The 288,358-nt window shown below is 45.9% G+C and overlaps 3 protein-coding genes and 1 non-coding gene across 6 annotated transcripts; 3 read left to right on the top strand and 1 right to left on the bottom strand.

Moving 5' to 3' along the window:
- Positions 1-28,290: 28,290 nt before the first annotated feature.
- Positions 28,291-30,210, top strand: LOC139030029 (ubiquitin-like). Its single transcript, XM_070451896.1, has 2 exons — positions 28,291-28,512; positions 30,139-30,210. The coding sequence occupies exons 1-2, from the start codon at positions 28,291-28,293 to the stop codon at positions 30,208-30,210; spliced, it is 294 nt and encodes a 97-aa protein (XP_070307997.1).
- Positions 30,211-57,393: 27,183 nt separating this feature from the next.
- On the top strand, positions 57,394-66,126 carry NUDT7 (nudix hydrolase 7). Of its 3 annotated transcripts, none has more exons than XM_020915716.2 (4): positions 57,394-57,502; positions 59,054-59,207; positions 60,242-60,400; positions 65,362-66,126. In XM_020915716.2, exons 1-4 carry the CDS (start codon positions 57,405-57,407, stop codon positions 65,728-65,730), a joined length of 780 nt encoding a protein of 259 aa, XP_020771375.2. In that variant the 5' UTR covers positions 57,394-57,404; the 3' UTR covers positions 65,731-66,126. The 3 variants fall into 3 exon arrangements, with proteins under 3 accessions (XP_020771375.2, XP_020771377.2, XP_020771376.2); XM_020915717.2 differs by lacking the exon at positions 57,394-57,502 and adding an exon at positions 57,535-57,923; XM_020915718.2 differs by lacking the exon at positions 60,242-60,400.
- Positions 66,127-107,800: 41,674 nt separating this feature from the next.
- Positions 107,801-274,178, top strand: VAT1L (vesicle amine transport 1 like). Its single transcript, XM_020915714.2, has 9 exons — positions 107,801-108,199; positions 136,912-137,041; positions 141,284-141,499; positions 180,020-180,162; positions 190,256-190,359; positions 192,583-192,638; positions 196,655-196,849; positions 268,992-269,075; positions 271,596-274,178. Exons 1-9 carry the CDS (start codon positions 107,967-107,969, stop codon positions 271,692-271,694), a joined length of 1,260 nt encoding a protein of 419 aa, XP_020771373.1. The 5' UTR covers positions 107,801-107,966; the 3' UTR covers positions 271,695-274,178.
- Positions 140,446-140,605, bottom strand: LOC139030093 (small nucleolar RNA SNORA15). The gene has a single exon (XR_011482406.1). It is a non-coding gene; the product is annotated as a small nucleolar RNA SNORA15 (small nucleolar RNA).
- Positions 274,179-288,358: the final 14,180 nt, after the last annotated feature.

Genomic DNA, 288,358 nt, shown 5'->3' with positions numbered 1-288,358 from the left:
GTATTACTCTCTAAGGGAACACTAACGCTCCCATGCTCAGCGCCGGCTCCTCCACTCGGTTTTCGTTTTTCACCCAGATCCTGTGATAAAAGCACTACACTCTGCAACCTGAGCTGAGATCCCCTGGAACGCCGGCTACACGCCTCCGGAAGCGCCCGCTGCCTCTGAGAGCGGCCTCGGCGTGACGCCTGGCTTGCCCGGCGGACTTCCCTTCGCGTCCAGCAGAGGGCAGGCTTGCACAACGCACCCGGGGCTCCTCTCCGTTCGGGATAAACGGGGAGAGACGGGCAGGGCCCACGGGCGTCAGGGAGACGGAAGCACAGCGCAAACCGCAGCCTGTGTCCTCAGAGACGACAGCAGGAGAAACGCTCCACGCCGGGAGGCGCGCGCCTGGTCGCCAGAGTCAATCCGGGAGCCACCTCACCCTGCGCAGGCCACTGATACCCAGTGTCACGGCTGGACCGGCCCTTGTGGTTCTTAGCATCATTGCAAGACCCCCTCAGCAATAACCATCAGGAAACTCTCAGGTGAAAACGACTTACTACTTACGGGGCCTGGAAATTACATGGCACGCCGGAGGCCACACAGCCAAGTCACGTGGGGGGACAGGAGGGGGAGAAGAGGAGAGAGAGGCAGAGAGATGAGCCTGAACCGGGCTCTGCTAGGACAGGGCAGGGCAGGGCCTGCGGGTTTGCAGGCTCTTCTTTATTGGGGAATTTAAAGCATGGGAAGCGGCCAAAATGGTCAGCTACTGAAATCGATCACGATTCCCGAAACCAAGAAGCCTGGGGTGGAGGACTGGTTTTTCAGTCTGGCCCCGCGAGTGGCTGGTGTTTATTTCAAAGAGCTAGCTTTGAAGTGGAGACCTCAGCCACTTAAGTCAAGCCCTTGCCTTAGGAAAAGAAAACCCCACTGTCCACATTTATACTGCAAGGCCTCAATTTCCCCAGCAGTGTGGGGAAGGCGCTCTCTCAGAGGACCCCAGTTTTTATTTCTCCTGTAAATTTCTAATACTGCATTCTGAGCTGACCTGAAGTAACGCTCTTGAAGTTGTGCCCGTGCTAAACGCAAACTGAAGCATGTGGGTCCTCGGTTTTTAACCTGAGAGTAGGAGTTGAACATGAGCTGCTTTATCCCGATGGATCCAAGTTTCTCCATCCAGCAGAGGGCAAGATTGTCTTCCCAAGTCTGACTCAGCGGTTGGGCTGATTGTACCAGTAGAAATTATATTCATTGAAGTGAAAGTTGATCAGTCATGTCCACCTCTTTGCAACTCCATGGACTATACAGTCCATGGGCTTCTCCAGGTCAGAACACTGTACTGGGTAGCCTTTCCCTTCTCCAGGGGCTCTTCCCAAGCCAGGGGCTGAACCCAGGTCTCCTGCATTGCAGGCAGTCACCTACTCGATGGCCTTGAGTCTGAGCAAGCTCTGGGAGTCGGTGATGGACAGGGAAGCCTGGCGTGCTGCAGTCCATAGGGTCGCAAAGAGTTGGACACAACTAAGCAACTGAACTGAACTGAGCTGAATGTTCACTGAAAGCTTTCCCCGTGGCACAAAGAATGTCACCAATACAGGAGACACAGGAGGCTCGGGTTTGATCCCTGGGTTAGGAAAAATCCCCTGGAGAAGGAAATGGCAACTCACTCCAGTATTCTTGTCTAGGAAATCCCATGAACTATATAGCCCAGTGGGCTATAGTGTATGGAGTAAAAAATAGTCTGACACAACTTAGCAACCAAACAACAACACATTCACAGAAGTGCCAGGCAATGTGCAAAATGTTTTAATCTCCCACCCACCACATTTTCCATGGAAGGTTCCAAAGCCACAGAGAGATAACCGTTGAAGAGCACATGGATGGGAGCTGATGGAGTTGCATCTAAACTGCAGACAATGGGCTCACAGCTGCTCTCCTTCATGCCTTTAGGGACTTTGGGGATGGGAGAGAAACTGACCAGAGACAACTATGAGTCCTTCAGTTCAGTACACTTCAGTCACTCAGTCGTGTCTGACTCTCTCTGACCCCGTGGACTGCAGCACGCCAGGCTTCCCTGTCCTTTACCATCTCCCTGACTTTACTCAAACTCATGTCAGTGATGCCATCCAACCATCTCATCCTCTGTCGTCCCCTTCTCCTCCTGCCCTCAATCTTTCCCAGCATCAGGGTCTTTTCAAATGAGTCAGCTCTTTGCATCATGTGGCCAAAATACTGGAATTTCAGCTTCAAAATCAGTCCTTCCAATGAATGTTCAGGACTGATTTCCTTTAGGATGGACTGGTTGGATCTCCTTGCAGTCCAAGTGACTCTTTAAGAGTCTTCTCCAACACCAACAGTTCAAAACTCCAACAGTTCAAAGCATCAATTCTTCAGCGCTCAGCTTTCTTTATAATCCAACTCTCACATCCATACATGACCACTGGAAAAGCCATAGCTTTGACCAGACAGACCTTTGTTGGCAAAGTAATGTCTCTGCTTTTTAATATGCTGTTTAGGTTGGTCATAACTTTCCTTCCAAGGAGGAAGTGTCTTTTAATTTCATGGCTGCAGTCACAATCTGCAGTGATTATGGAGCCCCCAAAAATAAAGTCTTGTCACTGTTTCCACTATCTCCCCATCTATTTGACATGAAGTGATGGGACCAGATGCCATGATCTTAGTTTTCTGAATGTTGAGTTCTAAGCCAAGTTTTCCACTCTCCCCTTACACTTTCATCAAGAAGCTCTTTAGTTCTTCTTTGCTTTCTGCCATTAGGGTGGTATCATCTGCATATCTGAGGTTATTGATATTTCTCCTGGTAATCTTGATTCCAGCTTGTGCTTCATCCAGTCCAGCATTTCTCATGATGTACTCTGCATATAAATTAAATAAGCAGGGTGACAATATACAGCCTTGACGTACTCCTTTCCCAATTTGAAAACAATCTGTTGTTCCACACCCAGTTCTATCTGTTGCTTCTTGACCTGTGTACAGATTTCTCAGGAGACAGGTCAGATGATCTGGTATCCCCATTTCTTGAAGAATTTTCCAAGCTTTGTTGTGATCCATAGAGTCAAAGGCTTTGGTGTAGTCAATAAAGCAGAAGTAAATGTTTTTCTGGAACTCTCTTTTAGATGATCCAACAGATGATGGCAATTTGATCTCTGATTCCTCTGCCTTTTCTAAATCCAGCTTGAACATCTGGAAGTTCACAGTTCACATACTGTTGAAGCTTGGCTTGGAGAATTTTGAGCATTACTTTGCTAACATGTGAGATGAGTGCAATTGTGCGGTAGTTTGAGCATTCTTTGGGATTGCCTTTCTTTGGGATTGGAATGAAAACTGACCTTTTCCAGACCTGTGGCCACTGCTGAGTTTTCCAAATTTGCTGGCATGTTGAGCACAGCACTTTCATAGCATCATCTTTCAGGATCTGAAATAGCTCAACTGGAATTCCATCTCCTCCACTAGCTTTGTTGGTAGTGATGTTCCCTAAGGCCCACTTGACTTTGCATACCAGGATGTCTGGCTCTAGGTGAGTGATCACACCATCATGGTTATCTAGGTCATGAAGATCTTTTTTGTATAGTTCTTCTGTGTATTCTTGCCATGTCTTCTTAATATCTTCTGTTTCTGTTAGGTTCATACCATTTCTGTCCTTTATTGAGCCCATCTTTGCATGAAATATTCCCTTGGTATCTCTAATTTTCTTGAAGAGATCTCTAGACTTTCCCATTCTATTGTTTTCCTCTATTTATTTGCACTGATCACTGAGGAAGGCTTTCTTACCTCTCCTGGCTATTCTTTGGAACTCTGCATTTAGATGGGAATATCTTTCCTTTTCTTCTTTACCTTTCATTTCTCTTCTTTTCTCAGCTATTTGTAAGGACTCCTCAGACAACCATTTTGCCTGTTTGCATTTCTTTTTCTCAGGGATAGTCTTGATCACTGCCTCCTGTACAATGTCACAAATCTTCATCCATAGTTCTTCAGGCATTCTGTGTATCAGCTCTAATCCATTAAATCTATTTGTCACTTCCACTGTATAATCCTAAGGGATTTGATTTAGGTCATACCTGAATAGTCTAGTGGTTTTCCCTACTTTCTTCAATTTAAGTCTGAATTTGGCAATAAGGAGGAGTTCATGATCTGACCCACAGTCAGCTCCTGGTCTTGTTTTTGATGACTGTATAGAGCTTCTCCATCTTTGGCTGCAAAGAATATAATCAATCTGATTTTGGTGTTGACCATCTGGTGATGTCCATGTGTAGAGTCTTCTCTTGTGTTGTTGGAAGAGGGTGTTTGCTATGACCAGTGCATTCTCTTGGCAGAACTCTCTGAGCCTTTGCCCTACTTCATTCTGTACTCCAAGGCCTAACTTGCCTGTTACTCCAGGTGTTTCTTGACTTCCTACTTTTGCATTCCAGTCCCCTATAATGAAAAGGACATCTTTTTTGGGTGTTAGTTCTAGAAGGTCTTGTAGGTCTTCATAGAACCTCTCAGCTTCACCTTCTTCAGCATTACTTGGACCAAAATTAGTTCATTCATTCTCTTACTCATATCTTCTCTCAATGAAGTGACTACTATGTCACTGGAAATTTATTTAGCATTGGGATCCATAATTCTGCAATTATGGCATCCTGTCCAGTCACATGATTTTCCACACAGACTCAGAAGGCTGAGGGTAAAGACAATTTCAACCCTGACCTTCAGTTGAGGTTTTGGTGGGTAGGTACAGTGCAAAGTGGGGTTTGGGGAAGTGGGTAAAAAGTGCCACAGAGACCATGAGTCAGACAATCAACATGAGTCCCACCCCCCGACCCCCCAGGGCTTCAACCGGTCAAGGTTCTGTGAATGTTCCGCCTTCACTTTTCCCAGCACTGCCCTCACTCTCTGTTGATTAAATGGGCCAGTTGCACCAGATGAATGGCCAGGGGTACTAAGTTCCATTGTCGCCCTGCCCTGAACATCTATGCAATGTGGAAAAACCATTCACTATCTCTGAGCTTGCTTCCCTCACCTATAAAATGAGGCACCACTCCCACTGAACCAAATGGCCATCACCAAAATACCTACGCAGAGCAAACACCGGGGAGGGTATGGAGAAAATGGAGCCCTCCTGTGCTGCTGGTGGGACTGCGAACAGGTGCCCCCACTGCGGATAGTGGTGTGGAGGTCCCTGCAAAACTAAACAGAGCTGCCATGTGACCCAGCAACTCCACCACAGAGCACGCATACAGGGAAAACCATGATTCCAAAAGGCACACGCTGCCCAGAGTTCCCTGCAGCACCATCCACAACAGCCAGAACAAGGAACAGCCTAAACGCCCACCAACAGAGGCAAGGATAAAGATGTGGTGCATACATACAGTGGAAGACTGCTCAGTCATAAAGGAGAGTGAAATCATGCCATCTGCAACAACATGGATGGGCCTAGAGGTTATCATACAAGTGAAGTAAGACAGAGAAGGGAAAATATCATAGGATATTGCTTATATGTGGAGTCTAAAAAAGAAGGCACAAATGAACTTATTTATGAAACAGAAATCAAGCAATAGATGTAGGAAACACTTCTGTGGTTAACAGGGGTGGAAGGGAAGGAGAGATAAATTGGGAGATTAGGATTGACATGTACCCACTTCTACATATAAAATAGATAACTAATAAGGACCTACTGTATAGCATAAGGAACTATACTCAGGATTCTCTAATAACCTATATGGGAAAAGGATCTAAAAAAGAGTGGATATATGTATATGTATAACAAATTCATCTTGCTATACACCTTAACTAACACAACAGAGTAAACCAATTATGCTCCAAAAAAGATTTTAAAATAAATAAAAAATAAAATAAGGAACCAGTCAGCTCAATTACTAGAGAAATATTTTTGAACCAAGTAGAATGTGCCTGGCACTGTGCTTTATGCTAAGGACACAGAACACCAATAATAACAACAATTTCTCTATTCAAAATGCTCACATTCAAGACTACTACCAGCAGCTCTATGCCAATAAAATGGACAACTTGGAAGAAATGGACAAGTTCTTAGAGAAGTATAACTTTCCAAAACTGAACCAGGAAGAAATAGAAGATCTTAACAAACCCATCACAAGCAAGGAAATCAAAACTGTAATCAGAAATCTTCCAGCAAACAAAAGCCCAGGACCAGATGGCTTCACAGCTAAATTCTACCAAAAATTTAGAGAAGAGCTAACACCTATCTTACTCAAACTCTTCCAGAAAATTGCAGAAGAAGGTAAACTTCCAAACTCATTCTATGAGGCCACCATCACCCTCATTCCAAAACCAGACAAAGATGCCACAAAAAAAGAAAAACTACAGGCCAATATCACTGATGAACACAGATGCAAAAATCCTTAACAAAACCTAGCAAACAGAATCCAACAACATATTAAAAAAATCATACACCATGACCAAGTGGGCTTTATCCCAGGAATGCAAGGATTCTTTAGTATCCGCAAATCAATCAATGTAATACACCACATTAACAAATTGAAAGATAAAAACCATATGATTATCTCAATAGATGCAGAGAAAGCCTTTGGCAAAATTCAACATCCATTTATGATTAAAACTCTCCAGAAAGCAGGAATAGAAGGAACATACCTCAACATAATAAAAGCTATATATGACAAACCCACAGCAAGCATCACCCTCAATGGTGAAAAATTGAAAGCATTTCCCCTGAAATCAGGAACAAGACAAGGGTGCCCACTCTCACCACTACTATTCAACATAGTTTTGGAAGTGTTGGCCACAGCAATCAGGGCAGAAAAAGAAGTAAAAGGAATCCAGATAGGAAAAGAAGAAGTGAAACTCTCTCTGTTTGCAGATGACATGATCCTCTACATAGAAAACCCTAAAGACTCTACCAGAAAATTACTAGAGCTAATCAACGAATACAGTAAAGTTGCAGGATATAAAATTAACACACAGAAATCTCTTGCATTCCTATACACTAACAATGAGAAAACAGACAGAGAAATTAAGGAAACAATACCATTCACCATTGCAACAAAAGAATAAAATACTTAGGAGTATATCTACCTAAAGAAACAAAAGACCTATACATAGAAAACTATAAAACACTGATGAAAGAAATCAAAGAGGACACAAACAGATGGAGAAATATACCGTGTTCATGGATTGGAAGAATCAATATTGTCAAAATGGCTATACTACCCAAAGCAATCTATAGATTCAATGCAATCCCTATCAAACTATCAACGGTATTTTTCACAGAACTAGAACAAATAATTTCACAATTTGTATGGAAATACAAAAACCTCGAATAGCCAAAGTACCCTTGAGAAAGAAGAATGGAACTGGAGGAATCAACCTGCCTGACTTCAGACTATACTACAAAGCCACAGTCATCAAGACAGTATGGTACTGGCACAAAGACAGAAATATAGATCAAATGGAACAGAATAGAAAGCCCAGAGATAAATCCACAAACCTATGGTCACCTTATCTTCGACAAAGGAGGCAAGGATATACAATGGAAAAAAGACAACCTCTTTAACAAGTGGTGCTGGGAAAACAGGTCAACCCCCTGTAAAAGAATGAAACTAGAACACTTTCTAACACCATACACAAAAATAAACTCAAAATGGATTAAAGATCTAAATGTAAGACCAGAAACTATAAAACTCCTAGAGGAAAACATAGGCAAAACACTCTCCGACATAAATCACAGCAGGATCCTCTATGACCCACATCCCAGAATTTTAGAAACAAAAGCAAAAATAAACAAATGGGACCTAATGAAACTTAAAAGCTTTTGCACAACAAAGGAAACTATAAGCAAGGTGAAAAGACAGCCCTCAGATTGGGAGAAAATAATAGCAAACGAAGCAACAGACAAAGGATTAATCTCAAAAATATACAAGCAACTCCTCCAGCTCAACTCCAGAAAAATAGATGACCCAATCAAAAAAATGGGCCAAAGAACTAAACAGACATTTCTCCAAGGAAGACATACAGATGGCAAAAAAACACATGAAAAGATGCTCAACATCACTCATTATCAGAGAAATGCAAATCAAAACCACAATGAGGTACCATGACACGCCAGTCAGGATGGCTGCTATCCAAAAGTCTACAAGCAATAAATGCTGGTGAGGGTGTGGAGAAAAGGGAACCCTCTTACACTGTTGGTGGGAATGCAAATTAGTACAGCCACTATGGACAACAGTGTGGAGATTTCTTAAAAAGCTGGAAATAGATCTGCCATATGACCCAGCAATCCCACTTCTGGGCATACACACCAAGGAAACCAGATCTGAAAGAGACACGTGCACCCCAATGTTCATCGCAGCACTGTTTATAATAGCCAGGACATGGAAGCAACCTAGATGCCCATCAGCAGACGAATGGATGAGGAAGCTGTGGTACATATACACCATGGAATATTACTCAGCCATTAAAAAGAATTCATTTGAATCAGTTCTAATGAGGTGGATGAAACTGGAGCCCATTATACAGAGCGAAGTAAGCCAGAAAGATAAAGACCATTACAGTATACTAACACATATATATGGACTTTAGAAAGATGGTAACGATAACCCTATATGCAAAACAGAAAAAGAGACACAGATGTATAGAACAGACTTGTGGACTCTGGGAGAAGGTGAGGGTGGGAATGTTTCAAGAGAACAGCATCAAAACATGTATATTATCTAGGGTGAAACAGATCACCAACCCAGGTTGGATGCATGAGACAAGTGCTCGGGCCTGGTGCACTGGGAAGACCCAGAGGGATCGGGTGGAGAGGGAGGTGGGAGAGGGGACCGGGATGGGGAATACATGTAAATCCATGGCTAATTCATTTCAATGTATGACAAAAACCACTGCAATGATGTAAAGTAATTAGCCTCCAACAAATAAAAATAAATGGAAAAAAATGCTCACATTCAAACACCTTCTCGATATCTTCAATTGGTAATAACAGAACAGTGGTCCTACTTCTCATGCAAGGGTCTATAGGATACAGCAACTACTATTACAAATAAACCATGTTTTGAGGCATCTAGTTTGGGTCAGGGGTTTCCCTTGTGGCTCAGCTGGTAAAGAACCTGCCTGCAACACAGAAGACCTGGGTACAATCCCTGGGTTGGGAAGATCCCCTGGAGAAGGGAAAGGCTACCCACTCCAGGATTCTGGCCTGGAGAATTCCTTGGACTGTATAGTCCATGGGGTCACAAAGAGTCGGACATGACTGAGCGACTTTTACTTATCACTATATGTAAATTATTTCTGCAAGCCTTTGCCCCAACCCTGTGTAACAGATACAGTTATTTCCATTTTACTGATTTTCTAAAAACTGAGGATTAAGAAGATTCGGTTACTTATCTAAAGTCACACTGGTAACATGATCTGTCATCGCATCGGTGAACAAAGGATGCTGTGGCAATCAGGCCATTGGCCAATGCAGCCACCCCAGGACTGTGCACCTGTGGGGATTCAGGACAGCAAAACCAGGAGACTGGTCTCGGGTGGCTGAGGTGTGTGTCCACGGAATCATGTCAGTGAGTCCAGACTCTTGCCCCACCTCATACCTAGAAAAGCACTAAATTTATAATCTTGAGATGTCTTATTTTCTTTAATTAACAGTGATCCTTTGATGATGTGACTACCTGGTCTTTGTTGCAAAAACTCATATATCCTGGCTCCTCCCTTATATCTTCAGAGCAGCCTCTCAGAGCCATCTCAGAGGCTGTCTTCCAGGCCAGGGTCCTCAGAAAGCCCTCCAAATAAAACACAATTCTCAACTTTTAGGTTGTGCATTTTCCTTTGGTCAACACAAGTAAGAAGTAATAGAACCAGAACTAAAGCCAAGCCTGCTGGAGATCAGTGCCTATTTGTTCCTAAGCCCTCAGTTCAGTTCAGTCGTGTCTGACTCTTTGCGACCCATGGACTGCAGCATGCCAGGCTTCCCTGTTCATCACCAACTCCCAGAGTTTACTCACACTCATGTCCATTGGGTCAGTGATGCTATCCAACCGTCTCATCCTCTGTCGTCCCCTTCTCCTCCCACCTTCAGTCTTTCCCAGCATCAGGGTCTTTTCTAAGGAGTCAGTTCTTTGCATCAGGTGGCTAAAGTGTTGGAGCTTCAGCTTCAACATCAGTCCTTCCAATGAATATTCAGGGTTGATTTTCTTTAGGATGGACTGGTTGGATCTCCTTGCCCTAGGGAAGCACAGAACAGGGGACCCAGGAGGTGAAGTTTCAAGTCAATTTCAGGTGACACCCACCTGATTCTTGAGAATGAGTTGTGCTAATCCTATCAATTCCCCTCCTAGAGTTAAATTGCTCTACTGACTTTTCAGTCCTTATGCAAGAAAAGTTGACTTAATAAGAAGAACTGGAATTCAAGAAAACTAGATTTCTTTAAATGTTTCCCATGACTTTGGCTCTGGGGCTTTTCAAAAGAGATATGAAAAAAAAAATGTGAAATGTTAATTTTATACATTTTGTTGTGGTTGTTGTTCAATTGCTAAGTCATGTGACTCATTATGACCCCATGAACTGCAGCATGCAACGCATCACTGTCCTTCACCAACTCCCAGAATTTGCTCAAATGTCCAGTGAATCAGTGATGCTATCTAACCGTCTCATTCCCTGCACCCCCTTCTCCTCCTGCCCTTAATCTTTCCCAGCATCAGGGTCTTTTCCAATGAGTCAGCTCTTTGCAATGGGTGGTCAAAGTATTGGAGCTTCAGCTTCAGCATGAGTCCTTCCAATGAATATTCAGGGTTGATTTCCATTAGGATTGACTGGTTGGACCTCCTTGCAGCCCAAGGATTCTGCCCAAAGTAACACAGCCTTGTGTTGGCTAATTCATGGCTCTTGGTTGAGGAATTGCATTTACTTCCAGGGCCTCCCTTAGATACTACACAATTACGGAAAAAGACTGCCAGCACTAATCACTCCATCACAAACCCAAAAAGTCCTACAGAATCTGAAATGCTGGCAAGAAGTTCAGATCTACTGGAAAACATCTGTAAATCATAAATCTTGTCATTTTTACTAACATGGTGAAAAGGTTTAGCTTCTAAGATTTACTAATTCCCTAAGCCATCTTTAAAGTCTTATGCTCTTTTCTAATGATAAAGAATAAAACATATTTGAAGGCTATGTTTAAAAGAGTAAATAGCCAGGATGGCTGCTACAGTTGTTAATATTTACGACATTTCAGACACTCCAGCTAACTCAAATTTTAGTAGGACATTTGGTCATTTTTTCAAAGTTTTCTAAAAGTATAATTATGCACCATAAAATACATTTTTGAGCAGACAATTCAATGAATTTTAATAAATTTTCAAAATTTTGCAACTATCACCACAGTTTGGTTTTTAGAACATTCCCATTACCCCAAAGAGACCCCTTACCCCAGTTAGCAGTTATTCCTCATTTTCACTTCCAGCCCTAGGAAAAGCTTACTCTCCTTTTTGTCTCCAAAGGTCTGCCTTTCTGGACATTTCATTCACATGGAACCAGACAAACATGCTTGCATCTGGCTTCTTTCACTGAGCCTGCGTCTGCGGTTCATCCATGCTGTAGCGTGTAACAGAATTTTGTTCCTTTTTCTTGTCGAATCTTGTCCCATTGTATATATAATGTGTTGTTTATTAATTTCCCATTTGATGGACATTTAGGTTGTTTCACTTTCTGACGTTATGCATGACTAAGGCTACTATCAACATTCATGCACAAGTCTTTGTGGCAACGTACATTTTCATTTTTTTCAGAAGAAACCTAGGAGTGGAATGGCTGGGTTATATAGCAAATGTGTATTTAACTTCTTTCTTTTGCCTTATTTGTTTCACTTTCCTCTTATACGTAACTTTTGAAAGTATATGTGCCAAACTGTTTTCCAAAATAGCTGTACTTGGATTTCCCTGGCAATTCAGTGGTTAAGACATCACCTTCCAATGCAGGGGGTGCAGTTTCAATCCTCAGTGGGCAAGCTAAGATTCCATATGCCTTGCAGCCAAAAAGTCAAAACATAAAGAAGCAATATTGTAACAAATTCAATAAAGACTTTAAAAATGGCCCACATGAAAACAATCTTAAAAAAAAATAGTGGTACCATTTTCCATTCCCACCTTGTTCATTTTTAAATCAACACATTAATGGGAGTGTGAGTTTTCTGAGCAGTGGAATTAACTCCACAATGTCAAGAATTTCAATTCTCTGTTATCCATTGAAGGCTTTCTGGCTCTAAGATACTTCAGACTTTGTTATTGCTCCATGGGTAGAGAGGAGTTGAAAGAATATTAGGCCTCTTAGTAAAGAATCCAGAAATTATATATTTAAATGATCACCCTCACCCTTGCACACTTCCTGATTATTTGCGACGGCTTTCTGGCACCTCTTCTTGGCTGCAGGCTACAGTGGTGAACTCCACTCGGACCCCCAAATTTAGGAGAGGTGCTTTTTCTCATGGTTCTTATAATGCCCCATGCATGCCTTTTGTTCCTGTATAATTTTTCAGCTTCTCTCAAGGAACTATATTTTGTTCATCTTTGTCTGCTCCGTACTCAGCACAGACATTGTCTCATTCTACGTACTCAACAATATCTATGGATCGGTGCATGAATCAATGAACACAGAACAAAACTACTTGTTAAGTATATCACCACAGTCTTAATCTCATTTAACGGAAATATGTTACAAATGCAGGTAAGGAAAGACTTGAATCTCTGTCTAGGTAATTTCTGATTTTCTTCCAAAAGAAATAGGAACTAAACCTAGCATCGACTTAGCCCCAGGGTCTAAGAAAAACTGTGAGCTCTAGAGAAAGCCGGTCTGTTCCCTCTCTCATCAGCTTTGTGGCCTCAGTCAAGTTACTTGGTTCCACTAAGCCTCAGTTTCTTTATCTAAAAGCACTGCTGTGAGGATTAAAGGAAATAATCCACATCAATCCCTCAGTTATCACTTTGTGGTGTCACCATTTTAACATTTATTGAATATGTATTAAAATTGTTATGAATATGAGTAAACAGGGTGCTTCCTTGTTATAGGCCATCCTAGAAAGTGAGGGTGCCAGGTCACACCCCCAGAGAGGTTGTTTTACATCATATAACAATCTCATCAACCAATCTCCAGTTATAGTCATCAGTTGAGAGACTCAAATACAAGATCTAAAGGCAAAGATAATGAACGACAATGAATATTTATACTGTGTGTGCACGTGCGCACACACACACCTATACACACATCTCCGCTTTATTCATATTTCAGTGGATCCCCTTGATTTCAGGACTCACTTCCAAGTGTAACTGAGCAGGTCCCGGGACTGCCCCCGCCCCCATATCCTCTCCTGCAGCTCCTCTTTGATGTCCCCTGATAATAAGATCTGATGCATATTTCCTGAGGTTTTCAGATACTAAAAACCACCACCAACAAATGGAGGAAATTAACTACTTAATGATCAGACCTTCTGATACCTAAGGATGGATCACATCAACCAATCAGAAAACTGTGTATGAGCTGATCATGTGACCTGAGACGCCCCTCCCTCTGTTGGCCTTTAAAAATGCTCTGCTGAAACCTTTCGGGGAGTTCAGGGTGTTTTGAACACAAGACACCCTTTTCCCTTGCTCAGCTCTGCAGTAAGCCTCTCTCTGCTCCAGAGTCAGCTTGTTTGGGCCTTACTGTGCGTGGGGAACACGAACTTGCACTGGGTAACATGTGGAGGTTCTTCTGGAAGGGAAGCTGGTTTCAGCACAACAGCCATCATCAAGAGCTTCGGCTGGGCTCCAGCGGTTTCACCCAACACCACCCACCTCTTCAATCTCTCAGAGGAAAGAACAAACACCACTGGCAAGCTCTTTGGAATCCTTAGACAGAGAGAGCAAACCATTGCTGTGGCAACGCTTTCACCACTCACCACCCAGTTTGAAAACATCGGGGTTGCTAGGCTGCTTGGGGCTGCTGGCCCAGAAATAGGCATCAAGCAGCCTGTGAGGCTACAGAACCCTATACGAATGCATGCACATTTACAGGGAAATGCCATCTTTGGAGGCAAAATCTGATTGGAGTCCTCACCTATCACTTGCTGTCTCTGTGTAGCTGCTTAGTCGTGTCTGACTCCTTGTGAACCTGTCCATGGGATTTTCCAGGCAAAAATACTGGAGTGGATTACCATTTCCTCCTTCAGGGGATCTTTCCAACCCAGGGATCAAACCTGTGTCTCCTGCAGTGAAGGCAGATTCTTTATCCACTGAACCATCAGGGAAGCCCCATTACTTGTTAGTCTTGGACAAATCTTTTTGCTTTTCTGAACCCCAGTTTTCCTTGTATGGAAATGAAGATCAAATACTTGGCTGACATAAGAATGAATGAAATAATGCCATTTGCAACATCATGGATGGACCTAGAGATTATCATACTAAGTGAAGGACGTCAGACAGAGAAAGAGAAATATCACATGATATCACTCATACGTGGAATTTACACAACAGAAACAGGCTCACAAACATAGAAAACAAACTTATGGTCACCGAAGGGGAAAGGAGGGGACAGGGGAGGGATAGATTAGGAGTTCAGGATTGGCAGATACAAATTACTATGTATAAAATCGATCAACAACAAGCTCCTACCGTAGAGCACAAGGCACTGTATTCAATATATTGTAATAAACTGTAATGGAGAAGAATATGAAAAAGAATATATATGTACATTTATATGTGTGGCTGAATCACTTTGCTATATACCAGAAATTAACACAACATTGTAAATCAACTACTCCTCAATTAAAAAAAATTGTTTTAACTACTTGGCTGAGTCATTGTGATAATTGCATATAATAAATGTAAAACTTCCCAGTAAAGTGTATGGCAAATCACAGTCACTAAAGGTAATAGGTGTTACTATTCTACAATGTCTATAGGAACATGCTACGCCGGGCTGTGTTTAGTCGCTCAGTCATGTCTGAGTCTTTGCGACCCCATGGACTGTACCCCCCCAGGCTCCTCTGCACATGGGATTTTCCAGGTAAGAATACTGGAATGGGCTGCCATGCCCTCCTCCAGGGGATCTTCCTGATCCAGGGATCAAACCCAGGTCTCCTGCATTGCAGGTGGATTCTTTACCATCTGAGCTACTGGGAAAGCCCTATTAATACATAACTGGTGACATAAAGCTCCCAAACATAGAGGTGAGAAGATCAAGGTAAGTGCTTTCCCGGGTCTCATCTCCATTTCGTCTGCAGAGTTCCTTTTACACTGGTCCTCTGTCTGCATTCACCGATTGCCACTAAGCTAATTTCTTTTACATGTAGATTCTGATTACGTGTGATGGATGTCAGTGTCACTGAGACAGCAAAATAAATGAACTTGTGGAGGACAGGCCCACCCCAGACCTGCTGCTTCCTGGCTAACCCCATGAGATCAAGCAATGGAGAGAAAGATAGCAGATAGTGGCCCCACCTACACTCAAGCATTTGAGATAAGGGCAAGGCCCTCCAGACACTGGGAGAAGAACCCATAATGAATACACATCTCAGACAACCAGAAGCTCCTCAAAGCCCACTCACCTTCTCCCAAGGCCACTGAAATCCCAGAACACACTTGTCAAAAGAGGAAAGATCGTTGCCCCAAGTGGTTTGGAATGTTCTTCCATTTCAGAGGATAAATACTTGTTTGTCAAGGGGAGAATGTTGTCTGGCATCAAGGCTAGTATAATTTATGACACTGCATTTTCCTAATTGCTTGTAAAATGTATTCTACCATCCTGTGCAAATAACATCGAGACTTGCAGTCATGAAGTGTGTGTAATCAACAGATGTCAGTTGTTCTCCACTTAAGCAACTTAGAAACAACCAAAAATGAATTAGGATTATTGAATGCTGATGTGGAAAGCTAAGGTATTAAATATTTAACGCCCCGAACATAACGATGGAGTTGATTTTGTGTGCTTGTTAGTTGCGGCTTTATCATTTTGCATCAGTGATCCTGTGAACGCGTTCATTTTTCTGCAAGGCTCATCGGGTGTTGCTATGGAGACAGGAGCTGCTCTGACATATTCCCACCGGCCCTGTTTGCCGGCTTTTTTGGTAAACACTTAATTATGCGTTGCATTCTGCAATCAGTGTCGCTGGAGGGAAGTTCGCTTAGCTGATCTCAGGATAAAGATGAGTTCTGCTCCTAAGCAGATGCTTTCATAAGTGTTGAGTGTGGTTCTAATAAATGGAGCAAAATCAAGAAGCCTCCAAGAGAAAGACAACAGGAAGGCAAGGATTCAGTCTAATTACTTCTGATTACCTACGTGTATGGGTTTCCTAGGTGGTACTAGTGCCGATGCATGAGATGCAGGTTCAATCCCTGGGTCGGGAAGATCCCCTGGAGGAGGACATGGCAACCTACTCCAGTATTCTTACCTGGAGAATCCCATGGACAGAGAAGCCTAGAGGGCTACAGTCCATGGGGTCGCAAAGAGTCGGACATGACTGAGCATGCACACATGCATCTAACTGTATAAAAGCTTATCAAAGTCTCAGCAACAACTTCAACTCCATACTGAAACCTCTGACAGTTTGGGGAGGATGAGTTATTCTATACCATATAACCTAAGCAGACAAATCAAACAAACAAACAACAACAAGTATAACTATATCCTGGAAGGCTATTCTATCTAGGAAGAGGTATTATCAAAATACAAGATCCTTCTTTAGATCAAGGATTCTCAACATAAAAATAGACTTCTTAGGACTAGGACATTCCCCCTCTTTCCATAAGCATAAGCAGCATATTGTTTCTGTGTGTATACGTGCATCTCTTGAAAGAGAGTCTATAAAGTTTATCAGAAAGTCAGAAACTCATCAGACTATGCAAGACAAAGGATTGATCGACTGTATTCCAGTGAATAATACTGCATCTCCTCCAGAGAAAATGTGTTTACTCTTTCCCACCATGTGCAATTACCAAAATGCAAGAAGCGTTTCTAGGGCAAGGATCCCACCCCGATTCTGTCCTTTATCCAACTCAAGATTTTGAGAGAGACATGCCTGGAATTCTCTCTCATTTGAAGGAACAAATACAGTACTGGGTCAGATGCTCCAAATAAAGAAGTCAGCTGATCCATGCCCAGCATTCTGAATTACAACAAAAGCTGTGTCCCAGTGGACCCCTTAGTTTTATGAAAATGATCTAATTCAATGAATGAGATATTTGACTGATTCTCACAGGAATCAAATTTCTATTCAATTCGTTTAGGTCAGGCTCTTCCTTCACACACTGCTACTGATATATATATATATATATATGTACATATATATATATACACACACATATATATATACACACTCTATTTTATGTCCTCCTTGTGATTTCAGTGTAGCTATTTGCACTGAAACCAGAAAAGGGAGACAAGGGTTCAGAGCCAAGCATAATTCAGACAGAACTGCTGATACAAGTTTGGGAATGAAAGAGACAAGCTGGGAACAGCCAGAAAGAAAGGACTCACATTTCACCTTCACTAAATGTCAACAACATAAATGTGAGTATTTGTGCAGCCACTCGGCATGTGTAACACGCCCTGAAAGCCACAGCTGTCTTTTATGATCTCTCAGGGCTCTGGGAGGTGGTGGAACAGAGGGGACAGCTTGTCTCTTCTGCACAATGTCTGGGGCTTCCCTTGGTTTGACCCCATGGCTAGAGACTGGACCACTGGGACTGCCTAGCATCCTTCTGTATGCAAACTCAGGATCTCTCCGGCATCTCCACCTAGGGTCGCCTTAGCATGAGAATTTCAGAACAGTCAGACTTGCATGATGGCTCATGGCTCAAGTTCCAGTTTTCCAAAAGCCAGGGCAGAAACTGCAAGGCTCCTTAGGACCTGGCCTCATGAGCCCCAGAACATGATTCTGTCAGTCATGAAGGTGCTCAGGCCAGCCCAGACTGAAGGAAAGGGGGCTCTGTCTCTACCTCTCAATGGAAAGAGTAGCGGAGACTGTGTGACTATGTTCAACAGCTCAAAAGGCAGAGCAGATCTGTAGGAACACTGCTAAGTCACTGTCCTAACTTTTGTACCCACACATGATGTCAATCACCTCTACTAGCCACCCTGCAGCCCCATGTTACAGATATGAACACTGAGGCAGAGTAGGGATTCAACCCAGGACTGTCTGCAGATTCTGTACCATTGACGACAACCCCTCCTGGTTCTTAAAGCCTTTCCCTCAAGTTACAAGCACTGCAGCCTCCACCCATTTCTTCTGCCCTCCTCCTAACAAGCTTGCTACTTGGATTTTACATGAAATACAGTGGAATTACCCTTCTTCTTTTTTGGTATGTAGGCGTCTCCCTAAAGAGCTCACAGAATCACAAACTGGGAGAGTTTTGGGTTCTGAGATGGGGAAACAGAAGGGTACGTAGGGCCAGCATCTCGGCTGGGATCACACAGAGACTGGAGGTGACAGAACTGGGCTCACAGAAGGGGAGAAGCTTCTGGTTCCTGCTCCTGGCCCTGTCTTCTTGTCTGCAGTTCTTGGCACTGTAGGGGAGGAAGAGATTTTCCTCTAACCTTCTAGGTTCTTTGGCTGGTCTATTAATTAAATTGACCTAAGAGAGATTAGCAGGAGGAAAAACAAATTGAATTTCCTACATACAAGAGCTTCACATTGACACTGAAGCTTACATGCCAACTTGAGCTAAGGAGAAGCAGGCAGGGGTCTGGGGCTTCAAAGGGAAGGAAGATAATTTACAAGAAGATTGGTAAACAAATCTGAGTTTTGGCGCAAATAGACAGTGGGACCCAGAGAGGAATTTGAACAAATAGGCTTAGGTGAGGTCTCCCAGCCTCCTACACCAAGCCCATTCATTTATAGTTGTTTTGGGTGACAGCTCTCTCTGAAACAGACCCTCTATCAAAATTCTTTATTTTTAAGAATTGTATTGAAGTATAGTTGATTTACAATGTTGTGTTAATTTCTGCTTTATAGCAAAGTGACTCAGTTATGCATATATATACTCTTTCTTATAGTCTTTTCCATCATAGTTTATCACAGGGTATTGAATATAGTTCCCTGTGCTGTACACAAAGTCTTATCCATTCTATATATAACTTTTTTAAAATTTTATACTGGAGTATAATTGCTTTACAATGTTGTGCTAGTCAGAGACGTGCAGCAGTGTGCCTCAGTTATGCATGTACATATTCTTTATCATGCTCTTCTCCATTACAGTGTGCCACGGGATATTGAATATGTGCTATACGGAAGGAACTTGCTGTTTATCCTTTCCAAATATCACGTTGTTGTTGCTGCTCTTCAGTTGCTCAGCCGTGTCTGACTCTTTGTGACCCCATGGACTGCAGCACGCCAGGCCTCCCTGTCCTTCACCATCTCCCTGAGTTTGCTCAAACTTACGTCCATGGAGTCTGTGATGCCATCCAACCATCTCATCCTCTGTTGTCCCCTTATCCTCCTGCTTTCAATCATTCCCAGCATCAGAGTCTTTTCAAATGAGTCAGTTCTTCGCATCAGGTGGCCAAAGTATTGGAGCTTCAGCATCAGTCCTTCCAATGACTACTCAGGACTGATTTCCTTTAGGATTCACTGGTTGGATCTTCTTGCAGTCTAAGGGACTCTCAAGAGTCAGAAAAAGAAAAACATTATCCATAACTTCACCCATCTAGAGAGAGATACTTTTAAAATATAACATAATATGCAAGGTAACAAAAGTATAACATAAATATAAATATAACAATATAAAATATTTATATAACAAAATAAAAAGTCTACTTTATAAAATCAAAGATATTTCTGTACCATAAAAAGTCACAGTTAAACAAACAAGCAAAATTCAAGTTTCATAGAACTGCATAAAATCGAAAGTAAAATTCTCCTTTCCCAAGTCAAAAAAAAAAAAAAAAGTCTTCTCCAACACCATAGCTCAAAAGCATCAATTCTTTGGCACTTAGCCTTCTTTATGGTCCAGCTCTCACATCCATACATGACTACTGGGAAAACCATAGCTTTGACTATACAGACCTTTGTTGGCAAAGCAATGTCTCTGCTTTTTGATATGCTGTCTAGATTTATCACAGCTTTTCTTCCAAGGAGCAAGCGTCTTTTAATTTCATAGCCACAGTCACCATCTGCAGAGATTTTGGAGCCCAAGAAAATAAAGTCTGTCACTGTTTCCATTGTTTCCCCATCTATTTGTCGAAGTGATGGGACCAGATACCATGATATCGTTCCCTTCTCCAGGGAATCTTCCCAAAACAGGGATCAAACCCAGCTCTCCCGCATTGCAGGTGGATTCTTTACCATCTGAGCTACCTGGGAAACCCTCTCTATATAATGGTTTTTAATTTAATTTTTTTATATTGGAATATAGTTGATTTACAACATTGTATTACTTTCAGATGTATAACAAAGTGACTCAGTTTCAGGCAGTTACAGAGGGAGATGAAAAGCTCTTCTTGTGTCTTTAGGGCCTTGATTGACTCCAGCTCAAAACAATCCACATACCAAAGTGGCACATTGTGGGGAGGCTGGTTCTGACCCCTTCATTGCACAGGAGCCGCTAAAAACACCCTGGTTTCACCAGGGATGGCAGTGATGTTCCCTTCCCCACTGTCTTGTCGAAAGCGGAAACTTGTCTAAGGGAAGATAATTTGCTCTCTAATGAGAGTACTTGAAGGGCATTTCTTTCACTTGCTTTGAGATTTCTGTCAATTTTTTCATCTAGTTCTAACCTAATAGAGGTGAAATCCATTTTCAGCTAATTACAGGAAATGCTTCTAATGGGTAAATTAAGTCTGCCTCTACCCTGAGAGGCTCGCCCACCTCCATTACCTTCTACTCTGTTCCCGATGATGCATGCTTCCTCCTTCTCAAAGGGCTTGTCACTCCCCGTCTCCCCACATCACCAGTCATGGTGGAAGCTTGTGGAGGTCAGTCTGCCCTGAGGAGGAAGTGGCCATCCGCCCATGACACGTCCAAGGGCCGTGAATTTACCAACTGCAAATTGCTCATCACTGCGGCACTCTGAGACGTTCCTGCTGGCTTTATGAGAATAAAAGATGGTCTGTCACTTGCTTGGGAACTACAGTGCCTGCCAAAAGCAAAGCGATGGGAGTTGAAATGACCCAAAAGAATGCTTTGCAAATGTGAAAAGGCCTGTCCATCCACAGTGCTAGTTTGCTTCCTTTTAGAAATGCTCGGAAGGAAACTCCAGGTCACACAGCCCTCGGTGCTAAAGTGACAGGGGAAAACAAAAATGCTTGGCTGACACTATGCTTAGCAGTAAATCCAGCTGCAGATACAATAGCAGCTACTGGATGTTAAAGAGAATTATCCATCAGGGGGCTCAGGAGGTTATAAAGATAATAATAATAAAATACCCAGAGAAGGGTAGATCCTTACATATTTCTCAAGCATCCAACTGTTTTGCTCAAAAGCAAATGTATTGGAGCTAGGGAGCAGAACTTGCCACTCCCAAATGTTTCTTTGGCATGAAGATAATTTTGATGAAAATAATCAGGGCCCGAAAGACTTGGTAAGCAACTTTGATCTTTCCCATAAATGCCTGAAAGAATTTAGATCAAGGGCCTGTTCCCCAAATGGAGGTGTCACCACTGATATCTGCAAAGACTCTGGGCTAAGTGGTGGGGAAACTCTAGGCAGGACCTAGAGATCCTGAGTCCACCCTGGTCCCCACTGTCTGTGTGGCCCACCAAACGTTCTTCATTTACCAAATATTTGCTTTACCATCCTCCATGTGAATTGTCTTCCTCCTCTTTGAAGTCCCAAACCGATCCCCCCAACATCCTCTTTTGTTTTCAGGTAAAGACTGTATCTAAAGTGAGAGCTTCAGTCATTTCGACAAGTTACTCCGTTTTCCTGGGTCTCAACCATGTATGTTGTTGTTGTTTAGGCACTCAGTTGTGGCCAATTCCTTGCAACCCCGTGGACTGTAGCCCATCAGGTTCCTCTGTCCATGGAATTTTCCAGGCTAGAATACTGCAGTGGATAGCCATTCCCTCCTTCCGGGGATCTTCCCAACCCAGGTATGAAACCTGGGTCTCCTGCATTGCCGGAAGATTCTTTACTATTTGGGATACCAGGGAAGCCCAAAAGATCACCAACATCTCCATCTCCATTAGAGAATTGAACCCTAGTCTGCCATGTGACAGGTGGAGACACTAACCACTATACTAACGAGGAGTTGTTATGTATGGATGGATGTTTTTAAACTTCTAATTTTCTCTTATTAAGCTGTCTTGTGTCAGTTTAGTTCTTAGATTGACCAGGAGCACCTCAGAGGGTAGAGGAAAATTCCTTCCTCCCTGAACAACACTGGTCAACGACTCCCACTGACCCTTAAAATAGTTAATAATATGTCTGTGAAATAAACAAAACAAAGCATAGAGTATCCATCTCTGCTGGCTGCATCGTACACCTCATTTAGTCAATATGCAACTCACCCCTCACAAGTCTGTCTGCTGAAAGTATCCTTCATCTTTGCTTTCTGACGTCTTCAAGTCCAGTTAATGGTACACAGCTCCCTAAGATCAAAACAGAAGTTTATTTTGCCTGCTTAGCCTCCAGGGTTAATCAAACCTTTGTGATAGATACTCTAATCACTGGCCTAGCAATACACGGATACTCTAATCATTGGCCTAGCAATACACGCAAGAGAAAACTGATGCCTGGAGGAATTAAACAACAGTCCATGTAAAGTTTATCCACCATGTAATGGAAAGGTTTGAACCCAGGTCTCTAGTCTTCAGAAGACTTGATGCTCCTTCCTGTCTCAAGTTGCCAAACACAGCAGCCCCACCTCAACAACACTCTCAACTATTCATCTCCCAAATTCAAAGCCTTGTCATTTCTTCCTTAGATTATTCCATTTCTCATGAGGCCGCATCATTTCCACCTTGCCTATCCTTCCTTTAAATCCTTCTCAAGCATAACACCAGCTGAGAACATGGTGATCTTGGAGGTTTGATGGTATTAAGATAGAATTAGGAGAAGGGAGCTGGCAATGCCTGAACTCCACCTTTGCTGAGCATCCCTTTGTCCTACGAGGACCTGGTGAGATAGGTGCACTGGGAACTATTGCACCTGAAACGTGAGATCCCACTTGACAAGAGAGACATGGTTCTTGCCCCGTTGGGGCTTGCACTCTGAGGGTCTGTGCTCAGGGCATGGTAGGCATGCTCTATTCCACTGAGGACTGTGATGGACTCAGGAAGGGATGGAGATGCTCCACTGGTGAGGTCTGTAATGGACTCAGGAAGGAACAGTGATGCTCCACTGATGTCTGTAATGGACTCAGGAAGGGATGGAGATGCTCCACTGAGGTTTGTAATGGACTCAGGAAGGGATGGTGATGCTCCACTGAGGTCTGTAATGGACTCAGGAAGGGATGGTGATGGTCCACTGGTGAGGTCTGTAATGGACTCAGGAAGGGATGGAGATGCTCCACTGGTGATGTCTGTAATGGACTCAGGAAGGGATGGTGATGGTCCACTGGTGAGGTCTGTAATGGACTCAGGAAGGGATGGAGATGCTCCACTGGTGATGTCTGTAATGGACTCAGGAAGGGATGGAGATGCTCCACTGATGATGTCTGTAATGGACTCAGGAAGGGATGGTGATGGCCCACTGGTGAGGTCTGTAATGGACTCAGAAAGGAATGGTGATACTCCACTGGTGATGTCTGTAATGGACTAAGGAAGGGACGGTGATGGTCCACTGATGTCTGTAATGGACTCAGGAAAGAATGGTGATGGTCCACTGATGTTTGTAATGGACTCAGGAAGGGATGGTGATGCTCCACTGGTGATGTCTGTAATGGACTCAGGAAGGGATGGTGATGCTCCACTGGTGATGTCTGTAATGGACTCAGGAAGGGATGGTGATGGTCCACTGATGTCTGTAATGGACTCAGGAAGGAACAGTGATGCTCCACTGGTGATGTCTATAATGGAGTCAGGAAGGAATGGTGATACTCCACTGGTGATGTCTGTAATGGACTCAGAATGGGATGGTGATGCTCCACTGATGTCTGTAATGGACTCAGGAAGGAAAAGTGGTGCTCCACTGGTGATGTCTGTAATGGAGTCAGGAAGGAATGGTGATACGCCACTGGTGATGTCTGTAATGGACTCAGAAAGGGATGGTGATGCTCCACTGATGTCTGTAATGGACTCAGGAAGGAACAGTGATGCTCCACTGGTGATGTCTGTAATGGACTCAGGAAGGAATGGTGATAAGGCTGTGCTACATTCCTGCCAACTCAGCATGCTCTTGATACTGCTCAGTAACCACCACCAGAGAAAAACTCTTTAGAAAAATCAATATCTAATTCACGAAAATGTTTTCTAATACCGAAGCCAAATTATGGGTTTTCTCACCTTTCTTCTCTCTCCAATAAATCTAAAGTTTGGTCAACTTACCGAGAAATACATACATATATAACTGAGGATGGAAACCACCTGAAAATTTCATTTTTGTGTTCCTTCCTTAAACCAACCATGATTTTGACTATAAGTGTTCAAACAGGCAGGCTCAGCTTGAGGAGCTATTCAAAACCATATTCAGAATCCACACTTTGCCTTTTTTTTATGAAGCACATTGCGTTTGCAGACATGATTTTGCTAGCTTTTAAAAATGGGCTATTAAATTTAGAGTATCGGAGAGCGGAGCACTGGGGAGTCTAGACAGTGGGGGTGGGTAAGGAAAACCCTGATGCTGTGAAGATAGTTGTCGAATTTGGGAGACACTGAAACGACATTATGGGGAGCAGAGGATGCCTCCTAAGTTGTGTGCCATGCAGATGGTGCAGGGAAGAAGCCTGAATGACAAGCTAAGACATGTGGGTTGGTTTTTGTTTTTGTTTTTTTTCATAAAGACTGTAGACTTAAAAAAATATATTCATGACTAAAGTTGAGAGTTCTGTTTTATTAGGTGGGAATTTTTAGGACTTCAAGCCCAGGAAACAGCATCTCAAGTGGCCCTGAGAGAACTGCTCAGAGGAGGTGAGGAGAGGAGCCAGGTTAAAGGGAAGTTTTGCAACAAAGGGCAAGTAGTCTGAATATCAAAAGATTACTGAAATTAAAGAAAACTAGATATCCCAAGTTTAGGAATTTAGCACTTTTCTATGTATGGGAAGATGGCAAGAGTCTGGGCTCACTGAAATCATTCCTTTGATAAGCAGCTCAGGTATCTGGGGCCAGACTGTTAACAGTCCCTGGGACTTCAAGGAGACCAAACCAGTCCATCCTAAAGGAAATCAATTGAAAATTCATTGTAAGGACTGATGCTGAAACTCCCATAATTTGGCCACCTGATGCAAAGAGGTGACTCATCAGAAAAGACCCTGATGCTGGGAAAGATTGAGTGTAGGAGGAGAAGGGGGTGACAGAGGATGAGATGGTTGGATGGCATCACCGACTAACTGGACATGAGTTTGAGCAAACTCTGGGAGATGGTGAAGGAGTGGGAAGCCCGGTGTGCTGCAGTCCGTGGACTGTAAAGAGTCAGACACGGCTTAGCAACGGAACAACAACAAACCCTGTGTTTTCACATCCTGAGCTTCCTCGGGGCTCGCCAGCTCACCATCACAGTGGCCGCAATTGCTGGTGATTATGACACCCTCGTTTGCCCATGAAATATTCCATTTCTCAAGACTTCCTGTTGAACACAGACATTTCCTGTCTAACAGGGCTGACTTGAATGGGAGTGAACCCTCTGGCTCTGGGGGTGCCCAGGCAGAACCTAGTACTATCAGAAATGCTGCAAAGTCAGATGGGAAGGTAGCTAACTCTGAGGTTATTAATGTATGGTCCATAGAGTCTGCTTTTTTTTAAAGGGGTAAGTGGAGGGTAAAAGGAGATAAAAGAATCCAGAATATTCTTTAAAAAGCCAGAGCTGTGAACACATTGGGCCCCTTCCATTCCACACTAGATAACTAGCAGGTTTCGCTGAGTAACTGTTTGCCCCTTAGAGTCAGGGGCACCAGCCTGCCAGCTCTACATCATTAATTATAAGCACCTGCGGGGTCCTTGTAGGCATCTGCGTATCTGACCCTGGGCCTTGATTCTATGAAAGGATTTTTCCCTATATTTGATGGTGAGCAACCATACTTGACCATTCTAGACTTCCTTTATCTTGCTAGAAAGGGACTACGGTGGTCTTGAGCCAGAACAGGCCACCCAGGCTCCCTGCGTTTCCTGAGGAAGGGCAGGGGACAGATCTGAGTTGACTTGTCACCAGGGTCCCTCCCTCGGAGAGGAGGGGAGCAAAAGGTGCCACTGCACACCGTGTGTCTTGGGCACGAGGATTCTTTTAGGTTGGCTGTTTTTAAGAAATAAAAGTCTCAGGGGACTTCCCTGGGGGTCCAGTGCCTAAGACTCCAAGCTCCCGATGCCAGGGGTCTGGGTTCCATTCCTGGTGGGGGAACTAGATCCCGCATGCCATGATTAAGAGTTCAAATGCCGCAACTATTAATAAAAATCCCACAGGCTCCAACTAAGACCCAGCATGCTGCGTGCATGCGCAGTGGTGTCAGTCATGTATGACTCTGTGTGACCCCATGGACTGCAGCCCGCCAGGCTCCTCTGTCCGTGGGATTCTCCGGACAACAATACTGGAGTGGGCTGCCATGCCAGTATTCTCCAGGGGACCTTCCCAGCCCAGGAACCGAACCCACATCTCTTACGTATCCTGAATTGGCAGGCGGGTTCTTTACCATTAACACCATCTGGGAAACCCCCAAAGTAAGTTCACACCAAAAAAGAAAAAAAAAACCAAACCCAGACTTAAAAAAAGAAAAGTCTCCATGGGGTGGAGGTGGGGGTGGGGGTCCCCGGAAGAGCGTTTTCCCCAGAGTCAGCTACAAGGAACATGAGCTAGGTGGGGTTGACTGAGCAGGGACCAGCCAGGCCCGTCTGATCAAAGTCCCTGGGTGCTGTTGTCTCTGCACAGAAGGATGCACATGTTTACCAAGTCTCCATTTTCCCATCTGCATGTGAGCTGTTTGAAATCCCAGCCCCTACCCCCTCTCCTCTCAGATGCCAGATTAGCCTAACCTTCCTAATCTGTTTTGGGGCACCCCCATATGTATGTCATTACATTTGTTTTTTCCTCCTGTTCATCTGTTGTGTTACTTTAATGACTAGGCCAGCCAGAAGAACCCACAAGGGTAGAGGGGAAGCTTTCCTCCCCGACAGAAGAGACAGTGTCTCTTAAAATCCGCATTTCCAGAGTGACATTCTCCTCCAACTAAAAGACGTCGCTGTCTATCATAAAGCCTCATACATCTTGAATTTATACAGAATCATCATGAGATGAGGCAGAATCGCAGGCTCTCAGGTTTGGAGAGGAGGGGCTGGTGATGCCTCCATCACGAAATCAGGTATTTTCAATACAGTGATTCTCCTCAGCCCTACCTCCAGTGTTCCTGCTGGCAGAGTAAAGGAAATTTGTAATTATTTGAACTTTGTAGATAATGAATGAGAAGCATTTTGAAAATCTCACTCCTTTTCCACTCTTCTCTCCACACTGCCACTTGAGTGGTACTTCTAAAACACGGATGTGGAAATATCATGCACTCAGTTATAACCCTCCACCCTCTCTCTTCACCTATAGCTATTAACAGAGAGAGAGATTGCATGCTTGAGGTGAGGCAGGCGGTGTACAGATGAGCCTTTTATATCTTAGAAATCATGCATGAAGTTTAATGTGTATTATATAAAAACATACCAGCACATTGAGACTCAATTTCTAGGTAGGCTGATGTCTAGGTAGAAAGTCGGGGGTCCCCAAGGAGGAGAAAGGGGTCTGGGGCTCTTGAAGAGGAGATAGAGGTCTGGAATTCTCGAGGAGGGAAGGACAAATGCTTTTTTTCTACATTCCTTAGTCGTAATCGCATAAAACACTTTTTTCTTTGAGCCTGGAGCTTATGATTTCACAACAAAACAACTCAGCTTAAACTCTGTACTAAGGATTATATATATTATATATTATGTATAATATTATACATAATATTTATATTGTTTATATTTGTATTATATAATATATATTGTATATTAATAATATATATTATATAATTAATAAAATATAAATATAATATATAAGACATACGCTATATTAATATTATATATTATAATATATTATTTATGTATATTATTAATTATATAATTATATACTATTTATAAATAATATATTATATATATTGAATGTATTCTATATAATATATAAAATAATATGTATTATATATAATATATGTATAATATATGTATCTGGTCTTCCACCTCAGAGGTGGGATGCAGATCTTCGTGAAGACCTTGACTGGTAAGACCATCACCCTGGAGGTGGAACCCAGTGACACCATCGAGAGTGCCAAGGCCAAGATCCAAGAGAGCACCCCCCCGGACCAGCAGAGGTTGATCTTTGCAGGGAGACAGCTGGAAGATGGGCACACCCCGTTTGACTACAACATCCAGAAAGAGTCCACTCTGCACTTGCTCCTGCATTTGAGGGGAGGCGTTTTAAGTTCTCCCTTTTACGCTTTCGATAAATTACATTGCACTTTTCTTTCAACAGAGGTCTTGCATTCCCCCCCAAAAAGAAAAATTATTATAATTATTATATTATATATAATTATGTTATTATATTAATCATATCAATATGGTGTATAATATTAATATAAGTATTAATATTATATAATGTATTTATATATTATATAACATACTATTTATATTTGTATGTTATTTATATATTATATTATATACATATTGTGTTATATATTTATATATTACATAATATATTGTATTATATTATTATATATGTAATATATATAATCTCTGTACTAAGGATTAAGGATTAAACTCTATACTAACGATTATATATTTGGGCTTTGCTGATGGCTCAGAGGTAAAGCGTCTGCCTGCAATGTGGGAGACCTGGGTTCGATCCCTGGGTCGGGAAGATGCCCTGGAGAAGGAATGGCAGCCCACTCCAGTATTCTTGCCTGGGAAATCCCTAGACACAGAAGCCTGGTGGGCTACAGTCCATGGGGTCGCAAAGAGTCAGACATGACCCAGTGACTTCACTTTTTTTTTTGAAGGATTATATAACAACAATGTATCCTGCTTGAGGGCATGTTTCTCCTTGAGAACCTTCTGACTAATCCTGTTATCTTAAAATGTATATTGTGGGAGTGGGTCTGGTAAGACCTTTACAACCTTGAGACATTCTTTTAATTTACTGTAATAACCAACTGAAAAGGCATATAGCTCCCTTGCTAAGACCAGCAAGGTGGGCACTCTGTGCCCCTTCTGATGTCTGTGTCAGAAGTTTTCTCTGTCCCTTTTTCTTTAATAAAACTCTGCTACACTAAAGCTCTTGAGTGATCAAGCCTGGTCCCTGGTCCCAAAGCTAAATCTTCTTCTTTGGAGATCACAAATCTGACATCTTTCACTATAAGATATTAATGTCAAGCTCATAATTTCAGCTGAAACGTGTGTTTCTTTACAATATTAAATTCCCTGGTGGCTCAGTGGTAAAGAATCAGTCTGCCCAAGAAAGAGACATGGGTTGGATCTCTGATCTGGGAAGATCCCACATGCCTTGGAGCAACTAAGGCCCCACACAACTGCTAAGCCTGTGCTTTAAGCCCAGGAACCACAACTACTGACGCCCACATGCCCCAGAGCTCATGCGCTGCAACAAGAGGAGCCGCCGCAGTGAGAAGCCCGCACACCACAACTAGAGAAAAGCCCGTGCAGCAGTGAAGACCCAGCACAGCCAAAAATAAATAAATTAGAAAAAAAATTTTTTTGAAAATGAGTATCAGCCTGAGACCAAGAAAGAACTCTTTAACAAAACATCATAAATACATTCTGAGCATCATTTAAGAGCATGAGATCTAGACTCCTAGACCCTAAACTCCAATCAATTTAACAAGGACATTCCAGAGTACTTTGTCTCCATAAAATATACAGAGTTGATTTCTCTCAGGCCCAAGAGTGCGGGAAAGGTGGTGATGGGCATGCAGCAGCTCAGACTTTGCAGACGGGGTGAGAAGCCCACCGAGTCCCCCTCCTCTGACACCCCATCCTCTCCTCACTCCTGTGACATCCTGTCACCTCATCTCTCCCCCCACCTTCCAGCTACTCATTCATGAGCTCTGTCGTCGTTGCTGGCTCTTCCTCCTGGTGGAGTTTTTCAAGGCTCACTTCTAGGTCCTATCTACTTCTCAGTAACGCCAGAAAAATAACAACAAATAGTTAATATGAGCCAGACTCCCCTCTACACGACTTTCTTGAGCTCTTGCATTAAAGCCACGAAGGTACCCCCTCCTGCACTTGCCTCTACTCCACAAAAGAAACGGATACACAGACAGCTCAATAGCTTACCCAACGCTGGGCTCATCTTGCACAGAGCCAAGTCAGGCACCACAGCCTCAGCTCACCACCATGAGCCCACACCTGGGGCTCTCAACCGGGGGCAATTGTGCCCCGACCTGGGGAACAGGTGAGGACAGCTGGGGACATACTGGCGGTCACAGCTTGCAGAGAGTGTGCCACGGGCATGTAGTGTGTAGAAGCCAAGAAGTCGGGGATGCTCCTAAACACCCCAGAGCGCACAGGCCAGCCGCACGGCACAGAACTACCCAGCGCAGGATGTCAGGGGTTCTGAGAACGGGGAACTCTGCTCTTACATCGTGGCTTCCCTGGTGGCTCAGTGGTAAAGAGTCCACCTGCAGTGCAGGAGACCTGGGTTCAATCCCTGGGTCGGGAAGATCCCCTGGAGAAGGGAATGGCTACCCACTCCAGTATTCTTGCCTGGAGAATGCCATGGACAGAGGGGCCTGGCGCGCTACCAGTCCATGGGGTGGCAAAGAGCCAGACAGGACTGAGCCACTTACACTTTGTATCACTTTGTAAACTTTTGGTAGGAGAACTGACCCATGCGCACAGGTGTGGGTTCAATCTGCAGACGCAATATACCAGGATTGATACTCTTAGCCCTGAGCTCTTCTTTGACTTCTATAACTTTCTTGCATTGGGATATACCACTTGACATCCCCATTCAGTTCAGTTCAGTCTCTCAGTTGTGCTTGACCCTTTGTGACCCCATGAACTGCAGCACACCAGGCTTCCCTGTCAATCACCAATTCCCGGAGCTTGTTCAGACTCATGTCCATTGTGTCAGTGATGCCATCCAACCATCTCATCCTCTGTCATCCCCTTCTCCTCCTGCCTTCAATCTTTTGAAGCGTCAGGGTCTTTTCCAATGAATCAGCTCTTCGCATCATGTGGCCAAAGTATTGGAGTTTCAGCTTCAGCATCAGTCCTTCCAATGAGTATTCAGGACTGATCTCCTTCAGGATGGACTGGCTGGATCTCCTTGCAGCCCAAGGGACTCTCAACAGTCTTCTCCATCACCACAGTGCAAAAGCATCAATTCTTCGGCACCCAGCTTTCTTTATGTTCCAACTCTCACATCCATACTTGACTACTGGAAAAACCATAGCTTTTGACTATACAGACCTTTGTCAGTAAAGTAATGTCTGCTTTTTAATACGCTGTCTAGGTTTGTCAGATACTAAAAACTCAAGTGTATCCAAACTTGAACATATGGCCCTTGCCCCTCCATATACCCTCCTCCACGGTCCTCTATCTCAGTAAAGGGTAACACTGTCCAATCAAATGGACAACCCAGAAACCCAGGAAACCCCATTGGAAATTTCTTCTTCTCTCTCCCCAGTTCTCTCCAACACACACACTGTGGATTCTGCCTGCTGAGTATCTCTGAGCCCACACAAGTCTCTCCATCTCTCTCGACACCACCCTCCTGCCCCAGTGTCCCTCCAGTGATGTCTAACTTGGGCGATTGCAGCCATCCCCTGAGTTCTGAATCCCCACCCCACACCATCCATGATGAGTCCGCAGAGACATCACTTTAAAACTGCTATCCTGAGTTCTTTTTTTTTTTTTTTTTAAGTTTTAAGGTTATTACATAGACATTTCCCCCAGTTCTAACAGCATCCTTCTCTGAGCAGATTTCCTAGAGTGATCATGCTTTATCTGTTCGTGTCTTGACAGAAAACAGATGGCACGTTCAACACAGGGTGGGTTGGACCAGGATGGGGGAGTAGGAGACCCCGGCCCCAACTCCCCACAGGCACAACTAGACTGCTGTTTACGAATGAAAATAGCTCCAGGAAAGCTATGGAGTCCACCAAAGAAGCTTCAGCAGAACAGCAGAGCAAAAAACCTAGGATCCACAGGGATAAATGTATGTGTATTTTTTCTTGATCTTCACACTTTTAAGAGTATATTAGGTTTTTGATCAGTACTTGCCTGCATGAGTGGTACTTGAGGTACTTTCAACTCTAATTTTTTTCTGGCAGTTGGAAGAAACCCGTCCTCCCCACAAAGAAACAGAGCAAGCACTTAACAAATTAATAATAAAAGACTTTGAATACATATCAAGCACTTACTAAGCACCAGGTCCTATGTTGAATGACTGGATGACACAGGTGAAAAAGACTGGCATGGGCCCAGAGATTTTACAATCAAGGCTTTTTCTGATCATGAACCAGACATCTTCACAATTAAACTGCTTCAACAGAGAAGACTGTTCCACTTGTTTCTGTAGCCCTGCCATAACCATCTCCCGAAAACAGTGGCTCACGGTCTTTTTCCCTTTTCCTTCATTCTTGCATGAATTCTTGCCCATTCTGACATTTGAAACGAATATTATTTATAATTTTTATCTTTTTTGTTTATTCCCTCTAGGACTGAATGTCTAGCCAGTCATCACGCAGGATATGAAAAATCAATGCACGGTTGCTCCAAATGTTATCAAAGACGGTCATGCTCTATCGATTCCCCAGACCACATTAAAGCCCTAAATCGAAATACTGACAAACCCTTATCCATTTTCAATGATTTTTATCAGGCTAAAGAGCTATTTTATAAGTTTTCTGCTATAATACAATCCTGCAGCCTTGCAAGAGCCTCTGGTATCAGACCACCAAAACGATTTGATTTGAATAAATCCAATATCGGGTGCTCTAGAGAGTAATTGATTTATGGCTTAATGAGTCTCCAAATACAGTATGTTTTAAGGCAAATTATCTGCAGGGAGAGCAATATGTGGTGGAGCACAGAAGAAAGCTGTGTGAAGGACTCTTAGTGCCTGTTCTCGTTGCCAGAAATAATGTGCTTGCTGTGTACTTGAATATCACCTAAGAGACCCTCGAAACTTTGGCCCTAGGTTGAAGAATGTCTTCAGGATTCAGAGTTCCACTCCTCATATAGCTTAAATTTATGGATGCTCTTTGCCTTTGTCAACTGAAAGAAAAAAAAAATATAGCACAACTAAAAGTTGAGAATTGTGTTTTATTTGGGAGACAAAACTAAGGACTTGAGCCCTAGACACAGCCTCTCAGACACTCTGAGGGACTGCTCTAAAAAGGTAAGGGGGGATGCCAGGCTATATAGGAGGTTTTGGAACAGAAGCCTGCTAGGCAGAATTCAAAAGATTACTGTTAATTACAGAAAGTCAGATATCTCAAGTTAGTGAATTTCGTGCTTCTCTGTGTTTGGGAAGATGCAAAAGTCTGGGCTCGCTGACCTCAGTGCACCTGTCGGGGGCCAGCATCCCGTGTTTTCCTGTCCTCGGTGTCCTCAGGGCTCACCGTCAGGGCGGCTGCAGTGGCCGATGCCCCGATGGCGGCCTCTGTGGGCATCCTGTTTCCATCTTGAGTCCCCTCAGGGCTCACTGTCAGGGCGGCTGCAATGCGATTGGTTGATGGCTGCAACATCCCTTGTTTACTGACACAGCAGGCAACCTTTTTTTCACACCCTCGACAAAGTCAACAAATGGCTAGAGAGAATGACATTCATGGAACAGCATGATGGAAGAGGAATTGAAATAAGTGGAAAGTCAGGAGACCTGGTTTCAATCTCTTAACATTTCCGTTCATTGAGTAAACACAGATGTCATTTTCTCCTTAGCACTGTGACCTGTGAAATGAGGTACTGGACCAGATTAAAAATCACAAACTAGCAGTGAACTGGCAGGATTTGGTCCATAGATATGTTTTCTTTGGGTTGCACAGTATAAAATAAAGAAAAACAAACAAATGCAGAAAACAACATAGTCAAGAATTTTAAAGTCAACAGATCTCCAAGTAAATTCCCAGTTTCCAGCTCCTACTATCAGCAGGTTCAGTCACACACATCTGCGTTCCTCGTGGACACGGCTGTTACGGCTATGCAGGTTCTACCCAGTTTAGATGGGGTCCCAGGAATCCCATTTGTCACCATCGCCACACTCCCCACATTGGTCCTTGAGATTTAGGTAGAAGTTATTTTTTATTTATACTCACATGACTCCGTTGTTCTCTTATAGTGGAGAACCATTTCGTTTTCTAACTAGTGATAGAAAGAAATATGTACAAGGGCAGGTAGACTATGAAAACCACTTGATTCAATAAAAGTGGCAAAAAGAACATGTTCTGAGAACTCAAGGCTATTTCTAAGTGTGTCGTATGCAAACAGGGTGTGTGAGCTTACTGAAATGATGCAACAGGCTCATTTCACTCATTGAATAACGTAGACAGAGTTTTCACCTCTCAGATGAAAAGATCTCAAGGTCTCTTCCTAGTTTTAGAAACTTGAAAACATGTGTTCTGCTGCTAGAAAAGCCATTTATTCATCTTTCTCTCTCTCTCTATTTAAGAGTAACTCACATACAAGCAAATTGATGTCCATGGAGAAGAGGATCTGACCATATTAATTGGAAAAGTATGACTAGACAAAATGAAACACTGCTTACGTTCAGAACACATACAAGCCCATCCATCTATACTTTGCCTCCATGGGTGAAAAATCACCTATGCTCTGCAGCTGGGGCAGAAATAAAACTGCTAGGGTGGTGGGTGGCATATTGATAAGTTATATATAGAAAGATGGTTCATCTCTCTAGCTGTATATCAGAATCCGCCATCTACAGCAAGAATTCTTACTCTGGAGTCCATGAACCCAGTTAGGTCCTGCAGTGGAATGGGCTTGAGAGGGTGTCTGAAATGTTCTAAAGAAAAATGCAAATTTTTCCATATCTATGCCCTCATGCATTTTTTCTAAGATGATGATCCATAGCTTTCACCAAATTCCCCAAGTTCCATGACGCCCCACTCCCAAAACTTAAGAACCACTGAGACACAGTGAAAGTCACTCAATTGTGTCCAACTCTTTGTGATCCTGTGGACTATACAGTCCATGGAATTCTCCAGGCCAGAATACTAGAGTGGGTAGCCTAGCCTTCTCCAGCGGGTCTTCCTGACCCAGGAATCGCCCTGGGGTCTCCTGCATTGCAGGCGGGTTCTTTACCAGCTGGGCCACTGGGGAAGCCCCACTGAGACACACAGGGTATCAATTAAGCAAACCAACCATTTATGTCTTCTTGCTGGGGCAGAATTACAAGGACCATATTTTCAAAACCAAAAGTTGGGGTGCAGATTTGGCTACATAGCTGGAAATCAAGATAGGATACTAAAATGAGGATTGCTCCAGAAAACTCAGGGCATAAGGTCACTTTAAAAATAGGGTCCTCAGGATGGGATGGGGGCTGGGGAAATGTGGTTTACCAGGGGTCAGGCCAAACCAGATAGAACAAGCAGTTGCCCTGAAGACCACAGTGTTCTTGACAAAATCAGTACTAGCACTGGGATCTTTTATCACCTTTTGCAGTGGCATTTCCATAACCCCAACCCCATGCGTTTATTCGAGAACAGTCCCTCTTCCCTGCCCCCTCATACACACACATGGCTAGTGTTATTTAACTATTACAACACTTAAAAAGCAAACAGGACTCTGTAGGCACATAGCAAGGAATCGGTGTTATCATCTGCATGAAAGTACCCTACAAACTGTGAAGAGCTTTACAGATGAAGGAGCTTATTTCTGTCGGTGGGCAGACATGCATGGCAATCCACTCCATTATGCTTGCCTGGAGAATCTCCATGGGCAGAGGAGCTTGGTGGGCTACAGTCCATGGGGTCGCAAAGAGCTGGACAGAACTGAGCAGCTACGCACAGACATGCAAGGCGCCTTCTCTCTCTTTCTCTGGATGAGAGTTAAAGAGCTGAGAGCCTTAATGAGAATTTAGTGGTCCATAGCTCACTCAAGAATTTCCCAGATCTCTGTCCCAGTGGCCCTAAAACACACATAGAGACCTGGGGGGGGGGGGTGTTCATGATCAGTTATGTCCAACTCTTTGAGACACCATGGACCGCAGCCTGCCAGGCTCCTCTGTCTATGGGAATTTCCAGGCAAGAATATTGGATTGGGTTGCTATTTCCTCCTACAGGACACACATCTCCTGTGTATCCTGCATTGCAGGTGGATTCTTACTACTTGAGCTATCAGGGAAGCCCACATAGAGAGGCAGCAGGACCTTACTTTCAGAATGACTCAGGCCTCTTTACAATGCCCAGGCAGCAAAGCCATGAAGTCATAGGGTTCTTTGTAAAAATCAATGAAACAGGTGTCTCTAATTATGAACACTTGTACTCATCATATGCTCACTGATGTTGACTGTTGTTTTATTTTTGGTTTTGTAGAAAACCATCTTGTGATAGATTCTAATAAACAGAAGAGGCAGAAGGGGCACTAACGACTAACATTTTAATCAATAGGATTTCCTCGATTTTACCCACATGGTTTTATCAACTCATTTTGTGCAACTTAGACTGCTATTTCATTAAACTGTAACAGAGAAGAAGAAACCTGAAATATATATGACAGCCCATTCTCAAGGCTCTGACTGCCAGGCTTGACCTTTAAAGATATCACACTTTTCATCCACAGAGATAGAAAGTTGCAAAACAAGAGAATAACATTTGTCTTGTTGGAGGTTTACAGAAACATTGTGACTTGACCACATGAACAGCCGCAAGAACAAAGGATTCTGGCACTAAGAAGTTTACAACAACTAGCCACACCCCTTCCCCTTTTAGAATAAAAGAAGCCTGAATCCTAAGGTGGAGACATGGTTCTTTGGGACACTAGTCTACCATCTTCTCTGTCTGCTAGCTTTCTGAATAAAGTTGCTATCCCTTGCCCTAACATCTCATCTCTCTATTTTTTATTGTCCTGTCACATGGTGATCAGTATGAGCCTGGACTCCGTAACAGAACCATCCTGGTTTAAGTGCTTCGCATATAGAATCACATTTGATCCTTGCAATAACCTTTTGAGTTAGATAATAACAGAATCCGCATTTTACACATGGTGAGACTGAGGCTCAGGGAGATACAGATATCTGCCCAACGCCACACAACTGGGAGTAGGTGAAGCCAGGACTCTGGTCTGAGAGATTCAAAGCTGCTGCTCTTCCATTTAGGCCCCACCCTCTTGTTCGGTTTCTGCCAACGTCCAGTCTCTGAATATCTGGGAGAAAAGAGTGGGAGAGCCACCAGGACGGTGGGCCTGTTGCATAGCAACCCTGCGCTGGAGCCTGGCGAGGGGAGACGGGCTCCTTAAGTTTTAAAGCATCACCACTAAAAATAGCCTGAGCTATGACAGCTCAACTCCAGGTCTCCTCCAAGAAAAATCCATCCCACCACAGAACGTCTTTGCTGTGCTGTCCTTGAGAAAAGCATGTGACGTTATGGGAGGCTGGGCGTCAGCAGCTTTTCCCAAAAACCATACCGCTTCATTTCATTCCTTCACCTCCAAGGTGAGGGTGCCACTGTGTATATGGGACTCGTGAAATATCTAACTCCATAATTTTTTTTTCTACTCCAAGGCTGGAATTCAATACAGGCCGAGGCAAGAGAAGTCTACTTGATTGCAAAACATGGCCTTCGGCTTCCCTGTATTAATCTCCCAGAAATTAATCACCTCGGCTGGAATCACCTTAGGTACAGACGTTTATAATGCCCACATTTGTCACTCTGCGAGAGGCCGTGCCAGTTCCAGGGGCACCAACTATAAATCTCATACCTTCCAAAGAATATTAGATATTTAATTAGATCTTGAGAAAACTCTTCACCTAGTACCTGGACGGTCTCCGGGTCCTCTTCTAAGGCTGATAATTAAAAGGACGGTCTGAACCTGCTGCATTTCTCTGGGAGTCAGAAAGTCCCCATCACAGTAATTACTGAGCCCGAATGTTAGCCTGGCTTGGGCAGGCATACAAAGCAACAAGAGGAATTTAAATGCAGCCTTTCACCCACAAAGAATTTCTAAGCCAGTTGGCCATTTATTTATCCAAGGCAGAATAACAGTCCCCCAAGCCATTCCTCTCCTAATCCCCAGAACCTATGAATGTGTTAAATTACTTGGCAAGGGGAATTAAGGTGACAGATGGAATTAAAAGTACTAATCTGCTGACTTTAAAATAGTGAGATTATTAGGATCAACATACACTCATTACTATACATAAAATAGAAAAGCAATAAGAACCTACTGTATAGCAGAGGGAACTATATTTAATAAATTGTAATGACCTGTAAGGGAAAAGAATATTAAAAAGAACAGAAATATATGTGTGTGTGTGTGTGTGTGTGTGTGTGTGTGTATTACTGAGTCACTTTGCTGTTTGTCTGAAATTAACACTGCATTGTAAATCAACTATAACTTTCCTTAAAAAAAATAATTAGCTCAAAAAAATAAAATAGTGAGATTATCCTGGATTATACAAGCGTGCCCCATGTAATCTCAGGGTTCTTAAAGGTGGAAGAGGGCAGCAGAAGAATGTCAGAGGAATATATGACTGAAAAACAAAGGCACATAGCGATGCAGTGTTGTTTTTTTCTTTTTTTTTTTTTTTTTCCATTTATTTTTATTAGTTGGAGGCTAATTACTTTACATCATTGCAGTGGTTTTTGTCATACACTGAAATGAATTAGCCATGGATTGACATGTATTCCCCATCCCGGTCCCCCCTCCCACCTCCCTCTCCACCCGATCATTACAGTATACTAACACATATATATGAAATTTAGAAAGATGGTAGCGATGCAGTGTTGATGGCTTTGGAGAGAGAGGCATGAGGTGAGAGTGGCCAACAAAGGAAAGGCCAGTCATGCTGGGCCTCGACGTGCTTGATGCCAGTGTGGATTATCTGCTCAGAGTTCTGGGTTTGCAGGATTCTAAGTAGACTGCCAAGATGCAACTCAAATTTAAGAGGATCCCTTTTGCTGCTACACAGAGCAACAGGTTGAAATGGAAGAACGCAGGGACACTAGGCCACTCCCCCATGTGGGGAAATGACAGTGGATCAGATCTGGGCAGCAGCCATGGAGACGGACATGGTCAGGGACAAGTTGCATTCTGAACACAGGACTTGACTTGCCGATGACGACCTGTGAGAAGTACAGGATGAGGAAGGTATAGCACCTCTGGGTTTGTTTTTGTTGCCACTCAACAGTTTTCTTAAGCAAGAGAGACACAAGGGGCTGAGTGCCTTTTTTATTTTGTACACTAGTCAGTTGTTGCAAATATTTAAAGTGTAAGTAGCTCATCGTGTCCGACTCTTTGCGACCTCATGGACTGCGGCACGCCAGGCTTCCCTGTCCATCACCAATTCCCAGAGCTTACTCAAACTCATGTCCATTGAGTCGGTGATGTCATCCAACCATCTCATCCTCTGTCATCCCCTATTGTACACTAGTCAATTCTAGCAAATACTGGGTTGACAAAAAAGTTCATTTGGGTTTTCAATACAAATGAACTTTTTGGCCAACCCAATACATTCATTCGTTCATTCAAGAAGGGTTTATTGAGTACCAACTACATACCACGTGCTACTCAGGTGTCGGAGATACAGCAGTAAATTCAATATAAGCCCTTCTCCCATTGTGCTGATACTCTAGTGGGTTAGACAGACAACAAATAGATGCAAAAATCTGTAACAAAATTTCAGACCGGTATAGGCTTATGGAAAAAAAAAAAGAAAGAAAAGCAGGGGATTACTTCAGACAGAATGGAAATCCTGAATAAATCTTGGAAATCACAACTTCATTATTTAGCCTAATTAGGAAATAGAGATGTTAATTTCATGGTTAAGATAATTAGTAATAACTGCAATCAGGAGTTGTCATGAGCCCTGAGGCAGCTATCTCTTTTCTCTGTCAAAAACTGTGAATCTTGAATTGGACCATGGAGAATTCCTCTATTTTTGACAGAAGGAAAGAAATAGAAAGTAGCGAACAAATAAAAAGGTGAACGTGAGGAGAAGGCTAAGAAATGGGAAGGGTGAAACCGAGGACGACCCTGAAGAGCCCACCCAAGAATGAAGACCTTTCTGAGTGCCTCATTGCTTGCTTCAGCCTCCTAGACCTTCCCTGAATTCCAAAGGGCAGATCCAAACAGCTACTAATGAGGGGAGTGAGAGAATACAGAAAGAAAAAAGAGTGACGCTGTGGGGCCTGGTCCTTCTGGTGGGGGGAGGGCTGTGCTTAAAAGTCTGTCACAGATCTCTGAGTTCTTCTGTAGGAACCAAGACCCCCACCCAGGGAGAGGATGAGCACAAGCCCAGGGTGGTTGGAACCAGAGGCTGACGGTGGAGATTTCTACAAGGCCATCCTGTTATCTTACCGCCAACCAATCAGAGGAGGGTCACACACCTGCAGCCCTCTCCCCAGATGTCGCTTCTATAAAAGCTTCTTCCCTGGAACACATCTGGTCTTTTGAGCAGGCGCCACCCTGTTCTACTTGCATGGCCCTGAAATAAACAAACCTTTCTCTGCTCCAGAATTCAACATTTCAATTTGTGTGGTCTCACTGTCCATTGGGGCTTCCCTGGTGGCTCAGATGGTAAAGAATCTGCCTGCAATGCAGGATGTCCGGGTTCGATCCCTGGGTCGGGAAGACCCCCTGGAGAAGGCGTTCTTGCCTGGAGAATCCCATGGACAGAGGAGCCTGTTGGGCTACAATTCATGAGGTCTCAAACAGTCAGACATGACTGAGTGACTAACACTTAACTAACTTTTGTCCCGCGGGGACACGAACTTGGGTTCAGCAACAAGGGCGTGGCCAGGCCTCAGCACCAGACTTTGCCAGTCTCATCACTGACAGCTGGACGGCTGCATGTTTTCTTAGAGATGCATGAGCACCCATTTTCCTTGATTTCAACAAGAGGAAGAAGAATTGACGAGAAAGTCCTCTCAGGGTAACAGACTTACTTTACCAGACACCCGAAATGGATGACTTGTATATTTGTACATTTCAGTACAGAGCTCCCTATAAAATTAAATTTCCTTCTCACTCAGATATTACTGAAATTGCAAAGACCAGAAAAACCCTGCTGCTCCAACTGGAGGTTCACCGTCAGCGTCAGCAAAAGCAGTCAGGCAGGTAAAGTCTTCTGAAATTGCTCTGTGCTAAAAATAGAAGAGTTAGCCAAATGCTGAGCACACAGCAGAACAAAAGAGATGCCAGACTTTGGGCTTCCTGATTGGGGTGGGGGGGGAAACTTGATAGCATTCAGTTCAGACGGATGGGTGCACATGACAATGTGAGAATGTACATTAGTTGCTATGTTTGAGAAATAAATTAGTAAAATAATCGAGTGTGATTGTATCACTACTGGGTAAAGAATGACTCTGCTTCTTGTAGCAATGCCTGGGACATAGCCTTCAGAGTAAAAATATTTACCATCTATTTATAGAGATGGCAAAAAAAACTTATGAAATAATCAATAAACATGTATTAAGCAACTGCACCTAAGTATGGGACATAATGCCCAGTGAAGATTAAACAAGATATATGTCATAGGAGTGCTTTTGTTTCTTGAGAGCTTTTCATGCTCCGGAGAGAAAATATCAAAATAAATTGTGGAGATGATGATAAGAAGGAGGAGAAGAATATCCATCACTGATTAAAGTCTTACTATTTGTTTAGATCTCACTAAAGTTTTATGTCTGTTGTTACATTTAATCCACACAACAACCTTATGGGAATATCACTGGATTATTCACATTTTACAGATGAGGAAAGTAAGGACCAGAGAGGGTAAGAAAGTAGCCCCAAGTCACACAGCATACAAAGAATGGAACTGGGGTTCAAACCCCTGTATTCCACGCTCAAAAATCCTGCTTTATGCTGCTCCCACTGATCATGCAATAAGGGGGCACTTGATTCAAAAGGAAAATATTTGAGAGTATAAACTACACCTCATTTTCCATATTAAATACAGGAAAAGTCAGCAGCTATTCACCCTTTTGAATGGAAGAGAAAGAATCCTACTCCTTGGCAGAAAGAGATGAAAAGGCACTTTTTTACAGGTTATAATTAGCATCAGTGTCATCCCCAACATCATCATCCTTTGAATAACTTTAATGACATCATATTCTCAGCCTTCACTGATAAAACAAGAACCTACTCAAATTTCAGTCCATCAAAATGCAAGTTTTATTCAACTATTAAAATTGTATTTTTGAAAAAAAAAGATCTTGAAAAAGTTCATGCTATATGAAGTTCAGTGATTTTTTTAAAAAAGCAGGACATACAACTGTATATAGCTTAGCATACTTCTATATCTCCTGATACCAACACATTGGGTAACAGATTTCAACATGTGATCTTTGGAGGTATCTAAGCATTTAATCACAGCAGTGCTCAAAGCCTAAAAACATATTTGTTCACTCACTTGCTCAAAAACCCCTTCTCCAGCTCTGCCTCATATTAACCCTGCAGCCTTGGACAAGTGGCCCCTTCACCTGTTAAGATGTCAACTTTCTCATCTGTAGCTGAGTCATCCAAACTGGAAGATCTCTGGAGACACTTCTATGGCTCCATAGTGCTAATAAATGAATTATCTGCCCTTTGGTCCCAAGAAAAGAGTATTTTTCTTTTCTTCCTAGCTTTGTTTCATGATGCATCTCAGAAAGTTAAAAGTGAGGCATGATGGCCCAGGTTTTGGCACGGTCTAAAGGCATGGTCTGAGGCATGACCTAGTTTAGGTAGCCCGTCAGGCACCAGCCCACAAGGCACTCATCTCTCAGAGAGATGCTGCTGTAAATTTCACGCCCCACCTCCACCCTCACGGGCAGGTTGATTCCTTACTGTGTGCATACAATTTAAACTTCTGTCATTAAGCAGGACAAGTGAGACAATGCTGATACAACAATCTTCAAATTTCAGCTGCTTAAAACAAAAGGGTATGTTTAACTCATATAATGCGTCAGTGTGGATCAACAGTATCTCAGGTTTGCACTGTATTCTCCCTAATGTCCGTATCAATGTCCTAACCTCAGAATATGACCTTATCTGGAAGTAAGGTCATCATGCAGGTAGTTAAGATGAACTTGCCTAGAGTAGGGTGGGCCTTTAACCCAATACGACTGGTGTCCTTACTAAAAGGGAAAGTTTGGCAACAGCGATGGCATAGGGAGAGAGCCACATGAAGATGAAAGCAGAGATGGGGTGATGCTTCTACACGCCAAGGAATGCCAAAGACGGCCAGCCAACCACTAGGCATGGGTCAGGTTCTTCTTTACAGCCCTTGGAAGGAACCAGCTCTGGGAACACCTCAATCTTGTACATCTAGCTTCCAGAACTGTTTGTCCACCTGATTCTGTTATTTAAGCCACTCGGTTTGTCATCCTCGTTTACAAAGTCTGCAACCCAAACAAACTGTCCGCCAGCATGCAGAGATACTGAAGACTACCGTTTGGTAGCTGTGCCCTGTGGGACTCATGCCTTGCCAGCAGTAAGACCCAGGGAAGAGCTACCAGGAAGACCGTCTGTGCTTTGGCCCAGGTCACTTCTGTCCCAAGGCTGCTGGTCAGCACTAGTCCTACAGGTCCTGCCTGCAGGGCTGAGACAGACACAATGGTGGGTAAACACTCTCCCACGCCTTCCACCGGGGACCCTCCCCAGACACTAAATTTCAGCAAAACAATGTTCTGCTGGGTGATAACTACATAGTCATTCTAGTCTCCCCCTTTGTAAGTTTCAGGGGGCATTGGAAGAGCTACCAAGAAGTACTAGAGGTCCTTGGAAGGTTTCATTTCCTTTCAAATGATCACTGTAATGGAACTGGTGTAACCATAATTGGCTGTCAAGAGTGTTGTACCAAGACAGACTCAGCTTTGCACAAATTCTGAGATGATGATCAACAGCAATCATGACGGAAAGGAAAGGGAGTATGTAGACCATGGATATGGCCCTACAGTTTGAGGGGGAATAGACACAGATAACGGGGCAGTGCTTACTTCTGAGTCAGCATAGAAAATAGGTCAGAATGCCTGAATTTACACTTCTGTCCCAAATAACATGGAAAAAGTCCTTCCCCGGAAATGTGTATCCCTTTGTGATTTTCAAACTGCTTTTACTTATGTAAAAACTCTTAGAAGACACATATTTTAGATAAAGGAAAAAAAAAAAAAATTCAGGGAGTTAAGTGATTGTCCTAAAGGCATGCACTGTGAGTGGTTTTCAAAACCAAGATTAGAATCTACATTTCTGGGGGCTCCTAGCAGGAGCCCTTGCCATAATCCCTGGCACAGAGGTCTGGCTGTCATTAGTAACTGGAAAACCTCACAGTCTCTATTCTAGAAGGGTTTTTGAAAGAACAACAAGGAAAAAGGAAGCATTTTGCTCAGCAGCACCTGAGTAAGGCTGTGGAAAGTTCTTGGAATGTTATTAACAAGGAGCTGGCCACCAAGATTTCTCTCGATCTTTAGGACTCGGTAAAGCATGGCTGGTCCTGAAGGATGCGTGGGTTATAGTGCTTTTGCTCCATCCAGTCCCTCTCATTATTCAGCACTAAAAAGGCACTGCTCCAGAATTTAACAGACAGACCAGCACAGAAGCACACAGGCAAGCACCAAACTTTTAGGTGTCCAGGGAACAAGATCACTATTCATCTCCCCACCCAAACCGCCGCTTTGAGAAGTTTTCCAGATGTGTGGCCTGAGAAAGATTATTAAAGTGTTTCTTTTTAAGATGACTTTTTAATTGCAAAATGATAATATCCCAGCATCTCTGCCTCCTTGAGTTTAGGGAAATATTTAGAATGTGTTTGTGTGTCCTAAGAGAATGACTGGTACATAATTGCAAATTATTACCACTTCTGCAGGTCGTGCTGACAAGATTATCTCCCAGCAGGCTGACAATCAGAAATCTGCTTCTAATCTGGTGGTTTTTCACAGCTGGTAACCTTTTTCTTCATTCTTGGATAGAATGGAAATGAGTGTTGTATGCCTTCTTCTCTCGCTTTCATGGACCATTTATCATATCAAAGCCCATCCGTCTGCATACCAGCCTAACCAAATTAGGTAAACAGAGTTCGAGAAGGAACCGACAGCTGCTGGTGAGAGGAGTAATCACAAAGCACAAAGCTCATGGCAGCAGCTGCCACATAAACACAGTTTTCAAAATTACTGCAGCTCGGAGGCAAGTTTCAGGAGAGAACCTTCAGAGGACTGTTAGCGCACTCAGAATGCTTCATTTGAAATGGAGGCTTGAATTCCCAATTCCTTAATGGGGTAGGAAAAGCCCTGGAAGGGCTGGTCCGGCTCATCTCTCTGAGCGTATCAACTCTCTGCCCATCCCCCTGCAGGCCTGCAGCACCCTGGTCTTCCTTTGGGTCCTCCAATGCTCCAAGTTCCTTCCACCCCAGGACCCGTGTGCATACATCCATCCTTCGACAGAAGAGTGGCATGAGCACCACAGACCACACACAGACACCTGCAAGTTCATTCGTCCAGGCCGCACTTACTGAGCAGTTAAAGTCTAAAAGGCCTCGAGCCAAAGGATATCAAGATACAGAAGTGAATGAGACACTGATTCATCAGTTCAGCCCTCAGCACACAGATGCTGTGCTTAGATGTCTGTATAAGCAATCATGATATGGGACTTGCCTGGTGGTCCAGTGATTAAGACGCCACGATCCCAACACAAGGGGCCTGGGTTGGATCCCTGCTCGTGGAAATAGGATCCTGCATGGCATGAACATCTTGCCACCTTGCCCTAGACTTCTGGTACAATCTCCTCCCCATCCCATTTGTAAGATTCCTGTTCTCCAACTGTCCTTAGTTTTAATATCAAGCGAATCATCTTAGACCACTTTTTAATAGGCAGAGTATACATCACCAATAAAAGACATCTAAGGGAATGTATACACTCATATACATGCACATGTGTGTATATGTTATGGAGGAGGGCATGGCAACCCACTCCAGTGTTCTTGCCTGGAGAATCCCGTGGACAGAGGAGCCTGGTGGACTACAGTGCACGGGGCTGCAAGAGAGTCGGACACAACTGAGTGACCAAGCACATGTATGTATTAAGTAGCAATCAAATGGACACAAAAATAGACCTAAAAAGTCTTAAAAACTATGTTCAATAAGGAGCAAAATGCCATAGAGTGGATATGGACCTCACAATGAAATGGTTTATATTCAAATCCTAGCCCATCTCTACTTGCCCTGAGATGCTCAGTTGCTTATCTGCTCTCTGCCTCAGTACAAAAAAAAAAGAAAAGGAAAAGAAAAGCATCTCTCCATCAGAAGGTGGTTACAGAATCAATCAAGCCCATCCATGTAAAGCCACGAATGCACTTTCCTACAATGCCTCTCACACAGGCCTTCAAACGTTAAGTGGTTGCTGTTGATACCCAGGTGTAGCTACTGACCTCATCCTTCAGTTGGCGGCGGGGGTGGGGGGGTAGGGGGGGTGGGGGGGGAGGGTGGCGGGGCACGTAAGGAGCATAAGACTCAGGTGACTTTGGCTGAGGGTCAGGGAGGGAAAACTAGCCCAGGCTGTCAAGGTTGAGGAAGATGCTGCGGGGAGTATGTTCTTACCTAAAGCGAACGGGATGTACATTTTAATCCCTACACAAGGTCAGAAGAAGACTCACATTGTCAGAACCATGAAAATCTCATTTCCCATAAGGCTGTACAAATTAGCCTAGTTAGCGGCCCAGCATCTATTTGAGGAACAAACCATTGCTTTTAATTATGAAAAAAGACAAACAACATGAAAAGAAACGTATTCTGCTTTTTGTCCCTGTCTCTGAAGCACATCTGTATTCTAAATGAGAAAGCAAAGAGGAAACACAGGCTGACAGCTGATGCCCTTTTCCCAGAAGGATGACTCATCTCCTCAACGTCCGAGATGAGTTTATAAGGATGGCAACCTTTGAGAGCCGCTGGTCTTGCATGTTTCAGGCTATGAATTTGGCTTCCATGTAGACACACTGGCGCAAGTTCACTTTAAATGCATAATTTTATAAAAATGTATAAAAGCAAATACAAAAAAAAAAAAGCAAATACCAGGTATATATCATGTATGTATATCACCACACATATATATCAATGGATTTATTTGTAGGCAAGTAAACCGGCCAGAATGCCAGAAAATAGAGTGGCTCACTCCGTCCACAGTGCCTCTTCCCCGGTAAAGAATCTAGTACTCTCTGGAGATAGTGAGGTACCTCCAATATCTTGCCCCTCTTATAAAATCCTCCTATAAAGCGAGCCAGCCACACCACCACTACCTCCACCATCCCTCTCTCAATTTACGAGACTGGCCTCAGTGAATCCTTGCAGTGTTATCTCCTGCCCCTGGGAGATGGCACTCTGGCTTCAAACAAAGACAGCTTCTCGACAACTCGTCAAGTGCTTTTATTCTTCTGTGCTTTTCCTTCCTTTCAGAATGAACATCTTGCCCCTCAAAATCCTTCCTCACCTCTAAAGCCTAGTTGAAATGTTTTCTTCCTTTTCCAAATTCAGTCAAAAGTTATGTATTGATGATCTAGGTGCTGTAGCCACAGCAGTGAAGAAGAGATATTAATACACTGTTCCCTCTCTCCTGGAGCTTAGACATGGGGGGGGGGGGGGCGGGTTGTGGGGCGGGGGGACCAGAGAATTAAGGAAAACTAAATATTAATGATATCATCCAGTGATGAATGCCTTGAAGAAAAACAAAGTAGGTTAAAAGAATGGGAGCAGCTGCAGGCTTCTCCGTGAAGTTGGCCTTTATCCCCAGGGGCAATATTCAGCCTTCCCCTATATCCTTACCCATCACTCTAATGTAGCACCACTCAAGGTGCTACATTCACCAACAAAACACAGGACGCCGGTTCAAATCAAAGTTAGTGGGTATCACGGGGGCAAAAAGAAGTCTATGGCCAAGTACATCACAGAAAAGTTGGGCTGAACAAAGTGAAGTAGATTTCTTTACAGCTGAATATTCTGAAAATCTCACTGTGTGTGGAATGAATGAAACTTCCAGTAAAACTGGAGTCAAGACTGGCTGAAGGTGGAGGTCCCATGTCCCTGCCATGCATAGTCAATGACTCCACGCAGCACGAAACAGTACCTGCGTCTCCCACGGGGAGCTGTCGCCTGTTCTGCGGTCCAGCAGGAAGAGGAAGACGTCTCTTGGCCTGACAGCCCAGCCAATCAGAGGCTGGGGCAATCCCACCAATGAGAAACCTTCATACACTGGGCTCCCAATCTTCTCCAATGAGAAACCTCCATACATTGGGCTCCCAATCTCCTCCAATGAGAAACTTCATACACTGGGCTCCCAATCTCCTCCAATGGACTCTGTGGTTTTTACAGGCCTTTCCCAGTGGCCCCCCCACCCTATTTCCCTATAAAAGCAAATTCTCCTTGTTTGTTTTCTGGATTTGCCTACAATCCGCCATTTTTGTATAGCCGAAACGGCAATTCCTCTGGCTGTTCCCAAGTAAACTTGCTTTTGTCGCTAAAAAAAAAACCTGGCTGTTACGCAATTAAAGTTGAGACATATTAAAATAGATTGCACACCATGGAATATTACTCAGCCATTAAAAAGGATTCATTTGAATCAGTTCTAATGAGATGGATGAAACTGGAGCCCATTATACAGAGTGAAGTAAGCCAGAAAGATAAAGAACATTACTGCATACTAACACATATATATGGAATTTAGAAAGATGGTAATGATAACCCTATATGCAAAACAGAAAAAGAGACACAGATGTACACAACAGACTTTTGGACTCTGTGGGAGAAGGCGAGGGTGGGATGTTTCTAGAGAACAGCATGTATATTATCTATAGTGAAACAGATCACCAGCCCAGGTGGGATGCATGAGATAAGTGCTGGGGCCTGGTGCACTGGGAAGACTCAAAGGAATCGGGTGGAGAGGAAGGTGGGAGGGGGGATCAGGATGGGGAATACATGTAACTCCATGGCTGATTCATGTCAATGTATGACAAAACCCACTGCAATGTTGTGAAGTAATTAGCCACCAACTAATAAAAATAAGTGAAAAAAAAAAAGATACAACAGAAAAAAAAATAAAACAGATTGCATACCTGCAAGAGGAGGACCCAACACAGACTTCCCAAAATGAATGTGGCCGCAGTGCCTTCGTAGAGCGCACATCATCCGTCTGAGGTTGCTTGGAACATACTTTGGGAAATACTTTATTTCCCCATCCACAATATTAATTCTTTAACGAGTGGTATGATATCTATTTGTTGTTTACAACATATAAATCAACACAACTCATGCCATGGAGTAGGTATAAATAGTCACTTTGTTGCTAACAGCTTATTGTCTCCTGTAAAACTAAAAGCTGGTTTGGATGCCCTCACTAATGTGATAGGTGGTGGGACAGGAATGGGTGCCCATGGAGGGGAATGTGAGCTTACATTCTTTGTAAAAGAAAAGAAATAATGATGCTGGCATTCAGCTCCATCTCCCCAAAATACCCTAGGGGGCAAAGACAAAAAAAAAAACATCTAGGAATGTTTCTCAAAGCAAGTTTTTAATCAGGAAGATATGGTACCCTGTGTAGAGGACATGAGCTGATGTTTCTGAGAAGACGGCAAGACAGAAGGAAATTTAGAAATTACAACCCTTTGACTGTACTAATACGGTAGCCACAAGCCACATATGACCCTTTAAATTATCTAAAAGTAAATAAACTGTAGGGGCTTCCCTGGCAGTCCAGTGGCTAAGACTCCATGCTCCCAAACAGGGGGCCTGGGTTTGATCCTGGATCAGGGAAATAGAGTCCACATGCCACTACTAAAGGTCGTGCATACTGCAAGGAAGATAGGAGATCCTTCATGCCACAACTAAGACCCAGCACAACCAAATAAATGAATATTTTAAAAACAAAAATTTAAAATTTAGTTCTGTCACATTAGCCACGTTTCAAGTGTTCAATGCCCACATCTGGTTAGCCGTCATTGCGTTAGAAAGGCGAGGGTGGGATGTTTCTAGAGAACAGCATTGAAACATGTATATTATCTAGGGTGAAACAGATCACCAGCCCAGGTTGGGTGCATGAGACAAGTGCTCGGGCCTGGTGCACTGGGAAGACCCAGAGGGATCGGGTGGAGAGGGAGGTGGGAGGGGGGACCGGGATGGGGAATACATGTAAATCCATGGCTAATTCATTTCAATGTATAACAAAAACTACTGTAATGATGTAAAGTAATTAGCCTCCAACTAATAAAAATAAATGGGAAAAAAAAAAAGAAAGTACCAGCAGAGAGCACTTCCATCACTGCGGGACGTCCTGCTGGACAGGGGCTGCTATAGGTAGAATCCTCCACCATCAGACCCTTGGAATTGCTCTGTGACAGCCCATGTCCTTTTCTGGCTTCCTCTGAGGACCTTCAACCATGGCCACTGCCCTCCAGCCCTGACAAGGCTATTGTGTGGTCTTTTTGAGACAGCCTGGGGCCTCCTTGGTCACTCAGTGGTGCAGAGTCCTCTTGTCAATGCAGGAGACACAGTTCGATCCCTGATCCTGGAGGACCCCACTGGCCACGGAGCAACTCAGCCTGTGCACCGCAACTGTTGAGCCTGTGCGCCGGAGCCTGGACGCCGCAACTGCTGAGCCCACGTGCTGCAGCTGCTGAAGCCCTCGTATACCAGAGCCCAGGCTTTGCAGCAGGCGAGGCCCCTGCACTGAAAACCCCGCACACTACAACCAGAGAGTAGCCCCACAATTGGAGAAGGAGCCAGGGCAGCAGCAACCCGACCCAGCAAAAAATATACTAATTAACTAATTTTTAGAACTATTAAAAAAAAAAAAAGACAACCAGGCCAAAGGAGCAACATAGAACCAGAGGCTAGCAGCAGACAGATGGCATCCTTCTTAAAGAGTTTGTCCACCTGGCAGTGTTCATTATCCCAGATACACCAAGAGAGGCTGCAGGTCAGAGTGTAGTCCCCGAGAGCACAGCACAGATAGCATGCTTTCTGCTGAGGCAGAAAGACTGGGTTGGAGGAGGTCCCATGCTAGGTAAGTGGTGGAGTCTGGACTGGGGAGGGATGTAAGTTTCCATCTCCTCTCACCAACCTCTTCAAGCAAAGGGGTCCAATCAGGGTTGAATGCTGAGTTCCTGGTGGGCAGACTCAAGGCCAAGGTGAAGACACAGAGGAGTTCTGCAGAATTCCCTGTAGAGTAGAATCTGTTTCTTCCACTGAGGCTGAGCTTCCCACATGCACTGGAAAACCTTAAGCCAATTTGCTGTCTAATTCACAAGCTAATAGAGACCAGACTGCTGCTCATCATGTTGCACAGTCATGCCATTCTGTGCTTCCTAGGCTGAGCCTCCATTTAGATTACAAATTTCCCAGCACAGTTGTTACTGGTAATTAAACCTACTTGATGGTTCCATTACACAAAGATTACATGATAGTTAAGGAATCAAATATAACTAATCTTTATCTCATTTCTAAAGGTGCAGAGAAATAAGACACGACAAGAGTAGAAAAATCTGTGAAAGATGGGCGCTCATCAGTTATTGTCAGTTTTTGGCAGGCCTGGATCAAAGAAACTCAGATATTTAAGGCATCTTAATATGCAAGCGTATATCTCTTTTATTGTTATTACACAATGAAAATTAAACATGAATGAAAAAGCATCATGAATTACTTTGAAAAATCACATTGGCAGTACTGGGAAATAAATTCCCAGTGATTTACACTTGTGTAGTCTGGGGCCGTTCTAGAAGAATTTTTTCCAATAATCCCTATCTAATCTTTTGTTCCCAGTCCACACCTGCTGCCAGAAAAATCAAGGACTGTCTCAGGTCACTGACTTCTTGGCTCCAGTGTCTATCCAGACTTCCTGGGCCTGACTGATTTTTACTCTTTTATTTTTTCCATATTCAAGTTCCATTTCTCCCCCTTTCAAAGTTTAGACTTGTATCAGAATCACCCAAGGGTCTGGTCACAAATGCAGATGTATTTGCCTTGCAAATGAGGCAGTAGCCCAAGAATCTACATGTTCAATTACCCCCAGATTTCTGTGCAGACCAAAATTACTTGCTGCCATATTTGACATTAGAATTTTCAACATTAAGGACCAACTGTCAGGTGTCCCTGTATCTCCAACATCCAACTTGATGCCGAGCCCAAGAATGGGCAGTCAACCTTGAAAACATGCTGAACCAAATTCACAAACTCTTTCCCTTTAATGGGGCTTCCCTGGTGGCTCAGATGGCAAAGAATCTGCCTGCAATGCAGGAGACCCTGGTTCAATACTTGGGTTGGGAAGATCCCTTGGAAAAGGAAATGGCAGCCCACTCCAGTATTCTTGCCTGAAGGATTCCATGGACAGAGGAGCCTGGTGGGCAAAAGTCCATAGGGTCACAAAGAGTCTTACCTTTTTTTTTAAATGGATCTTTTACCAAAATGCAAGAACCACATCAAGTAGGGATCCGTCCACCCCAGCCAACTTTGTACAGAACAATCCGCTCAACTGCCCTGGAGTCTCTGCTGAGATGGACCTGCCTGAGCTGCCAGCTCCCAAGCCCTTAAAGGAAAATTGTCCCACTGCTACAAGGAATGATGGCTCCTGGCACTGGGTGGCCCCTATCTTCCTTCCAGCTAGGGCTGCTACATCACTGAGAGTTAGAAGGTGGTGACTTTAATCCTTTCAGCATCAAACATGTCATCTCCCTTGGGAGCACTTAAACTAGTGCCTTCACTGCTGTATCAGAATCACCTAGAAGCTTGCTTAGAAATGCATGTTCCTAGATGAATTTCCACCCTGAGATAAGTACCTGTGGGGTGGGATTCAGGGCACTTAGATTTCCACTCAGCATCCTTGCTCCCAGGTAATTTTTGAGACCGAGGACCCCTGACCCATTCAAAAAGGAATTTGTTTCCACCTAATCTTCAAAGACTGCTGTCCACTTCCTCCACTAGGACTTCCCTTGTGGTCCAGTGGTTAAGAATCTGCCTGCCAAAGCAGGGGACATGTGTTCGATCCCTGGTCTGGGAAGATTTCACATGCTGCAGGGCAACTAAGCCCACAGGCTGCAACTGCTGAAGCCCGTGTGTCTAGAGCCCATGTTCCACAACAAGAGAAGCCAGCACAATAAGAAGGCCTCAAACCCCAACTAGAGAAAGCCCATACTCAGCAACGAAGACCTGGTGCAGCCAAAAATAAATAAATACATCTTCCTCTGTTGGAAAGGGGAAATCTGTACCTCCTTAACTCTCTGATTTGCTGCGGAGAGGGGTGGGAGGTGGAGGGAGGTAATGGAGACGCGTCTGCAGGGCCCAGCCCAGCAATTGTAACCATCATCCCCTGACAAATACGTGAGAATGAACCCGAAAGCCCCCCTCGGACACTTCCCAGCAGGAGTTTAGAGACCCTCCTCAAACTGAGGAAGGAGCAGAGGAAACTCACATTTCTTGAGTGTTGCCCTATTGGTCTGGGAGTGAGCAATGAGAATGAAGACAGAACATGAAATCTGGAGCAGTGGGTCAGAGGACCTGCAGTCTCTACTGGACTGAGGCGCAGCGTCCACTCAGAGTCCAGCTTTTATTCCTAATTGCAGACTGCAAGACTTTCTTTGATCTTATCTTTCTCAGGACACTACACCGACATAGTCCAGATCTTGCTTTTACCCCAGACCGGTCCCTTCTGGGCTAGTCTTGGGAACAGTTAGCAAGTGCACAGGCAATGTTCATGCCTGACACGGACCCGGTGTTCCAAGGTCCACGCTTTCATGATCCCAGTCATACTCCCTTCTGGGTCTGGCCTTGAGGTTTGTAACAAGGAGATTATTCTTAAGAAGAACACAGTTTCTTAATATATGATGCTGTTTTTCCAGGTGCTATTTCTGTGAAATTTCTCAAGGCCGTGAAAGTACGTTATTAGGAATTCCCACTATACTTGAGTTTTATTTCCTAGGAAAACAACGCTAAGTACTTAGTGTTTCCTATTATCTTACCTTCCCTCCACATTCTACCTGGAGCCCACTGCCTGCTCCCAGGCAGAATTAATCCCTTCCCCACTGTTCCTCACTCTGTAGAGTACTCTGCCCCCACCCTCCTGGATTAGAGCACTTTTCTGGCATTAAAGCTAATTGTTTGTTGTAGGTCTTTTCCCCCAGACATCCTTTGCTCCAAAAGCTGGTTGGTATTTTCTTGATCTCTGCACCACCCAGACCTGGCCTTATGGTGCTGCTCAATTTAAGTTTCCAGGTGGGTAGACTGCAGATAACGTCCACCCTGGCCCTTGGGATGTGCCTCTTTGACTGAAATGCACATGGAGGTGTTGGCTTTGCAGGCTGGCCTGAACCTTTTTATAGCTTTGTTTTTCTTCAACACATTTTCCAGAATTTATGTCATTACCAACAAATCTGTGTGCAAAAGCTACAGAGACAAGTTATTTTCCCTAGAAGACACTGCCCATTAACCTTGAATCCTGTATTGTTTTGCAGATATATATATACATACACACACACACACACACACACACACACACACACACATATATATATATATATATATATAAAGAGAGAGAGAGAGAGAGAGAGAGAGTGATGCATTTTTACCTTGTGATTCTCCCTGTGCTATGGCTTCCAGCATTACAAAAACCATAAAAGCTAAGTGTTTTTCCAGCAGTACTTCTGATTGAAAGCAGATGCCCTGCATTTAGACTTGGTACACAGCAAAGCATCTCAGGATGCTGCTTTTTGCATGAAGACAATCCAGACCCCGTCCATTCTGATGTCAGAGAATGGAAAGGTATTTTTCAGAAGGTTTAAAGCATTTTTTTTTTCTGGTTCTTTCAGTACGGAGTTTTAGAAGAGTTCCCACCTCCAGTGCCCCCCAATTTCTCACTTCTAATCCATCTCCCACTCTGATTCCACAGAGATCTTCCTGAAAACCCAGACCTGTTCATTCCTCTTCCTTCAGAAAGAAGTTCAACCTCCATCTTGTGCTTTCCAAAGTCTTATCCTCTGTTCATAGGGCTCCACTCTGCAAGATGCCCTTTTTGTTCCAGCCACGCTGCACTCCTTGACTCTCTGAAACTCTAACTCAAGCTTTGGTTTCTGCTGTTTCAGCTGTGTGGAATGCCACTGCCCCCACTCTGGCCTCTTGAAATCCCACCTGGCCCTCAAAACCTCCTCGAGTGCCAGCTCCCTGCTGTGTGACTGTGGGCAAGGCCCTGACCCACTCTGAGCCTCGGTTTGTTCATCTTCAAAAGGAGGATTCAACTGAAGGACTAGGGAAAGGAGAGAAAATAGAATGCTCCAACATTAATCTCCAGCCCCCAACTCCATTTTCACTCTCTTTTTACACAGAGCTAGAGCACACTGTGCATTCATTATCATCCCCAGCAGACTACGAGGACTTGGGGGTTCAAAGAGCTGCCTTTTAGACGTGCCTGGCACAAAGTATCTCTGCAATGCATATGTCGATTCATCTCCATCTCACTGCCAATCAGATCCACATAATTCATAGGCCAGTTGCTTGCGAGAAGTTGCATCAAAATAAATGAACTCAGAGGTCAGAATGATCTAACCTTAAACCCTAGCTGTGTGAACTTAAGCAACATACTGCTTCTGTTTTTGCATGCCCACAGCATATGGGTTTAGTTCCCTGACCAGGAATGGAACCCATGCCCCCTGCATGGGAAGCATGCAGTCTTAACCACTGGACCACTAGGGAAGTTCCCAAAGCAAGACACTTAAATTTCCTGATCTGGAGAGTGAGGATGGCAATACCTCTATGGAAATAAACTTACTTCATGGGGTTGGGTTGCTCAGAGGACTAAGTACACTAACATTTAAGAGAACAACTATCACCACTATTCTTAGGATGCCATCAAGCTTTTGGTTTGGGCTTTCCCAGCCTTGGCAAACTGGCAAGGTGAACAGGTGAGCTCAGTGGTCTTGGAGGTCTTGGAAACTGTTGCCAAACTCTCCCACAACCCAGGGCCACATTGTAATTTTCATGGGCCCTAGGTAATTTTGGTTTTATGGACCTTTCTATATTAAATAATAAAATGAATATTATTTTAGGGCTGCATTGGTTAAAGATGAATATAATCCAAGCAGAATTCATTATTATATACTGCTTCTTATTATATTCATTTTCTTCTTTTGAAAGAAATTAAAGTTGAGGAATTCCCAGGCAATCCAGTAGTTAGGACTTGGTGCTTTCACTGCATAGGCCATTCAAGGTGGCAAAAAAAGAAAAGAAAGAAATGAAAATTAAAACATTTTTCATGGAATCCTGAAATTATGAGGGGCCCTGGGCATTGCACCTCCCATGCAGGATGGAGAAGTCAGCCTTAGCCTTCAGTCTCTGAAGTAACCTCTTGAATGTCAGCTCAAACCAGACTCCCTCTCACTGGCCTTCTTCAGTTACTTCTGGGACCTTTGCACAAATTCGTCCTTTTTCCTGAAACTCTCCCCCTGCCCTTCTTCCTCTCAGAACAACAGAACTCCCTTGTAACAGCTCACTGTGTTCTACCCCGTTTCTGATCCAGCATCTCCTGGATGGGACCCAAGAGTCTACCTGTTTTTAACAGCACACAGATGCTGCTGATGTGGACGGTTGCGGCTTCTCCCAGGACCACACTTCAGGAACAGCAGCTTTCCAGGTCAGCTCGGATACCAGTCTGTCTGGGAAGCCTCCTCTGATTTGCTTCTCCCTCACATGTTTCCCAGGGACTAAGGGTTTCATCTAGGTAATGGTCTTTCTGTCTCCCTCTCTCCTATTTGACTGTAAGCCCCGTGTCGCCTGTTCACTCACCGTCGGGGGCTGCATCCAGCACAAAGTAGGTGCTGGCTAAACATGTGTGGACTGCTGTTCAAAAAATTGAGCCAACTTGACCTCCTAGCAACGGTGAGTACGAAATGTTAGAATTCTCTCAAGTCACCAGCACTGCATTCTCCCCCTTTCCCCCTTTTCAACAATTGTCAATTTCAGAATTCTTCCTTCAGCTCTTGCCTTTGAGGGAAAGCAGAAGCTCTGCGAGACCAGGAAGGCGGGGCTTAAGCCCACTAGCCCCGCCCCACACCTCGCCCCGCCCCGCCCCTATCTTCAGTCTGCGGCTCTCGGTCCCGCCTGCGTCCTAAGACAGGCCCCGCCCCCAGCTCTGGGCCCCGCCTCTCTCCCCGCCCCAGGCCCGGAGCTGCTTTGCGCATGCCCGTCCGGCAGAGTTCCCTGGAAGGCGTTGCTGTCAGGAAGCAAACTTTCCCCGGGACGATGTCGCGACCCGGCCCTCCCCAGGAACCAGTCGGGTAAGGCCTCCCCGACCCCTGGCACCCCGAACCGGGCCTGACGCGGCCTTGATCACTGCGCGGCCGGACAGGTTGCGGGCTATGGGTGGCCGGGGCCTTCTGGCTACTTGTTGCGGGTCCCGCCTGCCCGCCTTCCGGAGGCCCACGCTCCCAACGTTCACCTCCTTTGGCAGCTCGCAAGGTCCCCGGGGCCTTCGCGCCTTCCCCGCCAAAGACAGAGCCAGGTTTGCACACTTGGGGGGCTCTCAGCCCCCGAGGGCTTCCCTCTTTCGCTCGCCGAGCCTCAGCCGTCGGATAGCGAGCGCGCACCGGGCAGCGCCCGGTTCAAGGTCCCCGGACTACTTCCAGCCTGTTAACGCAAACTCTCTGAGCCTGGAACGTGATCGTGTTTTCACCTTAATGAGAAAAGCATGGAAAGAAGGTGAGAGGAGCCCATACTCAGAATGGGTGTGGCTGCTACTGTCGGTGTTTACCTGGCGATTACTCCAAGCACCAGCTCCTTATGTGGACGGTTTTGCAGACTATTGCTTCTGCTGGTCCCGCTGGTCAGTTCTGGGCGCCACACTTTGAAGCAGTCCCTCACATTCCTGGTCGGAAATTTCAGTTTCCTTTTCTTAACACCGGCCTATGTGCACTAGGATGTGCTCTGGAGTCCCCTCCAGTGCCAGCATTCCTGTGACTCTTTCAGGCCATTTGGGCATTTTCAACACCCACAGCAGTTTCCTAACTACATTATTGAGCATCCTACCTCCTAGAAAGAGGCAAGAAATAGCAGACATCTCTGGCAAGCAACTATGCATCTAAGGACTGAGACATTTAAGTGGCAGCCACAGAACTGTATCATTTAATCCTTACAAACATCCTCAACATGTCACACATCAGGAAAGGGGAGCTTAGAGAAGTCAGTCCTAACACTTTGAAACCAGTCTGGCTTACTTAAACACCTGCTTTTGCCCCTTACGCAAAACTGCCTTAACCCATAGTTATGGATTCAGAGAACAATGTGTGGTTAAAGTCTATAAATTCTTGAATTTTACTAAGTCACAGGTGGACCCAGCAGTCTATGTTGTAACATGCCCTCTGGGTGATTCTGTTGCTGCATAAGTTTGGGAACCACTGTTATAAGGTATTTGAAGACAAGGGTTTGATAACGTGACATAAGGGCCAGGTTAAGAGAAAGCCCTTAACCTTACGATGGTATAACCTCTGTTAACAATGAACTTGCTCTGCAAATCTGTCTTCCTGAATCTTACTGTGGGTTTCAACACTGAACTATTGCACCATTGAAAGAATATTTTATCATCATTCAAAACTAATTTAGATTTTAAAGTGAACTCAGGTACTAAACTGGGTTCTTAGTAATTTTTGCCTCATTTTATCTTACCAAAAGTCACATGATTTGGGTATTATTATTGCTGTCATATTATTAAAAAGTACACTGAGACTAGAAATGCTAAATACCAGGACATATATCAAAGCAGAAACATCATCCAGTTTAGGAGCTTTTTATCATAACTCTTGTTACTAAACTGTGGTTTGTTTCCATTTTAGAAACAGTTTGATAGATGACGCTAAGGCCCGCTTAAAGAAGCATGACTTTGGGACCGAATATTCTCACTATTCATCTAACAGATGTTCGATCCTTCTACCATTGTTGGCTAAAGATGGGAAACTTTACCTGTTGTTCACCCTCCGGTCAGAGAAGGTAAGTGACAAAAAGGTTCCTGACCTTAAGGTCTCAGGATGTCTGAAAACCCCATGAAATGTGGTCACTGGCACACAGTTTGGGGTTCCAAAATCTCAATTGGACTTTCAGAGTTGTGATGTTCAAGGGGTACGTGAAGCCACAGAATCATGTGGCTTTTTACAGAGAAATTTTGGAAAGTAAAATAAGCAATTGAGCTAGCAAATAATTTAAAATACTTTTATGCCAGGGTTTCTTATCCAGCCATTGCCATTCGGGCTGGATAATTCTTTGTTGTGGAAGTTACCCCACGCATTATGGATGTTTAACAACATCCCTGGCCTCTATCCACTAGAAGCCAGTAACACACACACAGACAACACACGCACTTTGTGACAACCACATATGTCTCCAGATATCGCCTACTCTCTTGGCAGGGAGGCTGGGGGTAAGACTGCCCCCACCAAGAGCCACTGTTTTAGATTAATCCCACCCCAGGTATAGTGTGTGTATATGTGTATCTGAATCACTTTGCTGTATACCAGAAACTAACACAACATTGTAAATCAACTATACTTCAATTTAAAAATATATACTTTTTAAGTTTTTTAAGGAATAACATTTCATCTCAGTTTTAAAAAATAGTTACTAATAGAACTGTTCAGACTCATTGACAAGAAATTCATCTGAAGCATTGTGCCCAGACCATGGTAAGCACTCGATAAAGGTTATCCATTCAAAACACTGCCCTTTTCACTATCCTTTTGTTCTGCCTTTTATCTCCATCAGTGTAAATCTGTGTGTGTGTGTGGTATCTTTGGAGGGCAAAGTGAGAAAAATCAGAAGTGAGGGTAGTTCTCCTAGTTCAATTTTTTTAAAGGACTCAAGTTAAAAAAAAAAGAGAAACTTTTCTTTTTGGTCTTATTCCCTACTTGTTGCCACAAGTATGGGAATGGTCTCTGGCACAAGACAGAAATTCAGCACATACTTGTTGAATGGGTGAGTGGTACCAAACTTGGAATCCCACACGGTGGCTCTGTTCCTTCCATATCCAGCTGAGAAGGTCACCCGGAGAGGTCTGCTTTCCCGGAGGTAAGTGTGAACCTGCGGACCAGGACGACGTGGCCACGGCTCTCCGGGAAGCTCAGGAGGAAGTAGGGCTACATCCTCATCAAGTGGAGGTGGTCTGCTGCCTGATGCCACTGCCGTTTGATGTAAGGCTCGGGAGGGGACTGGCTTGCTTAGACTTGCGTGAGCCCGCAGTAGATCCACTATCTTCAGGATCCCACGTTTGGCTAAACACGGTCCTCTCAAGCATGCGGTGCAGAGTCAAGAGACTGGCTCACGTGCAGACTTTGCCCCTGCTGGGCTAAGAGGCCTTGGGTACGCCCCACTTCCTGTCTGGGCCCCTCCTTCCCCATCCAGAAATGCAAGGGCTGAACACCATCAGCGGTTTTCAGACTGGATGCTGTGGAACCCTGTCGATGCCTCAGTGTTCTTTCGCTGACATTCAGTTCACATTCATTTTTCTCCAGATGGGTTTATTTTTGAGAAGTCTCTTGAAAAAAATAACACAGACTTGAGCATGCCACATACCAGATTTTAGCCCCTTGGAGGCCAGTGAAGGTACTCATTTTTGCACATACCATGGAACCAGGCTTCTCCATATCACGTAAATTAAGCAATATCCTGAGATCTAGGGAAGCTGTTTAGAAACGTCGCTATTTGTAACTGCGTTTCTGTTTGAAGCAGGATTTGACAGTATATACAAAGAAACATAGCAACAAAAGGGGTCCTGGGACTGATAGAAGTGGACGTTATTTCATATGAGCTGATCGCAACACTCTCACTGTTATCCCGACTGACTGTAGAAGGAGTGGCGTGCCGTGCCGAGGCACTTCAGTCGTGTCCGATTCTTGGTGACCCCGTGGACTGTGGCCCCGCCAGGCTCCTCTGTCTGTGGGATTCTCCAGGCAAGAATACTGGAGTGGGTTGCCATGCCTTCCTCCAGGGGATCTTCCCCACCCGGGGGGTCGAACCCACATCGGGAAGATCCCCTGGAGGAGGGCAGAAGGAGTAAATAAGGTAAATTTAAAGTTCCATAACAACTATTTTACTGGTATAAAATTTTTCATATATACTTGTAATTTTAGAACGGTTACTGATTTCACAGAGAGTTCTCACATAGCCACGCTCGGGTCCCCCTGTTACTGACGTCGGACATCACTGTGGTACGTTGGTGACAACTAAGAAATGAGTGTCAGTACTTTACCATCACTGAACCCCACGCTTTACTTGTCTTTTACTAGTTTTTCTGCTGACCTCCTCCCTTCTGTCCGGGATCTCACGCAGGCCGCCGTGTTGAGCGTGGTGCCGCATCTGCTCACTCTCTGGTCTGTGCCAGTCTCTTAGACTGCCCTTGTTCTCCTAGCCTTGACACCTGTGAGGTGCAGAGGTCAGGTGTGTTCTTGCATGCTCTTTAATTGGGGTTTATCTGATATTATTCACCTGGTTAAGCTAAGGTTATGGGCTTGGGGGAAGAATAATACCCCAGAGGTGAATTTCACTCATCACCTATCTGAATAGCTATAATTTTTTTAAAAATAGTATTGTGCTTTCATGTGAATTTTTATGTCAAAGGAAGAATTTCACTGATGCCTAAAAATTAGAAAGCCAGATTGCCCTTTGTGAAGATCAATGATGCTAACATCTGTCTTAATTGAGTCCATTTTAAGAATAGAGAGGTCACCACTCCCAGGAGATTTAGCTTGGAAGAAGGTAAAGGCCATTCCATAAATGTGCCCTCAGTGAAAAAGAAATGAGACAGAGAGAAGAGTAACATGGGATTAGGACAAGACATATGTCAGTTACTTCCTCTTCTGTGTTTTCTAATGGGAGCCCTTTCCAGGGGATAGCTGCAAATCTCCCAGGACATCTTAGAGATTTATTTTAGGACTTTCTTGACAAAACACATAATGGTTATAAGTTCCCAAAATGAGAGTAAGTCCATTTCCAAGGTCCCCAGAGCTACCGAGTTCGCCTGTAAGGGGATCGCATACAACAGTCCTTACAGGTGTTTATGTGTTCAAATGACCTGCTCCAGATATAATGCCAGTCACACCACTGAGAAATTAGAATGAACAAAGGCTTTCAAGAAGGATGTACTGTATTTAGAAGTGCCAGTGCGGATCGTTTTGTTTTTTGGACTTTGCAAATCTTTTAAATATGGTTCAAAAATGCCATTTGTTTAATGCCTAGAAGCCTAATCTAATTGAGTCAGAATTCTAATTCTTGACTGGGGGTAATTTTTCTCTATCGGGGAACACAGGGCAATGCCTGGAGATGTTTTGGGGTGTCACTGGCTTTTCCCTATGCCCAGTGTTAACCCTCCCAGGCCTTCCAGCCCCCAGCCAACCTTCATACGTGTCACTGTATCACACATGTGTGGGCTTCTCTCTGCAGAGGTCCCGAGGGACAGTTCTCCTTTTTCTCTGCGCGTGGCCCGTAGCTGCGTCTCCATCCTTTTCTTCTCTTTGCAAAGGCCCGAGTCCTATAACATTTCAGTGGTGTGTCCTGACTTCCGAGGCTCTTCCTAATAGTCTGAAGCTTCTTCCAGGAGCCCTAAAACCTGGCTCATCCTATGTCCAGAGCAGAAGCCAGTCTCTGTGGGATTTCAACTCAGCAAATTGGCAAAATCCAGCCTTTTATGGGCCCCAGGGTGTCTGCTGGAGAAGGCAATGGCACCCCACTCCAGTACCCTTGCCTGGAAAATCCCATAGACGGAGGAGCCTGGTAGGCTGCAGTCCATGGGGTCTCAAAGAGTCAGACATGACTGAGCGACTTCACTTTCACTTTTCACTTTTATGCATTGGAGAAGGAAATGGCAACCCACTCCAGTGTTCTAGCCTGGAGAATCCCAGGGATGGGGTCACACAGAGTTGGACACGACTGAAGTGACTTAGCACTAGCAGCAGGATGTCTGCCACATACCATCTTTTTTTCCTGCCAGTTCAGACACCTGTGATTTTAGACATGGGATGTGCAGAGTTGCTGCTTCATCCACAAGTTTCCACAGTCTCTCTTACTTTGCTAAGCTTGAACCCTGTTGCGTGTACCTGACTCCCCACCTAGAACATTCAGTCTTAAACCATGATCTCCCTTTGAGGCTTTTTTTGTTTTCCCCCACTAATTTCCTTAGACTGTGACATGCCAGTTCAAGGGCTGGCACTGGCCGTGCAAAGTTCCTGCCCAGGCACCTTCCCAACAGGCGTGGCCTTGAGACCTCCGGAGGGTCTGAGCCACAGCTGGGGACGCCGCCTCGTGGTCTCCAAGCCACTTGCTGGTGTGCCAGCTCAGAGATTCGGTGACCAGCATTTTGATAGAACTTCAGCGCGGGACTCCAGAGTGTGGGCAGCAAGCCTGGGGTAGAATCCTGACTTCTGCCAAGTGGGAGCTGGGTGTGGCCATGGGCAAGTTTTTTTCTGATCCATTTTCTATTGGTAAAGCTTCTTCAGGAGCAGGTTGTCATGAAGAACCTGGGGGAGGCTGATGGATTCTAGACGAGGGGCCCACATGGGCTTTGAATGGAGAGAGCAGCCACGGATGCGTGCTGAGCGACACGGCAGGCTCTGTCCAGATGCTTTCTTTTTTTTTTTTTTAATTTATTTCTTAATTGGAGGAAATTTGCTTTACAGTGTTGTGTGGGTTTCTGCCATACAACAATGCAAATCAGCCGTAATTATACATATATCACCTCCCTCTGGAGCCTCCCTCCCTTCCCCCGTGCCACCCCTCTAGGGCCCCGCAGAGCGCCAGGCTGGCCTCCGTGTGTTACACAGCAGCTCCTCGCCAGCTGTCTGTCTGACACACGGGCGCGTACATACGGCGATGCTGCTTTCTGCAGTCGTCCCACCCTCTCCTGGCCCCTCTGTGTCCACAAGTCTGTTCTCTCTGTCTGCGTCTCCATCCCCTTCCTGCACACAGGTTCATCAGTGCCATTTTTCTCGATTCTGTATATATGCGGTAACAGTCCTCTTAGGCTGTGTTTCTCTCTCTCTCACACACACACACACACACACTCTGCAGTTCTCTGCCAGTACTCATGCCCTCTGGCTCCTGGAGCCGCCCCCCTGTTGAGTCAGCACTGTCTTGATTTACTCCCGGCCAGGCATGAAAGCCCAGCCCCCTCATCATCTCCTGGGACAGCCCGAGGTACTTTATACCCCGGAGCTCCCCGCAGCATCCCTGCCTGGCTTTCCCCCGACCTGTCTGTCTTCCCTGCTCCTGCCCTCACCCCTTTGTCCCCGAGCTCTTCCTTAAGCAATCTTGGCATCTGAGCCTTCATCTCCGTGGCTGCCCTGGGGGGACCTTGTGACAGAAGAGGCTGAGCCTCCAGGCGGCCGAGCACAGTGAGGACTGCTGCTGGGTCAGGGCCTCGGGGCAGCTCTCGACATCTTAGGGACGTCTGGAGCCCTGCTCCCCTCCTCCGCTCCTGGTCGTGATGTTGACTTGGTCGCTAATTCGGTTAACAGGCTGAGTCATCACTGCTCTTCCGCACAGTTTAGCTGCCCTCCCTCAAGCCCTCCCACAGGCCTGCTGGTCCTCCTGGAGGAGCCCAGCCCCACAATGTCTCCCTGGATGTCCCCACTCACTTTCTCTCAGCAATTCCCCGATCCCTCTCACTTTCTCATTCAAGGTCATGCCGCCCTCATCAGCTCCTACACTAAACCCCAGGCCTCCCCCGCAAGACTCCAGGTAGAATCTTTCATGTAACAGCACCCTGCATTCATTTCAGAACAGTGGTGATTATAAATAGAAATCTCCCCGCCAACGAGCCTCCTAGCCTCCTCTGTCCATGAGATTCTCCAGGCAGGAATACTGGAGTAGGTTGCCATTTCCTTCTCCAGGGGATCTTCTCAACCCAGGGATCGAACCCACGTCTCCTGTCTCCAATCTGCATTGGCAGGCGGCCTCTTTGCCACTGAGCCAGGGGAGCCCACACCTCCATTTAAGGGACATAAAGTTTACTTATAGAGGAAGTTTTACGTAATGGACTGCTTTGGCCTGTGAGCTTAGTTTATGCAGAAGTAGCATGCGTTTAGACATACTTTGTTGTTGTTGTTTTGAAACAGTATCTCTCACATCTCAGTTTGTGTCTTCCCTGTTCTGCTTTCAGAAGGATATGTGGATAACGCCGGTTGTAGGATTTATAGACCCCAACTTTGAGGCCAGACCTAACCCGGATGAAGTTAAGAACGTGTTCCTGGTGCCTCTGGAGTACTTCCTGCGTCCCCGTGTTTACCGTCAGAGTCACCTGACACGCTGGGGTCGTCACGTGATTGATCACTGCTTTGAGTACACGGACCCTGAGGATGGCGCAACGTACCACATCCGGGGACTGACCGCAAGATGTGCCGTGTTTACCGCCTTAGTGATTTTGGGGAAAAAACCCTCCTTTGAGGTTGACTTTAATCTCGAAGATTTGATAGCACCCTCTGAAGAGTCCTTCCTGAAGCCTCAGAAACATGCTGTGAGCAAGTTATGATTTATGAGACCAACACCCAAGTGACTCTCTGAGCAGTGTTCGTGTGGGCTTAGCCACGGAACAAGGATTCCACCAACTGCTGGAATTTGACAGGTGCGAATATTTTTACTGCAACTTGAAGGTAAAAAACCTTGCTTTTTTCCCAGTTGCCCTCTACTGTCTGAAAAAGCAAGTCTTTCAAAAGTAGAAAAATCTGTTTATACTATTGCATAGTTTCACCCCCAATATGTGTAACAATACTTTTCTTAGATGTATAATAAAAGTGGTCCAGGGGCTAAGACTCTGAGCTCCCAAAGCAGGGGGCCCAAGTTCAATCTCTGAGCAGAGAACTAGATCCTGTATGCTGCAACTAAGACCCAGCACAACCAAATAAATAAAATCAACATTTTAAAAATATTTGGCGAATTTATGACCATGTGGCATTGATCTTGTTTGTAAGAGGTAATCTCTCTCTCTGCTGTTACATGTGACAGAAACTCCTGACTGGCCATCAGAACACACCCTCCTCCTTCTCCTTGGCTATAGAGTTGAAGCTGAGTCCATAGCTCCCCAGGCAGAACCAGCATTGACTAGGTTCCAGTGCAGTTAAATGTAGCTCTGAAATTGAATTTAGGCCGATGGGATGTGAAATCGCTCTTGCTGGTCATCTCCAATTTCAATTTAAGAGACAAACCAAACTCCCTCGATTGCCTTTTCCATGATTTATCTGCAACCCAGCCTTGACTTTACAGATGAAGACAATTCCTGCAGGAAAGTCAGAGCTAAAAGATGTAAGAGCTTAGATCTCTGAAAGACTGTGGAGCAGAGCAACCCGCCATCCTGGGCTGTTCCCTTGGGACTGTTACATGGGAGAAAAAGAAAACTGTCATTTCTGCCGCTGTAATTGGGGTCACTTTGTTACAGCAGAGCTACAGCCTGAATAATACACCATAACACTTGAAAATGGTTGGATGGATATTCACCCAAACTTGAGGTGTTGCCAGTAATTAGAATTCAAGATGATCTGACATTTAACATACAGGTCCTGGGACATGCGCACAATGACTTTGGGTGTTGGCGGGGTTTGATAGTCATGATCCAAAATAGCTGAAAGAATATGAGAGGCCAACAATCAGGGCAGATTATCTGCCTCAATATGATAGCAGAAAAACTCATTTCAAACACAACACTCAAATCAGAAGTCAAAGAGATATATTCTGCATCACATGCCTTGAAATCTACTTCTTACAGGGGCATGATCATATGTCAAACTTTAGAGTTAGCAGAGATTTCTTTCCTTAATTATGGTATCAGCCATCCTAGACCAGATCAGGGACAAGAGGGGGTCCTGTGTTGTAGCTGAAAATATGGTGCCCCTACGCTGAATCCATTTAGTCAGCCATGCCACTGTCCATTGCTGCTGAATTCTGATTTTCTGAGAGCTGGCGGAGGAAAACATTCAATCTGCAGCTTTATGCCCAGAAATGTTGAAATGGTGCAAATCTGACTCCAGCCTCAAAAGCAGAGGTTGGGTAAGTTAACCGATTAACATTCTGTAACCAGCCCTGCAGGAACAGGCATGGTTTCTGAACAATTAGAAATTTGCAAATGTGTATTTACAATCTGATAGCAGCATAATTGCTGGGTAAATGGTTGACCTCTGCTAGTGCAGAACTTTCCAAACTGTTTGTTTATGCAAACACCACAGACCTGCCTAGTTTCTAAGAGGAGATGACCCAACCTAAGTCCTCATTCTGAGTGACATCTATGGCCGTCCAACTGGCTCAGTCGGTAAAGAATCTGCCTTCAAGACAGGAGACACACGGGTTCAATCCCTGGGTCAAGAAGATCCCCTGGAGGAGGAAATGGCAACCCACTCCAGTATTCCTGCCAGGATAATCCCATGGACAGAGGAGCCTGGCAGCCTACAGTCCAAGGGGTCAAAAAGAGCTGGACATGACTGAGTGACTAAACTACCACCAACACCATAGTGATGGAGGTATTGCCCACCTCCTTTTTAGTGGTTTATTTCATGACATTTATGTTCAGGGTTCTAGTTAAATATCCTGTTACAACAGCCAGACATTTAGGAAGTTTGATTCAAATTAAAGAAACTATCAGCAGAGTATTGATTTCACAAACTCTGCAGAACCACTGAACAAATCAACCTCAAGGAGCGATGTGGATGAACATAGAGTCTGTCATACAGAGTGAAGCATGTCAGAAAAACAAATACCGTATATTAATGCATATATGTGGAATCTAGAGAAATGGTACAGATGAATCTATTTCCAGGCCAGGATTAGAGACACAGACATAGAGAACAGACATAGGTGGTGGATGGGGAGGGTGGGATGAATTGGGAGGGTGGGATGAATTGGGAGGGTGGGAGGGGGAGGATTTACATACATACACTACCGTGTGTAAACCCCAAGCTCCAATACTTGGGCCACCTGATGCGAAAAACTAACTCATTGGAAAGGACCCTGATGCTGGGAAAGATTGAAGGAGGGAGGAGAAGGGGACAACAGCGGATGAGATGGTTGGATGGCATCACCGACTCGATGGACATGAGCTTGAGTAAGCCTTGGGAGTTGGTGATAGACAGGGAGGCCTGGCGTGCTGCAGTCCATGGGGTCGCAGAGTCGGACATGACTGAGCGGCTGAACAGAGCTGAGCTGGCGTGTAAAACAGACGGCTAGCGGGAACCGCTGTACAGCCAAGGGAGTTCAGGTTGGTGCTCTGTGATGACCTAGGGGTTACAGTGGGGTAGTGGTGGGGGAAGTCCAACGGGGATGGGATATTTATGTCCACAGAGCTGATTCACTTCGTGTACGGCAGAAATGACACAACACTGTAAAGCAATTATCCCCCAGTTAAAAAATCATCAGGGGGACAAACCCCTACCTCGAAAAGCAAGAGGAGGTGAATCTTGACTTTTGCGTCCTGTCATTCTTATGATGATAACCATCTTCCTGAATTTATTGATACAGAGAGAGAAAAGCAACAGAAACTCAGTGCTTCAGCCCCTAATTCTTTAGAGGAGACTCCACTTGGCCTCATTCGGGTCACCTGGCAGGTTTCCAGGAACCTGCGGACATGTTCAAGGGCAAGGCTCAGAGTTGGGGCCACAGTTGCACATGTCTCCCAAAGTCCCCTGAGTCAGGTGGCTCTGGGTGGGAGCATTCCAGAAGAAAGTGGGCTGGATGGACTTCCCCAAACACTTACTGTCTCCAGTCCCTAAAACCTGTGCATTCTGCCATCCATGCATCTCAACTCTTGTCTTCTTCATTGCATCCCTGTAAGCAGGTGGTTAAGTCTGAGTGGGGAGTCAGGATGCCTAGATTTGAATCCCAGCTAAGGCATCCATCCATTCAGTGACCTTTAGCAAGTTACTCATCCTCTGCAGGCCTTAGTTTCCTTCTCTCTAATGTGGGAGAGAGAAACTTTTTACTTTAGGGCTGTTGATGGAATTAAAGGAGTTAGTACATGCGACCCTCTTACTTAAAGCACACCCAAATGCTTAGAATAATGCCTAGAAAATAGTGACAGTGTTACTGTTAGCTGGTAATTATGGTATTATTATAACTAGGATGTTATAACATAACAATAATAATAAGCATTGCTATTTCTCTAGTTCTGAATATCATCATTTTTCCTACACCAGAAGTTTGTGAATTGTTTTGGTTCACAGTGAGTATCCTTGGCATCTCAGTCATTTTTTTCACAGTATATCTAGGCCAAAGGAAAACACCTAATAATTTGGCTTGTTATGTTACTGTATGTGAACGATTTAACAATTGTCTATGTCCTCCTAACTTGGTAGCCATTTGAAAATATACTAGATACTAGAAAAATACTATTTTCATTTCAATCCTAAAAAACAGTTGCTTAACTGTGTACACCAGTTGGGCACCCAAGTCAATGGCAGACTCAAATACAGTCAGGTGATGGGAATGGACACCGGAGGGAGGAGGGGCTCAGAGAAGCCATCCCAGAGGAGGTGGTGGCTGGGCTGAGCTGACGGATAAGGAGATGCTACCCAGCTGAGTGAGATGATGGTGGTGATGATGGGGACTATTACCTATTGAGCACCTGTAATAAACCTTGAGTTTGAGCAAATACCGGGAGATAGTGAAAGACAGGGAAGCCTGGTATGCTGCAGTCCATGGGGTCACAAAGAGTCAGGTACCACCAAGCAACTGAACAACAATTATAAACCTGGCCCTTCACTTTGATTGTTTCATTTAACCCTCCACCAAATCTCTGCAGTGAGTGTTATTACTATTCCCATTTTTAGACATGAAAATGTGAGAATCAGAGAAGTTAAATATTTGCCCGTGGTCACAGAGCCAACATCCTAATACACATGTATGGATGCTCATATTCTACTATACTCACTTACTTACATTAGGCTTACTTCCTAGGGACAGAGGCAAGAATAGAAGGTTTTAAGTTAACCTTTCCCTTGAATCACTACATGGGAAAGGGAAAGCAAAGCTGAAAACATTGGGAGAGAGCAGAGTTCATTTTCCTCTTTGTCATGTCCTCCAGTTTATTCAGCTGCTGCAGCACACATTGAAATGAGTGATTAGCTATGATGATTTTAATTAAAGTGGAACATACAAATTAATAAATGAGAGTGCTGGCGTCCTTGCTCGTATGACAGCTCCTTTCACGGTGCCAGCTTTCTGGGTAAAGAACTGAGATGGTGCAACATTCCTCCACCCTTCAGACAAGATGATTAAACATAATTCAAGTCTTTTTCTTGTTTCCAGCCAGTTTCTTATCTGAGAGTAGCACAGAGTTTTGATAAAATTGCTGGAGTGATCAGCCCCTACGGTCCCTCCTAGGGTCTGTATATAGACTTCATTCAGAAATCTTTGGGTTGTTTTTTTTTTTTTTTTGGTGCACCATGCAGCATGTGGAACTTCCCCAACCAGGGGACCTGGGGTCGAACCCATGCCCCCTGCAGTGGAAGTGAGGAGTCTTAACCGCTGGACTGCCATGGAAGTCCTCCATTCAGAAATCTTGATTGCCCCTCATCACCACTTGCACAGCTCTGCCTGCCCTTCCATGGTTGCACACCCCTCAGACTTAAGAGTCAAGTCCTCTATGCCCACTCCTCCAACCAGCCCTATTTCATAGCACAGACACTGCTTCATCACATCCCTTTGCATACCTCTCTCTCTCTCTCTCTCTACACACACACACACACACACACACACACACACACACACACACATACAGGCTTCTCTCTCTATATATATAGGCCAGGCCTATATACATATATATAGGCTTCCTGGGTGACACAGTGGTAAAGAATTGTCTGCCAATACAGGAGACACAAGAGACATGGATTCTATCCCTACATCAGGAGGATCCTCTGGAGAAGGAAATGGCAACCACTCTAGTATTATTGCCTGGAAAATTCCATGCACACAGGAGCCTGGAGGGCTACAGTCCATGGGGCCATGAAGAGTTGGACATGACTGAGCAACTGAGCACACATATGTATAACAGATCCATAGACCATGAGACCCCTCAGTCTGACTTCTCCTGGCCTCTGGTGAATGGACCAGGGATCCATGGTCAACCCATGGATAGCCTCTAATTTGACAGCCAAGAATCCATGACTTTGTAGAAGAAAATGGCAACTCACTGCAGTATTCTTGCCTGGGAAATCCCATGGACAGAGGAGCCTGGTGGACTACAGTCCATGGGATTGCAAAGAATTGGCTACGACAGAATGCATGAAATCTGTGACTTATGTGGTTTATTTAAACAGCTGACCTAAACAGGGATTAAAAAGCAGAGACATCACTTTGTCAACAAAGTCATGTAAAGATGTAAGAGTTGGACTGAAAAGAATGCTGAGCACCAAAGAATGGATGCTTTTAAATTGTGGTACTGGAGAAAACTCTTGAGAGTCCCTTGGATAGCAAGGACATCAAACCAGTCAATCCTGAAGGAAATCAACCCTGAATATTTATCGGAAGGACTGATGCTGAAGCTGAAGCTCCAATACTTTGGCCAACTGATGCAAAGAGCCAACCAATTGGAAAAGACCCTGATGCCAGGAAAGACTGAGGGCAGGAGGAGAAGGGGACAACAGTGGGTGAGATGGTTGGATGGCACCACCAACTCAATGGACATGAGTTTGAGCAAACTCCAGGAGATAGTGGAGGACAGAGGAGCCTGGTGTGCTGCAGTCCATGGGGTCACAAAGAGTTGGACAGGACTTAGTGACTGAACAACAACAACTTAAATAGCTGAGCTAAGTACTTTACATTTTCCAAAGAATTTGAACCATGACAGATGATAGGTGTTCAGGAACTATTTTGGCCCATGTGCATGCTGAGGAGTAAGCCCAAGAAGTTAGAGTTTAAAGGTTAGATGGCCAGCATTTTTTTGTGATAGTTTCTGAATTTTTTAACTTAATTAATCTATTTTAATTGGAGGCTAATTACAATATTGTGGTGGTTTTTACCATAACATTGACATGAGTCAGCCACGGGTGTACATGTGTCCCCCATCCTGAACCCCCCTCCCACCTCCCTCCCCATCCCATCCCTCAGGGTCTTCCCAGGGCACCGGCTTTGAGCACCATTTCATGCACTGAACTTGAACTCGTCATCTATGTCACATATGACAATATACATGTTTTGATGCTATTCTCTCAAATCACCCCACCCTCGCTTTCTCCCACAGAGTCCAAAAGTCTGTTCTATACATCTGTGTCTCTTTTTCTGTCTTGCATATAGGGTTATCGTTACCATCTTTCTAAATTCCATATATGTGTGTTAGTATACTGTATTGGTGTTTATGTTTCTGGCTTACTTCACTCTGTATAATGGGCTCCAGTTTCATCCATCTCATTAGAACTGATTCAAATGAATTCTTCTTAATGGCTGAGTAATATTCCATGGTGTATATGTACCACAGCTTCCTCATCCATTCCTCTGCTGATGGGCATCTAGGTTGCTTCCATGTCCTAGCTATTGCAAGCAGTGCTGTGATGAACATTGGGGTACACGTGTCTCTTTCAGATCTGGTTTCCTCGGTGTGTATGCCCAGCAGTGGGATTGCTGGGTCGTATAGCAGTTCTATTTCCAGTTTTTTAAGGAATCTCTATGCTGTTCTCCATAGTGGCTGTACTAGTTTGCATTCCCACCAACAGTGTAAGAGGGTTCCCTTTTCTCCATACCCTCTCCAGCATTTATTGTTTGTAGACTTTTTGATAGCAGCCATTCTGACCAGTGTGAGATGGTACCTCATTGTGGTTTTGATTTGCATTTCTCTGATAATGAATGACATTGAGTATCTTTTCATGTGTTTATTAGAGATGGCCAGTACTTGGTGGACATGTCTCTGATGTTGGCAGTAGTTTTCATGTCAGGAATTCCACTAGGAATAACTAGAAGAAGAAATATTTCCTGAAGCAACTTAAATATCCTTTTAAAGGTCTCATACTAAAGCCCATAAATTTTCATTGTATGGATGTAGCCTTGGTTTGATATTTCCTTGACTGTAGCTTTTCTCATTTTTCATTTTTTATCTTTGAACTTTTATCCATTATTTCATCCTGATTGTCAGTGGTACCTCTGTTTCCACTTTTTCTCTTTTTGACTTATTTTCCACAGGAAACTTGAAGTTTCTCTTCTGGTTGTTTTGTTCTACCTTCCTAATTCATTTGCATTTCTTTTCTAGTTTGTGAACAGATTCTGCTCTGGGTTCATTTCATCTCCTTCCACCAGCCTGGGTTTTTCTTCTAAATCGGCTACATCCCATGGAGCTCATAAAAGCATTATGAGAAATCACCTGTTTTTTTTTCTGACTATAACTCCATATGGCTTAACATCAGACCGGGTGATAAACTGACGATTTGCTAGAACCCCTAGCCTACTGTGAACGTGAACTGATTTTAGCCCTCTGTACTGAATGGAATGCGTGCAGGCTCAGTTGCTAAGTCTTATCCGATTGTTTGTGGTCTCATGGACTGTAACCCACCAGGCTTCTCTGTCCATGGAGTTTTCCAGGCAAGAATACTGGAATGTGTTGCTATTTGCTACTCAGGGGATCTTTATGACCCAGGGATCAAACCCACATCTCCTGCATTGTCAGGCATGTTCTTTTACCACAGCCACTTGGGAAGACCCAAGAAGACATCCAAGTCCTACCCACCGGTCCCTGGGAAGGTGACTTTAACTGGAAATAGAGTCTTGGCAGATGTAGTTAAGTTAAGGATCTTGAAAGGAGACCATCCTGAACTTAGGATGGACTCTAAGTCCAATGACTCGTGTCCTTATAAATGAAAGGAGAGGGAGGTTGAAGATGGAGCCAGAGATGGAGTGATGCTACCACATGCCAAGGAACATCGGCAGCCAGGAGAAGTTGGAGAGACCAGAAAGGGTCTCCTTTCCTAGAGCCTTCAGGGGAAGCGTGGCCCTGACTGTACCTTGATTTTGAACTCCTGGCCTCCAGAACTGTCGCAGAAGGTATTTCTGTTGTTTAAAGCCACCAAGTTCACGGTCATTCATTATACCAGCCCTAGAAAGCTAAAACCTGCAGCTTCTATAACCACCTCCTAGTTTAGGGCTAGCTCTCCACTCCATCTCAGGAGTAAGGTAGAAACAGTCCCCTGCTGACTGCTCTGGATTGGCACCCAGCCCAAACTCAGTTAATCAGATTTATCCCCTCGGTAAGTCCCTTGAGATTAGGACCAGGCAGGCAGAGTCTGTTTGCCTGTTCCCTGGAGAGCACCCTTGCATGTTCTCATGAACTAGCTCAGTTGCTCGACTAGAGACACCATGAAGGCAGGGGCTGTAGCTTGTTGGCCTTCCTGGGGCCTGGCAGTGCCTGGCATGCAGCATTTCCCAATGTTTCATATCTCAGCAGCTCAACCCAGAAATCTAAGTTGCCTTTTTTTTTTTGCCTGTTCAGGGTCTTAGTTGCAGCATGTGGGTTCTAGCTCCCTGACCAGGGATTCAGCCTGGGCTCCTGGCATTGTGAGCACAGAGTCCCAGCCACTGGACCACCAAGGAAGTCCCCTAAGTTGCCTTTGACTCACCCTTACCCGCTCCAACAGACACAGTCTGGGTCCCACCCGTATACCCCTTGGGTCCTACCATTGTCGTGAGCTCCAGACCACTCCTAACAGCCAGTTCTTACATCTCTGTTCCTGAAGGCTTTTTCTAAACCCACAGCAGGTGGCCAGGAAGTGCCAGAAAATAAGGGCCCTCATACCAGCCTTCAACCAATGACCGGTAGAATTTGGTGTAGCAATGGCCCCGCTTTGGACTTGCCTGGTGGTCCAGTGGTTAAGAATGTGCCTGCCAATGCAGGGGACATGGGTTCGATCTCTGGTCCGCAAAGATCCCACGAGCCATGGAAGAAGGAAGCCTAACAACCACTGTACAGCTCTGCGGCTGTAGAGTCTGCTGTGCAACAATAAAAGCCACTGCAATGAGAAGCCTTCACACGGCAAGCAGAGAGTGGGCCCAGCTCGGCACAGCTAGAGAAGAGGCCACCTGCAGCAAGGAAGACTCCGAGCAGCTAATAAATAAATACATTTTTTTTAAAAGCCCTAGAAGAGCTATTTAAAAATTTTTTAAAAGCCCAGTTTCTTCACCTCTTGAGCCGGATGATTCTGAAGCATGCTTCTTCCCTGGATCTCAGAATGAGCCAAGCCCTACTCCAGTCACTGACCACAGTAACTGGCTTGCGTGCGTGCTCAGTTGCTACGTCATGTCTGACTCTTGTGACCCCATGGACTGCAGCCTGCCAGGCTCTTCTGTCCATGAGATTTTCTAGGCAAGAATCCCGGAGGGTTGCCATGCCCTCCTCCAAGTTATCTTCCTGCCCCAGGGATCACACGCTCATCTCCTGCATCTTCTGAACCGCAAGCAGTCTTTATCAGCTGAGCCACTAAGGAAGCCCACAGTAGCTGGCTTAACACCTCCCCTTTTAGTGGTTGCCTTCCTTCCCTTGTCTCTCTTCCCCACCCCCATACCCATGTGCCTTGTATATTCCATTAAGTTGAGTCTTTGTCTCAGAGTTTATTTCTAAGTAAACCCAAACTAAGATCCTCCTATATTCAAACTTCTGCTGAACTCTATTGAATTTACCTTCAGAATATTTGTCGAATCTAGTTCTTCCTATCTCTACTGACAGTAGCTTACAGACGTGTGCAAAATATCCATGCGGTAATTACCATTTTCCTCTATAGCCCATTGTTTATTCAGCCTCTAAATATGATCATGTTTTCCTTGAGACATCCTGATGGTTTTTCGTTGTTTTTATGAAAAAGAGGAGTGGAGCTTGTGAGCCCTGTGTTCTGGTCCCTGCCTTCCTCTTCGGCTCTCTGTGTTTCACGTGGCACCTGCCTACTCACCTGCTCACCTGCTCCTACCACACTGGCCTTGCTTCAGCTCATGGACACCACAGGACTCTTGCATATGCTGACCCTTCAGTCTGGAATGATTTCCCATTTACCTTTGCCTATTGTTAACTCCTACCGGTGGTTCAGATCTCAGCTTCTTAGGGAAGCTCCTCTCTGTCCCCTTCCACTGGTTCTGTGTTCTCTTGGTACCATATACCTCTCCTATAAGTCCTATCACAGTAACAATATTATACCCATCTGTCTGAGTCTATGGTTGATGCTTCTCTCCTCTTCTAGACTCTGAGCTCGATAACGACAGATCACGCCTCAACTGTGGTCCATCATTGCACTCCAAGCACTTCCTGCAATTCTTGGCGAAAAAGAGATTCTCCATAGATATGTATTCAATGAAAGAATAAAACTGAGTAAATATAAAGGCAGCTATTTCTAATCAAATAGCCAGTTCAGTAGGCCAAAGAAAAAAAATCAGTCTCTCCCCAACAGTCAACCTGATAAAAGTTAATGTAAGGTGGCCTGATATCATTGTGAGTCATCTCCTGTTTACTGGAAGAAGTATATTAAGTGCCCTACCAAGAGTCAACGGGAGAGAATAGCCCGTCTTTAACCAGTTTTTGTCTTGTAGCCATTTCCACACCTAGCTGTCCTGATGTACCCTCCTAAGAGCTACCAGAAGATAAGGATTCGATCCTCTTCTTCCTTCTGTTCCCAATGCCTGGATGTATGTGGGGCTCATCTCCTTCAGATCCAGGTACACTTGACTGGAGTCCCCATGGTAATTCAAGTGCAAAGCTCAGTGGTCTCCCGTGATCTGTTCAAACCCTTACAGGCTCACATTCTCCAATCATCTCTGGTTCAGTTTCCAGCTTCTGGGAACTTTATTTATGCATCCTGTGACTTGCAGTTCTTCAACGTCTCCTTTACTGTAGTGTCAACCCAAATCCAGGATGACAACCAAGCCTTGTTTTCCCCAGTGTTGCCTTTTACATAAATCTGTGAGTGTCTTTAGTTGGAGATATAGGGGTATCAGCCAGGTCAATGTAAATTGCGGAACTTATATTTGAATATTATGTTTTCTTGTTCTTAAAATGTCCTTTCCATTTATGTCAAACTAGTTTCCAAGTTGATGTTGTATTTCTCAATACTTTTTCCCTAGCCTTGGTCTTCTCTATTTGCTCACACCACCAGCAAGATACTTATTTCTTTTGCAGGAAGGCTAAATCTACCTATTTGATTCCTTGTCTTGTATATTCAATAGGCCAAGCAGTGAATTTTCCCAAATAAAAAATTTATCTATACATGATACATTAACTCCAGTAACACCTTTTTCTCACTGTACTGGATCTTTCTTTCTTTCTTTTTTTAATGAAGTGACCGAGTGAAGTGAGGATAGCCTTTATAGCCAAGGTTCATGGGCACTGTGGATTTTAAAATCCATTTGTGCAAAACCCATTTGATGTGTAAGGAGATAGATGAGCCTGAGAAATGGTGATGGGAGTGAGTGATAAGATCAGAAGGACTTGGAGTAAGAAGCTGCATTTGAGGCTTGGACAGAGGGAAGGTAGGAATGAAAATAAAGATGGGTGAGCAAGGCTGGGTTGCAAAGGCTGTAGGTGAGAGTTGGACATGAGGAATTTATATTAAAGGAGTAGTCAGGATGACTTTTAGGAGAGACGTGGTGAGAACAGCCTTGAAACAGAGATCCCACTGGGTCACCAGCCATGGGAAGTGGGCACTGTCCCTGTCACTGCCCATTCATATTCTGTGTGACCTTGGACACATAAATCAATCTTTCTGAGCCTCAGTTTTCTTAGGTGCAAAGCATATTTGCACTAGTTGGTCTCTAAACAATGTCTACTTCTGAAATCTTGAACTCTGGACTCTCTCCAACTCTATTTGAAGCCATACAGGTAATTAAGCAGTTTTGCTGAATGTTTTACAAAGGAAAAATGTGACTGAGGAAAAGAAAAGAATCACTTTTTGTCTACTGTTTGAAGTTAGCAGCATGCAGAGAGTTCATTATGTGAAAATACCATTTGGGGAGATTAATTAAAAAATTCTGACATTCAGAGCAGGGATTTGGGGCAGGAATGTACAAGTCTAGAGCTCTGGGTAGAGTTAGGCATCTAAACATTGCACCTTATTACGTATATAGTCAAGCGTTAGGAGGGGCACATTTGGAAGCCAGTATTCCAAACCCAAGTGCTTGTTGGCTTTATGCATTTAGTTTGAATTATTGCATGTTTAATAGGATTTAGCTACAGTGCCTCTGCTTAGCAATCTGTTTCCTTGGCAATGCAATCCTCAGAGGGGCAGAGGCCATATGGAAAATAGGGGTTATTTTGTAATTTATTAAGTGAGGTGAAAGGAAGAGAATTTAATTCAATGGCTATCTTTGCATTCCCTCTACACACACAGTAAAGAAGAGTGGCCAGCACATGGTAGGTACTTAACTAAAGGAATGCATTCTTTATTATGAGAAAAAGAAATCACCCTGTGCATTATATTATAATAAATGTCCAAACATGCTATTTTTCAGGGAAATGTTTGTTGTTGTTGTTCAGTCACTAAGTCGTGTCCGACTCTGTGACCCCATATACTGCAGCACACCTGGTTCCTTTGTCCTTCACCATCTCCCGGAGCTTGTTCAAACTCATGTTGAATGAGTCGGTGATGCCATCCAGCCATCTCCTTCTCTGTCACCCCCTTTGCCTCCTTCCCTCAATCTTCCCCAGCATCAGGGTCTTTTCCAATGAGTCAGTTCTTCACATCAGGTAGCCAAAGTATTGGAGCCTCAGCTTTAGCATCAGTCCTCCCAATGAGTATTCAAGGTTGATTTCCTTTAAAATTCACTGGTTTGATCTCCTTGCTATCCAAGGGACTCTCAAGAGTCTTCTCCAGCACCACAGTTCAAAAGCATCAATTCTTCATTGCTCAGCCTTCTCTATGGTTCAGCACTCACATCCATGCATGACTACTGGAAAAACCATAGCTTTGGTTATACGGAAAATACTTAGCAGACACAGTAACTATTCTCCATAGTTTCATTGGCTCTTTTATCCCCTATATCCCTTGTTTGCATCCCACCAGCAAGTCTTGTTCATTCTGTGTTCAATTCACATTCCAGGTTCATCCAGTTCTCTCATCTCCTCTGTGGCAGGTGGTCTAGCCATCATGACCTCCCACCTGGACCTAGAACAGTCTCCTAATTAGTCTGTTTTTGCCCCCTGCACTCCATCCTTCATGCAGCATCTAGAGTGATCATCTGAAAACATGAATAACATCTTTGTCACTTCTTGGCTTAAGATCTTCTAGTACCTTCCAACGTTGCCTACAATAAATTGCAAACTTCATTCCTGGTTAACAAAACTGGCGCAACCTGGACCCTCCCTACCTCTGACACTTCTCATCCTGGTCTACCTCTCCAACTTTCTTGGCAAACTAAAATATATCTGACCTTCCTTGTCTTCCCGAAACAGCAAACTTGCTCCCACCACAGGGTTTTTGCATCAGCGGTCCTTGTCCCTGCAGTGGTCTTCCCAGGCTCTCTGCATGATTGGCACAAGTTTATCATCAATTCTCAGTATTCTCTTTCTTTCCTGGAGAGTCTTACCCTGAACCCCTCCCTGTGACACACTCGTGTTTTAATTTTCTGCACACCATTTCTGTATCTGATATGTTTGTATATTTACTTATTTGTTTTCCCCCCTCTCTCTGTCTCTTCAGAGCATAAACTCTTGACAGTGTGGGGACCTTTTTTATTATATTTTACTTCCTGCTAGGAACTCAATAAATGTACCTTGCATAGATGAGGAAATTAATTTTGTTGAAAACTAATGGTCAAGTCATGTTGCCACAAAGAAGTAGGTCAGCACAATAATGAAATCAGATCAGTGATTAGGTAAAAAATTTGCCGAAGCACTTCAGTTTTTATTTTTGGTACTATTCAATACTGATAATTTGCTTCACTGTAGGACAATTTTGTAATCATTTATGTGTCCTTAATTATCTTTTAAAATTGCTAATGGTTTTTTCTTTTTAAAAAATATCTACTTTACTCTAGCTAAGTAGCCCAGCTCTACATTTGTATTTGGGGGAAAAAATGAGGGCAATCTAGACACACAACTTGTGAACTGTTTAAATAAACTATGATAAATTACAGAAAAATATATGACTCCATTTTTGTCAAATAATTTTACCCATACCTCTCTGTTTAGAAGGATATTCATCCAAGTGTTTAAAAATGGTCTTCTCAGAAAGGGTGGTTGGGATTATGAGTATCCTTTAACAGAAAAACTTTGAAAGGCTGTAAAATATATGGACTTAGAATGTTTTTGTTGGAGGGGAGAGTTTTTTAATTAAAAAAGTACCAATCCCTAAGGGGAAAAAAAATGAACTAAAAATTCAAATTCTGAAACCAGGATTTTCTGCTGGTGAATTCAGTTGGGGTATTCAGGTAACAGTAATCCCTGGTACATCTTTGCAGTCATTGGCTTAGCTGAATGGGCAATGCCACAACAGAATGGTGATGGCTCTGAGACCACTTCCTTTTGTTCTCTCTCCTGCTCAATCCCTCACACATCCTACAACATCATCTGTCTACATCCCAGTAGTGTGCTATAATTATGTACCTGCATTACATATTGGTCATGTATAAAACACGCAGAGGCTTCCCTGGTGGCTCAGAGGTAAAGAATCTGCCTGTCAATCAGGAAACATGGGTTCAACCCTGGGTCAGGGAGATCACCTGGAGAAGGGAATGCAACCCACTCCAGAATTCTTGCCTGGAAAATCTCACAGACAAAGGAGCCTGGCAGGCTGCCGTCCATGGGGGTCACAGAAGTGTCAGACATGACTTAGCAACTAAACAATGACAAAACACTCAGAGAAGTTGAAGAAGTTTTTCTGTATGTGGAGCTGTGACTGCTCCCTCTCTTGGGCATCTGTTCTCATCTACTGATTCACAAGGGGTCTGAACCCTGTCCTGGGAAAGCACATTGAAATGTGCCAGCAATGGGATACAGCTATGCTCACGCATGTCGGAGCTTGATGGAATAGACCAAGTTGCCAGGAGAACCTCAGGGCCCCTAGGAGAAAATTAACCTGTGAGAGAAAGAGTCTAGAACAGCAGACTGAGCATGGACAAAGAACCAGAGGTTTCTTTGGAATTTTTGAAAAGGGAAACCATCAAGTAAAATGAATGGTGATGTCTGCTAATCCTTCTGCCACTTCAGTAGTGCCTGTGAGCATGCCTCCATAGAAGGGCTCCGAGGTTCTTGCCACTTACTTGTCCTAAACGATGTTGCTGTATCCCTGTTACAAAACTATTCCCTTTGTCTGTTCTCTACATCTTCATCCCTATTCCTGCCCTGGAAATAGGCTCATCTGTACCTTTTTTCTAGATTCCACATACGGGCACTATCATACAATATCTATTTTGCTCTTTCTAACTTTCTTCACCCTGTACAACAGTCTCTAGGCCCATCCACATCTCTACAAGTGACCCAATTCTCTTCCTCTTTATGGCTGAGTAATATTCCATTGTATTCAGGTAGCTAGTAGGAACCAGAGGATGAGATGATAGGATGGCATCACTGACTCAATGGACAGGAAGAGTCTGAGTAAACTCTAGGAGTTGGTGATGGACAGGGAGGCCTGGCGTGCTACAGTCCATGGGGTCGCAATGAGTCAAACATGACTGAGCGACTGAACTGAGCTGAACTAAACTGAGTAGGAACCTGCTGTAAAGCACAGGCGGCTCAGCTTGGTGCCCTGTGATGACCTAGATTGGGGGTGGGGGTGGGGAATGGAAGGGAGGTCCCAGGGCGGGGGGGATATATGTATACACATAGTTGAGTCACTTCACTGTACGACAGAAGCTAACACAACTTTGTAAAGCAATCACACTCCAATTTAAAAAAAAATAACCCTAAACTTGTCCACCGAGATTAGGGAAACAAAGTTTGTAATCATGCAAAATTTCAAGGCCACGTGACAATCACGAGCTTCCTGAACTGAAGATCTGGATTTAAATTAGGGCCAGATGTATGTAATTATTTGAGAAAAAAATATATGCATAGTAACTAAAAAAGTCTGCGCCTTCACGTGCAGAAGACACTTGCTTCTCATTCCACACATTCTTAATATAAAACTAAGAGCAAGTCCTTTCATGGGATCATAGATTTTGAAAACCTTCAAGCTTCTGCCCACAGGGATCAGGCAGCTCTTTTCCCATGGCCTTCTCGTCCATGCACTCCTCCTGGAAGGAGGGTCTGAGAGGGCGCAAACAGCACATGAGTCTTGCGTGTCTTTACAGTGCTTTCATGCTGCATCTTGTTTAGTTGTCCTTACAATCCTGCATTGTTTCAAGCTGACTTGAAACTCAACATTGAAAAAACTAAGATCATGGTATCCAGTCCCATCACTTTATGGCAAATAGATGGGGAAAAGGTGGAAGCAATGACAGATTTTATTTTCTTGGGCTCCAAAATCAATACAGACAGTGACTATAGCCGTGAAATTAAAAGATACTTGCTCCTTGGAAAGAAAGCTATGACAAACCTATACAGCATATTAAAAAGCAGAGACATCACTTTGTTGACAAAGGTCTGTATAGTCAAAGCTATGGTTTTTCCAGTAGTCATGTATGGATGTGAGAGTTGGACCATAAAGAAGGCTGAGTGCCAAAGAACTGATGTTTTTGAACTGTGGTGTTGGAGAAGACTCTTGAGAGTCCCTTGGGAAGCAAGGAGATCAAACCAGTCAATCCTGAAGGAAATCAACCCTGAATATTCATTGGAAGGACTGATGCTGAAGTCGAAGCTGCAATACTTTGGCCACCTGATGCCAAGAGCTGACTCACTGGAAAAGACCCTGATGCTGGGAAAGACTGAAGGCAGAAGGAGAAAAGGGCAACAGAGGATGAGATGGTTGGATGGCATCACCGACTCAATGGACATGAGTTTGAGCGAACTCTGGGACATGGTGAAAGACAGGGAAGCCTGGTGTGTTGCAGTCCATGGGGTTGCAAGGAGGTGGACACAAGTTAGCAACTGAACACACAACAACAATAATCCTGTATGTAACACTGGACCACTTATCCATATTGTACCCCAGGAGTCAGGATATTTGGTGATGTTTAATGCTTTTCTAAGAACCCATGGCTATTTAAATGAGGATCTCCATGGCAGAAGTGATTCCCTGTTCTCCATGAAATTTCTCATGAAAGACCAAGGGGAGAGAAATTGTGTTTATCATGGTCAGGCTCTGGAGTAGCTGCACTTGTGATCTGCCCAGCATGAGTTCCTATCACCCTTGGCCATCAGCCATTACTGAGTGTCCCAGTTACATCTGTCCATATAATTATTTTTGCTTAAGCTAGTCTGAATTGGGGCCCCATGTCTTATAACCAAAGGAATCCTAACATCAAATGCATTAATGACCAATGTCTTTGCCTTGCCCCAATTACTTCTTTTGAGGTTCCTGTCACAGATCCCAGTATTGTTTTTCTTGTTTGGGCAGCAAATTTTCAGATATTTTAAAGGATATTATGGAAGTAGGGGGAAATACAATACTGTTCAATTGTGTGCCCTGAGAATTCCAGGCAGTGTTAAGTTCAGAAGATCCCTAGGAGTAACATTAAGAAAAAAATGTTAAGCAGATGACAGAGTGGAAATTGACTGCCAAAAAATTCTATCCTTTCCTATCTCTACTCAAGGCAATCTGACAAAATTCATTAATTTTGACTTCCAGCTAATAACATATCAGCAGATAAGCTCCCTGATGAACTTTTTCTTTGGAACATAAGGCCACTGATGTTCAGAGGGCATGCGACACTGTGAAATTAATGCTACTCTGCTAGTAGGCCCCAAATTAATGTGTTCTGCTAGTAGGCCCAAAAAAGTTGTGTTTCTAGGGCTAAACTCATCAGATAAATTCTCTTGGCTGTAAGTACTCGGCCCTCAGGGACAATCAAAAGTAAACAATTAGATTATCTTGATCTGCTCACACTTTGCAGTAAATTGTTCTGTATAAAGTTTCCCTTCTCCAGCTCTCCATTGATTCTTGGCTGTGCTATTATGAGAAATGAACTATGCTGTCTGTTATTTATTTCTCAATTTATTCTCAGTTTCTCTAAGATTTAATTGCTAAAGCTGAAATCGTTAAGGGGCCACCATATTTTTAAAAAGCAAAATACACAAAACCAGCTTCCCTAGTAGCTCAGACAGTAAAGCTACTGCCTGCAGTGCAGGAGACCTGGGTTTGATCCCTGGGTCAGGAAGATCCCCGGAGAAGGAAATGGCAACCCACTCCAGTATTCTTGCCTGGATAATTCCACGGACAGAGGAGCCTGGCTGGCTACAGTCCGTGGATTTGCAAAGAGTTGGACATGACTAAGAGACTAACATACATACAATACACAAAACAGTTGGATTATAGGGTTCTGTTGTCAGATTTAAAACCCAAAGGAAAGAATGACCCCTCTCCCTCCTAGCACTTCTATTAAAACAACTACTCCAGAGAGGATAAAAATGAATGAGACCAGCCCCAATTTTGGAGAACTGGTAGCTGAAAGAGTAAGGATTAGGTCCATATAATGATGCTCCTAACAGTGATAGCAATGAATCCTAATTGCTATTACCATTTTTGAAGGCTTACTGGTATTGTTCTTAAGCAGAGAATTACAAACTATGGCCCAAGGCCTACTTTTGTGAATAAAGTTTTATTAGAACACCAGCCATGCCCATTTATTTACATACTGCCTGTGGCCACTTTGACTCTACGCTGATAGAGCTGAGTATTGGCACAGACACCTATGATCTACAAAGCCCCCAAATATTTACTCTCTGACCCTCTATAGGAAAAAGTTTACTGAACCTGATCTAAATGCTCTTCTAGCATTTTCCTATAAAACCCTCAGAAAGGCTAGGAGGTAGATTGATACTATTTCCAGCCCCACTTTATAGATTTACAACAAACCCAGAGAAGATCAACCAGTTCTTCAAGTAAAGCTGGAGCTCGATCCACTGCTATTTGTAGAACATATTGTTTTAGAAATCCACAATGTGCATGCGTGTGTGCCAAGTTGCTCCAGTCGTGTCTGACTCTTTGCAACCCTATGGGCTGTAGCCCACCAGCTACTCTGCCCATGGGATTCTCCAGGCAAGAAATACTGGTACGGGTTGCCATCCACAATGCTGTCTCCCTAATGCCAACAATACAATTATCCTCCACTAGTGCCTTCTAGAATCTATAAAATCTGCTGCCCAGGCAAGAAAAAGTAGCCTTTGGGATTAAGACACGAGGCATAGACAGTGGACTAAGGAGGTGGGCGCAGGGGGAACTGGGAAGGCCCTTTTGTGTCGTGCATTACATAAATGCCAGCCAGGAGTAAATGGTGTCGCCACAAAATTAAAACTTCTTTGTTCTGATGTACTGTCTCCTTTCTACTCTGAGCCTCTGATGATCTTGAGTAATTTGGGAAAAATTCAAGAACTTCCATATGTTTTGTGCCGTAGAACAATACAAAAACAATGGCAAGAAAAGCTTGCTAATACAGGACTTGGCTATCCAGAACTTGTGGGAAACTCATATGTTAGGTTTAACATATGAGTTAAAGAGACCTAACTCATGTTAGGTCTCTTCCATCTGGGACTATAAAAACAGCACATCAAGACCAGCCACAGACATCTTGACTGTTTGAAGGAATCAGTCATTTTCGTGATGGCTTGAGAATGATGGAGCTTCGTGTAAGTTAGTTCTGAATATCACCACACCTACAGTGTCGGTATAACTGTTTTCCTATGTACAGGTTAGGACACCCACCCAAGCCAGCCACAGGCCTGATGAGGGGTGAAGGACACGGTTTCCCTCTGTGGCTCCAGCTTGGCTCCTGATACCATTTCTGTTCCATTCTGGCTCTGGATCTGTAATGTCTCTTCACGTTTCAGCCCTGTTCCCATTTCTTGAGTTTGCTGAATGCCCTTGGCCTCTCTGATCTGAGCCCTGGGGACCACCCTTCAGACCCAGCCCTGCAGTTTCTCCTCTGCCTGCCACATGGAGGAGCATACCTTCTATTTTCTCACCCCTTACCCCGGGCCTTGTGCAGGACTCTGCCCACTCAGCACTTGGATGGCCTCCTTACCTAAGAGGCTGCCCTGGCAGAAGCTCTGGTTCCATCTCAACCTGGATCCTGGCGAATCCAATATCAATCCCTGTAAGATGAGCATATTTCCTTGGGGGATTTGAGGCTCTCCATCGCATCTGTATAGTACCCACTATTGAGAAAAAGTTGGGGAGAAAAGTAGAGAAAAACCCTACTCATTTGGGAGTTAGAGACTTCTGGAGCCATCACCTCTCATCCCTGGTGGGTGTGGCCAAAGTCCTTAATCCTATAATCCTCCAGGCACTCATTTGTCAGAGGAGCATTACCGTGTCTGTTCTGCAAGGTGGTTGGAAGTAAGAGAGGCACAGAAATTGAGCGGTCTCCAGACTTTCCACCAAGAGGGCACTCAGTGATAACGGCAGGTCTCATACCCATTTGGGGCCCTCTTAGCACAGACTCGTGCCCAACAGATTCCTATCTCCAGAACTCTGTGCCCACAGCTGGCTGTCTAAGACTCTTCATTCTGATTGGCCTGGTTTGTGTTCACCCCACTGCTCTCTAGTCCACTGTTACTCAAAATGTGGTCCCTGGATAAGCACCATGCTCCTCACTCTGGAGCTTGTGAGAAGTGTGGAATTTCAGACCCATGCCCAGACTCAGTGAATGAGAGTCTGCATTGTAGCCATTCCCAGTGATTCTCGTACAGACTAAAGTTTGAGCAGCACTGTTTTACTCTTCCCCTGTAATTACCATCTGTAATTTCTGTCCCATAAAACATGGTAGATGATGGATGAGACTCTTATTGCTGCTGGAACAAGTTATCACAAATTCAGTGGCTTAAAGCGCACCGATTTATTCTCTAGAGCTTCTGCAAGCGAGAAGTCGGAAAGTAGTTTCTCCAGGGCAGAAACCAGAGTGCTGGCAAGGCCAAGGCCAACAAGGGAGACTCTGTTCTGTCGCCTTTCCCAGCTTCTAGAGCTGCATTCCTCGGCCTGTGGCGTCCTCCTCCCTCTCCAGGACTATCAGCAGCACCTTGCTTCAGCTTCATGAGGCCTCATGTCTCTCTCTCCGCTGCCTCTTTGTAAGGGCCTTTGTTTACATTTGAGACCCAGTCAGACAGTTCAGGATTCTCTGGATTATAATCTGAAGACCTGTCACATACTCATGTATGCAAAGTTCCTTTTGCCATATAAGGTGACATTCGCAGGTTGCAGGGGTTAGGGTGTGGATATTTGGGAGGCCCAGAATGCAGGCTACTATACCTGAGTCTCTAATTTGGCACTTAATAGGTCTTTAATAATAAAATTTGGTTAACATTTTTATTCCTTTAGTGAATAACATAATTAGTAGATGCCCCCATTACTAGATGGGGGCAAAGAAACAGACTATAATTTATTATAACTGAGTATTTACAGATATATTCCTCAGGTTCACATATTTTCAGTGGAACAGGTAATTAACCTTGAAATTTTCACAAAAGAGGTAAATGATTCCACAGTAAGAAAACTGAATAGAAACTCAGATTCAGTGGGTGATTGAGACGGGGAGAGACTTCCTAAGCAGAAGGAATAGCATCTGAACAGGCTTGGGGACATAAAACAACAAAACCTATTCAAGGAGCTGTCAGTGTTAGGGGAACTAGAGTCTAAGTCTGACACCAGGTGATCAGAAGCTGAAGCAGAGGCAGTTGATGAGGATCGCATCAGGAAGGGTTTTGAGTGTCTCACCAGGAAAATGGCTGTCCATCCTGTAGAGTGCAGGCAATTGTTAAAGGGTTAAAAATCGGGACTGAGAAGATCAGAGCATCATTGAAGAAATGCCATTCTGGCAACAGTTGTTGAGGCTATTTTGCAAAAGCTCAGCACAATTAAATTAACTTCTCAGTTCATTGCAGGTGTTTCAGTATATTTCCACTCATCATCCCCCTCGTGAAGCTTCACACTTGAGCTGCTGGAGAAAAAGGGACCCAGAAACCAAGGTGTTTTATTCCAATCAGATGCCACTCTGGTCTGAGCTGGGGCACAGCTGTTGAGTGATCATCAACACACCAGCTGCTGTTTCAATCCTTTTTAACCAGGGAGGGGACGCCAGGTGTGAATGGCAAAGAGAGCTCTGGGCACAGCATGCCTGGAAGGCTTGACTCCTTCAAGACAAGCCTGGTGTGTCTCAGATTCAGAAGGTTCATGCAGATCTTAGTCACCTGCCTTTCGAATGGGCATCTCCAGGCAGTTCTGACAGTCAGCAGCATTAAGGAGCCCGGCCTCTACCACCTGAGCTGTCCTCTAGTACTCTGAGATCAATGGACTATTGGTTCAATGTAGACGGACAGCCCGTGGATTTTCCTGGCTTCCCTGGACATGGAGGGGACGAAGAGGCAGCTGGTCACAATGAGCATTTGACCACTTATTACATTGGTAGTGCTTGCTTTATCTTAACTATATCAAATCCTTACAACAGTGTTTCTGAGACTTCTGAGTTTCACCCACAGTAAAAAATTCATTTTATGTTGCAGTTCGGGGTATGCATATATGTGGGGGGCCGTCCCATCACACCACACACTGAGTGTAGAGCGCCAAAGCGTTTTCTGTTCCATTCTGTTCTACTTTATTTCATTTTTAAAATGTTGGTCATCATGCTCTAGATTGATTTAACAATCTGCAGTTTAAGACTAAATGGAGAGTCTGGTTGTCCCATCATTCTAGCAAAATGATCAAGAGTGAAGTGACTTAAGCAATACACCCAAGACAACATGAACCCCAGTCAGCTGCAAACCCCATGTCCTTCCATTATGTCATCCCGCATCCCAAGTCACAGAGCCTCTGCCACTGGGACGGATGCCCGAGTGCAGGAGAGAAGTGATGATGACAACTGCAGCAATTAAGAAATTATATAGCCAACATGTTTTTTTTGTTTTTTTGAAGATCTTTTTGATGTGGATCACTTTTTAAGCCTTAATTGAATTTGTTATAATGTTGCTTCTGTTTTATGCTTTGGGTTTTTGGCCTCAAGCTCCCCAACCAGGACCAAACCCACACCCCCTGCACTGGAAGGCAAAGTCTTAACCACTGGACCACCAGGGAAGTCACTAGCCAGCATCACTAGCCAATACCTTTTAAGCCCCAATGAGATGGTCACCATTGCACAAAGTGGAAGGGTTATGTGCTTTCTAATTTAATACTTCGGCCACCTGATGCAAAAAGTCAACTCACTGGAAAAGACCCTGATGCTGGGAAAGATTGAGGGCAAGAGGAGAAGGGGGTGACAGAGGATGAGGTGGTTGGATGGCATCACCGACTCAATGGGCATGAGTTTGAGCAAGCTCTGGGAGACTGTGAAGAGCAAAGAGTCAGACATGATTTAGTGACTGAACAACAATTTAAGTGAGGGAGAAATAGCACCAAACACAACAGGATATAATGGGACATGTGCTGACTCAAACACAGGAGGTTCTGCATTTGCTCAACCCTCATCCCTGACTCCTTCTAACCAACTCCAGCCTCAGATCACTCAGCTGTACCCGAGGCTCAGTGACTCGCTTGACGCTAGTGAACATCTGTCCCTCCTATTAGTTACATGAAGGATCAAAAGTGCTAAGTCCCTTTGTAAACTGTGCAAATATTACTTCTTATTTCCCATTTTTGAAAGGCCCATGCTGCAAAGAAGATGGGAAAATGCAAAGCTTTTAGCTTTGTCCTTTCATCAAAGAAGGCAAATAGGAAAGTCAGGATGTTCCTAGCTTCAAAAAAGGTGGTCTGATACAACAGATTTTGCCAAAAAAAAAAAAAAAAAAATCTTGTTTCTTTCCAATAAAGGAAATAGAGCTGTCTGGTCACCTGGTTGACCCATGCCCTGCAAGGAGGGGCTTGTCCCTTCCAGGGCCACAGGGGATGTCCACACTGGGCCCTGGACCTCCATTCCCATCACCGCTCACCAGGAAAGATTGAAAGAATATTAGATACTAAGTGTTTCCTGGCCGGGAGCTGTTTGTCCCTCTGTTCATGTGACATCTACCTGCTCTCGGCTCACCCAGTCAGCTCTGGGCCTTGCAAAGTGGAGGACAGAGGGGCAGAAGACGCATGTGGCTGTGACTTGAGGAATATCACAGCCCAGTAGCAGAAGGGAGATCTCTGCAGAATCCTGAAGATTCTTGTGCCCTAGATGGACACACACCAGAAAGTCTGCCAGCAGGGCCGGGTGAGAGTGGCGTGCAGAGGACGCGCCAGACACGACTGTGTCCCGCACTGTCCGCTGGCCGCCAGCCTTGTCCCCTGAAATGTCCTTCCCCCGTGATGTCGGCTCTAAGCAAGCGCCCCGCCCTGCTCCTGGCCGGCCTTCACGGCTGCCTTCCCTCTGGTGATCCTTCTGTCGTTCTCTCTTTCTCTCTCATTCTCCCCCTTTCTCTCTTCTGCTCGCATAGCACTCTTCGGGCACTTTAACTCCATGCAACAGAAACATAGGTGCCAAGATTTTAACACCCTACATTCCTTAAGAAATACAGTTGTGTAAGAAGCAAAATGTGGATTCAAATTTCACTCTGCTGCTTTCCAGCTCTGTGAGCAAATAAATCCCTTTACCACCATTCCACATGGCTCTGATACGATACAACCTGGGGTCGGGGTTTTAATCCTGATTGGAGCAAGTCCCAGCACATCGCATGTGGCACATGTAGGCAAGACACCAAGTCTCAGCCTCCACAGCTGGGCATGAAGGCAACACTAGCCCCTGCCAACCGTGCAGGTGGAGGCTTTCACAGTACACGCGTGATGATGCTCGCGCCATCTGAGGCTTTCCCAGCATCTCAGGGCTCTGAAGATGGTGAGGGTGGAAGGAGAGGAGGTGTGTAAGTCCCTAGCACTGCCAGGTATGAGGAGTGGCTTATAGCTGCTCCCTGTCTGGGGCTGGGGAGAAGGGAAGCCCTCATTATTTCCTGTCCATTCTTGGGGGCTCAGTCTCTCTCTGCCTTACGGTACGCTTTGCACCCACTAGGCGCCTGGCTGGTATTCGCACTGTGCTGCGCTCAGTCGCTCAGTCACGTCTGACTCTTTGTGACACCATGGCTGTAGCCCGCCGGGCTCCTCTGTCCATGGGATTCTCCAGGCAAGGACACTGGAGTGCGTTGCCAAGTCCTCCTCCAGGGGATCTCCCCAACCCAGGGATCAAACCCAGGTCTCTCACATTGCAGGTGGATTCCTTACCAACTGAGGCATGAGAGAAGCCCAGGCAACCTAAGATCAGGCCAGATCTAGCCTCCTAAGGTAGGTTCCAGGAGGGGAGAAGATGCCACAGAGTTTCAACTAAAGCTGGTTGGGAAATGTTCAGGTGATGGGGGCACAGGGCACTGCAAACAGTTTGGCAGGTTGAAACTCCCCTCTCATTTCTCTGAATTCATCCATCCATCCATCCATCCACCATTCATTTATTCACTAGTGAATGAGGTCATGCCTTCTTTAAATCCAAGGGGGAAAAATGGGCCTCCAACATCTCCCTCTGAAATAGCAGCTTGGCCAGACTTAAAGGCCTTCACTCCAGCCATCCAAAAGCCCAGAGTCATGAAGTCAGACTGCTCTCGCCAGACAGACTGTAGAGTGATGAGCAGGGTCAGAGCTGACGCGGCGTTTCCTCCGCACACAGCACAGCCGGGCCCCTGGTCCCGTGGAAAAATACTGGGCAGGGGGCCAGGTGCCTGCCCTCTGCTCTCAGACGTCCCCCCACTTGCTCTGTGCCCATGGGTGAGTCGCTTGACGTCTCTGGGAGGATGACGGTGTGCACCTTCCCTGTATGCAAATACGGCACTGCTGTGAACAGGGGCCCCCACACCCAGCCCGGTCCTTCGTATTCCTGGTCTCGTCTCATCTTCTCAACAACCTTGGGTTGCTGGAATTCCAACTAGAGTGGTCTGAGTCCAGACGCCAGGCTTTTCAGCCCTGAATGTTTTCTCTAAAGCCAGCCCGCTTGTGTACCAGCTCTGTGTGGTTTTGTCCTTGCTGTGTCCCATTTGCAGACTGAAATACACTCATCTTAAAGGGAAAATATATTTCACTGCCAAGAAAGGAATACCAATATCACTGGCCACCGAGAGAAGGTAAAGTCAAAGCGAGAGACAAAACAGTGGTATAAAATTCCAGCCAGAGCAGTGTTTCCTAGGCTGAGTCCAGGGCGCATCAGAAAACAGGGGACACCCTCAGATGGGGATACTGAGGAGAGTTCCCTGGAGAAATGACTAACGAAGATGTGTGCAGGGTTATGGGAAACTAACAAGGACTGCAAGAGTTGAGAGCAAGGACCATCTAGGGTAGGTTTAGTGTATTTAGCCAATAAAAATATAGAATGTCCAGTTAAAACAACAAATAATTTGATGACAAAGGTCCGTATGGTTAAAGCTATAGTTTTTCCAGTAGTCACATATGGACGTGAAAGTTGGACCATAAAGAAGGCTGAGTGCCAAAGAATTGATGCTTTTGAACTGTGGTGCTGGAGGAGACTCCTGTGAGTCCGTTGGACTGCAAGGAGATCCAACCAGTCAACCCTAAAGGAAATTAACCTTGACTACTCATTGGAAGGACTACTACTGAAGGTGAAGCTCCAATACTTTGACCACCTGATGTGAAGAGCCGACTCACTGGAAAAGATCCCGATGCTGGGAAAGACTGAGGGCAGGAGGAGAAGGGGATGACAGAGGATGAGATGGTTGGACAGCATCATTTACTCAATAGACATGAATTTGAGCAAACTCTGGAAGATAGTGAAGGACAAGGAAGGCTGGCATGTTGCAGTCCATGGGGTCGCAAAGAGTTGACACAACTTAGCAACTGAACAACAGCAATTTCCAGAAAATAGCAAATATTTTTAAATATAACTCCACCTAAGGCAATATTTGGTATCTACTTGCACTGAAACTGTTCGTTGCTCTCTGAAATTCAAATTACCTGGACATCCTGTATTTTTCTGGCAGCCCTCCTGTTAGGAGGGAGAGAGGAGGAGAAGCGGTTGCCGAAACACAGAGGGGGAGTGCAGTCTGCAGAAGGAAGGCTGCCTGGAGAGAGCTGTGGCTTCTGAGCGACAGACGGGGCAGCGGAGGGGCTAGGGAGCAAGAATCCGGGATGTCTCTCCTCCTCCAGGCTTCCCATCACCCGCTGGCATTGCCCATTATTAGAAACTAACAATCACTAAAGTGAGCCTGTTATGTCTTCCAGTGGTTTCCATGAAGATCAGCCTCCCAGGGCACAGAGCTTTGGTAGAAAGAAAAGGAGAGTGGACACGCAGGGCAAATAGAAGATACTAGGACACCTCCAGTTATTTGAACCCAGAGTCTAATCGCTTACTATTAAAAGATTAGCAAATGTTAGAAAAGTATCAAATATTTGCTGGCACCTGACCTTTTACTTTCCACTTAACTTGGTCAAAAGGTTTGGGGGAAAATGAGAAAAGAAAAAAAAATCCCTTTCTCATGAAAGGCTAGTATTATTTAATGTCATGGCAATGGACCACCTAAAATGACATTGTGTGTGACCTACATAAACCTTGGGAAACCTTGCTGTAGGTACACCACCACTAGGGTCTAGTGAGGGAGGCATCCACCTCAGATACGAAATTTCAGGCGATGACAAAGTAATCAAGGGAAAGAATATTCTAATGCATCATCTCTAGCCATCACAATGAACACAAAAGTCCACAATAACTGGAATGTCGATATCTTGGTAAAGACCAGACCCATCCCCGCCTTTGCAAAGCCCAGCCCCGCTTGCCCCACCGTAACCCAGGGCCTGCCGGTGGTGTCTGCAGTTGGCGTGTGGGTTAGTCGTGGTCCTTGTCACATCCAGAGGGTCCTCTCACTCCCAAGGCACACTGGCTTGTGTAACATTCAAAGACACACACACACGCAAGCACACTTTTCAAGTTTACTGACCAAAGAAAGGATGTCAGCATGTAAATTTGTATTTAAAATTAAATGCTTCTGGCTTACCAATTGGAATAATCTTAAATAAATCACTGCCCTGTCCAGATTGTCTGCCTTGGGCCTTTTCCATGAGTAGGAATGGTCTTCTCATGTGAGCTGTGTTTATCTGAAAATGACTTTCATTTCTGAGCATATGCCTTTCCGTGAAATCCCAAGTGAATGCCCAGATGCCTAAAAACACAGATGGAAAAATCTTGGATAGATTAGGCAGCCCATCTGTTTCCAGTACTCTTGTCATGGGAATAATTTTATTTTTACATAGTTAGAGAAAGTTGGTGAAGTAAATTTACCTGGGACCCTAGGATATTTTATCAAAAATAACAAAACTTTATCCCCGCTACCCTGCAGAACCCCTAAGGTGTTAACTGAAGTCATCCAAAGCTTCTCCTCAAGCGGTCTTGATGAGGAGATTTCCTTTGAGTTTCATTTCCAGGGCAAAGACTGTGGAAAGCCAAGTTACCCTTGAGTGTTCCCTTCATCACGTTTTTCTCTAGAATATTTGGTATTCTTAAAAGTACTTTGGTTTTACACTCGTGGATCTTTCTTCAAACCATAGCTGAGCTTCAAAATACCTTTTCTTGGTCCCTTTTCCCACATCAAGTGGGATTCTCTTCTGTTCTGTCCTAGAAACTGCACTTCTCAAAACAGAAAGGCGCCTACTAACTCAATGCCCCAATCTACTCATGTTTAAGAGCTTAAAACCTAATGCAAGCTGTTTCCTTACCCTTTCCATTGCCACCTCCTTTCCCTCTTTTAGTCAATGCCTATTCTTCTGTGTGTGTGTGTTTGTGTGATTGCAGACAAGAAAGCATTTAAGTGAGAAATTAATATTGAAGATACTTTTTAAAAATCCCATGTATTTGGAAATTGAATGTCCACTTTTCAAATGATGAGTGTATCTAAGGAGGCATAACAAGGAAAATTAGAAAATATTTGTAATAGAATAAAAATGAAAAGAGAATTTACCAGAAATTGTTGCATGCAGTAAATTTGTTGCATACCAGAATCTGAAGCTGCTTAACCCAATTAACTATAATGTGGAGTCTTGAGTAAGGTATGAAGACAAATAATGGACACTAGCATAACATTTTGTGAAATTTAAAGAAAATATGTAATTTAGTTAGTAATGCTGTATCACATGTTAATTTCCTGGGTTTTTTTTTTTTTTTTTTTTACAACAGAGTATTTCTTTATATTCTCAGAATTGGATTAGAAGTTTCACACCTAATTCAAAAAACATTTTTTAAATCACTAAGATAATAAACTTCCTAAACTTTTAGCTGTAATAGTAGATACCAAAATACATGAAACTATATCTAAGGTTTGAGTGAATATAGCCAATGTCTATCCTAATCCACAGAGAAAAGAATAAGACATGACCCTTTCCTTCTAGGATGATCTATAGTAACAGGTGCAGAGACTACTTTGCCGTTATATACTGAGCACTTTGCATTTCTCTATTTTGGGAATGTTAAAACAGTCTTTAAAAGTTTGACCACTTTGATAATCTTTTGGAATACTTTCAGTGGACTGTGACCAGGTCACCACGCTTTTCTTCAGCCTCTCTAATTGTGACATGCTAATTTTAAGACTGACAGGTTTGATCTCCTTGCTGTCAAGTCAGTCAATCTTAAGAGAAATCAACCCTGAATTCTCATTGGAAGGACTGATGCTGAAGCTGAAACTCCAGTATTTTGGTCATCTGATGCAAACAGATGACTCATTGGAAAAGCCCCTGATGCTGGGAAAGGTGGAGGGCAGAAGGAAAAGGGGGCATCAGAGGATGAGATGGTTGGATGGCATCACTGATGCAACGAACAGGAACTTGGGCAGACTTCAGGAGATGGTGAGGGACACTGGGGCCTGGTGTGCTGTAGTCCACGGGGTCACAAAGAGCTGGACATGACTGGGTGATGAACAACAAATTAAAAAGGAAAAGAAAAGCGTGCAGTGGACACTGCTCAGTGGCTCAGTCGTGTCCGACTCTGTGCGACCCCATGGACTGCAGCCCACCAGGCTCCTCTGTCCCCGGCATTTTCCCAGCAAGAATACTACAGTGGGTTCCTATTTCCTATTCCAGGTGATCTTCCTGACCTCGGGATCGAAGTGGCATCTCCTGTGTCTCCTGCATTGGCAGGCGGATTCTCTACCACTGAGCCACATGGGAAGTCCAGGTGGACGCTAGTCATGCTTTTTTGGCTCCGTAGCATCTGAACTTTCTTCCTATGTCTGGGGCATACCCCCACCTTGAACCTGGGGGTAGGCAAACCTTGAGTCCCACTCTAGAACCTGATGATGCAAGATGTTTGCTTTGCCAGGTGCCTTCCCAGTGAGGGTGCACACTCTTGGTCCAAGCTCCACCAACCAGACTCACACCCAACCTGGGCTTTGAAGCAAGGCAGTGGAGGTTTGATTCAGGTGATGGCTGGCTGGAGCAGTGGCAACAAGGTCAAGATTTTAGTGGCAACGGCATGATGGAGTGGGAGTGGTACCAACATCTGTTGGTGGTAATGTTGGCACAAGCAAAGGGGTCCCACATTTATCAGAAATGGCTAGAGCAGTGCCCTCACCAGACAGTGGCCTGTTGTCAGCTGGAGTCCTGGCTACCTACCATCCTGCATGGTTCTACAGCCTCCCCAGGGACCCCGTGAGCTTCCCAACACCCTCCAAATAATTCCTTCCTTTCTCTGTTAAATCAGTTTCAGTTTTATACTTGACTGATAAAAAGACAACATAAAATAATGCACTCATGTCCTATGGAGGCCAGATGACCTCATTGCTGCAGGGCTGGCTTTTTGTAGCAACTAGAATTTAGAAAAGTTGGAGGGAAACTCTAGTTATTGCAAGATGTAACTGGAGTTTAGAGACCCTTGGACTGCAAGGAGATCAAACCAGTCAATCCTAAAGGAAATCAGTCCTGAATATTCACTAGAAAGACTGATGCTGAAGCTGAAGCTCCAATACTTTGGCCACCTGATGTGAAAAACTGACCTATTGGAAAAGACCCTGATGCTGGGAAAGATTGAAGGCAGGAGGAGAAGGGGATGACAGAGGATGAGATGGTTGGATGGCATCACTGGCTTGATGGACATGAGTCTGAGCAAGCTCTGGGAGTTGGTGATGGACAGGGAAACCTAGTGTGCTGTAGTTCATGGGGTTGCAAAGAGTCAGACATGACTGAACAACTGAACTGTACTGAACTGGAATTCTGGATTCAAAACAACCTGCTGCTTTGGAAGTCGGGATCACATTTGTATTGCAAAGCTTGACTTTAGTTGACCAAACACCACCACCCATCACACGGAGTTACTGTCATCATTTTGATTTATATTGCTTTTTACTGCTTAAAGATATAATATGTAAGCATATTTGGCTTTTATGGAGTTGTTTATAAGAGCTGTAGGCATAAGGATATTACAGTTGGCTTGCATTCATATAAGTAGTAGAATGATAATAATAATTTAAATCAATATGCTACAGCAGCTGCCAGCCCTGCCCACCCTCTGCCCTCGGTACTTAGCTCTGCGCTCCTAAAGCTGCTAGCAGTGAACACCTGCTACTCTCTGCCCGAGGGCTTTTGCTCTTGGAGTCTGCCTTGTTGGAAAGCAGGGCAGGCCAGCAGTTCTGAAAAGTCAATGCTTCTGAAAGTGGCTCGCAACAAATTCTTGGTGGATAGATGCCCTAGCTCCCTCAATACCCATTTAGAACAACTCAAATGCATGTTCTACACTGTTTTCTGTAATTCCCCCTTGGGGATGAGTCCCAGGTATCACTTGATTGAAAATGCACCCATTTCCTATTTGTTCTCAATCCCTAACCCTCCCAACTCCATTACAAGTGTTTCCTGGGTTCTTCCCCCAGATAAACTGCTTGGATCAAATCCGAGTGGCAAGAGTCTGTGTTGGGGAAAGCATAACCAACACACCCGCAGAGCAGTCAGCACTGTACCTTGACCTGCACGTCAAGTGTGTTAGGGACGGGCCAGGGCTCTGCGCATTCACTCTTACGCCTGCCATACGATTAGATTGATTTCCTATAGGAAATAGGCTAAGGAGACAGGCAGTTATTGGAAGAGTGAGTGATACCCAGAGAAGGGGCAGAGGGAGCATGTTTGGTGCAGTTCCTGTCCCCCAGAACCCCTAACAGGAGTAGGGCTGCAGATGACACCATCCGCGCAGCAAGGGGCTGGCGGCGGGGGAGGGGGTTGGCTCTGCCACTGCTCCTATATCCTCAAGCTCCTATCATCCTTCCATAAGAACCTACTCTGACAATCTCCATGCATTGCTGTTAAAGAAAATGTTGCAAACACTTGGCTCCCCTGGTTTCTGACGTTCAGCAGCAGCAAAGGTCACAGCTTCCCCTCTCAGGATCATGGGAAACAGGGTCAGGGTCCAGGAGGTCCTAAACAGTATCCCAGCCTCTACCTCTCCAGGGACGCAGAAAGCCCTTTCTCCCTAGCAGTTTATCTTTGAGAAAGCCCGCAGTGCCTTGTGGGAAGGAGGGATGACGTCACACCAGGCAGCCTGCGCAGTGGCTGACTCAGAGTCTGGACATGGGGTCAGAGCGGACATTAGCATTAATGTGCTGAGTGTATTGCTGGAGACTCCAGCCTTCATTACCTTCATTGACTCTGTCCCATCCCCCACCCGTCACTGCTTATCCTGGTCAAAGCATCCAACCCCCGCGCCCAGAACCTCATCCTGCAGCCTGCCTCAATTCCTCTGCGGGCTTGATTGAATTAAACCCTCAAGATAAAAACAAAGAACCAAAAAACTTTGCTCTTGATAACCAAGTAGATAAGCAGGCTCACGCAACGCCAAAACCCCCAATCAATATCCACTGGACTATCTTTATTTGAAAAGGCAGTGGTATATTAAATTAAAGTGTGTCCTTTGATTTTTTTTCCTTCAATAAAATATGAGCGGTCTCTACAACAAAATTGCCCAGGATGATTTAGCAGCCTTCTAAAATCAGCTTCCAATTTACTCAAGTGTCTGGGGTGAGCCCTGCAGGAAACAGGCTTCTGAACTCATCAAAAGGACAAACAGTATCCCAGGCTGGGAACAGTCCCCCAGTACGTGTCATTTTGGGAGCTATCATTTCTGATCAATGTCGTCTCTGCAGAGAGAGCCAGGCCACTGCCAACACTGATGACTGATGCGACCTCGGCCCCTGAGCTGGAAAGTCCCTTGAGTATCAGTCAGTCTAAGTATCTTCTTTTACCAACAGGAACAAGGACATTTCCAAAGTCACACAGGCAGCAAGTCAAAACCATGGGCTGCCTTGCTCGCAGGGTCTAAGGGTTCATGATTCAGAGCAAGCTTTATCAACTTTAGCATGATTGACCTGTGGGGCTGAATAATTCTTTATTTTGGGGGCAGTTCTGTGCCTTGTAGGATGTTTAGCAGCATACCTACCCTCTGCCCCTTAGACGTCTGTAAGCACCGCTTGTGACAGCCACCAATGTCTCTAGATATTGTCGAGTTGTTCCCAAGGGGGCCAAAATCACCCCAGGCTAAGAACTCAGAGCTTAGAGAAAAAATTGCAAATTGGTGCTGCATGGGCTAAATTTGGTTCACAGGTATACTTTGTTCATCCTATGTAATATTTGTCAGGATTTTAAAAACTGGGCCAATTTCACATAAAAACCCAGACTTCCGGCTTCTTCTGAACATTTAGAAGACCTGCGAACATGGAGCACACCCCCTCACGTGGCAATATGAAACTGAAGTTGAGCTGATGGTCTTTAGGATGACCACCTGTATCCCTCTTTGCCATGGTCCCCACCGCTCCCTACTGTTTCCCCCACCAGACGCGCTGTATTGGTTTCATAACCTTTCTGGACCCCAGATCAGTGTTTTAAGTCTTTTCCCTCAAATACGACTCAGCTCATTGAGGGCAGACCCTGCTATTTTCTGCTATCCCTGAACAGACAGTCAAAAAGAGTTATCCGTTGATTTGTCTAGAGCATCTTTTCCCAAAAGACATCTCGCAGAATGTGAGTCTTCAAGGTAAAAAGGCTGGAAGTCAAGAAATTTGGGGTGAAGCTGCATTCTGAATCTCCATTTAAAGAGAATCTAAAAGGCCCTGCATTGAAGAAAGCTGCTGAACTGCCGTTGACCTAGAGTGACTCAAGACGATTTGGCCTCAGAACTCTCTTTTACCCTGGCACCAACCAGTAACCCAAGAAACTACTGTTCTATAGGATGTACTTTGACAAAGCCTGAATTGGAACTTTATACTCTATGAATTAAACAGTCACTGAAATGTTAAGTGCTACGACAAAGGCAGACGAGCCCAGTCCATGGGATCTCAAAGAGCCAGACATGACTTAGTGAGGGAATAACAGCAACACACAACAGAGGCAGCTACAAAGTGCTAACATACAAAGAGTAATTTTTCTAAGCACAGACATTTATTTGGATTACTTCTTTAAAATTTCCCCTACAAAAATGTAAAATAGGTGTGATTAATATCCATCCCTTACAGAATAGACAATAAAGCAATGGAAAAGGAGTTAGCCCATGGTTACCCAGCTGGGAAGAGTTCCAGCCAGGGTGGGATACAGCCCAAGCACTTATTCTCTATCTACACTGTCCTGCCTCCCCGGGACATAGTACCATGTTGTTTGTGTGTCTGCCTCACTCTCAGGATACGTACCAGGCCTCACCCATGAAGGAAGCAGAGAGGAAATTACTACCCAGTCATCAAGTGCTTAAAATAATGCTTGGAAGAATTTGACATAGAATGTCATGTGGTTCTTCACATCATGCCTGAAAATTAGGTCTTCTGACTTTCATCCAATTTGGGCAATTCTCTCAACCTCTTGGAGCCCAGAAGCCAAATAGTTAGTGAATGAAAAACTGGAATATGAACAAGTTCTGGAAACAAGGTATGTGTTCCTTCCACTTTGCTTATTGTATAAGAATATAGGAGCTGGATAGATGATGGGTGGATGAATGGATAAACGGATGGGTGATTGATGGATGATGGATAATTGATGGGTAGATGGATGGATGTATATATGAATGATGGATGGTTGATGTAAGGCTGGATGGATGATGAATGAATATGATTCCTTGCCCACTTACTTTGTGTAAGGCACCCTACTAAATTCTGTGGAGAGGCATACTAAAAGGAACAGGGTAGGATGCTTGCTCCTAGAGAGCTTTCCCTATTTCCTGGGGTTTGATCCTTCTAATCTCAGAAGAGAAAAGGCAAAATGTGCCCTTCTCACATTGCGTATTTTCAGTTTACATGGAGATCCTGTAGTTTCACACAGTCATTGCTCTGAGAAAGCTCCAACCAACTGGATATGGGCCAATCCAACAACAATGGAAACAAACTCTCAGGAAAATCAGCTTTTAGCCCAAACCAGAGACATTAGGGAAACACAGATTGGGTTGGCTGGAGGGTGACTTCATAGCTGATTTGTAGTATGATGCTTTCAGCTTGTAAGCAGAGACATGGTTAGATTGGAGCAGGGGAGAGAATACTCCCTCTTCTGCGTTTCTCTTGGACTCCATCTGAGGAGTAAATGCTTTGTTTACTTCTGAACCTAAATTTTACATCCTCATCCCATTACCATTATTCACAATGATCTATAGCAAAGTACTTCGGGGAAAACACAGCTCTCTGCAGCACTTGAAAGAAGCAGACAGCATCATTTTGGTGATGATACATACAAGAAATCATAAAGTCTCACACTAGGGGGAAAGCCCTTGATAAAATTCAGGGGTAAAAGAAATCACTCATAAATGTTTTAGGGTGAACAGGGCTTCAGAAACACAAGCTACTTGATTGAGATTCCTTACTCACGATGGCAGTATGCTCAGTCCTGTGTAGTGTATTGTTCTCCTCACTTAGCTGATTGTGTTTACCAGATATTACTAAACAACTGATAAGATCATGTCTCCGTGGATAGCAGCAACTTATGGATAAATGAGTAAGAGCAGGTGAAACACTTCTAATTGTATTCATATGTGATTGGGCTCATAAAGAGCTAAAATGCTCTCAGGAGCAGCATCTTTTGGTTATGGGAAGAGAATTGAGTGTTCTATTAACTTTCATTATAAAATTAGAGACAAGTTCCTTTGAAGGGAAACATTCAAGAGGGTGAAAACCTCTCTAAACGGAGTTGTTGAGAGAGCAAGACTGAGTCACAGAATTGAGATCCTTGGATAATGTTGCCTTTTCAGAAGTTATGAAATTAACCTGTATTCTTATCATTCATTTCTTGAAGGCCTTTCAGTGGCATCTCTATATACCCCAGCTATACGTCCCAATAGAATCTCCCCTCTTCCCTATCAATAATAGAACTTTGACTTTTACCACCAGTGTTGTCACTTAAGAAAAAAGCCTGCATTTCCCGGTTTCCTTTGCAGCAGGACATGGCCATGTGACTAGGCTCTAGTTAATAAGAGGTAAGCCTTCCCTAGTAGCTCAGCTGGTAAAGAATCTGCCTGCAATGCAAGAGACTCTGATTTGATTCCTGGGTGGGGAAAATCCCCTGGAGAAGGGCTAGGCTACCCACTCCAGTATCCTTGGGCTTCCTTGGTGCTCAGACAGTTAAGAATCTGCCTGCAGTGTGGAAGACCTGGGCTCAATTCCTGGGTTGAGAAGACCCCTTGGAGAGGGAATGGCTACCCACTTCAGTTTTCTGGCCTGGAGAATTGTATGGACAGAGGAGCCTGGCGGGCTACAGTCCATGGGGTCGCAAAGAGTTGGACACAGCTGAGAGACTTTTGCTTTCAGATGTATTTCAGCTGACTCCTCATTTCTTTAAAAAGAAGCATGTGGCTGTTTCTCCCTTCTCCCACAAGTCTTGCTCCCGCTACCTGGAACATGGATGTGAGGGGTGTATTTTGAGCCATGAGAATGAGGGTCAATCCTTCAGCTAGGTGAAGTACAGAACTGGAGGGAACATTGATTCATGATGACTTTGGGGAGACTCCATACCATCCTTATGTGTATTCTGTCTTCTTTAAGCCACTTTTTATTTTGAGGCTTTTGTTATTCATAGCTGAATATATTTTATCATCACTTTCATAGTACAGCCTTCCCTAATCTTCCAGAGAGAACATTCTATTTATTCTTTACAGTGCTTATACTAGTAAACGATTGATTATCTGTGTGATTTTTTTTAGGGGAGGCATATCAATAGGAGAGATTGCTTTGTTCCACAAACACCCTCTTAGAACTCCCCACTGCCATGCACAGTGATCCAATGGGTTTAAACTGAAACACCTACAACTCTTTCAGAATAGCTTGGTTAGCTGCCTGTTCCAAAACAGTCCATGTGCAGGGCAGACCAGGAAAGGATAGATGGTTAGCACCCCAGAGAAACAGCCTTTGGCCAAGGACTGACAGGAGGTGAGCGTCCATTTACCTTGCCTCTCGATTGTGATAACTTTGAGATGTGTTCTATAGTGTCATGGACAGTTCTCCAGCACGATTTAACCTGAGTCAACGGCAGAGGTAACCTGCTAGATGATGTACCATGTACTGACTTCTTTCCATTCCCTATATCAATTCCACAGACACCTACTTCCCAGAATCATCACTCAAATAAGCCATTTACACTCAAATATTTGAATTATAAAAGGTTTGCTTCTGGGGAACTCAACCTAAACCAATATATTTCTCCTCTATTAGTCCCATTGCTGCTGAGAATGTGTGCATGCTAAGTAGCTTCAGTTGTGTCTGACTCTTTGCGACCATATGGACTGTAGCCTGCCAGGCTTCTCTGTCCATGGAATTCTCCAGGCAAGAATACTGGAGTGGGTTGCCATTCCCTCCTCCAGGAGATCTTCTCAACCCAGGCTCAAACCTGGCTCTCCTGAGCCTCCTGCATTGCAGGCACGCTCTTTACCACTGGATCCACCTGGGAATCCCAGTACTGAGAATATGTTTGTCTTATTCCCCATTCTATCTCCATTACTTAGTAATAGTAGGAGGTCAGCACTCAAAAAGTGATGAAGAATATCAGCTCACTTTTCCCCTCTGACATGTCTAGAGTTAACCCTCTGTGACTAGTTCTATGAGATATAAATAGGAAGTTTATCCTACCTCCTTCAGGATGGGCTTCACACTTATTCAGTACTTCTCTGAAGATAATGCTGTCCTTGTGGCAATCATGCTTCATTGACTTTTAAATTACATCAATACAAACTATAAGAAATTATAGCATACATCCTTTAATATGAGCTCCTGGATATTACTAAGATCTTCCAATGGCCATCAACCTTTAGCTGTTCTTCATTGCTGACCTTCTAAATTTGTCTTCTTTCCCAATCTATTCTATGGTGTTTTTGAAACCCATAACAGCTTATAAAACCATAACTATTATGCACGGTGGTTAGCCATTGCACTTTAAAGTCAAATGCCTCCCACTTCAAATCCCAGCTCTGCCAGATTAAGTAGGTGACCTTAGGAAAGCTACGCAGTTTCTATTAAGTCTTTTCCTGGGTAAAATGAGGATGATAGTACCTATGTCTGTGGGTCAGGAAGATCCCCTGAAGTAGGGAATACTGGAACCCACTCCAATATTCTTGCCTGGAAAATTCCATGGGTGAAGGAGTCTGGCAGGCTACAGTCTCTGGGGCCTTAAAGTGTCAGATATGACTGAGCAACTGAGCACCCTCGCGTATACACACTGTACCTACGACACAGGGTTATTTTTTAGATTTAACAATGTATTATAATAAATGACTCTAATTGTGTTGAGGAAAATACAATATTATTGAAAGGATATAGTTGAAGACATTGACTATTCGCCCCCAGGTAACCTGTCTCTCTGGAAAGTTACTGAACCTTTTCAAGTTATTTAGAAAACCATTCGGAACTCGTACTAAGATTGTTTCCCATATATTATTGCCCAAAGATCTCACTTCTTTTGTGAGGCACTCCCCTAGGATGGCTTATATTGTGAGGGGTTCCTATTTAGACCCCCTACACCCCTCCCGTGGTACACACACCTGTTTCTACCTCGTATACAAGTTAGTAGAGCTGAGTTGTAATACTGCATTTCACCAGCAGTGGCCGCTGTGGTGACATTGTGCTACATAGTAAGGTATTTCACAACTGAAGTTCTAAAGCCAATGCCCAAGGAATCAATTTTATAAATTGAAAACAGGTTTATTGTGTTTATTTGGACAGATGCCTTGCCGCATGGCTTTTGCCACATTCCACCAGAGAGGAGAAGATTTGAGAATACTTAACCATCCAGGTTAAGCACAGGACTCCGAAGAAGGTATTCCTCCAACAGCAGCAGACTGTGGTGTGTTTCCTCTTAGTTGCTGTGACAATCAGCTGCAAACCAATTACAATCTGGTGTTTATAAACAGCTAGAAGATTCCCTTGGAGGGAGTAATTATATTCCTTTTAACATATTATAAGGCAAACAGTTCTCTTAAACATGCTGTGTGCTGAGTGCAAAAATTAACTTTCTGTTCTTAAAGGAAAGTCCTCAGAATCAAGGCAAGGGGTCCTAATGGGACAGAAACATTAGGAGGCCAACAAAGGGGCAGAGAACATAAAATGCCATGGAGTGTCATCCATCGATGAAGAACTCATTTGGTCCATCCAAGTGAGCGTGCATGGTGAGAAGCTAAGAGCATCCATTTGGAGCTGGTTATGTATCCCACCGCAGTCACTGTGTTCCTTTGGGCAGGATAAATCACCATGTTAAGACTTCTTTTCTCTTCTGTAAAGTGGGAATAATGATGCTTACCTCATAAGGTTTATTCTGCAAATAAAATTACAAAAGATACATAAAGGGTCTTGAAGAGTAGATACCCACAAATCAAGACCACACCTTGAAGATGTTATCAATGCCCATAGTCCCTTTGAACTCACCATTCCCTGACTAAGATAACAGCTTCCTACGGAGAGCATCCTGCCTGGAGCATCTCAGCATGGGTACCAGGGGCAGGCTGAAAGCACCAGGGAGTTAACACTTCCAGGACAGCCCTCGGAGGATCAGCTGAAAGCTTAGTTTAAAGCATCCGTGTCCTTCCAGCTTGGATGAGACAGCGCTGAGCTTATCCCTCACTGTCTCTGGGCTTGGGCCCCATGCGTCCCTGTGGTCACACTCCTTGCATTGGCTTCAGTTGCTTCCTGCTCACTTCCTGACTTCCTGATGGGGGCTTCCTGGGAACACCTCCCAATAAAGCACGGGCACTCCAATTCTTGTTTCAGGATAGAATCCAGCCGAAGCATTATACCGCACAATGTTAACAGACTTAATGATTTGGACAATTTGGTTTACAATCAAATGTTCAATTCACTAGCCAAGTCTTGTCTATTCAGCCTCCTTCTAATCTCTCTCTTCCACCCTACAGCCATTGCCTCAGCTGAGGCTCTTATGTACTGACTGATTTGTCGATTGATTGATTTTTGTCTGCACTCTAGTCTCTAACGGGTCTCCATGCTTCCAGTAACTCTATCGTCCAAACCATCACCACTTTACCTCCAAACCTGTTATCCTGAAATGCAATCTGGTGATGCCAACCCTCCCCCCTTTTTTAAGCCTCCAGTGGGGCCCACTGCCTCCACGATTATGTCTTAACTTTGATAACACAATAGGTAAAAATCCTCAGAAGCTGGTTCCAACCAGCCTTTCAAGACTAGTCTCCAGCGACTGTCAAACACAGCCAATGATCAGCTCACACAGAACAAATCAGTGTCTTTCCAATAGCCCTTTCACCTGCCACCTTGCTATGTGTTTAAAGGTGCTTGAGATCACCTATCTGAAGAACCTGGTTCACCTTCAAGGTCTGAGTCAAGGCCCCTGCTCCCTGAGGTCTTCTCCAAAGACCTGGGTTTTTTGGCTCATAACTAGAATACACACCTATCACCCCTCAACTGCATCTTTCTGTAAACTGCTGCAAGGGAATACCCCATCTTTTTTCCTTAAAAAAAAAAAAACAAAACACCTAAGTGCTTCTATGAGCACTTTTTCAAAAGTGCTCGCTAACAGAAGAACCCAGGTATTGCCCTGCGTGTTTGTGTGTGTGTGTGCGCGCGTGCGCAGTGATCTTATCTTCTGTTAAGTCAGATCAAGAACCGAACCCCTTTCTGGTACTGAACTCTATTTTGGAGCCTCTTCCACGGCCCCAAACGGGTCGGGTGGTGAGAGTTAGCCATCATGAAATGCTCCTCGCGATCCTGGGTAAGCAGCATCTCTGGAGGTCCCAAGTGCAAAGACCTGGATCTGGATTCCTCAGGGCAGCCAGTGGGACTTCCAGTTTCCAGATTCCCGTACCTCTCTGTCCTTCTAACCCGGACCAGTGGTTTGGGAAACAGCCGCGTTTCCCGTCAGTCCCCCGGCCTCCACACGTCGGTGGGAGAGGAGGCCACCTTGGGGCGGGGAGGCGTCCTCCAGGCCTAGACATTCATCTCTGTCCATTTCAATGCGCCCAGCCCGCGCCGTATATAATGAAATATTGCGTCCACGGCGGAGGACAAGGCGTCCTCTCTATGTGTTTTATTCACGAGGTTTTTTTTTTTTTGGCAGATCTGGGTTCTGGGTTTTACGATCAAGAGCTTGGTGTGAAACTGGCTGAGAAGCGGGAGCTGAGGCTTTGCTCTGGCAGGACAGAGGAGGCAGCGAGGCGGGGCGCGCGGCTCTTGGGAGGATTACGGCGGAGGCCGTGGACCGCGGCGCGGCTCGCAGAGGCTGCAGCCATTGCGCCGCCGAGCATCCCGCATTCAACAGGAGGAACCCGCGAGCGAGGGTCCCCGAGCCCCCAGCGCCGCAGCCGCCGCAGCCCGTGCGCCCCGCGCCCCCGCGCGCCATGGCCAAGGAAGGCGTGGAGAAGGCGGAGGAGACGGAGCAGATGATCGAAAAGGAGGCAGGCAAGGAGCCGGCCGAGGGCGGCGGCGGCGGCGGCTCTCACCGCCTCGGGGACGCCCAGGAGATGCGCGCCGTGGTGCTGGCCGGCTTCGGGGGGCTCAACAAGCTGCGGGTCACCAGGAAGGCCATGCCCGAGCCGCAGGACGGCGAGCTCAAGATCCGCGTCAAAGCCTGGTCCAGTATCCGCGCCTTTCTCGCTTTCTTTCTCTCTCTCTCTCTCTCTTTGCGCGCTCTCAGAGCTCCCGGGGAGCGGCTGGCAGAGCCTTGGCGGGCGCGCTACTCGAGGGGAAGAGCCTCCCTGGGCGGCCCCCCGCGCGCCCTCACCGGCTCTCTGAGCCTCCCCCGCCGCCCCTTGGCCCGCCGATGCTGGGGAGGAGGCTGGCAGGCAAGCCCTCGTTCTCCCCAAGCCGGATCTGGGGGTGACCGGAGGAGACGGTGAGCTCCGGGGAGGGGAAGAGTGACCGGTGGCGCCCAGCGCTCAGGGTCTGGAAGATCGCGCCACGGGAGCTCTCCGTGGAGTAGGACAGCTCAGGGACCAGGAGAGGAATGTCTGGTGCTAACATGGTTAGAAAATCATAACCGTCGACTCACTGCGTGCCTGCCGTCAGTTCTTAAAGAGTTTTACGTGTGCGATCTTATTTAATAGTTCCTGGGACCCAGAGAGTTAGGCATCATCGTTGTCCCCTTGTCACCGGTGCGGCAACCGGGGCTCAGAGAGTGGTTTGCCCAAGATCAGACGGCTGCCGCTAAGCGGCATGGCCAGGATTTGATATGGCATCTTTTTCGACCTCTAGGCAGTCGCCCCTTTGGGGCTGGAGTCAGAGAGCAGGGCTGGGGAAATGCGTCCCTCTTGCTCACCGCTGTACACTCCCTCCCTGTGGCCTCATACTGGGAGAGTAACTGGGGCGCATTTTAGGGACCCAGCATTTAAGTCCCCCAAGAGGTGAGGCCAAGGCTGCTACTTCCTCCCCCCTCTTGCCCACCAGCGCCTTCTGTGTTTCTCTGAAGAGGAAAAACACAAGCGAACAAAACAGCTGAGTCTTCTAACTCCTGCTTCCATCTCCTGAGTCCCTTTCCTGTCCCCACCCCTCCCCGGGGAACGTCAGACCCTCACCAGGCTGGGATTCCTCCTGGAGTGTATAAACATCGCTTGTGCTATCACTGTATGGTCATTTCCCTGGAGGTCCAGGGAGAGGACTCACCCCCGAGGGCTCACTGGACCAGGGCTGTGAGTTGTATGCTGCAGCGTGGAAAGCTTTTCCGGGGAACTCTCTGTTAGCACCCTGAGATGGGCCCGTCCCTTCCCATCACCATTCTTTAAAGCCCCCAACAGACCCAGCTCCCTAAAAGCAGCAGCCAGCTCACCGCTTAGAACCCCCAAAATCAGCATCTGGGAACAGTCTAGAGGCAAGAAGAGTGCAGAGGGGCTTCCCCTCCGCTTCGCCACTTTGAAAGCAGGTGTGGGTTTCATTCTTCAGACTGGAAGGTGGCTGGAGAGAGGCAGGCACTGGTCTCTGGCTCACTTCTCACAGATGGGGCTGGGTGTGTTTAACTCTGAACACAGGGGCCTCTCCCAGGGGAATTCAGGTGGCAGAGGTGGCTTTGGCCAACTGGGGGATCCTATATAGTTCTATCTTGTTAACTCTTGCTGAACCAAGCTGGCTGATTCAGAAGGCAGAGCGTGCCTCTGATACATGCTCACTGATAAATTCCCAATGTCCAGCCCAGAGCTTGGCACCCAGTGTATCTTGCATATGCTATTGCTGGATGGAAGGATGGGGGAAAGGTGCCTGGAGGGAGATTGTTGAGTCATTCTTTTTCTTCACTTGCTGGTGGAAGTATGTCTACCTAGTAAAATTAAAACCATGTATTGATTCACTTTCCTTCCTCAAACACCAATCAAAAATATTACGTGTGTGTGGGGGCGTGTGTGTGTGTGTATGATTTATGACCCTCCATTCAAATTGAGGACTGGGTTCTAGGACTCTTTGTCAGAGTGTATATATAGAGAGTAAAAATGTTGAAGCTACTTTTTTGTTAAAAGATCATCATCTGCAGGTCAAATAGACCTGGATTCTCCAGCCTTTTGCTTACTGCATAAATGTCAAGAGAACCTGAAGGGTTTGGAAATTATAAATGTCAGGATGAAGACTGGGAGATTGATTTTCAAAGCCAGACACAGAAGCCTGTTTTTCGCTGGAGCCGCACACACACACACACACACACACACACACACACACACACACACATTGAGTAGAATCGTCACAGATCCCCCTGCCCCAGTTGTTTAGAAAGCCAACAAGCCATGAGGGGTGGGAGATGATGCTGGACGGGGGGAGGGGAAACAGTACTGCAAAGGGCCCAGGTTGATTTTCATTTCACCCAAGCTGGAAGCAGAGTTAATCGGTTTTGCAGGGAGGGATTGGAATAGGTTTGTGAGGATTACCTGCTGGGCCCTTCTTTCTCCACTGGGCTAGGATTGGCTGGGCAGAGATGCCCATTGATTGTAAGATTAGCCTTGGGAGCCAGGATGACTCATTCTGTAGTTTTATGAATCAGCTGATGGCCTCTTGGATGAAGGTTCTCCTCTTATCCATTCTCTCTCGGTTCTCTATTTTTAATGGAAACATTTTATCATCAAATAGGATATGCTTTTTGCTGGAAAATAAAGCACAGTCCATCTGAACTAGTATCACAGACCTGGAATGAGGGTCTGAGTTGACTACCATATAAATTTTGTGGAAATGGAAGAGAGAAGGCAGGAGGAGATACATATTTTATCTCATTTCCCCCCCTCTCATATCTGGTCTAACACAGTAGGTATTACGGTAAAGCAAACTGAGGCTTGGAGATGTTGAGTAATTTGCTAAAAACACCACACAGGTAATGAAGCTAGGATTTGAATCCTAGTTTATTTCTCTTTAAAGCTCTGCTCTTTCCCTCTTATTTTGTCTCCCTTTGTTGCAAAGCCAGGAGAGATGTAGTTTACTCCTCCGGACCTTTGACACATAACCTTGTTTTCTTCCCTTTCTTCAGTGAATGTGGCTTTGATCTGTTTGCATGGGTGCTCGGTCACTTCAGTTGTGTCCGACTCTTTGCAACCCCATGGACTGTAGCTTGCCAGGCTTCTCTGTCCATGGGATTCTCCAGGCAAGAATACTGGAGTGGGTTGTCACACCCTCCTCCAGGGGACCTCCCTGACCCAGAGATGGAGCCCGCATCTCTTGTGTCTCCTGCATTGCTAGGCGGGTTCTTTATGTGCCACCTGGGAAGCCCTTCTCATCTGTTTGTGTCTGGCTTAAGGAAACATTCTCTGGCTGTCCCCAGAGTAATCCGGCGCTCTCCCTAAAGTAGAGGCTTGACGGTTAAACATGGCTCAGAAAGAACCACTGTGGGCTGTATGGGGTGGGAAGGGTAGCCCAGTCTTCCATTTGAATTGTTACCACAACATCATATTTGATAGGGAACCCATTTCATCAGCCATTCAGGGAACAATTTACACAGCAAGCGATTTAACTGGTCAAGTGGAAAACGCATGTGGCCTTTGGAGAAAGATAGATCTGTGTAACCTTGGTGAACATCTTTCTTAACTTCTCTAAGCTTTTCTTGCCTCGACTGCAAAATGGAGATAATAAGATGAACATTATAGTGTTCATCTTTCAAGAAAGAGATGGGCTCAAGGTTAGCACCAAGAACTGTGGTGCTGGAGAAGACTCTTGAGAGTCCCTTGGACACTGAAGAGATCAAACCAGTCAATCCTAAAGGAAATCAATGCTGAATATTCATTGGAAGGACTGATGCTAAAGGTGAAGCTCCAATCCTTTGGCCACTTGATGCGATGAGCTGACTCATCGGTAAAGATCCTGATGCTGGGAAGTATTGAGGGCAAGGGGAGAAAGGGGGCTGCGACAGAGGATGAGATGGTTGGATGGCATCACTGACTCAATGGACATGAGTCTGAGCAAACTCTGGGACATAGTGAAGGACAGGGAAGCCTGGCGTGCTGCAGTCCATGGGGTTGCAAAGAGACACGACTCAGCAACTGAATAATAACAACAACAAACAGTAGTTGTTGTAATTGTTGTCATGCTGATGCCTGTACAACATATTTGCTGGCAACTTGATGACTTGGAGGCCATCATTTTAATCCTGTATATAATAACACAGGAAATGTTACATCACATCTGCTTAGTGATGAAAAGTGAGACCTTCCTAGACGTGAGCCTAGCTCAGCCCCCTGCTAACCAGCTATCCTAGGACTGGTCCCCTGGAGGCACAACCTGAGATAGGAATGCTATTTGAAAAGGCTGATGGGAGGGGGGGTCCTTTCAGGAGAAGGGGAGCCCAGGAGCAGCATAGGGCAGGGGAAGGAGTGAAGCAAGGGTTGGGTCTCAACTGGATCCCTCCAGGAGTTCTAGAACATGAGTTGTACCAGAGTCAATCTGACCTTGTAGCAGTGGGGGGAGCCTTCTGGGCCCCCCACCCTGTCATCGGTGGGTTATGGGCTCTGGGCTGCTTCCTGAGTGGGGGTGTGGAGACTGTGCAACTCACAGAAGGGGGATCAGGGCTGCTCTGAGCTCCGACAGCCAACTGTCCCAGCCACTGGGGGACGGGTGCGCTGCCGGTGACAGAGGTCTGGGTGAGACGCCAACAGTGCCCTCTATACTGGCTGACCTTGACCCCGTCGCTTACCGCTCTAAACGTGGGCTTCCCGGTCTATAGAATGGAATTAATAATAGCACCACCCTTCAGAGCCAAGCCAGTCAATCCTCGAGATCAACCCTGAATATTCACTGGAAGGACTGGTACTGAAGCTCCAATACTTTGACCACCTGATGCGAAGAGCCGACTTGTTGGCAAAAACCCTGATGCTGGGAAAGACTGAAGGCAAAAGGAGAGGAGGGTGGCAAAGGATGAGGTGGTTCGATGGCATCACTGACTCAATGAATATGAATTTGAGCAAACTCCAGGAGTTGATGAAGGACAGGGGAGTCTGGCGTGCCATAGTCCATGGGGTTTTGAAGAGTCAGACACAACTTAACAACTGAACAACAACAACTGGAGAGTGTTGTAAGAGGGTTTCAATGCGACACGCTGCATCAGGACCTTTGTGGTGATGCCTGACACAGAGTAAGAGGTCAACAAATGCTAGATGGTATTGTTCAAACTGTTATTCTTGATTTCCACAGGTTCCCCTTACAGGTTGTCATACCAGCACCCTTAGGAGAATGAAAGGGACTCTGCTAATAACTACTCTGGGACAGCAGGGACAAACTGGGACTGTTCTGGGCAAACCAGGGTTTGTGGTCTCTCCTCCGCCAGTCCCCGGCAATTGCTCAGGGTCCTGTCTATGCCTTTGCTACCGGGGGTCTTGCCACAGTGGTGCTTCTCTTGGACAGGAGCTGAGAGGATTTGAGGCTGAGGGTCCCCAGACTGGGCTGCAGGAACCTACTTAAGCGGCCATTAACAAGCCTGTCTGTTTTGCAGCCCAGATTGGCTTGTGGTGGAAAGGCACTAATGGACTGGGGACATTTATTTTCCCAGACTGATTTACAGCAAGAAGCCACGTGAAACTGCTGGAATGAGACCAACTGGATGAAAAATAGTTGCAGCCAGTCATGGCTCCATTGGCTGATCTGAAAATGGGCTGAGGGTAGGCCACACTAGAGGAAAGCCAAGAGATTGGTGGGATCCTGATACATCGTGAGGGTCAGGTGCTGGTGATGAGGCAGCCACTGAGCTGCCCGCTGTATACTTTGCTTCATTTTATCCTAATGGCCACTCAACATCAGTGTTACACTCTCCATTTTAAAGATGGGGGAACTGGCATTCAGAGATATGTTAAGATTGTGAATTTTTAGGTGGACAAGCGGCATAAAAATCCAAGTCTTCCTGTTCTGGACTCTGTGATCTGAGGGACACAGAGACAAATGCACAGAGCAGAGAGAGACAACGGACAGAGGCAGTGAACGACCAAGAGACACAGAGAGGCAGACAGGCACAAAGACTGGAATTGGAAATACAGAGAAAGAACCGTGGATGCACTGGACTGACTTGAAGCATAGCTGATCAAACTCAAAACTGCATGATGGGGCTTCCCTGGTGGTCCAGTGGTTGAGAATGCATGTTGCAATGCAGGGAACACCAGTGCAATCTCTGGTTCGGGAAGATCCTACATGCGGCGGAGCAACTAAGCCCATGCACCCCAACTAGTGAACCATATTCTAGAGCCTGTGCTCTGCAACAAGAGAAGCCACTGCAATAAAGAGCCCGGAGCCACGGAGAGAGAAAGCCTGCGCGCAACCACAGAGACCCAGCGGGCCAAAGATAATTGAAAGTAAATAAATATATTTATTTTAAGTTGCATGCTGTCATCTTGCCTCCCAAAGCAGCCGCCGTGGTTCTGAGCCACATCCACTTCCTCACCATTTTTGGGGTCTGGAATGCTTTTGGGATCCACTTAGAATCACATTGCTATGGTTGACCCAGAATACCCATGCTGATTAAACATGATCACCACTCAAGACATTTAAGTTCCTTCTGGGCTATGGCTACACCAGCAACTTGAGTGCAGGATATGCCAAACAACACAGCATTGTTATGCCCGATGTCCGAATCCCCGAGCGGGAAGAGAGAAAGCCTCCAAGACAATGCAACTGGCAAAAAGGGAAGTTTCTTGCTGACTTGAGTCAGGGCTCTCTGACCCCGCACCACTGCATTGGATGCGGTAGGAGCCGCATGAAGGTCAATCCAGGGAAATATGGCCAATATGCTCTTCCCTGTGTCCATTTGAATCAATAAGTGGAGTGTATGAGGTTAAGTTGCAAAGAGCCAACTCATTGCAAAAGAGTCTGATGCTGGGAAAGATTGAAGGCAGGAGAAGGAGGCAGGCAGGCGGGGGCGGGTGGGCGACAGAGGATGAGACGGTTGGATGGCATCACCCACTGGATGGAATGAGTTTGAGCAAGCTCTGGGAGATAGTGGAGGACAGGGAATCCTGGCATGCTGTAGTCAATGGGGTCATAAAGAGTCGGACACGACTGAGCGACTGAACAACAACAATGCTCTTCTCTGTGTTTATTGAAATAAATAAATGGAGTATATGAGGTTAAGTGACACAGATGTTTATAAAACTGAGAAATTGTTTGGAGGGTCCCAGTACCCGAGCTGGAAGCCACTTGGCACAGAGATTGGAACACCGTGCTCTGTGTTGGACCGGGTCATCAGGATTTGACGGGAAAGGATGACTCTCCAGAGTCACACTGAGCCCCATTTGGGAATGAGAAGGTGGAGGTGCTGCTTCAGGGGTCTTTCTTGTCCATCCGAGTTTGCATTTTTCCGTTAACTGTGTCCTCCCCGGGGAGGGCTGGTGATGGTGACAGTGTCTGCTCTGATCCGATAATGGAATGGACTTCCTGTCTCCCCAGCACTTTGAGGAAGAAAGGAAGCCCAGGATTAGAGTTTCTTCTACTCCATAGAAAGAAGAGACGCAGACCATCTTATCGGACATCTGACATAGAGCAGGTTCCTGTAAACAGCAGCCTGAGCTTCATTAGGCAGAAGCCAAAGGCGGGGTCTCACGGTGGGCAACGGGAGTGAGGACGGACACTCAGGCTCACCCTCCCCTCCACTGGAGGCATCTGTGCGGCAACAAAGCCTACCGTCCTTGTCATTTCCCACCTACCCACACCCATGAGGCTGTCATCCTTACTTTCTAGGTAAGGAAAAAGGGACTCAGATGAAATGGGAAGAGGAAGGACCTACCTCTGAGTTCAGACTCTAATCCTGCCTCACTGAGGCTGACGGTGAGCAGATAGCACTGACAGCTTGCCCACAGCCCCCCCTTAGTAAGAATGACACCCTCCCTTTGGTATTACCATGAAGACTGGCTGCGAGTCTCTGACCAGCCTCACTGCTTCTTGCACACAATGAGTGGGTGCTCAGTTACTTTCCTTCCTCTGTTACTGGACTTGACCCCCCGCCTCCGGTGCCCTGTCCTGATCATCTCCCATCCAACAACATGCACAGCTGGAGTGGGGTGCTGGCTTTTGACTCTTATGCCCAGGGCTGGGAATGGATGAGGATGAATGTATGCTACCCTGACACCAACTCTGTGCACACGCATCCATGGGTGACAGCACAGATTTCTCCGATAGCTGGATGTGCAAAACGGCCCAACCTCTGGAGTCTGGTTTGCACCCATCCAGCGGAACCAAAATCCCATGACCTTTGGGCAGATCACTGACATTCATGCCAACAACAAAACTCACCCAGACATGGGGAAGAACACCCTGGTGACCCCAAGTTCCTGCCACTACTTATTCTTCATACAGGTCTTTCTTGGCATCTTGGCATTTGTCATAGAAGAAAAAGTTTAATTAGAAACAAGAAGAGGCTCTTCCTAGGAAAGGGCAGCAGGCATGTAATCTCAAATTAGTTTGATTCCTCTGTATGTGATCTCACACAGAACATCAGTTGCAGCCACGGTATTAAAATGAGTAAATTTAATGTTTGATGTTTGAAGGCCCAAGAGACAAAATAGACGCTCCAGTGAAAGGAGCTGTTTCATCTTTGAACGTGATATTTTTCTAGATGAGAGCCTGCGGGGGGAATTCTGTTCTCCAGCTCCTTGACCCCTCAGCCTTAGCCCCTTCCCCAGCACTGTCCTGGGGGCAGGAACATGCGAGCCACTGCTTTCCCCAACAGAAGTCCCTCTGCAAATTAAAGCACTCCTCCTCTTAATCCTGACTTCTCCCCTCCTCCAGAGCCCATTGTAGGATAATTCTCTTCTGTGAAAAGACTGATAATGATTCATTTTGGGGGCTAAACCTCCAAACTGGATGGGAGGCAGGATGCTTTGGGGTTATAAAAGGGTTAATGTTTGAAGTGAAACAGATGTGGTCAAGTGCTGAATTGGATCGTTTTTAGCAATGTCTATTACCTTGGGAAAATGACTTCCTCTTTTGAAACCTCAGTTTACTAAGCTGTAATATGGGTATAATTATAGTCCTTATGGGGTAATTGTAGATCATGTCTGAAGTATTTAGCAATGGTGTTGGCACATTTCATATCCGTTGAATGAATGAAGTCCTTGTTGTATAGTATATGTTTAATCTATATTAATGGTGGGAAGGAGATGAAAAAAAAAAGTAGGACATTAGAAAGTCCCTCCTTAAGTCATAAAGTTTTCTGAATGGAGTCCCTATTCAGATTCCACATGTCTCCCCTAAAGGGTATAAGACCCTAAAATCAAAAGTCGCTGGGGGACTTCCCTGGAGGTCCAGGTGGCCAAGATTCTGAGCTTCCAATGCAGGTGGCCTGGGTTTGATCCCTGGTCAGGGAACTAGATTGCAAAGTAACTTGAGATCCACATGCCATAAATAGGAGATCCCAGCACAACTGAGACTAAATGCCATCAGATTAAAAGAAACGTAGTAGCCTGGACAGGCTGTGCCACCATGGCATGGCGTAAACATGAGCATCCGGATGCATTCCCGAGGGAACAAGGGTGTGAGTGGAACCAAAACGTACAGTGCTCCTACTGCGCTCCAGGGGCTGGGCCAAGCTCAGGGACCTTCAGAAGGAAGGCCAGTCACTTCTGCTCCGACCTCTCTGTCCTTCCTTTCAGCCATGCCGACCACCTTGGTGAACCAGTCCCTGGACTCCTAGGCACTCCCCTTCCCTCTTTTGTCTTCTCCCTCCTCATGGGTCACTGCAGTCAGCTGCCTTCCTGAGATCTGGAGAGATGGAGGCCTTTCGCCCCAGCTGCCTCCTGAGAGTTTAGCAAGCCCCGATGCAAAGAGAACTTTCTTCTCTCAGTTTTCATACATCAGGGAAGAGATCTAATTGGCCCCTCATAAATCACATATCAGCCCTTGGGTCTCTCTGTCTGTCTGGCCCGAGGGGGTAAGGCATAATGATTGGCCACATTGGTGTCTCACACCCTCCTGTTCTGACCTAAAAGAAGGGAGCACTGTGATCGACAGCCCGGCCAGGAACTCGTTAAGTGTGTGTGTGTGTGTGTGTGTGCGTGTGTGTGTGTGTGTGTGTGTGTGTGGTGAATGTGGGGTAGATAGTCTAAATGGATTGGAGGGCAGTTATCAGATGATGCAGGTAGGTAAGAAACACACTGGACTGATCCAAAGGGTAACCATCATGGCTGACAGGAGATGCTTTCTTCTCCAGAAAAAGTGGAGAATCAGAGGGGGCACTGGGGGCGGGGGGGCAGCTCCATGCCGTCTCTTGGGACTTGACGTCCCTCAGCACCGAGTCATTGAATCATATTAAATAACATATATAATGTTTTCAACTTTGAAGCCCATCGTCTTTTGAATCTCTGGTCATCTTGGACTTTCCAGAAGCGCTCTCTCTTCTCCTGTAACTGATGCACACATGCCCGGTGCTCCTGTAACAGTAGGCGTGCTATCCGTGTCTGGGGGAGGGTTGGGGGTACCTTTCGGCAGCAGTGGCCGTGTCACTTGTAACTGTGACTTTCCTAATACAAACAGAGGCCCTTCCAAGCCCATCTTCCTTCGCACTCCCCTCTGTCATCTTAGCTTTCTCTGAGTCTGTCTCCCTCCAGTGTGCAGGTCTTTGAATAGGGATTTGAAAGAATACCAAAGGAGCTACGTTTCCTTCTCCTTGACACCGTTTGTTTTCTTGCAACCAGAAGATTGCTTCCTGAACCCTCTAATAACTGCTCTCCCGAGGCCGGGAGATGTGGGTCTCTAACTTCTCAAGACGTTCTGTGGTTTCCTCCTTACCATCATCTGGCTCCACTGGGGGCTGCAGGCCGGGGCTCTTGGAGAGAGCCCAGGGTGCTGCCTCTGGCGCCAGTTACTCAAGAGCTCTTGCTCCAGTGTTCCTGCGATGCTTGCACGCCTGGGGACCCGAGGCTGCACCAGCCTGCCTGGTCAAACATTTCACTAAAGTAAACAGTGTTGTGACAATCCTTGTGTAAGATACGCACACATCAAATCATAATGCTGTACACCTTAAATTAAATGTGTCAAATACAGCTCAGTACAACTGGAAAATAAATGAATAAATATTTCAAACTGTTGGGGGGAAATGACCTTTTAGAACAAGTGGTATGTCCTTGACTCTGTTCTGACCTTTCCTAGTAGGTATCAGGACCCCCATCTTCCGTGCCTCGCACATAGTTGCCAGGGTATCTTAGCTGCTGTGGCCTGGGCTCTCAGAACATGGTTCTGGTTCCCTGTTGATTGAAACCATCTCCTGTTGCTCTGTTCTGCTCCTCCCGTACACTGAAGCCACCCAGTGTGTTTCCCCCTTTCTTCTCCATCCCGGGTGGAGCCTGGCCTTCTGCTAAGAATGCAGCCCCCTTTCTACAGCAGGTTCTAAAGCAGCATGTGCCACCTTCCTTATCAATGTTTCTGCTGTTTGGAGCTAATAATAATGACACTCTTGTCATTAATTTTCTATCATCGTTATTATCACAATGACCTTTACTGAGTGATTTCTCACAGCACCATGTTAAGGGTTTTATAGAAATTTCCCAGGTGGTGCTAGTGGTAAAGAACCCGTCTGCCAATGCAGGAGATGTAAGAGATGCCGGTTCAATTCCCGGGTAAGGAAGATCCCCTGGAGGAGGGCATGGCAACCCACCCCAGTATTCTTGCTTGGAGAATCCCATGGATGGAGGAGCCTGGTGGGCTGCAGTCCATGGGGTCACAAAGAGTCTGACACAACTGAAGTGATTTAGTATGCACACGTGTACTTAGCATGATACCAAACATTTTCTGATGAAGGGAAAGGATCAGAGAAATAAAGAACTTGCTAAAGATGATGAAACTCTTAAGACAAAGAGCTGGGATTTGAGCCAGGGTTTTCTTCACTCACTTTATACCCACTCGTCACGAGCCCTTGAAGTTGAAAGGTAATCTGAGTGGTACCAAAGCCCACATTGAGAGTCAAGCTTTCTGCTTGCATTACCATAGGCTTCCTCATCTAGGCTCCTATTCTCCAACTCGCATTTCCCTTAGCAGGAGTGTTTCTCTTCTTTCCCAGGCTTATCTGCGCTTCATACAGATAGACACATAGTGGGGCAACCCCACCGGCTCAAACAGTCTAAATTCTACAGTAAATTCAGATGAAGCTTGCAAACTGCAAAGCCCTCTCCCCATCCTCCCAATGCAGACACATCTCCTTCTTAAAACAGACTATCCATCAAGTAACAGACTTAAAAAAAAAAAATCCCTAAGATCAGAAAGAATTGCTTTTCATTTATCTATGCTATCCCTAGTTCAATCAGCTAATGGGGAGCTATTAAATCCACCGTTCCTATGACTGGCCTCAATGATTTTGTAATTGGATTCTCTTTATCCTCCAGCTAAACTGACTAAAATTGTTCTGACTGGGGACCTTGTAATAAGCTGTGACTCAGTGTTTCTGCAGCCAGAACCCGGGGTGTGTAATATAGCTAAAAACGTGCCCCCCTTCCCAAAACATCCTGTCCAGGTTTATCAGCTTTCAGATCCCTGAGAACTGTTCTGTCTGATCACAGAGGAGATGGCCCATGCCCTGGGACTGCTCCTTCCTAGGAAATAGATAGCAGAGGCAGATTTGCACCCTCTCACTGGCTTGGAGTCACCATCTCACCACCTCAGCCTGTGGCGCGTACAGGACACTCTTCCTTTTGCTCTTTTAACATTTTTCATTTCTGTTCCCATTCTGTTTTCCCCTTTGTAGCCCAGATTTAGCTGGGATGATTCACTCTTGAATAGAAACCCAATTTTTCAATATAATTGAGAAGCACTGTCAAATTCTATTGAGTCCTTTAGAAAATGCCAAAGCTGGAACTATTCGTGCTGCAGAGGAAACATCTCGAAAATTTATCTTCTCATTTAGACATCCCCCCAGTGCCTCTTCTCCCTCCAAACTCTCTCCCCGTGCTCTTTAAACTCTCCCAGACTCTCAAACCCTGCCCTCATTCTCTCTTGTCTTTTGCATCTATCTTTGCTCACCTTTCACATCTCTTCTTTTATCTTCCAGGATAAATATTTGCTCTTCCCAAAGCACATCAATCAAGCAGGTCTTTGATCTTCTCAGTTTTCCCCTGACTACTGACAAGGCTGCCAACCAGTAACTCCCTTTAGCAGGAGGAAGGGAAGAGCTTGAATCACGCCTCGGTATTTTCCTACTTAACACCTTCAGGGGAGGAATCCTTGTTGGCAAGGCTAGAATGTGCCCTGGGCTAAGCAGTGAACATTGAAAGATGGATTTTAAGGGAGACTCCCCCTTCAAATTGTGCATAGTCCAGCAGGAAGACAGCAGGGTAGTGATGTTGCTACTGTCTCCTTCTTAAGCTAATTAAGTTTTTTTTTTTACTGAAGTTTAGTTGATTTACCATGTTATTAGTTTCTGATATACAGCACAACAATTCAGTTTTGCGTATATATATATGTCCTTTTTCATATTTTTTCCATTATGGTTTTAGATTTTTTTTTTTTTTTGGTTGCACTGGGTGTTCGTAGCTACGTGCAGACTTTCTCTAGTTGCAGCGAGGGGGGGCTCCTCACTGCAGAGGCCTCTGTGTGGAGCCTGGGCTGTGGGCGCACGGGCTTTGCTAGTTGCACGTGGGATCAGTAGCTGCAGCCCCCCTGGCTCCCGGGCACAGGCTCAGGAGTTGCGGCACACAGGCTTAGCTGCCTGGACCACATGGAATCTTCCCGGGCCTGGGATTGAACCCACGCTCCCTGCATTGGCAGGCGGATTCTTAGCTACTGAACTACCAGAGAAATCCTTCCATTTGGGTTTAGTACAGGATACTGAATAAAACTCCCTTTGCTCTAGAGTAAGCTCTTGTCACTTAGCTATTTCATAAACAGTAGTTTGTATCTGCTAATTCCAAGCTCCTGACCTATCCCTCCATCACCCCCTTTCCCCTTGGGGACCCACAAGTTTGTTTTCTGTGTCTGTGAGGCCACTTCTGTTCATGAGTTTCTTTGTGTCGTATTTTAAAGTCCACACATAAGTGATCTCATATGGTATTGGTCTTTCTCTGTCTGACTTACTTCACCTGGTATGATAATCTCTAAGCCCGTGGTGTTGCTGCAGATGCCATCCTTTCTTTCTTTTTTATGGCTGAGTCATATTCCACTGTATGTATGTATCCACTTTGTCCATTCTTCTGCTGGTGGACATTTCCGTTGCTTCCATGGCTTTGCAATTGTGAATTGCAGTGAACACTATGGTACATGCATCTTCTTAAATTAGAGTTTTCATCTTTTCCATTTCTACGCCCAGGAGTAGGACTGCTGGATCATATGGTAGTTCTATTTTTAGATTTTGAAGGCCCTGCCAGACTGTTTTCCATGGTGGCTGCACCAGTTTCCATTCCCAGCAACAGCGTAAGAGATTCCCTTTCTCAACACCCTCTCCAGAGCTTCTTACCTTTTAACAGTGGCCACTCCGATAGGCGTGAGGCAGTACCTCGTGGTCGTTTTGATTTGCACGTCTCTAATAAAGGTTAATTAAATTTAAATACTGATTAAGGAAAATTAAAAATCCAGTTCCTCACCCACGTTATCCACATTTCAAGCATTCAGTAATCACACGTGGCCAGTGGCTGCCACACTGAACAGAACACACACAGAATATTGTCACCATTGTAGGCTGCCCCATTGCACTGGGTTGTTCTAGTCTTCAGCCTGCTTGTTTTCCTACTGACATGACTGTTTTATGGAGCAAAGCTTTTATCAGCAGCAATGACAGGAGATAACCATCACGTTGTGGCAAAAATGGAGTGTTTCTCTGGGGGGTCCTCCTCCCCTCTGGGGTTCCAGTGAGAGGTCAGGCAAGAAGCACTTTGCACTGTCTGGTGATACTGTCTCCCTTCCACGGGGAGGCGGGATGACGCTGGAGAGCTCGGGAGAACGGGGGCAGAGGTCGCAGCCACGCTTGAGTGGCGCTTAGCTGCGGGACCTGCATGACCGCTGCGTGGTGAGCTGTAACTGCCCGCCCTGTGCTCGCTGTGACCCGGGTCCCACGGCCTGCTGGGGAACTGTCATGCTGTGAACTCATTTGTTTCGTTGCTCTCCGAACTCTTGGGAAGCAGAGGTGTCAGTGTCACTGTTGTCACATTAGTCCCGAGCCAAGCCCCACATCGTGAAAGGTCTGTTGAATTTAAATTAAATTCGTTTGAATGCTCTGCACAGCCAGTCACTGCCAGGCACCTGTTTGAAGTCAGTGACTCCATCCACATCTAACCCGGACCACAGAAATGCTAACCTTTCTGGGAATCTCCTTGGAAATAAACACCTGCTGTGTTCCCAGGACAGGCTGAGGGTAAATAAATTCCTCCAGGTCCAGAAATCGAGGCGTCCATCTCGGCATCAGGGAGAATTTTTCCTGGACACATTCATGCCATGCTCTTCTGTTTCTGTTGAGAATGGCTGTTGACATTTAGATTCTCAGTGTATCTCCTTGGCCATTTTGTTCTGTGTTTGAAATATTAAACCGACATGTGTTTCGAATACTAATGTGGACCTATGATGGGAACATATTTCCTATCTCTGAGGGACAACAGACCCGCACAACTATAGCTCAAGCTGCGTCACCCACACCATCAGTCTCTGTGTTATAGATTCAGGCATCTGGGCTGGGCAAAGACAGCACTGTTGACTTAATAGGTGGTCGATCACAAAACACATCAATGTGTCCAAGAACTTCAGGTCTCACATCTAAAAATAATGGTTAAACAAAAAGGTAGGCAGGAATATGTGGAGCCAGACATGGAGGAGACCGCTGCAGGAGCCATGGCCAGGGGTGGGAAGAAAGTAGCATCCATAACACACTTAAAAATATTCTTCATATTTTATTTCCTCTGCAGACAGAAGGAAGATGGTGGAGTTGTAACTGAAGTTTTCTGGTTCTGTGCGTTTTGTTGCATTGTTGTTTTTAAGTAGAGGAGTCAGATTTTTAAACCAGGGAGTTCATTTTAGAATTTGGATTCTTAACACTATCCCGTGCCATGTTTTAGTATCAAAGATGACAGTCTGTTTAGAAACTATGGTGGGATTGAATTTTTTTTGAATGTTTTTTTAATTGAAAATTTCCCTTCTGTCTCTTTTGCTTACATATCACCTTAAATTATTTAGTCAATTTGAATGTCACATTTTAGTTGTTTATTCTTGGTTGAAGGATTTGAAGAGTAGCCTGCAGGCTCACTGGTGAAGATCTTAGCAGAAGCAAAACTATTTGTTTGGAGGTTACTCCCTCTTGTCTATAATTTTTTATTTTTGCATTCCTTTTTTATTTAGGTATAGTTGATGTAAACATTATGTGCGTTTCAGGTATATAGCATAGTGATCCACAGTTTTTAAAAGTATACTCCATTTATACTTACTGTAAACTACTGGCCATATTCCATGTGTTGTAGAGTATGTATTTATAGCTCATTTATTTTATGTGCTGTGTGTGCTAAGTTACTTTAGTCATTTCCAACTATCTGCGACCCTATGAAGCATACCCTGATAGGCTCCTCTGTCCATAGGGATTCTCCAGGCAAGAATATTGGAGTGGGTTGCCATGCCCTCCTCCAGGGAACCTTCCTAGCCCAGGAATCAAACTCACGTCTTCTTTGTCTGCTGCATTGGAAGATGGATTCTTTACCAGTAGCACCACCTGGGAAGCCCATTTATTTCATACATGGTAGTTTTTACCTCTTTACTCTCTACCCCTTTCTTGCTCTTCTCCATTTCTCTCCCCACTGGTAACCACTAGATTGTTCTCTGCATCTGTCCTAACACACTCTTTCCAACTTCAGATGGAGCTCAGGTGGTTTCTCTCTGCTGAGGTCCAATTCTAGGACAATTCTGTCTGTTCTCCAGTAAAAGGTGCCATTTGAGATGTGCATAAAAAAAGTTCTCCTTGCTTTAGACAAGAGTCTTTTTCCTTCCATAGCAGATTTGTATCAATCTGTTTTCATAGTCTTGAGATCACAAAATGCGTGCTTCAGTTCTGTTCAGTCGCTCAGTCATGTCCGACTCTTTGCGGTCCCATGAACCGCAGCACGCCAGGCCTCCCTGTCCGTCACCAACTCCCGAGTCCACCCAAACCCATGTCCATGGAGTCAGTGATGCCATCCAACCATCTCATCCTCTGTCATCCCCTTCTCCTCCTGCCCTCAATCTTTCCAGCATCAGGTTCTTTTCAAATGAGTGAGCTCTTCACATCAGGTGGTCAAAGTATTGGAGTTTCAGTTTCAACATCAGTCCTTCCCATGAGCATCCAGGACTGATTTCCTTTAGGATGGACTGGTTGGATCTCCTTGCAGTCCAAGGGACTCTCAAGAGTCTTCTCCAACACCACAGTTCAAAAGCATCAATTATTTGGTGCTCAGCTTTCTTTATAATCCAACTCTCACTTCCATACATGACTACTGGAAAAACCATAGCCTTGACTAGATGAACCTTTGTTGACAAAGTAATGTCTCTGCTTTTTAATATGCTGTCTACGTTAGTCATAACTTTCCTTCCAAGGAGTAAATGTCTTTTAATTTCATGGCAGCAATCACCATCTGCAGTGATTTTGGAGCCAAAAAAATGAAGTCAGCCATTGTTTCCACTGTTTCCCCATCTATTTGCCATGAAGTGATGGGACCAGATGCCATGATCTTAGTTTTCTGAATGTTGGGCTTTAAGCCAATTTTTTCACTCTTCTCTTTCACTTTCATCAAGAGGCTCTTTAGTTCTTCACTTTCCACCATAAAGGTGGTGTCATTTGCATATCTGAGGTTATTGATGTTTCTCCTGGCAATCTTGATTCCAGCTTGTGCTTCTTCCAGTCCAGTGTTTCTCATGATGTACTCTGCATATAAGTTAAATAAGCAGGGTGACAATATACAGCCTTGACGTACTCCTTTTCCTGTTTGGAACCAGTCTGTTGTTCCATGTCCAGTTCTAACTGTTGCTTCCTGACCTGCACACAGGTTTCTCAAGAGACAGGTCAGGTGGTCTGGTATTCCCATCTCCTTCAGAATTTTCCACAGTTTATTGCGATCCACACAGTCAAAGGCTTTGGCATAGTCAAGAAAGCAGAAATAGATGTTTTTCTGGAACTCTCTTGCTTTTTTGATGATCCAGCAGATGTTGGAAATTTGATCTCTGGTTCCTCTGTCTTTTCTAAAACCAGCTTGAACATCCGGAAGTTCATGGTTCATGTATTGCTGAAGCCTGGCTTGGAGAATTTTGAGCATTACTTTACTAGCGTTATGAGATGAGTACAATTGTGCAGTAGTTTGAGTATTCTTTCACATTGCCTTTCTTTGGGATTGGAATGAAACTGACCTTTTCCAGTCCTGTGGCCACTGCTGAGTTTCCCAAGTTTGCTGGCATATTGAGTGCAGCACTTTCACAGCATCATCTTTTAGGATTTGAAATAGGTCAACTGGAATTCCATCACCTCCACTAGCTTTGTTTGTAGTGATGCTTCCTAAGGCCCACTTGACTTCACACTCCAGGATGTCTGGCTCTAGGTGAGTGATCACACCATTGTGATTATCTGGGTCGTGAAGATCTTTTTTGTACAGCTCTTCTGTATTCTTGCCACCACTTCTTAATATCTTCTGCTTCTGTTAGGTCCATACCATTTCTGTCCTTTATTGAGCCCATCTTTGCATGAAATATTCCCTTGGTATCTCTCATTTTCTTGAAGGGCTCTCAAGTCTTTCCCATTCTATTTTGCTCTATTTCTTTGCACTGATCACTGAGGAAGGCTTTCTTATCTCTCTTGGCTATTCTTTGGAACTCTGCATTCAAATGGGTATATCTTTCCTCTTCTCCTTTGCTTTTCGCTTCTCTTCTTTTCACAGCTATTTGTAAGGCCTCCTCAGACAGCCATTTCGCTTAAACAAAGCCAAAATATAGGAGAAAAAAAGAAGAAGAATTGGGAGCAAGATTTTCTGAGATCAGTGATTATGGTCCTAGATGTTTTTAAGCTATCAGCTGTGATTAAGAAACAAAACCAAATCTTCATTCTGGGGAAAATGAGGGAATGACTCAACCCTGTGTTTCTTTGGCCCCTCCCCCTTGGGTTTGGAATTCAGTGCTTTGATGAACATCGCAGCAGCCAGAGGAGAGCTGGATGAAGGGCAAAGCAGTTTGAGGTAACCACCAAATAAATAAATATTTAAAATGTTAAAAAAAAAAAAAAAGGAAGGGCACAGCTTCCGGGCTGCGGTGGCTGCTGGGCAGTGATGTTCACCAAGCAGAGGGAATTCCAGACTCCCCGCATGCTGTCTGGCTGTGTTCCCTCTGGTGTCTGGGTCTCCACCAGCATCCTGTGATCCCCACCTTCCCACAGACACAGAGAAAGCCCCGAGCTACTATTTTTCATGGATTTCTCCAAGCAGTTTACTAACCCTGCATGTATATTTTTCACAGCTGAAAATTATCTCTCAAACCCTGTAAAAGACTTTTTTTTTCTTTCCCCCAGCATCACTGAGATAAGACTGATGTATAACATTGTGTAAGTTTAAAGTTAATTTGATACAGTTGTAAACTGCAAAATGATTACCACCGTCCCATTAGCCGCCTCCATGCTCTCAGGAAGTCACTGTTTTTTTTCTATGGCGAGAACATTTAAGATCAACTGCTGCATGTGTTTTGATAGTTTGTCTGCCTTTCCCCTTCTCTTTTTTTCTTAGTTTGTCGTGTCCTTGACGCTTTGATCTCTTCAAGTCCTCACTTTCTCTTCCCTCTTTCCCTCTCATCCTTTAGATCCCAGTTTAAAGATATCATCCTCTCCTTCCTTCCCAGCGTTGGTCATAAGGACCCTAGACCTTTCCCTCTCAGAAACCACCATGCAGAGGACACCTCTGTAAATTCTCACCATCGGTGAGCACCATCACTGCTGCTCTGGGCCAGCAGGGGGATAAAACCCTTCAAAGGAAGACCACAACACCCCTCTTATGGTGGATGCTGGGGCACACCACCCAGGGCCCCCTTTTAGGACTGAAGAGCTCCTTCCCCCAGCTATAGCGAGTGCTGGCTGCTGCGGGCTGCAGCTACGTCCCTGCTGAGGAGCTGCCCTCAGCAGAAGGAAGTCCCCTTGCCTGAGAGCAGAGCTCCTCCGAGGGACGGCTCTCATCCAATGAGCAGCTGACACGAGGTGAAAAGGTCCAGTCCCCTGCCTGGATCCATCATGACTTGAGGTCTCATCCTAGCTCCAGAACCCTCCATGGATAAATTGTGTCCTTTTTTACTACCATGTCAGTGTTCAACCTGTCCATCCACTCAGCCCAGCTTCCCTCACCCCCGGGTAGGTGTTGTTCTTTGGGGTACCTCCTATCGACCCTCCTGCATGCAGAGCTGAGTCTCAGAGTCTGCTTCCCAGGGAGCCTGACCCATGACGGCTTCTCTGTGTGATGATGATGGTGATGGTGCTTGTGGTACTGCTGACGACAGCAGCTCGCACTTCCTGAGCACTTACGGTGCGTGAGGCATCCCTGTGTGAGGACAGTGTCCTGTCACACATGATCCACACCAACCCCGACAGTGTGAGGCTGTTCCTAGCGCGTTTCTGAGATGAGAAAACTAAGGTTCAGGGAGATGAAGCAACCCCCTTGGGGAGAATTTAGAAAGCAATAGCTAAGGGTTTAAGTTTAGCTTTGACTATAGCTTCCCTGGTTGCTCAGATGGAAGAATCCACCAGCAGTGCGGGAGACCTGGGTTTGATCCTTGGGTTGGGAAGATCCCCTGGAGGATGGAAGGGCTACCCCCTCCAGTATTCTGGCCTGGACAACTCCATGGACCATACAGTCCATGGGGTCACAAAGAGTCGGACACGACTGAGTGACTTTCACTTTCACTTTCTTCTGGAAGTTGCTCAGTCATGTCTGACTCTTTGTGATCCCATGTCTGACTCTATACAGACCAGGGAGCTTCCCGACCCAGGAATCGAACCGGGGTCTCCTGCATTGCAGGCAGATTCTTTACCAACTGAGCTATCAGGGAAGCCATCACTTTCACAAAGGGTGTCACCAAAGCTAAGAGTTCTTTGAGAAACCCTTGTTGAGGGTCCTTGTTTTAACTCCTTGGTTATCTTGTCTGTGAGTCCGTCTCCTGGTGGCCAGGTGAGCTCTCTGGCTACACTTCTGTCGAACCACTCATCCCACTGTGTTGTAATCAGCTTTCACGATTCTGTTTCCCCGTGAGAAACGGGGCCCCTGTGAACTGCAGACATCCAGTACTAAGTCTCCGCTCAGGATATAGTAAGTGCTCAGTGTGACATGTGAGTTGAGAAGTCCCCTCTCTGCAACTGGAAACACTGAGTGGTGGTCTCTCAAAAGGAAAGCAAAGGGCAGTGGCTTCTGGAGACATCACTTGCCTTCACCTCTTGGCTTTATAAACCTTGATGTGCCTCCGCGTTGTTCTCTGTAAAATGTGGATAATGTGTATCTCTTAGCCTTGTTATGGTTGCTGTAAAAATTAAGTATCACACTTACAGACATTTAACACCATGCCTGATACATAGTATGCACCCCGTAAATGTTATCTATTACAATGACTTAGCCTCAAATAATTCCTTTTCTCCCCATCCCTATCATCTGAGGAATTAGAATGGGGGTTTCTAGAGATCTACTAGTTTCTTGGGGGCTCCTCCAACCATCACAAAGCCCTACATGAGAACCCATCACAGAAAGGACCTATCTCTTCTTGAAAAGTCTTCTTTGTGGGAATAGCTGATTTAAGGCTACTTAGAGCAATTTTTCTCAGTGCTGATCACACATGAGAATGTGTGCCTGGGTAAAACAGAGTCTCAGAGCTAGGACCAGAGTGTGCACAGTTGGGGATTTGTGGGCCAGTGGGGGGTGGATATATATATATATATATATATATATTGTGTGTGTGTGTGTGTGTGTGTGTGTGTGTGTGTGTGTGAGGGGGGAGCTATGATGGTGATGACATGCATCCAGAAAATTACTCACTCAGACTGTGCCCACATGGTCAGCAACTCCTGCTATGGGGGGAGTCTCACAAAGAGTGAGACTGTCTTACACAGATCTTGTTAAACGTGAATTCAAAGTATTGGGTCGGCCAAGAAGTTCACTCTGGAAAAATCTGGAGGAACTTATTGGCCAAGCCAGTATCTTGGAGATTTTTCAGAGAATCTTAGAGTTCATGAATTGAAGAAACTTAAAACATGCCAGCTGGTTCTATATCTAGAATTTCCTCCATGATATCTCTTTGTGACCTTCACAAATACCCTTAGTAACCAGAAATGTGACAGCCAATCCAAAATTTTTATCAGCAATTTGGACAGAAAAGTCAATGGCTTGATAACTGCATTCTCAGAGGCTACATGTCCAAAAGGAAGAGCCAATTTTTTGGATGAAAGAATTAGGATCCAGGAAAGAGCCAGACAAATCAGAATGATGAACCTAATCTAATAAGACCACATTTAACAAAAGTAATATAATTCTTTGGACTAGGGTCAAAAAATTCAGCTGCCTTAGAGGACTATGAGAGAGCTTTTCATTTTCTTATCTACTTAATCATCATCTATTAATTTTTACCTTGTCTCATCCCAAAGACAACTTGATATAGCTTTAAAAGAATTGATACAGCAGCAGTTATCTAAGTGTGCTTCCCAGAGCAGCAGCAGCAGCTGGAAGCTTGTTAGAAATGCAGGTTCTTGACCCTCCCCCAGACCAGCTTAGTCAACAGTGCAGGAGTGGGACCCAGCCATCTGTGTTTTAATAAGAACTCCTCAGAATTCTGGTGTACAATCAAGTTTGAGATCCAAGATAATAGAGCCTAAGATTTTTAAAAATGGAAACCCCAAAGCATTCAGAAAGTTAAGGTGATGGTGAGTGTTAGAATGACATAGAGAATGAATTCTGGAAAGCTGTGCTGTTTTCAGGGAGGAGTGCTACAAATTTGGCCCAGAGCTTCCTAGTAGCAAATGCAAAGAAAGAAATATGATCACTTTTTACACTGTACTGGGCCTGTGAGACCCAGGTAAACTAAACCTCTGTGTTGAAATTTGAGGGAAAATTCCCAGTCTTCATAAAGAAGAGAATGTATATTGTAACAAATGATATGTTCAACAGTATCCCTCAGAAAGTAAAACAGGGGCTTTCTGAAGGTGGTCTCTGTGGCCATGTGTCTCTCAATTGAACCAAAGATGGGGCAAGATTAGGGATTCCTATTGAGTGCAAAATCAAAATATATGGTTGGGCTCCATTGAGCTGCATTAGTAGAGAAGTAGGATTCTGGAAGATTTTCAAGATTTTCATCACACTGTCCTTTGTCTAGTGATTTGTGTGTTTGGGTTCCTGCGGTCAGTGCCGAGGATACTGATGACCTCTGGGAAGAACAAGATGGCAGGAGATCCAAAACCCTTTCCCATGAGCAGCCTTCACCTTACTCTCACCTGGAAAATAAAAGGGGACTTTCTCCACATCTACTTGCTCTTCTTTGCTAAATCCCTCTTTGAGCCAATTTTCTCTCAAACTGGAAAATTAATAAACTATAGCTGGGTTGATTTTTCAGTCATCCACTTACTGGTGTCCTTTAAGAAATAACTCAGAAGCTTTTGCCCGGCAAAGGAAACCATAAACAAAGTGAAAAGACAACCTACAGGCTTGGAAAAAATACTTGCAAATGATGCGACTGACAAGTGACAGATTTCCAAATTATACAAACAGCTCATACAATCCAATATCAAAAAACCAAGTAATCCAATCAAAAAGTGGGCAGAAGACCTAAACAGACATTTCTCCAGAGAAGACATACAAATGAGCAACAGGCACATGAAAAGATGCCTCACGTTGCTAGTTAGTAACGAAATGTAACTCAAGCCCACAATGAAGTATCACTGAATGGCATCACTGAAAAGCCTGCAAATAATCAACGCTGGAGAGGGTATACAGAAAAGGGAGCCCGCCTACATTGTTGGTGGGGATGTAAACTGGTACAGCCACTGTGGAGAGCATTAGGGAGGTTCCTTAAAAATCTAAAAATAGAGTTGCCATTTGACCCTGCAATGCCACACTCCTGGGCATAGAACTATAATTTGAGAAGATATGCACCCCTATGCTCATTGCAGTGCTGTTTTCAATAGTCAAGACATGGGAACAACCTAAATGTCCATCGACAGATGAGTGGCTCAGGTGGTGCTAGTGGTAAAGAACCCGCCTGCCAGTGCAGGAGACTTAAGAGTCACGGGTTCGATCCCTGGGTCAGGAAGATCCCCCAGAGGAGGACATGGCAACTCACTCCAGTATTCTTGCCTGGAGAATCCCATGGACAGAAGAGCCTGGCCAGCTACAGTCCATGGGGTCACAAAGAGTCAGACAGGACTGAAGCGACTGAGCACCCACACACGCCTGATACATACCTGCATATGATGGAAGATCACCCGACCATAAAAAAGAGTGAAATGATGCCGTTTGCAACAACGTGGATGAAATCACAGATCATCGTACTAAGTGACGTAAGCAAGACAGAGGAAGACAAGTATCATGCAATATCGTTTATCTGTGGAATCTAAAAAATGATACAGTTGAGCTTATTTAAAAAACAAAAATAGACTCACAAAGAAAACGAACATATGGTTACCAAAGGGGAGGGGGGTGGAGGGATAAATTCAGGAATTGAGGATTAGCCGATATACACTACTGTCTATAAAATAGATTTTAAAAAGGACCTACTATAGCGAAGGAGCTATGTTTAATATATTTTAATAATCTATAATGGGAAAGAATCTGAAAAAGTGTATATCTATGTACATGATATATATGTATATATACATATATAAAAAGCTGAATCACTTTGCTGTATGCCTGAAACCCTGTAAATCTCAGTCATAACACTTTAAGCCTCTTATTTGACTAATAATTTAGTGTGGGAGGGAGAAAAAGCCTTACGTTTATAACTATATCAGTCTTGGAGAAACACAGGATTGCATTTTTGCATCAAGCACCTCGCAGCAGTATTTCTTTTTGCAGCGCTCTCAGATGTTTAAGAGAGCCACATAAAAAGTCAGCAAGAAAGACACCTGACAATTACCCCTGGTGTGGGCCTGAATCACCAGGCATAGTCATGGCCACCCCCTCAGAATTTCCAGCTGAAAATAAAATCTTAGAGAAAATTGGAAACTATTATAATGACGATGTATGGCTTGATATGCCCCTGTGTTTTTTCCAGAAGCGGGTGGGAAGAAAAATGTGTTTGACAGACCCAAGTTTAGGTCCCTGACTTCACCATTCACTGTCTGTGTGATCTTGGGCAAGGAACTTATTACCTCTAAACAATGTTACTGGTTTTGCTTGAAAAAAAAAATAAATGAGGTCATTAATGGTTGTCCAGTGGGTGATTTACGGATATTGATTATGGTATTTGTTTTCATTTGTATTTTGGGTTCATGAGGCAGAAACCACACCTGTAACCCAATGGCAAGCTCTGTCATAAACACACATGTGAAGTATCCAAGGACCCCTTCGATATCTGACGGCAGGAGGCACATAGCGCTAGGTGGTACCACAGATGGAGAGAGTGGTCTCTTCCATCCTTGGTAACTGCAGTGAGGCGTGTATAGCTAACCCTGGTGGAAGCTGTTGGGTTGGATCTGCGACCCAGCTCAGTTCTGTCTTTTGACATCCTCTCTGGTACCAAGTTGTTCTCTTGATGCATGTTTCCCAGTTCAGAGTTTTTGAGATCCAGTTCTTGGACCAGCTCATTTACTTTATGCTGAATGGGCTCCTGCTTAAACTAGGAATGGTCACTCCTCCAGCGCTGGGTCCAACCACTGGTGCATTCAGCTGGCAAAGAGATAGGAAGTTATAAATGTGGCCCCTGGATGTGCCCCCTTCATCAAGAGCAATGGATGAAGTCCCCGTAAAGAGGGAATAGGGTATCATCTGTGAGGTCCCAGGGGTCTGGACTTGGCTTGGATTTGGATCCTGACTTTGACAGTTTCCGAAGATGAGACTTTATACAAGTAACTTGTTGAGTCTAAGTTTCCTCATCTGAAAAGTGGGTATGATAGTTTATTGTTGTTGAGTCTTAAGCAATGAAAGGAAAATGTTTATCACAGTTTCCGCCACAAATGGAGCCCTCAGTAAATGCTGGCTAGGTCCATATGAGGAGGAGGCATATGGGCAGGCACCATGCAGCAGGTCTGATGTAAGCACCTCTTCAGCTCCTCTCTGTGTTGAGATAAACAACACTGACCCACCCCCTCACGTGGGACACACCTCCTTCCTGTTTCCGTCCTGATGGGATCACTGCATGCCTCACTGAGAAAACGGTGCTACTGGCTCTATAAGGTCAGTCTTAGCCCTCCTCTCTGGCGTTGAGTCGCTGGCTCCTCATTTGTAGTCACTGCACCCGGTTCGTACCGGATGGAAATTGAAGGCTGCCCTACGGAGCAGTGCAACAAGCACCTAGGCTGAAGCCTCATCCAACGGGCTGGCATGTTTACAGATCTGTCAGGTCATCTCTTCTGCCATTTCTCCATCAGAGTCTTGGGAAATCATAAGTTTTCACATGGGGGATATAACACAGTGAGCTGAAATACGTGTGAAATGAGATGGAGTGTTTGATTTGGGATGTAGAAATTTTTTTTTATTGTTATACTGTGATGCTTTATTTATTTGATTGTGTTGGAAAATGGGCTATTTCACAGAAGTAAAGCTTACAGATAGCTCAAGTTTTCCCATTTCAGCTCTGAAATGATCTTTCACTCTCATTTAATGGGAATCTTCCCAAAATGTATCTCACACTTCAGCCTTCTTAGTAGAAGACACAGATATTGTTATTATTGGATACGTACTTTTTACTTGGCACAATGCTTAACTCTCATCAGTTTTCCCAACAACCCTGTGATATGGGTGCTCTCATAACCCCCATTTCACAGATGAGGAAACTGAGGCTTAGAGAGGTTGAGGAACTGACCCGAGGTTCCCCAGGGAGAAGTCGTGGAATTGAGACTTTATTGAGTCACATTATTGGAGAACATTTTGGTTAATAAGTGGCCCTAAGAACTTAATAGTTCTTAATAGTTTGGTGTTTAATAACACCAAAACAGGATCTTTGGAAGTCTGCACACACATTTCAGAAAGTTGTCCATGACTCTGAGCATCCCTTGGCTGTTTCCTAAAAGGAGTTAGTACTCAAGCTGGCAGCACATGTTTTTGAATATTCATGAATATTCCTTCATTCAGTGTATGTTGCTTGAGTACCTACTATGTTGCTGTGGGTATGAGGGATGCTAGGTATTCTGGGAGCCAAGAAGTGTGAGGCAGGCAGCTGTCTTCAGAAAGGACACACGTCAGAGATACTTTGGTGGGGGGAATATGGGAATCTTGCCTCATTTGTGGCTAGAAAAACCTTGAGAAAGGGATGACTCTCAAATCCACCTTTCAAGGAAGTTACCCTCCTTGCCCTTATCCATTGCTTATGGCGAGACTGGCAAGCAGAGAGCAGAGGTGGTAGGTAGACGTCCACGTGTCCTTGGCTCCAAAGAGGCCCAGGAGGAAACGGACAAGCTGTGTTTAAGAGAGAGTTCAAGTCTTCTGCTTGGGAAAGAAGGTGTGGTCAGAGACTAATAAGCCTTGGGCCAGACCGAGGAGTTTGGTTTCTCCAACCCACATCTTCCTTAGATGGCAGCTTGTGAAAACAGAAAGTATGTTAGAGCCACATGTGGTGCGAAAAAAATACACGTTCATGTATTTCACATACATGCTTTCTCACTTCGTTCCTTCATGGGTATTAAACGCAGTTTTCAATGGTAGCTCTTAAAAAACGAAACAAAACCAATAGTTTGGAACATTGGTAGCATCATTAGAATCAAGCATGTGGTTTTCCAAGGCAGTGACTTTGACATGGCTTAATGATAACTTTCTTATTTCAAAAGTAATATGTCTATAGAAAATACCAAATGGCTTCTCTCAGCCAGAGACAACTCAGGTTTTTGAAACGAACCTTCCAGTCTTCCCACACCCACTGGCCTGTCCCTTTGACCTCTGTCTTTCGAGTCACCATCCTGAGGTGCGCCCAGCGTGGTCTCTTGATGGCGCAGTCACCATTACAACTAGCCTTTATGGCATGGTGCTGGTGTAAGTCTGTGAGATGGGTGAAAGTGAAAGTGAAAGTTACTCAATCCTGTCTGACTCTTTGGGACCCTGGAATTCTCCAGTCCAGAATACTGGAGTGGGTTGCCATTCCCTTCCCCAGGGGATCTTCCCAACCCAGGGACTGAACCCAGGTCTCCTGCATTACAGGTGGATTCTTTACCAGCTGAGCCACCAGGGAAACCCCAGGATACTGGAGTGGGTATCCTGTCCCTTCTCCAGGGGATCTTCCCGACCCAGGAATGGAACCAGGGTCTCCTGCAATGCAGGTGGCTTGTCTACCAGCTGAGCTACTGGTGACAGTCTTTTTGAGACCTTTTAAGTTAGATCTTTTTTTCTCTTTTTCATAGATTGGTGGGTGGCCATTATGTTTGGCTGCTTTCTATGTTTCTTCTTATAAACTCTTCCTAGTATTTTTTTACCCTGAATTAAGTGCTAGAATGGCTAATGACCAGGCTGGTCAGTACATTTTTAGAGTAAGAGGAAGGAGGCTATGAGTGGGGACAATGAGGCTCTCTCTTGAATTAGAGCGTGAACGCTGCAGATGCCATTTGAAGGGCTGAGAAAGCATAAGTTGTCTAGAGAGATGGTTGCTTTGCTTTTTGGGTGACATCTAGCTAAGTCACATTAATATTAGACACTCTTTGCCAGAAAGTTAAAAAAGAAAGAAGAGAGGAACTGGGGGAAGAAGCGGAGGGAGGGGAGGGGAAGGAAAGAAGAGTCAAGCCAGTGCTTTCTTTCCATTCATTGTGCATTTCTCTCTTTTCGCGTTTGCTGTTTACAGTGGTTTAAACTTCATTGACTTGATGGTGCGCCAGGGGAACATCGACAACCCTCCCAAGACCCCCCTGGTGCCAGGATTTGAGTGTTCTGGGATTGTCGAAGCCCTGGGGGACAGTGTTAAAGGATTCGAGGTAATGTTTTGACTTCTGACTGAAAGGGTGATATTTATCTGGACTCTATTGAGATAATACAAGATTAAACAAAATATTATGCAAAATGCATTTGGAATCATCTATAACGCGTCTTCTTGTTATTTGCTTTTTAAAATTTATTTCAATTGAAGGATAATTGCCTTATAGTAGTGTGTTGATTTCTGCCATACGAGTGAATCAGCCATAGGTATACATATGTCCCCTCCCTCCTGAACCTGCCCCCGCCCCGCCCCACCCCGCCCCGTCCCTGCCCCCGCCCCGCCCCCGCCCCGCCCCTCTAGGTTTTCACAGAGTGGCCTGGAGCCCCCTGTGCTATTAGCAGCTGCCCATCAGCTATCTATTTCACACATGTTTATAAGTGATAGGACTTTCCGAATGTCTCACGGCTTTCTCAGGGACCATCTTGTTACAGCTCCTGGCAACAGTCTGGTGAAGTGGCCAGGGGAAACCTTAGCATCCTCTTTATTCACTTTATAGTTATTAAAAAGATTTTTATAAAGAAAAATATTTTTTAAAAGATTAAAATAAATACAATTATGGATTTGGCCATGGATTAGCCAAGCGTATACCCCTTCTCTCTCTACCTGTGACTCCCATTTCACCATCACATCAGGCTCAGAAGTTAATTACAAAATGCAAAGGTTGGTGAGAAATATCCTCTGTGTTTTATAATTTGGTGCCTTTAAGTATCTATTTAACCAATGCATTTGTGATCACTTATACGTTATTACTTCAGACATTGAGAAAGGGCATTTTTGGATGAATAATTTAAAGACAAAGGGTAGAGGTATCTAACCATGAGACAGAATTGGCTATGGGTTGGTGGCTTGGGGAGTAAGACAAGTCTACAAAGGGTTATTGTATAATTCTGTTTTTTGTACGTGTTCGTAACTCCCAATAACAAAATTTTTAATCACTGAAAAGATCCTTTTTACCATTACCATGCAAATCAGATAGGATCTGGTCTATAAAAACTGAAAACCTATGTGCAAATCAACTACACAAAACTGTGATAGTTGAGAGCAAGAAAAACCATTGGAAATCAGGCATAAGAGCTCTCACTCAACTTTAATGCTTCCCCATGGAGAGACGAAGAGACCTCACACTTGAGAATCCACCATAACCGGAAACATGGGCAAGTTACTGTTTTTCAGCCCCATCACAGTCCTGCAAGGTGAAGATTCTTATTCTCTTAGACATGAAGTTCAGAAGGGTTTGGTAATTTTCCATGAGGTCAGAATGAGAGCAAGTAGAAGGTGAACCTGAATTCAAACCACTAGAGAATTTTGACTCTTCCTACAGTCCTACAATCTTTACCTCTCCTCCCCACCTGCAAATGCTGCATTGGATGGTTAATACAGGAAGAAAAATCCTGTAAAAGGCAATGCCAAAATCCCCTTGGAATCAATTTTGAGCCTGCTGGTTGGTCTCAGTACCTCGGAGCTTCAATATACTTTGAAAATATCAATATGCTCCAAATTCATTATGATGCATGTCTGGACACCTCAACCAGCTCATCTGTCTTTTTGTCAGTGGTTTCCAGATAACACGGCAGAAAAACGTTCAGAGAGAAGTAAATGTGCTTTTTCTTTTCTTCTCCATGACTTTACATTTTCTGTCCCCAGGTAGGCAATATAACCAGAGGCAGCACCGTCTCTCCCTGAAAATGCTGTGTATAAGAAATACAATCTGTTCTTCATTCCTCCACATTGTCCCAAAGGAAAAGATCATACCATTTGCTCTATCAATCCTGAGCACTGGATAAACAACCCATCATTTTAGGGATGGGTTGACCTTGGTTTATAGGGAGGAATCACTGTGCTTGATTATATATATTTTCCCTTATGTTTGATCTTTCTTTTGCTAGTTAGCCCTGGCTTGCTTATTGTCAGATTGATCCATCATCTCCTCCACCCCTCCTCCAGTACTTTCAGCTGCACAAACAAATAAAAGAAGCCACCTACAGGTTTCCAGTCAGGGCGTGATTGGGGAGAAAAACCAATACTAATATGCCCTCTATAAGTCTGACTTAAGATTTTCAATCATGTTGGAGATAGAATTCCACACAGCAACACACGGAACAGCTAGCTCTCTTGGCTTGATCGATTACAAGGAAGCCTTGAAAAATTATTGCTGAGAGCACTGCAGAAAAGGAATCATTTGGGCTTCGTTGCCAAGGACTAATTTCTTTTCCCCAACAGAAGCAAATAATGAGGTGAATTAGATATTTTTTAAAAAGTTTACCACCTCTGGACTCTGAGATTAGGGTTTATCTGATGGCTGACCCCCTTTTTGCCATCTTGATAATGAAATGAGAGGCCTGGAACAGACAACCCTGCTGGGCTGGCACGACCATCACTGTCAAGGCGGTTGAGATATTCCCACACTCTGTTCACATTGCAGGTAATCAGCTACTCTGGTGTTACAATAGAGCTTTAGATTTGCATGACTCTGTAAAAGGAGGATGCCAATATTAGACCTGAGCGATCCTCTGGTCCAAGCCCTCACATTGGCCATGATGTTCCTGACATCATCCTTTTATTCTCAGTGCTTCCAGGGATTGGCGCTCAGTGCCCATGAGACAGCCTCTCCTATCCATCAGTTTCCTCGTTAGACAGCTCTTCTTCTGCTTCATGAAACTCAGTGGGTTGATATTTAGCTTTTGATCATTAAACTCTGAGTTCCATGGGAGATCAGGAACCAATCTTTTTAAGAGTTAGCATTGATTGTTCTTTCCTCAGTTTACATGCACCATGCCACATAGGTTGCTTGCCTATTGTGTTATTTAATCTCATAAGGACCCGTTCCTAATATTAAACTCATGTAAGAGCCAAGGAAACTGAAACTTAAAGACCTTAGACTAATATTCCCAGACTTGATAGGTTTCCCCTGTTGCACACCCTTATGTAAGTCCGTGTCTTCTTTGTAGCACATAGGTGTAATGAATTAGCTATTCGTATCTGGAGTCAGCCTAGCTATGTTCACATCCAGGTTCAGCTACTCTCTGATTGCATGACTCTTGGGTCAGATCAATGATGTGACCTTTGTTTTGCTTCAGTTTAAGTGTCTGCAAAAACCTCTCATCATTCATCTGTAATATGAAACTATAAAAAAACCAGTCTCACGGGAGGCTTTTGTTGTTGTTTGTTGAACAGAAGTAAAAGAGAAAGGCTAAACTAGAAGAAAACAGTAGAATCAATTACTAAAAAAAAAAAGTAAACTAAAACACAGACATATGAAAGCCATTAGTTTACTGAGAAATCACTATGACTGTAACAATTTGAATATTGCATTGAAGAGTCACAGTATAAGCCTAACATCAGGTAGCAGAATGGTTCCATTGAACTAGTACTTGGCAACTCTAAGCTGTTCATGATGATTTACTTTGTATTTCCCTTGAATAATGATATGCTATAGGGGAAAAAAAAAAACTTAGCACACGATTATAACCACTTTAAAGGGAAGACCACTCTTTTCTTTTCTGCCTGGTGTATGGCTATGTAAACCACTGATTTTAAAAAAGATGGCAGTATTCAGCCCTGCCTCTTCTGATCAGGAGGTGGAACACGTGGCAGCTTTAGGATAACGTCTGCCGTATAACACATGTGCAATAAAGGCTGGTTGTCACTCCTCACACCCGCTGGCATTCTCCCATTTCTCTCTGAGCCTGGTTGCTTTTATTCAATTCCCTGCAATCACATTTAGGTGACTTTTGTGACGCATCACGTTTCACATCTAATGCCATCAGTAGTCGATGCTAACCTTTGATGCAAATGCTGCATGAACTAGCCTGGCAGGGAATCAGTATGGGGTGGGAGAGAGCCAAAGAGAGCAGACCGACTCCCAGTCCTGCCCCCTTGACCCTCCACATCCCAAAACAGAGAGATTAGATGAGAGGTCGGATCGGTAACATGAGCTTCTGACACTAACATTCCAAGGCGTGCGATGTGGTGCACGTCGTATATTTATGCTCCGGAAGAGGGATAGAGACCCTGGCTTCCATAGCCTCTGGGAAGCTTGCAGAGATTGGTTTCAGAGCATCCACAAATGCCTCAGAAGGCAGGTGAGGTGAAGATGTGCATATTTGAGAGTTTAAGGTTTCTTTTTTCTTTTTTTCCTGGGAAGGACTCTATAGTTTTTGCTAGATCGTTAAGTGTATTTGAGAAATCTCTCAAAAAAGACCACGAAACCTCCACTAACCCCGTGCTTCCCTCTTGCCAGATCGGGGACCGTGTCATGGCATTTGTCAATTACAACGCCTGGGCAGAGGTGGTGTGCACGCCTGTGGAATTTGTCTACAAGATCCCTGAGGACATGAGCTTCTCTGAGGCCGCTGCCTTCCCCATGAACTTCGTCACCGCCTACATGATGCTCTTCGAAGTCGCCAACCTCCGAGAAGGGATGTCTGTGCTCATACACTCGGCTGGCGGCGGCGTGGTGAGTGGGCTTCTGTGCGTCCTCCTCTCCGGGGTCAGGGCGCAGAGAGTGGAGTGGCATGCGTTTGCGGATGTTTCCATGTGAGCTGTGCCCATTCGTAGAGATGATCACTGTGGTTCTCCTGAATCTCACGTGCATGGCAGAGTTCGTACAGACCAGTGTGTTGGGGTTAATGTGAGCCTCAGAGATGGTTTGGGAAGATCTCCTAGATGGTGTGTCTCAGTGGTGGATTCTATAGAGAAGCACTCTCTCATTCTTGGCATCCCGGTGAACTTTCACATCCATCACTGTGAGATCCTCCATAGGTCATGTACAACTAATATTATCTGAGACACCAAAATGGCAGATGATTTACTCTTTTCAATAAGTCGCCACGAATTCATGATACTTCCCAGAGTAATGGCGTCCTCGTTCATTTGTGTTCTGATATATTTTCTTGAGTGGCAGAGAGGTAGACGGAGATTGTACTAGCACAGTGGGAATGACACTTTAACATAAGTCTACCCATGAGAGCGGTTGCTTGTAGGAATGTCATCTGTAAGGTGTGTTTTGACAAGGGAAGAAATAAAGGAAATTAAAATTGCTGCCCTGAAGCTGAGGAATGGCAGAGATTTCTTTCATGGTTTGGATGGATCTCAGTACCAGTCACATCACAGGTAATGCCCGCCTGCCCCACGGCAAGCGCTGTGTTCCCCTGGGTGTCTTGGGGTTGGAGGAGAACTCTAACCTTTCAGAATGAGAGGTACTTGTGGTCAGTCACTAAGTCAGGCCTTGACTGGGAAATTCCATGGACAGAGAGTGAGAGATGTTACTCATTAATTCAGCGACTGTGCATTAAATACATACCACATGTTGGGCTCTATGGGGATAGAGATTAAAAAGAGAAGGTCTGGATACACTATCCAGTAGGATGTGACAGGTTCTTGGTGTTGAGGATTTTGTCGTTTTATGCACTCAGAGATGAACTCTTAGGTTGCGTATATCTTAAAGGTTTTTTCATTGGTGGTTCTACTAAGGTTGGTTTTTGGTTTTTTTTTTAACCTTGGCTTTCTACAACTACTAAAACCTTATATCCTATAAAACTCATTTCTGGTTTTCCTTTCCAAGAAGACAAGCTCACATACAAAGATATGAAGGCAAAACTTCAGGAATGCCTTTAAGAAGAGTATCTTCGATCACTTAAGCAAATTTGCCGATGTCTTTTGACCATGAGTAAAGATACAATAAAAGTTAAATATCTCCCGGAAAAGAAATGGATTTTAGTGCCAGTGAATCTATTAACAGCAAGCGAGCCATTTAGAATGCTGGCATCTATGAGCTCGATGTGCTCAGCATGTAAAGTGTGAGAGACCTGTTTTCCTTTTCTCAGCCTCAGTGCCAGGCTTTACAGTGAGCTGGATTCAGTTCTGCTGAGAGTCTGGGTTGAAATATTGGCATTCATGTTGTTTGGTTTTATGTTTTTATTTTTTGTTTTTCATTTGAGTTTGTTCTTCTTGGAACCAAGAGAAATGTATCAGGGACCTGGGTCTCACAAAAGAGAAAAAAATATCTTGGGAAATAACAAAAGTTTTTACCATGCCTTATTCTGGGCTCACAGACACTGAAGGACTAAACTCTGAACTAAACTAAAGGACAGGACATCAGGCGCCCAGAAAAGCAGCCCACTGTCTTCGAAAGGAGGTAGAACAAAAATATAAAAGATAAAAAGAGAGAAAAAAAGAGCTAAGGACGGAGACCTGTCCTGGGAAGGGAGTCTTAATAGAGTAAGTTTCCAAACACCAGGAAATCCTCGCACTGGCTGGTCTGGGGGAAGTTTTCGAATCTCAGAGGGCAACCTAACTGGGAGGAAAATAAATAAAACCCACAGATTACGTGCCTAAAAGCAACTCCCAGCAGAAAAGTACCCCAGACAGCCGCATCCGCCACCAGCAAGTGGGGGCGGAACGGAGAGGAGCAGGCGGCATTGCTTAGGGTTAAGGACTGGGCCTGAGTGCCCTGAGGGCAATCAGAGGGAGCTTTTGAATGTTACCAACTTACACTGTGGGACAGCAAAAGAGAGAGAGGAAATTAACCGGCCTGAACACACTGCCGGCCAGTCACAGAACGAAGGGACCGAGCAAGTCCAGAGGAGCTAGCCGGCTGCGGACCGGCCCAGCCCCGCCGGAGGCAGGAGGCAGCGGGGAGAGGAAAGGGGCAGGCTCAACCCCAAGGATTGCATCCCCTAACACACTGCAAACAGGCCTCCAGTTTCTAACCAAAGTCTTCCTGAGATTCTGGATGGTCGACATCTGCCTGGAGGGTCACAGCGAGACACAGGGCGCAGGCACCCGACCGGAGGGGGCGGGGACTGGGGCTGGGGACGCGGAGGGGAGAAGGCGCACCACACCCGGGGAGAGTGCGCCCGTCAAGCTCCTGGCTGCCTGAGCTGCTTGGGCCGGGGAAGTCACAAAACGCAGGCGCAGCCGAGTCCACGCTTTTGTGGAACACCTGAGGGCTGGAACCGCGTGCAGCGCAGGGCACGCTCCATATTGAGCAGCCGGGAGCCTGAGCAGCGTAGACTGGGAAAGCAGCGCCCGTCCCTCCCCGCAGCGCAATGGAACAAGCAACCTGAACAAGAGACCACCTCCGTCTGCCTGTGTCAGGGTGGAAATTAGGCACTGAAGAGACTGGCAAACAGAAGGAAATAAACAAAGGGAACCGCTTCAAAAGGGACCGGTGCAACCGATTAAAACCCCTGTAGATAACACCGACTACACCGGAAGGGGCCTGTAGATATAGAGAAGTGTAAGCTGGAACGAGGAGCTATCTGAAACTGAACCAAACCCACACTGACCGCAACAGCTCCAGAAAAATTCCAAGATATATTTTTACCTTTTTTTTCCTTTTATTTTCTTTTAAAATTCCCTATTACTCCCCCATTACTCCTGAACTTTCATATATTTTTATGATTTTCTTAATTAGGAAAAAATTTTTTTTTCTTGTTTTTTTTTTCTTTTTTCTTTTTTTCTTTTTCTTATTTTCTTTTAAAGTCCTCTATTACTTCTCTACTACTCCTTAATTTTCATTTTCATTTCACTATAACCTTGCAAAAAAAAAGAGAGAGAAGCCCTATTTTTAAACCGAACTTCATATATATTTCTAAAATTTTTTGTTTTTGTTTTTAATATTGTATTTTTAAGAGTCTAACCTCTACTCTAGATTTTTCGTCTTTGTTTTTCAGTATGTGATATAAATTTTGGACATTTAAGAATCCAATATTCAGTTCCCATTTCTATTCAGGAGTGTGTTGATTACTCTCTGCCACTTTTGACTCTCTGTTTTCTCCCCCAGATCACCTCCATTTCCTCCCTTCCCCTTCTCTTCTCAGTCCAATTCTGTGAATCTCTGTGGGTGTCTGGGCTACAGAGTACACTCTGGGAACAGAGTACTGCATAGATCTGTCTCTCTCCTCTTGAGTCCCCCTTTTTCTCCTCCTGCTCATCTCTATCTCCCTCCTCCCTCTCCTCTTCTTCATGTAACTCTGTGAACCTCTCTGTGTGTCCCTCACAGGGGAGAATCTTTTCACCATTAACCTAGAAGTTTTATTATCAGTGCTGTATAGTTGGAGAAGTCTTGAGACTACTGGAAGAATAAAACTGAAATCCAGAGGCAGGAGACTTAAGCCCAAAACCTGAGAACACCAGAAAACTCCTGACTACATGGAACATTAAGTAATAAGAAACCATCCAAAAGCCTCCACACCTACACTGAAACCAACTATCACCCAAGAGCCAGTAAGTTTCAGATCAAGATATACCACACAAATTCTCCAGCAATGCAGGAACATAACCCTGAGCGTCAACATACAGGCTGCCCAAAGTCACACCTAACACATAGACCCATCTCAAAACTCATTACTGGGCACTCCATTGCACTCCAGAGAGAAGAAATCCAGTTCCACGCACCAGAACACCGACGCAAGCTTCCCTAACCAGGAAACCTTGACAAGCCAATCGTCCAACCCCACCCACTGGGTGAAACCTCCACAATAAAAAGGAACCACAGACCTCCAGAATACAGAAAGCCCACTCCAGACACAGCAATCTAAACAAGATGAAAAGGCAGAGAAACACCCAACAGGTAAAGGAACATGAAAAATGCCCACCAAGTCAAACAAAAGAGGAGGAGACAGGGAATCTACCTGGAAAAGAATTTAGAATAATGATAATAAAAATGATCCAAAATCTTGAAAACAAAATGGAGTTACAGATAAATAGCCTGGAGGCAAAGATAGAGAAGGTGCAAGAAATGTTTAATAAAGACCTAGAAGAAATAAAATGTGAAACAGGAAGGAACTGGGGAAAAGGGACAACGAGGGTGGGTAACTAATGCTGCATATAATGCAGGCTTTGATGTCTTGTAGCTTTGTTGAGGTTCTTGGCTTCCTAATAGTAGGTTGTGCAAAGGGAGAAAAATGATCAGCCATGTGCACTGGTGTTCATTTGATGGAAATAAACCAGTCACTAGGGAAACCATAGCCAGTACTGGGGTGTTGTTTGTTAGTTACTTTGTTTTTGGCCAGGCCATGCAGGTTGTGGGATCTCAGTTCCTCCACCAGGTATCAAACCCCTACCCCTGCAGTGAAAGCCCAGAGTCTTAACCACCGAGCCACCAGGGAAATCCCAGTGCTGGATTTTAAGACCAGGGATAATTATCTGTCATTTCTCATAAGAAATGTATGCTGACATGTAATATACATCCACTCACAAAACAGTTACAATAAATGCAACTTCTTCTGTGATGCTGTTTCTTATGATGTGCTTGTTACATAGTCTAATAGCACTAAAGTAAAGCAAAGTTTAGTGAAAGTGAATAGCGTGGGGCCAAAAGGATGTGGTCTGGCTAAACCCATGGACACTTGAAGGGTGGGGTTGGGCTGCCCAGCTCTCAGGTGCATGGGTCTCTAGATAGCATTTTTCCTAATCAAGATTTGATGGGTGGTATGTGGCATGGGAGCTTCCCAGGTGGCACCAGTGATAAAGAACCTGCCTGCCCATGCAGCAAAGAGACACAGGTTCGATCCATAGGTTGGGAAGATGCCCTGGAGGAGGGCATGACAACTCACTCCAGTGTTCTTGCCTGGAGAATCCCATGGACAGAGGAGCTTGGTGGGCTGTGGGCCATAGGGTCGCAAAGAGTCGGACTTGACTGAAGTGACTTAGTGCACAGCACAGCTGTGGTAGGCAGGGTGATTCTCTCTCCATCCCTGACTCCCCCCACCCCACCCCAGACATCCACGTCATAATCCCTTATACAGCAAAAGGGAATGTGCAGATGGGATTAAGGAAAGGACCCCAAGATGGAGAGACCCTTCTGGATTATCCAGGTGGGTCTGATAAAAAGAGTCAGAAGGAGATTCAGAGATGTTACACTGCTGGCCTCAAGGATGGAGGGAGAGACCATAAGCCAAGGGATGTGGGCAGCCCCTCGATGCTGAAAGAGACAGAGAAAGGGACTCCCCTGGAGCTTCCAGAAGGAACACAACCCTGCTGAAACCTTGATTTTAGCCTCGGGCAACCCATTTTGCATTTCTGATCTCCAGAACTGCAATCTAACACCTCTGTATATAATGTAATACAGACTGCATTGTTATATATCCTATTACAAGATAAAACTCTGGCAGAATAAATTGGTTTTATTTGTTTTTAGCCAGGAACTTGATGGTAATTTTTTGTAGCAACAATAGGAAATGAATTAATGGAGCCTCTTTCTCTGGGTTGCTTCCCTTTTCATGGTGAAAAGCCAGTAATAAGTTGCAAAACTAGGATTCACACCATCCTCTGACTGATTCAAACATGCTTCTCTTTCCACTCAACAACTCATTCATTCATTCAACACGTATTTGTTCATCTTCTACTTTAGTGCCAGCTATAGACATTTCTAAGAACCAAAAAGGCTGTGGCCTGGGTATATGGTTCCTAACTTGATGATAATCAGATGACAAAGCAGGTTCAACCTAATTAGGAAAAAAGTTTCCTAAACTGAGTTCATATAAAGTGTGCAGTCCTCATAGTACCAAGACTTCTTCTGTCTGACTTTATCAGAGGCTGTGAAGCAGAATTTGCAGACAGGAAGTGAGAAATGCCAACCTAAACGTGGTTTGGAGGGCAGCTTTAATATCGTATAGGGAAATAATTCAATCCAGAGCCAGTCACTTCCTCGTCGAAATTGCCTGAGCCTCCACTGCTCAGTCACACCTCTGAAGATGCTGTTGATTTCCTCCAACAGTGGCAGAGTCAGATGGTCTGAGAAGGTAACGCCCCTAACCACATCTCTGTGAGTGCTCAGTCGCTCAGCCGTGTCCAACTCTCGGCAGCCCCATGGACTCCAGCCCGCCAGGCTCCTCTGTCCATGGAATTCAGACAAGAATACTGGAGTGGGTTGCCCACTTCCTACCCCAGGGAATCTTCCTGACTCAAGGACTGAGCCACTGTCTCTTGCATCTCCTGTGCTGGATTCTTTACCACTAGTGCCACCCGGGAAGCCCCAACCAAATCTTTGTTAGTCGCTCAGTCATGTCTGACTCTTTGTGACCCCATGGACTATAGCCTACCAGGTTCTTCCCTCCATGGGATTTCCCAGGCAAGAATACTGGAGCGTGTTGCCATCTCCTTCTCCAGGGGATCTTCCTAACCCAGGGATCAAACCTGTATCTCCTGCATCTGCAAGTGTGTTCTTTACCACTGATTTGTTACTGCTACATCATAAATGCAGTAAAAACTTGTGAACCAAAAGTCTGTTGCAAGCCATTTTTTATGTCCTAGAAAAGTTATTTGCTGAGCTAACAAGAGTCCCATCCTTGATTTAATCTCAGGAAAAAAAAATCATTCCTAGGGATCTTGTCAGTTTCAGTCTCGTAAACCATCTTTGGCAGTCTAGCTCATGCCATCCCACATTGTGCTATTGTTCTGAGTTTCCTCTCTGCATCTGGTGTGCATTATTAGTTGAATGAGGCCCCCTCTTCAAGGCCCTGTGGCTGTTTCACCCATATCCCCCTCCATCAGCCACGGTCCAGCTATGCTGTCTGTACTCTTCAGCACTCCAACTAGAGGGTGCATGCGTGAGATCTCAAGAGCCAGAAGGAGACAAAGACACCAGGTTGTGTCCCACACCAGCTGTGTACCGCAGTCATTGTAAACGGAATTCATGTAGCCCTTGTAACAAGCATCCGGGAGGGAGAGTATGTAGTAGTGAAGACTTGAGACCACGAGTTCTAGAGCCAGACTCCCTGGGCTTAGTCCCAGCTCCATCTTCCAACCCTTTGGAGAGTCGACTTTCTCATTTGTGAAGTGGGCTGACATTATGGCCAGCCTCAGGCGGTGCCTGTGAACTTGAATCAGTATACTTGCACATGATAAACACCCAGTAAAAATGAGCTATTGTAATTTCCCAGATCCAGAGTTTCAGAGTTGTTTCCAAGCCCACAACCATTCATTAGATGGAAGGATCAAATTTGAACTAGAAATTCCGGGGCCAGGAACTCCCCCATCCATCGCTCTTGAGATTGCCCCACAAGGCGGCCTCACAACTGTCTGCACTGCCCCTGTCTTCTGTCTGCCCCCTACCCTATGCCCTGGATAAGAGGGTCTACACCATAGCAAGACCTCCGAGTCCCCAGGGGCCTGCAACACTTGGAAATGGAATCTCTGAAAATTTTAAGAGGATAAAGTGCTTCTGTCATATCCTTGAATATCCATGTCATATCCATGAATAATAGAAGAGACAAGGATTAACTGTATCTCAGCCATCAGCAGGAAGGTCTGTGGCCTGGGGACCCCCTGGGATGCGTAAGACCCTCATTCTGTAACCGCTGACCCCAAGAAACAGGCCCTCACTCTCCTAAATGTCAGAGATGCTGCAGAGATGTGTTGTGGCACCAGGCCCCACCTCCCTGCTTCTGGAAACCTCTGATGCTGGCTGCCACTGCCTGACTCTTCACAAGTCAGCAATATACCTTAGATTAAGAAAAATGTGTCTAAAAACATTTCTTCCAAGCTAGGTCTATGTCTGGATAAGCCTCACTTGATCTTTATTTTTAGTTGCTTTTAACTCCTTTACGGTAAGTCATGAGTGAGCCAAAGAAACTATCTTTATTATAAACATTATAAAGGTTAAATTTGGCCTCTGAGACAGAGGCTTTGTTCATTCAATATTCGTTGAATGTATATATCAGATCACGAGGGAATAAGAGCTGAAATAGAGTTCAGTAATTTCCATACAGTGGCTGTGAGGTAGATAGTATTTCATCCCCGTTATAACAGAGGAAATTGAGACACAGAGAGGTTGAGTTACCTCTTTCAGGTCACCCAGCCATAGAGAGGAGAAGGCAGTGGCACCCCACTCCAGTACTCTTGCCTGGAGAATCCCATGGACGGAGGAGCCTGGTAGGCTGCAGTCCATGGGGTTGCTAGGAGTCGGACACGACTGAGCGGCTTCACTTTCACTTTTCACTTTCATGCATTGGAGAAGGAAATGGCAACCCACTCTAGTGTTCTTGCCTGGAGAATCCCATGGTCGGAGGAGCCTGGTGGGCTGCCATCCATGGGGTCGCACAGAGTCGGACACGACTGAAGTGACTTAGCAGCAACAGCGGCAGCAGCCATGGAGAGGATGGGCTTGCATGTGTACTTGGGTCTCTTTGAATACAGAGCTCATGTTTTTTAAGTACTAGGAGGCCACGTGCAGAGAAACCCTGCTTCTGCTTACAATGAAGTGGAATGGATTCCTCCCTATGGGTTTTCTTGGTGGGCTTCCATCCCTAGGAGCTGAGGACAGTCTGGGGTTACTCAAGAGAGTTGAGCTATCTTCAGGAGGATGAGGGTACCATCTTCTGTTGATACAACCAGCCTTTCAAGAGGAAGACAGCGTTTACATTAGTTATAGAGACAGTACAGAACTTCAAGTGCTCAGATTCCAAAGTCTGAGCTGGTTTTCATCCTAGCTTCTCTGTTTTCCAGGTGAGAGACCTTGAATAAGTGCTTTAACTTCCTTGGATCTTATTCAGCATTTACATTAGTTATAGAGACAGTACAGAACTTCAAGTGCTCAGATTCCAAAGTCTGAGCTGGTTTTCATCCTAGCTTCTCTGTTTTCCAGGTGAGAGACCTTGAATAAGTGCTTTAACTTCCTTGGATCTTATTTATTCTTCTGTAAAAATGGGTGTAATATCAATCTCAGTTTTTGTACAGCATTTTAATAGAGGATTATGTAGTGGGCTTTGCAAGCTAGCTGGCATACAGGAAAGTCAAGTGTCAGCTGATATTATTACTATTATCCTCATGTTATTATTATCACTCTCTGGTTAGAAAATATTACTCAGTGCCCCTGTGGGACAGAAGCAAGAGAGCAACAAATCGGACAGTCAGTGGGCCGCTGGCTGTTGGAACATGGAGTGAGGGGCAGGTAAAGCAGATCTCAGCATCCTTTGTTCATCCTCCCTGACAGGTGTCTGCACAATGATCTCATCAATTAGCCGGGCTGTCACACAAACCCCTTTCCAAGCATCACTTTCCTCAAACACAGAAGACATAATTAGACTTGAAGAAAAATGTACCTCCATAGTTCTAATCCTTGGACACGCGCCGAGAACTCCAAACACACAGACTAGTCTTGCTGAGTTTATATAACCCCAGGGACCCATCCACTTCCCCAGCAACACACTTGAAAGGCCACACTTGCTTTTCAGAATATTATTGCCCATATTAAGATGAAAAAAAAAAACTGTTCAGCTGGGAGAGTGTGAGATGTGTAGCATGAAGCAGCCTCGCCTGTTCTCATGGGCGCCCACCAGCCTGTCAGCCGTGGTCCCCGCCCTCTACCCATCCCCGGCTGGCCACTGGTCCCTCTGATGGTGTCCATCCTGTGGCTCGCTCCACGAGAAACTCCAGAGAATCCCCCACGCAGCCCCTGTTCAAACCGCGCTTGGGCTCCTCAACTGTATGACTGGAGAGAGAGATGAACTCTCAGCCTCACCTTTGCTCACACAAGCCCGAGTCCTTCTCGCCCCCCGGTCTTCCCGGCCACCCCCCACACTTGCTCATAATTCCCTTCCCTCACCCCCGCCAGCCCCCGTCTCTCTCCTCTTTGCCTGGCTCTGTTTCTATTTGCATCTGTCTTTCTCTGCATCTCTGTCTCTTGCTTTTTTCTTTTTCTGTATCTTTCTCCTTCCCCCTCTCCATTTCTTTCTCACCTTCCCTCCTTGCTTTTATCTTTTTCTCGTTCCTTCCTTTTTTCTTCTTTCCTTTGTCTTTTTCTCTCTCCCCTTCCTTTCTCCCTTCTTTCTGTCCTGCCTTCCATCTTTCCTCTCTTCTCTCTTTCTCTTTTCCTCCCTCCCTCTCTCTTTCTTCATCTATCTAGTACCAGCCCTGAGGATAGGTAACTGTGTCAGTCTCTGGGTGTTACAGGGTGAGCAACATAAGCCCGATGCCTCCATCCTGAAGCCTGCGGCCTCATGCATGTAATACATCTTTACCAGGGACTCATCAATCATCGGTGGGTGGTGATAGGCGCCAAGCGGGGAGTAAATGGTGCCGTGACTGTAGGATACGAGGTCTAAGCACCTGGTCTGGGGGACCAGAGATGACTGTACTTAGGAACCAAACCTAGGACTGCTATTTAAGGATGACGAGGAGCTGGGGAGGTGTTAAGAGTGAAGGGAGGAGGTTAGGCGGTTGCAAGAATGAGCAACAATGTGGAACCTGAGTATGTTCTGGAAACTGACCAGAGTGTGGCCAGAGAGGAGAAGAAGAGAGAAAGAAGGGACAGTGAGTGATTGGCAGGTGCATGACCTCGCAGCCGCATGATGACCGCTTTATCCTTATCCTAAAAGCCATGCGGGGTCATGGGAGGGTTTTGAGCAGAGATTTAACTCGTGGTTGACAGTTTTATAAGATTCTGTATTGCTGAAGGGTGAATAGATTTGAGTGGGTCAGGGTGGAAGCTGGGTGATTGAGGGATGGCCAGAGTGTCTTTCGGCTTCTCTTTAGAGCAATTAGAGCTCTGGATGCCTGAATGCCAGAGATTCAGGCATCCAGGACTCTATCCTTTGGTCTGACAGCTAGCCCTCGGTAAGCCTTTTCCCATCTTGTGCCTTAGGTTTTCCTGTAAAGTGAGGTAATTGCAATGCTGCTTCTGTAGAATAAGGTAGACCAGATGTTTCTCCTGTAAACCGCGGTAGACCCAGTGGTTTCTAAGGCCCTGTCCACCTTCATTGGTGATGCCGTACTCTCTCGTGATGGGGCCAGTCTTTACCTCCTAGATGGAAACTTCCTTACCTGTCACTCTCCTCACCAGCACCAGCTCGCCTCCCTATTCATCCACCCACACTGCGATTCCCTTCTTTAAATTCGTAAGAGTCAGAGAAACAGTGAACAGTTGTTAAACGTTCAGTCTTTGAAACAGACTTCCTGGGTTTGAGTCCTGATTTCTATGACTTACCACTTAGCTGTTTGTTAGTTTCCTTGTGTATAATAGAGTTATTATGCTTATCTCATAGTACTGGGAGGCTTGAATAAGTCAATATATGTAAAACATGTAAACAGTGCCCAAACCTAGTAAGTACTCAAATGTTACCTAATGAAACTGTAGGGGATGCTGTGCTGTGCTGTCTAGAACACCCTTCAGAACTGAGGTTCGCTTTTCCCCGAGCTGCCAGAAGCTTTGGCTACTGATGACTCATGGCTGTATCCCCTCCCCAGTGATAGCTGTCAGGGGGAGGGAGCTGCCTTGCTCAAGGTTTCTGCCCCTGCCTAGTCACTGTTGGACGCAGGGCTACAGAAACCCGGCCCCCGTGCGTCCATGGAGACAACTCTGAAGGACTCACCCATCTTTGAAAGTTATGGGACTGGCATGATCATCTTTTGCAGGCACACCACAGCTCAACTCTCTCTGCCCAGCTCTGCTTCCCTCACTCCTTTGCAGATGCTGTTCCCAAGAGCACTTCCCAATAAGCACTCTGCACGCAGTGTCCTTTTTCAGAGAACCTGGCTCTCGACAGTTATTGTGATGACCATTATGAGTTATTATCATCATATCATCATACCTCTGCTTGCCTGCCTGGTTCCTTGATTGAATTCTCAATGATGATTGTCCTTTAGACCTTGCTTCCCTACCCTATGCTTAGTTTTGGAAGCGTATCTTTTCTCCTTTCTGAGAATCCTTCCTGTTGTCTAGAATGCTGCTGAGTGCCCAGAAGAAGCTCATAAGTGCTGATGGGTTGAATAAGTATGTAGAGAACAGAGCTGGTACATACTTTCTTTTTCCTAAACCATTTGGGCTCCACTTGATATTACTAAACCCAGGATATACACCAGACAAAACATCAGAATAACTTCGCAACATGGCCCTGAGCTGGGTAAACTGGGCCCTGGGCTTTCATCTCTTATGGTATAGGGTTTGCTTTCAGTATCAAGAATAGAGAAATAGAGCTATTCTGGGCTCGGCTTAAAGAAGAGAAGCTCAGGTTAAAGGTGTATTTCTCTTTATTTGGGCAAGCTACTTAACCCCCAGGACCTTGGTTTCTTCATCTTCACAATGAGGATGAAAGTGGAGATGTGAGTAGGCAGTGAGTAAATTCATATAGAGCTGTGGTTTTCCACAGCATGGTTCTGGACCATCGGCATCACCTGGAAGTTGTTAGAAAGGCAAATCCTTGGGTTTTATCCCAGACCAACGACGGAGTCTGAGACTCTGGGGTGGAAGCCAGCAACCTGGTTTTAACAAGCCCACCAGGGACTCCAGTGCAAGGTCAGGTTTGAGAAGCGGTGATACAAGGGGCTTCTAATAGAGCCTGACACACAGAAGAATTCACTAGGAATTAGGTATCCCTGTCATTTGGGTGGTCGTGCATTGTAGTGGGTAATGCACATGAAATGCCATACATTAAAGAGCAAATTAGTATTCATTTCAGTCTTCTGTATTAGTGTACACTAGTTTAGGTTCACTAGGGCACAGAGGTTTAGACTCAACCAACTGTGTTTGCATCCCAACTTCAACAATTTACAGGATGGTCTTAACCAAGGTGCTTAGTCGAAATCTCAATTTTCCCGTGTGTAAAATTCACATCATAGCACAACCCTCCTGAGATTGTTATGCAGTTAAGGAGACAATGGAATCCTTCATACAATGCCAGTGCCAAGTGAGAACACGGGAAATAGCGACTGTGATTCTATCCAAGCCATGCCCTACGTCAGAGAGAAGACGTAATGGCATAATTACCCTGTAACATTTCCATGTTTGCTCATAAAAACAGATGTGGACCCAGCTTGTTGTGTGGGGAGGAGAGAAGTCCTCATGAAATGGTACCCATCTGTGTCACACTGGAATGAATGGTTATTTTCAAAATCTCAAAGCTGTGAACTCTTCCATTTTTGAGCTTTTCTCATGCCCACCTTGTTGGGCTGCATGCCCGCCTGGTGGAAGGACTGACATCTTGATAGAGGAGGAAGTTTGTGGTTTGAGAGCATCAGGAAACACTGTGGTGTAAAATGACAAGAAAAATAGCCCATAAGGAATATTTGGACGCTAAGGAGGCTTTTATCCTCCGTGGTTTCATTGCTTACTTTGTATCCATAAAATCTGTCTGGCGTTCCTGTCCTGTTCCTCTGCCTGGAGCGGGCATTCATTTTTATGAGCTGGCAGAAGAGGTGCAGACTAAATAGAGGTTCTGACCAAATACTCAGCCACTAAGGAAGGAATATGTCTACTCATGAGGTTAGGGCTCTGGCCTTGGCGTCCGGACGTGGGTTCAAACCCCAGCCCTGCTACTTGCTGATTATGTATCATCTCCTAACTTTTACCAGTCTCATTTTCTCCCATTTGTAAAATGAGAAAACTCATTCAGTATTTATGCAAGTAGTCAACACAGCACATGACGCCCACTTAGCTATTTTTAATTGTACTATTGGAAATGATGTTAGACCGTCCAGCATGGATTTAAGGAGACAGATATTCAAATTACATAAGCATGCTTGTTTTTGCACTTTTCTTTTTCTGCCTTGTTATTCTCAGGCTAAATCGGGGTTACGATAACTTCACTTTCAAACCGGGAGTGAGCTACATGGATTCACACTGATGTAATGCAGAAACCAACACAATACTGTAAAGCAATTATCCTTCAGTTAAAAATAATTTTTTAAAAAGTTAACCATCAGCTCAAAGCCCTCTTGCATGACGATGGCCTGCTTCCCCAAGCATCTCTGATTGCTCATGCGCAGCTCTGACATCAGTTGGTAGTGGCCCTTTCATTCCCTCCTTGCTGCCCGTGGACCATCACCCCCCGCAACAGTGGTGGCCTTGGGGGCAGTGGAGGGTCACGTAACGGCCCCCTGGTCTCTGCTGTAAATGCCGAGCCATGGTCAGGCTGAGTCAGGGGTACGGGGATGCCAGGCATGTCAACCAGCTGACAGAAACTTCCATTGGGCTGTCAGCCTGTCTCCTGAACACCCGGCTTTTCCAGCCGGGGCTTCATTGTTCTGACAGAGACAGAGGCAGGGGACCTTGGTGATGGGAGGAGCCTGGAGGCTGCTTCCTTGGGAGGTGAAGGTGCTGGGCTCAGCCTGGGGTTGGGATGTGGTGTCAAAATAAGAGTCCAGCTAATGCAAGGTCAGGTCTGGGCTTGGCTTTTGTGGAAAGCAGCAGTGGTACCTTGAGAGTCCCTGGGACAGCAAGGAGATCCAACCAGTCCACCCTCAAGGAAATCAACCCTGAATATCCATTGGAAGGACTGATGCTGAAGCTGAAGCTGCAATACTTTGGCCACCTGATGTGAAGAACCGACTCATTGACAAAGACCCTGATGCTGGGAAAGATTGGGGGCAGGAGGAGAAGGGGACGATAGAGAATGACATGGTTGGATGGCATCACCGCTCAATGGACATGAAGTTGAGCAAGCTCCAGGAGATAGTGGAGGACAGAGGAGCCTGGTGTGCTGCAGTCTATGTGGTTGCTAAGAGTCGGACACAACTTAGCAACCAAATAACAGCAATAAAAGGTAATACCCAAGACTGTCCATCAGGGGATGCTATCAAAGGCTTTCAAAATCAGACTAGTCACACTTTTCTAAGGAATGAGAACTCTTTCCTGGGGCTGAATAAACCTGAGGGTCCATTGAAATAGAGCAATATAGACAGGTGCCCAGTCTGTGCTTGGTCCGGGAGAGGCCCCTACAGAGACAAAGATGCATAAGGCAGTTCCTGCCTCGTGAGGACACGGATAAGCAACTGCATGCATGAACTAGAATGTGGAGTCTGCACCAATGGAAGCACTTGGGAGAAGGAAGGGTTAATTCTCTATGCGGGAGGGATGCTATGTCAGCAGAATTCTTACAGACAAAGGTGAGTTTTCCAGGCTGCCAGGAAACATGGCACAGAAGGTCAGGGGAGGCATGGAGCTGCAAGTGGTGGGTGGGCAGTGATGAGTGAGGAAGGAAGGCAAGTCTCCATCACAGGGGCCCTGAACTGCCTGTCCTGTTGGCTTCGCAAGACCCTCCCCGACTCTGTACTCTCAGCACCACTATTTGAGTTTTATTCATAACTCTTTGAATAGACAAACTGATGGATAAATGAGATCCAGGATAATACCTAGTAGCAGTTTTTAAATTTAATTATAAAATTTCAATTTTTCAAATGTTGTGAATTGTAATGGCAACCCACTCTGGTATTCTTGCCTGGAAAATCCTATGGACAGAGGAGCCTGGCAAACAAAGAGTCAGACACGACTGAGCAACTTCATTTTCATATATAAATTTAAGCACAGGAATGTATTTGTTGCTTAATTTTTTAAAACACATGCTGCCAAGTACCTTGCACTCATTATTTTAGGTGTGCTGACTGACAACCACCCTACATGGTATTTACCATTATCATCAACCCATTTTGAGGTTCAGGATACTGGGCTTGTGGAAGTGAAGTTCCTTAGCCAAAGCCACGTGGTTGGCAAAGACAGAAACAGGATTCACACTCAGAGGGGTCTTTCTTAAAGCCTGTTTTAAACCTCTAAGGCAGGTCCGAAAATGAGGAAGGAGACAGCAGGTAAGGTCTACCCATCTGCTCAGGATTTCTGCCTACCGCCTATTTCTGGCACACTGAGGGAACCTTGCCACAAGCTGTCTTTTTTGACAGTGTTTGGGGTCACATTGGCCTCTGAGAAGCCAGGTGGGCAGTGGGGGGCAGGAGTGAAGTCTGTAGGGCGGGGGTAGTGGGAAGGGGGTGGTGGTACGCACCAAGCCAGCTTGGAGGGGCGGGCACTTCCCCCCCACTCTCCGGGGCCCCAGCAGAAGGTCAATCCTGGTAGGGTTGCCAGATTTAGCAAAATTCAGATTTGATCTGGCAATCCTTCCTTCCCAGGGGCCCCCAAGCTCTCACACAAAAACTCCTAAACCTTCCAAGGAGCTAATTACACCAGTGAGGCTGAAATCCTGGATTTGAGGTGATTAAGGGATGCATCCAGGCAGGAATGCATTAAGGAGGGCAAATATTTTAAGCCCCAAGAGATGCAACTGAAAGGAGCCCTGTTCTCTAGAGCCCATCCCCTAAAGTGCCTCTGTGCAGTGCCGAGACCAGGACCTCCCCTCCATCCCCCCAGCAACCCTCCACTGCTCAGGGCTCTTCCCCATCCCCCAGCCCCAGGACAGTGGAGAAGACGTCCTCTGCCAGAAGGTACAGGAAGCAGGTTGCTGACCCTACTCTGTTATCCAGCAGACCTTCACTGATCACTTACTATGTGCCAGGCAACACGTTAGGTGTCTAGCATGCAATGGCAAATAAGGGAGATGGGCACACAGCCAAAGATCAAACATATGCACATGTGGACACACTTTATATATACACAAACATGTATATGCATATGTGCATACATGCATGTATATTACATTATATACACCTAGAAAGGATCAAGATGCCGTTATAGAATAATCAGGGAGGAAGCTGTGCTGCAGATTGAATCATCAAAGAGGACCTCACTGAGTGGGTGACATTTAAGCAGAGACAGGTTGCAATTACATGAAAAGCAAGAAAGAAGTCCATTGCAGGCTTTAGGAAACAGTGAACACCCGAGGCAGGAATTACTGATAGTATTAAGTTGCTGGAAGAAGATTATTCTTGTCTAATCATGATTGTTGGGAGAAATATCAATAAACTCAGATATGCAGATGACACCACCCTTATGGCAGAAAGTGAAGAAGAACTAAAGAGCCTCTTGATGAAAGTGAAAGAGAAGAGTGAAAAAGTTGGCTTAAAACTCAACATTCAGAAAACTAAGACCATGGCATCCGGTCCCATCACTTCATGGCAAATAGATGGGGAAACAATGGAAACAGTGACAGACTTTATTTTCTTGGGCTCCAAAATCACTGCAGATGGTGACTGCAGCCATGAATTTAAAAGACGCTTGCTCCTTGGAAGAAAAGCTACTAGACAGCATATTAAAAAGCAAAGACATTACTTTGCCAACAAAAGTCCATCTAGTTAAGGCTATGGTTTTTCCAGTAGTCATGTATGGATGTGAGAGTTGGACTATAAAGAAAGCTGAGTGGCAAAGAATTGATGCTTTTGAACTGTGGTGTTGGAGAAGACTCTTGAGAGTCCCTTGGACTGCAAGAAGATAAACCAGTCCATCCTTAAGGAAATCAGTCCTGGATATTCATTGGAAGGACTGATGCTGAAGCTGAAACCAATACTTTGGCCACTTGATGAGAAGAACTGACTCATTGGAAAAGACCCTGATGCTGGGAAAGATTGAAGGTGGGAGGAGAAGGGGATGACAGAGGATGAGATGGTTGGATGGCATCACTGACTGAATGGACATGAGTTTGAGTAAGCTCCGGGAGTTGGTGATGGACAGGGAGGCCTGGTGTGCTGTAGTCCATGGGATCACAAAGAGTTGGACACGACTGAGCGAGTGAACTGAACTGAACTGAATCACAGCATTGTCTTTCCCAGATCTAGCTTGTTACCCACTAGGCTTTGTCATAGATGCCCCAGTTGCCCAGCCAACCCCCCTGAGGTAGGTGCATAGCCCCAGCTCATGCCTTCAGATTCCTGCAGTTCTCTGCCTGAGGTCGTTTTCTGGTTTGCAACTTGGCCCTGGCTTGATGCAAAGTGTAAGTGTCTAGGAGTTAACGCCCCCAGGAGTGTCCTCAAGTGCATGATGGGGGTTGGCAGATAAATATCTGAACTGGGACAATTACCAGCTGTGTCCTACAAGGTTTAGAAGACCCCCACTAGAAATGCACTCCAGCTAGTCACTGGGGTAAGCCGTTTTATAGGTTTATAGGTTTTCCTCTCTCTCCTGCCGCACTGCCACACTCCTTCATCTTACTTCCTGGGATCAACTGCCAAATAAAGCACGTGCACACACATATCTTCATTCTAGCGTGTCCTTAGGGGGAAACCCAAAACCTTTAAACAAGTCATGATCAGCCAAAGATGAACTCAAGCACCTCTCACCATCATCTGCCACCAACTTGTTCATCTCTAGCCACGCTCATCTGCCCATCTTCCCCTTGCAACCATGTGTTTTCACTCCCAACAGCCTTTGCCAGCTCCCCTTATTTCTCTGACAAATTCCTGTTCATCATTTAAAAATCACTTCCCCATGGAAGCCTTCCCTGCCTTTCCATTTCTACAGCCTCAACAGTTTGAATATTCCCAGCCATTCAAAATAATGATGTTAAAGAATGTTTCACAATTGTATTATGGGTAATGCCTTCACCAGACCTCATCTATCCATTTATCCATCCATCTACCCATCACCTACCTTCATGTATCAGGTACTGCAGTTGTTCTGCAGTCTTCTCGTCCAGATCATGAGGTTCACAGTGAGTCTGAGGCATCCCTTTGCTTCTAGCATGTAGTGTAGGGTCCAGTTGGAGTGAGTGGGTGCTTGGCCATTTTTAATTGTTTGATCTAATTAAATTCATTAACTTCACCTGTTCCAGGCAGACAGCATCTGTGCAATGATAATGAGATTCCTAATTGCACAGAGAAGGATACATTTATTAAGTATGTGGAATTAACAAATGACTATGTTGTCAAAATGTGAACCACACGTAGACGCTGTTTCATGACTTAAACTAGCTTGTCAGCTGTTAAGTCAGGAACCACGCTGGATTTCCCAGTCCCTAAGTGTATCTTCAAAGCAGAGACGGCTGCCAGCTCGGGCTCGTTTATCAGTCTGTCCACTCGCTCTGCTGTATCAGTGTGTGGACTCCAGAGTTTGGAATCCCTGCCTTGCCTCCCACATCTCCCCTTTGGAACTATACTAAGCTGGTGAACCTCATAATTTATACTGGGTGGGTTGCCATATAAACTATAGGATGGAACCCCATCTACTGGCAATGTCTAATAAAGAAATACTCAAGGAGTTAGTCAAACGAGTGGCAAATCTGTATTCAAACATTGACTATCTACAGTCTATCCAACATTGGGCTGGACACAAAGTATGCAGTGGCAGATAAAACAGATATAGACCGTGCCATCTGAAACTTACCCTCAAAAATGTACATTCCAAGATGTTCACTGAAATATGACATTGTAATTTCCTCTAAGATATGGATGGGTTATAAGGAATTATAGTATATCACACAATAGAATATTCCCCAACCAGTCAACATACTGATGTTAAAGAATGTTTCATGACCCACGAATGTGCTCATGATATAAGCTTAGAAAAAAATAAACAGGGTACACAGTGGTATATTCAGTGTGATTTCAATGCTGTAGACAACCAGATATTAATCTGTACGTGTCGGACAACTGCTAGAACAAAAAGAGTCAAATCATGTAGCATATTTATCTCTGACATCTGGCATGATGGTTGACATTTTTATTGTTTTCTCTATTTTCCCAATTTCATTCTTTATGAGGAACACAAACATGTGCTGCTTTCAAATGCTATTTTTTTAAAAGAGCTTAGTAGAGATCGGCATAGATCCTGCCAAACGTGCCATTGCGTTCTCTCACCTCCCAGGAGAATTTACTAATATGATCAGTTTGTGCTGTGCTTGGGGAAACAATAGCTTCAGTCTTACCCAGAGCTTTCAGAGAATGAAGAAGCACTTAGGAAACTCGGGACCCGTGAGAGTTGTGTACCTTTGTCAGCGCTTTCATTGACTGCAGCCTATAAATGCTTAGTGGCCGAAAGCAGTGCATGTGGGGGACGGGGGAGGAGACAAAAACCCAGCTGTCCCTGCCCCCTCGGTGCCCCAGGCTGCTCACAGGTGAACCCGCAGCCCCCGAGTGCCGCATCTCTGCCTGGTCGGAGATCGTGCTGGAGAAACAGGTGCTGAAATCCATAACTGTCGTATTGCCTGGTGCCAGGCAGGATGCCCAGCCCTCCGTGGGGTCACAGGCTCCTCTCCTCACACCCACCTTAAGGAGGGCACTGTTACTGTGCATGCGTGCGAGCTTAGGATTCTGAGTACGCACAGGACTTGTCCATTTCCAGATGGCTGATGAGTGTGGTCAGGGGTACCCCAAAGGTCAGAACCTCCCACTAAGGATTCCTAGAGCCCAACGTGGCATGTGGCACAAAGGAAATGTGTACAAACCAGCTTGATTTCTATGCATAACATCAATTTATGTCCACAGCACATGCATTTCCACTGAATAGAGCAATAAATAAACAAGCAAAATTTATGGGGCAGTGAAAAGGATACCAGGAAAGAAACAAGGTATTCCCTTACTAAGATGTGTCAGTTCAGTGCAGTTGAGTCGTTCAGTCATGTCCGACTCTTTGTGACCCCATGAACCGCAGCACGCCAGGCCTCCCTGTCCATTACCCAACTCCCGGAGTTTATCCAAACTCACGTCCATTGAGTCAGTGATGCCATCCAACCATCTCATCCTCAGTCATCCCCTTCTCCTCTTACCTTCAATCTTTCCCAGCATCAGGGTCTTTTCTAAAGAATCAATTCTTCACATCAGATGGCCAAAGTATTGGAGTTTCAGCATCAGTCCTTCCAGTGAATATTCAGGACTGATTTCCTTTAGGATGGACTGGTTGAATCTCTTTGCAGTCCAAGGGACTCTCAGGGGTCTCCCGCAACACCACAGTTCAAAAGCATCAATTCTTTGGCACTCAGCTTTCTTCACAGTCCAACTCTCACATCCATACATGACCACTGGAAAAACCATAGCCTTGACCAGACAGACCTTTTTTGGCAAAGTAATGTCTCTCTGCTTTTTAATCTGCTGTGTAGGTTGGTCATAGCTTTTCTTCCAAGAAACAAGTGTCTTTTAATTTCATGGCTGCAGTCACCATCTGCAGTGATTTTGGAGCCCAAGAAAATAAAGTCTATCACTGTTTCCATTGTTTCCCCATCTATTTGCCATGAAGTGATGGGACTGGGTGCCATGATCTTAGTTTTCTGAATGTTGAGTTTTAAGCCAACTTTTTCACTCTCCTCTTTCACTTTCATCAAGAGGCCTTTTAGTTCTTCTTCCCCTTCTGCCATAAGGGTGGTGTCATCTGCATATCTGAGGTTATTGATGTTTCTCCTGGCAATCTTGATTCCAGCTTGTGCTTCATCCAGCCCGGCATTTCACATAATGTACTATGCATATAAGTTAAATAAGCAGGGTGACAATATATAGCCTTGACATAGTCCTTTCCTGATTTGGAACCAGTCCATTGTTCCATGTCCAGTTCTAACTGTTGCTTCTTGACCTGCTTACAGATTTCTCAGGAGGTGGTCAGGTAGGTGGTCTGGTGGCCATCTCTTTAAGAATTTTCCACAGTTTGTTGCAATCCACACAGTCAAAGGCTTTGGCATAGTCAGTAAAGCATCAGTAGATGTTTTTCTGGAACTCTCTTGCTTTTTTGACGATCCAATGGATGTTGGCAATTTGATCTCAAGATGTGTCAGAGAAGGAAAAAATGCAAAGAGAGATTTTCATTCATTCATTCATTCCCACGTTTTATGAATGCCTTCTGCATGCCTATTGCTGTGCCAGGGGCCCCAGGTAAAGAGGTGATTCAAGACATAATGTAGGAACTGGTGGTGTTAATGTTTACCCAAAGGAGATGGATTGATAAACAATATTGAGAGTTAAATAACTGTACATTTATTGCATTTACAAAGAAAGTCAGTGAACTTTGAAAGTCTTTTGTTCGTATGAAACAGCAGGATGAAGCTTTGAGAAGTGAGCTGCTCTTTAAAGAGAACAGGTCATGAGGGGATGGAGAGGGAGCAAAGGTGGGTGGGACAGGGGTAAACACCCCGGGGAGTTCCTCTCTGGAGATGGCGCTTCTCCTCCCTGTGGGACTGACCCCGAAACACTCTCACCCAGAAGCGTCCGATGCCCCCTTCCAGGTGTCACGGGCTCTGCACCCACACAGGGTTCGGAACCTCAGTCAGGGATTGGCAGTCGCAGAGAAAGCCCAGACGTCTGATCCAGGAGAGCTGGCGGGGGGAGCAGGGGTTTGAGGGTCTGAGTATTTCATGCCTGGGGCGGGGGCTTTCATGTGAACTTGTCCTCAGATCTGACAGGAGCTGAAACCAAGGTCCGGCTCTTGGTCCTGCCCAAAGGCCTGAGTAATGAGGTGCCTTCAACAAACAGGGATGCTCAGAAAAAGGCACAGAGCCAGAGCACTGAGCTGTGGACACCGTCATCCCGTGCAGGAGCCCTCCCTGCCTCCCAGGCTGGCTTCACAAACCCCCGGGGTTACGGCAGACAGTGTAGTCGCTGGGCCGGGAAGTGAGCTTTTACTGCCTAAGCCACCACCTTGTGCTTAAACTCGGGCAGCGCTTCTCTCTGTATGTCTGTTTAGCACATGCGTGTGTGTGCTAAATCGCTTCAGTCGTGTTCTTTTTTGACCCCGTGGACTGTAGCCCTCCAGGTTCCTCCGTCCATGGGATTCTCCAGGCAAGAATACTGGAGTGGGTTGCCAGGCTCTCTTCCAGGGCATCTTCCCCACCCAGGGATTAAACCTTTGTCTGCAGCATCTCCTGCATTGGCACATGGGTTCTTTACCACTAGTACCACCTGGGAATCCCTATTTAGCACATAGAGGTAGGTATTATCATCCCAACTCGAGAGATCAAGCTGTCCGTTGAGAACCATTGGGCCATAGCCCCCCGGGTGGTAAGTGGTTGATCAAGGGTCAAAGTCCAAGTCTTAATGAATGCCTACACCTTCGCCCTTCGCTCCTGGCCACCCTGTTCCTTCCAGTCCTTGACGTGATATTAGGGCGCTCACCCAACAATAGGGGTGTGTGTGTGTGTGTGTGTTTTTAGTCACTAAGTCGTGTCCAACGCTTGTGACCCCATGTACTGTAGCCCAGAAGGCTCCTCTGTCCATGGTGTTTTCCAGGCAAGAATACTAGAATGGGATCTCAGGGATTGAACCCAGGCCTCCTGCATTGCAGGCAGGTGCTTTACCATCTGAGCCACCAGGGAAGCCCAGGAATAGGTATGGCCACCCCGTTTACCTAGGGCACTTCCACTTTCTGCCTGTTGAGTGAGCAAAGTTAGTAACAGCATCCCACTCATCCCCTGCTCTCCAAGAGTATCCCATTTTGGATGATGCATTATATGCTCACCCTACCTAACAAGTTTTGGGTTGAAATAGACACATTTATCAAAACCACAGCTCCTAAATGTGAGTACAAACTATAATTTGGCTGAGAACCGTGAATCCGGCATCCCACTGTGCAACAGTAATCATCCAGGAAATGTATCCAGATGCACCGCGTGGAAGGCAGCCAGCCTGGAAGTGGCTCTGACCCACCACGATTTAGAGCCCTGTGAAGGGGACTTTGCCATCTGGCAGCCTGGACTGGCTCCCTGGCCAGGATTCCAGCCACATGGTTCCCAGAGTCCAGTTCTCAGGCAGTGTGGGCTCTGGATTGTCCTATGGGTACCCGGGTGTCTATGGTGAAATAGTCCCAGTGAAAGATACGGATCCCCAGGAGGGCTGGTTAGCAGAGTTACCATGTGCAGTTGGGCAGGCTGTACACTGCACAAAAACACTCAACCCGTGGGGCAACAGTGAGGGATGCTGTTTTGTATTCTTTTATGAGATGGTCAGTCTGATGCAACCACAGGTGTAGACAGAGGAAGGCTCAGGAAGACAAAGGTTATTATACTCTCTAGTCCTACAGACAGGAGCACAGCATGCGCACAAGGAAAAGGAAAGACACCAGGTTGCTCAGGAGGCAGAAGGAAGGAGCGGGGCAGATACTGGCTATGATTTTACTGGGGTTTCTGTGGGAAAGGCCAGGCTGGGCTGGGTGGACAGTCAAGGACTGGCTATTTTGAATCATTTTGGTGGGAATTGGGCTATAGGGCTAGTCACTAATCAACCCTGAGTATTCTTTGGAAGGACTGATGCTGAAGCTGAAACTCCCAGTACTTTGGCCACCTGATGCAGAGTGGACTCAATGGAAAAGACCCTGATGCTGGGAAAGATTGAGGGCAGGAGAAGGGGGCAACAGAGGATGAGATGGTTGGATGGCAGCATCAACTCAGTGGACATGAGTTTGAGGAAACTCCGGGAGATAGTGAACGACAGGGAAGCCTGGTGTGCGGCAGTCCATGGGGTCTCAAATAGTGGGACACAACCTAGCTACTGAACAACAACAATTACAGGCCTCCAGTCTGGCTGAGGGATAGATAAGGCAGAAGAGAGTTGCCTGGGGTGTATGAACCAGCTACACACACTAAGGAAGAGAGGGTCTCTGGGTTGGTTAGTTTGCATATCAAAGAGTGCCCTCGGCCCCCAGGGGACCCCTTTGTTATTGAATTGGAGTGCCCAGGAGGGGCCTGCCTCTCCCCAGCCAGTGAGGTTCTGAACATGTCAAAACATCACATGATACACAGAAAACTTTAAACATCTACAATACAGATGCCCACACTTCGGTTGCCAAAGCTCGCAGCTGTGCCTGTTTGGAGGTGGAGGAGCGGGGAGTGGTGGCTCTAAAGTGAACCCTTCCAGCTCAGCTCGCTGCCTTGCAGTCCCAGAGCGCCTGGGGCTTAACCGGAGGCAAGATAACAGGGCATGCACGTAAGGATTGCACAAGGACACTAAGCATGTACTGGGCTTCTGCCCTCTGCCTGGCACTGACTGGCCTGAGTACTCACCTGTCTGTGTGTGAACCTCAGACCAACATTTGGAATTGATAGCCCTTTCTCTGTTTTATAGATGAGACCATGGAGGCGCCAAGAAATGAAATATCTTTCCACAGTCACACAGCCCATCCATAGAGTGAGCACATACCTTTCCAGCCCATTTCCCATCATTGATGTAAAGTCAGAACCGCCCAAGGCATGTGGGGCAGAGCAGCATCCAAGTAAGGGTGAAAGCAAGGAAGCCTACTGGGCAGCAGCTAGGACCATCCTTCCAAGCCTCCTCGTCTAGAAAGGGCACACTTGTGCAGTCCCAGCCCTCAGTCGCCCTCTGACATTGTGGGTCCTCTCTGACCACCTTGCTCTTTGCCACCAAACTTCCGTCTCTTCTGCTACTTTACCCATTCAACATGCAGCTGCTGAGACCTGTGCAGTGCAACTCACTGCTGTGGATAAAGGTAAATAAGACATGGTCCTCCCCTAAAGGAGCTGATGGGCTAGTGGGAGACAAAAGAGAAAGATTTTTCAAAAGAAAGAGACAGGAAGAGGAGGCAGGAGGTGGGAAGGAGAATCATAGCACAGAGTGGAAGATGGTTGAAGACTGATGTGTATGAGTTTTAGGGCAAAGCAAGAGATGTTTGATGCTTTCAAACTGTGGTGTTAGAGAAGACTCTTGTGAGCCCCTTGTACAGCAAGGAAATAAACCAGTCCATCCTAAAGGAAATCAACCCTGAATATTCATTGGAAGGACTGATGCTAAAGCTGAAGCTCCAGTACTCTGGCCACCTGATGGGAAGAGCTGACTCATTGGAAAGGACCCTGATGCTGGGAAAGATTGAAGGCAAAAAGAGAAGGGGGCGACAGATGGCATCACTGACTCAGCGGGCATGAGTTTGAGCAAACTCCAGGAGATAGTGAAAGACAGGGAAGCCTGGCGTGCTGCAGTCCATGGGGTCACAAAGAGTGGACACAACTGAGCAATGAGGAGATATTAACTCCACTAGAGATCTCCGGGATGGCTTCCTGGAAGAGGCAACTTTGGAAGCCTGATTATTGACCACCTGCTGTGAGTCTTCTGTGGTGAATCACATCACACATGTTGCCTCTTTTGACCCACAGTTGACCTCGTTGAGTAAATGTTATCATCCCTGAATTAGAGAAGAAGAACCTAGGGGTCAACCAACTTACACAGCAGCTCCAGGACAGAAGTGAGTCTGGGTTCCGAGAGCCCTAGCTTGCTCTGCAACCATAGTTGGATCTCGTTTCTATGCAATTGTCTTGGTATCAGAACAAAGAACTTGGGCTTAGTGACAATGAGGCTTGAGTTTAGATCTCATCACTTCCTGCCATTAATATTAGCCTCTCTGAGCCTCGGTTTCCAGTGACCAGCAGAATAACCTTGATCCTTCGGAGTCTGTCTTCATGTTGGGAGTACTTTGCTGGGAGGGTCAAATGAGATGTGTGTGGAAGGTCCTGGCACAGTGCTTGGCAAAGAGCACCCGGCCAGTGAGAGATGCTTCCCCTCCCTTCTCTCCTCATAGCCCCCAGGCCCACTACTGTCCTGCAGCGCAGGGCAGTGGCTAAGACTGTGGATGCTGGAGCCAGGTGACCAGGGTTCAGATCTAGTATCTGTTGTTGCTGTATGCCTTTGGGTGGTTACATCTCTTCTCTGCACCTCAGTTCTTTCTTCTGGAAGATGAAGATGAAGTGGTACCCTCCTCATGGAGGACGGGATGTGGATGGAATGAGCTGGTGTTTGCGGAGCGCAGAGAACCCTGTCTGGTACACAGGAAGCTCTGAGCAGATGACACTGGATAAATAAATCTAGACTCTTCCCCACTTTGCCCCGCTGCTTCTCACCTGAGAGCCTGTGCCGTGAGCTCAATGCAGCCTGAGCAGAGAAAAGTGTAAATATTCACCGTGCTGTCATGGATGGGCAGAGCTGTGGGTGGCCGGGGCTGTTTTTAGCAGCCTCACTGAGGCCCCAGGAGCAGGGAGGCTGAGCGTCTCTGGGCCTCCAGAGCTTCAGACCCTGCTGATGGAGGGGCGACTGTTTTCTCTTCCTGCATCTCTGACTCACAGAAGACTATTAGTCATATCCTCACCTACAGGATCTCACACGCTAAACTCCCAGGCTTTGATGTCAACCTCGACTCGGAAAGGGGGAAGTGGGTTGTAGTCAAGGCTGTGCTGGGCTCGGCCATCAGTCGTGTCTGACTCCGCGATCTCATGGACTGTAACCCGCAAGGCTCCTCTGTCCACGGGATTCTCCAGGTGAGGATACTGGAGTGGGTTGCCATTTATTTCCTCCTCTGGGGGATCTTCCCGCCCCAGGAATCGAACCTGCATCTCCTGTGTCTCCTGCTTTGCAGGTGGATTCTTTACACCCTGAGCCATTGAGGGGGTGCATAGTCAAGGCTGTAACTGATGAAATTAGAAGAAGGAAACTTTATAGTGCACTGGATCTCAGCAGACTCTGCACATTAGAATTACCCCTGGAACTCACAAAATACAGACAAATAACTAGGCAACACCCTGGCTTGAAATAAAACATGTGCTATTAAGGTATTCAGAGCATCCTGGGGGCCTTAGCCAAGTGGAATGGTGCCGTGAAGGATGAGTGGCATCAGGATCTCCTGGGAGGCTTGTTAAACCTCCAAGTGCCAGGCTCCATCCCCTTGGGATTCTGATTCTGCAGGTCTGGGGGTGGACCTGAGAACCTGCATTTCTAACAAGTCTCCAGATGAAGTGATGCACCACTAGCACCTCACAAGGAGAAGCTGTGAGGTGAGCTTCTGAGCTGTATAATAGATAAAATCAATCATCAATCAAAGGTATCATCCACCAGGTCTTCCCAGAGAAATGTGTCTACTGATTTTTTGGATTAAAAAAAAAATCCATATTTAGACCTTCAGTTCAGTTCAGTCGCTCAGTCGTGTCTGACTCTTTGCAACCCAACGGACTACAGCATGCCAGGCCTCCCTGTCCATCACCAACTCCCAGAGCTGGATCAAACTCATGTCCATCAAGTCGGTGATGCCATCCAACCGTCTCATCCTCTATTGTCTCTCCAATACCATGAGACCTTGAGCAACCAATACCATGAGACCTTGAGCAATTGAAAAATGCCGGTCTCCACTGATCTTCACTTTTTTCCTCCTTCTCTCTCTCCTCCCTCAGCCATTGTGCCCTGGAACTTCTTGCTGTTGAGATGCTCAGCACATACATGTTACAGGGAGTGTCATGTGTAGTTCAAGAGTTTTGCAGCAACGAACAAGATAAAGAGGAGCTGATTATGAAAACATACTGGGGGAAAACATAGAATGTTCTTTGCTGCCTTTGATGGCGGGTCACATGGATCAGCCCACGCAGTGGGATGTGAATTTGCTCTTCTTACAATTGAGTCAAGTGAATTGTTGAGCAGGCAAATGACAGCACTGATCTGGGGAAAAAGAAGAGTTTCTAAACCTGTGTCTGAATCCCAGTGTGGGAGTCAGCATTGTCATATGAAAAGCATAAGTAGGGCTCAGGTCTCCAGTGTACTAAATTTTGTGATAACATCATTTATCTCTCCTGGTCCAAGTGCCTCTCTGCCTTGATGAAGATGAAAAAGTTAGCTGACGGTTCTTGGGAACAGAACAATCCACCCTCACTGTTTCCTCCAGGCATCTCCTCTATGTGCCCACCAAGCTTGTTCTTTTCCATTCTTTGACCACAAGAATGATTGGTGGTTTCCGGGAGCTGTTTCAAAAGTGAAAACAACTCGTGGAAGAGATAACCCTAATTCTCTTCTATAACTGATCTCAGAAATGTCAAGTTAACAGTAGAAAATTCCATTATCCACTAAATGTAGGATACTGTGTAAAGTCTCATTCTCTTTGGGAGGCTTTTCAAACAGATTTTTTATAGACCAGCTAAGAACCAGTCCGTGTGACCTAGAAATCATGGCACTGGAGAGACCACGGGGATCAAGTTCAAGTTCCCAGCTTGTCTAGTCTTCCCCTTCGTGTGTCCACGTGCAGTTAAGTGCATGGCCCTTATTTCCCACACATTTGAAGAGTGCAGTGTGCCAACGTGGCCTTATCCCAGTGGTTCAGTGCTTGGAATTGGCATTCTCACTCCATTGGTTTAAGTGTATGACTGTGCTTTTAATAGTATCTTTATTTTATTAATATCTGTTGCCTCTAGAGGAATGCAAGCTCCAAAGTGATAGGAACCGTTTATAACTTGTTCACCTTTATCTTTCCAGAAACTCCCATAGGGTTAGAGTTAGGGTCTAATGTACTAGAGGCAGTCATGAAATAGCCCTCTAATGATGGAATGAGTGACAAAGAAGTGACAGGCTGAGGTTTAAGGGTTGACTGGGAATCAGCCAAGAGAAAAGACAGGAGAGAGGGCTACAGGCAGTGGAACGTGTATGTGCAAAGGTCCTGTGGTGAGAGGGTGTGGTGCTTAGGAAAGACTTGGCATTTTTCCATATGCTCAGTCTGTCCAAAGCTAGAGTTGTGGTATATGGTGAGGAGGTAGAGAACCTCTGTATCAGAGAGGCCCTTTGAGGCCATCTTTCCATTGTCTCCCACTTACTTGAGAATCTGATGCCGCATCCTGAATCTCAGTGCCCTGACAGGAGTGCCTATTCCATAATCAAAGATTTTTTTTCTTTTTTTTTTAATTAGAGGATAATTGTTTACAGTAGTCTCATGGTTTTTGCCATACATCAACATGAATCGGCCCTAGGTATGCTTAGGTCCCCTCTCTCTTGAATCCCCCCCACCTCCCTCCCCATCCCACCCTTCTCAGTTGTCACAGAGCACCAGCTTTGGGTTCCCTGTGTCATCCATCAAACTCCCACTGGCTATCGATTTCACATACAGTAATGCATATGTTTCAATGCTTTTCTCTCAAATCATCCCACCCTCTCCTTCCCCTACTGTGTCCAACAGTCTGTTATTTTTCTTTTAGATTTTTTTAAATTAAACTTTTAGTTTTGTACTGGAGCATGACCAATTAACAGTGTTGTGATAGTTTCAGGTGGATAACATAGAGACTCAGCCATGTTTCCATTCTCCCCCTAACCCCCCTCCCATCCAGGCTGCCACATAACATTGAGCAGAGTCCCCTGTGGTATACAGTAGGTCCTCGTGGTTATCCATTTTAAATATAGCAGTAGGTACATGTCCATCCCAAACTCCCTAACTATCTCTTCCCTCATTGCCCCTCCTCCCCAGCAACCATAAGTTCCTCTCTAAGTCTGTGAATCTGCTTCTGTTTTGTAAATACGTTTATTTGTATCATGTCTTTTTAGATTCCACATATAAGGGAGAGCATCTATTCTAAACTCCGGTGGAGCGGGTAACCAGAATTTCAACCAGGCTCAGTCCTGATTCCAGGACAGCTGTGTTAGAAATTGTCATTCAACATACTGAATATGTCTCAGGCAGGTACGAAGCCTTTTATACAGATGTACCTGCTCCTCTGACCTTCCCAGGTCGCACAGTGGTAAAGAACCTGCCTGCCAAGCAGGAGATGGAGGTTTGAACCTTGGAAAGATCACCTGGAGAAGGAAATGTCAGCCCACTCCAGTATCCTCGCCTGGAGAATCCCATGGACAGAGGAGCCTAGAGGGCTACAGTCCATCGGGTTTCAAAGAATGGGATACAACTCAGTAACTAAAACAACCACCTACTCCTCAAATTGTTCATCTTCTGTGCCCAGGTTTTCTGAAATAAGATCTTGCTTTGAACTGCCTGTCTGTTGATAAGAGCTGAATTTCAGGAACAACCCCCCTTCCTAAACAACTCCCTCATAATTATTGGCCTTGCATTTCCCACTGTCTGTGCTCTGCTTGAGGAGACCTCAACAGTCCTGGGATTAGGACCGAGCTGGTTGAAATCCATTCATCTATCTTAACCTGAGACAGAGCTATCCAGAGTGGATCAGTGAAGCCTGCCAGACTGATGTCAAGGACCCATGGCATTCTCTAAGATTTCCATGTCAGCAACTTGACTGTTTAGCTGCTGCTGCTAAGCTGCTTCAGTCGTGTCCGACTCTCTGCGACCCCACAGGCAGCAGCCCACCAGGCTCCTCTGGCCACGGAATTCTCTAGGCAAGAGTACTGGGGTGGGTTGCCATTTCCTTCTCTGAGTGCTTAGCAGGATGGCCAGAAAGACTAACAGCAGAGCGGCCGAGGAGTCGGGGACAGCTGAGTCTGACCCCAGCCTTACCACGCACAAGTGCCATAACCCTGGACGGGTTCCTTTTCCTCTCTGAATCCCCGTTTTCAGGTATAAGAGAGAAACAAAGTGTCCCGCACGTGATGTAGGGATTTAAGGAAGCTCTTCAGCCCGGTACCTGGCACACGGTGGGAGGCAGGAACCACGGCCGCTGTTAGCGCTGCACGGTCAGCTGCAGGGAAGGGAGGCAGAGGCTTGCGAGCTCTTACATCCTACAGAGGGAAGGGGAATCAATTAGAAACAAGTACATGCAAATCTCCATTTACTGCTGTTGCTGGGAGACTGGATTGTCTTGTTCATTTTATGTTCTGGGTCTGCAGGTAAATTGCAAAATCCTTTTTATTGAAAATTCACTCCGTCTTCCGCAAATGTTTATTGAGTCCATGCTGTTTGCTAGGCACGTGGGAGAAACCGAGGATAAATTAGATGCTGATCTTGCATTCACCTTGGGAGTTGGAGAAAGGAGGGTACAGATTTTCTATAAATGTGAGGGAGAGCACTTTTCTGCTTAAATACAGAATGCTGAGCATTATTTATTTTAGACAATCACTGAGGATCTTGCAGGGCCTCTCATTGCCTGAGTGAATTAATTAAGAGCTAAAAGAGGGGGTGGGAGTGCTGCAGATAGAGGTGTACTGAGCTTGTGTTTACTACCCATCATTATTTATATAATAATGACATTATAATACTACATGTACGACTTGTATACTGTGCTAACTATATATGCATTTATATTATATACATGCATGTGTGCTCAGTTGTGTCTGATTCTTTGCAACCCCAGGGGCTGTAGCCCACGAGGCTCCTCTGTCCATGGGATGCTCCAGGCAAGAATAGTGGGCTGGGTTGCCACGCCCTCCCCTAGGGGCTCTTCCCAACCCAGGGATCGAACTCACATCTCTCCTGTCTCCTGCATTATCAGGCAGGTTCTTTACCACTAGCACCATCTGGGAAGCCTATACGTATATACATATAATACTAGTTTTAGATTGTATATATAATTATATATACACAGTTGTCCCTTGGTATCTACAGGGCCACACCCCTCCCCCAACAGAAATCAAAATCCAAGGTTGCTCAAGTCTTTTATATAAAATGGGATAGCGTTTGCATATAACCTATGCACATCCTCCATGTACTTTAAATCATCTCAAGATTACTTATAAGCCCTAATACAAGACAAATTCTATGTAAATAGTTGCCAGCATGAAGTGAATTCAAGTTTTATTTTCTGGAACCTTCTGGAATTTATTTTTCCAGAATATTTTCAAATCACCGATTGCTGCCTCCACAGATGCAGAATCAGTATCCATGAGGGCTGACTGTAATTATATTATATGATATATTTATGTATTATATATTATATATAATGCTCACATATATTACATAATAATATAAATATGTAGGTAACCCAGTCACTTCTGTCACTTGGTTTTATTACCACATGTATCTTTCTCTTTAAAATGAAAATGGTAAATTTCTGCTTGGGCCAGAGACTCGTTATGCTGAGTGTTAAATCTCTGCTTTATTCCCGCTCTGCAAAGCTAAAGAACAAAGAAATCTGCAAAGTAACAAGGGGCTTCCCCATTACGTCAACCCCCCTGTTATTTCTCGTGCGTCGATTCAACACATTTTACCAAACACCCGCTCCGTGCCAGGCTCTTCCCTGGGCACTGGGGTGCGGAGCCCACGAGGCACCGTCTCGGACCCCTTGAGGCGCATGATGGGTCAGTGAGCAGCCGCAGAAAGCAGTGGTGGCTGCTGTCCTGGAGGACGTTCAGTGGCGGCCCTGGAAGAGGGCAGAGGTTCTGCCTGGGATGCTGGGCAGACGGGCGGCCTCAGAGCGAGTACTGTGAGCTGCAGAAGGGAGTGGACAACCAGGTTGTGACAGGAGAAGGGAAGCATTTGGGGAAACCGGCACTGTTGCAAACAGCATGCGGGGCTGCAGGGTAGATCGTGGGTCTGCTCCCCCTGCCCGTATAACCGTAATAATATGGAGAAAAATGGCAATGGGAGGCCTAGTGGTAATGAGTGCAGATGCTTATTGAGTGTTCCCTGTGCTAAGCCTGTGGATGCATTATGTCCTCCAGCAATCCTAGAATTTATATAGCATGCCATGTGATGTACATGCTATAAAATGCAGAGGAGTGGACGGTTACTCAGGGTCGCTCAGCCGGTGAGCACAGCACATCAAGCTCTGCCACATCGCACCCTGCTGGCCTTGGCCCAGGCCCCTGGCCTCCGGGAACCTCAGCTCCTTCCTCAGTAAAAGGTTGAAGGCTTGTTCTGAGAACGCCTGGGATGGGGGTCAGGGCACTGTCAGTGATGGCTCAAGTGTGTGTAGCTAGGGAGTGGATATTGGCAAGGCGGCGGCTGTCTCTTAGTGAGGTGACTGGGTCAGATCCCGAGGGGCTGGCCTTGTGCGGTCAAGTAAACGGTGTGCATTTCATCTGGAAGGCAGGACAGGCGTTGGGCAGCCTTGCAGCCCATGAGGAAATGTTCAGTGGTGTGTTTGAGGAACATCACCCTTCACACTGTGAAGTCCACGTGGAAGCAGCCAGGCTGGTGAGAGGGGTGTCGTCATAGTCCAGGGGAGGAAGTGGCGGTCACAAGGGATGGTGAGTGGAAGCAACATCTGTGCCAGCTGGAAGAGGGGTTCAGCACGACTCCACGCTTCCTGTCTTTAGCAAGGCGTGAATGGTGCCGCTCCACCCACTGAGGCCGGAAATGCAGTGGGAGGAGTGTTTGGGGTTGGATCATGTCCCTCTGCCATCGTCCAGTTCATAAATTAAAATCCTAAAGCCCAGCAGCTCAAAATGTGCCCTTGTTTGGAGGCAGGATCTTCCCAGAGGTCATCGAGTTACAATGCGGTCATGAGGGTAAGCCTTAAACCCACAAGACTGCTATCCTTACAAGAAGGGGGTCTGTGGGCACAGACGGGCACAGAGAGAGAAGACCAGTGTGAGGAGACCCATCTGCAAGCGGGGAGGGAGGCCTGGGTCTGCTCCCTCCCTCACGGTCATTGGAAGGAGCTGACACTCTGAGTTCAGACCTCCAGCCTAGAACCGTGAAACAGCAAAGTCCTGTTGGTTAAGCCGCCCAGTCTGTGGCATTTCGTGACGGCAGTCCTTGCAAGCTCACACAAGGAGTGACTCATTTGGAGAGAGCCATGAGTTATGTTTTGGATCGCTTGAGTCTGATGTGTGGTTTCTGGAGAGCCGGGTGAAGACGGCTGCTAAGATGTAGTTCAATACACAACTGTGGGCCTCGGTGGGGCTAGAGAGATGAAGGTGTATCAGGAACCTGCCGCTCCAGCATCTACTACACAGTGTGACGAGGTAGCATATAGTAGGAATCTGCAAAGGAGTGGAGTGGATAAATGTCAGATTTGCCTAAGGGCTTCCCGGTGGCTCAGATGGCAAAGAATCCACCTGCAGTGTGGGAGACCTGGGTTCCATCCCTGGGTTGGGAAGGTCCCCTGGAGAAAGGCATGGCTACCCACTCCAGTATTCTGGCCTGGAGAATTCCGTGGACAGAGGAGCCTGGCGGGCTATAGTCCATGGGGTCGCAAAGAGTCGGACATGACTGAGTGATTTTCACTCACTTGTTTAAGGACGGAAGGCAGGAGGGACTACACAGCTATGAGCACCAGCTCTAAGCTCCCACCCCAGCAATACTAACGGTACCCGTCGAATTTTCAAGGATCGTCACGTTGGTTGCTGATATTTACACTCTGGTGGGCTACAGCCCACAGGGTCACACAGAGTCAGACGCGACTGAAGCAGCTCAGGACGCACGCACAGGAAGGATAACCCCGTTTTTGTTCTCTAAAATGAGGAGATACAGAAATGAGCCAACTCCTTGGTAGTTGAGTAATTAAGAACCTGCCTACCAATGCAGGGGACACGGGTTCGGCCCCTGGTTGGGGCAGCTGAGGGGAAACCAAGTGGCCTCGGGGCTACTGAGCCCGTGTGTCTCAGCCGCTGAGTCCGCTCTCTAGAGCCCGCGTGCCAAAACACAGGTGCGACTGCTGAATCCTGCACGCCCGGGAGCCCAGGCTCTGCACCCAGCGAGGCCGCCCCGGTGAGAAGCCCTCACACTTCAGCTGGAGGGTAGCCCCCGCTAGCCACAGCTGGAGAAAGCCCGAATGCAGCAACAAAGACCCAGTGCAGCCAAAAATAAATAAATAAAATTTTTTAAAAGAAATTAACCAAAATACCAAAGCTATTCTTAGAGCAGAGAAGAACAGCCCATCTAGAGTCTCAGGTTCATGACCATGTTCTAAAATGTTGACCTCCAAGCGAGCATGTCAGTAATGTGTCTATTTTAGATGGAAACTTAAAAGTCCACTTAGCTCGAAATGTCAAAATAAGTAGACAACATGGCATAATAGAAAATGGCAGTAGCTGGGAGTCAAGAGACCTTGCTTTGCATCTCAGGTCTGCCTCAGAAGAACTGGGTCACCCTAACCTTTCAGAGTCCCCTGTTCCTGCTCTATAAAACAATGAGGAGGAGGGGGTAACTGGATGAGCTTATAAATCCGACATTTTCTGATGCTCTCAATGTTGCCTTAAATTGCAAATGTTGGGAAGAATCGTATTGCCACAAACTGACCTGCCAGCCTGATTGAGTCCAGCAACATGAAAATGTAAATAAAGTGAGAGGCAGTAATTCAGATCACAGATGCCTTTGGTGGAATAATTTCCCTCCTTAATAATTTCTGCCTCAGAAATGAAGATGGTTGATGGAACACTGGGAAAAGATAGTATTTGGTTTTAGGATGCAAATTAATTAGCAAATTGGGTTTTACTGGAAGGTTTGTGAATGCATGCGATTGTAGTATTTTGCCCACTGACTCAAACTTCTGACCATACTGAAAAAGGACATGGGGAGATTACCCATTCCTAACTACTTTTGTGATTTCTCTTGAACCATTTGATATTTAAACTCCACATACTGGGTTTTTCTTCCTATGCTTGGACAGCTCAGCTCTGGGTGTAATAAGCCACTATGGGGCATGGATGGTTAACATTGACTGTGTACCATGTTTTGTGCCAGGCGCCGACCTGTGTTACACGTCACCTCATTTCACGCCCCCGGAGCAGATGCTGTCAGGCACATCATACCTTCTCTGCACTCAGCATGCTGCAGTTTGCTCACTCAGGGCTCCTAACTGACTGTGGAAGCACATTTGGTCTCTAAGGGCAAGCCAGACATGCCAAAGGGTTACTGCTGCAGAAGCAGCCCTGAACCCATATCAGATGAAAATTTGGTGGACAAATACTCTAGCTTCCTCATCACTTGGTTCGGATAATCCCAGGTGTAATCTACATTTGCTCATGGAGTTCCTCAGAGGGACCCAGTTCCAGTTACCATGGTGGATGTTGACTTGATAAACACACCCTTTATTGGCTGCCTCCTATTTCTGTCTTGATATCCTGGTGTTTCCTGCAGTCCTATTCCAGACAAAGGCTGTTGTTGTTTGTTTTTCAGTCACTAAGTCATGTCGGACTCTTTGTGACCCCATGGACTGCAGCACACCAGGCTCCCCTGAACTTCACCATCTCCCGGAGTTCGCTCAAAGTCATGTCCGTTGAGTCAGTGATGCCATCCAACCATCTCATCCTCTGTCGCCCCCTTCTCCTCCTGCCCTCAATGTTTCCCAGCATCAGGGTCTTTTCCAGTGAGTCAACTCTGTGCATCAAGTGGCCAGAGTATTAGAGCTTCAGCAACAGTCCTTCCAATGAATATTCAGGGTTGATTTGTTTATTGACTGCCTTCTATTTCTGTCTTAATACCCTGGGGTATTTCCTGTGATCCTATTCCAGATAAAGGACTTGCTCTTAAAATCCTTGCCTCAGGATCTGCTTCTGGGGAATCCAAACTAGGACATCCTCCAAGATCCCTGGGGTGTAGGTAATGTTAGTGCTGATTTATAGATGGAGAACCTAAAGTCCAGATGATTAAATGATCATTGTTCTGTCTTGATACCAGGGTTTTGCTGGTTCTCCTTCCTCTATACCAGTGATTCTCAACCAGGGGAGATTGGGTTTCCCAGGGGACATTTTGAAATGTCTGAGGATATTTTTTTAATTCATTTATTCTTTAACTGCAAAGTAATTGTTCCACAGTATTGGTTTCTGCCATACACCAACGTGAATCAGCCACAGATACACGTATGTCCCTTCCCTCTGAACCTCCGCCCCACCTCCCAGCCCATCCCACCCTTCTAGGTTGTCACAGAGCCCCAGTTTGATCTCCCTGAGTCTTACGGCAAATTCCCGTGGGCTCTTTTTCACACGGTAGTGTCCATGTTTCCCCTTGTCCCACCTTCTCCTTCCTCCCTACCCCTGTGTCCATCAATCTGCTCTCTGTCTGCATCTCCACTGCTGCCCCGCACAGAGGTTCATCAGTACCTCTTTCTAGATTCCATATATGTGTGCTAATATACGATACTTGTTCTTCTCTTTCTGACTTACTTCACTTTGTGTAATAGGCTCTAGGTTCATCCGCCACATTAGAACTGACTCAAATGTGTTCCTTCTTATGGCTGGGTAATGTCTCATTGTGTATATGCACCACAGCTTCTTTATCCATTCATATGTTGATAGACATCTAGGATGCTTCCATGTCCTAGCTATTGTAAATAGTGCTGCAATGAACAGTGGGGTATCTGTGTCTTTTTCAGTTTGGTTTCCTCAGGGTATATGCCCAGTAGTAGGACTTGCTGGGTCCTATGGTAGTTTTATTCCTAGTTTTTTTAAAGGTATCTCCATAGTGGCTGTTTCAATTTACATTCCCACCAACAGTGCAAGAGGGTTCCCTTTTCTCTATACCCTCTCCAGAATTTTTTGTTTGTGCATTTTTTGATGATGGCTGTTTTGACCAGTATGAGGTGGTATCTCACTGTAGTTTTGACTTGCATCTCTCTAGTAGTGAGCGATGTTGACTGGAGATATTTTTGGGTGTCACAGCTGGGGGCTTGCTGCTGGTACTGAGTAGGTGGAGGCCAGGGACCCTGCTAAACATCTCACAATGCACAGTTCAGCCCCCTGCAATGAAGACCAATCCAGCCAAAAAAAGGTCAATAGTGCCAAGGCTGAGAAATCCTGCTTTTCACCCAGCAAGACTAGCTGTCGGGTGGTGGCTCTCCTGTGTGACTTGTCTGTGATATTTCACTTCTAGGGCCAAGCCGTGGCTCAGCTGTGTTCCACTGTCCCCAGCGTGACTGTCTTTGGAACGGCTTCTACTTTCAAGCATGAAGCCATCAAGGACTCCGTGACCCACCTCTTGGACAGAAATGCAGACTATGTGCAGGACGTGAAGCGGTAAGATGCTTGTTCTAAAGGCACCGGGATGGTCCTTGCGCTTCTCTCTTAGAGAATTTCTCTCAGTCGTGTCTGACTCTTTGCGACCCCATGTACTGTCTAGGCCCAGGTCTCCCGTACTTCAGGCGGATTCTTTACCAGCTGAGCCCCCAGGAAAGCCCAAGAATACTGCAGTGGGTAGCCTATCCCTCCTCCAGGGGATCTTCCCAACCCAAGAATCAGACCGGGGTCTCCTGCATTGCTGGTGGATTCTTTACTAACTGAGCTATCAGGGAAGCCCCCTCTTAAAGAACAGGAGCATCATTTAGAGGAGGGCTAATAACAGTCATCAGCTCAGTGGTAAAGAACCTGCCTGCCAACGCAGGAAACTCCGGCTGATCCCTAGGTTGGGAAGATCCTCCAGAGAAGGAAGCGGCAACCTATTCCAGTGTTCTTGCCTGGGAAATCCCATGGACAGAGGAGCCTGGCAGGCTACAGCCCGTGGGGTCGCAGAGTCAGACACGACGCAGCAGCTGAGCATGCACACACTGTTTCTCAGAGTCATAATGCCATAATGATGAACATGCATATTACTAGCTCTGGGCTATTTCACATGGAATTTGCTCATCTAATCCTCTCAACAGCCTTATTGTTATCCCCATTTTGGAGAGGATAAACCCAAGGATCTGAGAAGTTAAGTAACTCACCAAGCTGAATTGTAAGAGCTGCTCCAACACTACCGTAACACAGAGAAGTTTATTTCTCACTCATTCACATAACAGCCCCAGGGAGCGTGGACTCCAACCTGGGTGTGACTGAGAGCCACCAAAGGACCACGGTGGCAACAAATGGGACGCGGGTTTGGAACAGTCGCTGGTGCTGCAGGGAGAATGAATGGGAGACGGGAGCCTGAAGGCAGAGGTGTCAGTCTGCTGGCTGTTGCGGTCTCCACAGGGAGACTTTGGTTTATAATCGGATCCGCATTCCACCTGTGACCCTGAAGCTATTGATCATGGCCATGTGCACGCCACCACAGGGAATCAGATGGCACACCCAGCTGCCGCCACACTTGCAGATGATCTGTGGGTCTCCGCCCTGCTGATTCTCAGCATTCAAGGCTGATTCCCAGGCCCTGCTCCACCCACAGCCCCTGGGAGGATTCAGCCACATCCCAGAGCCACTGTTCATGTATTTTCAGTTTCCAGCACAAAACTGTAAGCTACACAGGATTAGGTTGTCCAGCTAGCATCATAACAAAGAAACCATTTTCTCCACATCCCTGATTAAGATGAAAAATTGAAGGGCTGCAAGACGGGAGATCTGGTTGCTTGAAGTGATAGATTTGGAGCATATTAGGTGAAACTTGGGAAGTTTCTTGGAAAAGAAAGCCTTCTGATGGTCTGAATTCTCCCATTTGTTGTTAGATTTTTGAATGGGGAGATCTACATGCTATTTAAGGTTGCCCCAATATTTCCCATGAGAGCTTTAAAGCTAGATATTAGAACTTCACCATCCATTTCTCAGATGTCCAGAGATCGCAGGCATTTTGTAAAAAATTTAAGTATAGATGATTGTATTTTCCAGTATAGTTTTACAGGATATTGAATAGAATTCCCTGTGCTATACAGTGAATCCTTGTTGCTTATCTATTTTATGTATAGCAGTCTGAAACACTTTCAGAATATACTTTTGCCTGCTTTTGTACACCTCAGGTGGTTCTTTATTCTTTTTTTTTGGCTCGCTGGGCCTTTGATGATGCTGCTCGCAGGCTTTCTCTAGCTGCATCGAGTGGGAGTGACTCTCTGGTTGTGGTGCTCGGGCGTCTCGTGTTGGCTTCTCTTGTTGTGGGGCACAGGCTTTGGGGGCACAGGCTTCAGGAGTCGCAGCACTCAGGCACAGTGGCTGTGGGCATGGGCTTAGTTGCTCCGTGGCGTCTAGGATCTTCTCGGACCAGGAGTTGAACCCAAGTCCCCTGCTTTGGCAGGCAGATTGTTTACTGAGTAGCCACAATGGAAGCTCCTTCCTTCCTTTAACTTGCATCTTTCAAGCTGTGATCTGATCCCCCCGTCCTCTTTTCTTTCATCCTCTGAAGTGATATTTTTGCAAGCATCCTCTCCTCTGTTCCTGCCCTGATCAGCTTAGTCAGTACCAAGCATCTGAGGTGGGCCGGGTACTCTGCTAGGGTAGCAGGTCCAGCAGAAACCACCTTGAGAATCACTGTCTTCATGGAGCTGACAGTCTCAGTGGGGAAGACAGGACAAAAGATATTGAAAGGTTCATTGCTTTGCACTTTTGGTGTGCACTCCGGTGGAGAAATGCAAGGTGCTAGTGAAATAAGCACAGGCACATGGGGAAATCAGACATGTCATCCATCAAAGGGTGAGATTCGGACTGAGAACTGAGGGATGAGAATTAGGCCAAAGGAAGAGCGTTTCTGACCAAGGGGAATGGCATGTGCTAAGGCCCAGGGTCGGGAGAGACTTGGTCAGTTCCAGAATCTGCAAGGAGACCAGTGCAGCTGGAGGATGTGGTCAGAGGATTTGGGAGGTGGGAGCAGGAGAGAAGCAGGGGATGGCAGCTCTTCTGAAGAGGTGACAGACAGTCCATACCAGGGAGCCTCTGTGGTCCCCACACCCCAGGAGCTGCACCATCCCCTCATCCCCTCACTTGACCTGCTCCCGTTAGCCCAGAATCGATGATTTCTGCTGATGTCAGAAAAGCAGAAGATAACAGCGTCTGAGAGTCATCTCATCCGACCACCATCCTGCAAACATGACCTCCAACACTTCCTTGAGTTTTTAAGTAGAGGTCCTAGGATTAGCCTAAAAATGACTTGAGAAGTCACAGGTATATTTATACTCTCTGTCCCATGAATCCTACCCTCAGGAAATAATCCAAAAGAAGATAAAAGCCACAGGTCCATGTTGCCTGTTTGCAGAGCCAAGCGCTGCTTCTGCCTCACTGTAGGCACCCAGGATGGACCAACAGGGTGAATTACAGCATCGTCTGTAATAGCGAAAATCCAGAACAGCCCCCATCAGTAACAGAAGGGAAATGGCTCAGTAGATTACACTACACCCACACACTTGAGTATTATGCAGCCCCTAAAAAAAAAATGCTAGTTATGAAGACTCTGTCAGAAAATGAAAAAATATCCATAGTAGCATATTGAGGGAAAAAAGCAGTATGCCAAATTCCAGCTACACTGTGATCACAGCTTTGTATAAATCCTTGGCGTGTAAGGACATAAAATGAAAGGGAAAAAGATCCACCCACTAAGATGCAACAGGAGTGGAATGCAGAGTGACTTTTCCTTCTTTTCTGATCCATGGATATTATTTGTTACACAATGTTGTGTGTAATCAACTAGAAAAAATAATAGCGTAAAATCTCTTGGGATGGAAATTCTTTTATCAACCAGTCAGTCTGCTTCTTTTGAACATGTCAGCAGCCTAGAACCAGACATTTTAAAGAGAATGGGGAAAAGATATTTATAATACAGACATAGCCTTTATGTCACTCCCCCCTTCTCTTTTCAGGAGGAGAGAGATGAGTATGCTCTTTGTTTCAGGAGAGGAAACAAAGTGGATGAGTTCGAAGCTTTGAATTGTGTGCATCTGACTGTAAGGGCTTTAAAAATAAAGAGGAGAGAAAAGACCAGAGGGAGCACCAAGTGGACAGTCTCCCACCCCCCACGTGGGAGCTCAAAGACTGGGAAGTATTTTAGTCCGTAGAGAGGGGCGGGGAGTGAGTCCCACGCCAGGTGTGCATCTGTCCTCTCGCTCTTTAGAGCATCTTAGTGAGACCATTTAATGTGTATCCAGCAAGATGGAAATTCCACATCTTACAAATAAAGAAACTGAGGCCAAGTGGAAATTAACACCTAGCCAGCAGGAGAGAGCAGAGAGAAAACAATAGAGAAAGGGTTCCTTCCTAGAGGTGGTTTTGCTAAGTGCCAGTGGGAGGCGTCGGTAGTGAACTTTTACTAAGCAGCCTACTGTGTGCTGGGCTTGCTGAAATCGCCTCATCCCTCTGTCACGAGTTCAGTGGTGGTGGTTAAAGCTGTGGCATGAATGAGTTCTCAGAGACGAGGGGATTCTGAACGAGAAGACGTGCAGGAGAGCCAAGGGCCCAACTGGAAACAGAAGTTACGATGATAAAGGGGAATTGATCTCTTGATTGACAAAGTCGAAGGGCCGCTTGCCCAGTAATGACCCAGTGGCAGAGGCCACCACTCAGGAGAAATTCCCCACTGGTCCAAGTGGGCGAGAAGCAAAGAGGTGTCACTTTCTGGAAAGGAGCCAGGGATTGGGGACCAAGGACAGACAGACGGGAAAATCTCGGGTCAACAATCCCCAAATATCTTGCTGCTGAATTTGGCAGAGGATCTCTGAGCTGGGGCTATTTCTGTTTGCTTCTTAAGTCTGCAGAGATTTATGACAGCAAGAGAAAGCAGAGTAGGAACTGCTGCCTTTAACTCTCTGCCCCCTCTGTGTTTATGTGATTGTGCAGGCAAGGTGGACACTCAAGAAACTGGGGCCCTGGGGGCGGCTCAGAAATGAGGATGGTCTCTGTGCCTCTGATGGGCTGCGTAGCTCTGCTTGTGAGAGTCATGATTGTTCCATCAAAAGATGCTGCTAAGGTGCTCGTCAATGGAAGGATGAGCAAGGGAGGACCTGACCCAAGCCTCCTTGTGGAAAGGCAGTGAAAGTGTTCGTTGTTCAGTCATATCCGACGCTTTGTGACCCCATGGACTGCAGGCTGCCAGGCTCCTCTGTCCATGGGATTCTCCAGGCAAGAATGCTGGAGTGGGTTGCCATTTCCTTCTCCAGGGGATCTTCCTGACCCAGGAGTCGAACCCGGGTCTCCTGCATTGCAGGCAGATTCTTTACCATTTGAGCCACCAGGGAAGTCCCTACTTGCGGGGCCTGAGCATTTTAACTAGACCCAGTGTTCAGTTCAGTCTGATCCACTGACTGGGCTTCTAATGACTAAACAGGGGATGGAGCGCTTTTCCATTTTGCAGCTCTCACCTGAAGGAACATTCCTGGCCCTGAAAGGAGCAATGTCTGCTCACAGGTTTGACTTCTACAACCAAATTGAGTCAGTGGAGTGTTCTCACCCTCAGGGCCCCCAGGAATGGTACCAGCCTCTACCCAGCTTCTCATCCTCAGAATTCATCTCCTCCCTTCCCTTCAGCCCCACTGTACCACTGACCTTCAAAAGGATGTGATGTCAGCAACGTGCAGCGAATTAGTGGCTTATTTCCAGCTCTGTGCACGGGCAAACCCTGTCTTGCCTGACTCTCTGCTCAGCTTCCACTGGGAACTATAAGTGGCAGTGGTAGTCACCCCCGGCTTGGCCACAATCCACCCTACAAAACTACTCCATCTCTGGGACTCTCACTTGGCGTCCGGCTCAAACCAGGGCCCTGCTATTCCCCACACAGTCAGCTGACTCCACTGAGCCTGTTTCCTCATCCATCAAATGGCCCTGAGTCTCGGGATTGGCATGAGGCCTCCTGAGATGAGACTTGTGCTGTGCCTGGCACACAGGTGCCCTTGAACGTGAGGCTTTAGGAATAGCTGGAAAGTTAGGGTGTCTAGGGTGGTGAGTCAGAGGTGAGGATGGGGAAGTGGGCAGAGCATATGGCCACGTGTTTCTGTGGGCATGCCCTGCATTTCTGTAGAATCACAGACCAGAGCCTAGAGCCGCAGGCTGAGGCCAGGCAGCCAGTGCAAGGACCTGGGATGGGCAGAGGGGAGGTTGTGGGCCCATGAGCAGAACATGGGTGTGAGGAGCCCCGGACAGGAAGTGGGGAGCAGAGGACAGGCAGGGCCAGCGGGGATGCCCCAGAAGGTGTCCACAGCCTGGTGTCGGGGAGGCCACTCCTGCACCTGGGTGGCATCCTGCAGGCCGACGGAAGGGTCTTAAGAAAGTGAAGTTCACGGGGAGGACTTGGTCCAGGAGGGCTGGCTAGAAGAGGCAGGGCAGGCTCTCACTTCCACGGGAGGGAGCAGAACTGACCGCGGACGTGAGAAAGGAACGTGTGCAGCTCCCCAGCAGGGCAGGCTCAGCCGGGCCGCAGCAGCATCTGTGCCCCGCCTCCCACCGCCTCTCCAACCCCGCTGTGCAGCAGGCTCCCTCCCTTTTTTTTATTTTCTAACATTCTAAATAGCTTTATTTCAATTAGTGTACAAACCAGAAGAAAATAACATTTACAAAGGAGAGTTTGTAACCCCTTTTTTCTACTATTACACACCATGAAAAATTCATCTTATAGTGGTTCAGACTCAGGACTTATTTACATACACATTTGTTTCATGCACATATACTTCTGCATGTTTACATAAACTCACACACCCTCATATTTTAAAAATACGTAGATGGAAATGAAAGTTTGATGAAATGAAATGCCCTTACTACAATTTGTTGTTTTTTTTCAATCCCAATCTCCTCCTTCACTCCTCCTCCAGCCTTCCCCCTTTGATAGGCACAGTCTGTCTTAGAAGTCTGTGAGTCCATTTCTGTTCCGTAAATAAATTCATTTGTGCCATTTTTAAAAATTCCACATATAAGTGACATCGTGTGGTGTTTGTCTTTCTCTTTCTGACTTACCTCAGTTGGCATGATAATCTCTAGGTCCATCCACGTTGCTGCAGATGGCATTATTGCATGCTTTTTCATGGCTGAGCAATATTGTATTGTGTGTCTGTTTGTGTATAGTGCATCCTCTTTATCCATTCCTCTGTCAGTGGACATTTAGATTGCTTCCACGTCTTGGCTGTTGTAAATAGTGCTGCAGGGAACATTGGGATGCATGTATCTTTTTGAATTGTGATTTTGCCAGATACATGCTCAGGAGTGGGATTGCTGGATCATATGGTAGTTCTATTTTTAGTTTTTTAAGAAACCTCCATATTGTTTTTCCACAGTGGCTGCACCAATTTACATTGCCACCAAAAGTGTAGGAGGACTCCCTTTTCTCCACACCCTCTCTGGGGTTTATTGTTTGTAGATGTTTTGATGATGACCATTCTGACTGCTCTGCGGTGATACCTCATTGTAGTTTTGATTTGCATTTCTCTAATAATTAGCAACATTGAGCATTTTTTCTCATGTGAAGCAATCAATTTTGATCATTATGGAGAGTTAATTTTATAAAAGATTTTTTAAATGAATTTATTTATTTTAATTGGAAGCTAATTACTTTACAATATTGTAGTGGTTTTTGCCATACATTGATATGAATCAGGGGAAACAGTGGAAACAGTGTCAGACTTTATTTTTTGGGCTCCAAAATCACTGCAGATGGTGACTGCAGCCATGAAATTAAAAGACGCTTACTCCTCGGAAGGAAAGTCATGACCACCCTAGATAGCATATTAAAAAGCAGAGACATTACTTTGCCAACAAATGTCTGCCTAGTCAAGGCTATGGTTTTTCCAGTGGTCATGTATGGATGTGAGAGTTGGACTGTGAAGAAAGCTGAGTGCCAAACAATTGATGCTTTTGAACTGTGGTGTTACAGAAGACTCTTGAGAGTCCCTTGGACTGCAAGGAGGTCCAACCAGTCCATCCTAAAGGAGATCAGTCCTGGGTGTTCATTGGAAGGACTGATGCTTAAGCTGAAACTCCAATACTTTGGCCACCTGATGCAAAGAGCTGACTCATTGGAAAAGACCCTGATGCTGGGAGGGATTGGGGGCAGGAGGAGAAGGGGACGACAGAGGATGAGATGGCTGGATGGCATCACCAACTTGATGGACATGAGTTTGAGTAAACTCCAGGAGTTGGTGATGGACAGGGAGGCCTGGTGTGCTGTGATTCATGGGGTCGCAAAGAGTCGGACACGACTGAGCGACTGAACTGATATGAATCAGCCATGGGTGCACGTGTGTCCCCCATCCTGAACATCCCCCCCACCTCCCTCCCCATCCCGTCCCTCAGGGTCATCCCAGTGCACCAGCCCTGAGCACCCTGTCTACATGCTGTTCCCTCTGCCTGGGACCCTGTTACCACCTCTCTTCACCCACATATCTCCTCCACCTGCCACTCATCACTTCCCCAGGGATGCCAGGGATGTGTTCTCTGGCAGCCCTGATCAGGCAGACCCTCTGTAAACTGTCTCATGGCACCTTTGTGGCACTGGACCCCATTCGATTTCAATTTAATTTTTATTTGTATAATGATTGATTCATATCTGCCTAAAGTAAGCTCCAGAAAAGGGGGAGAAATCAAATCTGTTTGGGTTCACCATGACATCCCCCATGCCTAGGGCAGTACCACTGCTGAATATTCAATGAGCAAATTAATTACTAATTAAACAGTGCTGCCTTGACCTTAAACCAGGGGCTTTCACAGTGTGGAACTGAAACCAGCAGCAGTGGCAGCAGCAGCTGGGAACTTCTTAGAAATGCAAATCCTTGGGCCCACTGAGGGTTGAGATCCACTGGCCTAATTCTCTCAGTTCAGTTCAGTCGCTCAGTCATGTCCGACTCTCTGCGACCCCATGGACTGCAGCACACCAGGCCTCCCTGTCCATCACCAACTCCCGGGGTTTACTCAAACTCATGTCCATCGAGTCAGTGATGCCATCCAGCCATCTCATCCTCTGTCACCCTCTTCTCCTGCCCTCAATCTTTCCCAACATCGGGGTCTTTTCAAATGAGTCAGCTCTTTGCATCAGGTGGCCAAAGTATTGGAGTTTCAGCTTCAGCATCAGTCCTTCCAATGAACATTCAGGACTGATTTCCTTTAGGATGGACTGGTTGGATCTCCTTGCAGTCCAAGGGACTCTCAAGAGTCTTCTCCAACACCACAGTTCAAAAGCATCAATTGTACAATGCTCAGCTAATTTACAGATGGAACTTGAACAGACACACCTATGAGATAAGCCCTCTATTTGGTAGAAGCAAAGCTGATCACTTTGGAAGATGTTCTGTAATGGGCTGGGTTTTGGATAAGACCTGAGGGCTTTTAAAGGGCATACTCTTGTTAAGACAGCTCTCGGGGCATGAGAAGATCAACTTCTCATCTGAACCCAGTAGGTGCATGTGTAATTTCCTAGTTGGTGAGACTGTGGACACAGCTGGTGATGCTAGCTAGTGCCTGAACTTCGCTGAGGGATGGGAGTGGGGGTAGAAAAACTGAGTGATGTGCTAAGACAAGATAACCCCTGACAACGGACAAATCTGAGGAAATGCCTTTCTTGTCTGACCAGAGCAGGGTCCAGCTACAATGGGTAACACTGCGGGCAGGAATATTTTCCCTACACGTCCTCAGAGAGTTCCAGTCCTACAGCCCCTCCTGCATAATCTCTTTTAACCCAGGAAGTCCCGTACATGTTTATTAAGTGCATGAGTAAGTGAATTACTAAGTGTTAAATAAAAAATGGATGAAGGAATCTTCCTAATAGAGGATGTATGTGGATTCCCTCTTTGCTGGAACCCTCCATTACTGTAGGAAGATCCCCTCTATTTAACCCTCTTCCTCTGAGAGTATATTTATACATTGAACCTGGAGATCGGACAAACAGAAGTTTGCAAGTTACATTAGTGCCTTTATAGATTCACTGAGGAGGGAGGTGGAGAAGGAAAAAGCCAAACCCTGCTAGACTGGAAGCCCCATGAAGACAGAGAGCTTGCTTGGTTGTAGCACTCTGTCTTCAGCACCTTGGACAGAGTTGGTCACACGACCCAAGCTCCACAAATATGAGCTGTTGATTGACTTACAAAGTGACTATTTTGTGGTTAGCAATGGGCCAAGCATCACATTTGTCATCTCACTTCATTCCTAGCACAAAAAGACATGCTAGGTCCACTTTCCAAAGAAGAAAGCTGAGGCTCAGAGACGTTGAGTGAGGCGGCTAGGCAGACTGTGACATTCCATGCTGACACCACCAGCTGGGTTCTCAGCATCCTCCAGCTTTGTGAAATTCTCTGAGATGGACTCAGGAGGATACCTCTGCCTCCCAGGCCTCTTCTGTGTGTTTTGATGCTCTCAGAACTCTCTGTGTTCCTGAGAGTCAACAGTATGACATGGGAGGGGAGAGGGCCTGACAGTTTGTTCCCTGACAGGTTACAATATTTTACTTTGTCGTCTCGCCATTTAGAATCTCTGCTGAAGGAGTGGACATTGTTTTGGATTGCCTCTGTGGGGACAACACCGGGAAAGGCCTCAGCCTTCTCAAACCACTGGGGACCTACATTTTATATGGTGAGTGCTCAACAGAAGCGGGGGGCAGGGAGCACTGCATGGGTGCTTACAAAGGCTCTGAAAGATGAGATGTGCTGATATGTTGACAGAATAAGATGGGGGTGGTCTCAATTTTTTCATGTTTTCTATAACATTGCTATCGCTGTTCATTGTTTTTGATTATAAAAGTGCCTACTGCACTATTATCCTATGAGCATGTCTCATTCTAGAAGAAATACAGCAAGGCCAAGCCAAGGCAGTGATGAGATGAAACCTGGCCACAGTAGGTGGCACAGGAGGGAAACACTAACAGCTTCAAAGGAAGCTCCAAAAAGGAAGCAATAAAGGACCCACAGGTGGATGGAGAGGAGTGGATAGGATGCAGGCAGTGGTGGGGATGCTGGGGATAAATGGGAAGATCTTCATTACTGAAGATGAAATTGCAAAGTACAGAATTTCCTTCCTCTAAACTACTCTGTATGTCCCAATCAAGACAGAAGCTCTGAAGGGACGGAGTCCATGCCTGCCTGTACATTCACTTACATGGTCTTGGGTCTGGGGGGATTTATGAAGGTCCTCTCGGAGAGGTTTCCTCCAGCAGAGTGAGACCCCAGAGCCTCCTCTTTCTCTTTCCTCCCTCTTCTTCTTACTTGCCTCCTTGTCTTCCTCCTCCAACACCACCTCCTCCTCCTTCCCCTTCTTCTCCTCTTTGTTACAGGCATAGAAAGCAATTTAAACACTAGTCTCCATAAAGAAAAAAACATATCTGAAGCCAGATGTCACATTCCAAAGCCGTATGATCTTGGGCTTCTCCAGTGTGTGAGATTTTTGGCACTCTGTTCCATGGAAATAAAGTAGAAAATTGAGCCTTACTTCTGTATGACTCAGGGAAAAAATACTCAGTTCTGTACTATTAGCTGAGAAGTTTATAAAAGAGATACGTGAAAGGTGTAAGTGGTCATGCATCATCTTGTCATCATCAGATCATTGTGACAGAAACAGAATGAAGAAGCTTTCATTGCTGGAGTATTCTGGCATTATCCATAGTGGCCATGTATTAATAGTGAAAGTTTTTGGAGGCGGATGCATAATTTAAAAATTATTACTATTGATAAGAGAAGTTATGAATGTCAATGTACAACATATGGATATTGGCTATGACTGACATGTGAGTCAAATGCAGATGAACACTTTATCCATTGTTGCTCACGTATGAGTTCTGTTTTTTTTGCCTTACTTTCACGATGTGATTCTGGTATAATAAAACTTGATCATATCACAAGTATCTAATTCATTATAGCAATTACTTGACTACTGAGTAATGAAAGCCTAGTGCTGTGATGTTTGTATCTCATAAAAGCCATGCCATGAAAGGAGAAGCAAGTTCACCAATGCCAAAAAAGTGAGTTTAAGACAGACATTGTTTTTTCATTTAACGATTCTCTGAGAAGATCTTAGTCCCTGTGGGGGCAAAGCAGAGAAGTTGTTGAAAAGGCACCAATATTGTATAGTATCTCTCACACTCCACCCAACCCAGAACCCAGAAAGGGGTCTTTTCTTTCTGCACGAGCATCTTAGGGAATCTTCCCTAATTCAGCTCCCTGTCTTCCCTCTGAATATCACTAGTTCACTAGCAAAGCTTGCTTACCTACACCTTTGGTCTCAGATGGTTTTCTCCTTTCTGCCCAGACCTCTTTGGAGCTAACATATGACTCACACCATCTCCTTGGTTTCTGAGCCTGTTTTCACCCTCGTCTGTTGCTCTGTACCCTGTATTTCCATCCATTTAAATTCTAGCCCAGCCCTGCCTCTCCCCACCACTTAAATGCCCAGTCAATGTCATCTCCCCAAGCCTCTCACTCACCAAGGAATCAAATTAAAACCATAAAAGAAGCTCACAAATGAGTTCATTTCTCAGTCTCCAAGAATGGAACCAGCAAGACATTTTGGCAGCCCATCACTTTATTAGAATGTTGGCTTAAATCACATTTTGCCACAGGACCAATTTTCCCAAGTGATGAAAATGGTCGCCTTGAGAAATGTTACTTCCTCTTTGATCCATTGATACTTAGTTAAAATTGTCAACTTGACACCACCCACCCCCTCCATTTCCCTCATTTTTCCAAGGCTGAATTAAATTTCTTTTCAAGCTCTTGACAGTTCAGGGCCAAACAACTGCCATTCTTCCCTGTGAACCAAGAGATTGATTTTCATGAGCTTGACTTGGGAGTCTTCCTTTTGCAGGTTCATCCAACATGGTGACTGGGGAGACCAAGAGCTTCTTCAGCTTTGCAAAATCAGTAAGTACCCATGCACGTCTAACGTATGAGGGTGGGGTGGTGCCTGGCATGCTGTGAGCTCTTCTAAGAACATGGACCTGATAGGCTAAATCTTGTCTTTCATCTGCATCATTCATTTGCAAGACAGCCTGTGTTGCCACGCTGCTCATTACACATGGTCAGGACTGTGACTTGGGGCGCTTTTGTTCAAATGAGGCAGAGAGGTGAGAGAGTCAGAGAAACTCCAGAAAGCTTTATTTTGGTTTCAACAGAGATCATTGGTGTTCTTAATCATTGGTCAAAAATAAACCTAGCATTAGTGAATTCTGTTTGGTCCATGGAGAGACCAGTCTTTCAGTTTGGCTACTTTTTAACTGGGTCTCCAGGGCTGCCTGACATTTCTCCTTATCCTAATTCTACTGGCTTGGAGATACAATGGGACCTCAAATTTTTGCAAGCTCCTGGGGCAATTTTTTTGATAGGGGCAAGTGTGTGAACTACTAACTTAGATGCTCATGTCCTGAATACAGTGGTAACTGTGTCTGCAGTTGAGAAGCTGCGTTCCTGATACATTCACTGCATCACGAACCTACTCAGGTCTGCATTCCCACCTAGAGCTACAGTTGCTAGAATTAAACTAATCTGGACTCGAACCTGCATTTTTACCCCCACACCCACATCAAGGGGTCGCTTCATCTCATCAGAGCTTGCCTTTGTCCTCTCTCCTCTACCCTCCCCAGCAGCCAGTGAGGTGCTGGGACTCACTCGTTCTGTGAGCATCTTCTGAGCACCTACTGTTTGTGGTGCTGTGCCAAGCACCGGGTACTGCAGCGAATGAGGCTGGTGCATTTGATGTCCTTGGGAGGGAGGGAGACAAGCTGAAATAAATAACATGTATTAATAAGATGCTTTTCAGAACATCTCTGAAAGGGATGAAGATAGGGTGTTGCAAAAGAGAAGAGCAAGATGGGGTGGAGGCATTATGAACAGAGCGGTCAGACAAAGCCAGGGCAAAGGGTTTAGAATTTACTCTCAGCGTGACACTGTGGAGGTATCCAGATGCCCTCAAAGTGCCAGCTCTGATCGCCAAAGGCTTTATCCCCAAACACCCCCTGATTCTGGAGTGATCAATACTCCCTGCCCTGAGAGTGGAATGAAAGAGCCTCTGCTTGTGTCTGAACTTTAAAGTTCAGGTCAAGGATTATGCAGCTACGGGATAAACAGGGGAGCAAGAATGGAGCCTAAAGAAGGATGCTGTCTGGATCATGTCCCCTGAAGACAGGCTTTGTGTCCCTGGCAGCTGTTTCATTGCTGTGGCTGTAATTAATGTGATGCTGACGACCTGCTGTGGGGAACCAAATTGCTCCCAAATTACATACAATTGTAAGAAGTGTTTTCCCTTTCTCCCCTACATGCACAATCACAACACACAGTGCTAATGAAATAATTGCAGTGTGCCCAGGTTCAATGAAGGCGCTTGTAAAAACAGCCAGGATGGAGGGTAAGATTCTCCTGCCCAGAACAAGGCTTCTGATTACCAGAAGGCTTTATAGTTGGAGGTCAAGAACAAAGTCCATTCCCTTTCAGAGGCCGGGTTCAATGTTAGTTGGTCGGTTAGAAGCAAACTGAAGGTAGGGCATGCTGGGGGAGTGGACTGATGGCTTTGCTATGGAAGGTTCCAGAAAGGCATTTTCTTCTGTACATTGGAGAAAAGCTTAGAAATCAAAAGCATAGTCAGAATCATACAGGAATTTCTCACGCAGCTATCCTAATGATGTTCCCACTTAAAATTCTTACAGAGTTTGTGTTCACATGGCATTTGTTTTTAGATCATAAGGGTAATGATAATAACAATTGAAGTCAACATTTCAAGAGCAGTCTGACTCCAGATCCAAAACTCGTATTCACTCAATCCAAAATATCTCTCCAGCTTCTGATGATAAAAAGATTTCATACTTATAGACCACATACTACAGATGCTGAGCTAAGTCATTTGTATGTGTTAACACACTTATTCCCCGTGACGACCCTGTGAAGCGTGGTAGGGAAACTGAACACAGACAGGTTAAGCAATCTGTTTACAGTGGCACACCTAGTAAGTGACAGAACTGGAATTCAAAACCAGGCATTGGACTCTGGAACTCACTTAACCACAACTGGGCAGCAATTACAGACTCAGTGAGCTTTCATTTCACAAACACTGCTGGAAGCAGTGTGCATACACCATGAATCAAGTTATTAATCATTTCTCCACCTCTGCTTCTGTGGCAAGCAGCCAGGCCAAATACATGTCTCTTCTAGAGCCGGCCCTGGGCCCCTGGGGACTGTATTTTGGTGAAAATGTTGTGCGTGAACCTTATCCCTGTTGAAACCTGTCTTTCCTAGACTTATTTTCCAACCATCTCATGTCCACACTTTTAAAAAAAGCCAAGGTATTTTACTTTTTTGAGCTTCCTCAATCCTGGAAGGAGGCAGGATGTAAAGGAAACAAACCATAACATAAACGTTAAATTATAAATGTTCCTAAGTGTCCATCGCATGGCACTTTGCCTTCTGTATTAAACTAGTAACCATTTTAATCTCTTAGAGTCCTCCGGAAACTGGAACTTCAAATTTCTAAAGTCTAACCAGCACCAAAGGGGACATAATTAAGTCAGAACAAAGCAGTTGGATAACCATTTCTGTGTTATGTTAATGGGTTATCTACTTATTTTTTCTTACTTATGGCTTCCCTGATAGCTCAGCTGGTAAAGAATCCACCTGCAATGCAGGAGGCCTGGGTTCAAACCCTGGGCTGGGAAGATCCCCAGAGAAGGGAAAGGCTACCCACTCCAGTATTCTGGCCTGGAGAATTCCATGGACTGTATAGTCCATGGGATTGCAAAGAGTCAGACATGACTGAGCAACTTTCACTTTCACTTATTTTTCATGTCTAGAGTGGAAGACGAGAGACAGGAAATAAGGCAGCCGTACTTGTCAGGTGTGGGTTCCCCACTTAGGACCTTAGTGCTAGTGACATTTGGGGATAGATGATTTTGTCTCAAGGACCTGCCCTGTGTATTGCAGGATATTTAGCAACATCCCTGGCTTTTCCCAATTCCCGGGTGGTGCAGTGGCAGAGTCCACCTGCCAATGAGGAGATGCAAGAGATGGGTTTTACCCCTGGGTTGGGAAGATCCCTGGAGGAGGAAATACTCCAGGAACCCAGTCCAGCATTCTTGCCTAGAAAATTTCACGGACAGAGGAGGCTGGCAGGCTATAGTCCAAGGGGTAGTAAAGAGTTGGACCCAAGTGAGCACACACACTGGCTTCTACCCAGTAGATGCCAGTTCATTCCCTGCCTTGAGTTATCACAACAAAAAAACATCCCCAAACATTTACCAAACGTCCTTTGGGAGGGGGGAGGGTAAAACTGCCCCTAGCTGAGAACCGCCAATTTAGTCCCAACCCTCTGGCCTCATCACTCCGTCATGCTGTTCCTTCTTCCTGTTACGCTTCTCTTCTCTTCTTTATCTCGTGTTTTCCGACCCACCTCCCCAGCCCTGCTGCTGTCCCCTGCAAGGAAAGCTGCTTCCACAGGCACCCCACCCCGTCCCCATCTCGCTTGGACTTCTCTGCCCCCTGCTCCCTCCACCAGCCCATCATCAACACCACCACCATCCACTAAGCCAAGTGCTTTAGGCTAAATTCTCCCAGGAGACCTCAGAGGCAGCATCCTGCCACAGTCCGTCACTGAGGAAAATGAAGCCTGGAGAGTGACTGGGAGCAGATAGTCAGGCGGGATCCAGCTCCAGATCACGACTCCAACTGTGTGACTCAGCATTCTGGTCACATGTGGCCTAGGGGCTGTCTTCGTAAAGGGCTCCCCCCAACCTAGATCCTGGGCATCTTAGAAGCATCGCTGTGCATTCATGGCAGCGCCCAGCCTAGGAGGCCCTTACAAAAATACACCAGCCAGAGGTACCTCCAGGCCAGCTGGAATCCCCCCAGCCTGCCCAGCACTGACGCCTTGTCACCCACACCTGCTCTCTTTCCAGTGGTGGCAAGTCGAGAAGGTGAACCCCATCAAGCTATACGAAGAGAACAAAGTCATCGCTGGGTTTTCCCTTCTAAACCTGCTCTTCAAACAGGGCCGTGCTGGCCTCATCCGGGGAGTGGTGGACAAGCTCATTGCACTCTACAACCAGAAGAAGATCAAGCCCGTGGTGGACTCTCTATGGGCCCTGGAGGAGGTAAGGATGATGTTTCCCCCAGCAGGTAGTCTCTTCCTTTTAATTCTGGCAGATTTGGGTAGACAGATCTAATCTTTTCTTAAGGGATCCTTACCCCCCAGGTTTGTTTGTTTTAAAAGAGGATCCTAAATGTCATTGTCCTGGAGTATGGAGTGCCATGAATATAAGACATACTTTAAGTTTCCTAGTGGTTCTTAAACCACGTGTCAATATGCCTCTTGTGCCGTGAATGCCATGAACCCTTCCCAGTAGGTCACCAAATTTTGATGGGCATGTATGATTCGCCTTAACTACAAGACAGCGTGTACACTGTTGCAGCATTAATTACATCCTCACTTGCATATGAGTGTATACTTGTATATGAGACCAAGGTCAGAGCAGACAGTGACTCAGAGCTGAAACAATCTGTGTGCTAAGCCCGGGTGCTTGGATCCCCTTCCAGACGTTGTTAGCTTCACCCTGGGCACTGTAATTATTCATGAATTGCCTGATCTAGTGTTTGAGTCTTTTTATTAACTGATCTGCCAAAGTTCTAGTATTTGAAAGCATTCCTTGATCACACAAAACAAGAACTCCTCAAATACTGAAGTGTGAACTGGCTGCGATGGTTCAGGGGAGATGGGCTAGGAGGAGGGAGTACCTAAAAAATTTTTCAGGACAGGAGTGGTTTTGGATATTCGGGAAGTCAGTCATGGAAGCTACCCATGAGGAAGAAATGAAGAAATGTGGCCTAGGTTTCAAGAGACATTTCATTAAGAAATCTTCCTTGGTCTGGATGTCATGAACTTGACTTCAGGCAGCCAAGAAGCCCTTGGAAAATACTGTAAAAGATGTGGGCTTGTGTTCTTTTGTTTGATTGGTCGGTTTTTGCATTTAGCATGAATGAATGTCTTGTATTTTGGGGAATCATGGACACTTATGAAAAATCTAACAAATATAAAATATTCTTGGGACAAATAGTAGCTGTCATCCTGGCATGAAACTTGGTGCTGTTTGCCTAATGGACTCGGTTGGCCACAATCCAATGACTTTCCTGAGCACAGAAATCCCTCCCACCCAAAATATTTTTGTGGGAGTCACCATGTAAAAAAATAGGACCAGTCCTGGATCCGTGGATCAAGCCTATATCTGCCTCCTTGACGTGGCAATATCATAAGTGGTGCTTTAAAAACCCAGCCACCAAAACCCCTTCTCTATGGTAAAAGAAATGCGTGCTTATTATAAGAAACTCCTAAATTAGCCAAAAACATAGGAAAAAATAAACTGAAAATCCACATTCCAGAGATGGGTAACACTGTTAATATTTTGGATTACTTCCTTCCAGTCTTTTTTCTTCTGCCCATGTTCACTGTAATTCCATTGATCACTAAGTCAAATCAGATAATCATACATTTCCTCTGCTGTGTAATTTCCAAGATGGTTAGCCTATGGTTATATTTTTCTAGAAAATGTTTTAATTTAATGGGTCAGACATCTGTATGGTATTCACTGTGGTCTCTCATTGGAAGAGAAAAGGGCTAGACTGTAGAATGACTGGTCTCTGAGGTTGGAGAGAAGAGTAAACTTGGGCTAGTTGAGACCAGGTATAAGAGAGTAACTTGACCGTGGAGCAAAGAAGGGGACTTCAACTTATTTCCAAAAGGGATCCAACAAATCTAGTAGCACTGAAGTGGGGCTTAAAGTTGAAGAGGGGTCTGGTTGATCCAGTGGGTCCTTGGTCTGGTGTTGGAAATCATTCCTTGGTTACAGTGCACTTGAATCACCAAATGTGAGCTGAACAACAACTGCATGCCCAACGCTATGCATTGCTGGGGGTCACAGTGGCAAGCAGATGGCCAAGGTCTCTCAGGGTCAACCTCACGTTCAGAGGGGTGGGGCAGAAAAACTCAAGGGACACCTTTAGACATGAAATGTTTGCACTTTGTTTTATGTTCCTGGATATGTTCCAGTGTCTCCTAGTTTATAGTCTATGGGAACTTGAATATAATATGTTGTCCTACTGTTGTGTGAAAATTATATAAATCTGAATTATGTTGAATTGGTTCATAGTGCTTTTCAGGTCTGCTATATCCTTCTACTTTTCTATATATTCATTCTATTAATTTTTGAAGTTTGATATTGAAACTCCAACTAAAAATATTAATTTATCTACTTAAAAAATAATTGTAATATATAGTGGAACTATATGTAACCTTACTCCATATTTTCCAAGTCTCCTGTAAATGTGTTATCATACTGTCATAATTTTAAAAATTACCCACCCCCCAAAAAAGAAAACCTCAAGTGAACAAAAGTAAGTAGGGTATTCTCCAACTGCAGTAAGTTCTGGAAGGAATTAATTAGGATATATGTTGGCAAGTAAGTGGAGGGGGGGAGAAGTTTCTACAAAGTAGTCTTTTCAACTGTTTAAAATTATTGTCCCATATGGAGTTTTTTTTTAATACTTTTTTCTTAATTAACCTCCTCTGTGAAACTTCAGTCCCACAGATATACCATCTACCTACCTACCCACCTATCATCTATCTATGTCCTGTATGTATATTTGTGCTTTACACATATTAAAAGTGTAAGACTTAAAAAAAAATCCTCCAAGAACCAATTTTCACCCCTTTGGGGGTGGTTTTGCTCCCACTAAACCAATAGTACCCCGCCCCCACTGCCAACTATGACAATAAAAACTGTTTCCTGCCATTGTCAAATGTTCCCCAGGAGGAATGGGGAGAAGGCAAAACCTTCCCTAGTTGAGAACCACCACTTACATAAAAAGCTGTATTGAGGCTTCCCCGGTGGCTCAGTGGTAAAGAATTCAGCTGTCAATGCAGGAGATTCAGGTTCAAACCCTGCTTGAAGATCCCATATGCCTCGGAGCAAATAAGCCCGTGCACCACAGCTGTTGAGCCTGTGCTCAGAGTCCAGGAGCTGCAACTACTGAAGCCCGCGTGCCCTGGAGTCTGTGCTCCGCAACAAGAGAAGCCACTGCAATGAGAAGCCTGAGTACCACAACTGGAGGAAACCCGTGCAACGGTGAAGAACCAGCATAGCCAAACATAACCAATTAATTTGATTTGACTAAAAAAAATCAAAGACGTCATATTGGTTAAGACAGTCACCAGGAAAACAAGGGAATTATAGTCCCTGTAGCAGGCTAGTCATTCACGGAGTGGAGAGAGACGGCTGCTGCCCTGTTTGCTAACAAAAGCACCCACAGTCACTCATCAGCGACACCCACCAACTTTTTGATGGTTCTCTTCAGCAGTATTTACAGACAGCATTTTAGAAGCTGCACTCGGGCCAAGCTTGGCTATTTATCAAGCCCACACAGCTCTTCTGGGCTTGAAGAGAACAGAGCATGCTTATTACTTGCAAACCTCGGAAGGATGACTACAATGAGTCTCCCCCATCCCCTTTGGTAAATGAGTTCACAAAATTACTTCTCAGGCCAGCTCTATAATTTCATCTATGGAACAGAAAGCCCATAGAGATTAAAAGAAAATTTTCTTGGGCTCTCTGAGAACTCAAACTAGAGGATTTAATAATATCAGAGATGATTAGGGTTCCTTTTTAGCCTCCATCTTCAACTTTATTGTAAATGTTGTACACAGCTTGGGTGATATGCTGCAGCCTCAGGTTTGGCTCCAGATACTAAATGTGCAGCTGTACATAAAATTGGAAAAACAGTTCAGAGGTGGGAAAGGGAGAACAAAATACATCTGTCAATCAAGCAGCAGAGACATTATTGGGCACCTACTGTGTGCTCCCACTATATTAAGATGTCACAGCTACAGAAGGGATAGGTCACTTGTTCCCTGACCCTTACCTTTATTTCATTCCTGAGACAATCCCTAAGACCTATGAAACAGAAGAACTGCATTTTCAATTTTGGGATGTCAGTTTCAAGTGTGACTGGATTTGAAAACAGAAGAGAATAGTGTTAAGGAAGAATGAGTGTTCAGAGGTGGTTCTGAGGATGAGTTAGGTCTTGGTTGAGATAAGCAGAATATAGATTCTTAGGATGATGTTGGGGTTAATAAAAACAAGGTATTGCCAGTAGGAGGGACAGTGTGAACAAAATCAGAGAAGTGGGAGTGAGTATGGGGACCTGGGGGAGAGAAGTCTGAACAAAGCAGAGTCACAGGAACAAAGGAGGAGAGAAAATAAGGCTGATCTGCTCAGTGGGGTTCAAATCTCGGGTTTGAACTTGCCTTGCCTTTGCTGCCAGGCTCAGACAGTAAGGCATCTGCCTGCAGTGCAGGAGATCCAGGTTCAGTCCCTGGGTCGGGAAGATCTCCTGGAGAAAGAAATGGCAACCCACTCCAGTATTCTTGCCTGGAAAATCCCATGGATGGAGAAGCCTGGTAGGCTATAGTCCAGGGGGTCGCAAAGAGTCAGACACAACTGAGAGACTTCACTTTAAAGGAGAATGAGTTGACATTGTGGGTGAGAAGGTTGTTATTTGGAGACGGTGGCCTAAGGAATATGACATCATTTCATCTCTGAATTCCCGGAAGCACATCTTGGCCCCAAGTATGGCACTAGAAAGATACATGCCTGGAGTATATAGCTATGGCTTCTGATCACAAATGCCTTTCCCTGTCTGCGGTTTAATAGCACACAGGGGAAACTGTTATGAGCTGAATTGTGTACTCCGTGAAATTCACATGTTAAAGCCCCAAACCCCAGTACCACAGAATATGACTGTATTTAGAGACAGCCCTTTAAAGAGATAATTAAAATGAATCCATCCAACTGGTATCCTTATAAGAAGAGAGATAAGGTTGAAGAGAGATATTGGGGATGTTTGCATAAAGACTAAGTGAGGACATGGTCTCATGAAAAGACAGCCATCTGCAAGCCCAGGGAAGAGGCCCAGAATGAATCCAACCCCACTGATACCTTGATATTGGACTTCCAGCCTCCAGGATTTGAGAAAATAACATTTCTGTTATTTAATACCATCTCCAAGTCTGCAATATTTTGTTATGGCAGCCCTAGCAAACAGATTCAGGATGCAGGAAGGTCTTGACAATTTTATAATATTCCATTAAAGATATTTTATAACATTATTTGCATATAAGTCTGTGATTACACTCTAATTATGGTGCCATTAGCCACAGGTAGCTATCCAAATTTAATTTAATTAAGTCAAATGAAAAATTCAGTTCCTTGGCTGGATTTCAAGTGGTCAGTAATTGCATGTGGCTAGTGGCTACCATATTGGACCATGCAGAGATGGAAGGACATTTCCATCACTGCAGAAATTCTCCTGGAGCTGGTCTATGAGATGATGTCATCCTCCTGTTTGAAGGTAGGAAAGGAATTTGTTTCCCCAGCAATCTGGTATGATTACCCTTAGTAAATTAAGTTAATTATGCCCTTCCTTGTATATCTCTCTTTGCCTTGGCTTTAGTGAAGTTCACTGCCCAAATGCAGTCATTTATTTGATTTAAGTGCTCCAATCTCTCATTATGGGTCCCCTGCATTTTCCCCTTCATGTTATTAGCTGTGGCTTAATTATACATGTGTCTTTCATTCTGTGACATCACGAAACCTACAAAGATAGAGGTCTGCCTAAAAGAATAAATGAAGGACAAATAATGTGATGCTGAGTTTGATTAGGGACCCTTATCTGACACAGAGCAAGAGGTTGACATGAAAAAAGGGAGATTACTATTGAACCAGTGATAGGGAGGGTGGAATGGCTCAAGAGACAAGGATGGGTGAGGGTGTGGTTGTCACTTTTAAAGAAGACCCAGACTTCAGCTCCAACGCCAGACTGGGAAGGTAAGAAAAGATGAAACCGATCATCTGAAACAGATACCCAAGCCAAAACCAAGAGGCAAAGACTGAAGAAGAAACCATGGAAAGTCCCACTTAATTATGGCAGATGGCAGTTGGCTGGTAGAGACCTCTTTTAAAGATTTACAAGCTCTTGGGACTTTCCTGGTTGTCCAGTAGTTAAGAATCCGCCTGTCAATGCAGGGGACGTGGGTTCGATCCCTGGTCTTGGAAGTCCCACGTGTGTATGGCAGCTGAGTCCGTGTGCCGAAACTACTGATGCCCGAGTGCCCTAGAGCCTGTACTCTGCAACAGGAGACGCCACCACAACAAGCCCTTGCTCCACCACGGAGCAGCCCCCGCTCGCCGCAACTCGAGAAGGCCCGCATGCAGTGACAAAGACTGCGCGCAGCCAAAATCAAATAAAAAGATTTAGGAGCCCCTTCAGAGGCACAGTTGGGTGTAGGGAGAGTACTTAGATGCATCATCTTGAAGCAGTTAATGTATGTATGTAATGTCATGTACACACTGGTTTGGAGGATAGACTGGGGGCAGACAGGAGGTCATTGCAAATATTTACACCTGGGTAGACAAGCCCCAGACAAAAGTGGAAGCTGTGGAATGGGAGAGAATGAGGGAATCTGAGTTATTGGGAAGGATGGAAATCCAATATAAAGGACAAAGGAGAAGCAAGATGACCAATGATCAGTCAGTCTGGGAAACCAGGACTGAGCTTGCTAGCAGTGAGATTTGAGTTAGCAGTGATGGAAGTTACTGTGAAAAAATTAATGAGCTCAGATGTGGGTTTGGTTTAAAGTGATGGTGGAACAGCAAATGATGTCCATGGGCAAGTCAAATGCACCTGAACGTGAGAGGTGAAGCCTGGATAATTGCAACTACCACTACTCCTGACATTTCTAGAGGATTTACTACATTCCAGGATTGTTCTGGGGCTTCCCTGGTAGCTCAGCTGGTAAAGAATCCGCCTACAATGTGGGAGACTTGGGTTCAATCCCTGGGTTGGAAAGATCCCCTGGAGAGGGATAGGCTAACGCCAGTATTCTGGCCTGGAGAATTCCATGGACTGTGTACTCCATGGGGTTTTGCATGGATTAACTTATTTAAATTCTCCAAAAACCCTAAGGCTTCCCAGGTGGCACAGTGGTAAAGAATCCTCCTGCCAATGCAGAAGACATGTCCCTGGATCCCTGGATAGGGAATATCCCCTGGAGAAGGAAATGGCAACTCAGTCCAGTATTCTTGCCGGGAAAACCCTGTGACAGAGGAGCCTGGTGGGCTACAGTGCATGGGGTTGCAAAAGAGTCAGACACACCTAAGCAAGAGATTGTGCATGCAACCAGCCTAAGACCCAGCTACTGTGATCCTCATCTTATAGGTTGCAAAAGTGAGGCTTTGGGGGGAGTTACCCATGCCCAAAGTCCTTGCTTACAATTGAATTTAACGGAAATTTGAACCCCAGGGAAGTCCAATGCATAGAAGTTATTGAAAAAGAAAATGGCTATGAATAAACTCATTGAATAAAAGAAGGAGCAAAATAATATTAGCAAACACTTAGCATAGCATGTTTGTATGTGCCCAGTGGCCTGGGAAATCCCATGGACAGTCAGGAGCCCAGCGGGCTACAGTCCAGGGGGTCGGTCACAAAGAGTCAGACACAACTGAGCGACTAAACAACAAATGTCCCCGGGAGTTCTCCAAGCAAACACTTTCCATGAATTAACCCATTTAGTCCTCACGACAACCCCAAGGGGCAGGTACTGTTACTCGTCCTGAGACACCAATAATTAGGGAAGGGGGCTTAGATGAAGTAAGCTGCCCAGGCTCACACGGCTGGGGTGCGGTGAAGCTGGCATTCAGGTCACAGGCATTAGCTTAAACTGAAGAAGGAAGAGGGTAAGGCCAGAACCCCATCCGCACCCTTCACACTGCCTGTAAAAGATGAGGTGTCCCAGGCAGGGGAGGGCGTGGGGGCTGGTAAAAGGGACCACCATGACCATCAGCAGGTCCTTAGTGTCCGGACTGCTGACCAGCCGGGAGGGACCGAGGAGAAGCCTTTGAATCTGGCCCGGGGGTCACTGTGGACCTTTCGGAAAGCTTTTCAATAGAATGATGTGGGCAGAAGTCTGAAGGCAGAGGGTCAGGAAGTGAATGTGTGGGTAGGACAGGCTGACAGCCAGCGTAAGCCTCCCATTTGGCACCGAGCAGAGTAAAGACTTGGCTGATGGCCAAGAGGAGCGGGACCCACGGAAGGGCTGCTGAGAATGTGGGTCATGGGTTGCCACGGGCTCGGGGGCATCTCTGTTTAGAGAGATCAACATGTTCTAAAGGTAATGACGGTTGTACAGCCCTGTGAAGACACTAGAAACCATTGCTCTGCACCCTCTGAGTGAATCGTGTGGTGTTTAAATTGTGTCTCAGTACAGACACACACAGAAGGAGGGAGAGAGAGCAGGGCTATTTAAGGATGGGGTAAGAGGACAAGAGGGAAGGGAAAGAGGAACAGTCTGGGGAGTCAGATCCCCGGCCGTGGTCCTGACTGATACCCTAGCTGCATGGCCTGATGGAACCAGACATTCAGCCTAGCCCATCCTCCCAGTTTTTAGATGAGGAAACCAAGGCCACAGAAGTAACCATTATGTTTGCTTTATGTCCCTTACCTTTTTTTTTTTTGCAGCATGTTCCCCTTTCTTTCAAGTGAAACCCTAGACTGTTCAGTTTAACATAATCAGTCCCCCACGCACAACTTTCCAAGTTCCACACACATTCTCCCGGCATGCCCTTATTCACAGGTTTGAAAGTGAAAGTGAAGTCGCTCAGTCATGTCCGACTCTTTGCGACTCCATGGATGGAGGAGCCTACCTCCGTCCATGGGATTTTCTAGGCAAGAGTACTGGAGTGGGCTGCCATTTCCTTCTCCAGGAGATCTTCCCGACCCAGGGCTTGAACACGGGTCTCCCGCATTGTAGGCAGATGCTTTACCGTCTGAGCCACAGGGGAAGTCCTACCTCACAGGTTTTCTGCACCTCAAACGTGGCAGCACCATCATGCCCCCAGCACTGCCATGCACCCGCTCTCACCCCACTCTAGTTGTCCAGCAGATGAAGCCCCCTGAGTTAGCATCCTCATCCATGGCAAGATGAATAACAGCCCCTTCAAGATGTCCACACCCTAATCCCCGAAATCTTTGAGTATGTGCCCTTATGTAGCAAAGGGACCCTGCTCATGTGATGAAATTAAGGGTTTTGCAATGAGGAGACTTCCCTGGACTATTTGGGAGAGACTGATCCCATCCCGAAGAGTCCTCATGAGGAAGTCAGGGGAGTCGGGGGAGACTTGAGCAAGGAAGCAGAGTGGGGTGAGGCCATGTGATGAGGGGACACAAGCCAGGAAGGGCAGGTGGTCTCTAGAGACCGGCAAGGACAGGGAAGCCCAGACCTCTGGAAGAGACCAGTCCTGTGGACACCTTGGTTTCTATGCATTCAGCCAATTTCAAGCTTCTGACCTGCAGAACCGTAGAAGAGTACATTTATGTTGTGTTAAGCTGTGAGTTTGCCATGATGTGCCATAGCAACAATTGGAAATCAGCATGCCATCCGTTCAACAGATACTTAACAGGAGCCGGGCTCTGAGAGCTGAGAGGGGCTGGGTCCACACTCGAGGAGCAGTCAGATAATTACATGAGCGGGAGGTGAGCCCTGGAGGGGTGGAGCTGGATGGGAGCGTGACCAGGTGCGCACCTCGGCCCGGAGAAAGGCCTGGAAGCTAGAGCGAGACAGAGGTGGGAGCATCCAAGCCTTGAAAAGCGTGCATTGGGCAGAACGCAGAGATGGGGAGGCCAGGAAGGCCAGCCTCGGGAGGAGGCGGGATAGGGAGAAATCCCCACCAACCGCCCAGCACCCCCATCACTCCAGCTTCCGACACCATGGTGCTTCTTCAGAGACCTGAGTCTCTGCTGCCTCCTTGCTTTATCCATCCTCTTATCTCCACCTGCCATGCCCTCCCCTCGTCTTCGTCCTTCTGCAAAATTCCTGCTCACCTGTCAAGACTTAGGGGCTGTGTTCACTCCTCTGCACAAACACCCCCAACATCCCCTAACCTTGCCCTGACCCCAACCCCCACTTTGGAATCCCTGCTTTCAGGTCCCGGGGGTTAGCCGCCCTCACTGACATGCTCATGGACAGTCACCTGTGAAGATAACGGTACATTCTGTCAGTTTGGAGGAATTAAAAGGCACTGCACCCAAAGCTGGATGGGGAGTAAGAGCTGGTAAGCTGTTAGTACAGCGCCGTCGAAGTGCGTTCCCTGTGGGGTCATGGTCTTTGCGGTCAGGGACTCTCAGACAAGGTATCAAGCAAGGATGCTCTGTGCAGAAGGTGCCTGGGGTCTCAGGGCAGGTTGGCATCCACCAGTAGTGCATCCCCTGCCACTCAGGTCCTAGCCACACAAAGTCATCTCTGCCAGAGTCCCCTAATGTTGCAGGATTAGGTTTATTTGCAGTCCGGTGCTCCCTGTTAAGAGGTCTGGGAGCTCAGCTCCGAAAACACGTCGTCTGTTGTGAAAGAAATGATTGCTCTCGCCTTCACGCCTGTTGTCTAGCTGAAAACGTGAGTCACAGAACTGGATTTCCTCATGAACCGGGGATGGAGTCAGTGTAGGCTGCTCTTTGCTGTGTTCTTCCAAGACCCAGACGAGATTCTGCTGCTTCCAGAGACTGGACAGGAAAACGCCTGTTTGTTTCTGCTTGCCTTCCTAGGAGGTGGGGGAATCAGGGTACATGTCTTATTTGCAAGGTGGCATCAAAGGACTGTTTTCAAATATTTTCCAAAAGGGCTGTTTTCAAATATTTTTCGAGGTACCTGTGCTGATGTGTTCATCACAGATTCTGGCCTATTCGCTAGACCAGAAAAGAGGGATAAATAACTGTTCTTCAGACCAGGATCATGTGAGCAGGAGAACAGACATTTAAATCAGGGAATGCAGGAATAAAGGTCACACTGCAGCAGGTGAACACACTGTGGATGTTGATTTCAATTTCACCTTCTGAAATCCATCCTCCTTCCTAAGCACCCTTTTCCTTCACTGGAAATGGGGCTGCTACCACGTTCCCTGTAATTGCAAAGGATTTTGTGGTTCTTGTGCCATCGATGGATGTGTGTTGAAACCTTGCAGATTGTAAAGCAGTCTGCCAATATGCTGTTCAGTTGCTCAGTCATGTCCTGCTCTTCGATCCCATGGACTGTAGCACACCAGGCCTCCCTGTCCTTCACTATCTCCCGGAGCTTGCTCAAACTCATGTCCATTGAGTCAGTGATGCCATCCAACCGTCTCATCCTCTGTCGCCCCCTTCTCCTCCTACCTTCAATCTTTCCCAGCATCAGGGTCTTTTCTAATGAGTCATTTCTTTGCATCAGGTACCCAAAGTATTGGAGCTTCAGCTTCAGCATCAGTCCTTCCAAAGAATATTCAGGACTGATTTCCTTTAGGATTGACTGGTTGGATCTCCTTGCAGTCCAAGGGACTCTCAAGAGTCTCCTCCAACACAACAGTTCAAAAGCATCAATTCTTCAGCGCTCAGCTTTCTTTACAGTCCAACTCTCACATCCATACATGACTACTGGAAAAACCATAGCTTTGACTATACAGACCTTTGCTGGCAAAGTAATGTCTCTGCTTTTTGATATGAGGTTTGTCTAGGTTGGTCATAGCTTTTCTTCCAAGGAGCAAGCGCCTTTTAATTTCATATTACAATATGTGAGAGCAGCACCAATCAGATGGGATAAGCTTTGGGACAGGAAACAAACACGGGTTTCCTGACCCTCTCACTTCTTGGCTGTTTGGCCTTTAACGCTTCTTTTCTCTGAGTCTCCTTTCCCTCACCTATAAAATAGGAGCAACTGGGGGCTTCCCTGGTGATCCAGTGGTTAAGATTCCCTGTTTTCACTGCATGGAGCACAGGCTTGATCTCTGGCCAAGGAACTAAGATCCTTCATGCTGCGAGGTACAGCCAAAAAAATTTATTTAATTAAAAAAGTTTTTAATAAAATGAAATAGGAACAACTGACCCTATTTCTCAGAAGCGTTATACATTTGTTTCCTCGAGCTGGCATAACAAAGTATCCCAAACTGAACAACAACAGACATTTACTGTCTCCCGGGTCTGGGGGCCAAAAGTCGGAAGTCCACGTGTCAACAGAATTAGTTTCATCTGAGGATTGTTGGGGAGACTGTCCCAGGCCTCTCACCCCACGTCTGGTGGTTTGCTGGCCGTCTTTGGTATTTCTTGGCTTGTCGAAGCAGCCTTCCTCTCCGCCTCCCTCTCCACATGGTGTTCTCTTTGTGTGTGTACATGTCCACATTTCCCCTTCTTCGGAGGACATCGGTCATATTGGATGGAGGCCCACCCTGCTCCAGGGTGAACCCTACTAATTTCGTCTTCAGAAACCCTGTTTCCAAACAAGGTCACATCCTGAGGTCCTGGGGAGTTAGGACGTTGAGGGCTTCCCAGGTGGCGATAGTGGTAAAGAACCCACCTGCTAATTGCAGGAGATGTCAGAGATACGGGTTCGATACCTGGGCCAGGAAGATCCCCTGGAGGAGGTCTTCCCTCCAGGGTTCTTGCCCGGAGAGCCCCGTGGACAGAGGAGCCTGGTGGGCTACAAGTCCGTGGGGTTGCCAAGAGTCACACATGACTGAAGCAACTTAGCATGCATGCGAATTTGCAGGGGGTGGGAGAGGATGGGACACAATTCAATCCATAACTAATGGTGAGTCAGATAAGATCAAACAGAAAAATATTTTGTGAACTATGAAGGGCTGAAGATGCAAGATTTCACATTAGGCTTAAAAGGGCAGGTTCCTGAATCATTCAGGTCCTCCAGTGATAACTGTGGGTTCGTGAGAAAGGTATTTCGCTTCCTGAGGCCTCGCTTTCTCCGTCTGTGAGATGGGGTAATAGCAGTGTCTCCTCTGTGGGGTCACTGTTGGGGCAACACAGGGGAGCAGTGCCGGCCCTGCGTAAAAGTCAGCCTCTGTCACCATATCCTGGGGGTGGGATGGGGGTGTCCCATCTTTCCCTCAGCAGGTGAACCCCCAGGCTGACTCCCCCCTCCATCTGCCACTGCGTGATGCAGACAGGCTAACCACGGCCCTGGCCTTATGCTTCCCCTTCATTCCCATGGGAGCCGCTTCGTGGACCAGCTGCTCAGAGCAGCACGGATGATAAACACCTGCTGCTGTCGGGATCCTCGGAGCCTCCACCCATCCCGTCTCGGGTTTCTAAGCTGTCAGCTTGTTGGGGGAGGCTCTGCCAGGAAAGCACCATGCTCTGGTTGGCCATTTAATAAACTAAATGTGCAGCTGCGAGTCCTGGACAAGCGACAGTAGGAGCAGTGGCTGAAGGTGGCTGTCGACACAGAGCACATCACTCGCCTAGACTCCCCACTGTCCTGGGAGGAGACATTATGTCGCCCATCTCACAGATGGGGAGACCGAGGCTCGGAGAGAGGGCTACGTGGCCCAGACGAGGTCACACAGCAGAGAAGCCCTGGAGCTGAACCTCCAATCTCGGGCTGGCTCTGTCCTTCGTCTGATCTCAGCCCCTCCTGGAAGGGGGTGACTATCCCAGCCCTACATCCTGTAGCCCCGACTCCCCAGTTGGATGCTTCCTGAGTCAGGGGTGAGACTGGTTTTGAAAGCCCTTGTGCATCCATCCTGAACTTACGAGAGTGCAGACAGTTGACTCTAAACCGTGAGCCTTGGTTTTCTTCCTCTGTAAAATGGGGCCGATGACCCTCACCCTTCCTGCCAGGGTTAAAGTCTGGGGAAGCCACGTGGCAGCAGTAAACCATGTGCTATGTACAGATGCCTCGGGGTGGGTGCTTCATGTAACTTTCCGTTCATTTCTTCTTGTCCCTGTCTCCTCCCAAACATGTGTCATTTACACCACCCCCTGGCATACTCACACGCGTTGTCAAACAGCTCCTGGGTGAGGATGAGGCCGTGGTGAACCGGCCTAGGCATGTGATGCTCACCTTGGCCTTCTGGGGTGGGTGTTGCTCTGCCCACGTCTCAGGTGAGAAGACTCAGGTGAGGGGTGCTGACCCTCCTCTGAGACGTGAGACTTGAGTGACAGCACAAATTCCCGTGACTCCCAGGCCAGTACTTGGGTCTCACCAGCTCCCTCTCTGCCCTGCCCCAGTGGCTGTGAATTACGAGCTATTTGGGCTGATGTCACTTTTATTCTTGGCAAGTGGGCATGTTCCAAATGACCTTCTTTACCATCCAGGTCAGTCACTGTGTCCAAGGGTGTGGTGGGAAGTAAAGATGACGATACACGGAGGTTGCACCCAGCATACCCCTTCTATCTACGCAGTATTTTACTTGCCTTGTGGGCACTGAGCCCCACAGTTATCCCACAGAGAGTTGTGCCTATAATACAGATTTTTATAAAGAGGGACTGAGGAAGATAAGTGGTACATAGTAGCAGAACCAGGAACCCAAACAAGGTTTCTTACTTTGGAGTTCATGTGTATTCATGAGGATGTGTTTGTTTATGTGTGTGTGTGTGTGTGTGTGTGTGTGTCTTTGTGTGTGCATTTGTAAGTATAAGTTTGTGTGTTTGTGAATATGTGTGTCCTTGTGTGTAAGGTGTATGTTTGTGTATTTGTGTGTGTGCTGTGATTATGTGTGTTTTGCCTATTTCCCTAGCATAATTTTTTCTTGCAATTAAATGAATGCAATTAAATTAAAGATTAAATGATATAAATATCATATGACCACAACACCCATTTAGGAAACAGAAGAAAAAGAAAAAAGATCACCCATAATTGTGCTACCCTAAGGCTTCCCTGATGGGCTCAGTGGTAAAGAATCCACCTGCCAATGCAGGAGATGCAGGTTTGATCTCTGGGTTGGGAAGATCCCCTGGAGAAGGAAACAGCAAACCACTCCAGTTTTCTTACCTGGGAAATCCCATGGACAGAAGAGCCTGGCAGACTACAGTCCATGGGGTCACAAATGAGTTGGGCACAACTGAGCAACTAAACAACACCAAACGAAACTGCTGCTCTTGTCCTAATGTACGCCATTCTCGGTTTCGTTCTATACACCTTCTTCCCCCCGACCCTGACAGTTGTAAGCGGTCCAGATTCCCTCTTGAGCCTGTGTGAGCACGTTAGGAGGATGTTATGATGCTTGTCTAAGGAGGGACATGAAACCACAACGAAATGGAGGAGGTCTTTGCTTTGGGCCATTGAAGGGTTAGGGCGTCCACAAAGGAATTTTGCAGGGACAGAAGCATTCAGTTCATAACACTCCCTGAATTACCTAAAGAGATCTAGTTTAATCCTTCTTTTCTTTCTCATACAAAAATGGGGTAAAGAAGTGTGCCTCCAATACTGTTTAGGTGCCTTTGGAGAAGGTGTTTGTTTTTTTCCAATTTCCGTACAGTTGCACATGATAGTTTTTCAAGCCAGCTTGCATTTACTGAGCACTTACTATTTACCAAAGCCCAGAGTCAGGCCCTGAAGAGACAGAAAAGCAAGATGCCCTCAAGGAGCAAACGCCAGCCGGTGGCAGACATGTAAGCAGACAATTACAATATTGCGTTGCAAGCTCACTGATGGGAACATTCATGAGGAACGCTGGTGGCAAACGGCAGGAATTCAACTCTGCTTGAGTGGTCTCATGGTGGTGAGACCCTGTATAAACCACACCCTCCCCGTCAGGGTTGCAGGCTTTATTTATCCACCTCTTGTTGGGCAACTTGTTAGACAGCTGAAGAAGATTTTGGTGCTCTCAATCTTGAAATAATTTTCCAATTTTTTTTTTAAAGAAAGGTGCATTCAATATGTTGGTAGATCTTCATTGTCTTTAAAGAAGAGAAAAAAAAAAAAAACTAAGGCGAATCAAGACAGAAGAAGTAAGAGCTAAAATGAGATACCTTGAAATTACGCTGTCCTTTTTTTTTTTTTGGTCAAGATGTTTATTTTTTGTGTTTAAAACTGTGACGAGGCAATTTCTTCAGCTCCTCCTTGGAGGACGCTGCTAAGAGCAAGTATGGAGTAGCCTCTGTTGCCCCTTCCGCGATGGTTTTCCTGTTTGGACCCATTTTTAAGTTGTTTCCCTGGTTTCCAGGTGGCTGCCATTTTCCAGTGTCCTTCGCTGCCTTATTATTTACCCACCAGTTGACTTTCTTTCTTCTCGTTTCTAGGCTGGCAGGCTTCCCCACATCATTATTCTCTGTTTATATCATTAGCTGCAATTTAGGTTTGTGGTGTGATGGGATCATCCTCAAAGCGCTGCAGATAGGTAGGACTTGCTCGCTCTAACTTTCATCACCTATGTTTGTGCTTCCCCCTAAGTGTTTATAAACTTATCACACACCTGCAGTGTTGAGAAAGATGCCTCTAAAAAAGTGGTTATAGGTCGCCCCTGGTGCTCAGCGGTAAAGAATCCTCCTGCCAGTGAAGGAGGCGCAGGCTCAGTCCCTGGTCCGGGAAGATCCCACCTGCCATAGAGAAACTAAGTCCCTGGGCCACAGCTACTGAGCCTGCGCCTGGAGCCCGGAGACCAGGAGCCACAAGAGAAGCCACTGCAATGAGAAGCGCATGCGCCACAGCGAGAGAGTAGCCTCTGCTCCCCGCAACTAAGAGGAGCCCGCACAGCAGTGAAGACCCAAGGCAGCCACACATTTAAAAAAATACTTACAAAAACTAGTTGATGACTGCTTCTCGTGCTGACATTCAGAGCATTTTATTGGCTCTAGGAGGTGCTGGCTGAATATTTTCTTGTTTGCTGCAGGCTCAATTTTGTACCTTTCCTTGCCTGTAGTTTGAGTTTCTGCTCACCATAGCTCTGTGGTGTTTGGATGGCCTTGGCTCACATCAGGAACGCTCTTCCCCACCTTCTATCAACAATGAGTGTCAAATGAATGACTTTTCCTACTTGTGCCCAACAGTAAACTTTTTTTTTTTTTTTTTGCAGGGGGCAGGGTGGGGAGAGGAATGCTCTCTGCATTCATTCTTCAAAAAGTTTATTTATTTTTAAACATTTATTTGGCAGAGCGAGGTCTTAGCTGCGGCACGCAAAGTCTTCCCCCTTCACTGCAGCATGCAGGATCTTCTGCTGTGTCATCCAAACTCTCAGTTGCAGCATGTGGGATCTAGTTCCCCAACGGGGGACTGAACCCAAGCCCCCTGCATTGGGAACACAGACTTTTAGCCACTGGATGACCAGGGAAGCCCCCCAAACATTTATTGATACCTACTCTCTGCTAGGGGATGTTGTAAATGAAGACAATAATGGAAAATGTTTCATCTTCCAGAGTCTCTAGGGAAAGGTCTGATGTGTAAATTGCTCCATTCCAGTGCAATGTGGTTCCCATGGGAACAAAGCGTGACCAGGCCTTTGGGGGAAGCAGGCAAGGCTTCCTTCAAAGAGGAGGTCAGTCACCTTGACCTGGTTCTCCATCACCAGGCCACTTCCTGCTTATCACTGCTGTCACACGCGGAGAGTCCTGTGAGTGATGGACGGGCATCAATAGACTCAGACGATGTCTTAGGCTGAGATCCCTTCAATGCAGAGCCGGGGGTACAGGCTTGGGTGCAAGAATTTATGTGAGAAGTGATCGCAGGGAGGGTAAGTGAAAGCAGTGGAGAGCATTCAGGACATGAAGAAAAGACTTATCAGAGGCAGCTATTGCTATAGTGGTTTCCAAGAGTATAATTCCTAGAGCCTGGGGTGTTTCCCTAGGAGCCACTCTCAAGAGGAAGAAAGGGAGGCTCAACTAGCAAGACTGACTTGACAGGCAGAGGCAATGTGCAGGTGTGGAGAGACACTGTCCCCGGTAAGTGGATTCAAATCCTACCTCCTCCACCACCAAGAATGGTGATCTTAGACAAGTCCCTGACTCTCCGAGCCTTCATCTCCTTACCTGCCTTAGTCAGACTGGCTGCGATGGATGGATGGCATGAGAAGATGCAGGAAGAAGGCCCAGTTCTTGGGGAGACCTAGGAATGCATCACAGAACCATCTCCCTGGGAAACCACAGGGTGTTCACTGTCACTCGCATCAGTCCAGGTGGCCCACAGGCCCCAAGCCCCCAGGACTGTGTGGGTATGAGGATGGGTTCCCCTGCTCACACGTCGGGTACACTGCAGGTGAAGGCCAGGTACAGGCAGGGCCCAGAGCACTGTCAGCTGCACCCGCGTGAAGTTGGTCAACATTGCATGGTGCGGGTCCCAGCAGCAGTAGCTGGAGAATGAGGGGGACCCAGCAGATTTCAAGTGCTGTGCAAGACGGGTCCAATCCAACGGATGGAAAGTTTCTTTAGCAGAATAAGATCCGAGACCTGGAAGGCAGTAGGCCTTGCAAAAGGCAGCACTCGACTGCAAGGTGCTCACAGTGGGGCACTGGAAGCTGTTTAACAGCTCGCCTTGGAAAAGAACTCCTTGATGGGGAGAATTTGCCAATTTTCCTGTTGCAAATGCTCTCCATCAGGACCAGGATCAAGTTACCATCATGAGTGCAGAGTTTGGGAGAGATGCATGCCATCAGCTGTCAGAGCTGACTCCCCCGAGGCACGTCTCCTGGTACTAAGGTCCCCTGGGTTGGCCAGTGATAGGATAGCGCTTGGAGGGTGGGGTCCCTCAAGCACCGTCAGGCAGAGAGCTCACTTCTGCTGGTCTCCTGTGTGGAGAAACCACAGTGCCAGCTTGCCAACCTCGTGCAGTGCAACTGGGAAAACCATCTCAGAACATTCCAGAATGTTTACTAGGAGACTGTATAAAAAAATTAACATTCAGCCAACAAGGACCTACTGGATAGCACAGGGAAGTATACTCAATATCATGTCATACCCTCCAAGGGAAAAGAATTTGAAAAAGAAGATAGGTATTGTTGTTGTTCAGTTATTAAGCCATGCCTGACTCCATTGCGACCCTGTGGACTGTAGCCCACCAGGCTCCTCTGCCCACGGGATTTCCCAAGCAAGAATACTGGAGCGGGCTGCCGTTTCCTTTTTCAGGGGATCTTCCCGACCCAGGGATGGAAACTGCGTCTCTTGCATCTCCTGCATTGGCAGGCAGGTTCTTTACTGCTGAACTACCAGGGAAGCCCGAAGATATATATATGGGGGTGCTAAGTCGCTTCAGTTGTGTCTGACTCTTTCTGACCCCATGGACTGTAGCCCACCAGGTTCTCTCTGCCCATGGAATTCTCCAGGCCAGAACACTGGAGTGGGTAGTTGTTCCCTTCTCCAAGGGATCTTCCCAACCCAGCTGAGCTGGTAAAGAATCTGCCTGCAATGTGGGGGACCAAAGTTCAGTTCCTGGGTTGGGAAGATCCCCTGGAGAAGGGAACAACTACCCCCTCCAGGATTCTGGCCTGGAGAATTCCATGGACTGTATAGTCCACTGGGTCACAAAGAGTCGGACAAGACTGAGTGACTTTCACTTCATGTGTACTTCATATGTATATCTGGTGTAACTGAATCACTGTGCTGTACATCTGAAACTAACAAATATTGGAAATCAAATAAATGTTTTAAAAATCAATATCCAGGCAGAAGCTCCCTCCCTTAGCAGTGCCAGGCCTCGGGCCCACTTCTGCCTTGTTCTTCAGGCCTCTGTTAAGCTCTCCTTACTCAGACTCCCACCTCCAGCTCCTGTACACAGTGCTTCCAGTGCTGAGATACATTGTCTTCTTGTTGTCTGGTTTCCCCACCAAACCCTACGCTTCCTAAAGGCAGGGGCAGACATTGTGTTAAGTCCATGTTCCTGGCATTGGATTTACTGGCACAGGACCTGAAACTTCCTTAATCTTTGCTCAGTTCAGTTCAGTCGCTCAGTCGTGTCCCACTCTTTGCGGCACCATGGCCTGCAGCACACCAGGCCTCCCTGTCCATCACCAACTTCCGGAGCTTACTCAAACTCATGTCCACCGAGTCGGTAATGCCATCCAACCATCTCATCCTCTGTCGCCCTCTCTCCTCCTGCCTTCAATCTTTCCCAGCATCAGGGTCTTTTCTAATGAGTCAGTTCTTCACATCAGGTGGCCAAAGTATTGGAGTTTCAGCTTCAGCATCAGTCCTTCCAATGAATATTCAGGACTGATTTCCTTTAGGATGGAGTGGTTGGATCTCCTTGCAGTCCAAGGGACTCTTAAGAGTCTTCTCCAACATCACAGTTCAAAAGCATCAATTCTTCAGTGCTCAGCTTTCTTTATGGTCCAACTCTCACATCCATACATGACCACTGGAAAAACCATAGCCTTGACTAGATGGACCTTTGTTGGCAAAGTAATGTCTTTGCTTTTTAATATGCTGTCTAGGTTGGTCATAACTTTTCTTTCAAGGAGCAAGCATCTTTTAATTTCATGGCTGCAGTCACCATCTGCAGTGATTTAGGAGCCCAAGAAAATGAAATCTGTCACTGTTTCCATTGTTTTCCCTCTACTTGCCATGAAGTGATGGAACCAGATGCCATGATCTTAGTTTTCTGAATGGTGAGTTTTAACTCAACTTTTTCACTTTCATTAGGAGGCTCGTTAGTTCTTCTTTACTTTCTGCCATAAGGGTGGTGTCATCTGCATATCTGAGGTTATTGATATTTCTCCTGGCAATCTTGATTCCAGCTTGTGCTTCATTCAGCCTGGCATTTCGCATGATGTATTCTGCATATAAGCAGGGTGATGATATACAGCCTTGACGTACTCCTTTCCCGATTTGGAACCTGTCTGTTCCTCTCCTCTCCTCTCTTCTCCCTTGAGGAAGAGTGATCAGGAGAGTACATGCTCTTTGCCCCTGAGCTGGGCAGTTTAGGTCTGTAGAAAGCTGTTTCTCACCATCGATAATTAGAGTGAGGGCCTGGAATCATTGCTTAGTGCTTGTGTAGAGAGAATGGTAATAAAAGCATAGAGTTTCAGTGAAAGACTGGGATGACAGCTCAGACAGCAACAGAGGAGCCATCAGAAGGCTCTCTGTGACTAATTGCCAAGTGAAAGCCCAGATAACAGGAGCTGTCAGAGCTTGGAAAAAGTCAAGAACACTTGCGGAACCTGCAGGAGGATGGGTGTTCATCTTCTGACAGTGATGCTCTGTTAATGGCTTAACCGATGAAAAGGAAAGTAGAGCTGAGGGAGAAGAAAGGGCAAACAAGAGGAGCTGGGCAACGGATGCTGATAATGATAATAGTGATGATGCTGGTGGGAACACACTTTGAGCATTTGCTACAAACTCGACACCATCCTAACCCCTCTATGTGCTCAATAGCTCATTTCATCCTGCCAATAACCACAGGAAGTAGACGCTATTATTTATCGATATTCAACTGGATATAAAATGAGACACAGAGGAGCTAAGTAACTTGCCCAAGGTCGCACAGTAAGATATGAAAGATAAGATGAATCACTTCTTTTTTAGAGAGGCTTTTTTAAAAATTAGGTGATGACAGTTCTTTATGAAGTTGCCTGTTTCCTCCAATCCTTGCCTCCTTCTGCACTTCTTTTTAAAAAGTATTTATTTATTTTTGGCTGCACTGGGTTTTGGTTAGTACACACTGACTTTTCTAGTTGCGGCAAGTGGGGGCTACTCTTCGTTGCAGAGCACAGGCTCTAGGGCATGCAAGCTCAGCATTTGTGGAGCATGGGCTTCGTCGTCCTGCAGCATGTAGAATCTTCTCTGACCAGGGATTGAACCCATGACCCCTGCTTTGGCAGGTGAATTCTTAACCACTAGACCACCAGGACCATCCCCTTCTGCCCTTCTTTTCCTCACTTCTCTGCAGTTAAGACTCATAAGACTTCTGAGCTACTAAGTGTTGAGTACTCCACCTGTATTTTCTTGTGCATTCCACTCACAACCAGTCAAGCCGTGGCAGTTCAGGAGATGAAGGCTTAGAAAGAGTCAGCCTCTGGTGTAAGACTACCCATCTGCGTGGTGGAGGGGGGGGGTGTGAACCCAACCATAGGACTCTGATTCTTCCCATGCCTGCATGCTACTTCTGCCTGTCAGCCCTACTTCCAGTTCACCCTCCCCTCCTTCGTCCTGAGTGCAGTCCTGCAGAAACATCTCAGGCTTCTGGAAGAAAACAAATGGAAGCCACATCAAAACTATGTCAACAACCCAACTGCTAGAGCGGGCAGTCTAAAGAGAGGACCAACCAGGTGAAATTCAGTCTGGGTTGGGTCTGGGTTGGGTTCAGTCTGGGTTGGAGTACTCTTTGCAGACATGTGAATCCTTTCAATAGGAAATATGAGGGTCCCTATAACTCTACTTGACTCCCTTCTTCTGGAATGTAGGTACCGATAAGAATTCTACCTTGAGGGAGGGGAAAATGAAAAGCTGGGGAACAGCAGCCCCTCTTTTCTCCTGAAGGGAAATTTCAACAAACGTTAAAAACGGGCATCTCAGGGAGTGTTTCAGAAATGCCAACATTGGTGGTTTTGGAAACAAGCATGCAATATCGCTTCTTAGTATGACAGTAGGCATTCTTAGATCTTAAAGACTTTTTGGAGTCCTGTATTAAAGAAACCTCATCAATAGTAGTTGAACTACCATTTTCCAAAATTGTTAGGATACTACTGTAGTACTGTTATTATCATCATTTTACATCATTTGAGCTCATACTATCTGCATGGCACTGTGCAAAGAGCTTTAATGTGCAATTTCACATTGAATCTTTACAAGATTATAAGGTACAGTGACTGCCCCATGTTATAGATGATGAGGCAGGGTCTTAGAGAAATTGAATAACTTTCCTGTGGGCACATGGCTAGCCACTAGCATCTGAACTCAAGCAGTGTGACTCTGAAGCCTTGCTGGTAACAGTTATATGTGCACATTTACTATCATCCAATAGGACAGGACCCCCGAGCTAGTTTGCAATGGCCAGCCAGCATCTAACAGCCTGCGCCACCCAGTAAGACCAGTGTCCAAACCAGAATGCCAGTTTGTTAACTGACCGTGAGAAACATAACCTCAGTCTCAGACACACAATAACTCTGGTTGGCCCCTGTCTCTGTTGAGGAGAAAACAGGGGAATCCAACTGCTAATCAGCCAAGATCCTTGGTTATATACAGTAAGGAAGGAACCAAGAGGCGACGGGCAGCTTCCATGACTTGACTCTTCTCTCCACTATCAGCCCAGGGACCACCCCCTCCCCTCCTCTGGCTTGGTGCCTGGAGCAGTTCAATGAAAAAATGTCTGATGGCAGCCTTATTTTCTCAAGCTCTTTGGTCATCCACCCTTTTGAGAGCTAAAAAGCCACTCACGCAGCAAGCACTGAGAACTCTGACTGCTGCCCAGACCACGCTCAGCACTCGGAATTACAACACCGATGCTGTGGTGCGCCAGGGCTGGCTCCTACCTGCTCACAAGAGCCTACTCTCAGACGTTTAGGAACCTGGTGAGCCGGTCAATCAACACAACTGTTATACGAAATACTGAAGTATATAAACTTACAATAAAAAATTCTGTTGCAGACAAAGGTCACAAATACTTAAAACTCATCACTTCTTAATTACTTTACTGCCTTTGACCGTGTGTGCTCTCGGGGCTCCTTATGTTTGTTTCATCTGCACGGGGAAAGCGCTGCACGGTGACCTGCTGTGCCCACTGCTTCCTCATTGCCTGCAGTGACATCACTGGGGAAGCTTGTAAAATAGCCTGGTCGGGGTCATTTACAGCACAGAAAATCAGGGCTTGATTCTTCATTGGTCATTTTGTCGACTGTCCAGACTTGGGAAAGGAATAGAGAAAATGTGAATAGTGCAGGTTAAACTTTTAAAATGTGTCATGTCTAGTGCTGAATAGGAAAGAGGTTACAGGGGAGTGAGTACAAATTTATAGGAGGGTAAGAAATAGTTCAGCAGCAGATCAGAGATCAATCACATCTCAGGATCAACAACAGCAAATCATTGGGTAGCGAGTGATTGGATTAGGGTAGGGCAAAAAATCAATTTGTCAAATCCTGATTGATTGTGGCCACAGGTTGGCTACAGATGGGCCACCATGGGTGGGCAAAAATCAATGAGAGCATTCTATGAGGTTCAATTCATTACATAGATTTCATAAAGAGTATATTACATATTTTTCTCATGCAAAGAGTTGACTCATTGGAAAAGACCCTGATGCTGGGAGGGATTGGGGGCAGGAGGAGAAGGGGACGACAGAGGATGAGATGGCTGGATGGCATCACCGACTCGATGGGCATGAGTTTGAGTAGACTCCTGGAGTTGGTGATGGACAGGGAGGCCTGGTGTGCTGCGATTCATGGGGTCGCAAAGAGTCTGACACGACTGAGCGACTGAACTGAACTGAAAATTGGAGATTATACATTTTTTATGTCAGTAATGTTTCTAGCAAGCATATGTATGTAAATATAGGAGGCTTCCCAGGCTGCACTAGTGGTAAAGAACTTGCCTGTCAATGCAGGAGACATAACGGATGTGGGTTCAATTCCTGGGTCTGGAAGATCCCCTGGAGGAGGGCATGGCAACCCACTCCAGTATTCTTGCCTGGAGAGTCCCATGGACAGAGCCTGGCGGGCTACACTCCACAGACTCGAAAAGAGTTGGACACAACTGAATCGACTTAGCACACACGCATGTGTACTTAACGGCCGATTCATGCTGTTGTATGGCAGAAACAGGCACATTATAAAGCAATTATCCTCCAATTAAATTTTTAAAAATGATTTTAAAAATACTGCAAGAGTTTCCTCTAAATAATATTTTTTGTTGTTTGGGCCCCAAATGTCCATAAATAAGGGGATTTAAATAAGTGAAAAGAATACATGTGAGGCAGTTTTGTCAACTAGCATTTTGATACTGTTATCACTTGTCAAAATTTCAAAGAAGAAAGAAATGAAGTTTGCAAAAGACTCTATAGCAGAGGTTTTCCTTTTTTTAAACCTACGCCTATGAGGATCTTTCTTAGGACATACTGAATTTTTTTTTTTTTTTTAAGGCAGGCATATGTTCAAACTGACCCCAGCCTTTCCTCCAGTCTGTCGTGGGCATCCTGTGCAGAGAGTGATCTCTGATTCATGGTGATGGCACTCTGGTGACATCAGTCACTCTCACTGGTATAGCCAGGCGGGAAGTGGCTCTCACAGATGCTGCTTTGATTAAAAACAAACAAACAAACAAACTCTGTGTATTACTCCAGTGAATCACAGTTTATTATTCATCCACCAGCAGTTGAAGGATTTAAATAAGAGATACTCAGGAGTGGTTCGACTCCTTGGCCTAACGGAGCCTCTGAAAAATAACCTGATTCTCAGAGTCATCTTGGAAGACTCAGTTCATTAATTGAGGGCCAATTTGGAAAAAGGATGAGAGGAAAATAAAGGAGGAGGTTAGAGGAGATCTAGGCTCATCTGCTAGTAAGTATTACAATGGGAGGTAGAATGAGAAGGGGAGGAGAATTGAATAAGATGAAAAAGGGAGGGGTGATCTATCTTGAGTGCTAAGATACAGCTATTACAGGGGAAAGACATATCTGTACTTTATAATTTCAGTGATATTACCTTTTATTAAAGTACTTCCTTTAACCATATCACCTTTAATACTGGGTAATAAAAATTGCTAACGGGACTCAGCTGGATCACACTCCAGATTTAACAGAGATAATGAAATTCATCCCAAAGCAGTCCCAAAGACCCCCCTGGTCAACTTCAAATTATTGCATTGAAGAAGAAGGCACTTTTCAGTGCAGCTCAGAGTCTTAACCACATTTTCTTTATGTTTTGTTTGTAGTTTCTATTAATAGGCAGTTTACCAGGCTGGATAGGAGAGCACTGAGGCTCTAAAAGGCTGAGACGGCGTGCAGGGGGATTCAGGTCCTTTCTGTCTAATCTGAAGGTCTTTCTACTCTGTTGCCTTGCTTTTTGGTTCCAGTGAATTTCTGGGAATGGGCTTCCCAGGTGGCACAATGGTTAAGAATCTGGCTGACAGTGTTGGCGATGAAAGGGATGAGGGTTTGGTCCCTGGGTTGGGAAGATCCCCTGGAAGAGGAAACAGCAACCTACTCCACTACTCCTGCCTGGGAAATCCCATGGACAGAGGAGCCTGGCGGGCTACAAGCCCATGGAGCCACACAGAGCTGGACACGACTGAACACACATGAGACATTATTATTACAGAAATACACTAAGGAGTGATGAGGAAGGCATCTGATTTGCTCTGCCTTTGAGTGGGAGACTCGTGGGTTGCAAGGATTCTGAATTTCCAGTCTCCCCATCTTCATACTTGAGGGAGCCCTGGGAATGGAGAAATCAACCGATTTGACTCTCTAGAACCTAGGCAGCCCCCTGCCATCATCCTAGGAAATGATCATTTATTTGTCCCCCAATGAGGCAGGGGAATAAAGGGCAGAGACAGAAGCCCAAATCTTTTCTATCCAAAGACATACTCTGAAGACTTTCATGGCCCAGTAAGCATGTGAACAGGGAAGTTATGGGAACGTAAGGTGGAAGCATTGAGGACTTCGCTAATTGGCTGAAGAAGCTGGAAGGTTCTCTCACTGACCCCACAGCAGCTGGCCCAGCAAGCTCTTTATTCTGTGTCATCTCAGAGATCAGGAAAATGTGATACAGTGGGTCCAAGAAGCTGGGAAATGTTTTTCCCATTATATCCCACTTAATGGTACTACCATCCACACAAGCGGCCGCAGAAGAAATGTCTCTACCACCGCACACACCTATGCAGACACTATTTGGTCCATTCTTCCCTGTATGTTTCTCTCGAATCCAGTACTTTCTCTTCACTCCTACAGACACTGCTATCATCCCCCCTGTCATTTTCCCTTAGTTGGATGCTTTCACTGGCTGTCTCTTTCGCTGCCTCTGTTCCTGGACCCCCAGTCTCCCCTGGCCAACCTGAGAACGTCAGGGCCAGGTGCATGCTGGGAGTCTAGGTGCTACCCATGGTGCACTTGGGCAACCAGAGCTGTGGGGAGGATGGGAAACCTCCTCTTCCAATAATTCCTCAACATCCAGCTCCATCCCTGAAAATACAGGCTTAAAAGGGGAAGGAAGTGTATCTGCACTGCTACCCTCCCCGCCCCCACAAGATGACCATGAGCATGCCTCCCACAGGACAGCAAACAAGGCACCTTGAGTTTCCAGTCCGTAAATGGTCTAGTCAAAGCTATGGTTTTTCCAGTGGTCATGTATGGATGTGAGTCAGACCATAAGAAAGGCTGAGTGCTGAAGACTTGATGCTTTTGAACTGTGGTGCTGGAGAAGACTCTTGAGAGTCCCTTGGACTGCAAGGAGATCAGTCCTGAATATTCATTGGAAGGACTGATGTTGTAGCTGAAGCTCCGATATTTCGGCTACCTGATGCGAAGACTGACGCATTTGAAAAGACCCTGATGCTGGGAAAGGTTGAAGGCGGGAGGAGGAGGGGACAACAAAGGATGAGACGGTTGGATGGCATCACTGACTCGACGGACATGAGTTTGAGTAAGCTCTGGGAGTTGGTGATGGACAGGGAGGCCTGGTGTGCTGCAGTCCATGGGGTTACAAAGAGTCGGACACGACTGAGCGACTGAACTGAGATGGTCTAGTAGGTATGAGCCCCAGCAGCTCCTGGTCTTCTGTCCACCCCACCGTCTCCTGGGTCCTTCTCCTCCCCTGACACCCTGCAGGGCCCTGGCTCCACCCTGGAGTAGCACATCTGCGTGTCACTCCAGTCTGCATCCTGCTGTGTAACCAGAGAGGCATGTTGCCCTGTGTGCACTACAAAACGGCACCCACATTTCCTCTTACTGACGCTGATGCCTGCCATAGAATACAACTGCAGTATGTTACTGTTCTACTAAGGTGCCTGTTTCTTGCTAGTCTCTTACCCAGAGGCTAGCCCCCAACCCCCCCAACACACACACATAAACACCATGGATGAGGAGGGGTCGGGAGGAAGGGAACAAGGAGAGAAAGAAAATCTTGTTCTACCAGGAATTCTTTCAGACTCAAACCAAACATCACCTCCTCCAGGAAGCCTTCCTTGTTTACTCCCCAACAAGAGTCAACCGTCCTTCCACCATGTTCCCAGGACCGCTGATTTACTTTGTCTTACCTCTTACCACAGTCGACATAGTTCCTACTTCACCTTCAATTACCTTCCTTTAATCATCTCTGGGTTCAGAATGCATAATAGAATATTTGGCCAGGACAGGGTCCGAGTAAATGTTTGGAATACGTGTGTTTTTCTCTCTCTCTCTCTCTCTAGCTTCTTGTTTATTTAAGAGAGACTTGGCTACATAAGCGATGCTCAGGCATCTGTATCTTCTTTCATAGTAGAGCCTGTGCCAGTGGGGAAGGGCAGGGAAGGAGCATTGAAACCAGTCAGCCACCAATGAAGGGTCCTCTCAGAGCTTCTGGAAAAGCGTGTGTGTGCGTGCCTGTGTGTGTCCAGATGCTTTGCGGACAACCTGGGCACCCAGAGAGAAACACAAAGCTGCTTGTGCCTCCTGCTTGGTAAACCCGACGAGGCCCCTCCGTGATGGGTGTTGGACCCGGACCAGAATCCTGTTTTGATTGGAAAGGATGCTGGGCTGATAAGTGGAAACTAAACACTCTCTAATTAACAGAAATAAGAGTCTGGAGCTGGGATGGGAACAGCAACAGTGTTGCCAGGCAAAGGGTTTAAAATGAATCTGAGATGCAAATATGTGGCCCCCAGAACACCCCCCTTCCCTGCTTTGCAGGGCTGGGGTTTGGGAACAGGATGTGGGGCTATGTGAAGGTTCTTGGGGGAGTCTGAGCTGCCCTCTGAGATCCCATCTCTTCAAGTGATGGCTCTTAGGTAGCAGGAGCTAAAGTGAATCTCTGTGCGGGAAAGAGGAAAGAGCGCTAGGACAGGGAAAGGGAGGAGCATTATAAGATATCCCTTACTAGCTAAATCTCCTTGGCTCTTGGGTGTGCAGAGCAGGAGTTCAGAAAGAAGAAATACCTAGAACTATTAAGACAGGCTGAATATAAGTCATTTATCTAAAAGGCAAACTGTATCTGAATAACGCAGCCTGAAGTCCAGATGGAATGGCAGTGACTGCTGCTGGGACCACAGAGAGGGGCCGAAAGCATCTGCCTTGTCAGGTGGGACCTAGCTCAGCTCCAGGGGACGTGTACTTTTCACGAAGTTCTAACTGCTGCGCATCTTGGTCTGCTACGGTATCCGAAGTTTCAAAAGACAGAAGAAATGGATGGAGGCAGGTCCAGAGCGATAGCCAGTAGCCCAGCAACGGGGGAGGGAAGAGCAGAGTAGACCTCCCAGAAGCTGCCCAGAGCCCTCCCCCAAACACAGCTGCCGTTTACAGTAAGCGCAGAGTAACTCCACAGGGCTGCCCTGGCGGCTCAGTGGTAGAGAATCTGCCTCCAACGCCGGACACCTGGGTTCGATCCCTGGGTCAGGAAGATCCCCTGGAGAACGGAATGGCTACTCGCGCTGGTATTCTTGCCTGAAGAATCCCATGGATAGAGGAGTCTGCTGGGCTGCAGTCCATGGGGTCGCAGACTCGCACACGACTGAGTGACTGACACTCATTCCATGCACCTAATTAGTGCTCCGAAAATCTCCACTAACTTTTTAGAATTGGAGACATTACCTGACCATCATAATGATGACCTTGTGTTGTATCTTCTCAGAAGACTGAATGCTGTGTCCAAATGGATCCAAATCCGATTCTCAGAAGACTGAGTGTCTAACTATATGTGTGTATATATAATATGTCTGCGTATGTATTGCAGTTCTTTCGTCACTAAGTTCTGTTCAATTCTTTTGCAACCCCATGGACTATAGCCAACCAGGCTCCTCTGTTCATGGGATTTTCCAGGCAAGAATGCTGGAGCGGGTTGCCATTTCCTTCTTCAGGGAATCTTCCCAGCCCAGGGATCAAGCTTGAATCTCCTGCTTGGTAGGCAGATTCTTTCCCACTGAGCCACCTGGAAAGCCTGTTTATGTATTATACGTATATAATATGTGTATATATGAATGTACATATATATAATGTGTATACACACACACAGAGTGAATCCATCAGAAGTTAACACAAAATTTTAACATAGATTTTACCTCATATACCAATGTCAGTAGGTTGCTAGTAGCTACCTGAAAATCTGCTAGGAAGGATTCTGAGACCAAAACTCATCTTAGAAGGAAAAAAGACTCCTTCTTAGAGGTAATAACTGTGTCATGGGACTTGGGAGGGAAGCAAGTGGTGAGAGTCTTTCTACTCTTTTCTGGCGAGCACGTCAGAGCCCAAGAACACGGTTATAAATCAAAACCCTACTGCTCCAAGTCCTCGTGGAACTGCTTGTACTCAGCTGTGCTGACATTTTTCCTATCCTGTAGCCAGAGGTTTAGCAACAAGAAGAAATTCCGTTGTGTATCTCCTAGGGGTGTTAAGGACTTGCCCATTCTAGAGATTCCCAGTTATGAGGACACAGGGGAGAAAACCATCCAGCGGGAGACGGAACTGTGTTTCTCCTAAGAGGCTGGCTGGCCCAGTCATCGGGGGACCACGCGTCCGGTGATGAGCTGGGTCTGCCTCTCACAGTGGTGGTGAGAACTGGACGCAGGCGGCCCTGTAAACCTCACAGGGCCGGCTCTATGTGTTTTACCTGCTCATCCCACCCCTGACTTAACCTTATCTGTTAATACCGCTCCTTTGTCCTAATGTGATCACTTTGAGCATATGCATTTTCCTCAGTCCCCCCCAAATCCTAATGAAATAACTAACAATTAGGGAACTGTGGACACTTTAGAGGAACTTTTTTCAGATTAGCGTCTATTGAGACAAGTCGTGACTACCTGGAAAATTCAAGCGTGTGGAACATTGCATTTGCTAAAAATAATTCTCTGTGTGTAAGAAATATATGTGGCTCTTAAAATGTCTGGGAATTAAAAGGCATCATCTTCAAGCTGAGCTATTCAAAGCCACAGAATTACAGTAATTACCAAGGCCAGTTCCTTCAAGGCAGCCGAGCTAAGACAGGTTTCAACTGAACAAAGAGAGCCTGGACCTTTGTTAGAAGTGCACTGCCTACTGAGGGCTGCAAGTGAACGTTCTTCCGCTTCGGCCTCAGAAGGAGAGGTGATTCATTCCTTAGGATGAAAAGACGGGCAGCTGCTGGCGGCTCATCACGGCTGGGACGCCATGGAAAGAGCGGTGACGTGGCCTTTGCTGGCAGGGAAGGGTCATACTGGGAGAAGCAGGAAAGGATTCAGCTCTCAAACAGGGGCCAAGAGGGAGAAGGGCCTGTGTGTTTCCAAGTGCCTCCCTACTGTGTGCCAGACCCTATTGGGCCCTTTTCCTTCAGTCTCATTCGACTTCCTGAAACACTTCCCGTGTGATGAGAGAGGAAGCTTAAGCGCAGTCAGCAGCCTCCTATTTTACTTTTTGTAGTAGAAATTCTGTTAATGAATTTTGGACTTCCAGTTGGATCATAAAGGTGGAGGAGAAGGAGGAGAGGAACAGGAAGAGGAGGGGAGAGGAGGAGGAGAGGCAGAGAAAGGGGAGGAAGGCGCGGCAGCAGCCGCAGGAGACGCTTCACTGAGCACAGAGTGGAGCTAGCCCCTTCCCCACCGCCTCGCAGCCACGCCGCTCCCAGCCCAAGTGTGGTCTGGGAACCACCCAGGGGGAGTTTCTGGGAGCTTTGTAATGCAGATTCGGGGCGCCCAGCCCAGGTCTATTCAATTCAGAATCTTGGGCAGCCTGTACGCACGCTCCATCTTGAGAACCCCGCCACCAGCCCTGGTGGCCTCTCAAAGGCAGCACTGTCCTGTCACAGAGGTGGGCTTTGGAAAGTTCCCCAAGCTCGAGCTCATCATGCCCTCCACCACAGCGGGGCTTGAAGACCCCCAGGTCTTCAGCTTCCAGAGGGCAGCTCCATGGCCAGGGGGCAGCTGGGGACGGTCCTCAGGCAGCAGTAGGAGCGGCAGTCGGGGACCCGCTGGGCAGCCAAGAGCACCCACCCAAGGGAGCAACCGCAGGGGCCTGGAATCAGGTCTTCAAATCCCTGTCCCTGGGCGGTTAATTTTATCAGGTTAAGCAGACTTCCTCACCTGCCGGGCTTTTTCTGCTCCGTTCTGTAGAATCCCTTCGGCATTTTTCAGAAGCCAGCCTCCCACCTGGGCCTGGGGCTTCCTCCTCTGGGCCTCGATTTCTCAACATGTAAAACAAAGCAGATGGGCCAGGGCACCTACCAAGGCCTCCTTTTGGCCCAAAGATTCTTACCCAAGTTGGGGGCGCAGCTTCTGAAAACACACGGTCTTCACTGAAGAAAAAAGTGACTGTGGAGAAAGCCGTCCAGGGCAGCTGCTGTGAGCTTCCCAGGCACACGCTGGCCCGTGCTGGGCTTGTGTCTCAGGCTGGCCCCTCACTGCCAGCCCTGCCGTCCCCCTCCGGGTTTGGGCCTGGCCCCACTTTCCCTTTGCCCAGCGTGGGTGACGATGCCCGTATCTGCAGCTGTGAAACGGACCCACCGGAGGCTGCAGCCCACCTCTGACTGGCTCTGGGGTATCGATCACTTGACTCAGCCTCTTTGAACCTCACTGTCTCCATTTCTACATAATTCAGATGTCTGTCGAGCGCCCCCACTTTCCCTTAAAGAGCCACGTTGACTCAGCCTGAAACTCTTCCTTCCATATTTGCTATGTCCTGGGGCTTAGGATCTGGTGGTCTTCCCTGTGTCTATGGGCAGGGTTTCTGTTTCACCTGGGATCACACAGGCACCAATGCAGCACCTTCGCTGAGTCCTGTAATACACCTGCTACCCCATCCCCACTGCACGTGTGCGCGCACACACACACACACACACTTTGAACCTTGATAAACTTGCTGGCAATTTGGGAGCATTTGACGATGGGGGTAGGGGTCACATCAAGGGGCAAGAAGCCCCAGTCTTTGAGCTGCCGCCCAATCCCTCTTCTTTCTATTTCCTCTCAACCTGCCTTCCAGACTATCCATTCCTTTCCTCTGGCTGACAGAGGAATTTCTTTTTCTCCCTTTAGACTTGGTCTTAGCAAATACCTAAGCTCTGGACCAAGGAGAAGGCCAGCTCATTCTCTGTCCTGTTTCTTTTATTAAGGATTTCTTTGCAAATATAAGGCGCTCTTACTGGAAGAGGCATTATGGTGCATACAAACGTACCTAAGCATGCTTCCCAGGTGGTTCAGACGGTAAAGAATCCACCTGCGATGCAGGAGACTCGGGTTCAACCCCTGGTTCAGGAAGATCCCCTGGAGAAGGGAACGGCTGCCCACTCCAGGATTCTTGCCTGAAGAATCACATGGACAGAGGAGCCTGGTGGGCTACAGTCCACGGGGTCGCACAGAGTCAGATACAACTGAGCGACTAACATTTGCACTGTTTCACAAGCATGTGTACATTGCAGGTAAGGCATCTAAGAGGACAGGCGGTCCTTTGTGTGCATAAAGCTCCCAGCAGCGTCTGCTCACAGGAGGCTCATTTGCCCTCCCCCGCCCCCCACCATCAATCAATGCTGACAGCTGGGTGGATGGGTGAGCAGGGTGGATGGACTGGCTGGGTTGGCGCCGTAAAGCACAGAGACGCTTCCTTTCTGCTGGGTTCAGGTACAGCCTCAAGCCTCTGAGAGCCTCCTTACATCTCGCATCATTCTGGTTCTAGCACTCTCTGTCCCTTATGTTGATTTGAGTCTGATCTCAGCTTAACCAAATAGTTTTTATTTGAACTCAACCAAGTTGCCTAAACTCTTTAGAAAATCAGGCTCAGACCCCCTTAAGGTAAAGGTTTGTTGAGGGGATGAAAGGGGTCCATAGATGCAGAATTCTTCATTCAGTAAATGCTGCTCGTCTCTACCCAGAACTAATCTAAGAAAAAGGGACCATTTCAGCTTCCCAGGCTCCGGTGTTTTTTCTGCTTCGTTTAATAAAATGAACTCAGCAGGAGATGAGACTAACCCATACCATTTTTCACAGTTTCCCTTCCTGAAATCAATTTTGCTTTTTCCCCAGCATTGCAAATGATGTAAAGTCTAGAGGGGAAGGTAAAGGAAATTGAAAGAATAAAATAGATCGTGGACTTAGGGAGTCATTGCTAGATCACAAGACGGGTGCCCTTTGAGAAATCTTTAAAACAACATAAAACACCGGAAGCATCATCTTTCGTTAATTCCCTCCCCCACCTCTTGCTTTGAAAGTCCTTGACCATGAAATTGACTAGATGCTTTATTTGGTCCTTTGATGATCAATGGTATGTGTTCATTTGATCCTTTCCTGCCAATGATTCATCATTAAAAAATAATGGAAAAAAAAATAGAACACTCAGAGATGCGGTGGTTGATTAAGCGCATGGAAATGCGGCCAGATTTTTTCTTATGTATCTCAGAATAGAAATAAAGTTGGCTCCACAGCCCTCCCCAGCCCCTGTCCCTCCCACGCCCAGGGGCTTTTCTGACTGAGCAAGTTCCCAACCTATAGGTCTGACTGAGCCTTTGCTTTCGGCCCAGAGCCTCGACCCTGTCTCATTCTTCCTGCAGTCTCTTCTGCAGGGTACCTCTCCCTCTCCGTGTAACCTGGAAAGGGACTTTGCCTCCGTAGGTCACGCCAACCTGGCTGCCCCTAAAGTTAGAGATCAGCCAACCACTTCCTCTGGAGTTTTTTTTTTTTTTTTTTTTTTTTTTAATTTTTATTAGTTGGAGGCTAATCACCTTACATCATTACAGTAGTTTTTGTTATACATTGACATGAATTAGCCATGGATTTACATGTATTCCCCATCCCAGTCCCCCCTCCCACCTCCCTCTCCACCCGATCCCTCTGGGTCTTCCCAGTGCACCAGGCCCGAGCACTTGTCTCATGTACCCAACCTGAGCTGGTTATCCGTTTCACCCTAGATAATACACATGTTTCAATGCTGTTCTCCTGAAACATCCCACCCTCGCCTTCTCCCAGAGTCCACAAGTCTGTTCCATCCTCTGGAGTTTTAAAGTCCTCTACACATTTACATATTTCAGCTGTCTGCCTAGTTCACGAGTGTTTGGTTACTAAGCCGTGTCTGAGTCTTTTGCAACTCCACAGACTGTAGGCTGCCAGGCTCCTCTGTTCATGGAAGTTCCCAGTCAAGAATACTGGAGTGGGCTGCCATTTCCTTCTCCAGGGGGTCTTCCCAACTCAGGGACTGAACTCGAGTCTCCTGCATTGGCTGGGGGGTTCTTTACCGCTGAGCCAGCAGGGAAGCCCTGTCTGCTCAGACAGGAATGTCTTATTTATTTATTGAGATCAGAACATAGTACCCATCGCATGGTTCAGTGGGCTTTGCATATAGGAGTTTTGCTATTGTGCCTGTTTTACAGATAGAGAAACTGAGGCCCAGCAAGTTTCAGTCATATGATGAAGGTCGAACAGCTAGTAAGAGGTAGAACAAGGATCAAAACCAGTGAGGCCATCTCCAGAGGCTGCACTCTTAGCCACAAATCTGTGCTGTCCCCTCTGGTCACCCACTTATTCGCATCAGGTCAGCTGTCCTGATCTGCAGTTTAGAAAATAGAATTGCCATAGCCATCAAGTTTTCAAAATTCTTTTCAAATTCTTAGCATTTCTGACCCCTGGTTCTGATTCTCTTTGTTCATGAAAATCAAGTCCTTGACCTCCAGTTCAATCCTTTCCTTTACAATGAGATGCCTCCTCTTTGCACCGTCAGAATAATAGAGCAAAATTTCATATCTTTGGTGTCTGTTTGGCTCAAGCGGAACATTGTCACAGCAGGACTTATTGGCAAAGCCATTTTAATGTTGAGCCCAATCAAAGACCCCAGAGTTGGCCTCCCTCTGTGAAAGCTTGAGGACAGTGAGACCTGACTCTGGACCATTTGTTACCTTTGAGATGCCAGGGAAATCATCATTTCTCTGATCACCAGCCTCCTTTCTGACAAATGAGCATCAGATAATTTTCAATGAGAAAAGCTATATAATCACCTAGCACAGTGCCGAGTAATTATGAAAACTCATTCATTGTTCAGTCGTTCCACTATTGCTACTGCTAGTATTTCTCTCTTACTATTATTTGAACTCATTGGAAAAGACCCTAATGCTGGGAAAGATTGAGGGCAAAAGGAGAAGGGGGGGACAGAGGATGAGATGGTTGGATGGCATCACTAACTCAATGGAGCAAACTCTGGGAGATAGTGAAGGACAGAAGAGGCTGGCATGCTGCAGTCCATGGGGTCACAAAGAGTCAGACACAATTTTGTGACCGAACAACAACAATTATTCCAACATGGATGGGGCAGGACTCAGGGATGGAGGGAGGTTGTCCCTTAGCTTCTAGAAGCTCATCCATCAAGTGTTCAGCCTTTCTATAACACCACATTTTGTGTGAGACAAGAGTCATGTACAAATGTTCCCTCACTGACATCTCGGAAACCTGGAAAATCTTGGGTTTTACATCCAACCTTTTCCCCTTAAATCATCTGTCCCTCACTCTCTCCACCACGATGACATGTGAAAAAAAAAAAAAAAAACACAGTTACGGTCAAGGAAGTAAGATGTGAAAGCAAGTGCCCCTTGAATGACTTGTTTGATATTATTCACCAAAATCAGTTATAAAACCAGTTGCACAAAACATCTTATCTTGATTAAGAAGCGTTGATTAATAGTGCAGTCAGAAATGTAAGTTTGTTTTTCTTTTTAAATGAGTGTCTGCAACGTTCTACAACAATTGTTGTACCAGGATACCCTTGTTGTTTGTAAGCTGCATGGTACTGACATACTCTGCTCCTTATTTGAGCTCTGACTTCTCTGGATGGATGGAATATGACATCCTTCCGTTTCCAGAAGTCCTCCTCCCTCTCCGTCGATAATCATTTGCTAGACTCAGGGTCACCTCAGCAGTGGGGCGCTGTCTTCCAGATGGGGGTCATTAGTGAGGGAAGGATCAGCAACAGTTTTTTCTGCTTTGATAGAAACCGGAGTTATACGATTGCGCCATGCATGTGTTTTTAAGGCCATCTATTTGTATTATTCCCTAAGGAGTTTCAAGGCATCCTGAATTTCTTTTGGTGTTTAATACTTCATAAATAAAACCTTGGCAGCAATTCTCAGCTCTAGCAGATTGTGGATGTGTTCCAGAGAACATTTAAAATACAAAAGTAAATTTCAAATGGAAGAAAAGAGCCCCATTTTCCCAAGCAGTCCACGTTATCTCACACCACTGACGTCTGCAGAGCGGGGAGGGTGGGAGATAGGGGCTCAGAAGGGAACTGTCTGGGGGGATGGAGACCCCTAACAGAATGACGCCAAGGCCACCCTCATCCCTCCCAAGTGCGTTCGTCCTCATGAGATGACGTAGGGCAGGGGGCTGTAATTACCGCCACCGTGTAGTTGGGGAAATACTTAGAGGTTATGCAGATTATCCGAGAAGACTCAGCTGGTAAGTGATAGGACTGGGACTTGAAGCCAGCAGAATGAATCCAAAGGCTGCCCTCCAAGCCACTGTCCCACCCGGCACAAGGCACTCTGCGTCCTGCATGTCCTTCCAGAAGAAAGCCCCGTATTTCCAAGTGAGCCTCCAACCCACATCCAGAGCCCATGCTCTTATACCCTTTCTGGAATGAACCAGCAGCCCAGCCCCTCCTTCTGCCCACACCCCTTATCCTTCTTGGCAGGAGCCACTGACACCTCCGCCCACAAGCCCGATTTCTGATGGCGGTTGGCGTGGATCCCCAGTACCCCCAGCCCGTATTCCTCATACTTCCTGGGGTGAATCAGTCAGCCACCTCCATGCCCACGCTCATCATTCTTGGGGTGAGCCTCCAAATCCGACCCCGAGCCTGCTCTCCTTCTGTTTCCTGTTTCGTGGCAGCCGCTAGGTATCCCCCACTAACACCACTACTGGTGTTCTTAGGGGTGTGGGGGTCGGCGCTGCCCTGCACAGGGGCCACCTCCTCCTGCCCCGTCCACTGGGCCGTCTCTCATCACAGTGAGGAGGGCCGCGGGACTTGAGTCTGACCTTGTCCTCTGACTGCCTCTCTGCTGTGGCCGTGAGACAGATGTGGGGTTGGGGGGTCACGGGGATGACACCTTGATCAGTCATGTCCAGCTGCTGTCCAGCCGCTAAGCTATGTCCAACTCTCTGCGACCCCATGGATTCTACCCACCAGGTTCCTCTGTCCATGGAAGTTCCCAGGCAAGAATACGGGAGCGGGCTGCCATGTCCTTCTCCAGGGGATCTTCTCGACCCAGGGATCGAACCCACGTCTCCTGCAGTGGCCGGTGGGTTCTTCACCACTGAGCCACCAAGGAAGCCTCCATTCCTTAGCTGCATACAAAATGACTCTCTTGAACACTGACGACAGGATGCTGGAAGATTCTGGGCTTTCACTATTTCAACAGCTACCTTTTTTATACAGAAGCTAACTGAAGCCCAGAGAGAGGAAGTAATTCTGCCAAAATCACACATTTTCTGTCTGTGAAACAATTAACAATAGTTTACATAGAATTAACTTTTATATCAGATTTTCTGACTTGCGTTCTGTGGAAGAGTACGGCCTGGGAAATGTTAAAAAGTAACTCAGCAGAGGAAAAGAAAAGGGTTCTTGGGTCAAATACTATATTTGCTGTTGTGCGAAATTCACCAGTTAGTTATATGAGACCTATGCAATGCCATTTTTATTCTGTTCATGGGGTTCTCAAGGCAAGAACACTGAAGCTGTTTGCCATTCCCTTCTCCAGGGGACCATGTTTTGTCAGAACTCTCCACCATGGGTCTCCATGTTTTGTCAGAACTCTCCACCATCTGTCTTGGGTGGCCCTACACAGCATGGCTCATGGTTTCATTGAGTTAGACAAGGCTGTGGTCCATGTGATCAGTTTGATTAGTTTTCTGTGATTGTGGTTTTCAGTCTGTCCACCCTCTGATGGAGAAGGATAAGAGGCTTATGGAAGCTTCCTGATGGGAGAGTCTGACTGAATGGGAAAGTGGGTCTTGTTCTGATGGGCGGGACCATGCTCAGTAAATCTTTAATCCAATTTTCTGTTGATGGGCGGGGCTGTGTTCCCTCCCTGTTGTTTGAGCTGAAACCAAACTATGGTGGAGGTGATGAAGGTCATGGTGACCTCCTCCAAAAGGTCCTGTGCATATACTGCTGCACTCACTGCCCCGACCCTGCAACAGACCACCGCCAACCCGTGCCTCTGCCGGAGACTTCAAAGTCAAAGCTATGGTTTTTCCAGTAGTCATGCATGGATGTGAGAGTTGGACCATAAAGAAAGCTGAGCGCCGAAGAATTGATGCTTTTGAGCTGTGGTGTTGGAGAAGACTCTTGAGAGTCCCTTGGACTACAAGGAGATCCAACCAGTCAATCCTAAAGGAAATCAGTCCTGAATATTCTTTGGAAGGATTGATAATGAAGCTAAAGTTCCAGTACTTTGGCCACCTGATGGGAAGAACCGACTCATTGGAAAAGACCCTGATGCTGGAAAAGATTGAAGGAAGGAGGAGAAGGGGACGACAGAGGATGAGTTGGTTGGATGGCATCACCGACTTGATGGACATGAGTTTGAGCAAGCTCTGGGAGTTGGTGATGGACAGGGAGGCCTGGTCTGGTGTCCATGGGGTTGCAAAGAGTCAGACACGTCTGAGCAACTGAACTGCTATGCAATGCCATAAATTTTGTGTAAAATCACAGTTTTAACTATACTTTTTAGAAAGTGACTTCACAAAGGGATAAAAATTATACGTGCAAAAAAACTATACATTCTCCTGTTTGTATAGTGGAATCCTAGTTGGAAATTGCAAAGTCTAGCTATGTAGTTACACCTTACAAAGCCCTGAGGGGCATGGAAATCACATAGCTATGTGAATGCGAGCTATTTAAACGTAGTCATACGTTTAAATTTAAAATATAGGGAGAAAACCCAACTTCTACACTTAAGCAGCTATGTTGATTTTAACTTGCTATTTTTGATAAGAAAATTTCTGATTGAATGTGGTGGGGGGAGGTGCAGAATGTATCATGACTGTGATGTTTTTAGGCTGCCCGTTTCACCACTAATGGAGTTACCAATATATTATTTTGCCTTGGGTTCTCATTATTCATCCATACCTGGACATTTAGTGCAAGGCAATTTTGGGATTCTTATTCTTTTATTGCAAGATGGGGAGGAGAAATCAGGGAATGTATTCTGTGAGTTTGAAACAAAGTTTAAGAAATGCTAGGTAAAGCAAAGTTCAACAGGTTTCTTTCCCGCAGGACTCCTTGATCAGAGAATGTACTGCACTGTCCTTATTTGACTGTGGGATCCTTTTTCTTTGTAGCTCACTTAATGCAATTTCCTAAGGCACACGTGTTCCCTGGAACACAGCTTGGAAAACTAATTTCTTTACAAACAGATAGCTCTGTCTCTGCCACCAGCCTGTCAGATCCTAGCGATGCAATGATTCCGACTCGAGGGGAAGAACACGACGGTGCTTCACCATTTGGGGCCCACAGTAGAAACAGGGAGCATCAGGGAGAAGGACGTAGCCTCCTACCAGTGAAGCAATGGCTGAGATGTCACGGCTCACAGCTTGTGAACCCCAGGCTCCTTTCTCTGCTCTGCCCACAAACCCGAATTCTTGCTTGCCTCCATGAATTCACAGAAATCCAAAGGGGAAAGACAAAGGGGGCCTTTCTTGACCAGGGATGCTGAGCTGGCGCACAGGAGAAGGAATGTTAGCACGGGTGCATGCTAAGTCTCCACGTGGTTGATGAGGCAGTGAGATTCCAAGGACTTGGGCATTCCTCCTACGCAAGTCTCATTGGCTAAACCTGGTCATGTGGCCCCCCTCACTGCAAGGAGCCTGGGAAATGTAGTCTTCCTGGGTGTCCAGGAAGGAGAGGGAAACCAGATGTGGGTAGCACAAGTGTCTCTACCTCAGGCCCCTAAATTCTTGCCAATTTCAGTGGGCAGAAGAAGAAATGGAAATTCACTTGATAGCTTACTTCAGGTATCACATCCTGTGGTTTCATGACTCTGTCTCATCTGAACTTATAACAAACCTGCAATATGTCTCAGTTCCTCTTTTAGTGGGGAAACTGTAGCTCAGGGACCGAACCCACATCTTCTGTGTCTCGCAAATTGCAGGCGGAGTTTTTACCACTGAGCCACCGAGGAAGCCCGTAGGTAGAATAATGACCCCCAAATATGTCCACATCCTAACCCCTGGAACTGGTGAGTATGTTATGTGACAAGAGAGACTTTACAGAGGTGACTCAGGTATAAATCTTGAGATGGGGAGATTTTCCTGGATTGTCCAGGGTGGTCTGTTGTAATCACAACAGATTGGAAGATGGAGCATGAGGGTCAGAGAGGTTTGAAGATGCTGCTGGCTTTGAAGATAGAGGAAGGGGCCACAAGCCAAGGGATGCAGGTAGAATCCAAAGAAACAGATCTCCTAGATCATCCAGAAGGAACACAGCCCTTCGGACACCGTAATTTTACCCCAGTGAAAGCCACCATGGACTTCCGATCTCCAGAACTGTAAGATAATAAGTCTGTATTGATTTCGGCCACTAAGTTTGTGGTAACTGGTTACAGCAGCGAGAGGAACTAAGGTGGTATGTGGAACAGTCTTTTGAAAACACTGAACAATAACCACCATGAAAAACTAGGAATAACGGCAGAGAGGAAAAGAGAGACAGGGTGGTTTATTCAACTGTAAGATGAAAAGTACGCAGCTGGGTGCTTCTTAGAGCTTCGAAGTCAAGCGGGGGGTGCCAATTATGGCAAGTCCTGCATAAGGCGATGGAAGTATAAGCAAGTAGGGCCAGGTCTCGTGGAGAAACACAGGCTGGGGGACAATTTCATGGAAGCTTAATGGACCTGCCTCTCACACTACCAGCAAAAGGGACTCTGATCTAGTCCTCATTTCTAAGTGAGAGAAAAATGCATCAAGATGCTCAGTTCCCGTGTGGTCCCGAAGAACATTTCTTCAGGCAATTTTTGTTTTCTCTCTTACTTTTGCCTCACCAAAAGTAGTTTATTTCACTTGGCTCTTCCTTTGAATTGAAACCAGCCAACTGATTCTAGAGCATAGGGCATCTCTGAAAAAAATAATCAAAGTTTCATTTGAACAGTGAAATTTCTTTCTGGTTGTGGGAGATGTCGCTTCATCTAATCTGATGTAATTCTAAAGTGATAATTGAGATTTTTATGGAATGCAATTAAGAAATGTCATTACTGCTTATTACAGATAATGAAATAAATTGGCAGTGCAGGTAACAGAACTCATATTCTACAGAATTACAACTCTTTGGGAAACCAGGGGAAAGCCACCTCTTCAGGGCATCAAGAATTTTTTAACCCTTCCCAATCAGAAGAAACCTTGTCCCCTGTCCTTCCTCGCTGACCATTCAGTAATGTTTAAGAGAAAACCTTCACCTTACCCCAAATCTCAGAGACAGAGAGAGAGAGAGAGAGAATGAGAAGGGGTGGGGGAGAATGAAGATCAGAAAGGGAAGTGGGAACTAATACAAATGAACTTATTTACAAAACAGAAATAGACCCACAGACATAGAAAACACACTTACGGTCACCAAAGAGGGCTGGGGGAGGGATAAATTAGAATTTGAGATTAACATGAACACTCTACAGTATGTAAAGTAAACAGCAAGGACCTACTATGTAGCACAAGAGAACTATACTCAACTATACTCAATAATAACCTGTAAGGGAAAAGAATCTGAAACACACAATATGTGTGTGTGTGTGTGTGCACCACGGTGCTGCCCACCTGAAACGAATTCAGCATTGTAAACCAACTACGCTTCAATTTAAAAATTCATAAATAAAATTCAATTAAAATTAGTAAATAAAATAACTTTTAAAGAAGAAAAGGGCTTCCCTGGTGGCTCGGTGATAAAGAGTGCCCCCTCCCATGCAGAAGACATGGGTTCGATGCCTGGTCTGGGAGGGAACAACTAAACCCATGTGCCACAGCTACTGAGCATGCACCCTCCAGCTCGGGAGCCTCAGCCCCTGAAGTCCGAGTGCCCTCCAGAAGCCCCTGCAGTGAGAAGCCCACGCGCCACGACCAGAGAGTAGCCCCCCCTTGCCGCAACTAGAGAAAAGCCGGAGCAGGAGCAACGAAGACCCAGCACAGCCAAAAGAAATAAATCAACAAAATTATTTAAAATGTTTAAAAAAAAAAAGTGGAAAGCATGAGAAAGAGGTTTAGACTTCTGGGTTGTGTCTCCAGCCATTATTGCCAGAGACAGAATTGCTCAGTAAAATCAATACTTGGTCATAAAGTTAAGCCGACCAGAATTTGAAGCCCATCTCTGGCATAAACTTCCTGTGGGACCCTGGATAAGATGTCCACTCCCTCTGAGCTTCAGCGTTTCTGTCCATCAGAGTGAAGTGATAACACCTGTTTGCAGGGCTGTTAGACCTGTGGTGTGATGGTGTATCTAGAGTGCTCTTCACTGTCTAAAGCATACTAGTTACTTCACGAATAATCATTTCATTCTCCCGAGCCTCCTGCCTCCCTCTCTTCCTATTGGCATCTCGAGACTTCCTCCTCCAAATGTCAGTGACATGGGTCTGGGGGGTGGAGGGGGGAGGCAGGTAGGAAGAAGGTGGGAGGCAAGATAAGGTTGGAAAGAGATCATAGCACCGATGACTTATCTTACAAACTCCCCAGACTGATGGGGGAAAGACCTCACGGTACAGTTGGTGCTTCCAAACTGGATCTTCCTGGTTATCATAATATCCTGACACTTAAGGTTAAAGAACACTTGTACTTCTGTAGCCAAATTCCCTCTATACCACTGAAGCAATATATTGCCCATGTTCAAGCTGAAGAAACAGAGGCTCAGAGTGGCATCGTGATATGCCCAGTGAGAAGAGCCTGAATCTTCCCAAATCACCACGCAAGCAGCTCTTCCTACCACATCACACCAGCCCCCCTACCACCTTCAGGTAAAATCCAGCAGCACAGGCAAGGAGCCAAGCTCTGACACCAGGAGAAAGCCTCTTGGACCAGGCGAGCTGGGTCTCTAGATTCACACAAATTGTGGAGACATGCCGACGCCCCTACCAGGTGAAAATCCCAGAGACGCTGTTAAGCCCGTGGTATAGAGTCGACAGTCACCCGAGAAAGCGTGCCCAGAGATGTGAGACGGAACTCCAGTCTCATGAAGGAAGACGCGAAGTCCCTGAAAGCTTAGGGACTGGGAAAGCGTGCAGCTCCAAACATCAGCATGGCTCTCGGCAGCTGAGATGGGTGCTGGTGCCGTCAGCAAGTCTACTGGATGCTGAAGCCACACGCTGGAAAACCCCGATGCTGAAGTGGGTCTGAACCCACCCAGAGACCACACAGCTTGGCTCCTTTCTTCCTGCCCAGGCACCTACTGGTGGGTCCACCCGGCTGGGAGCCACGCCCTGGGAGGGGTGACTCTAAACGACGGGCAGAAGCCTTTCTCCTATCAGCAATGGCCCCAGTTGCTCCCTTGGAGAGGCAGGGTTTTCCAGGGTGTGCACTCCTTGGGCCAATTCCTGAGCCCCGCCTCCAACCCAGTGAGTTAGACGAGACTGGAGATAAGTCTGGGGTCTTCCATTTTATCATGCTCCCCAGTGACCCTAATGCCTACTGCAAGCTGGGAACCTGCTCTAAGCTCTGTCTTGTGTCTTTGCCTACTGGATATTTGACAGATATTTATTGAAATTCCATTTATTTGCCAGGCTGTTTTAGGCACTTTGGCTACATGTAAACAAAATGGACCCCCCCAAAAAAATCTTCAGTGCTTACCTTCTACTGCGTGTGGGGGAGGTGGGAGGTGAGTAAGTTGAGGGAAAAATAATGAACAATAAACCCTGGACAGTGGAATAACCCGTCCATTGCCGGCTGGCCTTTGCCATCACCTTTCCAAGCTTATAAGTGGCGAACTACCCTTCATGAAAATGAAGGAAAACTCATTTTAAATGGAGTTAGAAAGCCCTGAAGGGGGCTTTTCCACGTGAGTGCCACTCAGCCAACCTCACCGGCAGGGAAAAGGAAGATTGAAATGGTTTTGACAAGGAAGGACATTTCTCACCCGTGAAATTTTATCCCCTGCTTGTAAGAAAAAGGATGTTCCCTCCCTGCCCCCAGCAGCAACGCTCTAATAACCACTCGGAGCCAATGAGAAGCTGCCGCAGCCTCCAACTCTTCTCTCCAGTGAGCGTCTCCTTCAAAACTCTCCCCTGTCTCCTCCTAAAGCCAGAGAAAAGCCAACCTTCTCTTTGTCTCTCCCAGCTCACCTGCAAATTTCATGGTAGCTCGCCTGTCCCGTCACATTGCAATTCCCTGCTATTCCCGAATAAACGCGTTTTACCGGTGAAACAACTGGCTGGTTCATTTCCAAGGTCAACACCGTCTACAGTTCTCTGAAGGAAAGAGCACCTACCGGTCTCCGAAACGTTGGAAGAACCGGAGATTTCTCGGAGCCGCATTTAGCGGCGGTGTGTGCTGAAGCCTGTGTGTGCCAGCTGCTGAGGGCTTCCAGCTCTGTCCCCGTGATGGTGCTGAGTAGATCAGCGGTGTTGGGAGCAGTTCCACCAGAAATCAGCAGGGCGCCCACTCCCCACCCGTGAGATCCATAACAACAGTGTTGTGGCACATGCACCATCGCAGCAGTGATAACACTTACCAAGGAGACAGAGTCACATTCCAGAGCCCAACCCTCTCCCCTAACATCAGGTGACCAGGGTGTGTGGGTAAATAGAGATCTGGGCTTCCCAGATGGCACAGTGGTAAAGAGTCCACCTGCCAATGCGGACTCAAGAGACTAGAGAGATTGCTGGGTCAGGAAGATCCCCTGGAGCAGGAACTGGCAACCCACTCCAGTATCCTTGCGTGGGAAATCCCATGGTAAGAGGAGCCTGGCAGGCTACAGTCCGCAGGGTTGCAAAGAGTTAGGCATGACGGAGCACACGCACACACGCACACACACAAGTAAAGACCGAAGGAGGAGGTTCTGGACCAAAACATACGCAGAAAGGCTTGGACTAAAACGTATAGTAGTGACATGAGGGATTACCAAGGGTGAAAGCTTTCTGCGCTCAATTTATCGTCTTGTGTCTTGCATGTTTGTTGTTGGTGCTTTTCCCCTAATAGTCAGTCATTGATTGCACCCTTAGAAATTGATGAGTTTCCAGGGCATTATAAATTCCAAGCATTTAGCAGAACCAGCACTAAAATAGCTCATTAAAGAGTGTGGGTTGGAAAGAAGGATTGTCAGTGTACTTTACATACGATAATCAATTACTGCAATTTCTCAGCAGTGGTTCTATCACTCTTCTCTAAGATGCTATAATGGAAATGAGCTCATCAGACTTTAAGGATGTTTGTTACTCAGTGTATCTCAAGTTGCTCCATGCAAACTCTCTGAGGTAGGAGAAGGAATGAACGTTCCTGGCTGTCTAAGGCTATAGCCTAAAGTGTGTGTGTGTGTGTGTGCGCACGCACATGTGCGTATGCGTGCATGTTAGTCACTCAGTTGTGTCTGACTGCGACCCCATGGACTGTAGCCTGCCAGGCTTCTCTATCCATGGGATTCTCCAGGCAAGAATACTGAAGTGGGTTGCCATTCCTTTCTCCAGGGGATTTTCCCAACCCAGGGGTTGAACCCGTGTCTCCTGCATCATAGATGGTCTTCTGCATTGCAGGCAGATTCTTTACTGTCTGAACCACAGGGAAGCCTTAAAGAGATTTAAACAAGTTCCAAATAGCATGGAAAGCCTTAGCTAGTAGCACCCTTGTGAATGTTTTCATAATCAGATCTTGGGGTTGTGGGAAGCTCTGATTTGTAGCGTTTGTCAATTTCCATCATGTAAAAGCTCCCCCCTGGCCAATTCCAAGCAATGGATGCACTGTCAGCTGATTATCTAAATCCCTGAAAATTTAATCATTGAGCCCCATGAGCCAGTACAATCCAGCTTCAATGTGCCACTGACGTTAGCTTTAAAGTTAATATGAATTTTGCATTCGGTTCAATGATGCTTCATTGTTTTAAAATGATCGTTTTTTTCTGTCTTCAAATCTTCTAGCATCAGCTAGCACAGTGTTTCCCCAAGAAAGCTCTCCTTTCACGTGTGATGACGTGGAGCAGGGCTTTGACGTAGACTAGCTGAATCATGTAATGAGAAGGATACGACCCTTGCGTTTCCTCTCTCAGTCCTCTGATTACTCAGAACAGTCAGCGGGGAGCCAGTGTGCTGCCACAGCTCTAGAACAGGTGTCCTCTCCTTTTTGAACCAAGAGAGAACAGCCCTCAGGCCCTCATCTTCAGGGAGGCAATGGCATCCAGCTAGAATGTGATAAAATGTTTCCTTTTGCCTTACTCACTGTGTCTGGCTTTCAGGAGTGTGTGCATGTGCGCTCAGTCACTCAGCTGTGTCCGAGTTTTTGGTGACCCCGTGGACTGTAGACCACCAAGCAGGCTCCTCTCCATGGGATTCTCCAGGCAAAGAATACTGGAGTGGGTGGCCATTTTCTTCTCCAGGGGCTCTTCCCAACCCAGGGATCGAACCTGCGTCTCTCATGTCTCCTGCATTGGCAAGGGGCTTCCTTAACACTTCCCATGCTATTTTGAGCTTGTTTAAACCTCTTTAGGGCTTCCCTGGCGGCTCAGACAGTAAAGAATCTACGCCACCTGTTTGGCTTTTAATGGCAAACAATACCGATCTCCCCCCACACACACCATTTATGGAAGCAGCACGGAGTTTTGTTTTCAATGTGTTATTAAATATGCTCCCTGTACTTAGGAGGAGGTATCTGGATGAAGCAAAAGTCACTGGCTGTTAAGCACCTTGAAGATGAGACCCAGCCTTTCGTGGGGTCTGCTTGCTGGGCCCTCTGGGGGCAGAACGGCCCAGAGGCAGCTTGGATGCCTCAGCAGTTATTCTCTGTCTGTGGGAGCGCCTGTCCCCCTTCGTCTAAATCACACAGATTGAGGCTCAAGCTGGATCTGCTATTACACGCTGATTTGTTGCTGTTTGCCTGTTTCTCTGGTGTAAATATTCCCACCGTGGCTGATTTCAAGCAACTGACATGACTTCACTGAACTGAGATTGGGGAAGAAATGTGCACAGTCGGCCTCCCTGGACCAGCAGGAGTGGCTCCAGCACACATTGGCTGTGGCCACCGCTTACAGTCACTGTGGGATTATGTGGAAGGCACCAGGCAAGATGGGCTTCCCTGATGGCTCAGATGGTAAAGAATCCACCTGCAATGTGGGAGGCCTGGGTTCAATCCCTGGATTGGGAAGATCCGCTGGAGGAGGGCATGTAACCCACTCCAGTATTCTGGCCTGGAGAATCCCCTGGACAGAGAAGCCTAGTGGGCTACTGCCCCTGGGGTCACAAAGATGCTTTCCAGGTAAGATGCTTTCTCATGCCAGCTCATGCTGGCCCCCAAGGCTGTAGTTGCTGGTAGTTATCACTGTTCTGCAGATAAGCAGCTTTGGGGCAGAGAGATTACAGGACACGCCCAAGGTTGTAAAGCTGGTGAGTGATGGAGTTGGGATTTAAACCCAGGTCTCAGTCAGCACTCAGACTGCAGCCATGAAATTAAAAGACACTTGCTCCTTGGAAGGAAAGCTATGGCAAACCTAGTGTGTGCATGCGTGTGCTCCGTCGCTTCAGATGTGTCCAACTCTTTGCGACCCCGTGGACTGTAGCCCTCCAGGCTCTTCAGTCCCTGGGATTCTCCAGGCAAGAGTCCTACAGTGGGTTGCCATGCCCTCCTCCAGGGGATCTTTCTGATCCAGGGATCGAATGCGAGTCTCCTGCGTCTCCTGCATTACAGGCGGATTCTTTAACCACTGAGCCACCGAGGAAGCACTGACCAACCTAGACAGCATCTTAAAAAGCAGAGACATTACTTTGCCGACGAAGGCCCATCTAGTCAAAGCTATGGTTTTTCCAGTAGTCATGTATGGATGTGAGAGTTGGACTGTGAAGAAAGCTGAATGCTGAAGAATTGATGCTTTTGAGCTGTGGTGTTGGAGGACTCTTGAGAGTCCCTAGGACTGCAAGGAGATCCAACCAGTCCATCCTAAAGTAAATCAACCATGAATATTCTTTGGAAGGACTAATGTTGAAGCTGAAACTCCAATACTTTGGCCACCTGATGAGAACTGACTCATTGGAAAAGACCCTGATGCTGGGAAAGATTGAGGGCAGGAGGAGAAGGGGGTGACAGACGATCAGGTAGATGGATGGCATCACCAACTTCACTGACATGAGTTTGAGTGAGCTCCAGAAGATAGTGGAGGACGAGGAAGCCTGGAGTGCTGCAGTCCATGGTGTTGTAAAGAGTCGGACACGACTGAGCGACTGAACTGCCAGGAACCGAACTGAACAGTGGCAGGCTGGCGGCAGAGAGTGAAGGACATCAGCGCCCTCTGGAGGTCAGAGCGGCAATGACAGCGGTGACTTGTGACATCTGTGTGTGTGCTTAGTCACTTCGGTCGTGTCTGACTCTGCAACCCCATGTATACTGCAGGCCGCCAGGCTCCTCTGTCATGCGATTCTCCAGGCAAGAATATTGGAGTTGGTTGCCATTTCCTTCTCCAGGGGATCTTCCCAACCCAGGAACTGAACCCTTGTGTCGTGGGTCACCTACATTAGCAGGCAGATTCTTTGCCGCTGAGCCATCTGGGAGTTTGAAGTCTTTGAAGGAGAGAGAATTCCTTGGGGGAAGAGAAGCCTTGCACTCACAGCCCTCTCCCTCCCCTTCTCCACTTAGTGACCTCCTGGCTTAGAGGGATCAAGTTAAAGGGGGGGCCCAGGATGACTGAAAGGCTCCCCTCCAGCGTCTAGCTTCTAACGCCTACTTGCAAGGCAGTGGTTCCCACCTGGGAGAGTCTGTCCTCCAGGGACTACTGGCAGGGTCTGGAGGCACCCTGGGTCTTCATGCCTGGGAGGACACTGCTGGCATCGAGTGAGCAGAGGGCAGGAGCGGTACTAAATGTCCCGCAATACACAGGACGGCCCCACATGCAACAGAGAGTCATCCAGCCCGGAACGCCACTCATGTCGAGGTTGAAAACCCCCCTGTAAGGAGTTAGGGAACTGGGCCACTCAGGAGGCTGAATTTTTTCTACTGTAATCCTAGAGAAATCCCTTCAGTTTCCATCCTCAGAAGGAAAGCCCGACACAGCCTCCGGGCATTGGAAATAAATCTCAGGCTCCCTCGGGAGGGTTGGGGACCATCTACTTGGGATCGCAAGGGGGCTTCCTTCTTCTCTCCACTGTATCTCCCACCTCACTTTCTCCTACCTGGTGACTGCTTCCTATCTGACATTTAGAGACACCTCCCAGCAAGGCAACCCCATGGGGCAGCACCCAGTTTCTGGAAGAGCAAAACCAATGACTCAGGGGGTGACATATCTCCTTATATCTCTGCGGTCACAGGTGTGGATGGACACTTTGATGTACCCACTCCTTCAATAGTGACTCAATGCATGATTGCCAGTTGATTGCTTGGTTTGAGATGGATAGAAGCACCTTGTCTTCTTTCAGTGTCTCGACATTCACAAGTCCATTATTCATCCTTTCCACAAATCTTTTTAAGTATCTGCTCTGTACTACATCCGATGTTAAGTGTTAGAAATGAAATATTTGCCTGACATTATTTGTCACGTTGGGTGGCAGGGCCACCATGCAGTCACAGTGGGGAAGGAAGCAGACTCTAGAGACACTAGCTGGGTTCGAATCCCAGCTCTGCTGCCTTCTAGCTGGGAAAGTTATTCAACCTCTCTTAGCTTCAGTTTTTTCATCCTTTAAAATGGCAGTGATGCATCATTTCCAGACTTGTTAGAAGCCGAATGACTAAACGGTCATGATGGAACAGATTTTAAGTCCTCTAGTTCCCATCTTTATATCCTAGCTCTTCTACTTTTTTTTTTTAAGCTGTGTCACCTTGAGCATATTAAGTCCTAGGGTTCTCAGTTTTGTCCTCTGTAAAGTAAAAATAATGACCCGCCATGTACAGAGTCGATGTGGAGATGAAGGGAGATGATGCCTGCAAGCCAGTTAGCGTGTTACTGCTGGCACGTTATAAGCACTCAATAGACATAACCATTATAATCATGACTATCTATTACTATTATATTGCCTGCAATAATCAGAGTTGAAGTAGCTATTTTCATCCACATTATTCTAGATCTGTTTCAGTGTTTTAAACAGCCATGGGTGGCTGAGAGGCACGTATGCCTACCTCTTCCTTGTGGCAAGACAGTATCCTGATGAGCAGCAGGAGGGGAGAGCAACCCAGGCTGAAGGGTCCTCCAGCGGGCGGGTTGCTCACGGTCCCACCTGCACACACGCATTCACGAGCTGAACCCTCTTCCAAGCTCTCTTACTCCGCGCGATGATTTCCTTAAAACCTGAGAGGAATCCCACGCAGTGAAAACCGACGAGCCTGATTATACGGACTCCACCTGCCCTGGTTTGTACCGGGGATCTGGGCTGAGTCAGGGTCTGTTGGGAGTGCTCAATCACAGAACATGCGGAAGTGGATAGACCTGCTCTGTCAAGTCCACGGGGGCCACAATGCTGTATCATCTGGTTTTGCAGCAAGGCCTGGGATTGCATTGACAACAGAAGTGTCTAAAAAATAGTGTAATAAGTGGCTTCTGGATCTGTACTCAGTGAGACTATTGACTCATTCACTTGGAAGCATGACCAATTCCAGATTGTAGAACTTTTTTGAAAAGTTCTTTTCTTCTACATACAAATGGCCAATGGCACATGAAAAGATGCTCTACATCACTAATTATTAGAGAAGTGCAAATCCAAACTGCAATGACAGTACATCGGTCAGAATGGCTGTTACTAAAAAGCCTACAAAAGTAACAAATACTATAGAGGCTGTGGAGAAAAGGGAGCTCTTCTATCTTTGGTTGGAATGTAAATTGCTACAGCTGCTGTGGAGAACAGTGTGGATGTTCCTTAAAAAAACTAAAAATAAGGCTCCAGCAATCCCCTCCCCCCCAAGGAAGATATCTAGACACAACCATAACTGGAAGAAATGCATGCCCCCAATGTTCACAGCAGCACTATTTACAATGGCCAAGTCATGGAACAACCCAAGTGTTCACTGACAGAGGAATGGATAAAGAAGACATGGTGCATATATACAATAGACTACTCAGCCATGAAAAAGAAGGACAAGATGCCATTTGCTGCTACAGGGAGGGACCTAGAGATGTTCACAGTAAATGAAGTCAGTCAGAAAGAGAAAGGCAAATACCATAAGATATCACCTAACTGTGGAATCTAAAGTATGACATAAATGAACTTATCTGTAAAACAGAAACAGACTGACAGACATAGAGAGGAGACTTGTGGCTGCAAAGGGAGAGGAAAGGGGGCTAAATTAGGAGTTTGGGGTTAACAGATACATGCTGTCATATATAAAATAAACAAACAATAAGGACCCAGGATAGCACAGGGAACTCTATTTGACATCCTGTAATAACCTTGAATCATACTGTTGTACACTGGAAACTGACACAACGTGGTAAATCAACTATACTTCAATAAAAAATAAAAAAAAGGAAAGCACTAAAACCACTGAAGAACTGTTTTCTCCCAATACAAAAAATGTCATACTCAATGGAGACATTTAAAAATATACCCCTTCAAAGAAAAGAAAAGAAAAGCTGACAAAACCATCTAATTCCCATCATCCAAAATAACCTTATTTTTTTTTCCTTCCAACATTTTTCTTTTGTGCATTCAGGGGGTTGTTTTGATTTTCTTTTGTTCAGGGGGTTGACATTTTTTTTTTTCATTTATTTTTATTAGTTAGAGGCTAATTACTTCACAACATTGCAGTGGGTTTTGTCATACATTGACATGAATCAGCCATGGAGTTACATGTATTCCCCATCCCGATCCCCCCTCCCACCTCCCTCTCCACCCGACATTTTTTAGAAATTATAATCACACTGTAAGAACTTTTGCAGACTGCTTTTTTCCCCCTCTAATAGACTCTTCCAGCATTTTTAACCCTCACTGTTGTTCAGGTGCTAAATCACATCTGGCTCTTTTTGACCCCATGACTGGAGCATGCCAGGCGTCCCCGTCCTTCACTAGCTCCCTGAGTTTGCTCAAACTCGTGGTCACATATCATCCCAACAAATGTTTATGTCAGGGTTTATTCAACTGCCCTCCCCACTCCTGGACATCTAGGTTATTTTTACTGTTATAGCTGCAATAAATATTTTGGCTATAAATTTTTTTTTCTCTTCTTGTTATTCCAAATGTAGGACTACTTCCTTAAGATATATTCTCAAAATTGGAAGTTAGGTCAGAGAGTTTTAAAGACTTTACAAGGTGCTTTAAAGACTGTGTAAAGACTGTGCAAGCATTGCCTAGGCTGCTTGGTGTGAATATGACTTCAGTTTTGTATAAATGTGGGTGAACTACCACCCACCTTCCCAGCCTCTACCCAACTCTTAGCTGTGGGGACCTTCCCAGATCCACGCTCACCCCATGACTCCCGAGGGTCTGACTGTTGCCCTAACGCTGTCCCCTGGGTTTCAGTCCCTGTGACCACCTGTGAATTCAGAGTAGCCTGGTCACCCCAGCCCAAGGCGTGGCCCTATCAGCTGAGACGGTGGGCCCCTGAGCGGGAAAGGAAAGTGTCTGGAAGACAAAACCTCCCTCATCTGTTGACTTTTCCCCCCCAGTGTATTGAGCCTGTTTTCTGTCTCGTTGCCATAGCAACAGAACCTCAGGCTAATAGATACTCCTTGGTGCTGAGAGGAAAAAACTCAGCTGACAGACAAGCCAGGACAATGCAGGAAAGAACAGGTTAGCCCCAGATGCCCCTCCATGCCTCAGCAAAGCGGCAGAGATAATTAAAAATTCGACTTTAGGGTCACACAGACTCCAACAGAAGGTTCCAGGCCTAGCAGAGTCATCTGTTTCCGATGCTGATTAAAATGGACAAAGATAAATCAGATGGCCTCAGCTCTCCTCTCTGCTTTGATGGAGAACCTTTCCAAGCATAAGTCTTTTTAGAGGCTCTTTCTTCCCTTTGGGGAAGCAGATGACTTAAAGAGCCTGAAATGATCGCACAGGTTCAGTGGGATGGACAGCCTATTGCAGTATCCCACTGTGGATCTTGTCAGTTCCACCTCACAGCCGCCCTGACTCCCAGGACCCGCTGGTGTCCCCCTCTCTCCTCGATCCCTGCCTCGCCTGCGGGGATCCCTCTCGGGCCATCTTCTCAAGACTCGCCTCCAGTCAGGTCCGAGCCCCCAGCCCCGCCGACGCAGCTCGGCACAGCGTCCCCGTCACTGACTCTCAGGTCCCTGCATGAGCCACCTTCCCCTTTCAGGACTCTGCATGCATTTTCTCTTCCAGGAAAACACCTCCCACCCTTACAAGCCCTGGGAAAATGCCATTTTTCTCTAAGTGGCATCATTTCCCACCCTCCTGGGCTCTTCATTCAGGAGCTCTTCCCACGCTGTCCTGGATGGAGTGTGTAGGTGGAGCTCCCACCCTGGCAGCCAGTGGGGCCGGGGGGTGTTGTCTGGGGAAGGGGCTGCCTGTGTGTGTTCATCTTGCTGAGTGCTGCCTGGCGCGGGGTAAGTACCCAATACTGGAATCTATTACCCTCACAAATCTGGGTTACTTACTTAAAAGAATAACATTATTCTATCTGGGGAAATGGGTGAAGATCTTGACCTTCTCCAGCCCAAACCCCTCATTCATAACATCAGCATCCAACATACACAGTTGAGCACTTGGGTTCTGAGATTGTTGGTAGAGTTGCTGTTTGGGCAACAGAACTCAAAGTTCATATTTTAGAACATTTTTTGGGAAATTTCAAACAAGTAGCAAATCCTGACCCACCTCCGCCCCCCCCCCCCCCAGCCACGCACCCAGGGAGGCAGCCTCCACAGTGATGAACACCAGGTCAGTTTGTTTCCTTTGCTGCCTCCCCTCCCTCACAGCTTTTCTGCAGCATTTTAAGGCAAATGCCAGACATGATGTCATTTCATCTAACAATATTTTATCAACTGTCTAGGTGAAAATCCTACCCCTTCTACCTACACTGTCTGTGACCTTGGGCAGATTAATTAACCTCCCTGATCCTCCTGTTCTGTGTATATAAAATGAGAATAATCATGGCACATCCATCATAGGGTTATAATGAGGAGCAAATGGACTATTCTGCAAAAAACACATGATGCTTGGTATCTGCTCAGCTTGTGTGCTAAGTGGTTGGTGTTAGCCATTAAAATCACCATCATTACCATTATCCTTACTGAATCTACAGCCCAGTCCCAAGCATTTGAGACACAAGAGACATACAAATGTATCGACCACTAATCAAAGCTCTGGCAGTTGAAGGAGAACAGATTGGAGCGTGGAGACACTGGAGCCTCAGAGATCCAATAGGAGGCTGGAAGCATCATCCCGGAGGGAGGTGATGGGGCCTTGAACTAGACAGTGACAGAGGTGGAGAGAACTCACAGGGAGATGAGAACAAAGGCCTCCAGGGAGGTGCTTGCTGCAACTAAAGGTCGAGTTTAGATTCCGGTGGCCTGGAGAGAGTCAGCTAAGGGATGAGAGAAGGTGTGAGATGATGAAGTTTCCTCTGAGAGCCTTTGTCTTTACTGCACTGATTGATGGACATCCTGGGAAAGACATGTGACACATGAGGCTGCTGATTATGGCAGCATATGGCTTCCCTTGTACAGCTGGTGATTCATTTTACTTTGAAGCCACTTACACATCTCTGTGAAAGGCTCCAGACCCCCGTGAGCTTCCTTTCCCCCCACGCTCTGCAACCCCCCTTCACTGTCCTGATAATCAAAGTGGAGTTGGTGCTTTACCCACCACCACTTTTAAAACTTATTCTCCATGAATACATACTCACCATGAACCTTTTAAAAAAGACACACAAAAAATATGGTCTTGCTTGTATGTGGAATCTAAACTGGCAAAATTACAGAAGCAGGGAGTAGAAGGGTGTGTACCAGGGGTTTGGTGGGGGCGGGGGGAGGAGAGATGATGGTCAAAGGGAACAAAGTTTCTGCAGGATAAGTAAGTTTTGGAGATCTATTATGTGGTGTAGTGCCCATAGCTAACAATACTGTATAATGTACTGCTACGAGGGTAGGGCTTAAATTAATTGTTCTTGTGTCTGTGTGCCCAGTTGCCCAGTCATGTCCAACTCCTTGCAATCCCATGGATTGCAGTGCACCAGGCTCCTTTGTCCATGGGATTTCCCAGGCAAGAATACAGGAATGGGTTGCCATTTCCTTCTCCAAAGGATCGTCTCGGCTCAGGGATCAAACCTGCATCCTTGGCATCTCCTAATTGTTCTTACCCCCAAATAAAAACTGTGATAAAAAGGGTGAGAGAAAACGTTGAGGGGTGATGGATATGTTTATGGCCATGATGGTGGTGATGGTTTCACAGATGTACACTTATCCTCAAGTTCATTGAGTTGTAACCATTAACTATTATAGCTTTTTACATAGCAATTATACTTTAATAGAGTGGTTTAAAACATAAAGATAAAAAGACAGACTGAGATGGGAGGCCTAGAGGGGCTCTGGGCCCCAGCGCTTGGTTCTGCATGATCTTTGAGAGACCCACTTCTTGGGGCTCAGAGGGGAAGAGGCTTTTAAGGTTCCTGCTTTTGCAAACCAGGAAGAGTGCACAGAGTCATGGACATCAGCCATGCTCCAAACCACTTGGCCTCAGGAGCCAGTGACCTCTGAGGACATGGCTGTGTGTTTCACTTAGAACAAGTGGGCCAGTCTGGACTCTTCACAGGGGGCCCAGTGCAGCGAGGTGACGCTGGGGGATTATGAAAATATAGATCCCCTGGTGTCTCCATTCCCCCAGACCCGATCTGGTTTCCCAGCTGGAGAGAGGGGACGCTCCAGGGGACCCCAATCCCTGGGAAGCAGAGGTTTTGAGAGGCATCTGTGCAGGTGGCAAGTCCCACATCAAGACAGAAGAGCTGGCGGTAGGACCCTACGAATTTAAGGAGCATGGCGAAGGTCTGAGTTCCAACACCACCCTGGCCCAGCATCAGAGGGTCCGCATGGGGGAGAAGCCCTATGCATGCAAGGAGTGTGGTAGGGCCTTCCGTCAGAGCGCCACCTACCTGCAGCACCGGAGGCCACGCACCGGGCAGGTGGGCGGGGCGGCGCGGGGAAGAAAGTCTATAAATGCGGAGTGTTGGAAAGGTTTCGGGTGTAGGTCACTTTTTATCGTCCACCAGCACGTCTATACCCGGGAGAAACCCTGGGGATTTTTCTTGTGTACCATACAGTCGTAAAAGTCAAAGTGAAAGTGAAGTCGCTCAGTTGTTTCGACTCTTTGTGACTCCATGGACTGTAGCCCGCCACTCCTCCATCCATGAGATTCTCCCAGCAAGAACACTGGAGTGGGTTGCCATTTCCTTCTCCAGGGGCTCTTCCCAACCCGGGGACTGAACCAGGTCTCCTGCAATGAAGGCAGGTTCTTTACCGTCTGATCCACCAGGGAAGGCTAATACAGGCATAGCTGGACTTGAAAGCTTTGCCACGCTCCTTACACTTGAAGGGCTTCTCCCCAGTGTGGCTCCTCTGGTGCCGAAGGAGCTCTGAGTTACATGGGAGGATCCTCCCACATTCTTTCCATTTGGAGAACTTCATGCCGCCTGGAAATATCAGATGGGGATTCAGACTGGAAGCCTGACACGTGGCCTTACTTTCAAAGCCCGAGTGCTGAGGCAGGTCTGGAAGACACCCTCCGCGGGCCTGCCGGGGCCTCTGTGCGCTCAGAGGCTTGCTGCTCTGCTACCTGCTGCAGGGACGTAAGGTGCGTGGGAAACCCTGCAAGCGCCGTGGCAGCTTTTCCGGTGTCAGCAAGCGCAGCCTGTGCAGGAGAAATGCAGCCAGGCTCTGGGCCTCCGCTGCCGCGTCCCCGGGGCCCCTGCATCCACAGCTCGCGGCGTCCCTAGGCCCGGGAACTGCCCGGGCGCTGCTCCACCGGGGCGGGGCCTCGCCTCACGCTGCCCTCATTCCTGCGTCCCAGTCTGTGTTCACACCGCCGCCTCTGGGGTTCTTTCTTCCCTCGTCCAAGTAGTACGCGTCTTCCGGGGTCTTCCTCCCGCTGCGAAGCCTTCCTGAGTTACTCTGAACCCTTCTCCTCACCCGCCGTGGCCTCTCTCTTGGCACTCCTCTGGTCGTTACAGCAAATCTCTAACCTACCTTCAGCTTGATTTGTAACTTTTACACTGTGTGTTCTTACTATTTCAGCATAAACTCTATTGTAACTGAAAAAAAAAATTAAAAATAAAAAACAGAAAAAGTATAATGGAGAAAATAAAAACTAGCCATAATCCTACTACAGATATATCCAGGGTAGTTGGGTTGATATAAGCTCTCATTTATTCTTTATATTAATATGTATTCTATGAAGGTATGACCACACTGAATGTATAATTACTCTTTCTCCTTAGCATGTCAATAAGAAATGGGATGAGGTGACCTTTCAGGATTATCCTGTAATTCCCTTAACCATCCTGATATACATTGACAGACATGTTTTGCTTCCAATTTTTTCCTTTTAAATATCAAATAATTTATTAATATTCATTTATCAGCCATAATGAAATAGAGAGCCTCTAAATTTTAAAGGACATGAACAATAGATGTAGAGAAAGCCTTTGACAAAATTCAACATTCATTTATGATAAAAAACCCTCTAGAAAGCAGGCATAGAAGGAACATACCTCAACATAATAAAAGCCATATATGATAAACCCACAGCCAACATTATCCTCAATGGTGAACAATTGAAAGCATTTTCCCCAAAGTCAGGAACAAGAGTGCCCACTCTCACCACTACTATTGAACATAGTTTTGGGAGTTTTGGCCACAGCAATCAGAGCAGAAAAAGAAATAAAAGGAATTCAGATTGGAAAAGGAAGAAGTAAAACACTGTTTGCAGATGACATGATCCTCTACATAGAAAACCCTAAAGACTCCACCAGAAAATTACTAGCACTAATTAATAAATACAGTAAAGTTGCAGGATATAAAATTAACACACAGAAATCCCTTGCATTCCTGTACACTAACAATAAGAAAACAAAGAGAAATTAAGGAAACAATTCCATTCACCATTGCAATGAAAAGAATAAAATACTTAAGAGTAAATCTACCCAAAGAAACAAAAGACCTATGTATAGAAAACTATAAAACACTGATGAAAGAAATCAAAGAGGACACAAATAGATGGAGAAATATACCGTGTTCATGGATCAGAAGAATCAATAGAGTGAAAATGAGTATACTACCCAAAGCAATCTATAGATTCAATGCAATCCCTATCAAGCTACCAACAGTATTTTTCAGAGAATTAGAATAAATAATTTCTCAATTTGTATGAAATTACAAAAAACCTCAAATAGCCAAAGCAATCATGAGAAAGAAGAATGGAACTGGAGGAATCAAGCTGCCCGACTTCAGGCTACAGTACATAGCAACAGTCATCAAGACAGTATAGTACTGTCACAAAGACAGAAACATAGATCAGTGGAACAAAATAGAAAGCCCAGAGATAAATCCATGCACCTGTGGACACCTTTGACAAAGGTGTCTTTGACAAAGGAGGCAAGAATATACAATGGAAAAAAGACAACCTCTTTAACAAGTGGTGCTGGGAAAACTGGTCAACCACTTGTAAAAGAATGAAACTAGAACACTTTCTAACACCATACACAAAAATAAACTCAAAATGGATTAAAGATCTAAATGTAAGACCAGAAACCATAAAACTCCTAGAGGAGAACATAGGCAAAACACTCTCTGACATAAATCACATCAAGATCCTCTATGACCCACCTCCCAGAATATTGGAAATAAAAGCAAAAATAAATGGGACCTAATTAAACTTAAAAGTTTTTGCACAACAAAGGAAACTATAAGCAAGGTGAAAAGACAGCCCTCAGAATGGGAGAAAATAATAGCAAATGAAGCAACTGACAAAGGATTAATCTCAAAAATATACAAGCAACTCCTGTAGCTCAATTCCAGAAAAATAAGCGACCCAATCAAAAAATGGGCCAAAGAACTAAACAGACATTTCTCCAAAGAAGATATACAAATGGCTAACAAACACATGAAAAGATGCTCAACATCACTCATTATCAGAGAAGTGCAAATCAAAACCACAATGAGGTACCATCTCACGCTGGTCAGAATGGCTGCTATCAAAAAGTCTACAAACAATAAATGCTGGAGAGGGTGTGGAGAAAAGGGAACCCTCTTACACTGTCAGTGGGAATGCAAACTAGTACAGCCACTATGGAGAACAGTGTGGAGATTCCTTAAAAAACTGGAAATAGAACTGCCATATGACCCAGCAATCCCACCGAGAAACCCAGAATTGAAAGAGACACGTGTACCCCAGTGTTCATCGCAGCACTGTTTACAATAGCCAGGACATGGAAGCAACCTGTATGTCCATCGGCTGACAAATGGATAAGAAAGTTGTGTACATATACACAATGGACTATTACTCAGCTATTAAAAAGAATGCACTTGAATCAGTTCTAATGAGGTGGATGAAACTGGAGCCTATTATACAGAGCGAAGTAAGTCAGAAAGAAAAACACCAATACAGTATATTAACGCATATAGATGGAATTTAGAAAGATGGTAACAATGACCCTATATGCAAGACAGCAAAAGAGACACAGATGTAAAGAACAGACTGTTGGACTCTGTGGGAGAAGGCGAGGGTGGGATGATTTGAGAGGATAGCATTGAAACGTGTATATTATCATATGTGAAACAGATCACCAGTCCAGGTTCGATGCATGAGGCAGGGTGCTCAGGGCTGGTGCACTGGGATGACCCAGAGGGATGGGATTCAGGATGGGGAGGGGAGTTCAGGATGGGGAACACATGTGTGCCCATGGCTGATTCATGTGAATGTATGGGCAAAACCCACCATAATATTGTAATTAGCCTCCAATTAAAATTTTAAAAAATAATAATAATACCCAAAAAAAATAAAAAATAAAAGAAAATAAAAGGACCTGAAGGTATATGTTTTTTCAAATGGCACAAGACAAATTGCTTGTCCCTGGGGATGTACAGTTAGGTGAAAAACAAAAGAAATGCGAGGAAGTGGTTGCTCTAAAAGTTGGGATGCAGTGGTAGTATCTGGAGAATGGGAGGGAGTTGGGGCTGTGACAGAACACACAGAGAGGCTTTGGGGACACCCAGCAAAGTTCTGTTTCTTGACCTGCGAGCTTACAAACTATACATGTGTGGCTGAGTGTGTAGGTATTTTATTTTATAATTTTTAAAAAAGGTTAAAAAGAAAATCTTAAAGGTGTTACTACCTGTCTCAGTTTGGATAGGTGTGTCTTTCACTTCATGTCCTTCCCTGAACCTTAGAATGTGAGTGTGGAACTAGGCTCACTGCAGAGGTATTTCAACACAGCTGAGCTGCAGAGGGTTGAGTTCAGATGAGGTCATCCTGGAATAGGATAAGCCCTTAATCTAATATGAGCTATCCTTGTAAGAAGAGGAGACACACAGAAACACAGAAGAGAAGGGCACATGATGACGGAGGCAGAGATCGGAATGCTGTGGCTAAAAGCCAAGGACAGCAAGCATTGTCAGCAACCCCCAGAAGCTAGGAGAGAACTGGAAAAAGATTCTTCCTTGGAGCCTTTGCCAGGAACCCATCCTTCTGACACCTTGATTTCAGGCCTTTAGCTTTCCTGAAGCTTTCTTCATGCACTGAGCAGGAAGCAGGTTGTTTGATGTCCACACAGGTGTGCAGAATCAAAGCTGAGAAAATTCATTCTCAGTTGCCCTAGAATGAGAAGGGCTGTAACTGTGACTCTCTGCTACTTTCCTACATGCAGTAATATTGACGCCAAGTGTCAAACAAGTCCTATCCAGATATTAAAACATGGTACACCAGACCCCACCCCGTGCAGAGAGATCTTTCTTGTTTCCTGCTGTGAGTCAGTCAAGCCCAGAGCCCAGACCTGTGGTGGCAAGTGGATATTTGTTACATGAAGCACCATTTAGGTCAAGAGTCTAAAACATCAGAGCCCCAGGATCTCCCAGAGTGGCGTGCCTCTGCATTCTCAACAAACAGGTCTAAGCTGAAGCCAACGCAACACTTTTCTAAAAATTTATTTAATTGGAGGATAATTGCTTTACCATATCGAGTTGGCTTCTGCCATACACCAACATGAGTCAGCCGTAGGTATACACATGTCCCCTCCTCCCTCTGGAACCTCCCTCACGCCTCCCACTCCATCCCACCCCTCTAGGTTGTCACAGAGCACGGGGTTTGCGCTCCCTGTGTCGTAACAGCAAATTCCCACTGGTTATCTTTTCTGCACATGGTAAAGGGTATGTTTCCACGCTACTCTGTCAGTTTGCCCCTCCTTCTCCTGCCCCCACTGTGTCCACAAGTCTCTTCTCTATGTCTGCCTCTCCTTTGCTTCCCTGCACATAGGGTTCACTAGTGGTGACCCCATTGATAAAGATTGTCTTCCGTCCACATTTTAAGAAAACCTGACCTAACGAATGAATGTTTTGAGGTCAGAGACCACACAGCACCCGCTGTGTACCACATTCCCTTCCTAGTCCTGAGGGTGGAGCAGACACCAGTCTCTGGTGGCAAGTCCCTGGCTAAGGCGTCCTGTGTGTGCTGTGGGGAGGCAGGTGTCTGCACTTGAATGGGAGGTGTGGAGAGGAGACCGAGACCTCACACTGTCTCAGCTAGAGCTGATTCTTTCCCTCCAGGGGACATTTGACAAATGCCTGGGAGCATTTTTGTTTGTCACACTGAGGGTGCTACTGGCATCGCTCTGTGATGCCCAGGACAGCCCCCACAACCGAGAAGTCTCTGCCTCCAAAAGTCAGTGCTCCTAGGTTAGAGAATCTTCAAGAGAAAGTGGAATTAGGTGTTACAACCTGGGAGAAACAGGGTGCGTGTGGAAGTGCAGAGGAAATAACACATCCTACAGGGTTCCACGGGGCAGCACCCAGTGCCCCACGGCCCCTCCTCTCCACCTCCTGCCTCCTCCCCAGCTCCACACATCTGGCAACAGTGCACCAAGCCCTGAGGGTTCGCAAGGCTCGGTTTGAAGCTGACATCTTCACATCCCACAGCGTGACTTGGGACAAGCCACGTCACCTTGCCAAACCTCAGTGTGATCTCAGCTCTCCTCCGCAAGCAACAGGGGCTCCAGGAGAAAAGAGAGGGTATTTGTATGTACCCTTGATTGACAGTCTGACAAGCTCCCGCTCACCTCGCAGAGATCAGGCGTAGAAAGTGCTTTGCTTGGTGAAGCACCTGCTGAGCATTTGCACGTGTCAGCTGCTGTGATGAGAGCACGCATCATCCCCCACAGCCCCAGGGGCATGCACCGACACTGCCTTGTTTACAGTTACCTGAGTTTTAGATTCATCTCTTTCCCTGAGACTCTCACCTTCTCCTAATGTAACCTGAGGGCAGGTTATATTACTGCAGTCCAAAGCCTAAAACCTTCTTTTCCTTCCTGTCTTAGTGGAGGATCCAAAGATCCCCTTAAAAGTAGTGGAGATCAGCTTTCTACTGGAGTACTTTGCTTGCAAATGCCTCTTATACAAACACAATTACTCTTTTATTTCTACTCCTTACTTTAGAGCATCCTACAGTCCCCAGACAAGTTGTCCCAGGCATATCTGCCTCTGTTGGCCACCTCTCATTTTGCACCCTGGACATCCTAACCCTTATCTAAATGACAGCCATGTCTAGATGACACAGTCAATGTTATCTCAGTTCCCTTAGGTACAAAAATGCTCCTCAAACAGCCTGCAAACGAGCCCTTTCTCTGGAAGTCTAAGGAAAGGTCACCTCTGCCTTCTAAACTGTAGTTTCCTAAATGTCAGCAGCTCTGGCCATCATCCCTTTGGAAAGAGAAGAACTTTCAAGATTTTGAAGTGTCTTTTCTTTGGCCTCCTTACAGTTCTAACCCTTTTCCATTACTTCCACATTTCACTGTTCCCCTGAAGGGGAAAACCTTCAGGTGTCATTATCCATTAGGGAATAAAACTAGTATTATCTGGAGGCAAGGTCCGAGCCGGAATAAGAGTTTCTCTCCCTGGCTGGAGGATTTTGCTAAAGGATTTGAAGCAAGAAGCAGTTGACATGATATTCTATAAGTTCTGCAACTGTCGTGTGGGAGTTCAGAAATGGCAGGAGCTCAAGTCATGATGTAACCCATTTGCAGCAGACTTGAGAATCTTAATTCAAGAGGATTTTCAAATCATCATCACCATCATTGCCCTCAGAGTTCTGGTGGCTGTCAGTGACTCATTCTTGGAGTAGGGCAATATTTCCTTAAACTCTTAATATTTCTATGTCCTTCTCCTTGGCTGAGTGACAAACTCCTAGTTGACCTGCAAGTCTCAGTCTGTAAGTTCGTTCCTGCCAAGAGTTTTCCCCTGATTTTCATCCTTCTCCTAACCCCAATTGCTTCCTCTTCTGTGCCCGTCACACTTCAAACATCTCTCTTACAGACTGTACAGCAGATATTTTTCTGCAGGGAACAAGAATAATTTCACGCATTTTTTTTTAATCTGCCCCTGCCCCAGACTTCACTTATATGTTGGAATAAGCATCCTTGAAGTGTCCAGTTTAATTCTACTCCAACATCAAAATTTGACACTGGGGAACACTGTTAAAATCAAACAAACATTGGAGGCAATTCACTAGATTTTTTTTTTCATCTTTTGCTTTAGTTCAAAGTACAATTGGACTAGAATATACAGTGTGGCTTGATTATGGGTTGTAGATTTCTGCAGAACAATTCTGGCTTTTAACTCAATGTTTACTTCATTTGAACTCCTCTCGACCACGATACATATTTGATCATCAGTGTCAGTGTCATCCAGGTTCCCAAGGAGACAAGGACCAGTGGCTTCATCTGATTCTGTTGTCATGCTTTTTTGTCTTCCCTCTTCCTCACTCTCCAAATAACCTGTCCCTCTTCTAAGCCAGTGCTCCTACCAGTGGCCCCTTAAAAATCTTCTTGGACCATCCACACTAGTTTGTGGCCAAGCAGACACTTCTTTTAAAATGACAACATACTGTCTCCTTCTTTTAACAATATTTGGCTTCCATGCAGTGCCAAAATGAGAATGGGTCAAGGTAGGTGACTAGGGTGCAAAATTTAAGGAAGCACTCACTCTTGGGTGCTAAACCACCACTCAGATGACCCTGAGAGTGAGCACCCTCTTAATGCCCCATCCTAACCCATGCCTTGCATCACTGCACAGATCTGTTTGCATCTAATCCAAACATGAATTGTGTTTGAATTTTTTCCCCACCTTCCCAGTGGGTCAATCCATGATTCTAGACATTTTACTTTTTCAGTCACTCTTCCATATAGGTCAGAATCTCAGGGCTCACTCACTTTAGATTCTCACAGCTTCTTGACAGAACATAAATCCCAGATTTCAAGTCTACCTGCAATGAATGTGTTACTTTTCCACACCCACTTTGGATTTTAAGCAATCATTCATTCCCCCCCCAAAGATGAATGTCATTAATATGAGACATCTTCCAAATACGAATTGGGTAGATGTGCTTCTTAATTAGAGTATTACTCATTTCTTCTTTTTCAAAGCTTTTAATTTATCATCTAATAGACACAGTGATCCATGGAATAATCCATCTTAATTTTTTCCCTCTTTTAGATGGCTAGGCTTATTACTATTCATAGTGCAAGCCAAATGCTTTGGTTATTAAGTGGTATCATTTGTACTCTAATGAATTTGTGCCTTTCACAACACTGAAAAGGAAATGAAATACTGTGAAACATTAACTGAGACCCCAAACAAAGACAGAGCATCATTAACCCTCATTGCTCAAGCGTGAAGGAACTGACCACTCTGGAAATGACTGGACACTGTAGATTTGTGTGATCTGCACTGGACAGCTGCAGCCTGGCAGACTCTGGAATGCAGTGCCAACATCCCCAGCCAACGTCCCCAGCGTCTTGCCCGGCGTTCACCTCTGTTCTCTGTCCTCCTGTCCGCTAGCCTCTGTGCAGTCTCTGCTTTCACACTTGGCCCCCTCTCCTTGCGCTGGTCTTCTTTTCCTAGTCATGTTCTACTCGTCCTTTAAAACCCAGCTCGACTGTCACTTCTTCAGAGGAGTTTTCCATGATCTTCCCAACCAGGTCAGTTCCCCATCCACGTTCTCCTGACACCATCTTAGAATTACCGAGAGGCAAGCCTACATTTATTTGAGTCATTTTGATTAAGTCTGTGTCTCTGTCAGACCATGAAGGCTGGGATCTTGTAGGTTTGCTCATCATCATTTTCCCCAACTTCCAGAAAACCACTTCTCCTAGCTCTGTTGCAGGAGGAAATAAGAATGACCACAGCTAGTGTTCCTCCGTGAACACAGTCTGAGCCAAGCACATTTTCCCCAGGGGTCATGCTCGAACACCAACTTGAATGCTACTGGACTTAGCTGAAATACAAACCAGTGGTGCAGGGTCAATTCTGATGGGTTGTCGCCCATTGGGGTGAAATAAACATATCAGAAGCACGTTATTTAGATCATGAAACTCTTTTTGTGATGACTAGCCTATTTAGTAAGTGAAACTGTGTTTCCTTCTGGACAGAAAGTGTGTCTGTTTCAGACATTACTCCTCACACAGCTCCTGGAAAGGGGCTTTGGCACTGTTGGATGAGTGACAGACTGAATGAACAGGTGGATAGAATAACAGTTATCATTTAACATTATCAAGAAGATGGGGAGCAAAGAGATGAAGCAGCTTTCTGGAATGATGTTACTAGTCAAAGCAGAGCCTGAGAAGTGGGGATATCATCCCTGCCTCCTGCCACCATCCACTTGGGCTGGTTTATCAAGGTAGCCTCCCGGGGACCGGAAGTGTCAGAAAAGACTCAGGTGGCCTCAGTGCTCAGGATCTTGGCCTCTTGAGGTGTTTAATTACCATGACTCAGATTCCCTTCTGCCGTCTGGATGGAAAAGCAGCTCTGGAAGAGATGGGCTGACTGCAGCCAGGATCCCTAGCCCTGGAAAATCCAGCTGCTGAGACCAGCTCTGGCCAGCCCCTCAGCTGGGATTCTGGCTGCAGTCAGTCTGTCTCTCCCGTAGCTGGCAGGGGTGTCTCAGATTGGGTGCAGGGACCATGCCCTGATTATGAGCAGACTGCACTGGGCCGCCCCGGCAGCCACCAAGCAGGCCGCCTGGGCCAGGGGCTCTGGGACATTGCATGGACCAGACAGAAACCTCTGGGCTGGCTCAGCATGTGATGTCCTACTCTCCCCACAAATCAACTTCCTTGTTCGCTCATTCATTCGTTCTGGAAGCTGTCATATGCCAGACGCTCCTTTGCACTGGGATCCCTGAGGTTGGTGCCATTGTCCTGCCATCCAGCCTGCACTCTCCAATACGGAAGACACAAGCAATTGAAGTGTAGCTGGTCTGAACTGAGACATGCTCTAAGAGTCAAATGCACCCCAGATTCCAAACACTTAGCACTACAGATATGTGTCTATATATGTGTGTGTGTATATATACATATAACATTTCATTCATAACTTTATTAGATTGAGCATACATTGAAATGATAATATTTCAGATAGATAATAAACAGATAATAGATAACAAGATTATAGATATAAGGTATATAAAATAATAGATAATAATCTAGTTAAAGAAAATATATTTTTAAAATGAATCTCAGCTTCTTTTTACACTTCTTACTGGGCTTAATTGGGGCTTCCTATGTGGTGCTAGTGGTAAAGAACCCACCTGGAGACATAAGAGATGTGGGCTCGATCCCTGGGTCAGGAAGATCCCCTGGAAGAAAGCAAAGCAACCCACTCCAGTATTCTTGCCTGGAGAGTCCCATGGACAGAGGAGCCTGGCGGGCTACAGTCCATGGGATCACAAAGAGTTAGACATGACTGAGCAACTAACATGTTCACTTTCACAGGCAGAAACGTAGAAATAGGTGAAATTAATTTTAATCATATGTTTTCCTTTACCCAGGATATTTAAAATGCTATTGTTTCAGTATTTTTAAATTAATTTATTTTAACTGGAGGATAATTACTTTACAACACTGTGACGGTTTTGCCATACATCGACACGAATCAGCCGTGGGCACACGTGTCCCCCATCCTGAAGCCCCTGCCTCCCTCCCGCCCCATCCCGCTGGGTTGTCCCAGGGCACTGGCTTTCGGTGCCCAGATCCATGCACTGAACATGCACTGGTCACCTCCCAACATTAACAGAGAGTTTCCCTCCTTCTCATTATGATTAAATCACTGACGTGTGCTGTGTATTGCACACCCCCCAGCACATCACAGCTGGGACCAGCCATGGTTCAAGTGCTCAGCGTCACGTGCAGCAAGTGGTCGCTGTGACAGGCCACACCACGTCTGCCGGACTTCTCTCCTGCATGCAGTGGGGAGAGGGGCTAAGCAGAGGTGTGCTTTATTTTTTTTTTTTTTTGGTATCCTTTTTTTTTTTTGAAATGAATTAGCCATGGATTTACATGTACTCCCCGTCCCCGTCCCCTCTCCCATCTCCCTCTCCACCCGATCCCTCTGGGTCTTCCCAGTGCACCAGGCCCAAGCACTTGTCTCATGCATCCAACCTGGGTTGGTGATCTGTTTCACCCTAGATAATATACATGTTTCAATGCTGTTCTCTTGAAACATCCCACCCTCGCCTTCTCCCAGAGTTCACAAGTCTGTTCTGTACATCTGAGCCTCTTTTTTGTTTTGCATATAGGGTTATCGTTACCATCTTTCTAAATTCCATATCTATGTGTTAGTATGCTGTAATGGTCTCTATCTTTCTGGCTTACTTCGCTCTGTATAGAAAACCCTCCTTGGCAGCCACAGGGGGATCAGTAGCTTCCTGAATGTTGTCACTTCCATCTTCTGGGCACGGTCACCCATGCAGGTGCTTCAGTTCATAAACTGGCAACTTGGGAGCAAAATCTCTCTTTGCAGATTTTACCTTTTGATGATGTCATTGGAGGGAAGCTTTGGGGTGCACACACCAGAGACCCAACTGCTCTTGTTTTCCCAGAGTCCTAGAAAGGGCAAGCTGCACTCTCAATTCCTATGTGGTTCCTATACCATTCAGATGGATGACTTGCCACAGACCCCTTCAATTTTTCATCTTCGGGTTTCTCCTCTGTTGAAACTCTGATGCCTATGGTCACCTATGAGGCTTGAGGTACAGATAAAATGAAGCAACATGTGTAAAATGCCTCACGCTGTGCTTCATAAAGAATTGATCAAAAAACGGTATCAAGTTTCTTTCCCTTTGAGAGCTGTCATAAAAGATTCTTCCCACCCCCAAGAGCAGCCCAGGAGAACTGTAAACTCAAACAGCATGACTGGGGATCAGATTCCTAATCCTTTCTCCATCTCCCATGTATGGAACTTCAAGGCATCAGTTCATTTCAGAAAGAAATGTACAAAAAATATGCAGATTAGAGCCAGCCCCGCAGGGAGCTCTCTTCTGAGCACCACAATCAGTTTTAACTGGTAAGAACACAGCTTCTCTGTTTCCCTGGGCTCTGCCTTATTGGAGAAGCAGTTTAAAAACTGTTCCTAATCTCCAAGGAGTTTCCAGGTGTTTAATAACTTGCCTGGGTAATAAACAACTGAATTCTGGGAAACCATTATGTGAGAATCAAAGGAAGCAGCAAGTTCTGGGCAGAACTAGGGAAAAGCATTGGTTTTTGAAGTCTGACAAATCTGAGTCAGAAACTCGATTCTGTTGCCAATAACCATGTTAATCTTTGGACAAATTGCTTATGTCTTTGAGCACCAAGGTATTGATCTGTAGAATGGGATAATATGTATCTTGCAAGGGAAGAATTATACATCCAAGGTAACAATGTATTAATTATCTGTGGCAGCATGACAAATTATCCCTAAGACTTACTGACTTAAAATAACTTCATGATCTCGGTACCTGTGGGTGAGGACTCTGGGCGGGGCTTCGCTGGGTCCTCTGGCAGCAGTCAAGGTGTCAGCAAACGCTGTGGTCTCATTTCAAGGCTTGCCTGAGGGAGGATCTGCTTCCAAGCCCTCTCATTGGCTGTCAACAGACCCAGAGCCTCGGGGGCTTTTGAATGGAGGGTATCAGCTTCTCATTGGCTGTTGGCTGGAGTTCTTCCTCCGTTCCTTGCCACGGGAGGTGGGGAACCTCTCCACAGGGCAGCTCACAACATGGCAATTTGTGTCGTCAGAACAAGAAGGCAAGAAGAGTCAGAGAAAGAGACAGACTGCAAGACAGAAGTCAGTCTTTTATAACCTAATTAGGAAGGGACATCCCATCACTTTTGCTATATTCAGTTTATTAGAAGCAAGTTGCTGGGTCCAGCTCACATTTAATGGGGGCGGGGAATACACACGGAGGTGAGTCCTAGGAGGGGGTTGGGAACAGTTTTAGAAGCTGCCTGCCACAATATTTAAAGATTCTTAGTAAACAGTAGTTGTTAGCACCGAAATACGAAAGCACTTGGAAAGCAATGTTCATCACAGAAATAGGAGAAACCTCCTGGATTATGTATTAGGGGCAGGGAATTCAACAATCATATGATGCTATCAGTCTATAAAAGAGGTTTATTCTAACCAATGCTACCTTATCCAAAGAACACATTTAAAGATACATTTAATTTATAATGAACACTGGTTTGATAACAGGTTACCAGATAACAATGTTTGGACATTAGAATTGAAAGGCACCTATTTCCCCTACATAATGTTTTATCATATATCTAAATCTCTTTCCAGTTATTGTAGGATGCCCATATTTTTATGGAGATGTAAAGATATGCACCTCGATTTTCTCATTTAACAATATTATAAAGGCATTTAATCCTACTGCACAGTCTTTATAATTAGCACTTTAACAGCCACAAAACATTTCCAATCGGTAGATGTATGTCAGAACTTCAATTTACTTGACCATTCCCTTATTCTGTGACATATAAGTTGCTCCAGTGTTTTGTCACCGAAAGCAATTGAGTATCTTTTGTGTGATAATTTTTTCCCCATAATTTGAATTGTGTCTTTAGGACAAAAGTCCCAGAAAAGCAATTAGAATATGTACCTTTTAATGGCTCTGTAAAGTTTTCATTCAAATGGGAAGCTGGCTTTGGTTTTTCTATAAGCAAACACTGCTCCATAAACTCCAGATTGAGTTCCTCAAAGCAGAGTCCCTAGTTCACTTAAAAAAAAAAATTTTTTTTTTATACCATGGCATGTAGCCTATAAGCAACAACTAGTGAATGTTTGTGGATTGAATGAATGCATGAACAAAGATATTTAAAACTGAAACTTCAGGAAAAATATTTTAACTAGATCTGTTGTTTCTTAAAAAAAAAAATCAAGAGATACTGCATTTCCATTTAGATTTTACTAAGAGATGTGGAGGATTTATCCATGCCAAGCCCTGGCGTTCTGTTGCCATTTCCTTCTTTTATTTAATCCCCACAGCACCCCCTAGTGTTCATTTCCCATACAGCAACAATGAAACGCTGGAAGCCTCCATCACATTCCATCACACACCTGTCTGAAGGGGTCCCAGGAGGCGTCTGACAAGCTCCCATCACTTGAGAAGAAACGGGAAGACCCTTCACTGGGGAAAATGGTAGTTCTGGAGAAACCTCCACTTGGGTGGGAAAAACTTTTCCTGAATGTAGTTCAACCTTAGCCAAACTGCGAATCAGGTTATGTAACATTTGAGTAAGCTGCGCACAAATGACCCTAGAAAAATAATTTTATAATTTATTGGTCAAAATTTACTCTGATTAATGGGCCCTGCCACTTTCTGCAGCACTGAAGTCCACAGGACTCTCCTCCCCCAGATCTTTTTTTTTTTTTTAAAGAAACGTTCCTCCTTTCATTTCTGGAGCTATCACTCTCATTTGTTAGACCCAGGAAACCAAGCTGCATGCATAAGAACAGAGAGTGTGAGTGACAACCAGAATTTAAGGTACTGTTGGGTACCACCGCGGGTTGAGCGGCTAAACTTTGACTGCAGCGCCCCCTGGTGGACAGCGAGTGGTTTGGCTTGTCCAGGGCCTCTTGTCACCGGATGGCATCACCGACTCAATGGGCATGAGTCTGAGCAAGCTCCGGGAGTTGATGAAGGACAAGGAGGCTTGGCGTGCTGCAGTCCATGGGGTCGCAAAGAGTCGGACACGCCTGAGCGACTGAACTGAACTGAACCTGTCCCCTGGGTTCAGCTGAACGCCTCCCCATCGCTCTCTCTCCCTGTCTCCTAGGTGAAGGAGGCCATGCAGCGGATCCACGACCGAGGGAACATCGGCAAGTTAATTCTGGATGTAGAAAAGACCCCGACCCCACTGGTGAGTCCAAAGGAGAGGCATCTGTTTGCCGCAGCAGGGGAGGGTTTTCAGGGGCAGGCACACGTGGGGTGGAGGAGAGCTTTCTGCTCTCAGCTCTCTCAGGGTGGGGGAGACCCCAGGTAATCGAGGGAGGGATTAGTCACAGGTGGGATGAATGCCAATAAGAAAAGGAAAAGGCTTCAGCGAGAACATTTCCAGAGCCATCCGAGGGCAGACGGGAGGGGACAGAAACCACAGCCCATGCCTGTTACCCGAGCTCACTCTTGGCTCCAAGTGGGAGGAATTCCTGGTAAAGGTTCATAAACTCACATTCAGATCCCCAACAGAGTGACGCCACCTGCCTCCGGGCTGCCTCCGGCTGGCCCCGTGGCTCTTGTTTCTCCTTACCAGGACAACATCCTTACATGCAGGGATCCCCCCACACATGCACCCTGTCCGTCAGGAATGAAGAGTGTCACACGCACATCCCAGGCCCTCTGGCAAGGCTCCCTTGAGGGGCTCTGCAGTGTGGCAGGCCGCACGCAGACTGCATGGACCCCGAGCCCAGCTCTGAACCCCTGCCTGACCTGGGCAGCTGTGCTCGCCCTGGCTGCAGCTCCGCTGTCTGTAAACTGGGGCTGAATGCGCCCTCGTCAGTCAGGTACAATGACACGCACAAAACTTCGCCCCACACAAACTACGTCCTAGGAACGACTTAGCCGAGAAAACGCTCGGGAGTTTTTTGGTTTGTTTCCTCGCTGGTCTAGCTTTGGCGCTGCATCAGTGGTTGATAAATGAGGAAGAACTACAATCCTGGCATGTTTTAGTCCAACGTGTACACTTTAAAAAGTGTTTCCTTGGCTTCTGTAACCAGAATGTGGCTTGGGTATGATGGCCATTTCAAACAATGAAGAACAATTTAGTGAGAGGATATTTTACAACATGTAAGTGACTGATAACAATCTGGATATAATTTTTAAAATGCCTTCTAAGCCCCAGGACTGGACCAGCAAGTGTTTGGAGGCAGCTAAGGGGTCAAGTTAGGCCAGAATCGCCAGTCTTCTGTGCACCAGTGTTCCGTTTTTTAAACCTGTGACCAAGTCTGTTTCAGTCCCATCAGAGGAGGGGGTCTAGTGCCTGGCTGCACCACTTATTGCTCCAAGCACCACAGTTGTTCCTGGCTTCCTGCCCGTCCATCACACCTGAGGTCCTGCTGGGTGGTGGGGCTGGTAGGAAGGCCTGCTTGACCACAGGCAGATTCTCAACAGGGCAGGAGCTGCAGAGCCACCTTTCCGAGTAAAAGCCCAGGCCCTGCCGTGGCGGGGGTCGCTGTCCTCGTTGCTGGAGCTCCGGGTGCTCTCACCCCAGGACCTGAGCTGACGGCAGATGGGCCACTCAGACCTGCGGCGTGGGGAGCATCTCTTGGCGGGAGGGGCCCGTCCCTCCTGAATGGAGACGAGGCTTGAAGGAGAGGCAGCCAGCGGTGAGGGTATTTCAAGGGAGAGCAAACAGCACAGGGTCTGGGCCTGTGGGGCCGCATCACAGCCCCGCAGCACATGGGGGGGGGGGGCAGCGAGGGGCTCACAGGGGCACGCTCTCCTGGTGGAACGGCCACTGGCAGAGCCCTAAGTCTGCCCCACTGAAGCCACTGCAGGGCGCACACCCGCCACTCAAAACCGTCTGGGCTGCAAGGCGTGGGGGCAGCAGGCTGGCAGAAGGTTGTTCTTGCTGCCGGCACCAGACGCAGATGGGCCGACAAGCAGCGTGAGCATCTGCTCTGCCGGGGCCTTCTCCCGATGGGGACAGGCGAGCGCAGCGGGGCTCACCTGACGCAGCGCGGGGGGCCAGAGCCCAGATGGAGCTGCTGCCTGCCCACCCGCGGTGTCAGACGGCGCCCCCGGCCCCAGAGTGGGCTGGCGACCTTCTCTGCCCCACGGCCTCCCGCTTACATGTCACCTGAATCTCCCTCTGCACAGCTCCAAAACAACTGGCAGCAATAGTTACTGCTGTGGCCACTACTTCATGGCTGTTGAGAAGAGAGAAAGGGGCCTGGCATGGTGGTGAGCACGTAATATGTACTAATAAGGAAGAACTCTCACCACTGTGTGATCGCTGGTCTAAAACATGCATTGCCTTCCTGTGTGTTAGGCACTGTGCTAGGTGCAGAAGATAAAATGGAAGGCAGCAGGAGACTGGGTCATCTGTCCTGTTGCCTGCAGTTCCCACAGCAGGGCAGGGTGTCATCTGTCCACAGGCCTTGTGTATAAGTGGGACACGGTAGCCATGCATCTGGGCCACAGAGGAGCACCCACGATAGGGGGACTGTTCCTTAGAGAGGTCTGGGAAGGCTTCCTTGAGGAGGCGGGCTGCGTGCTAAAGCAGAAGCAGGCGTGGCAGGCAGGAGGGTGGAGGGGAGGAGCTCCAGGGGGAGGGCACTGCATCTGTTAGTGGCCGAGAGAGAAAGTGGAGCTCCAGGTTAGACCACGAGGGAGGGGGCGGTGCTGAGAGTCAAGGGCGATTCCTGTCTCTGTTGGATTACAGATGGCCAACGACAGCACAGAGACCAGTGAGGCGGGCGAAGAGGAAGAGGACCACGAGGGAGACAGTGAGAACAAGGAGAGGATGCCCTTCATCCAGTAGCCGCGACCCAGGCGGGAGGATGTGAGGGATGCTCTGGGAGAAGAGGATCCAGCTGAGAAAACTCTTCTGTGCCCCAGTGAACAAATGCTGTAGTCCAGTGCGTGTTGTGTTTGTCTGCTGTCAGCTGAGCTAAAAAAAAAAAGCTGTTGATCACTGTTGTTTTTGAAATTAAGTGCCAAGCTCATACACACAGTATTATGTCCCTCCCCCATGTGTATTTTACACTCTGCCCTCTTCTCTGTTTCAAAACCATCCATCTTTGGGTCCTTCTCGACAGTTCTAGAACAACCTTGGAAATCGATACGAGCCCACAGGTCTGTTGCTTAAGAGGCCAGATGTGGGCAAAGACGAGTTTGGGTTGAAAGATGTTATCACAGAGCACCGTCCAGATCCGAGACTTCTTTGGGCCAGTGATCCTTTTTGCTGCCAGCCGCCCATGCTTCCGACAGGAGCACTTGCCAGTTTGGCCGGCAGAAAGAGGGTAGGCCGGGAGAGGTTTTCACGAGCCCATTAACTGGAGGATCTCTCCAAGTCGTACTCTCCTTCTTCCCACTGAAGAGGCAACCTCTTCACCTTCATTCAGGTGTTTCATGGTCAAAAGGTTGAGAGACCGTCCTGCCACCCTCTGATGCTCAACCCCTTCACCAGTTCTTCACCGCAAACACAGGAGAAGAGAGGTGCATTTTTCAGGACAGAAGATGGGTCAACAGCAAACGTGTGAGGACCAGCCACAGGGATTCCTCCTCTGAAACCACATCACGAGAGCAAAATCCCCTCCCTGCTCTATAGGTTTCATTTTAAGAAAAGGCACCAGGTGTAGGGCTATTTCAGAGTCATTCCTGAGACCTGCCTCTGTCTGTACACTTGCTATGGCATTACCCTTCTTGCTATTTTCATTTCCAGGTACTGAATAACCACCTTTACCGTAGATTCCTCTCCTCCCCCAGGGAAGACCTCCTTTGTGGACCCTATTTGAGGGGGAAAAAAATCAATGAGTATCTTTTTTCTTGCCAAAGCATGTTTCTACATGTAACAAACTCTAGTGATACAAAAGGTTGATGTTTATTATCTGATACCAAATGTGTGTTCCTCTCCTCTGAAATATAAAATCATGGTGCAGACTCTGCAAGATCATGCTTTTCAGAAATCAGGGGCCAAACTACTCGATCGCACACCCTTGATGAACTTTCCAGCTCCCAAATTCCTAAGGAGCCCACCCCCTAGCCCCACCCTGCTTGACATGGCTTGAGGCGATCAATTCCTCTGGAGGAAAAGAGAGTCAGTGAATCCCTGGAGATGGGTGGGGGAGGTTCCTCATCACCTTCTCCCAGTCCTGTAGGCCGTCACTAGCAAGCCAAGCTGGAGACACAGGAGCCCACACGGTGAGCACCCTGACTCACTTGCCTTCTGCAAGACACCAGAGGGCTCCCGCATTGCCCGATCTCTCCACCACTGAGCCTTAGGGTAGAACCCACTCTTCCCCCAAGTGATGGCAATGAACGCATCTCAGCAGTTACCTGTTTTATTCCCTAAGTCCTTTGGAACAAATGTCACCTCCCTGAACATGTGCTTTTTTCCCATCTTAAGCTTGTGATGATGACTTATTTATGCCAAATATTTATCTGAAAGAAGTGTCTCCTCATTGTATGTACACGTAAGCTATGAAGATGAGAAAGGGTGATGCCATCTGGTGGGCAAAGGGACCCATGTATCTCAAAAGAAGACGGCAGCATCAACTTCTCTTCCCACCCCAGGACACGTCAGTATTCCAGGTCTTGGCCACTTTAGAAAGGTAACATAGAAGCTGTATTCCCCCCTCTCCCAACACGTTTGCTAAATGCTGTGCTACTGGTCACGTTTCTCTCACTGCCAAGTGTTCCATGAGGTCTTAAGAAGAGCTGCTGCCCAAGTGACATTCCTGGTGAGCTAGACAGAAATGGCATTTTCTTGGGCTGGGGGAGGACAGACCCATAAGCATCTCAGGTCTCTCCTCTGGCTGGGGAGACAGAACTCTCCATTCAGAAGCCAAATGCCCTTCGTTATGTCCAGTGGATTAGCATGAGAAGACCTTCCTCCCCAAGTCTGTTTTTTCAACTTTAATCACAAATTGTGCTGGTGAGTTAAATAAAACCCTTTTGTCTCCTTGAAATACAGAATGAGAAGAGAAAACTAGTGTTTGACCAATAAGATCAACTAATGCCGTGAAGACCCCGGGGGAAAATTAAAGTACCAAAATTCACCATTTAACACTCTTGTTTGAAGCATCTTTGCTGTCACATGATTATTTTCCTGAAGGAAGTGTACAGAATGTCTCAGGTTGCCTTAAAGGAACTGTGAAGGCTTCTCCATAATTTAAGATTGATTGGAGGGAACTGAAACATTGTCTAATGTATTTGTGGCTTTAGAGCTTTTGTTATATTGTGCCTACAAAGCAAATTATGTTTACATTAAAAAATATAAATAAAAGTATTCAGCATAGCATAACCTTGCCTGGCATCAGTTATTCTACATACATAGTTGTTGCAAAAACAGTCCCACTATTAAAACACAAGGTCCAGGTGGCTAAAAAAGAAAATACAAAAAAAACACATCCGGGAAGAATCCTCCAATGAGGGAACTAAAGGCTACATAGAAAAAATAGGAGTTGAAGTGAGACAAGCCTTTAAAGGGGCTTCCCTGGTGGCTCAGTCTGCAATGCAGGAGACTGGGGTTCGACCCCTGGGTTGGGAAGATCCTCTGGAGAAGGGAATGGCAACCCACTCCAGTATTCTTTCCTGGAGAATCCAGTCCACAGAGTTGCAAAGAGTCAGACACGACTGAGCGACCGAGCGACTAAGCACAAGCTTTGAAAAAGGCATTTAGCTTCCCTCAAGCTGAATACACACACACACACACACACACACACACACACACACGTATATACAAATACATTCTCTTACCCTCCCAACAACCTTAAGAAGTGGGGTCCATCGTTATTCCCATTTTACAGGTGAAAAAACTGAAGACAGGTTTTGCACTAAGATTACACAGTTAGGAAGTGGTGGGGCCAGGATTTAAAGCCACAGTAGAATCCATGCGCTTACCTGCCCCATATGTTCTTGGCTTAAATAAGGGGTAACATATAATGCAATTCAAGTTACCATCCCTTCTCACTAGAAACTCTTGAGGGATTCCCTTTCCTTTGATTTCAAGGATACATTTGGCAATTTGTTTTGTTTTGCAACAAATAATATGCACATTAAGAAGTATTTTTTTTTTGGTCCAGCCTATGATCCAAGTATACAGTGAAGTGTTATTTTAAATCTCACACATCTCAACCATTTTCATTTTCATGATCAAATCAATATCCTCAAGGTTATCAAAGAGATGCACAGAAGTGAATCTCCAAGGAAAAAGGTTTTGTGAAGGAGGAGTTCATGATTAGGGAGGCTTCTTCCTTCCTTCTCAGTAGGAAGCCCAAAATATTAGAGCTAAGTTGCATGTTAGTAAAACGCCACATACACAAACCTGAGTTAACAAGGCAGAAAGCTTAGTCACACTGTGCGTGGAATTCTTACAGGATCAGCGTGCAGAGGACTTTCTCATCCTGCTCTCACTGAACGCTCCTGTGCTCCGTGTAAGGCTCGTGACTTCACAGAGCCAGTGTTGGTGTGCTGTCACATGGAAACACAGTTCAGCAAAAAAACTAGAACATAAACTAGAACCCGTGTCTTCACTTGCAAATCTGAGAGTGGGGAGTAGGGCCTGTAGCTGGAAACAAAACTCTTTTAAGCCACGTGGATGAAGGTAGACCAGAAATGGAGGCAAAACTCTCACATGCCATTTGGGACAGAGGAAAACATCTGTGTAAAAGCAAGGATGTGGGATCACTGAAGGGCATTTTGGCAGGATGGGAAACAACACTGCAGCTGAAATACACACTCCCCTGTGTGGGGCTGGAGTGGGGCTGGAGAAAGGCGTGAGGCGAAGTCCAAACAGGTCACAGAGGTCTCTGAATGCCAAATGAATAATCCTGGATTTCCTGGGAGGAAACAAGGGTGTGCAGAGGGGTAACATGAAAGCCTGGGGGTGTGGGAGGTCATTACAAAGAGTAAACGTGGGGTTCAGTGGGAGGAGGGACAGGAGATAAGCCTAAAGGTGAACCAGAGGTAGACAGCAAGTCCCTTGATCTCTTTGCCCTGGTTTGGGTCCTCCAGAATCAGACACTGAAACAAGGATTTGAAAGTCAGCAGAACTGGGAGGTGACCCTGAGAAGCACAGATGGGGGAAGAGGGGATATAAGACTGGAAGAGGAGACGCCACTTCGGGTGCGTCTGTGAGCAAGTGACTACTGGAGGAGACCTACGGCTAACTCACCTGGGGAGGAGGATGTATTTCTCCATTAACTTCCAAGTATTACTGGATGAGAGCAACTCCTAATAAGTGTGTTGATTCCCTGATGCTCTTCCATCTTGGGCAACAGGTCTAGAGGAAGGGCAGAAATGGACACCAAGGGATTTCCCTGGTGGCCGGGTGCCTAAGACTCCATCCTCCCAACGCAGAGGACCTGCATTCAGCCCTTGGTCAGGGAACCAGATCCCACAGGCAGCAACTAAAGATCCCACGTGCCACAACTAAGACCCAGTGCAACCAAGTAGATAATTAAAAAGAAAAAAAAGAAATGCAATGTTTTAAAAAAGAAATGTTACACCAAGATATGTAAATTAGATTCAAAGAGGCAATGTTAGAGGGCAGAGGGTGGTGCAAAGTAGAGGGTCCGACTCTGATGGAAGACGATGTTGAGGAAAGTGTACATGGAGGTGATGGCTGAGTGCAGTCTCTAGTCTCTCTCTCTCTCTTTTTTTGACAGTACCAGGGAGCATGAGATCTTAGTTCCTTGATCTGGGATCAGACCCACGCCCTCTGCATTGACAGTGTAAAGTCTTAACCACTGGACCACCAGGCAAGTCCTGAGTGCAATCTTTTAAGCTGACTTAGTGTTGTTCATGAGTATAAAAGCACATGGCATAGAGCTTGGTACCTTCAGGTCAGTTCAGTTCAGTCACTCAATCATGTCTGACTCTTCACGACCCCATGGACTGCAGCACGCCAGGGCCCCCTGTCCATCACCAACTCCCGGAGTTCACGCAAACCCATGTCCATTGAATCGGTGATGCCATTCAACCATCTTATCCTCTGTCGTCCCCTTCTCCACCCACCTTCAATCTTCCCCAGCATCAGGGTCTTTTCAAATGAGTCAGTTCTTCACATCAGGTGGCCAAAGTATTGGAGCTTCAGCTTCAGCCTCAGTCCTTCCAATGAACACTCAGGACTGATCTCCTTTAGGATGGACTGGTTGGATCTCCTTGCAGTCCAAGGGACTCTCAAGAGTCTTCTCCAACACCACAGTTCAAAAGCATCAACTCTTTGGTGCTCAGCTTTCTTTACAGTCCAACTCTCACATCCATACCTGACCACTGGAAAAACCATATCCTTGACTAGACGGACCTTTGTTGGCAAAGTAATGTCTCTGCTTTTTAATATGCTGTCTAGGTTGGTCACAACTTTCCTTCCAAGGAGTAAGTGTACCTAGTGAGCATGACAAGGGCTGGGAAAATGGGGTGATTAGGAAATACTCAGTAGCTTCCTTTTCTTAAACAACAGATAATACATAGATCTCACTATGTCACTTCCAAATTTGCTTGTGGGCAAAGAAATAAGTTGTTATAGACTCAGTGTGTCCCTCCAAAATTCACAGTTTGAAGTCCTTCCCTTTCCCCATGTGATAGTATTAGAAGGTGGGCTTTGGGGAGGTAATCAGGATTAGGTGAGGTCTTGAGGGTGGACCTCATGAATGGGATTAGTGCCCTTATAAGGGTCATGAGGGGCTTACTGTCTGGTGACTCAGTCAGTAAAGAATCTGCCTGCAATGCAGGAGAGGAGGATTCCATCCCTGGGTTGGGAAGATCCCCTGGAGAAGGGAATAGCTACTCACTCCAGCATTCTTTCCTGGAGAATTCCATGGACAGAGGAGCCTGGCAGGCCTCAGTCCATGGGGCTGCAAAGAAACAGACATGACTGAAACCTAACACAGATAGATAAAACAGTCACGAGAAAACTGATCCCCCTGCTCCCTCATTTACTGGCAGTCCTCAACCCAGAGGAGTACTCCCTCTCAAAAACTTGACCATGCTGGCACCCTGAAAACTACAGTTTTGTTGTTTAGAGGCTACCCAGTCCATGATATTTTGCTATAGCAGCTTGAATTCTCTAAGGCATAAATGTTTTATCCTCTCTGTCTTAAGCAGAATAAGCAAAGCTCTTATTATGAGCCAATCAAATATGCCGGGAAATTTGTCCTATGAGTTATTCAAATTGGCTCCCAAACACCCAAACAAGGGAGTGACTCAGCAGCAAGTGAAACCCAAACACACCACACGCATATGCTCCCACATGTGCAGCGACCGAGCGCATACGCCTTGGAATCCTGCAAATCAGGAATCAAACTTGGGTAAAATGCTTGACATTTGAGCTCTCCCCTACTGAAATCAAGATGATCATATGGTCTACGTCCTAGAATTGTTATGAAGATGAAATGTAAAGCATTTGTATAACCAGATTGAAACCATTGACCCACATGTTCCAATCTGGAAATCAGATGGCAGATGCTTTCAAAACAAGGTGGTTTTTTTTTTTTATTCATCCAACAAGTTAAATACCTAACATGCTCTCAGCATAGTATTTTTAGTGTTTTAGCAGGAAAAATAAGAAGTACATAGTCTTTTCCAGGCCTTCAGGAGTTTACAGTTGAATGATGTAACAACAAATAAGTTTTCTCTCTAGTGCAAACAGCAATCTATTTGTAGAGCCTGCCTTGGTACAGAGAGCTGGTGTGGGCTGAGCAGTCAACAGTGCTATATTTGATGAACCACGTTCATCAGAAACAGGGGGAGAGAGTGGTCCAGGAGAAGGAACTATCTTTAGGCACATTAGTGGGAAAGTTCAGGCCAAGTTCATGGAATGGTCCATTTAGTTACTGCACCCATCAGGAGAAGAGACAAATGATTAATATGGCTGGATTATAGAAATAACATTAATATCCTTTCAAAGGTTCTGGATTTTGTACTAAAAGCAAAGGGATTAACCCAGGGATTAATGGAGACTGTTCTCAAGTAAGAGGAGATCATGAGAAATCTCCCCCGGATGAACACCATTATTGATATGGCCCAGGAGGTTCAAGTGGTAAGCAATCCACCTGCCAATGCAGGAGATGCAAGGGACACAGGTTCAATCCCTGGGTTGGGAAGATCCCCGGAGAGAATGGCAACCCACTTCAGTATTCTTGCCTGGAGAATTCCATGGACAGAGGAGCCTAGTGGGCTACAGTTCATGGGATCACAAAGAGTTGGACACGACTGAGCATCCATGCACAGAGGTTCTTCTAGCTTTGGGAGGCAGATCAGATTGCACTATATCAGAATCACTATTCCTTGGCAAGTCCCTCGCACAGTCCATCCATAACACATTTGGTCATAAATTTCAGGAGCACTAAACTGGCATGAACATGGGTGGGGAAAAACACCTCTTCCTTTCAGGAGTGAAACAAAGAGGGGCTGGTGATGTAAGCATTTCCTTAAGAGGGGGGGGCCACTTGTCCAGAGGTGCCCCCCCAAATGTAAATCTGGGGGAGTTGGGAGTCAAAACTACTGGAGCTTGGAGTCAAAACCAACATAGGACAATGACCCAGGTGGCATACTTACAAATGTTCATAAAGCTTGGGCATAAATGGCCATACTTACAAATGGGCATAAAGCTTGGAATCATTTTCGAAAAACTATCCCACCTTAGAGTTTGGAGATTTTCATAGAGTGAAATCAAATCAAGGCAAAGCATGAAAGTGAAACAAACATTTACTGAGGATTTACTCTTTGCCAGGCATTTTACACATGCTCTCACTGAATCAAAACATTACCTTAAAAAGTAGATATCATTCCTGCTTACAGATCAAGGACATTAAATTCCAGAGAGGTAGCTTGCTCATGTTCACTCAGTCACAGAGTACCGTTCTGTCTAGAGTCCAGGACTCCATGTAATAGAAAGGTTTCTTCCCAGAAACTAGGGAAGATGGGGACTAGCATTTCCAAACTAACAGTCTCCTGGGGAGGTGGTCCTTCCTCCCCTGCACATTCTCCTCACACTGCCCTCACCACCCTCTCCGAAGGACAACTTCCTCTCCATTAGCTCTGGTGTGAACCAAAGGACTCTGGGGAAGGTTCTGATTAGCCAGCTGGAGTCACAGGCCCATCCGTCAACCAATCATTAAAGCAAAGGGATGGCTATTCTGATTGGTCAGCCTGGGTCAGGGGGCCACCCCTGTACTTGGTCATGGTATGTGCAAACAACCCGACTGACAGTCCTACCAGAACCACCTCAAGTCACAGAGAGTTAGATCCTCATGGGATAGGAGGCTGGGCAGTCAAAACTGGGTCTACTGTAGCTCGTCTATTGAACACTTATTGTATACCAGACACTGGTTTCTTTGTTTGTTTGTGCTGGTGTTTTACTAGTTTTATTTTCTGGCCTCTGTTTTAAGCCCCCGTGGGACCAACCACTGACACCTTCCCCCTGTACTGTCTTGGCTCACCTGACACCAGAGTCCACTACGCCTGCGGACAGTTCCTAGCAAGCGGATCACTCAAGCACCTGCCTTGGTCTTTCTTCTTTATGCTTTCTTTCCACTCCAGTGCCACAGGGCACAAGTGCACCAAGGTAACCCAGAATTACTGTGGTGGGGACTGGGGGCAGACGAGTCACACCCGCAGGGGCAGCCTCAGCCATGCAGAATGGCAGCCAGTAGGTAAGTGCTCAGATTCCCTTTCCATGTTCCACATAGTGTCTGAAGGGTCCCCTCGTGGGGGTCAACCCCAAGTTGCTCACAATTGTGACTTACTCATTAGCAAGTGAACTTCCTTCCTTATCTCCTCTCCCTACACCCCCACTCCTGCCTCTTGAGAGGCCAGGACCAAATAAACTCCACCCTCGTTCTCACCTGGGGGGTTACTTTTGTTGTTCAGTCGCTCAGTCATGTCCAACTCTCCGGGACCCCATGAACAGCAGCACGCCAGGTTTCCCTGTCCTTCATCATCTCCCAGAGCTTGCTCTAACCCATGTCCACTGAGTCGGTGATGCCATCCAACCATCTCATCCTCTGTTGTCCCCTTCTCCTCTCACCTTCAGTCTTTCCCAGCATCAGGGCCTTTTCTAATGAATCAGTTCTTCGCATCAGGTGGCCAAAGTATTGGAACTGCAGCTTCAGCATCAGTCCTTCTAATGAATATTCAGGACTGATTTCCTTTAGGATTGACTAGTTGGATCTCCTTGTGGTCCAAGAAACCCTCAAGAGTCTTCTCCAATACCACAGCTCGAAAGCATTAATTTGGCGTTCAGCCTTCTTTATGATCCAACTCTCAGATCCATATATGACTACTAGAAAAACCATAGCTTTGATGATACACAGGACCTTTGTCAGCAAAGCAATATCTCTGCTTTTTAATATGCTATCTAGGTTTGTCATAGCTTTTCTTCCAAGAAGCAAGTGTCTTTTAATTTCATGACTGCAATTGCCATCTGCAGTGATTTTGGAGTCCAAGAAAATAAAGTCTGTCACTGTTACCACTGTTTTCCTATCTGTTTACCATGAAGTGATGGGACCAGATGCCATGATCTTCATTTTTTGAATGTTGAGTTTTAAGCCAACTTTTTCACTTTCCTCTTTCACTTTCATCAAGAGGCTCTTTAGTTTGCTTTCTGCAAAGGTGATGTCATCTGTATATACAGGTTATACAGGTGATGTCATCTGTATATCTGAGGTTATTGATATTTCTCTCTGCAATCTTGATTCCAGCTTGTACTTCATCCAGTCTGGCATTTCGCATGAAGTACTCTGCATATACGTTAAATAAGCAGGGTGACAATATACAGCCTTGAAGTAATTCTTTCCCAATTTGGAGCCAGCTCATTGTTCCATGTACAGTTCTAACTATTGTTTCTTGACCTGCATACAGATTTCTCAGGAGGCAGGTAAGGTGGTCTGGCATTCCCATCTCTTTAGGATTTTTCCACAGTTTGTTGTGATCCACTAGCCAAGGGCTTTAGCATAGTCAACGAAACAAAAGTAGACATTTTTATGGAACTCTCTTGCTTTTTCTATGATTCAACGGATGTTGGCAATTTGATCTCTGGTTCCTCTGCCTTTTCTAAATCCAGCTTGAACATCTGGAAGTTCTTGGTTCACGTATTGTTGAAGCCTGGCTTGGAGAATTTTGAGCATTACTTGCTAGCAACGTGAAATGAGTACAATTGTGCAGTAGTTTGGACATTCTTTGGCACTGCCCTTCTTTGGGACTGGAATGAAAACTGATCTTTTCCAGTCCGTGGCCACTGCTGAGTTTTTCATATTTGTGGGCATATTGAGTGTAGCACTTTCATAACATCATCTTTTAGGATTTGAAATAGCTCAACTGGAATTCCATCACCTCCACTAGCTTTGTTTGTAGTGATGCTTCCTAAAGCCCATTTGACTTCACACTCCAGGATATCTGGCTCTAGGTGAGTGATCATCTAGATAACCATCGTGGTTATCTGAGTCATTAAGGTCTTTTTTGTACAGTTCTTCTGTGTATTCTTGCCATATCTTCTTAATATCTGCAGCTTCTGTTAGGTCCATACCATTTCTGTCCTTTACTGAGTCCATCTTTGCATGAAATGTTCCCTTGGTATCTCTAATTTTCTTGACAAGATCTCTAGTCTTTCCCATTCTATTGTTTTCCTCTATTTCTTTGCATTGTTCACTTAGGAAGGCTTTCTTATCTCTCCTTGCTATTCTTTGGAGCAAAGGTCTACTTTGGGGAAACCCAAATAAAAATAGCATTTTGCCTGTATTGACTTGGCCGAATACTCATAACAACCCTAAGTAAGTGACACTAGCCTCACCTTACTGGCGAGAAAATGAAGCCAGGAAATTCCCTGGTGGTCCAGTGATTAGGAATAGGCACTGTCACTGCCGAGGGCTGAGATTCAATCCCTCGTCAGAGAACTAAGATCCAATGAGCTGCATGGCACCACAAAATAAATAAATACACACACGCACACATATATGAAGCCAGAGAAGTTAAATCAAGTGCCCCAAACTACACTTAGCAACTGAGTTTCCAGAATTTGGGCCAGAAGTCAAGCTAAGCTCTCTCTAATGCTCAAGTCATTGAAAATCCACAGTACCACTTAACAAGTTGGAGACAATTATTCCAAAGCACAACCAGTGACAATTAGAGAGACTTCCTTAGCTTTTCAAAAGCCTCCCCAGGGAGTAAGAAGGGATTATCGCTGTCTCCCTGACTCTGGGGCATTCTGTCCACGGTCGGCAGGATGGCGCCCAGCTACCCCAGTGAGTTAAAGGGCTGTGCTGTGAAGCAGGGGAAAGACCATCCCACAGTGGCAGTCAAGCTGATCTCTTCATCCTTCACAAAAACAAGCACAAACACTATCTTCTGAGCCAAGGCTCAGGCTCAGGTTGACTGCGGATGTTAAGAGCTGGTTTGTCTATTGTTTCGGGGGTAGAAGTCAGAAAATTCCAATGATTCTTTGAGATTAGTCAGCTAGCAAGGCAGGAAGCCAGCACACCATCTAATTGATACTGAGTTTTTAATTATTAACTAGCTTTGTACAACAGTGTGAATGTACTTTACCACTAGTGCCACCAGGAGATATAAGAGACCCAGGTTTGACCCCTGGGTCGGGAAGATCCCCTGGAGGAGGGCATGGCAACCTCCTCCAATATTCTTGCCTAGAGAATCCCACGGACAGAGGAGCCTGACAGGCTACAGTCCATGGGGTCGCAGACTCAGACACAACTGAAGCGACTTAGCATGCACACACAGGCACGTGAATGCACTTAGTACCACTGAACTGTACAATTAAATTTGGTTAAAATAGTATGTTTTATGTGACTTTTACCACAATAAAAAAAATTTTCTTTAAAGGAGTACATCAGAATGCCCATTCTCACTCAGGGTCTCTATCACTGTCTATCTATCAAACTAACTCTGCTAAGGTAAAAATTACTAAGGTGACTCAATTAAATTCTACAAATATTTGCTAAGCTTTGCCTAAGTGCATGGCCCTGTTCTATGTGTTCTGAAGGATTCAGAGGTAAATACAGCCTGGCCATGGCCAGGCAAAGAGCTCGCAGAGTGAGAGGGGGCACCACTGACCAGGAAAGGCCAGCGGCCCAGAGGGAGGGGTGCCGGGGACTGCACGGCACGGAGCTGAGAAAGGGGGCGTCTGTCCTGGGGATAAGTCAGCCTCCATGGAGTGAAAGTAAAGGCACACTCTAGGCTTTGCCTGTCAAGAACTTACTCCACCCTACTTGTATCTTGATGGCCAAAGGCGGGGACTCTGAAGACAGACGCCCTGAGTTGGAATCCTGACTCTTACAGTTGCATGACCTTGAACAGGTGATCATCTCTAGGCCTCTGTTGCCCGCTCTGTAAAAGGTAAATGATAAGATGAACCTGAGGATAAACAATAAGGGATGGAGTGTCCAAATGTAGGCACTTGGGAATTGTTCCAAGCTCTTAATTGGGACACGATGATCAAATATTTAAAGCACAAAAATTTTAAAAATAGAGCCAACATACCTCCTAATACGAGATCTGTATCTCCCAAATTTCAGCTATTTACATAACAACCTTTTGATGATTTAAAATGTGGACTTTAAAATTCCCTTACTAGCATAAATGGAAAATCAATACTGCTTGCCAAGAATAGAAAAGAGAGAGCAATCATAAACATTAATACATGGAGCCAGATTACAAACTCCCACTGGCCAAACATCAAGAAATTTGAACCTCAAAATAAATAATGATAGTAATTCAATTTAAGCCATGAATAAAATTTTGTGAGTCCATCAGTAAACAATGTGCTGACTGCAATAAAATGCCAACAAATGAATGCAAAAGAAATGATAGAGTTAGATAATTAGCTAATTGGTGAAAATTTGATGAGAAACAGTTTACTTACCTAGTCTCAAAATATCTTCCCCCCAAACAAGGGAAAAACTGATAAGCTTGTAGTTGAGAAACCTGGCAGGCGATAACCCTCACCAAGTGATCAAAGGTGTTCTCACCCAAAGGGACTGACTGGCAACAGACGCTTCCTAACAGGATGTGCTGAGACGGACACAGGGTCACCTCTGTGATATTCCCGCCAAAACATGCAGATGAACTTACTCAGGAGGGGACAGCAGACAATCCCAAACGGAAGAATGTTCCAAGAAAAGAAACAAGCGTCCTGCATTCTTCGGTAACAGTCCACAGAGTCAAAGGCAGGCTGAAGAGCTATTGACGAACTGGGAGACTAAGGAGATAACACAGAGAGCAGCTAAGGATGGAGGGCGACCCTGTGCTGGACTCTGGACTGAGGGGCAGTAAGAGAGCCTAAAGGGACGCTACCGGGAACGTGGGTGAGATCAACTGTGAACTGCAGGTTAGACAATAACTCTGCCAACAACGTCTGTGTCAGAGAGTGTCCTGGCCCTTAGGAAACACACATTTAAAGACTTAGGTGTAAAAAGGAATGATGTTTCTACAATTCCAAAGCAACATCCTGAGAAAAAGAAAATGACAAAGCCAGTGGGGCAAGATGTAACCAGTATGGGAAACTGGGTCATAGGTAGAAAGGAGTTCCTTACACTATTTTTGCAACTTTTCTCTAAGTTGGAAACTATATCAAAATAAAAATTGACCTAAAGAATAATACAAGATTAATATAATAATATATACTAGTAGAGTCTGGTTAAAATCTATTGTCCATATGGGACTTCCCTGGCAGTTCAGTGTTGAAGACTCTGTGCTTCCACTGCAGGGGACACAGGTTTGATCCCTTGTCAGGGACTAAGATTCCACATGCCTTGTGGTCAAAAAAAAAAGAAAGAAAGAAAGAAACTATAGTCCATTTAAGTCTCTGAACTTGAGGCCAGTGCCTGGTTAATAAAAAAGAGATTAGCAAGTCTTAGAAGAATTACTAGCCAGACTGACATGAAATTTAGACTGTCTGCTGGACACCATCATCAAGACTGAAAGGGAGCTGGCAAAGGGAACAGTCGTCTCACTGTGCCATCCAACATTCTTTTTTTTTTTTTTGCTTTTATTTTTTTTTTCTTCCATTTATTTTTATTTGTTGGAGGCTAATTACTTTACAACATTGCAGTGGTTTTTGTCATACATTGAAATGAATTAGCCATGGATTTACATGTATTCCCCATCCCGGTCCCCCCTCCCACCTCCCTCTCCACCCCATCCCTCTGGGTCTTCCCAGTGCACCAGGCCTGAGCACTTGTCTCATGCATCCAACCTGGGCTGGTGATCTGTTTCACCCTAGATATACATGTTTCGATGCTGTTCTCTTGAAACATCCCGCCCTCGCCTTCTCCCACAGAGTCCACAAGTCTGTTCTATACATCTGAGTCTCTTTTTTCTTTTTTTGCATATAAGGTTATCGTTACCATCTTTCTAAATTCCATATATATGTGTTAGTATACTGTAATGGTCTTTATCTTTCTGGCTTACTTCGCTCTGTATAATGGGTTCCAGTTTCACCCATCTCATTAGAACTGATTCAAATGAATTCTTTTTGATGGCTGAGTCGTTAATGTATGCGCACCAGTGCTATGCATACCAAACTTCAGGGAAGCCTGCTGTCCGAAAACAAAAGTTTGTAGAAGCTTTGATCTGCCCGTCAGCTGGAGGCCTTGGAGGCGGGAGGCTGGGGCAGTCTGACTTTCCTGCAAGCGCTTGACTGAGAAGATGGAGCAGTGCATGTAACTGAACACCCTGGTTCCGCCTGTAAGAAATCCACTTTGTTGACAACAGTTTTGAACCACATCTCACTTCTGGGTGGTGACAATATTTTCTACAGCCAGCTGTTCCTATTTAAATGCTGCCTGCGGCAGGCTTCAGCAGTGACTCATCAACAGAAGTTTTGTTTCCTCCACACCAGAACACTCAGATGGAAAGAGAGACCATCTGTCAGCCACCCCGAAAGCCCCTTCCTAGCACCTGCAGACCCAAGATGGAGATAGAGGCTTTCAAATGGCTCCCCAAGATAGCCCAAGTACCCTGAAGGGGCTGAAATTCAGAGTTACCAAACAGTGCTCCTCCTGCAATGGAAGCGGGCTCTGAGGCTGGAAAGGCCAGTGTCATCTTACCCCCAGGAAGCCCTGTTCACACTTGGTTCTCCAGGTCAGGGGCGCGGGACCTCTCAAGTGTGGTGGTTTGGGGAGAGTGTAGGAAGAGAGAAAGGAACGCTTGCCACTGCTGTTTTTGAGACTAGCCATACATTTAAAGACTGTAAGAAAGGCTACATTTACAAAAATACACAGATCCGTTGCTGTTGTTCAGTCACTAGGTTGTGTCTGACTCTTTGCAACCCCATGGACTGCAGCACACCGGGCTTCCCTGTCCTTCACCATCTCCCAGAGTTTGCTCAAACTCATGCCATGTCCATTGAGTTGATGGTGCCATCCAACTGTCTCATCCTCTGTCATACCCTTCTCCTCCTGCCAGTAATTTTTTCCAGCATCAGGGTCTTTTCCAATGAGTCAGGTCTTTGTATCAGGTAGCCAGAGTATGGGAGTTTCAGCTTCAGCATCAGTCCTTCTAATGAATATTCAGGGTTGATTTCCTTTAGGATTGACTGGTTTGATCTCCTTGCTGTCCAAGGGACTCTCAAGAGTCTCCAGATCTGTAGTTGTATGATTTTTTTCCCCAATCCTATCTATGAATTTCTATGACAGTGGAAATACGTGCATTTGAAGATAAGGTGAAAAGTCTAAGTGCATTTGAAGATAAGGTGAAAAGGCCTTTGGTGAAAGAGGCCCCCTCCACTTCTCCCCGCCCACTACCCCATAACAAGCTTCAGCCTGGAAGGACAGTCAAGGCTAGCCAAGGAAGCCTTCCAGGCAGCCCCCAAGCCCCGCCCCAGCCCCCCTCCCGCCCTCCCCTCCCCAGAGCAGCCACACTGGGCTTGGACTTGCCCTTCATGCTCCTGCCACCCAGTGGTCCGCCAGAGACATGCGAACACTCTATCTCAGCCTCCACCTGGATCTGATCCACAGCTCCAGCATCGACGTCAGGCTCCTACGGTGATTCCAGGACCTTGCTGGGCTCTGTCTTGTAGAGCTGGAAGGAACCCTAGCAATCCTTTCCTTAGGTCATTCCCAGTGGTGAAACTGAGCCCCCAGGAGCAGGGGAATGACTTATACAAGATCCCATGTCAACTCCTCTTATAGCTCATCTCAAACATTCCTTGCTCCACACGATACAGGGTATATATTCATCAGAAACATCTACGGGGCCTTTTGACACTACACCTGTCCAGTGAAAGTGCAAGTCACTCAGTCGTGTCCAACTCTCTGTGACCCCTGGGACTGTTGCCTGCCAGACTCCTCTGTCCATGACATTCTCCAGGCCAGCAAACTGGAGTGGGTAGCCATTCACTTCTTCAAGGGATCTCCCCAGCCCAGGGCTGGAACCCAAGTCTCCCGTATTACAGGTGGATGCTTTGCCATCTGACCCACTAGGAAAGCCCTCACCTGTCCAGGGAGGGGCTCAATGCTGGAGTTTCAGATT

Source organism: Odocoileus virginianus, chromosome 20 (assembly GCF_023699985.2).
Source record: "Odocoileus virginianus isolate 20LAN1187 ecotype Illinois chromosome 20, Ovbor_1.2, whole genome shotgun sequence".
Classification (NCBI taxonomy): Eukaryota; Metazoa; Chordata; class Mammalia; order Artiodactyla; family Cervidae; genus Odocoileus; species Odocoileus virginianus.
This window is presented reverse-complemented; position numbering and strand designations above follow the sequence as displayed.

What these genes read in the sequence shown, in the direction of transcription:
- NUDT7 (XM_020915716.2), top strand. Translation starts at nt 57,405, where the DNA reads ATGCCCGTCCGGCAGAGTTCCCTGGAAGGCGTTGCTGTCAGGAAGCAA. An exon ending in TCACCCTCCGGTCAGAGAAG is followed by an intron (nt 59,208 to 60,241) that starts GTAAGTGACAAA and finishes TTCCATATCCAG; the next exon opens with CTGAGAAGGTCACCCGGAGA. An exon ending in TGATGCCACTGCCGTTTGAT is followed by an intron (nt 60,401 to 65,361) that starts GTAAGGCTCGGG and finishes TTCTGCTTTCAG; the next exon opens with AAGGATATGTGGATAACGCC.
- LOC139030029 (XM_070451896.1), top strand. Translation starts at nt 28,291, where the DNA reads ATGCAGATCTTCGTGAAGACCTTGACTGGTAAGACCATCACCCTGGAG. An exon ending in TCCTGCATTTGAGGGGAGGC is followed by an intron (nt 28,513 to 30,138) that starts GTTTTAAGTTCT and finishes CCCACCTTCCAG; the next exon opens with CTACTCATTCATGAGCTCTG.
- VAT1L (XM_020915714.2), top strand. Translation starts at nt 107,967, where the DNA reads ATGGCCAAGGAAGGCGTGGAGAAGGCGGAGGAGACGGAGCAGATGATC. An exon ending in TATGTGCAGGACGTGAAGCG is followed by an intron (nt 180,163 to 190,255) that starts GTAAGATGCTTG and finishes CTCGCCATTTAG; the next exon opens with AATCTCTGCTGAAGGAGTGG. An exon ending in GGGGACCTACATTTTATATG is followed by an intron (nt 190,360 to 192,582) that starts GTGAGTGCTCAA and finishes TTCCTTTTGCAG; the next exon opens with GTTCATCCAACATGGTGACT.